This window comes from Rousettus aegyptiacus, unplaced genomic scaffold (assembly GCF_014176215.1).
Source record: "Rousettus aegyptiacus isolate mRouAeg1 unplaced genomic scaffold, mRouAeg1.p scaffold_m13_p_15, whole genome shotgun sequence".
NCBI classification, from domain to species: Eukaryota; Metazoa; Chordata; class Mammalia; order Chiroptera; family Pteropodidae; genus Rousettus; species Rousettus aegyptiacus.
The window spans coordinates 25,560,121-25,848,478 of NW_023416290.1; the positions used below are offsets into that span (position 1 = coordinate 25,560,121).

General features: G+C 34.8%; 2 protein-coding genes and 5 pseudogenes across 2 annotated transcripts; 3 read left to right on the forward strand and 4 right to left on the reverse strand.

The window, feature by feature from the left end:
* The first annotated feature begins 368 nt into the window (after positions 1-368).
* On the forward strand, positions 369-95,016 carry LRRC69 (leucine rich repeat containing 69). The gene is made up of 8 exons (XM_016147813.2): positions 369-919; positions 11,287-11,413; positions 15,912-15,984; positions 31,303-31,498; positions 33,792-33,863; positions 77,100-77,201; positions 81,751-81,930; positions 94,572-95,016. The coding sequence occupies exons 1-8, from the start codon at positions 737-739 to the stop codon at positions 94,680-94,682; spliced, it is 1,044 nt and encodes a 347-aa protein (XP_016003299.1). The 5' UTR covers positions 369-736; the 3' UTR covers positions 94,683-95,016.
* LOC107512350 lies at positions 14,236-15,347 on the forward strand (annotated as a pseudogene).
* A 7,794-nt stretch (positions 95,017-102,810) lies between the features above and the next one.
* On the reverse strand, positions 102,811-103,326 carry LOC107512360 (annotated as a pseudogene).
* Positions 103,327-122,553: 19,227 nt separating this feature from the next.
* SLC26A7 (solute carrier family 26 member 7) lies at positions 122,554-236,032 on the forward strand. Its single transcript, XM_016147812.2, has 18 exons — positions 122,554-122,746; positions 137,177-137,287; positions 145,236-145,408; positions 159,666-159,830; positions 175,108-175,260; positions 177,424-177,506; positions 182,102-182,249; positions 184,634-184,747; positions 189,798-189,875; positions 190,932-191,027; positions 204,971-205,077; positions 206,462-206,528; positions 215,696-215,833; positions 220,133-220,181; positions 230,553-230,653; positions 234,643-234,697; positions 234,795-234,898; positions 235,921-236,032. The coding sequence occupies exons 1-18, from the start codon at positions 122,554-122,556 to the stop codon at positions 235,942-235,944; spliced, it is 1,959 nt and encodes a 652-aa protein (XP_016003298.2). The 3' UTR covers positions 235,945-236,032.
* Positions 138,532-138,650, reverse strand: LOC118612129 (annotated as a pseudogene).
* On the reverse strand, positions 143,599-143,717 carry LOC118612232 (annotated as a pseudogene).
* LOC118612057 lies at positions 153,558-153,673 on the reverse strand (annotated as a pseudogene).
* Positions 236,033-288,358: the final 52,326 nt, after the last annotated feature.

Below are 288,358 nucleotides of genomic sequence, written 5' to 3' on the forward strand. Positions count from 1 at the left end.
AGTGCATTATTAGCCTGATTTCTTACTTATAAATTTGTCATTAACCTCTCAACTACTTTTAACACCCAATTATCTTTTCATAGATTCATTATTTCATTAAAATTTGCAAAAATAATGTTTTTTTTCTAAATCTATTTTTCTTCCTCATTTATTAGCTTCAATCTTTCTGTGAATAAAAACTTTAAACTATTAAGTTATATTAAAATTCATCATGTACTAGAAAAGCAGCATAAATGCTTCATTTTTTCCTTTTTTAATTTTCAGACTTATGAGTTGGTTTCCTAGCAAGTCCCAATGTAATCAATGACTTTCTTTTATTTTTTTAAAATACCATCATGAACTCTTAGATTTGATTATATTTTGATATATTTCAGTTCAGAATTATTCTTTCGGATTCTCAAGTTTTCCTATTTTAGACCAGTGAAGTCCTTAACAAGTTGGCTTCTGTGTTCTTTTGATATGATCTCATTAGTCTTCAATAACTTCCATGTCTCTGGCATGAGATATCCTAGGATCGTCTTGTATATTTCCTCCTCAAAACCTGGAATCAGCTATTTCTTCTTTCTACTTTTTACTCAGGAAATTATCTGATGCCTCCCACCTTCAACCCCCTAGGCCTCAGAATGTTTTTGTTTCCATGACACACCAATTCTGCAATTAGAGTTCTAAAGATGAATAATAAAGAATTTAATCCCTAATAGTTACCTCCTCCCTTTTCTATTTCTCTTCTAAGCCCATGGCTGAAAGGTTGTTAGTAAGAGCATTAAGGGGTGGTAAGAGTACTAAGATCGTTACCTTGAATGGGAAGAAGATAACAAAGATGCCATCAACATTAGAAAAACTGCCTGGCCTGAAGACTCTAGACCTTCGGAATAACCTAATTCCCAAAGTGTGCCCAGAGATAAGCACCTTGACCCAGGTGAGGACTAGCACATCTTTTTGGATTGAGGATAGAAAATAGGAGGGAAGAAAAGAGTTGGGAGAACAATAAGGCTTCATTCAATCTCTGTAGATTTAGCTTCCTGGGAACTTACTGTTGAGCATTGTGAGAGAACATCAAGTTTTCTCCCTTAGAGAATTGCATATGACAGGGGAAGAAGATGTTTCAACTTATTCAGGTAAACTTTGGCTCACATCTAGAATCAGAGTATTAGGTCTCTGCCACAATCAACTTTCTGGATGCTGTCATCCGAAAAATGTTGGGAGCCTGGATCTGCTTGTCTACCTTGGGGGCTCCATCTGGAAGTGGTTTGAGGATCCCCAAGATGCTGTTCATCCTGGGGACTATCCTGAAGCTTTTGCATATGGAATGAACATACAGTTTGGATTTAGGGAGGGGGTTCTTTTTCAATTTCCTAGAGTAAGCTGAACTTTGAAATGGAGTGTTGGAAGAGAATGGGAAGGAGGGGACATTCATTTACTCTGAAGTAGTCTCTAAAAGAATATTAGTATGTTAAATAAAGAATATCCTTCTTAAAGAGCAACAGTTGACATGAATAAATCCCAGAAGCTTATGTTAAACATTTCTGCCAAACAATGTGAAATACCAGCTACTAAAAGTCTTGAGATTGAGAGGAGGCAAGGGATATTAACTTTGCAGTTTTCTTTTTGCTCACTTGTAAACTGTCATCATCATGGAACGAACCTATAACCAGCTAAGTCATTGCAGTTCATTAGTTTTGAGTTCAGTATTACCCCCAGCGTAACAACTACCCCTACCCCCAAATCTCTATTTTCTTACTTTCGCCTACCTCGTTTTCTTTTCGGTTTACAAAATTATTTGAGCTTTTAATCTGTGTTGCCAAATCTTTGCAAAAAATAAAGCAATACTAAAAGTACATTTGTAGTTAAAGAACAACAAGGATTTGGACTTTTCTAATGGGACAGAGGAGTTTCTGTGCAGAAGAATTTAGGATTTGACCAAGCCCTGAGCCAATTCTTACCCTCTGCTTGATTGTTTTTTCCAATGAATTAACGGGGTGCATTGTTTTAAGAAAATCAAATACTGTAAAAGGTTTATAACAAAAAACAACTATCTTCTGTCGCACTCACTCTCGCTCCCAATCCTGTTCTCCATATATAACTACTTTTAACTCATTTTTTTTCTTGATTTGTCCCATTTTAGATATCACTCTTCTTCATCTTCTAAGTATAATTATATTTATGTTTATTTTCTTCATAGTTTTCCTTTAAACTTCATATTATTACACCTTCATTTCTTCTTTCATCAATTACAATCTTTTTTAATCCCCACTTTGTAAAATGGAAATGTTAGCATCAGTAATCCACCTTCAGCTCTTCCTGTCTTCTGCTTTATAAATTCTAAACTTACTTTTATAAGATGTATAGCATTTATATATTCAGTTATAACGACAATTAAATTTTTATTTCATCTCGGAGAATTCTAAAATTTATGTTATGAAGTAAATATCATTCACATGGAGTCAATTAATGTACTATGATTATATTTTCTTATATAACATTTTTGTTTCCTCGAATTTCTAATTGGCTTTTTTTATTCTTGTGCCTTTTGGCTTTTTCATGTCCTCATTTTATTTAAAACTTGATCTTATTACATATTCTATCCAATGTGTTTTTTCCTTGAGTGACTTTCTTCCAGGAGGCTCCATCCTTTTAACACAATCTAAACTGACTACTATTCAGGTTTTCTGCACACTGTCCACCAAGAACAATCTTTTTACAGCTATCCTGAATTAGACCACTGTATCTCCTATTTTCCTCTTTCTTAATCTACTCTTTTATTTTTGTAGGTATAAATCTCTAGATAACATCCTAATCTTGGTATGTGGTATTTAGTTAAATTTTGGAACTCTTATATACCTGAAATGTGTATTCTTCTTTCATATTTAATAGTTGTTTAGTTAAAAATTACAGATTGTAAAATATATTTCCTCAGAAATAAGACTTGAGAATCTGATTACTATTATTTTTGTTTTCTTGTGGCTCCCCTGTTATCTTCCTCCTCATCCTTCTAATATTTAGAAGAGATCCAAATTTTGACTTGTTTGCTTTCGGTTTTCTTAAATAAGGAGGTGGCTCAGCTTAGACCTTGCTTTTAAAGAAGAAATTATACCTTACTTTTAAAAAAGAATTTGGTTGATTTGAAACTTCTTGTGTTCTACCCTTAAAGTGCTTTGCAAAACAGGTTCAGGCTAAAGACATTATTGTTTAGCCGTTCATGAACTAGCAATTTTTCTCATACAGGGTTGCGGGATTTTGAAAAAAAATTTTTTTTGCCCATTATAATGGGAGTTCCAAAAGCAGCTTGAATAAAATGTGCCAGAAATACTCAAAAGATGGACATATATTATTTACAGAGTAAATAATGGACATAGATTATTTACACAGTAAATAAATCTGTGGTCTTAAAGATGCCATTGATTTCTAAAAAAGAAGATATTTATAAGAATTTGCTGAGTGAGCCATAATGCTGCCCTCCCTCATTACCTTTGTCGTACATATGCTACTTAGAAAAATGTAAAAGTTTTGTTATTTTTCTCATTAATTTGATTCAATATTTTTATTAAATAGTTTATGGAACCTGACAGTATATTATGTACTATGTAGGTGTAATGAATGGGAATATTTACTGTCCTTAAGGAATTTAAGGATTAATATTTCATATACCAGCTCAAACATATTTATATTTGTTATAGGCCAATTATCTGATAGTTTGTTCTAAAATAGTATCATCAAGCCATGATCTAGTTCAGAAGGACTTCCAGGTAAAGTTGGACATTTCAGCTGGGTTTTTTACACTTAGAAAAAGTTTTTACCCAAATTAGTCATGGATACAATTTTAAAAATCAAAGAAGTAATTGAAAGATGTCATAAATAGCATAACGCTTTCTATTAGTAATTAATAGCTACAAGCATAGCATAATTAAATGTTGTTAGGAGAAGTTGCCTGAACCAAGTTCTAGATGTACATATGATACATTGAATTAAATATAGGGTTAGTGAAAATGAGCTGATGGCTAGAATAGAAAAGTATGTAGCCCATTAGAAGAAAGTAAATCAAACTGGACAGATTGGAGCTGGCTGAGCTCTATAGATACTTGATTTTGAAAAAAAAATGATGTGGAGCCGTAATGACTATTCCACAGTTTGAACTATGTTTACAGATATATCCTAAGCAGGTAGCATTCAACTAACATTTACTGAGCAACTATTGCATTCCAGATACAATTCTTTGAATGCTAGTCAAAACACATAGAGTCCCTGTAATTGTGAAATTTTCACTTAATAGTAGAGATATAATATATCTTTGAATCAATATAATACAAAGCAGAAGATAATACTTGGCCATAAATTGTACACAGTGTCATGCATGTACATGAGGATGGCTTTGTAGATAAGGTGGTACATACCAGTGGGGAGTATTTAACACAGACATCCATTATAACAACTGGAAAACCAAGGTATAGTGATAGTTTAATGGGAACAATCCTGAAACACATTATCACTGTAGAAGCAAACAAAAATTTCCGGTAAAATTAATAAATTAACATAAAGTCTTTATTCTGTGGTCAATATTTCGTCTCCTGAAAATGTCATTCAAAAGTGGATGTGAATTTAGAAATCTTTGAAAAAATGAGTTAGAAATCATTAAGAAAAAAAATTAAGTTTAAAATTTAAAAGCCAATTGGAAGTGTCTATATATATTTGAAGTACCTACTGCATTTCTAGTATCATGCATGTCTAACATTTTGTGAAATGGTCTCCTGGGTCTAAAAGATTATAGCTAGTATTTTATAATATCTACTATTTTTCAGGCACTTTATTATGCCAATCCTTAAAATAGCTTTAGAAGTAGATGCTGCTATCCCCAATTTAAAAAACAAAAAAGGAAACTTAGAAATTAGAGTAAGTTGCTTGAAATCACTTACCTAGTACATTGCATAGCAGATGGTCTCCAGAGCCTGTGCTTTGTCTTCTGCACAATACTGACTAATAAGTGTGTAAACCAATAGAATAAGAATATTTAAAATGAGAATTCCATGTGTTGCATACAAGATAATTCTGTTATGTATCTATATATGTGTGTGTATGAATGAATATATTATGTGCATTTATGGGCTTATATATAATCATGCTGAGCAACAGTAGACAGTGTAGTATAAAAGTTAACGGTAGGCCATAGAGTGAAGCTAAGCTATTTCACCATAAATCATAGCCTGGACCTCAGATTCCTTTTCTGTAAAGCTGGTGGTATTGTGAGGCAATGTATAAGGCTGCTTGACACAGTATTTGGTACCTATACCTATTAAATTCTAGTTAAATGTTAATGTTATCATTACTAAATCATTTTCTTCTGATTTCTTATCCTCTTCTCTCCTACTTGTACAAGGATTGCTACACATTAAACCTAGATTTCTTAATGCAAATGCATCCATGGATACAGAGATGCTTATCTCATATCCAAGACATGAGAGGAACCACACATATCTATTTCAAGGCAGGCCAAAGATAGGTTATAACACAGAGATATGAGTAGGCCAGTGCAATCAAATGAATCTATTCAAATTTAGGAAGAATTTAAGGCAAGTGTGCAAAATGTGGAAAGGACTATGGGGAGGTTGAACACATTTAGAAAATATTGGGTGAGGAAATTCCTCATTGATTATTTGGGCAGCAGTTTATATATCATCTAGCAGGACTGAATAGAGGGAATTTAAATGATAGCACACCTCATTCTTTGCATTCTTTGGCTATGTAATGCTATCTGTAATCAGGCAGTCATGATTACTATTATTAAAGTAATTGCAATGGTATGTAGCTGAAAAGGTTGCATCTAAAAGGAAATTTGAGAATTTCCTTGGTGACTGAATATAGGTGGAGAGAAAGAAGTTCTAGGTGATTCCAAAGTTGGCTACCATAAGATTACAAAAATGGCGAGTGCATTAACCTAAGTATGGATGGGAAAAAAGGATTTGTCCATTGACATTGTCCAGTTTTAAACTTTGAAGTTAGAATGTCAACATCACATTCACTTGAGATGTCTTTTGAGCCCAAACAAACAAGATGTAATTTTTACAGGGATAATTACATTTAAGAAAATAATTCAATTGCATAAGTCTGAGATGTGGCTTATCTCTTTGACTGTTAACTTAGCAGTTTTCATTGACACAGACAAAATTAATTATGCGCCAACAATATGTCTTGCTGCTTAAAGAGTGCATGCCAGATTAGGCTGGATTAATAGAAGTGTAGTCATCTGACTGAGGGAGATTTTCTGGTCCCACTAACATCTATACTGTGAGACCACATTTCCTGTATCACCTTAGGTGCCATGTTTTTCAGAGAGAGGTACTTAGAAAAAATTAGAAAGTGACCAGATTGGTGATGGGTCTGGAAATTATATCCTGAGGGAAACAGTTAAGGAAGAATGAAAAAATTTCAGGAGGAATATGATAGCAATCTTCAAAAATTTGAAAGGTCGTTATGTGGGAGAAAGGAGGGGAATAAAACTTATTTAATAATTGCTGCGAGAATAATTGAGTAGAAGTTTCAGAGAGCCTAAACATAAAAATAAACAAATAAATAAAACTTTCTAGCTAGATAAAAAAAATTACCCATTACTGTGTCATTTACAATTAATATGCTACTAGGTGACTTATAAAACTTCATTTGGATTGTAAGATGCTATAATTCTCTTAGTAATGGGTCCATAAGAAACCATTTAGTAGCAATGGTACCTATCTATGTCAATATGCCAGTTTCCAAGGGACTGAAGAATTACATTCTGAAAATACCAGCAGAACTTTATTTTATATCTACTTAATTGAAGTAATGTAAGTTTTAAATTTACGAAGTAGTTGTTTCTTATATGACTAAAGCCTTCCCTCAGGAGCTGTGCATACCATAGAGAGTATCACTAATGAAACACTGTGTGTGCCCTTTCTGGATGCTTGCTACTTCTGAAACCCTTTGTGAAAAACACACCATTTAGAGTAACCGTGTCAAGGCATCTCAAATGTCTCGCCTCAAACATCACCTCCTCATAGAGGTCTTCCGTAATGACTCAGTCTAGCTCTGAGTTACTTTCCATTCCATTATCCCATTTCCTTTCCTTCATGTGTAGCATATAAATAACTCTAACAGAAATTATTTGTCTGTCTCACTTCCTAAAGTATAAGCACTATGAGAGAGGAATTATCTGTGTCTTTTTTACTGTAGCATTCAGAATAATACCAGGCACATAGTAGACTTATAATAAATATGATTAATTAACATTTAGATTGGGTTTTGAGGTATATCTCAAGGGTTACTCATTTCTTGCTGTGGTGTCTCTGGACCTTATGTATAATTTATGTAATTTAGTCTGAATCTCTGACATATTTGCCATGATAATAGAGTATAACCACTTGGCCTTTAAAATATCTTTATCAATACGTCTTTTTTTAGTTATCCTATTCTATCAAGAATAATCCTAATCCATTCACTTTATCTTAGTTTTAACTTTGAAAACTTTTAAATTTTGAGGCTTTCAGTTGCACCCTCTTCCTCTTCTACATGTTATATTTGGTGTGGAGCTCAGACTTTCACATGGAAGCCTGTTCTAGCCAAAGGGCCATGTAGTTAATGTGTCACCCAGAAAAAGTGTCTTTTCTTGGGTCATATATCCATTTTAAATCATCTTGGGAGCTAAGTTGAATCAGCCACTCTACTAAATTTCTCTAGATTGCCCTTTAAAACTACCTTTCATCAAACCTCTTACATCTCTTTCTATTAACAGATAACTTTGTTTTATATTTCATTGAAAAAATAGATGCTATCAGTCAGGAACTCTCTCATCTTTCCATTACCAAATCAATTCCTGTGCTCTGATTTGCATACACCTTCTCTACCTTCCTGCCTACTACCTTGAATAAGAGTCCCTATTTTTATCTAAGGCCAGCACCCACTTGTGCTTTGGATTCTATCCTCTCTCATCTCCTAAAGGATTTTTATTCTACAATTATCCCTCTCTTTATATTATTAGTTATTCATTCTTCACAGGATTATTTTCATCAAAATATAATAAGCTGTGATATATTTTATTTTAGGGGGAAACAAACCCTCCAGCTTCCTCCTAATTTCTAGTGTCCTCTCATAGCAAAAGTTTTGCTTTCACACATTTCCTCTATAGTACACTTTTTCTGATGCTTCACCTGGACCACTACATTCATGCCTGTGTTACTTGTGTTTTGCTTCTTGCTTCACCTGAAGACTATTCTTTATACATGTCATAGTGCTCCCATTAAGACACAAATCAAATAATGCTACATAATTGTTCAAAACTCTACAGTCCTTTCTTGTTTCACTTAGAGTAAAATCCCTACTTTTAACCCTGATTTACAAAATAATACATATCCTGGCTCAAGTATACCTTTCAAACCTCACTTTTCTAGGTTTTCCTTTACCATTTATGCTCAAGCCATGTCAGCCACATCTCTTGGCTCCTCCACCATACTAAGAATGTTCCTGCTTTGGGGTTCTTACTTTGGCTATTTTTTTTCTTTCTTATTGTCAGTCAGATCTCAGTTTAAATATCAACTTCTAAGACAAGCTTTCTTGATCAACCAATCGCTATCTCCTCATTTTAAAAGTTATCTACACAGCACTTAGTACTATCTGTTATCTTTCTTATTAATTTACTTAGCTATTCATTCATTTACTCATTCATTCAATTATTTCACTGTTACTGTGTAAGTGGTTTTAGAGTAAATGCATTACTTAGATGTCTTATTTACCGCTGTATATTCAGTACCTAGAATTAGTGGCTCATAGTAGGCATACAATGCATATTTTTGAATGAATGTTAGGGGGAGGGGTAAAGGAAGTCAAATATATGGTGATGGTAGGAAATTTAACTTTGGGTGGTGAACACGCAATCCAGTATGCATGTGATGTATTAGTGTACACTTGAAACCTATATAATTTTATTAACCAATGTTACCCCCAATAAATTTAATGAAATAAAAATAAATGTTGACTCACCTGCTTCCTTAGAGATGGCTTTATCTCTTCCTCTGGAACAAAGGACAGGCACAGAAGGTTTCTGCTCATTTAAAAAGATTCAGATTCTCTAAACTCATGGTTTCTTTTCTGTAACACAAGCCATTGCATATCCAGATATTATCTGACTGTCTGCATTGTTGGTGCAAAAATAGTAATATTGTGGGCACTTTTGTTGCTGCGGGTAAGAAACTACCTTTAGTCTCTTTCCCAGGGGTCTCATGCTTCCTACCAGCATCTGTGAAGTGGTAGCAGGTTAACTGTTATTTTGCAAGCTGGGTAAAATCTCAGACCTTTAATGATTCCTTATGTTCTTGTATTCCTCACAAGTATCACAGAGATTTTATTAGGTTGTCGGCACTGGCCTTCTGCTATGACTTTTTTAAAACTAAATTTATGCAAAAGAGTGAAATCTACCTCCATTTTGGAAAAGTCTTCAAATAGTCATTGTGATAGACAAATAATGCCTGCCTCCCCGAGATACCCATTTCCTAATCCCCATAATCTGTGATTATGCTAAGTTACATGTTAGAGAGGAATTGGGGTACTGACAGAATTAAAGTTGATAGCTGACCTTGAGATGGGGAGATTTTTCTGGATTATCTACACGAGCCCAGTATAATTATGAGGATCTTTAAATGTGGAAGAGAACAATAGAGTGACTACCAGTCATTGCTGGCTTTGAGGATAAAATGACAAGCTAGAAGCCAAGGAATGCGGGAAGCCTCTGAAAGCTGGACAAAGCAAGAAAACAGATTCTCCCCTAGAATCTCCAGAAAGGAATATAGACCTGCTGACAACTTGATTTTATGTCAGCGAGACCCGTTTCTGATATCTGATTTCTAGAACTTAAGCTCATACATCTGTGTTGTTTTAAACCACTAAATTTTTGATAATTTGTTACAATTGCACTAGGAAACTAATATAGTCATAGACTCTGGATTACTTTTTTTCATTAGAATGGCTGCATAAATACAGACATACCTCGGAGATACTGGTTTGGTTCCAGACCATATAATGTAATAAAAATCCCAACAAAGGGTTTTGCCTTCAATTTGTAAAATACAACACTTGTGAAGTGTAATAAAGTGAAGTGTAAGAAGACAAGGTATGTCTGGATATTTTAACTTCACCTTTATAGAAGAATAAGGCCTCCAAGATGGTGGATGTGTGGTCCTTTGTTTCCAGGACTGGTAAATCTAAGAAGAGTACATGTATGGAAGCAAAAACCTTTTCTACGAATTGTAAGGATAATGAATTTCATTGTAAATAAATCTATATCTACTTTATATTAATTTAAATCATTAACATGCATCCATACCAAGTACCAGGTGACATTTAAATATAAATGTAAATTGCCTAAAATTTTTTCTTAAAATTTTTTTGTCTTATATAAATACATTAATTTGTCTGAACTCCTATGATTCTTTTTCTTTTACTCCTAATGTTAAAAATCCGAAATATGTAGTTGGTAATGAAATCTGAATGGTAAATAGGTTTGAGAGTGAATGAAAAGACTCTTTATATCTTGGAAGATGCAATTTGATTTCATATCAAATAAAAAAATATGATATTTTAGGGAACAATCTTGTATCATTGATTTATTGGATTAGAGAATCTAAGAGGATCTTTCTAACTCCTCTTATGTGCAGTACTTCCTATGTCTAACCAATCCTCATTGGTAGAGCAGGCACCTATGGGGTAGATCTTCTCTACCCTACCATACCTTGTCAGGAGTTTCTCTTATAAACTTTGTCATCACAGAATCATTTTATCCTCCCCCATCCCAACTTTTCTATTCATGTAATAAAGAAGTCTTATTGGTCTAAATTAAACAACAACAAAAAAAACTCATTTGGGTGTATTACGACAGGAGGACCTCAGATTTTGGGCTATATTTCTGATTTCAGGAAATTAGTTTGTTTGCTGAGTTTTTAATGGTTTTGAGTCTGTGAGTCACAATATTAAGATATTCTTGAGTTACTCAAGTGCATATGAATGGATCATTAATTGTATCTTTAAATACCCTTGGAATGGTTTGCAACAATTTTAATAAGTGCTTAAATTGAGAATTGAATTGTTTTAATTAACATAAAGTGTTTGAACATGAGCCCAAATGAACTTTATTTATAAAGATCATTTTAGGTATATGTGAAATAATTGTTTAGAATCATGTTGGAACCTCAGTGAAGGGGCTTAATTATTTTTTTTTCTCATTCGTAGATGGGTAATGTACAAGTCTATTAAATTTCTTTATGCTTGCAGTTGACAGCACTAAATCTGGGAAACAACCTTTTAGAAGAAGTTCCAGAAGAGATGAAATACCTTACATCCCTGAAGAAACTCCATTTATTTGGAAATAGAATTCATAGATTTGCATCTGGAGCATGTGGTAAGTTAGTCAAAGAAAAGCAACATTATAGCATCAAATTTAATCCCCTTATTATATTTAACAATTTGGAACTAAAGTGAACAAGGAGATTTACACGTTTTAATCTTTTTTTTTGTTGGAGATATTTAGGCATATTCTTGACATTAAGGAATTTGGGGACTTTTTTTTTTTTAACTATTGTAATATGTTTCTTTACATGTAGACCTAAGAAATTAAGTAAGCATCAGTGTTAGTGAATTTTTACTTTTTCAGAATCAGTGTATGTTTAGACTCTTGAATCTATGGGCCCTTTCTCTATGCCAGAGTAAAAATTAGTTGGAAATCAAATCAAGAAAAAACTTCCTACAGCTCTATTTGTTCTTCACACTTTTATTGTCTCAGATGCTAAGTCACAGTCTTTGATCAATATACTAAGTAAATCAATTTGAGGAGAATTTTTTTTAAAAAAGATAGGGGATCCAATAATTGGCATTCATTTTTTGTATATGTGTTTCCTTTCAACCTATAAATTTCCCATTCAGTATGAAACTTTACCTATTTAATAAAGGTAGAGTGGGCGTAAGAATAGGATACATGACAAAGAATTCTAGGTGATTTTTATGGCTCCATTAACTCTAGTAAGGCACTTCATCACTCTATGTCTTTGTTTTCAGTGGTAAAACAAGAGATATATTAAAGAATTTATAAGGTTCCATGAACTTTTGAGGAATGTGTACTATATATAATCTCTTATCACCCAGCATCCTTTACTCGGGATATTATTGCATGGGACAGTAAATTAGGGGTATATTTGACAAGTAGCACAAATAGACTCTGGTACCATTTCTTTAAAGTACTTCAAAATTTTAGATCATGTATCTTGGAGAAATATTTTTATCAAAATAAGACCTGTAACAAACATTTAACAAACACAATGCTTATGTACTTTATATATGCAAAGCCATAGATTTAGCATTCAATTACAATGCACTTAGGAAGAAAACAGTTTACATACAAAAAATTAAGGGCATGCAAGCAAATAGACAATATTATTTTATAAATTATTTTTAAGGGATAAACATAAGTAAAACCTGATATAAATATATATATATATTAATTAGGTTGCTATATATATAGCATAAGTAAAACCTGATATATATCTCTATATATATAGATATATAACAACCTAATTAATGCTAATTTCAGTTTCTACACAGAAATTTTTTCTCATGTCACTCTCAAATGTGAGGTTTATAAAATATATAAAATGTGTGTACAATTTTATATATTTTAGTTTCTGTATTTCTTAACTTGGGGCTGTCGAATTTTGAACATCTCACATGATTGACATAAATTATGTTTTATGTCAGGTCCTGATTATCCAACTGCAGAAATAGTTTGGTGTCCAGGGATTGAGCACTGTCTAGCATGTATGAAACGACCCTATCCGCCTGTCCAGAGCAGACTAGACCAGGGCCAGATATGTTGCGGAGATGGTTAGGAAGAAGAGTCAGAGTCTGGAAATGCTTTTACTAACATGGATAAGGGAGAGGAGAAATGGCAAGGTATGACAATGCTAGCAGCCTCTACCCCTGTTTCCATAGCTTTTTATTCTCCCTCACAAAGCTGGCTTTGCAAAACATCATTAGTTACTATCAGGTTAGCAATTACAAACTACAGCCAATTCCCAGACTCAGCCTCAAGGCCACGACCGTGTTATCAACTATTTCTTCTCTGGTATCTTTTTCCCATCCTCGTCCCTAGAGTAAGAAGTCCCAGAATAGGTCAGGCGTGTGCGCCCTCCCTGCAATGTGTCCTTGTGTGCAAGTCCACATCCACTCTGATGACCTTGTTGCTCCAAGCACCAGGCATCCTGCCACGACTACAGGTGTTTCTCACAACACAGATATGTATCCTAAGCTGGGTCAGTCATATTCTCTTTCTTGCGGATTATGATAAAATCTGAAACAGTTTAATTGGTTTGAGCTAATCACATGAATTAAGAAAATGGTTGCATACTGGTGGCCCATGGCTGAATCTGGTCCACAAACAGGTTGGTTCTGTTTTGCTTTTTTTTAAAAAAATTTGAGTTTAGTACAAACATTTGCAGATCAAGAGAATTCACATAAAAGCTTGGATTTCTGGCTCTTTTTGTTCATTTTAAAAAAGAAAGTTTAGGCAACACTGAAACCACGTTGTTGTAACAGCAATTGCTAAGAGCTGGCTGAATGGCTGCTGCCCTCTTAGATAAGGCATATGCTCTCCAGTTCAACACACTTGGGCCGGGTGGATTTCCACCAGGCCCACTGCTATGTTTTGTTATCTTCTTGGTTCCTATTTTCATTTCATCTGAGAAAACTGTTTATCCTGTCTGTGGACACTCAAATGCAGGAATTGTGGAATGGCTACAAATACATGGAAAATTAAAGAAAATCTGTTCAAAAGAGAAAGACTTGGGACGGGAAAAGGGAGATGGAACATGAGTATGAAGCTGAGAGAAAGTATAATGAGAAATGAAACTATGTTCTGCGCTCTGTGTTCTGCAGAGATTCCCAGATGGTATGTAATTAACAGACTTTGAGAAGCTCAGGGTGGGGAAGACAGTCTATTATCCTGGAGTGTGGCCTGGGTCTCCTTGGACATCACAATTTGGTTCAGTGCTCAGAAGTATCAGAAGCCCAGGAAATGAAGCAGACAAAGGACTATGTATATGTAAATAGCCAATACATATGTATGAGCTTATAATTAATTATATAACATGCATATATTATCTGTATATATAAAACATATTTATATTAATATGACTTTTGGCCACCACCACTGCTGTGGTCTGAGGGCTGAGCATGTGGAGCAGCAGAGTGGTGGGCCTGCACAGCCATGGGCTGGCTCATAGGGAAGTCTATGAGAAGAGCCCTGATGAAGAGGAGAACAAGGTGTACCTGGAGTGGGAGTACACCAAGAACAGAATCACTGACTTTGAGTTCAAGCTGCTGATGGTACTGCCCTCGGAGGTCTATCTTTCAATGAACCATGATGTTTCTCCACAACTTCCTGCCATTATAGCACTATCTCAGAATTCTCCACAGGACAGACATGCCAGACGATGGCCAAGTGTGACACCCAGTATTAGTAATGCAAAGGATAGGTAAAGAAGATTAAGTGCAAAGCCCCCTCTCCTCCACCCTCTGCCCCTTTCATCAGCTTAGTCTTGAGCTCCATGTAGAAGCTGGTTGACCAATGAGGATGTGTTCCCCATGAAATATGGTAGAGAATTTCCAGGCTCCCTTGAGTCACTGGTGAAGATTGGGAAATACCTGTTCCATGTGCTAGCACACATCTACTCCTCCCACTTCAAGAAGACCCTAGCCCTGGAGTAGCACGGGCACTTAAACACACACCACATCCACATCACTCTCTTCACCAGAGAGTTTACCATTCTTGGCCCCCAAGTGACTACTGTCATGAGCAATCTCACGGAGGTGCTGTGCAGCACTGGAGCACAAGCATGAGAGGTGAGCCCCTCTCCCCCAACTAGATAGGTGTGCACAAAAGCAGTGAGAAGATGCTATGTGTACCTGAGTTGGTCTCCTTGGATGCACACACATGCTGAGCCTGGCTGAGCTGAGTGCCGACTTCACTGCTGTTGGTAGGCATGGGGCATTTGGCTGATGTACCTTGGTGGTTTCCTGTTGAGTGGATGAATGTCACAAATAAAGAAGAACCTTTGGACTTAATTCATTTACACAACAAACATTTATTGTACTGCTGTTTGAGTCAAAAAAAAAAAAAGAGCGTGGATAATGGTACTTTTTAGTTTCTCATTCCAGTTCATGGTAACTTGACTGTACCTTTTGTCCTCAGCAGCCATGACTTAGTGCTGGAGCCAGCCGGCTAAGGTTGATCAGTACCTGAAAGAGGGGGGTGAAGCCTCAGAAAAAAGAAGACAGGAAAGCACTTCGGGAGGGCATACAGTCTCACTGCTGCAGCCCCGAGTTTATTTAGCACAGCCTTTATATAAGTTTTTGGATACAATAGCAGAGTACGATAGCAAAGCACAAAGTACAATGGCAAAGCACAATGTACATTACCATAGGAATGCTGACATTTACATAAGTTCCTATATATCCTTCCCTCAGGGTACAAACATCCTTTTCTGGGCTGTAAAACATTCCACTATCTTAAGAGGATTTCTTTAGGAGGCAAACCTCTCCTCCAGGGTCAGTAACGTTTAACTCCACACCTGCTTCCTAGAACCATTGTTTAAGCAGTCTCAGCAGCTGCTTCATGGCTATCAGCTACGTGACTTCTTCAGTGTCTCTTAATGGCTCCCAACAACTTAGCATTATAACTTTGTGACAAATTAACCTCCTTTGTTTAAGCTAGTTTAAGCTAGTTTACCAGCAACCTAAAGAGCCTTGGCTACAGCAAGAAATAAAAAGGAAAACAAAGGTATATGGAAAAGTGGTTTAAAATTATTTTCTAACATGTAGCTAAAGTGACTAAAATTACTTTCTAACAGATGGCTTAAAAAATTTGATCCTGCTTAATCTGAACAACAATCTGCTCACGTGGATTCCTGAAGAAGTCAGCAGGTAATTTTGTTTATAATTAGTTAACCTCCCACCTCCTCCAACCTACCCTGGGCGTCTGAGCACAATTGTGCCTTGCCTAAAGTCCTTGTGGGATTTATGCATAGTAGCAAAGAGACATCTGAAGGACTGAGGCAAGGCACTAATTTTAAGCAGATGATTCCTTAAACACTTCAGAGAAATGAGAAACAGCATGGCTTGGTAGTCTAAGTGTAAAACTGGGCGTTTGAAACAAAGTTCTAAAGTTGATTGTGTTATTGATCTGCCAGCTCTGGGGTTCTTGGACCTTGCATTACCATCGAATTGGTGACATTAAATTTTACTTCATATCTATTTCATATGAGTAAGTCATTTTCAGCTCAAAAGAAAATATATTATAAAAAAAAGGATTTAAAACTAAGACATCATTTTTATTTTAAAAAAACACACCTATATTTTCTTATCAATAGAAATAACAACAACAAAAAAATGTTCTTTCTCCTTCCTGTGCATCTGCACAGATAGGCTGCCAGTACAGAGCCTTTCTGGAGCCAGCTGAGGGGCTTGTTCTGTAGGCAAACCACCGTCTTGTGCTTTTCTTCTGACAGATAGAGAACTCTCCTAGGGTTTACTTTGGAGACTCTCTTCATTGTGTGGTGAACAGAAACATGTATTACAATATAAGAGCATCCTCATTTTTGAGAGAACACAAAACTATGAATAGTCCTCAAAAAAGGGCTTTTGGCAGCACCTAAAGTCTATTCAAATTCACTTTGAAAAGATCTATACTTATATTGCTAGAGGTCTATAGATAGATTTCAACAGAGAAGTAATGTTTTAATTCAGAAAAACTAGGAAAAATTTTGAAGCAATCTAATTTCTTAATGAGAAGAATATTTATAGCAATGAAAATTCCAATAGTTGTCTGCTTGCTTTTTCACTTTTTCAGTTGATTAATAAATATATTGATGATATAATAATAAAAAAAAAAAGGGCATCTTGGAAGATCAGGTGAACTGAGTTCAGGTCATATCTTTGTACAACCAGCATGATGGCCTTGGGCAAGTAATTTAATTGTCTTAGACCTTAGCTTTCTCATATATATAGGAAAAATTTTAAATAGATGAACTTCAAAATTCTTGCAGCTGTAACATGTTATGATTTCATAAGTTAGTCAGCTTGGCTCTAGAGTACAAAGTACACTATTAAAGGAACTGTATAAATCTATGATAATATGTTAGAAAGATGAATGAAAACTTCCACTGAAAAAAGTAGAATTGGAAAAGGTGTAGGTCCATACTTTTTTTTTTTACAGATACTTCTGGATCGTCTGTATCCTAGCTGTGCCCTAGATGTAAGTCGAATGTTACCTCCCCACGTGTGACTCCATTTTTTGACCTTGGGAAAGTTTCTTCACCCTTCCATACTTTAGTATCTTCATCTGCAAAATAAGGACAATAATAGCATCTACTTCATAGGGTTGCTTTAATAAACAAATTCATCAAAGATATTTAGGGTTGAGCCTGGGTCATAGTAAGTGCTCAGTGAATGTCAGCTTTCATTATTATTGGTTATTATTATTTTTTCTTTTTGTTTCCTTCATTCATTCCTTTTTAGATATAAAAGATTGACTTAGTAGTGAATTTTGGAAAAGCGTCCACCATACATGTCTCAGTATCCTTCTTTTGCTCTGCCATCAATTAAGCAGCCACCGTAGCAGGAAAGGATGTATGGTAGGTATGTTTAATTCAGGAGGACTAGGAGGGAGCCTGATGACGGTCATTTCAACTCCATGCTGATGCTTGATTCCCTTATTTCTGAATCCCATGTCTTATTTCTCAATTTGTTCAGAACCTGGGTAGGGGAGAGAGGAGTTCTGTTTATTGACTGACAAACTAATATTGGTTCAAGGACTTGAAGTCAAATCTCAGCAGGCAAAAGTTTTGCCTCTAAATAACTCTGTCATGGGCAGAACTGCACAAGCAGAGAAAGAGTACTTGGGCATCCTGGGGACAGAATCTCTCAGAAAAAAAGGACAGGGGAACAGACTAAGCCGAAGGGCTTAGTTATTTTTCCAAATTCATCATTCAGTGGTTATTCTTCAACCCACTGGAGAAGAAGAAGGGCAGGAGGAAGTGACAAATATATATTTCCTATAGTTTTCTCTTGGAAGAGTGTGAGTTCTCCCTGTTTTGTGGAAGTGGAAACAATGGGAGATTACTTATTCCTCTCTTCTAATACCTTGAGAGTGAGGATCCTCTCCTGAAGCATCATCCAGGTTCTTGATGTCTTGAACAAAGAATTGAGCAAGACATTGAGATACAGTAGAAAAGAAAAGCTTTATTAGAAGGCAAAGTACAATTCCAGACATGGAAGCTGGTCTGAGCAAGAGAAGCGTCACTCAAAGGCCTGGGGTTTTTATACCTATTTGCTATGGGTAGTTACATTTTTCAGAGGGGCGATCTCCCTTGATTGACAATTAAGATTGACTGGACTCAGTGATTCATCATTTGCTTTCTGCGCATGTTCATTCCTAGAATTCAGTCTGTTATAATGATATTAATGAACTTCTGGGCATATGCATCATATTATAATGATGGTATAATGAGGCTCAGGTGAATTAAAGATTGTTGGGGTCTTTATTGCACAGGTACGAGTGGCTGGTTTAAACTGGTACCTAATTCTCTGCTCACTTGTTTCTTTCTATGAATTCCTTTTAGTCCAAAAATGCATTCCTGCTTGCTTAATTGTGGGTGGACTAGGGCAGACCCCTTCTAGAATAGGATTACCTCAGTTTCTTTACAGGCAGATCCGAAAACCCCTAACTTTACTGCCTAACTCTTTTCTAAGAGTCATTGATTGGCTGGAAGAGACGAGAATGAGGGTGAAATTGAGCCAAAGCGAAATATGAAACAGGCTTTATTAGGATCTGCGGGCGAGGTTCACTGATCCAGCAAAGGGGCCAGGGAAGTCGCACGTGGCTGGGGTATAGGTGCGGTTTTTAAAAGTTTTGGCCCAGGATGTCGGTGGGGTTACAGGGCAGGGACTTCTCTGTTTGGCTGATCTTGCCACCTGGGAAACCTCTGCTGTAACTTTGGTCTTGAGCCGTCGGCCATCTTAGGTATTGAGCCACTTTCCCGCTGGCGTAATGACGCCCATGAGCAACCGAACATTCCTGACTCCTTAAGATAGGAAAAGGGACGTTGGTGTCATCTGGCTGCTTCCTGCTGAGGAGGGGCGGCGTAGGAGGGGTATCTCAAGGAGCCAGGGTGTCCACGTCACCCAGTTGGGGAACAGGCTGTTAGGGGCCAAGCGGCTGGAGCAGCATTTGGTGGATGGTGACTGTGGATATCTCACGAAACCACGTCTTTAGGAACTCTATAAAACAAGGAGCTAAGAGGAGAAGGATGCAGATTATTAGCAGAGGGCGCAGAAAGGGGGCGAGGAAGGAGAACATAGAAGAGTGCCACCATGAAGTAGTGTCATTAGCAAATTTTTGTTGGTGAAGTTCTGCACTCAGTTTGTGCAGGGCAGCTACCCGAGTTTCAGCTATACCTGATTCGTTGACATAGTAGCAGCACTCTTCTTTAAGAAATAGGCAGGTGCCCCATTTTTCAGCCGTGAGGAGGTCTAGGGCTCGGCGGTTTTGGAGAGTTACCTGTGCTAGTGAGATGATCTCTCTCTGGAGAGAGGCAAGGGATTCTGCAGAGGCATCTAGCTGGAGGGTTATGGAGTTAGCAAGGGCCCTGGCACTGAGGCCCATGGCAACAAGTGAAGCCATTAGGAACATTCTGGCAATAATGGGTAAGAAGACGGTGCGCTTCTGTCAGGAGGGTGTGATAGAGGTTTCTTCAGGTGGAAAAGAGGATCCATGAATGGCGAGGAGCTGTAGTTCGGCTGGGGAGTAAATAGTAAGCTGGGGTATGAGGGTCACTGGGAGACAGAGCTGGGTTGGTAAGGGAGTGGAAAGACTTTTAGAGATGGTCCCATTACACCAGACATAAGTTTGGGGGGGGGGGGCTGTAGAAAGGTTTATCGGGGGTTATGGGAGACGTAGAGTTGCACCAGATGGAGGACATGTGGTTTAAAAAGCAAACAGGGATGGTGTCTAGGTGTTGTGTGTAAAGGTCTACTCCCTCAATAGGAAGGGGGAGAGATTCTGGTCTGGAGAAATTGCCTGGAAGCTGGAGTAGAGGTACAGTGGGGGTGGGGGTGGGGGGGAGTGTCCAAGGGCTGCACAGAGAAAGCAGGTCGTAAGGTTGGGAATGCCAGAGGAGGCGGCGACAGTAAGGCCTTTGTGGATGAGAGAGACCCAGGCAGCCTGATATAGAGGTTTAGCAAGGAGAGCGAAGTTGGGAATCCAGTGACGGAAGAAACCAAGGAAGCCAAGGACTGACTGAATTTCAGCCACCGTGCGTGGCGGTTGGAGATCACAGATAGCTTGTAAGCACTCGGCTGTAATGGCCCGAGTGGAGGGAGAGAGAGAGAGAGAGACCAAGGTAGGTTACAGTAGACTGGGCGATCTGAGCTTTAGAGGGGGATACGCGGTAGCCTTTTGAGAATAAGAAATTAAGGAGGGTGGGAGAGGCTTGGAGGCATTCTTTACGGGAAGGAGAGCAGACAAGAAGATCATCGACATATTGAAGTAGAGTGGAAGGTGAAAGGTCACAGGTGACTAAATCAGAGGCTAAGGCTTGGCCAAAAAGATGTGGGCTGTTGTGAAAGCCCTGGGGGAGGACGGTCCAGGTGAGCTGTTGTGTTCGATGTGTGTCAGGGTCTCCCCAGGTAAAGGCAAAGAGGAATGTAGAGTCAGGGTGTAAGGGAATGGTAAAGAAGGCATCTTTAAGGTCAAAGACAGAGAAATGAGAGGTGTCGGGGGAATGTGGGAGAGCAAGGTATATGGATTGGGAATGACCAGAGATAGAGGGACGACTGCAGAGTTAATGATACGGAGGTCTTGGACCAGGCGGTACTGGCCGGAGGTTTTTTTAGTGGGGAGGATTGGGGTATTACAGGGGGAATTTGTAGGGACAAGGAGGTTCTGTGCCAGCAGGTGAGTGATGATAAGTTTTAATCCCTGGAGGTGTTGTTTAGAGATTGGGAACTGGGGACGGCTGGGAAAGGAGGTGGGGTCTTTTAGTTGGATACGGACAGGTTCATGGTGAGTGGCAATGGTAGGGGTGTCTGTATTCCATACAGATGGGTTTACATCAGGAAGGAGGTTAGTGACAGGGAGTGCAGGGTCGGGAGATAAAGTTGGGTGGAGAACCATTAGGAAGGAGGGTGCCACGTGGTCGAAAGAGATAGTGGCATGGAGTTTAGATAAGATATTGTGGCCTAGCAGAGGCACAGGGCAGGAGGGTATGACTAAGAACGAGTGGGTGAATGGGATCCCTTCGTAGGAGTAATAGAGGGGTTGGGTTTGATTGGGGTTGGAAGGGGTTCCATCTACCCTGACAACAGTGATCTTGGAAGGAAGAGTAAGGCCCGAATGAGAGGGAAGGACCAAATAGGTAGTCCCTGTATCCATCAGGAAATTGATGGACTTACCCGCTACCTGGAGCATGACCCTGGGCTCCGCGAGGGTGACCGGAGTGCCAGAACCCGAGCCTTTTCAGTCTTCGGCCAGGCCTAGGAGCTCAAAAACCGGGTGTTGTCCTTCATCCTCCCCTCCACGTGGAGGCGCCGAGGGCTGAGGAAGGCCCGGGCAGTCAGACTTCCAGTGGCCCGGCTGCTTGCACTGAGGGCAAGGCTTTGTTGGTGGTCAAGGATTGGGGCATTGGTGAGCCCAGTGGCCGTCTTTGCCACACTTGAAGCAGGCACCGGGTGGCGTAGCTTTAGGGTGGGTCCCACAGGCTGCAGATGACTGTGGTCCCCCCAACGTGGGCCGCAGGGCTGCAACCAAGGCTTGGGTTTGGAGGCTGTCTTTTCATTGGAGGCGTGCTTGTCTGGCAGCCTCAGCCGTTTCCTCTCGGGCGTTGAATACCTTAAATGCCATTTTTACCAGATCCTGAATCAGGGTCTCGGGACCATCTTCAGTCTTTTTGAGTTTCTTTTTAATATCAGAGGCAGACTGGGAGATGAAATGAGAGGCTAGAACGGTAGCCCCGCTGCGAGAGTTGGGATCTAGATGGGTATCTTGAGTCAGAGCCTCCTGGAGGTGGTTAAGGAAGAGAGGGGAGTTTTCATCAGCTTGTTGGGTAACCTCATGGAGTTTGTCGAAATTGACTACTTTGTTAGACACGGTCTCCATACCTCGTAGGAGGTATCAGACAAATAGATCTCTCTGGGGAAGGTTAGATCCCTGGCCGGGTTGGTAGTTCCAATGGGGGTCTTCTCGGGGGATAGCATTTTCCTCAATAGGGACCGTATTATCAACTAGATGGTCGTGGTCTGCCTGTTGGACGGCCGTGGCCCTAATGTGCTCGCTCTCTTTGGGGGTTAGGGTGGAGGACGTAATCACATGAATATCGTGCCAAGTCAGGTCGTAAGCTTGGGCAAGGTATTGGAACTCTTTGATATAGTTAGATGGGTTGGCCGAGAAGGAACCGAGGTGTTTTTCTATGGAGAGAGACAGGAACATGAACCCTGACTATTCCATCTCCTCCGGCCACCTCTCAGAGAGAGAAGAGGTGGCCAGTAGAGGAGTCAGGTTCACGGGGATGAGATCGGGGATGATATCGAGTATGGGCGGCGACAGGAGAGCGAGGAGGGGACGGAGAGCGAGGAGGCATCGGTGGTTGGGGCAGGGGTGGGGTTGAGGAATCGGGGGCGGCGGGAGCTGAGGGCTTGGGAAAGTGGTGGGGCGGAGGAGAGCCGAGGAGTTCGGGGAGGTTGTGTTCCGGAGGAGAGTCGATAGGAGGTTTGGGAGATGGGGGTGAAGAAGAGGCAGTGGGGGGTGTGGGACTTGGGAAACAGGGTAAGCGGTTGGGGGAGTGGGCCGGGAGGATTTGGGGGGTGGAACAGGGGGAGCAAAGGTCTGGACGGGAGTGCAGATCCCAAAGAGCCTGTACATATGGAACTTCGGAGTCTTTTGAGTTCTGTTTACAGAAATTTTCTAGGTCGTTAAGGACTTGATAGTCAAATGTGCCCGTGGGAGGCCAGTGAGAGCTATTGGACAGGTTATATTGTGGCCAGGCAACTCAGGACAGAAAGAGCAGTTTTTTCTTTTTTTAAGGTCTGAGTGTAACCCAGGCAGACAAAGTGGGCCAGGAGGCACCCCAGGGGTGTCTTAGGGTCTGCTTTAGACTCGGTGTTGCCCATGGTCAGTCTCTCATTTTGTCAGAATTAATGGATCTAGCCTCACCCTTGGAGTCGGGGACTGGGAGGAGCATCATCGTCCCAACCCGAGACCCGGGTTGGAGTGGCGAAAGCCACAGGGCCAAGCTGGGCAGTCTCGGACATCTCTGAGGATGACAGGTGGCGGAGGCCCTAACAAAAGGGCTGGCTGTGGGGGAGCGCTAGGTGCAGCGGCGGCTAGGGCTAGGCCCCCCGAGGAGGAAGGGGAGGCAGAGGGAAGACAGGGGAGAGAACTTACTCACGAGCAGCGGGGGTCCAGAGAGAATGAGTCAGAGACTGGTCCAGGGGAGGGTAGCTGCCCCTCCGAGAGGCGGCTAAAAGCCCCTCCCAGGTTTTGGCACCAAATAATTGGCTGGAGGAGATGAGAATGAGGGTGAAATTGAGCCAAAGCGGAGTATGAAACAGGCTTTATTAGGTTCTGCAGGCGAGATTCACTGGTCCCGAGGAAAAGGGCCAAGGAAGTCGCACGTGGCTGGGGTATAGGTGCGGTTTTTAAAAGTTTTGGCCCAGGATGTCGGTGGGGTTACAGGGCAGGGACTTCTCTGTTTGGCTGATCTCGCTGTCCGCCCGGGAAGTCTCTCCTGTAACTTTGGTCGTGAGGCATTGGCCATCTTAGGTATTGAGCCACCTTCCCGCTGGTGTAATGGTGCCCATGAGCAACCAAACAGTCATGAACCCCCTTTTTATTATGAATGTTGAGGGATGGGAGGTCTCTTCTGTATCTGCTTCCTGCTGAGAAGGGTCATTGTCCCTGCCTATTGGGATTTCATGGAGCTCTTTTCCTTTCTGCCTTAGTCAGGGAGGGGTCTTGGGTTTTCTGCTGAAGTGCTGCCTCAGTCCCTAGACAAGGAAAAGAAGATAGGAACTTGTTATTTAAATCATATATCTATTAATTTCTATTATTGATTTGCCTATTAAATGAATAAAGGGAAACAGGCTTGGTTAATATATTTCTTAAAGAGTAAAAAAAGACCTTTGGCCTAAAGTCCCCTCTCCTCTCAGACTTTAAGGGCTCTGTCTGGCATATCTCCATTGCTGCTAACAATGGGCTGATAACCCTTATCAATAGCCAGAGGATCTGCGTCACCAGTTTCGGGGCAATTATTGGGATTTGAGGGAGAGGGCCTTTTTCCTAAAGAAAGGAGGAAAGAAAACTTAACAAGCTTTACTAAAAGGATTAAGAACTCAGCAAGAGATGTCCCCTTTCATTTCCTGCTAAAAGATTAAGAGTTTTACAAGTGATGTCCTGTATCACTTCTGCTCTTTAGTTAACCAAATGAGTGACAAAACGTATTTACAATAGCATCTGAGCAGTTTAGTGCCTTGAAATAACAAAGAAATAAAAAAGCCAACTGTAATAATAATTCAAAGTAATTCAGAGTAGAATCAATTAAAATAATGATTATGACAATTACTAGTGAAGAACATTCTCCATTTCTCTCTCCACAGGAATTCTACATAGTTTTATTCTCTATCTACATGGGCTCATCCTTCTTTTACCCTGTGTACTCTCTGCAAATGACTTGGTTCCCTATTTTACTGAGAAATTTGGGCTCCTTTAATTTCCTTCTTTTCAGCTTTTTAATCTGAAGTAAACCTTAAGGCAAAGTCTCCTTCTTGCCTTTTCTCTCGTCCTCCCTTCTTTTCTTTTCTTTCCTTCATAACCACATTTCTCTAAAGTTTATCCAGGTGTTCTAGCATCATTTGTTGAAAGACAGTCTTTTCTTAATTTAATTGTCAGGACACCTTTGTCAAAAGTCAATGACCATTTATGGGCCTATTTGAACTCTTCATTCTCTTCCATTGATCTATTTTTCTGTCATGCCTCCCAAAACGTACTATCTTGAACTGTAGCTATATTGTAAGCTTTGAAATCAATTAATGCAAGCCCTTTGACTTTTTTTAATTATAGTTTTGGGTATTCTAGGTATTTTGAATTTCCATATATATTTTAAAAATGATTCTTCAGTTTTTACTCAAAAACTGTCAAAATTTATTTGGACTGAGTTAAATCTATAGATCAGTTTAGAGAGAATTGCCATCTGATCAATATTGTTTCTTTCTAAATATGAACAAGATACATCATCTATACTTTTATTTAGAACTCCTTTATATTTTCTCAGTCATGATTTATAGTTTTCAGTATAGAGGTCTTCTGATGTCTTTTGTTAAATGTGTTTTTATATTTTTATGTATTTTTTTTGCTGTTACTGTATATGGAGTTTTAAAACTTTTGTTTTACAAATTGTTTATGACTATAATATAAAATTACAATAGATTTTTTGACAGTAATTTGTAGTCTGTGACCCCAATTTTACATTTAGTAGGCTTGTCTGTTAATTTTCATGACCTTTCTTTAACATTTAAATTTTATTATTTATTTATTCATTTATTCATTTATTCATTCATTCATTTATTCATTCATTTATTTATTTATTTATTTATTTATTTATTTATTTATTTATTTATTTATTAGACAAAACAACCCTTGATTGACCTCACAGATTGCAAGATTTCTTATTTTTTACACCTACAGCACCTGGTCTTCCTAGGTTGTCTCCCATCCAAGTGCTAACAAGGCCTGACCCTGCTTAGCTTCTGAGATCAGACAGGATCAGGCTTGTTCAGGGTGGCATGGCCGTACCTCTCTTTAAAATTAATTTTTTAGTTTTTTAAAAATTTATTTATTTTAATTAGTTTCAAGCATATACTACATTGGATAGACATCTGTATAGTTTATAAAACGATCCCCCCAATTGCTCTCTCCCTCCCCTGACCCTCCACCTAGACACTGCATTAATGCTAACTGCATTCCCTGGGCCATGTTCCCCATCTCTGTGACCATCCATTAGCTACTAATTTGTACTTCTTTAACCCTTCACTCCATTCTCTCAGCCCCTCAAACCCGCCTTCACTTTGTCCGTCACCAAATTGTCCCATGTATTTGTGAGTCTGTTTTTGATTAGTTTGTTCTCTTTATTACTTAGATTCTGCATATGAGTGAAATCATATAGTGTTTATTTTTCTCTATCTGACTTAAATAGTTTCTAGGTCCATCTTTTTTCATTTCCTTCCTTTTAGTCTATGTGTTTCTTTTAATTTGAAATGAGTCTTTTGCATTTTTTCTTCTTATAGAAGTCCTTCCAACATTTCCTGTAATACTGGCTTGGTGGTGATAAATTCCTTTAGCTTATTTTTGTCTGGGAAGCTCTTTATCTGTCCTTCGACTTTAAACGATAGCTTTGCTGGATAAAGTATTCTTGGTTGTAGATCCTGGGTCTTCATCATATTGAATATTTTGTGCCAAACCCTTCTGTCCTACATAGTTTCTTTTGAGAGATCAGATGCCATTCTTACGGGTTTTCCCTTATAAGTAATTATCTGTTTTTCTCTTGCTGCTTTTAATATTCTGTCTTTGTATTTAACTTTTGGCATTTTAATTGTAATGTATCTTGGTGTGGGCCTTTTTGGACCCTTGATTTTTGAAATTCTCTGAGCTTCCTGTGGTTTTATGTCCATTTTCTTCACCAGGTTAGGGAAGTTTTCCATCATTTTCTTCAAACAGTTGTATAACATCTTGATTTTCTTTAGTTACACTGATCAGACGGATATTTGAACTCTTAATAGTGTCCCATATGCTCCTTAAATTATTTGTATAGTCTTGGCATCTCATCTTTTGCCATTCTGATTGTGTGTCTTTGGCTTTCCCATCCTCTAGATAGGGCATTTGATCCTTTTCTTTATTCACTTCTTTAAAAATTCCATTTAATATACTTCTCATCTCAGATAATGTGTTACTAATTTCAGACTGATTCCATTTTATAATTTGTATTTCCATTTTTATGTTTTTTATCTCTTCATTGAAATTCTCTACACCTCCCAAAAGTTCATTGAGCACCTTTATAACCAGTGGTTAGAACTCTGCATCTGTTGCATTGTTTGACTCCATTATATCTGGATCTCTGTTCCATTCTCTCATATGGCTTCTGCTTCTTTGTCTTCCTATTTTGGCTGCCTTTCCATGTCTGTTTCTAGGTACTAAACAAAGCTCCTAAGTCTCCCAGTCTTATTAGTGTGGATTTGTGAAGTAGATGTCTGTCCAATGGCACAGTCTTGAGAGGGTCCAGCTGCAGTCCAAATTTAGCCCAAGCCTCTACCCCTCCAGGGCCACCTGTTAAGATTCAGGAAGCAATCCACAGATGCTGTGCTTATAGTTGCCTCAAAAGGACACACCAGAAACCAAGGCCAGCTGCCTCCAGTGTGAGTCTAGGCGCTGCTCAGTAAGAAGCACCTAACTCACTGAGGATATACCTGGATGTGGCTTGAGTGGGGCCTCAAGTTGGGGGAGGCAGGTTTTAGGGAATCCTCTGGGAAGAGCAATCTCTGTTATCCAGTTTGATGAAGTCAGGGCTATGGCAGCACTAAGTCAATGCACTGGGAGTAAGGTGGGCTCAACAGGGAACAATGGATGCTACCAGCATTTCTGCACAGTACTAGTCTCGCCTCAGCCCTCACTCCAACAATGTCTCTCTGTAAGTCCCTGGTTCCCCCTGCACACAGCCAGACTGATGTTGGTGCTCAGAGCGAGCAGTTCCATCACCACAAAAATCTGTTCACAGACGTGGCCCCTTTAAAAAGCGTCTTTCACTGCTGCAGCCTCCATCTCAGCTGCTCAAGACTGGGCAGCCCGCATCTTCATACATTCTACATTCTGCCGTTGCAGGGTGCTTTCTTGGATTTCTCTCTAGTTGTATGGTTTGTTCCTCTAGATTCTAGGCGATTTTTCCTTGCTGCTACTTCTTGTTTCCATCACAACTTTGATTTGGTCGCCAGAGTGATGAATAAAGCCTCTATCATCTATGTCCATTTTTTTTTTTTTTGCCCCGAATTAAAAATTTTTTTTTTGCTTTCAAAAAATTAAATTTACTGGGGTGGACTTAGTTAATAAAATCAGGTTTCATGTGTATAATATTATAATACATCATCTGCATATTGCATTGTGTGCTCATCACTCATCGTTTAGTCTTTTTCTGACACCATATATTTGACCTCCTTTACTATCTTCATCTGCCCCCTCTAGAAATCACCATACTGTTGTCCGTTAATGAGTTTTTTGGGGTTTGTTTGTTTTGTTTGTTCATTTGTGGCTTTCTATTTTATATCCCATGTGTAAGTGAAGTCACACTCTCTGACTTCAAATTATACTGCAAAAATCAAAACAGCCTGGTACTGGCAGAAAAATAGACACATAGACAAATGAAACAGAAATAAACCAACATATATGTGGGCAAATGATTTGTGACAAAAGAGCCAAAAACATGAAATGGAGAAAAGAAAACCTCTTCAATAAATGGAGCTGGGAAAATTGGAAACTTCATACTGTTTTTCATAGTGGCTGTTCCGATTTACATTCCCACCAGCAGTATGTGAGGGTTCCTTTTTTTCCACGTCCTCTCCAACACTTGTTATTTCTTGTCTTATTAACAATAGCCACTCTAACAGGTACGAGGAGGCCTTTATTGTGATTTCAATTTGATTTTCCCTTATAACTAGTGAAACCGAGCATCTTTCACTGTGTCTGTTGAGCATTTGCATATCTTCTTTGAGAATGTGTCTGTTCAGGTCCTCTGCCCATTTTTAAATTTGATTGTTAGCATTTTTTGTTGTCGAGTTGTATAAAGTCTTTATATATTTTGGATATTAGCCCCTTATTGGAGGTTTTGTTTACAAATATCTTCTCCCATTCAGTTGGCTGCCTTTTTGTTTTGTTGATGTTTTCTTCTGCTGTGCAGAAGGCTCTTAGTTTGATATAGTTTCATTCATTTATTTTTGCTTTTACTTCCCTTGCCTTTGGGATCAAATCATAAAAACCTCTCTGAGACCACAGTCCATAGTTTAGTACCCATGATTTTTTCTAGATATTTAATTGTTTCATGTTTTTGATCCATTTTGAGTTTTTTTTTTTGTTTTGTTTTTTTTTTTTTTTTTTTTTTTTTTTTTTTTTTTTTTGCGTATGGCAATACCTCTGCAGAGAAAATCACTTAATTTTCCCTAGTCTTCTTTACAACCCAATTGCCTCTGTCTCAGGGCACTAGTCCCACGGATTGGAAGGGGTGGGCTGTGGATCTCCTGTGTGCTCCTGGTGCCACCCTCCTGTAGTCAGAAAACCCTGAAGGACTGCTCCAACTTGACTCAGCTGCTTCCATTAGGCTGTGCTGCAGTTGTTGGAGGATGGGTGTGTGTATGTGGCGGAGTGGGGAATGGTGAGTGAGGGAAACAGGGTTGTAGAGGTTTGGGGGTGAGGGTGAGTTGTAAGTTTGAGTGTCTAAGGTTCTACTCTTCTTCATGGGCTTAGCTGCAGTGAATACAGACTACTTAGGCTGGAAAGTTTTTTTTTTTTTTTTCCCAGCCCTTTCATTATTTGCCAAGAGAGGATCTTGCTGCCTGGTGGGCCACAGTGGGATGAGGTGGGCAAATTTCCTGTCTGCAGAATCTTTTGTTCCATGATGGTGGGCTTTGGAGAACTGTGTTCTTTTGCACTATTTCTCTGCCCTTGATCCTGGTCCAGCCTCAGTGTGTGCCAACTTCCCAGGCCCAATTGCCATCTCTGTCTCTCCAGTCTGGGGGCTTTACCTCAGCCTTTTACTACTATTGTGTCTACTGGGTCTATGGCAAACATGGGGCCGAAGCACAGTTTCTGTCTCTGTCCTTCTTCCTTGTTTCCACTTTTTGCTTAGATGCCCAAGGTATAGAAGAGTATTTCAAGTTCTGTTTCTCTACTTATGCCTTCTCTGGATGCATTTTTGTATTGTCAAAATGTTCACATTTTTCAAGAATCTTCATTGGCTTCCTCTCTCCCTTTTTTCACCCTTTTTGTTGTTATTGTTCTTGTCTGCCTCATCAACTCACATGGCTTCCATTTTCATGCTTATAGTCTTCTACCAAATTCTCTTCACTAGTATCACTCTCCCAACTTCCAGTTCCCTACTTTTAATTGTTTTAAAATGTTACCTCATTCTGTTAATCTCAACACATTCAGCTTTGTGATCATTGTATATTTCCATTCATAGTTTTGCAAGCAGACATTCATTTGAATCTTGACACTCTTATTTACTTTATTTACTGGATGGGTAATTTGGGCAAGATATTTACTGCCTCTGATCTTTTATTTTTTTTTCATTTCTAAATTAGGGATAATAATTCTAACCTTATGGTTATGGTGATGATTAAACACACAGGTACATAGTTGGTGCTCAGTAGTGCTAATTTCTTTCTATTTGTTTCTGAAAAATATTAATATTTTCTCAGCTTACTATGCCTTCTTATTGCTCTAATTTTACAAGTTTTATTATTCAGAACCAAGTTCGAGTGTCAATTATTCCAAAATGCTTGTGGTATATACCTCAGGTACTATAATTGCAATTACAGACTCAAAATTTTTATATTTTTCTTCCTAGCCAATGACATTTTCTGTCTTAATTTTATGGCTCTATGTAATATCTTCTTCTAGTCCATGATGTATACATAAAGGCAGAATTTGTGTCTGATCCATCTTTTCATTTTTCACAGGAACTAAGTGGCTCTCACATCTATTTGGTACAAGATATATAATATGTAACTATATTCATAAAGCTATATATCTATATTTATATACTTATACTTATATCCATGTGTGTATTTATATGTATATGTATATTTATGTATTTATATATCCTCCTTCATCTTCTCACTTCCTCTTCAATCTAGTGAATGAATATGTACAAAGAATGAATGTAGAGTTTTCTTTTAAATATAGGTTTTGATTACATAAAAATATTTTTAACATAAGCTGTCTGATTATAAAGTATCTTCAAAAGTTAAGTTACAACAAAAATTTTTTATGTGCAAATGATTCACAGTAGTTGTGAACACTTGACTGAAATAAGGCTCGGATGAACTACAAAAAAATAAATTGACACATGGCTTCTGATAAGCAGTGAGTGTCTGTATAATGGCCTTTCTTATTCTTGTGAGTTTCACTCATATACTTTGTTTATTTTTTAGATTAAAAAGCCTTACATGTTTGAGTATAAATCATAACCAGCTAGCCAGCATTCCTAGACAACTTTGTTTCCTTGAGAATCTTTCTGAACTTCAACTTAATTACAACCAGCTCATTTGCATACCTGAAGAGATTAAGTTCTTGAAGATGCTCCAGAAGCTTCTTCTGGTCAGGAACAACATTGATGTTTTGCCAGAGGTAAGAAAAACATGGAACCAAATTTTCTTCTGTTGGGAAAGAACTCATTACAACATGGTTGGGAAGAGTTATAGATTTGGGATTCTCAGTAAAACCATCTTTTGCTTTCCATCTGAGGAGATATAGTTAGCTCCCAAATTCCTATGACAAAGGAGGGTTATAACTTGGATTATTTCACATAGTTAGGGTTGCCAAATAACAATACAGGATGCTCACTTAAATTTGAATTTCAGATAAGCAATGAATAATTTTTTAGTGTAGGTATGTTCCATATATTTCATAGAACATATTTATGCAAAAATAAAATCCTTGTTTCTTTGAAATTTAAATTTAAGCATCTTATATTTATCTGGAAACCCTATACACAGCACAAAATATAGTACATTCTGGTTTTGGTATGTGTTCTAGATATCTTCCATTTTTCCTTCATAGCCACTCTCATTTTTTTCCAACCTACTCTTCATCTGGGAGACTTATCTGTATCAGCATCAGCGAGCTCCTTTGTCCTCTGGCTTCCTCTTGGGTATGGCCAATGAGAGACACTAGCAGGAGGTGAAAGGACAGGAGGAGAATGAATATCAGATGGTATTCTCCTGATGCCTCCCTGATAGGATGCTGTGCGTTTCCTGCATATCTTTCTAGAAGGCCATAGATAATGTCAGGTGATCCTCACATAGACTATTACTAGACCCACCCCCTTGGCTCTTTAGGCCTATAATGGTAAAGAACTTCCTGCCATTGATAGCTTTTGGGAATTCTGTGGGTTTAAGAAACTTCATTTCATGGTTTAGTTTTCCCTAAACCCTGTGAAACTTTTATAAATAGTGACTTTATTAAACTCTCCTCAAATTTCCCAGTTTGAGAGTACTGTTTCTTTCTAGGAACCTGTAAATGGGTTTACCTTCCTTCCTTAGGCAAATTAGAATTAATTTAATAGAAGGAAATGTATGTCATACAGTAAATTGAGAGATAAAAAAAGCAGATCAATTCTTGTTGTTTAATTTTTCTCTCAGGGGTATATTTCCTTGAAATATTTTGTTCGTATTATAATGTGATATGTGAAAATATACCAAAGTGTAGGCTGTAAATAAGTATATTTCAAACATTTTATTCTTAAATTCTTTAAAAATCTTAATTTCTATAAATAAGTAAGAAATATTTTTAAATTATAGAATAAATTTATTAAAAGTATAGGTTCATAATATGAGGGAAAAGCTTTAACGGCAGTAATATGATCATTTTCATGAAGCATTATATTATTTAGTGTTCATAACAATTCATTATAATTCTTATTATACCCATTTTAGAATAAGGAACAGGGAGGCTATGTGACTTGAACACAAAGGTCAAAGATTGGGCTCAAATCCACTTCTGTCTAACTTAAAAGTCAGATCAATACTCTTTCTATGATTTTACAAATCCCAAGGAGTTTAGACTTTAAGAAATTTAAATAAGCCCTATCCTGAATTATCATGTAAAGAATACCTATGATCATGTATATCTTTGTACATTTAATGTAATTCAGTTAATATGATCATTATTCTTTTTGGTTTGCATTATAAATGATAAGGCATTACAGAAAATATTCATTTGTTCTGATAATGAACAAGTTATGAAAAATTTTCTGGTACATAATAAATTGTGTGCATGTTTACACATGTATATGAATATATATGTCCATCCAGTTACATTGGGCATGTAGCTAGAGATACTAACAGATTTTTCTTTATAAGGAAAGAGTTCTATTAGCACAGTGCTAAGGAAAAGGGACATGAAAAATAATTTATGGTGGAATTGTCAATAGAGACAACTTTCTAAGATGATATCTATTTTATGTTTCTCAAAGATTCTGTTTTAATGATAATAATGTCTACCGAGTGCTTATTATGTATTAGACCCCTTAATAATAACTTAGTAACTTCTTTAATACATTTAACAATCATATTGAAGTAGGGGCTTCCATTAGCAATTCCATTTTACAAATGGAGAAATTGAAGTACCAAGAGATTAAAAAATTTACCCATAGTTACATAGTAAGTGTAACTTACTATGAATAGTGAAGCTACGAATAGTCTAACTCTTGGCCACCATGTTATATTGTCCTGGAGTGGTCAGAGGAAATGGAAAACTCAAAGAATCTGGCAATCCCAGACATAATGATATCTTTGGAAAGGATACTGAAGAATGACCAGGAAAGATGATCAACGCCATCAAGTTTGAACTTAGAAGAAATATTTATGATTCTACGTATGAGGTTTTTGAAAGTCAATCTCTCTTTTGTTTTCTGACACAGGGATTTTGTGATCTTAGAAACCTAAGAATCCTAGACATAGCTGGAAATATTATACAGATATTTCCACCAGGAGTAAGTAGAGCCAACTTCTATTATAATTTTAAAATAATGTTATTTATGCTATTGAGATTAGAAAAATATGGGCATCCAGTAAAACCTGTAGCAATTGAAACTTTAAATTATACAAATAATTCAAAGATTTTCTTCATTCTAGAATTTCAAAGCCTGTTCTTTTCCATTCCTTCATTTGTGTTCTGTGCCTGCTGAACATCTTTACCCCCAAAGTAATTTTTACAATGACTTAGATATGAAAAATGAGTGTAATGTCTGCATTTTAGAAAAACATTACAGATTTTTTTTTATTATGGTAAAATATACATAACAAAATTTATCATTTTATCATTTTTGTGTGTACACTTCAATGGCGCTAAGTATATTCATGTTGTTGTATGGCTATCAGCACCATATGTCTCCAGGAATTTTTCACCTTATCCAAATGAAAGTATTCCTATTAAACACTCCCCATTTTCCCCTCTCTCTAGCCCCTGGCAACCACCATTCTACTTTCTATCTTTACAAATTTGACTACTCTAGGTACCTCATATAAGTAGAATCATGCAATATTTGTCCTTTTGTTACTGGCTTAATGTCTTCAAAGTTTATATGTGTTATAAACTGTATCAGACTTTTCTTTATTTTTAAGACTGAATAATATTTCACTGTATGTATATGCCATATTTTGCTATTTATTCATCTGTGAATGAACACTTGGATTGCTTCTACCATTTGGCTACTGAGAATAATGCGGCTATGAATATGGGTGTACAAATATCTGTTTTGAGTCCATGCGTTTACTTCTTTTGAGTATATGCCCAGAAGTGAAATTGCTGGGTCATATGGAAATTGTAAATTTAATTTTTTTAAGTACTCACCATATAGTTTTCCCCAAAACATACAGTTTTAAATGTTTAATAAGACGTGGATGTTGTTAATATTGACCTGGTAAATGATACAAGATTTTATTCATCCTGAAAGTTTTAGTTCAACTCTTTAAGTCCAGTAATGCCTTCCCTGACTCCCAAGGCAACCACTGGTGCCAACTCTTCCATGGCACCATTGTAGGTTGTACCACAAAGTGGAGTAATTGTTTTCAATTATGTCTTGCCATTGGACCGTAAGCTTCCAAAAAAGAAGAAACATTCTTTCTCACCTCTATACCTGCAGTGTCTTGAATTTCATTTCAATAAATATTAATAATATTCTTAAGCTATATTAAGTATTCAGAATATTAGTAGTGTCATTGACTCACAGTTTCTTCTACAAAGTGACTCTACTTAAGATTTTGATAAAGTACCATTATTTAGGTTCCATTGACTTAAAATGATTTTAGGAGTACCCAAATCAGTTTTGCCTTTGTAACACCTATTGCTGGAGTTTCTGTGACAACTTTGAGATAAGATCTTTTGTTAACTCATCTGAGCACCTATAAGATCAGAGAAGAGAGCAAAAGGGACCTTGATGTTCCCATTACTCTGAAGTGTAGTTTCAACTCAAAGATTTGAAAATGCATTCTATAGAAATGTCTTTAAGTGGCCTTTTTATTTTGTCACAGTCTTCATTTCTGATCGGCTCCTTTTTATGTTTTGCATTTCCATTTTTATGCTTTAAAAAAAAAATCTCTCTGTTAAAGTTCTCTCTGAGTTCACTCAGTCCTCCCATAAGCTCATGGAGTATCCTTATAATCAGTGTTTTGAACTCTGCATCTGGTGGATTGCTTATCTCCATTTTGTTGAGTTCTTTTTCTGGAGCTTTGTTCTGTTCTTTCATATGGAACATGTTTCTTTGTCTCTCCATTTTGGTTGCCTCCATGTGTTTGTTGCCATGTATTAGGTGGGGTTCCTAAGTCTCCCAGTCTTAGTAGAGTGGCTTTATGTAATAGGTATGCTGTGGGGCCCCTTGGTGCAGATCTCAGAGAGTTCCAGCTGCAGGCCAAGTTTAGCTGCAGGCTGTGTACCTCCAGGGCCATCTGTTAAGAGTCACCAAGCAACCACATATGGCTGCCACCCTTGCCTTGAGGGGCAAAATCAGAAAAAGAGGTTGGCTGTCACTGGTGTGAATCTTGAGGAAGCTCAATAAGCAGCATGGGGCCCGCCTAGGCCAGATGCTGCTTCTTTGGGTTTCGTGAGCCTTTGAGAGATTTTATGAAAGTTCACAGCAGGAGCCAAGACACCAAGTTTGTAGGAAACAAATCACTGAAAGTAGCTTGGTGGGGGGGGGGGCTTACAAGTTGAGAGAGGCAGAATCTCAGAGAATCCCTGGACAGAGTGACCAGCATTATCCAGGTTGTCGGTGCTGGCATCTGCAGGCTGGAAGCAGGAAGAGCTCAACCAAGGAACATTAGCTTCTGCTTGCACCTCTGTCCTGGAGCAAGCCATCCCTTCAGCCCTTGCCCTGAAGCTTGATAGCTCAGCGTCTCCCCATATGTCCCTCAAGCAGCTCTCCCAACACTGGAACTCAGAGTTGAGTGAGTTTGCCAGTGAATAAGGCCAGGTATGGGCTCTTTAAGAGGAAAGTCCCTGATTCCTACAGCTTTCTGTCTCACTTGGGTGCTATCTTTGCTGGTTTTTATATCCAGAGGTTGTGGGGACTTCTCTTACCGGCACTGGAACCCTGGGCTGGAGAGCCCAGTATCCAGCCTGGACCCCTCAGTCCTCAGGTTGGGGAGGTGGCTCCTCAGCCAAGATAGCCTTCCTGATTCTCAATCACCAGATGCTGTTCTGGGACCAGATGTTTCATGTCTCTGCCCTTCTATTGTTTTGAGGTGACCTATTATTTGAAGTGACCTAGTTGTAGGGCTTTTGTTCAGCCAGACCTCTGGTGTTTTTGTGTACTGGTTGTGCTGTACTTTTGCTATAATTTTGGTCGTGTTGCTGGAGGAGACATGCACAGCCACTACCTCCTATACCATCTTGAATCTGCACTTTTGTTTTCACATATACTTTTCTAAATAACATTTTTCTGATTATAGAAGTAACTAATTTATTGTAGAAAATCTAGAAAATTGATAAGTATTAAAAAACAATATATAAGGGATCTTTAATTTTACTTTTCAAAGAGCATGTACTGTTTTTTCCTCTAGTATCTCATTTTCAGATGTGACTTAAAAAAATAAGAATGAAAATATATTACATAAAGAAGTATGTATCCTGCTTATTCACTTAACATTATATATTGAACATTTTCTCTAAATGAATATTCTTCAAATATGTGATTTTTAGGTGAATGGGCCTTCTATTTTTTCGTCATCATATGTTTACTGTTTCTTTCATTTTTATTTATTCCTGGAGTTGGAATTGGATTTTGAATAAACATGCGTTGGAGGAAAAAGATGATTTAAAATAGAGTATCTGTTATTTTCATCTCCTTTTGTGAGAGTAACATTTCTGAAACATGGCCTATGGTAGATAGTAGACCATATGAAGCAATTGGCACTGCCAGTTGTTCAGATAGTGCAGTAAACAGTAATGCTTGGTTTTGAGTTAGTTTCCAAAGATTGCCATAATGAAGTATCAAAAACTGTCTTTCTTTTGTTATAAGGATATCAGTTCTTAGATTAGGGTCCAGCCTAATCCATTATGATCTCATCTTAACTAATTACATCTGCAAAGACTCTTTCCAAATAAGGTCAAGTTTTAAGATTCCAGATGGTCATGAGTTTGGGGGGGGGCATTATTCAATCCATTATACTTGGGTAGAATAATGAGTTTTAATACTCTTTTTAGCACCTGTGTGTGTAATAATTACAACTCTCCTATGTGAAGCATATATGACAACTTAATTCAACAAAAATTTGTTAAGTACCTTCTCTGTGATCAAGTTTTCTTCTAAGTGTTAGGCATGAATTCTTAAAGAATTCCCACACTTAGGGAACCCAGTAGTCAAGTGAACAAATATGCATGTTGCCCTATAGGAACTATGGAATTCGTGTTTGAAGAAAACTTTAAAATTGAAGCAGACCCTGAAGATATCATAAAAAAAGATAAATACAGAAATTTAAAACTAGAAAAATTAAAGAAACTGGCAATAATTAGCTTTGAAAGAGAATGGAGGCAGTTAGGTGGTAATTTCATTGAAGAATTAAAAATATGAAAGTAAAAAGTTCCCTTCATAACTTTTGACAATGGGAAAACAATTGTTATTTGAATTAAGATGCCATAGTGGGATTTCTGGGAGGAAAGTGTTACTAATCTCTCTTTAGATTTTAAAATAAAGAGTAGAATACTCAGTATCTAAAGTAGTTATGATTTAGCCCTTTCAAAAGGGAGAAAACTAAACTGCTGAATTGTTTAGTCCTCTTGAAACAATTATTTTTTATCTTTCAAGCAAAGATATTTCTATGGCTCCTCTTTGCCTCAATATCCCAGTTATTTTCCAAAATGTGATCATTTGAAGAAAAAGTCAACCTGACAAAAGAGAGATAAAGTTTTAATGATCATATCAGGGGACATCATGATGTGTGTCTTGATGTGAATTTTATAACAAAATATCATCTAGAAAACATTTACAGACCTAATAGAAAACTTCACATTTCTGTAACACTTTTGATCAGAATCCTCCATTAGTAATTTAACCATCTGAATTATTATGACTACTTTCCAGATTGAGAAAAGGCATTAAAAATTATCATTCTGAAACAATACTTTGCAATTATCTATAATTTGCAGATTTGGAAAGCAATTTTTCATATTATCAAATGTATTTGATGTTGAAAAGCACATTGAAGAAGACATATTTGATATCATTATTTTTGTTTGGCACTGAGGATATTGAGGCTCCAGAGAAGTAATTTGCCTACAGCAGTTGCCCTCAAACTTGAATATACATCAGAATCCTCTGGATGGCTTATTAAAGTGTAGACGGCTGTACTCCACCCCAAGAGTTTCTGACTCAGTATGATGGGAAGCTCATGAATTTGCATTTATATTAAGTTCTCAGATGATGCTATGCTGAAAGTCGAGGACCACATTTGGAGAAGCACTGAACTGAAGTGTAGAACAGAGGTTGAGCTGGACTTACACTCAGGATTTTGGGCTGTAAGCCCAGGACTCTTCCCATATTAGAACACTACCTCTAAGAGAAAAAAAGTCTTGAAGAATCTATTCTTTATCTCAGGAACTACAGTCAGGGGCAGTCCCTGTTGTGCTACACAAGTAAATAATACATTTCTTTCATCTCACGGAGAGTTTGGGTTCTTGACTGAAATTAAACTCAGGGAACACTCTTTAAACAATACAATTCTAGTATACTCTGAAAAATACTTTGTATAGAAACTGGGATTTTGGTATGTGAACACAGGAATGTCTATAAAATTGGAAACAGTTACGCCTCTTCAGCCACATTGTAGTTTACTTGATACATATATGCCACTGACATAACTTCTTACACATTTATTTATTAGCCAATCTAAACATTGGAGAGGTTTTAAGCATGTGACTTTAAACACTAAGTTTTATTTTTAAGAATGTTTGTCAAGGCCAAATTTTCACCATGTAACTTAATTGTTTCTGAGTTGTCTTTATAAATTTCCCCATTTACAGCAGGTGGTCATTTTTGGAAGAGAAACTCAGGTTTAGCTAATATTTATAAGGGCATATATAAATGTAATAACTTATGAGAAAAATGTTATGCTGAGAGTAGACACTGAAGAAATATGCTTAAAAGGATAAAAATCATAGCCAATGCTACATTATCCACTGCTGCTGCTTGCTTTCAGTTTTGAATTCATGATATTAATATTAATTTGAATCCATGGCCTTCAATGATTCTATGTCAGAATTATGAATCTTAAGTATCTGTATAGCTCTAAGGTTTGTAGGCATATAGTGTTTTTTATAAGAAAAAATGAATACAAGGAGAAAAAGCCTCATGCAATGGTATTTTCATGAGAAAAATTATACTTGAACTATTTTTGAAGGGATAATAGTTATAGCACCTATTCTATTTATTAATACCCCATTTTTTCTTCAAGAATTCTTCAATTATCATAAATTATATTTGAGAACAGTGTAATAAGTACTTTTTCCCTTTTACTGTATAAGAAACATGGGAGAAGAAAAATGTTAGTAACTTTTTCAGAAGTGCAAATCATTTGAATGATAAAGAGATTTGAATCCATTGTTCTCAGACAAAAATTAAATATGCCTAGCTTAACAGTTTACCAGTTGTATGACCATGAGTATATAACTCAATTGCTCTAATTTTTTTTCTCTATACGTTGGGGATATTAACAACACTTGTATTATAACATGGTTGGAAAAGTGTCTAACACAACAATTGGTGTTCAGCAAATATAGGATGAATGGATGATTAAATGAGACTACATATATATATATATGTATATATATGTATATATATACACACACATACACATACACATATGTACATATATATGTATACACACACAAACATACAGACACATCCTTTACTAGCACATTATATTAAATGTTACTTTCTTTTCATTTTTAAGTTTAGTCTGAGTTACTTGCTGCTGAATCCATCCCAAAAGCCTTTGCAGGCTTTTAATGTCATGAGAGCACTTGAACGATTCTAACTTGCAAATAACAAGGTAACCACTAATCTGTATGGACAGATATACATGGGGGTACAGTCTCTGTTAGCATCACCCCCTGCTTCCTATTCCCCATGTGCTATTTGTCTGAATGGCTGTTCCAGATTATTTTCCTCTGCAAGATCATTTATAGTCTTCTGGCCTACCTTGGGTAAGCAATAAAACAGAATCAACAAACAATCTTCCTGAAACAGTTGGGGGATCTTTTCCCCCTAGATCTTTTCCTTTGATTCTATTTCTGTCTCACCCTTTCTGCCCTTGGGAAAAGCTCTACCACTGTTGTATACTTTAGGCCAGTGCCTCTTGGCTTACTTAGTTTCTGATTATCACACTGATTTCTTGAAAATAAGACTCTTAGTTATTGACCTCCTTTTTTCTTAGAACCTCTATTCGTCACCTACTGCTTATTCTGATGTCCTTTCTTGTCTCGAATACTTTTAGTTTAATATAGTTTTCCTATTTATAGAAAATGGTGACTGATCTTTTTATGTTAAGTGACTTGCTCAAGATTATACAGTTCATTTATCCAATCAACCAACCAGCTAACATTTATAGACCACCTACTGCATTCCTCTCTAGTCTTTGTTCTTATTCCTTCTGCTTACAAAGCCTTTCTTCATATTTTACCTTTTATAATTCACTTGATATGTTTTTTTTTTAATTTGAAAGTCAGTCTGTATTCAGCTAAGACACTTAAAAATTTTTTTGAAATTACATTTGACATATTAGTTTCAGGTATATACCATAGAGATTAGATATTTATATAACTTATGAAGTGATCACCTTGTTAAGTCTAGTACCCTTCTGACACCATACATAGTTATTACAATATTATGGACTATATATCATTTTCTGTACTTTACATCCGCCTAGATATTTTTATTACTGGCAATTTGTACTTTGTAAACCCTTAATCATTTTTTTTTTTTTTTACCTATATTCCTAACCCGCCTCCCATATGGCAACCAACATTTTGATCTCTGTATCTATGTGTTTGTTTTGTTTTGTATGTTCATCTATTTTGTTCTTTAGTTTCCAAATATAAGTAAAATCATATGGTATTTGTTCTAGGTCCATCCATATTGTTTAGATGGCAAGATTTTATTTCTTTTTTTGTCTGAGTATTATTCCACAGTGTATGTGTACCAGATTTCTTTATAAATTTGTCTATCAGTGGACCCTTAGGTTGCTTCCATATCTTGGCTACCATAAATTTTGCCACAGTCAATATAGGAATACATATATCTATCTTATTGAGTTAGTGTTTTGGATTTTTTCAGATAAATATCTAAAAGTGGAATTACTGGGTCATAAGGTAGTTGTAGTTTTAGTTTTTTGAAAGGCTTCCATACTGTTTTCTGTAGTGCTTCACCAAATTACAATCCCAGCAAAAATGCATGGAGGTTCCGTTTTCTCTATATCCTCTCCAATACTTCTTGTTTGCTGATTTATTGATGATGGCCATTCTGTGTTAGATGATATCTCATTGTGGTTTTTATTGGCATTTCACTGATGATTAATGATATTGAGCACAATTTTATATGTCTATAAGTAATCTACGTATCCTTTTTGGAGAAATATCTCTTCAGGTCCTCTGTCCATTTTTTAATCACTTTTTTTTTTTTTTTGGTATAAAGTAGTATGAGTTCTTTTTTCTTTAATTAATTAATTAATATATTTATTTAATTTATGGTGACATTAGTTAACAAAATGCAATAAGTTTCAGCTGTACATTTCAACAGTAAGGCATATATATATATATATATATATATATATATATTTTTTTTTTTTTTTTTACACGGTGTGTTCGCCTCCCATAGTTAGATTTATTTTTGTCACCACATATTTGACCTACTTTACCTCATCTACCTCTGCCCTCCCCACTCCTCCCTACCCTTTGGTAACCAATAGTCTATTGTCCATTTCCATGAGTTTCTATTTGTTTGTACTGTTCATTTGTTGCTTTTAGGTTTATGTTCCACATATAAGGGATATCATGTGATTTTCAACTTTTTCTGCCTGGCTATTTCATTTAGTATGATTATCTTGAGGTCCATCCATGTCACAAATGGCAGTATTTCATCTCTTCTTATGGCTGAGTAATATTCCACTGTATGTATGTACCACAGCTTCTTTAGCCAATCATCTATTGTAAGATACTTCGGTTGCTTCCATGTCCTGGCCACTGGGAATAATTCTGCTATGAACATCCATGTGTAAACATCTTTTCAGATATGGGGTTTCAAGTCTTTGGGGTAAATACCCAGGAGAGGGATTGCTGGATCATATAGTAGACCAATTTTTAGTTCTGAGGAAACCCCATGCAGTTTTTCATAGAGGCTGTACCAATTTTCAGCCCTGCCAGCAATGTATGAGAGTTCCTTTTTCTCTGCATTCTTTCTAGCATTTGTTATTTTACTTTGTTCTGTTGATTATAACTATTCTAACAGGTGTGAGGCGGTATCCCGTTGTGGTTTTGATTTGCATTTGCCTAATATCTAGTGATGTTGAGCATCTTTTCATATATTTGTTGGCCATTTGTATGTCCTCTAGGGAGAAGTGTCTGTTCAGGTCCTCTGCTCATTTTTTTGATTGGTTCATTTGTTTTTTTGTTGTTGTTGTTATAGAGTTGTAAGAGTTCTTCATATATTTTGAGTATTAGGCCATTATCGGAGGGTTGCTCGCAAATATATTTTCCCATTTAGATGGTTGTTTCTTTACCTTGCTGGCAATTTATTTTGCTGAGCAGAAGCTTTTCAGTTTGATATAGTCCCATTCATTTATTTTTGCTTTCACTTCTCTTGCCTTTGAGGTCAAATTCATAAAATCTTCTTTAAGTCCAAAATCCTTGAGTTTAGTTTCTATGTTTTCTTATATGCATTTTATTGTTTCAGGTCTTATATTTAGGTCCTTAATCCATTTTGAGTTAATTTTGGTGTGTGGTGATAGACAACAGTCTAGTTTCATTCTTTTGCTTTCCAGTTTTCCCAGCACCATTTATTGCAGAGGCTTTCCTTTCTCCACTGTATGTTTTGGCTCCTTTGTTAAAAATTATTTGCCCATATAAATATGGGTTTACTTTTGGACTCTTGATTCTCTTCCACTGGTATGTGTGTTTGCTTTTTTTGGTCAATTCCATTGTTGCTGTGTAGTATAATTTGAAGTCAGGCAGAGTGACGCCATCAGCCTGTTTGTTTGTTTTTTTTTTCCCTCAGGATGGCTTTGCAATTTGGGATCTTTTGTGCTTCCATACAAATCTGCAGATTTTTTGTTTTATTTCTTTAATGATGCTGATGGGATTTTGATGAGGATTGCATTAAATCTGTATAATGCTTTAGTCAATATGGTCATTTAAACTATGTTGATTCTTCCAATCCAAGAACCTAAATTATCTTTCTGTTTTTGGTATCTTCTTTGATTTGTTTTAATAGGTCTTATAGTTTTCATTATATAGGTCTTTCACATGCTTCGTTAAATTTATTCCTAGGTATTTTATTCTTTTTGTTGCAAATGCAAAAGGAGTTATTTTTTTCCACTTGTTTTAATTACACTTCATTATAGGAGTATAGGAATGCTATGGATTTTTGAACATTGATTTTTGTATTCAGAAATTTTACTGTATTTTTTTTTATTACTTCTAGTAGTGTTCTTGTGGAGTCTTTAGGGTTTTCTATGTAGAGAATCATGTCATTCACAAATGTGACAGTTTGACTTCATTTCGTATTTGGATGTCTTTTATATCTTTCTCTTGTCTGATTGCACTCACTAAGACCTCCAATGTTATATTGAATAACAGTGGCAATAGCCTTGTCTTGTTCCTGATTTTAGGTTTTTAGTTTTTCACCATTAAATATAAGGTTACTGAAGGTTTGTCATATATGGCTTTTATTATGTTAAGGTACTTTCCTTCCATACTAATTTTGTTAAGTGTTTTGATCATAAGTGGGTGCTGTATCTTATCAAAGTTTTTTTCTGCATCTATTGATATGATCATATGATTCTTATTTTTTAATTTGTTTACGTAGTGTATCACATTAATCGATTTGCTCATGTTGAACCATCCCTGTGCCTCTGGGCTGGGAATCGGGAGCTGTGGTTCAACCTCAATTTTGCAACCACCACTGGTAGAAATCAACTGTTGTTTTTCTGCCATCCTGCTTCTCTGCCTTCTGCCTTGATTACTGGGCCCTTCTGCCAGCTGTGGGGAGCTCACAGCTTTCCCAGGCAGGGCTGTTCAGGAAACTTGCCATTCCTTCTCCTCTACTCCTCCTCCTATAGGGAGTTGCAGGGGCTGTGAGAGGCAGCTTCTTTATTTCTCTTCATCCACCACCAGACACCCAGGGTTCTGACCTGTGGGAGCTCTTAAGCACAGGTCCCACACTCAGATGTGCTGGTGTGCAGTTTAGGTGTTTTTTGTTGAGTTTTAGATGTTCGGCTTATTGTTGCTGCAAGAGGAAAGATCTAGGGTCATCTCTCACTCCACCGTGTTTTCTAACTTCCTAAAATTAGATTTGGGTAGGTTTTTGATGGTTGTATCAATTTCCATACTGCTGATCGGTCTATTTCGATTTTTCAGTTTTCCTTGATTGAGTTTAGGAAGGTTGTATTTTTCTAAGTACTAGTCTATTTTTTCTAGGTTATTAAATTTGGTATTATATAATTTTTCATAGTATTCTTGTATAATCCTTTGTATTTCTGTGGTGTCTGTCCTAATTTCCCCTCTTTCATCCCTGATTTTGTTTATTTGTGTTCTTTCTCTTTTTCCTTTGTGAGTCTATCCAGGGATTTGTCAAGTTTATTAATTTTCTCAAAGAACCAGCTTTTTGTAACATTTATTTTTTTATTTTTTTTAATTTCTTTGTTTTCACTTTCATTTATTTATGCTCTAATTTTGATTATTTCTTTCCTTCTACTGACTTTAGGCTTCACTTGTTCTTTTTCTAGTTTTTTAAGATAAAGCATTAAGTTGATTATTTGGGCTCATTCTTGTTTTTGGAGATAGGCCTGTAATGGTGTGAAGTTTCCTCTTATGACTCTTTTGCTGTGTCCCAAAAGTTTTTATATGTTTTACTATCATTATAATTTGTTTCTATGTATCTCTTGATATCTCTTTTTATTTCTTCTGACCCAGTAATTCTTCAGTTGTATGTTGTTTAATCTAAGTATTTGTGGTTCTTCCTGCTTTCTTTTTACAATTGATATCTAGTTTCAAAGCGTGATCAGAGAATATGGTTGGTACGATTTCAACCCTCTTATATTTGTCGAGGCTATCTCTGTGTCCTAGTATGTCGTCAATCCTTGAGAATGTTCTGGGTGAGCCAGAGAAGAATGTATAAGCAGCTGTTTGAGGACGGAAGGCTTTATAAACGCCAATTATGTCAGTTGGTCTAATGTGTTATTTAAGGATGTTATTTTCTTATTGATTTTCCATTTGGATGATTTATCCATATCTGAGAGTGGGGTATTTAGGTCCCCAACTATGATAGTGTTTTGGTTTGTGTCTCCCTTTAGTTCTGTTGGTAATTGCTTTACATATTTCAGGCTCCCTGATTGGGAGCATAGATATTAATAAGTGTTTTTGTCTTCTTGGTGCATGATCCCCTTTATCATTATGAAGTGTCCCTCAGTATCTTTCTTTACTTTTTTTATTTTGAAGTCTATTTCATCCGATATTTGTATTGCTGTTCCCACTTTTCTCTGAATGCCATTTGCTTAAAATATCATTTTCCACTCTTTTACTGTGAGTCTATATTTGTCTTTGGAGCTGAGATGTGTCTCCTGGAGGCAGCATACAGTTCAGTTTTGTTTTTTGATCCATTCTGCAATTATGCCTTGTTATCGGTGAGTTCAGTTCATTTACACTTAGGGTGATTATTGAAATACGAGGTCTTTTTATAGCCATTTTATCTTTTGCTTTTTGATAGCTCAGTGTTTCCTTTGCTTCCTTGTGTTTCTGTTTTATTTATTTCGGTTGACTTTTGTGGGTTTTCCCTCTGGTTCTTCTTCTTTTGTGTTATCTACTTCAGTTCTGAATCTTCTGTGTGTGGTTACCATTACAAATATGTAAAAGATAGTTATATATATATATATATATATATATATATATATATATATATATATATATATATATATATATACACAGTCATCCATTTTCTTCTGCACGTGCCTTATCTCTATTCCCCTTTGCAAATTGGATCTTTGAATCCTCTTCTTTTTAGTCATTGTTATCTCAATTTGTCCCTATGCATGCTGAACATTCATTACTATCTTATTATAACAATTCTCTTCTTATTATTTGAGCTTATAATGCCCTGTTCTTAGTAAGGGTTGCACTCCTGTGCTTCTATTTGCCTGATAGTCACTTTAATCATAATTATGGTTTTTTTTTTTTTTGTCATTTTGTTTTAGGTGAGCTGAACTCTTTCAGTATTTCTTGTAGTGCAGGCCTTGTTTTTGAGAATTCCCTCAATTTTTGTATGTCTTGAAAGGTCTTAATTTCTCCTTCATATCTAAAGGAGATCTTTGGATACATTATTCTAGGCTGGTAGTTCCTTTCACTTAATAGTTTAAATATCTGATTCCATTCCTTTCTAGCTTGTAAGGTTTGTGCTGAGAAATCCAATGATAATCTAACGGATTTTCCTTTATAGGTTACCATTTTCTTCTTCCTGGCTTCCCTGAGAATTCTGTCTTTGTCGTTGATTTTTGATAATTTTAATACAATGTGTCTTCCAGAAGGCTTTTATGGGTTGAGATAATTGGATGTTCTGTTAACTTCTTGAATTCCAAGCTCTAGCTCCTTCCGTGTATTTGGGAAATTCTATCAACTATTTGTCTGAACATGCTTTCTAGTCCCTGCTCCTTTTCCTCAACTTCTATAATGCCCATTATTCTTTCACTTTGTCTCCCGATGGTATCAGCTAGTTCTTGAAGTTCTCTTTCATTATTGTTCATTCTTTGGTTTCTCTCTTCTTCCTTCTGATTTATTTCTAGATTTCCATCTTCGATATCACTGATCCTTTCCTCCATTTGGTCAACTCTATTTCTCAAGCTTGCTATTTCATTTTTCAACTCTTGTAGTGTGTTCTTCATTTCCAGAAGTTCTATTTGGTTCTTTTTGAGGGTTTCAATCTCCTTGCTCTGCTCATCTAGTTGTTTTTTTCAGTTCCCGAAATTGTTGATATGACTCATTTCATAATTCACTGAGTTTTTTAAGAAGTACAATCCTAAATTCTCTTCATTGAAATTGCATATTTCTAAGTCTGTAAACTTATTTTACGGAGATTTTTCTTTTTCTTTCTGAGATACCTTGTCACCTTGGTTATTCATGGTGTTTAATGGACTATTTCTTCACCTGGACATTAATGAAAATGTATTATATAAGATCTCTCTTTAGCCTGTTGCAAAGAAGGTGTTTTGCTTTTGGTTTCCAGTATGTGGTATCTAACCCTCTTGGATCTCCGCTTTATATAAACCCTTAATAATGCCCTTTTCCCCCTTAGAGATGTTTAATCACACTTGCTTCTCTCAGTCTCAGTCCCTCTCAGTATTAGTGACCGTTTCAGTAGCGTTTGCTCAGATTCCCCTGGGACTCTGCAATGTTCGGGTCTCAGAGTTTATGGGGTGAGGGGACCTCTGGGTTGGGGGTTGGGAGTTGCGGCTCAGCCTCAGTTTTACAACTGCTGCCATATAAATCAACTGTTGTTTTTCTGTCTTCCCGCTTCTTTGCCTTCTGCCCTGATTACTGGACCCTGCCGCCTGCTGTGGGGAGCTCACAGATTTTCCAAGGAGGGCTGTCCAGGCAAGTCGCCATCCTTTTCCCCTCCCCTTCCTCCTACAGGGAGCTCCTGGGGCTGCGAGAGACAGCTTCTTAGTTTCTCCCATTCCACCACTTGACATCCATGGTTCTGACCTGTCGTAGCTCTTATGCTCAGATCCCACACTCAGACATGCTGGTATGCAGTTTGGGTATTTTTTTGTTGAGTTTTAAATGTTCAGTTTATTTTTGTTTCAAGGAGAGAGATCTGGGGATGCCTTCATCAGCCATGTTCTAAAGATCCAGAATCCCTCCCCACCATTTGTTTTTCTGTGTTTCATTCTAGATAATTCTTCCTAATATATTTTATAATTTAATAATTTACTCTTCAACAGTATCTAATGTGCTATTAAACTCATCCATTAGGTTATTTATTTCAATTTTATTCAGTGCTAAAATTTCTAGTTCTTTTTCAAATCTACTATGTTAATTTTTATATTTTTCAGTGTTGTACTCTAAGTTTTAAGCTTAGCTTTTATTTCCTGGAATATGTTAAGTATAATTTTAATATGTGAGTGTGATAAATCCAATATTGAGGAGTATTTTGGGTGGATTTTTGTTGTCCGTTGTTTGTGCATTTTTATTTTCTGTATCAGAGTTCTCCATAAAGATGCTATTCAACTTAGGATATTGTCTTTTCTTTTTATGTACTTGATTATATTGATTATATCCTAGACAGTGTATTTGAAAAATTACTTTTGATTATAAGTTGAAGTTAAGATGTAACTTCCTAGAGAAGTTTTTATTTGCTTTTGTCATGATTTGCTGGCTAGGACTTTCAGTACTATGTTAAATAACAGTGGTGAGAATGGGCATTCTTGTCTTCTTTCTGATCTTAGAGGAAAAGCTTTCTGTTTTTCATTATTGAGTACATATTATTGAGTACATATTAATTGTGGGTTTGTAATATTTGGCCTTTATTATGTTGAGGCACTTTTATTCTATATCCTTTTTTTTTTGAGCACTTTAATAATAAATAACTACTGTATCTTCTCAAAAGCTTTTTCTACATCAATTGATATGATCATATGATTTTTATCTTTTATTTTGTTAATATGGTGTATCACATTGATTGATTTGTGTATGTTCAACCATCCTTGCAACCTGGAATGAACCCCACTTCGTTGTGTTGTATTATCTTTCTAAGGTATTGATGTATCTGATTTGTTAGTATTTTGCTTAAGCTTTTTGCATCTGTATTCATCAGAGATATTGTGTGTGTGTGTGTGTGTGTGTGTGTGTGTGTGTGTGTGTGTGTGTGTGAATTCTTACCAGGTTTTGGTATCAGTGTAATGTTGACCTAATAAAATGAATTAGGAAGTATTGCTTCTTCTTTAATTTTTTTTTGAAGAGTTTGAGAAGAGTAGATACCAAGACTTCTTTGCATGTTTGGTAGAATTCACTAGTGAAGACATCTGGTTCTGGACTTTGGTGTTTTTTCATGATTGTTTCAATTTCCTTACTGACGGGTCTATTTAGATTTTCTAGTTCTTCATAGTTCAGTCTAGGAAGGCTATATAGTTCTAAGAACTTGTTCTTTTCTTCTAGGTTACTGAATTTGTTGGTGTATAGTCTTTCATCATATTCTTGTGTAGTCTTTTGTATTTCTATGATCTCCAATGTAACTTTTCCTCTTTCATTTCTGATTTTGTTTATTTGAGTCTGTTCTCTTTTTTCCTTTGTGAGTCTAGCATTGTCTATTTTATTAATTTTTTCAAAGAACTGGCTCTTTGTTACATTAGTTTGTTTCTGCTGTCTTGTTGTTTTCTATTTCATTTAATTCTACTCTAGTTTTTATTATTTCTTCTTTCTACTGACTTTGGACTTCATTTTTTTTTCTAGTTCTTTAAGGTGAAATGTTAGGTTGTTTATTGGAGGTTTCTCTTGTTTCTTAAAGTAGGCTTGTAATAATATAAACTTCCCTCTTTTATTGCTTTTGCTGTATCACCAGATTTTGATATGCCATTTTCATTTGTATTTCCATTCTCATTTTTCTTTATGTATATTTTGATCTCTTATTTTTTCTTTGATCCAGTTATTGTTTAGTAGCATGTCACTTAATCTTCATATACTTGTGTTTTTGTTTTACTTACTTTTTTTTTTTTTTGCAGTTTATTTGTGATTTCAAAACTTTTTGGGTAGAGAATATGCTTGGCATGATTTCAGTATTCTTAAGTTTGTTGAGGCTAGTTTTGTATCCCAATATATAATCTATCCTTGAGAATATTCTATGTGCATGAGAGAAGAATGTATATTCTGGTGTTTTGGGATGAAAGGCTCTGTAAATGTCAATTATGTCTAGTTCTAATGCTTAATACTTAAAGCTGATATTTCCTTATTTATTTTCTGTTTGGATGCACTATCTATAGCTGTCAATGGGGTATTTAGGTTGTGTTTTTGTCATTTTCTCCCTTTAGTTCTATAAGTAGTTGCTTTAAATATTTTGGTGCTCTCAGATTGGGCACACATATAGTAATGTGTTATATTTCTTGATTTATTGTCTCCCTCATAATAAACCATTCATGTGTATCTCTTGTTACCTTTTTGATCTTGACATCTATTTTGTCAGATATAAGTATGGCTACACCCACTTTTATTTGTATGTAATTTTCTAAGAGTATCATTTTTTACCCCTTCACTCTGATTCCATATTTTTTTTTTTTGCAGCTGAGATGTGTCCTCTGAAAGCAGTGTATAGTTGATTATTTTTACTAATCAAAAACATTTTTAAATTATAGTCGAGATACAATATTATATTAGTTTCAGGTGTACAACATGATTATTTATACAATATTTATATAATTTATGAAGTGATCACCCCAATAAATCTAGTGCCCACTGACTTCATACATAGTTGTTATAATATTGACTATATTACTTATGCTATACTTTACATTCCCATAACTCCTTTGTAACTGCTAATTTGTGCTTATATATCCTTTCCCCTTTTTCATCACCCTCCCCAAACCCCTCTCATCTGGCAACCAGCAAAATTTTCTCTATATCTATGAGTTTGTTTCTGTTTTGTTTGTTTGTTTATTTTTTTTAGAACACATATGTAAGTCAAATTATATGGCATTTGTCTTTCTCTGTCTGACTTACTCCCCTCAGCACTATGCCCTCTAGATCCAGCCATTTTATTGCAGATGGCAAGAGTTTATTCTTTTTCTTTTTAATGGATGAGTAATCTTCCTTATCTATCCATCCATTGATGGACACCCAGGTTGCCTCCACATCTTGGCTATTGTAACTAACACTGCAATGAACATATGGATTCACATGTTCTGTCAAAGTAATGTTTTACATTTGTTTGGATAAATACCCAGAAATGATATTACTGGGTCCTCCTTTGTCTCTTGTTATAGCCTTTATTTTAAAGTCTGTTTCGTCTGTTATAAGTATTGCTATTCCAGATTTTTGTTTGTTTGTTTTCTTTTTCATGAAATATCCTTATACTTTCAGTCTCTGTTTATCTTTTGATCTGAAGTGAGTCACTCGTAGGCAGCATATATAAGGATCTCGTTTTAACCATTCAGCTACCCTTTTGATTGGAGCATTTAATCCTTTTACATTTAAAGTAATTGTTAATAGATATGTAGTTATTGCTTTTTATTATTCATATTTTTGATTTTTCTTTCATCTCCTTAAAGAAGTTTCTCTAACATTTTTTGTAATGCTGGTTTGATGTTGACGAACTCCTTTAGATTTTCTTGTCTGGTAAGCTCTTTATCTGTCCTTCAATTCTAAACGATAGTTTTTCTGGGTAGACTAGTCTTGTTTGTAGCACCTTGCTTTACATTGCTTTGAATATTTCATGCCAATCCCTTCTGTCCTGCAAAGTTGCTGTTGAGATATCAGCTAACAGTCTTATGGGAACTCCTTTGTAAGTAACTAATTGCTTTCTCTTGCTGCTTTTAAGATTCTTTCTTTGACTTTGAGCTTTAGCACTTTAATTATGATATGTCTTAGTGTGAGCCGCTGTGGGTTCATCTTATTTGGGACTCTCTGCACTTCCTGGTCTGATATATCTATTCTCTTTGCTAGGTTAGGAAAATTTTCCATCATTATTTCTTCCAATAGGCAGGCTCTCAATTCCTTGCTTTGTCTCTTTTCCTTCAGGTCCCCCTAGGATGCAAATGTTGTTATACTTGATGTTATCCCAGATGCTCCTTAAAGTGTCTTCATTTTTTGAAAATGTTTTTTTTTGTTACTATTCTGATTTGGTGTTTTATTCTACCTTATTTTCTCAATCACTGATTCTATCTTCTGCTTCATGTAATCGACTCTCGATTTCCTCCAATATATTCTTCATTTCAGTTATTGTATTCTTCATTTCTGATTGGTTCTTTTTAATGTTTTCTATCTCTGTTAAAGTTCTTACTGAATCCCTATATTCTACCCCTAAGTTCATTGAGAAGCTTAATAATCAGTGTTCTGAGCTCTGTATCTAGTGGGTTGCTTATCTCCATTTTGTTGAGTTGTTTTTCTGGAGCTTTGTTCTGTTTTTTTCGTGTGGGACATGTTTCTTTGTCTCTCTGTTTGGTTTCTTCTCTGTGTTTGCTTTTATGTATTGGGAAGGGCTTCTGTGTCTCTCAGTCTTAGGAACGTAGCCTTATTTAGTAGGTGTCTTGTGGGGCACAATGGCACAATCTTCCCTGGTCACCTGGGTCAGGTGCTTCAGGTGTCTATCTTTTATGGGTTGTATGTGCTCCTCTATTGTAGTTTAGCTTTGGTTGTTTTTGCAAGCCAACGAAAGGGATTGGTTGTGAGGACCAACTGGTGAGGGCTGACCCTATAGAGGAAGATTCAGTTTAGCAGGATTCTGATACCTGCTGAGTCTGCCCTTAGATGTCTTGTCCTTAGATACAGTCCTAGGGTGGTGCTCTTGCTTGATCTGAAGCTGGTCACTGGATATGCCAGCCTTCAGGCCTCCTAGGAGGGACTCTAGCTGCAGCTTGTGTCATGTGTGAGGCCATCTGGCAAGAGTCATTAAGCAATCTGCAGATTGCTGCCATTGGCACTACCATCAGCGCAGGGGCCTTTTGAGGCCAATCAATGAACCAAGGCCTGCTTTCACTCATGCTGGGCTTGGGGCTGCTCAGCAAGAGGCATTGGGAACATTGAGGCCAGATGCTGCTTCTTTGGTTTTTGTAAACCTTTAAACAATCTTAGGAAAGTCTGCAGCATTAGCCTATATAAGCCATATTTATGGAAAAGCTACTGGAAGTAGTTTGGGTAGGTCCACATTTTGGATGGAGTGGAGTCTCAGGAAATCACCAAGGCAGGGTGACCAATGTCAGCCAGGTTGATGGATGCTCAGATATAGCAGCCAACTGCCTCTGCATGCCATAAGATGGGGAGGGCTCATCAAAGAAATTATGGATTCTGCCAGCACTTCTGTCTGGAAGAAAGCTGCCCTTCCAACCTTTGGCCTGAAGCCAGATAATTAATTCAGTTCCTCCCCATATGTTCCTGGTACCTGTCAAGCTGTTGCCCCAGTACTAGAGCCCAGAGAGAATGTGTCCTCAGCGAGTAAGTTTGCTCATGGATCCCTTAAGAGGAATATCTGTACCTCTAGTCACGCTTCATCTCACTCAGGCACAATCTTTACTGGTTTCCACAGTCAGAAGTTGTGGATACTTCACCTTTCCAGTACTGGAACCCTGGCTGGGACCCCTTGCTCATCAGTAGGGACCCCCATAGTCATGATATCCCTTCTGATTTTTAACCACCACATGCAGATGTGGGACCAACACATTCCATGTCACTGCCCCTCTACCAGTTTTGAGGTGGCCTCTTGTGTATGTTCTGAATTACAGGACTTCTGTTCAGCTAGACTTCAGGCAATTCCCAATTATGGTTTTTCTGTAATTTATTTGTAATGTTGGTGTGGTTGTGAGAGGAGGTAAGCACAATCATAATCAGGACTCTCCTTCACTGGTTTTTTTTTTTGTAATCTAATTTGCCACTCTATACCTTTTTACTGGTGATTTCAGCCCACTTACATTTTGCATGATTATTGATATGTAAGGATTTTTTAATAGCCAATTTATCTTTTGTTTTCTGGTATCTCTGTGTCTCTATTGTTTCTTTTCCTTTGTATTTCTGTCTATTATTTTAGGTGGTATTCTATGATTTATTCTACTTTTTTATGTTATGCATCTCAGTTTTATATATTTTTTGTAATTACCGTTTTATATATTTTTTGTAATTACTGTTAGATTTATGTAAAAGAAAATTTTTTATATACGGTATTCCCTTTCTGATTGCATTTTATTTTCTTTCCCTTGTGTGAATTCAGACCTAAACTTCTTATCTTTTTATGATTTTCTTGTCACAAATTGTCCCTTTTAATGCTGTGAGTTTATTTCCAACTTGCAATAGCTATTGTTTTCTCTTTTTTAAAGTTTTTTTTTTTACCTTTTTTTAACCTTTGTGTTATATTTAAGTATATATTCCCCTATTCTGAACAAGAGTTGCAATTTACTATTTCTGTCTGTCTGTTAGTCATCTTACTAACTTACTTATCATTTGTATCCTTTTGTATTTTTGTTTTAGGTAGAAAACCCCCATTTGGTATTTCTTATAATGCAGATCTTGTGATAAATTCCCTCAGCTTTTGTATGTATGGAAAAGTCTTACTTCTTCATACCTAAAGAATAACTTTGCAGGATATATTATTCTTAGGTGGTGATTTCTCTGTTTCAATGATTTGAATATTTGATTCCACTTTCTCCTATTTTATAAAGTTTCTTCTGAAAATATGATAATCTAATGGGATTTTCTTTGTAGGTTACTGTTTTCTCCCCTCTGGCTGCCTTAAGAGTTCTTTTTTTATTATTAATTTTTGACAATTTTAATATAATACCGTGCCTTGGAGAAACCCATTTTGTATTCGGATAATTAGGTGTTCTGTTAGAATCTTAGATTTTAAGATCTAGTTTTTTCTCTAGTTTCAGAAAATTCTTGTTGATTCTTTGAATAGTTCTCTGTTTCTCCCTTTCTTTTCCTTCGGAATAATCATTATTCTTATATTGCTCTTTCTGATAGAGTTAGTTCTTGTAGAGATTTTTTATTTATATTTTTTTACTTTGAAATCTTCTTCCATATGCATCATTTCCAGATATCTGTCATTGATATCATTAATTCTTTCTTTCATGTGGTCAACTCTATTTCTTAAGCTTGCTAGTTTATTCTCACTTCTTTCACTGAGTTTTTCAGTTCCATAATTTTTGTTTAGTTAGTTCTTTTTTATAGTTTCATTTTCTTTGTTAAAATATTCCTTTTGTTTGTTGATTTCATTACTGAGTTTTCTTTTGTCTTATTGAGTTTCTTCTGAACTGTAATCTTGAAATCTCAGTCATTTAATTCACATATTTTCATGTTTTTAAGTTTATTTCCTGAAGATTGTTCATTTTCTTTCTAAGTAACTTTGTTACCTTTGTTATTCAAGGTATTTGATAGATTATTTCTCTCCCTAGGTATGTATGGGAATAAATTCTGCTTTTTAAAACTGTGACACTTCTCTATTTAGCGGGTTGATAAGATGATGTCTTATATTTTCTACTAAGTGGTGCTGAAGTACTAGTTTTTATTTTTATTTTTTATTTTACTTGTACTTTCAGAACTTCTGGGGTCTCTGTGGAACTATTCCCTCAGCCATGAAACATGTTCTGTTTTCCCTGGGGAGATGGGCATCTCCTTTGTGACCAGGTCATCTTAATCTCAAGGCACCAACACTGGTGAAAAGTGGTGGGTGATGGGGTTCCAGACTCATGAGATCCCAGCACTATTATTTTAGGTGGTATCTGCAATTAGATGCTGCTAGCAATGTTGTACTTTCTGAAGTGTTCCAGGTGCCTCCATGGGGTTCCACTGCTCTAGATGAGGGTGGGGTAGGCTGGAATATACTGGCTTGTATATTCATGGCATTGTTCTTCCAATAGTGGTGGCTGCTAGACCTCAGCTGCCGCAACTCTGTATTTCTGCCCTTGTCACTGGAATTGGCTTTAGTGTGCACCTGCTGCTCAGGGAGAAATGTTTCTGCTTCTCCAATACTTAGGTCTGCAGAAAGTGTACTCTGTAACCCGACACTTTCATGTCAACAGCTTTTGCTGGGGTCTACTGTGAGCTCTGGCATGGTGAGGGGAGGGGAACTCTGAGAGGGTGAGTGTCGACTATGTATCTGTGGCTTGCTTTCTGCCTGCTAATGGTAGCTGCTAGACCACAGCTGCTGCACTTTTGTGTTTCATCTCTTTCCCTGTCACTGGGTTCAGCCACAGTATGTGGTGATCACTCAGGCAGGAATGTTGATTCTGCTTCTTAGGGCTCCACAATGTTTATGCTGTAACCCGTGTTCTCTTCTGCCTGAGTTCTGTAGTGAGCTCCTGACTGCATCTCAGCATGTGTTTCTGTCCCTCCCCCCATCCCTCCTCCCATGTTCTATTCAATGTGCCCACCTTCAGAAGTTTCAATGTGAGGACCTCTCAGACATGTTTGTGTGTTGAGCAGGGAATCCTTTGTTGAATTTATAGCTGTTTTAACTTCAAGGAGAGAGACCTGGAGTTCCTCTCATGCTACAATGCTGCTGATATCACTCCAAGAATCTTCTCGTTGATGTGAGAATTAATCTCTATTTTTTTCCTACCTCCTTCAACTTTCACTTATTTTGCTTGATCACACATTACTTTCCCGCTCCATTTGTCCTCAAGAGAACTCTGTGTTCCTCAGTGTTCCAAAATGACTGTGAGGTAAATGTCTATTTAATAGCCATATTACATTTCTATTGTAGTTTTATTTGTTTTTTAATTTTAAAAGATAATTGAAATTATAGAAACACTTTGATATTCTTTTTTTCCTTTTTTTTTGCCAAGAATTTCAGAATAAAATAAATTGCAGTTTTAGAATAATCTTATTCCATATTTTTGAATGCTAGTTTTATTGACCTCAATTTTTTAAGTCTTATATTTTAAACCACCTACAGTTCTGGGAAGATAATTGAGAATATATTAAAATATAAACCAAACCAAAACAAAACAAAAACCTAAGCTCTGACTAAAAAGGTATGCCAAAAGACTTTGAAGGCTCCCTATATAAAATTGCAAAGTGTTTCAGAACACTTTATTTTTAATTGGCAGTGAGGGTAGGAGGGAGGAAGATCAATTTTCTCATGATTTCTAGTATTTATGTTAGGCAAGGATCAAATAAATTTATAGAAAACTGCCTGCTATTTTATAAATTTAGCTTTCTCTTGCTTTTTCTTCTAAGTGCCATATGCAGAAAATCACACCATAGTATACAGAAAAGGTATAATAGTGAGGTAGGTGTAGTTATTAGTGACATTAAAGATAAAAGGTTCTAGAACATAATGAGGAGAAAATAAACCACTTCTATATCAAGAAGACAACTACCCAGACATGTTAGGGAACCAGGTCTAGGAAGCATTTTTTGTTTTTGTTTTAAAAACCAGTGCAGCTTTCTTTTAGAAAATCCTGGCAAGAAAATTCCATGAACTGGAAGCTGATTATTAGGAACAGAACCAACAGGGATAGGCAAAGGCCATTATAGGAGGGATAGTCTTCAGTCTCTGATGTAGTCAAGATTATTAGTCAGTTTCATCTACCTAGGTCATGATGCTTGCTGGGAACAGTAATTTGCCAATGGAGATATTTAAAGTTACATAAAAACAATGAGAACTAATATTCTTTGAAAAGTATGTGGTCAGTTTTGTGATAAGGCACTTTAGAAACATCATCTTATTTAATCGTCATTATAGCCCTATCAATTAGGCATTATTACTATTCCTATTTTTACAGATAAAAAAAATTGAGGCTTTGGGAAGAGATTAAGGTACCTTCCCCAATATTACATATTAGAGCAGAGACTTAATTCATTTCCTGTTTGTGTGGAGAATACTTGCAGGCGGCCCTTGTGTCTACAGTGTTTACCCAGCAATAACTCACAGATTACAGTCCTAATCTTACCCCCTAAGTTTGCCATGAAATATCTCACTTTATTATTATTTTCACATTGCACTAGTATATTGACAGTCTTTAGAAACAAATTACATCATTCTAATTATAACATTCTGTTTTTAGTGGTGATATTTCCATTTAAAAATTTAGTCGTTCCAAATCATCGAAAATGTTAAATCTTAGAAAATGTAGCATTCCTATGTGTGATGTTAACATTGTTCTCGAATAGCTGTTAGCCAAAGATTTATTTGATGAATCCGATTTTTCCAAAATAGATGATACTGATGATTTTTTGGATAGTGCTTCAGAAGACTATACTGTCAGGCCTGTGTTTTACTCTGAATTGGATGGAAATAGCCCTACATCAGCTGACTCAGGCCATGCTCTGAAATGGTCAACTAATATTATGATTCCATGTCAAAGGTATGACTTTACCAGCACACCTGGAAGAAAAGTTGATTTCAGTGATACCACTGTCCCACTGCAGTATTTTGAACTGTTCTTTATTGAGAAATTAGTTTTAAAAACTACCAGTGAAATGAATGCCCAAGCTGCCTTGTCGGCTTCAAAGCTACATGGTCCAAAAAAATTTTTGTGAATGGATAAATGGAAAGACACCAACGAGGATGAACTGAAAGTATTTTTTGAAGTAATGTTACTGCAAGGTATTGTGCAGAAACCTGAGCTGGAGATGTTTTGGTCAACAAAGCCTCTTTTGGATATACCTTATCTCAGGCAAATTATGACTGGTGAAAGATTTTTACTTTTGTTTCAGTGCCTGCATTTTGTTAACGATTCTTCCATATCCACTGGTCAATCAAAGGCCCAGATTTCACTGCAAATAAAACCTGTGTTTGACTTTCTTGCAAATAACTTTTCAACTGTGTATACTCCAAACAGAAGCATTGCAGTCGAAGAATCACTGATACTGTTCAAGTAGTGGTTAATTTGGAAGCAGTATATCCCATCGAAATGAGCATGATTTGATCTCAAGCTATATGTACTTTGTGAAAGTCAATCTGGTTATGTGTGGAATATTGTTGTTCACACAGGGCCCAGTATGATTTTCAAAGATACAGCTGATGGTCTCAAATTGTCACGCACTGTTCTTACCTTGATCAATGACCTTCTTGGCCAAGGGCATAGTGTCTTCCTTGATAACTTTTATACATCTCTCATGCTTTTCAGAGAATTACATCAAAATAGGACTGATGCAGTTGGAACAGCTCATTTGAACAGAAAACAGATGCCAAATGATCTGAAAAAAAAAAAAAAAAAACTTTGCAAAGGAAACAACTGTAGCCAGATTCTGTGGTGAACTTATGACACTGAAATGGTGTGACAAGAAGGAGGTGATGATTGAAGTAGACAACAAAAATCGAAAGAAAACTAAGAAGCCAGGTGTCATTGTGGATTATAATGAGAATATGAAAGCAGTGGACTTGGCTGATCAGCTGCTCACTTCTTACTCAACCAAGCACAAAAGGCACACATTTTGGTATAAGAAATTCTTTTACCACCTTCTAAACATTACAGTTCTGAACTTCTACATCTTGTTGAAGATGGACAATCTTGAGAACATGATCAGCCATGTAAACTTCAGACTGACAATGGTTAAAAGAATGCTGGAAAAGCATTATAAGCCAGGGCAGCAACGTCGAGGTCATCTGTGCTCTGATGATGTCACATCACTTCACCTGTCTAGAAGACATTTCCTCAAGAACATACCACATCAAGGAAATAGAATCCAACTGATCACTGCAAAATTTGCTGCTCAAACAATGACAAGGATGTCAAGAAGATCCAGAGAGAAATGTGATATTTTTATACAGAATGTGATATTCTGCTTTGTGTGGTTCCATGCTTTGAAATTTACCACACACACACACACACACACACACACACACACACACACACACAAATTATTAAATACTGATGATCATATAAATTTCCATTACATTATGATTAGAGACAAGTTCTGTTTAGAAATAAGTCTAAGTACAGTTTTTATATTTTATTTTCACATTGAAAACCAGTCAGATTTGCTTCAGTTTCAAAGAGCATGTTTATATAAAAATAAATTCATATTGGCAGTGAGCAGCACTTTTTTTTTTCTAAATGAGAAATGAGTTAAACCTATCACTTCAAAGCCAAGATAAACTCAATTACTAGTAGTACTTCTAGAATTATATCATGCCTGATTGTTGTATATTCTTTCTGACTTTTTGTCAAGATTGTATGTTCTTTCAATTGTTGTGGAAGGTGTGTCTGAATTGCACTAGCCAGAGAAAGGACTGATTGATCTCTGAACTTTCTTCCCCCTGCTGCCTAGTTTCCTATGCTCCTATAGGCTCTAACTTTCTTTAGAAGATCGAAGTCAAGATTCCTGAAAATGTGGTTTTTGGAGAACTAAACACAGATTGGTTTGAGATGAGGAGTTGAGATTAGCAGTTGACTCTGAAAGCTCTTGCTGAAATAGACTTTTTATGCCTAATAATTGGTAGGATCTGGAGTCTCCCTACAAAAGGAACCTCTAAGCTTACTTTTGAGAGAAAGAAAGGATACTGGGATTGGAGAGTATTTTCTGATGCCATACCTAAGAGTCTGTTGCTGGTATTCTTGAATTAAAGGGGAACTTCAAAGAAATGGCAGATGTGGCTTTCTAAAAAGATAGACTAAAGAGAAAGCAGAGTTACAAATTAAGGAAATAATTCCAAACAGAAGACACTGGGTTAATAGAAGGCTTAGACAACTAAGCTGTGCAATCAATGTCAGGGAACCAACTCACAGATGGGGACATTGAGAAAAGCTTGACTGTGTCACTGTGGTGAAACCATGAGGCTTTTGATCTGCAGTACTTTATTTCAGAATATTAAAAGTTTGTTTACTTTCTCTTCTTTATGCTTGCAAATAGAGAGTTGGTGCTAACCTGTTAAAGTTATTTGATGGCTAGATTCTCCCAGGTATCTAGGCCTGAGAATTTTTTTCCATGAAAATCTTTGTCATACACACAACTCTAATAAACATATTGTTAATAACTTTTTAATTTCTATATAATATTGAATATATTTTGATGTTTATTTTTTGCATGAATGAAAAAAAAAACATGATGAGTGGTAACAGCAGAGTGTGGAGTCAGACAAACCTGGTTTTGAGTTCTGGCTATGATATTTATGTTTGATTTTTTTATGATTCCTGCAGATAACAGCCTATTGCAAGAGATCCCTGAGTTGGCCATAGAAGAAGACAGGTTTTTCTTGGTGGATTTACAAGTTAGCTTTCCAAGGGAAATGTGGTGAGTCAAATTTTGGTAGTGACTTCTTTTTAGGCCACAATGGAATGAAGAGCAGCTAGTGTGCTATCTTCACTGGAGGCAGCATTGTGAAATAGAAGACATATGAACTTTCATTGGCTGTATATGAATCTGTTTTGCAACTTTCTAGTTGTGTGACTATGGACAAGTTTTCTGGAAGCTGGGATTTCAGTTCCTTTTTCTAAAAAAGAAAAAAAAGATAATAATACAAATAATATTGGCTGATGTAATAATTGACCAAGCTAGCAAATATAAATCACATGAAACATAGCTAGTGCTTTATAGATTATGTTCGTTCTATTTCCTATCATCACCATCAGAGCACAAGTATGTTCCCCCACTCTATACTCATTATTACAGTGGCGTGGGACTGCCACTATGATGTCAAAGCCTTAGATAAGTTATGCTAGAAGATGTAATTATTGCTTCTTCTAACTTTTTTTCCTAGGCTACTTCTTACGTATCTGGGAACCCCCTGGGGCAATCTGACCCAGACCATGAGAGAATAAATGGAGGAGGAATATTAAATGAAAACAAAATATGTGTGTGTGTGTGTGTATATATATAGATATATACGTATATATGTGTGTATATATACATACATATATATATATATATATATGAATACCTGTATTCATAGTATTATTTGAAATATATGACAGGAAGAGGAATTATAATGTATGTTCCTGGATCAAAGATATACTCTGAAAAGCAAGCACAAAGTAAAATAAAACAAACATACACTTTATGTTTAACTTTAGAGTAGAAGATGCTGCTTTATGAAATTATTTTACAGCATATCATATAAATTTTATTCAGGTATTCACTGTTTCAGAGTACAAGTTCCACTGAATTCCCCTGAAAAATAACAAGTAGAGTCAGTCCAGCATTGATTGTCCTCATATAAAAAGAACAAAGGGACTTATGCTTCCTTGGAGTAAGCCTAGTACTGCCAACCAAGCAGAGCCTTTCAATAAAGATTCTGCCCCTGCCCATTTTTATAGACACAGAGCTAAATTCCATTGTTCTCTTTCCCCATATACACGCTGGTGATCTTTCCTGATTTGTTTTCTGAATAGTCACAATTTTTAGTTACTTTTTTGCTCTGCCCCTGTTGGCCTGTGATCCTTGTTTCAAGATTGAGAGATTTGGAAAGGGAGAAAGCAAGAGGAGGGCACTATGCTGAAAATTCAGTGAGTTCCACAGAAGCAGTAATACTAGAATTGCTCCTAGGGAGAGAAGTTGGATAGCTTATGTCAGTGCTTTCAACAGTAACAGAGACAAGGAAGCACGAAGGGAAGGAAATACCCAATGGTTTGCTAGAAAATGTTTAATGACCAGCTCTCGGGGCGGGTTGTAACCTTGATTTGTGGCATCTCCCAGTTACCATGAGGTAAATATTCCCACCATATCCTGTTTCAAGTTACTAATATGATACACTGAAAGCCAAGTTGGAGACTGATGCTCATAATTGACTCTCCTGAGCCAGTACCAGTCAACACATCAATAGCAATGACTTAGGCACTACTGATTGATGGGGGATCTGGTATAGAATTTTAAGAGATAATATGTCTTCTATCTCAGAAATTCTAAATTATTAACTTTTTGACTTATTAATAGTAATCTTGGGTAGAAAATTTTAAATTTCCCAAATCTCATTTCCTTATTCAATAATTCAGTTATTCAACATACATTTACATATATTTTGTATGCTAGGGGCTATTGTTCTAAGCATCATGGATACAGAGGTGCATGAAAGTCCTTACCTTTTTCAGAGTTTATATTTTAGAGATAAGACAGTAAGTAAACAAAATATATAATTTTATGAAGTTCATGAAGAAAACACATAGGGCACTGTAAGTCCAGAAGGAGAGATTTTGTATGCTTTGTACACTGCTCTATTCTCAGGGCTTACAACATTGCAAGAACAAATAGAGCATAAAAGATGGGTCTGCTACTCTCATTGGGCTGTCAAGAGAGGCACTCTGAGGGGCTGCTATGTGATCAGTGAGACTTGAATGATATAAAAGAACAAATGTGGTGGGCACTGTTGGCAGCTGGTTGAAGGCCCCATCTTCAACCCTCTTCTTTTGAATTACTTCCAGGGGGAGTGGCCATGTGTTACAGTTCCAGCCAGAGAAAAAATAAGTGAAAATCTTTTTGATGGGGTTTCTGGAAAAACATTTTTTTCTCAATAAAATCAGGCAGATTTATTTGGTTACTCCTAACCTTCTTTACCTCTTGCAATTCCTTCTTTTTGTTGCCTGGACATGATTGAAAATTAGCAGCTTTTTGAAACTGTAAAGTGATAAGTGTGAAGATAATATTATAGTTCATTAATTTTAACATATAATTAATTAATGTTATCATTAATGCATGTTCTTCATTTTATACTTAATGAGTAATAAAGAATAGTTAAATATTTTGAACTCATAATTTGTACTTTATAATAGGAGTCATGATAATGTGAGTGACTTCAGAGTTGAATAAGAAAAACTATAAGTTTAAAATATTGGGGCTAATGTTATTAGCTATAGGTAAATATTTTTTCAATATTTCACTTATATTTGAAAACAGAAGGTGGGGTCTAGACATTTCAATATGAAAACAAGTTATTGAGGAATCAGTAGGTAGAGCTTTCTAACACAAAAGAACTTGTGTGTGTAATTAAAAAAAGTAAAAGTAGCGAATGCTGAGGCTCTAAGAAACCTAACAAAGAGAGAAAAGAATTTGGGTTTTATGTTTCAATAGGTGAATCACTGCTTCTCAACTTATTTTAAAAAATATTGTCCCATCCCCAAGAGATTTTTAGACATATTTTCCCCTAATAATCTCTCTTCCATTTCATTAAATTTTAGTATTAGATATACTGTATATATATATTTATATTGTCAGATATGATTGATTTTTGAGGACCACAAACCATTGTACTACCTAAGATTTTTTTTTTTGTGCCCCTCCCATTAATCAATTTTCACCCCTTTGGAGATAATATCAGCTCTCACCCTTGCTGTTGAGCACATGAGCTGAACCAGCACAGAACTTGAAAAAATATTTCTTGCATTCTTTGGATTTTAACAAGCAAAATAATTTATTGCATGGGGGTCTTAATAAAGGCAGAGGAGGTTAGTGGAAAACAAATGTATTGTTTGTTCGTTTGTTACTTTTTTTCAGCTACTATGTTTCTTGAGTAATTTTCTTTGGTTAAGCTATGCAAATCAAAATTAATTTTAAACTGTCATAAAAAATAAAAAGCATTTATTTGAGCAAAAAGAGCTACAGCCCAGGAGACAGAGATGCAGGTAGAAATCTAAATTGTGTTACACAGAGACAAAGGGGAAGCTATCTTTTATAGTCAAAGTTCCCACCCAGGTTCTCGATTAGGTCTGTTTATGTAAATAAGATATCCAAATTGTGCAGTTCTGATTGGACAGGGCAGGTCTCAGTCTGTTGGTAAAAGAGGAAGCCAGGGTTTCTTTGCAGTAATTGATTCAGATAGTGAAAACAAGCAACAAGCAGGAAAGAATAGTTTTGGAAGCTGAGAATTCAGTCTGAAGTTCTTTCCAGTATACAGAGTATGAGAGAAGCCCATCAGTAAATGGCCAGTAGGCTCTTATCATTCATAAAATTTGGGCCCTCAGCTAACCACAGAGAGTTTATCTCAGCAGATAAATTTTTTTTCTTAGGGTTCATATAAGTGAATCTTTCTTTTTCGGCTCCACAAGTACATACTTGTGCATGTAAGAATATCTTTCCATTGACTTTGCACATTAATGAAAACATGCCTGGTTATCAAATTCCTGAGTCACAAATGTTTCCACTCTCAAACCGAAACATGTAATTCCATTTTATTCTGACTTTTAATGATATAGACAAATATGAGACCAAAGTGTTATAAGAGGGACATATGAAAGCCTCAAGGTAAAGAATGTTGGAAATAAAGCTCATGAGGCCAGAGCAGACAGAGAAAGACATACTAAGAAAAATGATGTAGATGATAGATGTTTTGTTCATACCCTCTTGAGATTTCATCAAAGTAGAGAAGGAAATGTGAAACAAACAGCAAGCAGAGTCTCCTGTGGTCTAGATAAACAGAAACACAACAACTAGGGTGAGAATTAAGAAATCACCCTGCAATGGTTGGAGGGAGGAGGAGGCGAAGACATAAGGCTGCCTCGTCCCCCGTGTCTGAGTGGGGCAGAGGCTACGGCAGCTGCAGCCAGGTCTGCAAATGGACTTTTGAGGTGATGGACCTGCTTGCTCTGAGCACCAGTGTCAGGTTGGCTGCTAAGGGGATACCTGGGACTTACAGGGGAATACTGAGTTGTTGGAGTGGGGGCCCAAAGCGAGGCTTTCTATTGGACAGAAATGCTGTTGGTATCCATTGCCCCTCTGTTGAGCCTTCTCCCCTTTCAGTGTGCAAAGGCAATGACGCCATAGCTGAGACATCATCAAACTGGATAACAGAGGTTGCTCTGCCCAGAGAATTCCCTGGAATTCCCAGCCCCACCCAAGCCACATTCAGTTGTGTCTTTGGCGAGTCCTATGCCACTTGCTGAGCAGCGCCAAGACTTACATTGGTGCCAGCTGATCTTATTTTCTGATGTGGCCTCTCGAGGCAACTATAAGCACAGCATCTGTAGATTGCTTGCTGAATCTTAACAGGTGCCCCTGGAGGTGCATAGACTGGGGCTAAACTTGTCCTGCAGCTGAACCCCTCTCAGGACTGTGCTGCTGGACACCTAGTATACACAAAGTAACACTATGAAGACTGGGAGACTTAGAGACTTTGCTTAGTACACAGAAACAGATCCAGAAAGGCAGCCAAAATGGGAAGACAAAGAAGCAAGAAACATATGAGAGAACAGAACATGAATCAAAGAAAAATGGAGTCAAACAATCTAACAGATGCAGAGATTTAAAACATTGGTTCTAAGGATGCTCAATGAACTTAAGAGAAGTGTAGATGAACTCAGTGAGAACTTTCACAAAGATATAAAAATATAAAAATGGAAATGAAAATTATAAAAGGGAACCAGTCAGAAAGGAACACATTATCTGAGATCAAGAGTATATTAGAGGGGATCAACAGAGTGGAGGAAGAAGAAGATCAAAACACCAATATAGAGGATGGGGGAGCCAAGACACTCAATCAGAATGTCAAGAAAAAGAATACAAGACTATAATAATAATTTATAGAGCCTATGGGACAAAATTAAGGGTAACAACATCTGTGTCATATGGGTACCTAAAGTGGAAGAAGAAGAAGTTGAACATATATTTGAGAAAATAATGATGGAAAACTTCCCTAACTTGGTGAAAGAAATAAACATATGACCCCAAGAAGCTCAGAGAGTCTCCAAAAAAATGAACCGAAAGAGGTTCACATTGAGACATGTTATAATTAAAATGCCAAAGATTAAATACAAAGAGAGAGAATCTTAAAAAGCAGCAAGAGAAAAGCAATTAGTTAGTTACAAGGGAGATTCTGTAAAACTTGCAGCTGATTTCTCAAAAGAAATTATGGAAGACAGAAGGGCTTGGCACAAAATATTCGATGTGATGAAAACCCAGGATCTATGACCAAGAATACTTTATCCAGCCAAGCTATCATCTAGAGTTAAAGGACAGATAAAGAGCTTCCTAGACAAAAATAAGCTAAAGAAATTTATCAATCCCAAGCCAGTATTACAGGAAATGTTCGAGGGACCTTTTTAAGAAGAAAAAAACAGATATCAAAAACGTGAATAAAAAATGGTAATAACTACATTTCTATCAATGAGTGCCTCAAATGGAAAAGAATTAGGTGCTCCAACCAAAAGATAGAGTGGCTGAATGGATAAGAAAACAAGACCCCTACATATGCTGCCTACAAGAGACTCACTTCAGATTAAAAGACACACACAGACTAAAAGGAAGGGGGTGGAAAAAGATATTGCTTTGATAGACTTAGAGGGTATTGCACTGAATGAAATAAGGCAGATAAAGACAAATATGTGATTTCATGTACATGTGGAATCTAAAAAACAAAATAAACAACAGCGACAAAAAGGGAAACAAACTCAGATACGGAGAAGATTTTGGGGGCTACAAGATATGGGGGGGCGGTTGGAAAGGACAGTGAAAAAGGGAAAGGGGATAAGAAGTACAAATGGATAGTTACTAAACAGTCATGGGGATATAAAGTGTAGATAAGGAAAACAGTCAACAATGTTGTAAATAACATGTAAGGGGCAGAGGGTACTTGATTAGTGGGTGATCACTTTGTGAGTTATATGGATCTTTAATCATTATGCTGTATGACTGAAACTAATATATTATTGTATGTCAACTATAATTGAAACAAAAAACCTCATTGAATCATACAATGTAAATATGAGCAACAAATTATCTACTATACTTCAATAAAGCTGAAGAAAAAAAAAACTGATGAATGAAAAAAAAAGAGAGAGAAAGTGTGACCACTAAGAGGTGTGGTCAAAGAGATAGTAAAAGGCCTACTCTCGAAAGAGTCCTGTCAGCCAGTGTGAGGAGTTTGTATTTCATTTTGAGTGAGATGAGAACCGTTGGAAGGTTTTGAGCAAGGGAGTGATGTATTCTGATTTACACTGTAAGGAGATCACACTGTTGGGCGTAGCACTTTCAGGGGAGAGTGAAACAGAGGCCTGTTCAACTACTGGCTCTCAGGTAGTTCAAGGACAAAAGTGATGTCTAAGGCAGATATACAAAGGAGATCGTAAGGAGATATGTATAAGTTCTCCCAGATCAGTTGCTCTTTTTACAGTGATTTTTAAATTGCGAGGACTGAAGCCAATGTTGAAACCATTGTCCCATCAGCTTTAAGGCCCAAGATAGTGAAGGCAGAAAGGGTTCTGGGCTTGAGGGCCTTCAGCTGCTTCTCCATGGCTAGAATGAAAAAGTGTGTGTGTGTGTGTGTGTGTGTGTGTGTGTGTGTGTACTTAGAGCCTGGGAGTTCAGTTATCTCCTTCCCTATAGTATTTATTGGCCTTCTCTCTTCAATTCCCTCTAAGGGTCTTTCTTGGATTAAGTATCCAGCAGATACTGAAGGATTCTGACTCTAGGTTACTTTCTGCCTATTTCTCTCCTACTCATGCAGAGTATGAGAGAGGGGTTTCCAGAACAGAGTTTTTTGGTTTTCTCATGTTTAAATACCATCAGCCTAATCACTCCACAAGTCTGATTAGATGATAAGTTATACATTTTTTTTGACTTTCCCATTGGTCACAGCTCTTATTCCTGTCCTTTTTTTAAGAATTGTTAATATCTATTATATATATAATATATTATATAATATATATTATAATATTATATATTATATATGTAAAATTATATATATATATATATATATATATATATATATATATATATATATATATTTTGGTTGCCGTAACCTCCACATAAAATCTTGCCTTCCACACAAGTCGAACTTTAGCTTATTTAGAAATTCCAATTCTTGCTAAAAGACAATGCTGTGAGCTTTGAGATGGTTTGAAGAGTGCAGGGTAATTTTGCCATAGCCTACTTATCAGTCTGTTTTTGAGTCCATGGGAAATCTCAGTCTCTTTTCTTCCTGTTTAACCTTAACAGTGTTCTTGCTAAACCAGACCCATTTTGATCTTTCTCATTACTTTAGGCTAGTCCGAAGCAACAGAAGGACTTGCTGAAATTATACATTGTTCCTAAGGCATAGGGCTTTGCAAGAACAGTTACAATAATTGGCCAAGTCTGAAGAAGAAGGTCTTTGTATATCTTGAGTGCTCAGAAAAAGCTGTGTGTGCCTGGGGTTTCTAAGACATTCATTTATCAATTATTTATCGGGCATCAGCAATGTACTAGGTACTGAACTTAGAACTTGCATTATATAGTAAATTAAAATATAGTTTTATTTATTTATTTACTTATATTTGTTTGTTTGATACATTATATGTATCAAACAAACAAACAAATACATTATATGAAGTAAGTTAGCAAGCTACGTAACTTATTACCATATTTTATGGAAGAATAGTGACAGGATTTGAAGGAAGAGAAACATGACCCCTAAAGAGAAATGTATGTTCTTTGAATCATGGTCAAATTTGAAATGAGGTTCATGTACACTAATGACATTTGCATACACCGTTCAAGTTTGTATCAGTTTTGAGAAAAAAAAAAGACTATGAGTTTAAGTATATATTATGGAATGATTTTCTTTATGACAGAAAGGGAAAAAAATGATGTTTTCATTAAGCATAAAAACTGACCTTTTTACTTCAGTATACCTAGCACTGCCTTTGGTCTACTATGGGATTCAAGTCTCTAGGTTGCTCCCTGTTGATAGATAACATAGGCAACTGAATTAAGAAAGTCTGAATGTCTGTTGTGAGACTATGAGAAAGGAGATTCAATGTGGCCTTGAGCTCTGTATTATTTATTTGTTTGTTTATTTATTTGTTTGTTTATGGTTTTCTCCAAGCTTATATTTTTATTTTTTTAAACATTTTATTATTTTTTTTTTATTTTCCCCCTTACCCCTCCTCTCTGGTAAACACTAGTCCATTGTCCATGTCCATGAGACTGTTTGTTCTGTTCATTTGTTATTTTTAGGTTTATATTCCACATATAAGTGATATTATTTGATTTTCAACCTTCTCTGTCTGACTTATTTCTCTTAGCATGATTATTTCAAGGTCCATCTATGTTTTGCAAATGGCAGTATTTCATCTCTTCTTATGGCTGAGTAATATTCCATTGTATATATATACCACAGCTTCTTTAGCCAATCATCTATCATAGAACACTTAGGTCGTTTCCATGTTCTGGCCTCTGTGAATAATGCTGCTGTGAACATTAATGTGCAACTAACTTTTGGGATATGGGTTTCCAAGTCTTTGGGGGTAAATATCCAGTAGAAAGATTGCTGGATCATATGGTAGATCAATATGGAAGTTCTTTTGAGGAACTTCCATATTGTTTTCCATAGTGGTTGTACCAATTTGCAGTCCCACTAGCAGTGTATGAGGGTTCCCATTTCCCACATCCTCCCTAACATTTGTTATTACTTGTCCTGTTGATTATAGCCATTCTAACAGGTGTGAAACGGTATCTCAATGTGGTTTTGATTTGCATTTCCCTAATAGCTAGCATTGTTGAGCATCTTTTCATATATTTGTCGGCCATTTGTATGTTCTCCAGGGAGAAGTGTCTGTTCAGTCCTCAGCCCATTTTCTGACTGGATCATTTGGTTTTTTTTGTTATCGAGTTGTATGAATTTTTTGTATATTTTGGATATTAGGCCCTTATCGAAGGCGTTGCTTGCAAATATATTTTCCCATTCAGATGGTTGTCTATCTTTTAGAGGGCTTCTTTTTCTTGGCAGAAGATCTTTAGTTTTATGTAGTCCCATTTGTTTATTTTTGCTTTTACTTCCCTTGCCTTTGAGGTCAAAGTCATAAAATCCACTTTAAGTCCAAGGTCCTTGAGTTTAGTTCCTATGTTTTCTTCTATGCATTTTATTGATTCCAGTCTTATATTCAGGTCCTTAATGTATTTTGAGTTAATTTTGGTGTGTGGTGATAACAACAGTCTAGTTTCATCCTTTTGTAGGTGGCTTTCCAGTTTTCCCAGTATCATTTATTGAAGAGGCCTTTCTTTCTTCGCTGTATGTTTTTGACTTTTTTGACAAAAAATATTTATCCATATAAATATGGGTTTACTTCTGGACTATCAATTCTGTTCCACTGGTCCGTGTGTTTGTTTTTCTGCCAATACCATGCTGTTTTGATTACTGTCACTTTCTAGTATAATTTGAAGTCAGGCAGAGTGATGCCTCCAGCTTCGTTCTGTATTCCTCAAGATGGTTTTGACAATTCTGGGTCTTTTTCGTTTCCATACAAATCTGATGATTTTTTTTTGTCTTATTTCTTTAAAAAATGCTGATGGGATTAAATCCGTTTAATGCTTTAGGTAATAAAGTCATTTTAACTATGCTGATTATTCCAATCCAAGAACATGGAATATCTTTCCATTTCTTTGTATCTTCTTCAATTTCTTTTGATAAGGTCTTGTAGTTTTTATTATATAGGTGCTTCACATGTTTAGTTAGATTAATTCCTAGGCATTTTATTCTTTCTGTTGCAATTGCGAAAAAAAAAATTATTTTTTCCACTTCTTATTCTGGCACTTCATTATGAGAGTATAGGAACGCTATGGATTTTTGAACCTTAATTTTGTATCTAGAAATTTTACTGTACTTTCTTATTGTTTCTAGTAGTGTTCTTGTGGAATCTTTAGGATTTTCTATATAGAGAATCATGTCATCCACAAATAGTGACTGTTGAATTATTTGTTTCCCGTTTGGATGCCTTTTGTATCCTTCTCTTGCTTGATTGCACTTGCTAGGACCTCCAATGTCATATTGAATAACTGTGGTGATAGTGGACAGCCTTGCTTTGTTCTTGATCTTAGAGGGAAGTTTTTTAGTTTTTCACCATTAAGTTTAATGTTGGCTGAGGACTTGTCATATATGGCCTTTATTATATTAAGGTATTTTCCTTCTACACCAATTTTGTTAAGCGTTTTGATCATAAGTGGGTGCCGAATCTTGTCAAAGGCTTTTCTATATCTACTAATATAATCATATTATTCATATTTTAAAATTCTTTTATGTGGTGTATCAAATAATCAATTTGCATATGTTGAACCATTCCTGTGTCTCTGGGATGAAGTCCACTTGATCATGGTGTATAATCTTTTTAATAATGTTGCTGTATTTGGTTTATAGTTTTTGTGCGTGTGTGTGTGTGTGTGTTACCTTTGGTATCAGGGTGGTATTGGCCTTATTAAATGAGGTGGGAAGTATTGCCTCCTCTTTATTTGTTTGTTTGTTTGTTTGTTTGTTTATTCTGGAAGAGTTTGAGGAGAATAGGTATTAAATGTTCTTTGAATGTTTGGTAGAATTCACTGGTAAAGCCATCTGGTCCTGGACTTTAACTTTTTGGTAGGTTTTTGATGATTGTTTCCATTTTCGTACTGCTAATTGATCTATTTAGATTTTCCAATTCTTCCTGATTTGGTCTAGGAAGTTTGTATTTTTCTAAGTACTGGTCCACTTCTTCTATGTTATTAAATTTGGTGTTTTATACTTTTTTATATTATTCTTGTATGATCCTTTGTATTTCTGCAGTGTCTGTTGTAATTTTCCATCTTTCATTTCTGATATTGTTTGTTTGTATCTTTTCTCTTATTTCTTTAGTGGGTCTAGCAATGGGTTTGTCAAATTTATTAACCTTTTCAAAGAACCAGCCCTTTGTTGCATTTATTTTTTCTATTGTTGTTTTGTTGTTGGTTTTCAATTTCATTTATTTCTGCTCTAATTTTGATCATTTCTTTACTTCTACTGACTCTATTAGGCTTCATTTGTTCTTTCTCCTCTAGTTTTTTTTTTTAAGATAAAGGATTAGGTTGTTTATTCGAGCTCATTCTTTTTTTGGAGGTAGGCTTGTAATGACATAAATTTTACTCTTATGACCGCTTTTGCCGTGTCCCAAAATTTGGAGTGTTGTACTGTCATTATCATTAATTTCTATGTATCTCTTGATCTCTCTTTTTATTTCTTCTGTAACCCAGTTATTCTTTAGTAGTATTTTGTTATTCTCTATGTATTTGTGGTTCTTCCTGATTTCTTTCTGGAATTGGTCTCTGGTTTCAAAGCATTATGATCAGAGATTATGGTTGGTATGATTTCAACCCTCTTATATTTGCTATCTCTGTGTCCTAGTATGTGGTCAATCCTTGAGAATGTTCAATGTGCACTAGAGAAGAATGTATAAGCAGCTGTTTTTGGATGAAAGGCTCTGTAAATGTCAATTGTGTCTAGTTGGTCTAATGTGTCATTTAAAGATATTATTTCCTTATTGATTTTCTGTTTGGATGATCTGTCCATATCTGACAGTGGGGTATTTAGGTCCCCTATTATAATAGTGTTTTGGTCTGTTTCTCCCTTTAGTCCTGTTAGTTATTGCTTTATATATTTTGGGCTCCCTGCTTGGGAGCATAGATATTAATAAGTGTAATGTCTTCTTGGTGCATGATTCCCTTTATCATTATGAAGTGTCCCTCAGCATCTTTCTTTACCTTTTTTATTTTGAAACCTGTTTTGTCTGATATTAATGTTTACTCCCACTTTTTTCTGAATGCCATTTGCTTGAAATATCATTTTCAACCCTTTTACTTTGAGTACATATTTGTCTTTGGAACTGAGATGTGTTTCCTGGAGTCAGCCTATGGTTGGGTTTTGTTTTTTGATCCAATATGCACGCTGTACCTTTTTTTAGTGAATTCGGTCCATTTACATTTAGAGTGATTATTGAAATATGAGGTCTTCTTTAGTCATTTTATCTTTTGCTTTTTGATAGCTTGGTGTCTTCTTTGCTTCCTTGTCCTTGTGTTTCTCTTTTCTTTATTTTGGTTGGCTTTTGTGGGTTTTCCCTCTGGTTCTTCTTCTTTTATGTTAAATGGTTCAGTTATTCTGTGTGTGGTTACCATCACAAATATATAAAGGCTAGTCATACACACACACACACACACACACACACACACACAAGCACACGCACACACAGTCATTTATTTTCTTCTGCACACGCCTTATCTCCATTCCCCTTTGTGAATGTGGATCTTTGAATCCTCCTCTTTTCAATCACTGTTGTCTCAATTTGCCTCGATGTATGCTGGCCATTCATTACTATCTTGCTATAGCAAATATATTCTTATTTTAAGCTTATAATGCTCTGTTCCTAGTTAGGGTTGCACTCCTCTGCTTTTATCAGCCTGCTAGTCACCTTAGTATTAATTATTGTTATTATTATTATTTTGTCATTTTGTTTCAGGTGAGCTGACCCCTTTCAGTATTTCCTGTAGGGCAGGCCTTGTAATGGAGAATTCCCTCAATTTTTGTAAGTCTTGAAAGGTCTTTATTTCTCCTTCATATCTAAAGGAGAGCTTAGCTGGATACATTATTCTTGGCTGGTAATTCCTTTCATTCAATACTTTGAATATTTGACTCCACTCCTTTCTGGCTTGTAAGATTTGTGCTGAGAAGTCTGGCGATAATCTAATGAATTTTCCTTTATAAGTTACCAACTTCTTTTCCCTGGCTACCCTGAGAATTCTGTCTTTGTCATTGATTTTAGATAATTTTAGTACAGTGTGTCTTGGTGAAGGACTTTTTGGGTTGAGATAATTGGGTGTTCTAAACTCCAGCTCATCCTTAGATTTGGGAAATTCTCATTGACTATTTGTCTGAAAATGCTTTCTAATCCTTGCTCCTTTTCTTTCCCTTTGAGAATTCTCATTATTTTTATGTTTCTCCTGATGGTATCAGCTAGTTCTCTTTCATTATTTTTCATTTTTTGGTTTCTCTCTTCTTTCTTCTGATTTATTTCTAGATTTCTATCTTTGATATCACTGATCCTTTCCTCCATTTGGTCAACTCTATTTCCCAAGCTTGGAATTTCATTTTTCAATTCTTGCAGTGTGTTCTTTATTTCCAGAAGGTCTATTCAATCCTTTTTGAGGGTTTCATTCTTCTTGCTAAAGAACTCACTTTGCTCATCTAGTTATTTCAGTTTCTGAAATTGTTGATATGATTCTTTTTGGATCTCATTTAGTTATTTTAGAAGTACAATCCTGAATTCTTTGTCATTTAATTTACATATTTCTATGTCTGTAAGCTTATTTTCTGGAGATTTCTCTCATTCTTTATGAGATGCTTTGTCACCTTGGTTGTTCATGGTGTTTAATGGACTATTTCTCTGCCTGGGCATTAATTTAAGTGTGTCTTGCTTCCCTCCCCCCTCCCAGAAAGAAGATTTATTATATAAGGGTCCCTACTAGTCTGTTGGAAAGAAGGTGTTTTTCTTTTGGTTTCCAGTAGGTGGCATCTAAGCCTCTTGGATCTGCTTTATATAAAGTCTTAATAATATCTTTTTTTTTTTCTTATAGATGTTTAATCACGCTTGGTACCCTCAGTCTCATTCCTGTCAATTTTAGTGACAGTTTCGGTAGCGTTTGCTCAGATTCCCCTGGGGCTCCGTGGTGTTCAGTCTTGGAGGGTATGAGGGGAGGGGCCCTCTGGGATGGTGGATGAGGCCTATGGCTCAGCTTTGGTATGCAACTTTGGCTGGTAAAAATTAACTGTTGTTTTTCTGCCATCCCCATTTTTCTGTCATCTACATTTCTCTGCCTTCTGCCATAATGACTGGGAGCTGCCACCAGCCATGGGGAGCTCACAACTTTCCCAGGCAGTGTTGTTCAGGGAGCTCTAGCTGTGAGAGGCAGCTTCTTTGTTTCTCCCAGTCCACTAACTGACACCTGGGGTTCTAACCTGTGGTAGTTCTTTTGTGCAGATCCCCTGCTCAGATGTACTGGTGTGCAGTTTGGGTGTTTTCGTTGAGTTTTAGATGTTCAGCTTATCGTTGTTTCAAGGGGAGAGATCCTGGAACATCTCTCACTTTGCCATGTTTAATCCAGTCTTAGTTTGTATTTTATTTTAAAATCTTGTCTATGTTGTAGAAATTTCATGAGACTTTTAAAATTAATGGCATGATGCTATGGAAAGATATTTTAAATCAATTATTTCTAATTTGTTGAGTGCTTCTTTGTTTTCAAACCCTGTACTGAAATCAGGAAAATATCTGATTATAAATATGAGTTACAGTGATGTAACGGTGCCAGCTTGTCTTGGCTTACAAGAGCTGATTTTCCATATCTCTTCCCCACTCTGTGTTCCGTGAATGGAATCAACCATGATAGGAGTATTTATATCATGGAATCAGAACATGCCACATACCAGGACTCTCTATTTTTTTATTTACAGAGAACTGTTTCACTTGAATATAGGCCATATTTTCCCTATTCCACAGCTGAAACTAAGGCTCAGAAAAGTAACTCCCTAAATAGATTTTAACTTTGAAAACTACATGAGTTTTTAGGTAATAAGGCATTAAAATAATATGAGAATCTCTTATTTGTCTACTCAAATGGTAAATTCCAGTTGCATTTAGGTTTCCTTTATAGAAGGTTCGATATCCTGTGAACTGCATATTTTTTCTTCTTTTTCTGTTTTCACTGTGTACAGCAGGTTATAATGAGAACATCTTGTTGTTCTTCTGTTTCTCTAAAATGAATTATAAGACAATCTTTAAGACCTGGATTTTGGTGTATATTAGAATGTAATTTTTAAATCATACTTGGTTTTCTAACAAATATATTATTTGTAAAAAGTTCTCAACATTTGATTGATCACTATTTAATTTCTAATAAGTTCTATGATCCTGAACAAGTTTCTCAGCTGTCTTTTAGAGGAGATGCCACCAATGACCACTAAGGTCATTGTCATTCACACTAGCATCAAGATTCTTATGCTTCTAACAATTAGAGTATGTCCTGTTGTTAAAATATTAATGTGAAATATAAGTCCTAAATAAAACAATTTTATACTACTTTTATTGAAGATATACCTTCAAGAGTAAAGTTTGTTATTTTGTTGTGAAATAAAGTTTTTATTTTGTTTCAAAAGTTTCAGGATCTGAAGCTGAGGGAATTCTACTGTGAGGGAAACCCACTGTTCCTGAAGCAGCCTGTTAGTGCCGTAAAACAAGAGGAGGTCTGGAATCTACAGGTGAAGCCTTATATCATTCACATAAGTCTTTACAGTCATGATTTAAGTTTTAAAGGTTTCTTTTAAAGCATTCCAGCCAAGCCAGCAAATGACTAATGTAACCCCAGTCCATTGGCAATGTGGATCCTAGACATAATCTTTTTGACTTGCTTGCAGAATTCAGTATAATCCTATCTCATTTCCAGAATGACTAAATTCAAAGAAATGGAAACATTTTCTTGGAAAAAAAGAAAAGAGAGAAATTTGTTTACACCTTGCCATGCACACACACACACACATGCACACGCACACGTATGTGTGCGTGTGCGTGTGTGTGTGTGTGTTTCTGTGTGTGTGTGTAAAATCTAAAAATGTATTTGATTTGTTCTTACTGGGATTTTTACCTCTTCTATCCCTTTTTACTTGACCTCATTTCCTAGTGGATGAATGAATATGATCCAGAAATCATGTTCACTTTAGTTAAGAAAGTTAGTGATATTAAAAGAAGGAATAGGAAAGCATATTAGTGGACTCTCTTTGTTTGCCCTTTGGTGTTAGATGAGTTAAAGTTCACAGATATTCCCACATTTGAGTATGTCTCGATTATGAATTTGAACTTCTCATGTCCTTTTAAGTCTTTATATAACTGAACAAGGAGGATTGTCTTAAGATTTTCAAGAATTGTGTAGGATTAAAGTTTCCTGGATGCAGGAAACAACCAATTTTGTTCAATGGTTAAGTTTTTTTTAAAATAATATTTTCCTTTGTTACATAAATAATATATGTTTAATACAGAAAACGAGAACATACAGATGAGCAAGGAAGAAAATAAAAATTAGTTTTAATGCCATACTAATTAAAAGAAAATTTTATTACAAAAATAATTCAAGCTCTTTTAGAGAAATTATAGGAAAAAAACAATAGAAGTTGATAAAAATAATCAGAAATCCACTATGCAGAAATATTACCACTATTCTCTGACATTTATTTTGCTAGAACTTTCCATGAATCCAGAAGTTTTTTTTTATTAAAGATGAGTTCAAACTCCGCATGCTGGTTACTTGTTTTTCACCTCGAAATATTGTAAATACCTTTCTAATCAATAAAAAATAAATCTATGATCTCTTTTATTGATATATACAACATTTTTAAATATATGATTATAGCATAGTGTTTTTACCTACTTCCCCACTATTAGCTGTTTAGATTATTAATTATTTTCTGGCTTTCTAGCCTTTATAAACAATGACTATCCTCAGCAAATTTCTCATGTCCATATTATCCCTATGAGTGAAATTGCTTGGTCAAAGAATTGTCATCTTTTAAAGTTTGATTAACTCATTTCAAATTCCCTTTGATAGAATCATCTGTATTTCCATGAACAGTATTATTTTCTATTTTTGTGTGAAAAAATCTATTAGAAATTTAATTGTAAATGGTTTTAAAAATTACAGTATTTAATTTGTTTAAGTCCTTATAACCAATTTGTTCTCCTTGAATTAAGCATTTCAGATAATATCAACAATAACAATAATAAAAACTAACACATGTAAAACTTAATATGAGCAAGACATCATTCTAAGCACTTAACAAAAATGAGTTAATTTAATCCTCCAATAACCTTTAAAAGGTAGGTACCATCATTGTCCCCCTTTTATAGATAAACTGAGTCCCAGAGTGTTTAAATAAGTTGTGTAGTTTCATAGAGCTGGTAAATGTTAGGATGATGAAGCCAACCTCAGCAACTGGATTCCAGACTCTATGTTGTAATAGTGCTTCAAAAAGGGGCTACCTGAGGTGAGGGAAAAGGAAATAGGGGTAATCCCTGGTTGGAGGTGGTCCTGATTTGTGGATGGAGCTGGATTAGCAGCAGTTAACCCAGTGTGTTGGTGGTCTTATAAGGGTGCACTCCATGGCAAGAATGATTTGGGTACTTTTTAAAAGTAACTCTATGAATTTTTCTTAGAAAGGTGACAAATTCATTGTATATTTCATATTTGTACTTAAATTAAAAATCATTTCTGTCGGTTAACATTACTGATTAAACTACTTGAACTGTTAAAGAATTATAGGACTCTGATTCAGGCTATGTATTGGTTAAGAATTTTAAACATTTTTTTTCACCTCAGATGTTTGTGAACTAATTTAATGTTGATAACTATATTATAACAAAATATCAGCCAGAATATACTACATCAGTAAATGCCAGACTAAGTTTTACTCATGCTATCTAATTTAATTCTTTGAACTGTGATAATATTGGAAGAATATCCCTGTTTTATAGGTGAATTATTCAAGATCAGAGAAGTTAAGGACTTGTCCAAATGGAGTCACAGAGCTAGTACGTCATAGAACCTGAATTTGCTCCTATTTATTGATACGACCATGAAAGAGAATCTTTGCTCTTGATGCTATGTTTTAGTGTCTATCATATACTGAATGGCAACTGATTATACTATAGTTCCAAAATTAATTATTCCTTCTAAGGATTCATATTTGTTTTTAAATATTATGTATTTTATATTTACATAAATATAATTTGTATGTAGATAGTTTTATAATTCAAATTAAATCATTATATGTAAGGAAAAATAAAAGAATACACCTGAAACTAATTTTAATCTGATAGCTTAAACATAGTTATATATAGTTACCTACATATAGTTAACTAAAAAATATTCTAACAAAAGAACATACAAAATATTCTAGAGGAATGATTTATTTGTCCATAAAAGATATATTTTGACTTTAAAATAGCATTGGTATTAGGCAACCATTAAGTTGTATATTCACAAAAACTGCATTGCACATATCTTTAAGAGGTACCTTAAAAAATACTATTGGTCATGCCAATTGAATCTTATATATACTCACGTTTTCAAATAATAACTTTATATTTCAATGGTATATGTTATTCTTCCAAAGCAACACATTGACAGCAACTAGGAGAATATAAATAATGAGTACTATAAGAGTTGTCAAGAGACATACTAAGTGCAACAAATATGTTTGGTTCCAAAAATTATAAATGAAAAATGTGAACTGTGTGAATTGTGGCCTATTTATAGGTCCCATGTATTTCAGCAAATTCTGATATTTGGGTGCGTGAATCGTTGTCTATTAGTTTTCTGCAGCTTTATAGTGAGACCTACACTTTGAATTCTTGTAGCTAAAAACATACCTCATTCAGAATCACAAGCTGTGTTCTGTGTAAATAGGTAAAGAAAGGGTAATAATAGACATCTAATTTAGTAGTTAATATTAGTGCGAAAGGGTAATTTTTTCAGAGAGGATGACCTCAGTTATGTCATTTTTTTCTAGAAAAAACAATGTAATCAACCACCCAGGAGAATGAGCTTAAATGAGTAGAAAGTTATGCTGTTGAAGGATCAGACATTTAAGGAACCCATGCTCAGGGCATTTGCTGTATAAAGGCAGCTTTTCTAGATGCTTGTTAAATGGAAGGGACAGAGTAATAAGAAATAGGAGACATGATTTTTGTTGTTACTTTTGTTGGGTGAATGAGTGAAAGATAATTTACGTACATATATAGGTATTCCCAAAGATTCCTATCAGAGATTGATGTAAACTACTTTAATACCACTGATAAATCTTTTACTTCGACCAGAAAAGGTTTCACATACTTATTTACATTTAAAATTCATCCACTGTTTATGTAACATTTATACAGGGCTTCCAGCTACTGGCATAAACAATGGGGGCCATTGATGGAGTAAATTAAATGTTCATTTTGTTTGCTTGGTTAGTGAAGATTTTATTTTAAGTATTACATAATTAGAGTTTACTTTAAGATAACGATGTTCTTGATGGTAATGGTGAAAGTCAGCTTGTATTTCCTCACCACCCCTTTTATTATTTAATATTATTATTACCTAAAGTGAAGTTTCTGGAATGTCTATGTGGATAGGTTTAATACTAGTTTAATTCAGAGATGTGGTTAATAGAAATTAGTACTCTTTACCAACATGGCTCTATTGAGGTACGTAATACAGTAGCTAACTAAGACTAATACTTTTCAAACTTTAATATGCAAAAGGATTATGTGGGGGAACCTTATTAATTGCAGATTCTGATTCAGTAGGTTTGGAATGCAGATGAGATTCTGAATTTTTAATAAGCTTCCAGGTGATACAAATTCTACTGGTCCATGATCTACAATTTTAGCAGTAAGGATTTAGACATTAGTAAATATAATAGTCGGTTTCCCAGTTCAGTCTGAATATTTGTACAGTTTTTGCTTGTTGTAATGAGAGGTACAAAATTTGAACTAAACTTTATCTAATAATGTAAACTTATTATAACTTGGATTCCTGTATGTAAGAGACAGAAATATTACAATGGAAGTAAGTTGCTTTTCTTACATTGTCAAAAACTAAACTTATTTACAATACTAGTCATTGACAATATAATTCATTTTATATACTATAAAAAAATAACAGAAACTGTGAGGAATAAGCCAAAAATACAAATCAGTGAAATGCAAATTAATGTAATACAAAACAGCTATTTTGCAAATTATCTGAGGAACTATATATTTTTTTGAATCTAGGAAATAACATCAAGATTTATAATGAATCAGCTAGCAGAAAAGAATCCTTTCCTAATGCAAGCCATAGCATGGTATCCACAAGTCAGGAACATAATCTCTCGGGGAAGAAAATGTACAATGTGTGGAAAGTCCTTTTTAACCACATGGTTGGAATGTGTTGAATTTGTTCCACCATCAAAGGTAAATGGTGCTTTTTGTGTGAATATGAGCATAAGACCTACTCTTATCTTTATCTAAATCAACCAATGCTATCTAGATTTGTATCTAAGAATTGACTTCTATGATAGTATAATGTGTTCCCAGCTTTACTGAGATATAATTGACACATAACATTATGTAGATTTAAGTGTACAATGTATTGAATGAATACATTTATAAACTGCAAAATGATTACCACCATAGTATTAGCTTCCACCTCCTTCCCATCACAGAGTTATTATTGGTGTGCGTGTGTGTGTGTGTGTATGGCGTGAACACTTAAGATCTATTAGCGACATTCAGTATTATTAGTTATAACCACAATACTGTACATTAGATGCCAAAACTTGTTAATTTTATAACTGGAAGCTTATAATTTTTGACCAGTATTTTTCCATTTCCCCCACCCCAACTCATGGTAAGCACTACTTTACTGTTTCTCTGCATTCATCTTTTCAGATTCCACATATAAATGAGATCATACAGCATTTGTTTTTCTCTATCTGACTTATTTCACATAGTATAATGCCCTCAAGGTCCATCTAAGTTGTTGTGAATAGCAGTATTTCATTCTTTCTCATGACTGAATAATATTCCATGGTATAAATAACACATAGTTTTTATCTATTCATTCATTGACAAGACACTTAGGCTGTTTCTGTATCTTGGCTATTGTGTTGAATGCTGCAGTGAACACAAGAGTGCAATAATTCTATGGGATCCTGATTTCAATGTCCTTGGATATATGCTCAGAAGTGGGATTGCTGGATAATATTTTTAGTTTTATTTTTAATTTTTTGAGGAACCTGCAATCTGTTTTCAATAGTACTACTCCATTATGGTCTCAAAGATGAGTTAATTAAAGGCTCCAACTTGAGAGATTCAAAGCTGAGGAGGAAAAACTGGACTGGAAAATTGGGGGAGGAAGATGATATCCTTCTGTGTTATTCACAGGGAGGATTGAAAGCAGGTTGTATTGATCAGAAGGCTAACTAGCTAGCAAGTCTTGACTAATCTCCACAAAATGTAGATGGTAAAACGTAGAAAGTAATAGGTTATTCCTTGGAGGGCGAGGAAGGCTTGAGGAAAGATTTTGAGGATGGGTAAACATTTGCATGATTGTAGGCTGTGGAAGGAGCTAGTAGAAGATAGAATTTAAAATTAGTCTATGTTGTATGCCAATTCAGGAAGAGTTTAATGTTTTGATTATGCGCTACCTATTTTAAGGAATTAAAAAGACTGGAATTTGTTTACTGCATGATGAGCCTGATCTGTTCTATTACTTTAAAGGACTGAAAAAGTAAAAAAGAGAGGTACAAAAGTTTTTAAACAATTATAAAATGGATAATGATAGTGCTTTCCACTTCCAAAATTACTTTTACATATATTTTACCTTCCATACCTTAAATAGGTACTTACTATATGCAAGGTACTATGCTAGGCTCTTGGGGTCCAAAGATGAATAAGACACAGTCCATGCCATTGGGGAAATCATAGACTGTTTATTAAAATACAATATTATAAGATTATAGTAAGGCATTATATACCCATGCTATAGAGTCATAGACAGAGCAAATGGATACTTAGGAGGTGTTTTAGTCTACTCAGACTGCTAAAATGAAATACAACAGACTGGGTGGCTTATAAACAACAGATATTTATTTATATAGTTCTGGAGACTGGAAGTCTAAGATCACGGTGCCAGCATGGTTGGGTGGGGGGGCCTCTTTTGAGTCATGGACTTCTTGTATCCTCACATGGCTGAAAATGATAAGGAACACTGTGGGCCACTTTTATAAGGACACTATTCTCAATCATGAGGGCCTTACTCTCATGACCTAATAACCCCCCAAGGCCCACCCCATAATACCATCATGTTAGTCATAAGGATTACAACATACAAATTTTGGGAGGACACAAGGATTAAGGGTATAGCAGGAAACTTGGGGAAACTTTCCTGAGGAGGCGACCTTTGAGTACAATGAGTTCCAGATCCTCGTATTAACTTCGTGACTTGGTTTTCATTGTCTCCATTCACAATTGAAGCAACTAAGTAAGTTAAGTAACTTGTTCACATATTTCAAATCTTTGAAATAACAGAATTAGGACTTTAGCTTATGCTTCCCGATATCATGATAGCACAATAATATGCACATTTTAATTTTGAACCATAAGAGAAAGTGCAAATAAATTTATTGATGGTGATATAATTATTCATAACAGTTCCCTTCATGTATTTCAAAAACTGTCATATGAAAGAAAGATGAGGCTTTTCCTCTGTTGACTTGTGGAGTAGAACATAGAACCACTGGTATTCAAGCTACATAAATTAAAGAATTTTCTTACAGGATTTTGTGCGCACACATACATACACACACAAGCATACATGCAGGTTAGCATTAGTCATCACTGAAAAAAACAATAAAGAGATTCGGCATCTGTATAATTTCATTTTAAAAGCTAAAAGGGAAGTCAGAATATATTTTTTATCAATTACATATGAGTGCATTATAAAAGCAGCAATAAAGTGGCATAAGATTATATAAAAATAAGTGGTTAAGAAAATTAACCAAGACCTGGATGTGAATTCTTACTAATGGCAGAAAATTTTCAAGTACTGATGAAATATATGATACGTCACACTGAAAAAGCACAAAGAGTGCCAAGCAGAATAAATAAGACCTAGACAAATCCATACCTGGACACTTTTTTGGTAAAAGTGTATACTACCAAAGAGCAACTATTAAGAGCTGAAGATAAAATCTTAAGAAACTAGATCATGTACAAAAAAATGACAATGGACTAAAAGCAGATGTCAGAAAAAAGTGATATAATGTCATCAAAGCACTAAGAGGAAAATGACTCAAAGTCTAGAGTTATATGCCTCGATAAATCAATAGGCAAAGACATGGGAGTGTCAGAAAATTGTGAGAAGAAAAATTTTTAAAGGAAACTTGTTTTGCTTTGGAATTGCCATTGTTTCTAGCCATATTAAAATAATTTTAAAAAATTAAACAAAAGTAACATTTAGTAAATATATAACAGTGATAAAAGTATATGACAATAGAATTAGAGTAAGTATACAGTATGAACTTATAAATTATGCTAAATAATTTAAGAATATTTTAAAATTATTAAAAATTGGGTAAAGAAATTTTAGACTGGAAAATACATTACCAGGTGCTTGGCATTTAAAACATCTTACTTTAATGATATTGTTTAGTTCCCTGTTTTTAGAGACAAAATATGCACAAAATGCATTAGTATGATAATCAGATTAACCATGTTGGTAAACAGATGCTTTTATATACCTTTAAGGTTTTATGTTGCTTTTCCAGTTAACCAGAGAGAGATTATACAAAAACTAGTTGCCTAGAAGCCTACTTTCTATTAAAAAAAATTGATTTTAAAATTATTTTTTCAGGAACTAACTTAGAAAATGTTAACCTGTAGAGTAAGTACTGTATCATGAAGAAAGAACGCATATGATAGTGCCGATATTGGTTATCCTTTTGAGCTTTACAGAATGTTGTTTCTGACAAGATTTACCACCTGAAGGAACAGTTGAAGGAGGGAGGCACTTGATAACAAATGGATCTTTATTCTTGACATAAAATAACTGGAAACAACCAAAAAAATATCAAATTATAATTGCCTTTATTTAGGCTAATATGAAATTATGTCAAGCTTATCTTACAAAACAAGGAGATGAGAATTGGAAAATAATTGATAAAAAATTTTACTCAATCTCAGGTATTCACATTTGTTATAATTCATCTAGATGCTTATCTTTTTCCAAACATTATAGCCTTTGCCATTTGAGTTCAGTTAGTTCTTAGCAATTACAGAATTATCAATAATTTAAATATAATTAATGTTTAAGTATTAACTACTAATCATATGTAAATCTTTGAAAGAGCAGCAAAAATTAAACTCTTTTGGTTACTACCAACTTGGACCATATTTGAATTAGTGACTTAGAGGTAACCTAAATAGTTTCATAAAATCCTTTCCAAACACTTGCGTGATCCCATGCCCAAGATATGCATTTGATAGTTTTCATTTTGTGTAATTACGTTAGTTGAACTTAACATTGCCAAGAATTCTTTTAAAATTGAAGATTTAGGAAGGGAACAGTTTGGAACATATGTTGAATGAGATAATTAAAATTATCCTTGAAAGAGATTAGATTGAATAGGGTTTACTATAGATGAGTGAAAATGCTGATTTACTCTATGAAAATAAATGAAAGCTTACAACATTTAATTCCTTTTTCTATGACAAGCTACCAGTAATAAAACATAATATAAGATTATATTTAATAATTTTACTCATTACTTATAGTGAAATGTCTTACTTTGCAGTAAAAAGTTGTTGTTTAGATACTGCTGACATTCATCTATGAAACTGATCACTTCAACCAGTCAACTGGGAAAATGCATGTAGGTTTTAAAACATTTATGCAGTAGTTAGTCAATTTAATATGCATTAAGCACTAAGAGGATCAGAAAATATCACATTTCTAATTCTAAACAGTCACAAAATTAACATGTATTTATTGTTCAGAAAAATTGAAATGGTATGAATGTTTTTTATTTTATTCAGAAAATGGCAAAAACAATTACAGTATTAATGAACTCACACATTATGTCTTGACTACTTCTAACTCCTCCCACCCTCTTTCCCCTTGGTAACCATTAAACTGTTGTTTGTGTCTATGAGTTTTTATTTATTTGTCTTGTTCATTTGTTGCTTTCAGTTTTATATTCCACATTAAGTGAAATCATATGGTTCTCAACTTTTTTTACTTGACTTATCTCACTTAGCATAATACTCTCAAGATCCATCTATGTTGTCACAAACAGCAGTATTTTTTCTTATGGCTGAGCAATATTCCATTGTATATATGTACATCTTCTTTATCCAATCATTATTGAAGGACAATTCTATTGTTTCCATGTCTTGGACACCATAAATAATGCCACAGTGAACATTGGGGTGCATATATCTTTACTAATAAAATGTTTTCAAATTTTGGGGGTAGATACCCAGAAAAGACATTGTTGAATTATATAGTAATTCTAGTCTTAATTTTTTGAGGAACCTCCATACTGTTTTCCATAGTTACTGCACCAATTTACATTCCTACCAGCAGTGTATGAGGATTTCTAAACTGCTGGTAGTCAGTTATATTTAATTATCTATGGTTTTTATCTTAAGTTGATTCAACTTCAATACATTAATCTAAAGCTGTGTACCACCGAAATGTTTGAACCTTCTATGTGAAATTTAAATAACATTAATTATGCAGAGGTGTTGCTGGAGAGAATGATCATTCTGTGTGGGAGAGAATACTACTTAGCTGGATGGGTAACTGGAATATGAGCAGGATTTTCTTTCTGGTTTCTGTCATTACCACAGTCCAAACTACCTTAAGGGTGGGATGACCATATAATGTATCATCTAAGTTAAGATGCTTTTGAGAGTGAAAGTGTACATTATTAATAGCTGGAAAAACATCAAGAAACCAGGACAGTCCTGGGAAAATCTGAACGTATGGTTATACTTCCTAAATAGAGAAGTTGACTTTAAAATAGTGCTAACTGCTGATGCTTATCATTGCTGATATGGAAGAGTTGTCATTATGAACATTTACCCTGGATTAAAAAAATTATTTTCCATCTATTCATAAATATTTGAGGGCCTGCTTTATCAGGAAACTGGGTTTGAAGGACAATGCAAATAAGTAAGGGACCTAGTTTGTTCCAATGATTTAAAATAAAGAGTTTAAACTTTAAAGATGTAAAAGACACTAGCAATGCAAAGTGAATTTTAAATGAGTAGTAGAGATCAAATGCTTTGGGACTTCAAAATGGAAGGTGAGATTACTGTAGGTTATCTGCCAAAAGATATTGGAACCTGTTGTACAGGGCCTTGACATAGGTAGAATTCAGATACACAGAAAAGGAAGCAGAGAGAATATTTTAGGAGAAGAGAGTGAAATGTAGGAGAATGAATCATAGGGCAATGAATTAATTCAGTTGGTTTATAGATGGGAGGAGAAGGAGGCAATATTATAAAAGAATTGGGATCAAATCCTATAAACCTGTCAAACAATAGAATAAGGAGTTTGAACTTGATCTTGTTTGGAAATGGAATCCTATTGAAGGTGTGGGGGCAAGTCAATTATATAAAGATGTACTTTAGAAGGAATCATTTGGAAGTACTGTGCTGGATTAATTGGAGCCGGAAGAGAAGAGAAGCTGAAAGAAACAGACCTATTAGAGTGGTTGCCTAGTGTGGGTATAATTTATAGCAGTAGAAATGCAAAAAAAGGGAAGGACCATGAGAAGGGAATGGCATCAGATCTTGTTGGTTGATTAGATATGTGAAACCTCAGAGAGGTGTAAAGGAGAAAACCAGAAAATTCCAGAGCGAACTAATTTAAAAAGCAAGACCCTAAGTTTAATCTTAGACAGGTTAAGTTTTAAGTGATATGTGGGTATTCAGGTGAATATGTTTAACTCTCAATTAGTGACAGATGAGAAGAGCGAAGCAATATACTTCTACACATCATTTGAAAATATGTGCACTTTCTAACAACTGTTCATTCTTCCAAACAGTTCTGCAAATTATTATATAATCAAAACCCTACATTGGTGAAAGAAGCTGAGAGACATACTATGACTAACACCGATCTAAAATTTAGTGAACTTAGATTCTAGTCCTGTCTCTGCCTTGAAATATGAGGCCTAAGGTAATTCACATTCCTTCTCATCATATGTGGACTAGTTTCTTTATCTGTACAATAAAAGAATTAAACCAAAGTCTCTTCTAGCTTCAAAATGCCTTGATTTTTAAAGGGGGGGAAAGGCTATAATAGTCATGCTTTTCATGGTACTGTTAATTTGGAACATAATACCAGTATTAGCTTTCTAATACTGCTATAACAAATTGCCATAAACTTGGTGTCTAAACAACAAAAATGTGTTATCTTACAGTTTAGTACATCGAAAGTCCAATATGAGTCTCACTGAGCTAAAATCAAGATGTCAGCAGGGCTACATTTCTTTCTGAAGGCTCTAGAGGAAACTCCATTTTCTTCTTTTTAGCTCACGATCTCCTTCCTCCATCCTCAAAGCCAGCATTGATACATCTAGTTCTCACATCACATCATTTGGACCTCATATTCTGCTTCCTTCTTCCATTTTTAATAATTGTTGTGATTGAATTGAGTCCACCTTGAAATCATCCCCATCTCATGGTCCTTAACTTAACCACACCTGCATAGTTTCTTTGCCATGTAAGGTAACATACATATTCACAGGTTCGTATTAAGACATTAACATCTTTGGGTGCTGTTATCCTGCTTATCATGATACTTTTACCTGAGAAAACAGAAAACAATCTTACTCTTCTTTTTTTCTATTCCTTGGGTTTCAAAATGCTTATCCAAAGGTTTACTTTATACTCTGTGAGAAAAATATATATTTTGATAATTTTTGACTTCTCAGACTTTAAAATATGACGGTGGTTATCACCGAGGGATATGTTGAATGATTTTTTAAAAAATCTCTTAATTATACTATTCAACAAATATAAAATTTAGTAAACATGCATATTTAAACTCAAAGTACAAAACTTCTTTTCCCCAAAACAGGGAGAGATTATAACTGTATGTTTATTTACTTTAGAAATTATTTTCTCTTAATTCCTGTATTTCACTGTAAATAGTTAAGAGTAAAAATTGGACTTTAATATAATATTTTCACAATTTAAAGTTTTTTCTAAAAAGATATGTTTTCGAAATGAAAACATGTCCAATCATAGACCTTTTGACCTTGACTTGACAAAAAGTATCTTTTGGTGTCTCAATATCTATCTATAAACAATGAGCAAAGCAGTGATTATCTTTGACAGAGTCATGAAGTTTTGTTAATTGAAGTTTGTGAAGACATGTTCTTTATAAGAGGGTATGTCATTATCCCTTTATAACATGCTCATTTCAAATAGACATATGTCATACTCTTGTATACAAACAAAAATAGATATTTAATTGATATCAAGAGATAAGGTATTAGAGACTCCTTTTTTACATGCAAACATTATTGAGTCCAGTGACTATATATGGAATTATATGTCACCAAGGAATTATATTGAGTCCATTTTTCTTAGTAAAATTTTCAGGAAACAATTCATAGCTCTGAGAGATATAATAGGAATATAATTATTAAGTTAGAGAATAATCACAAGCAAAGTGACATATTCAATGCAAGACCGATAATGACCTTTGGTAAAATAATCTCCTAAAAAGCTAAACAAAGCATTTAACTCTAATTAATTTAACAATAATACCCCCCAAAAGGGAAAAGAGGGACACAGACACATTGCATTCTCGTTTGCAACAAGAGCCAACCCAAACTTCGCCCATGAGATTTCTTAATGACACAAGGGAAATGGCTAAAACCACAGTAAAAATAGAAAATGCCTTTAATAGTTTCCATTAAAACTTTTCATCTCATGGAGAAACTAGACAAAGTAAATTGAATAATTGTATGGCCCTAATTGCTTCCTTTGTTTATGTTTGTCTTTCTTTTTATAACTTTCTCTTCTTGGTTAATGGCTCTAATCTCTGCACTAGTTTCTTAAATGAGAGCTAAGTGAAGTGTATGTAGCATAGTTTATTTTTATGGCCTTGTAGATGAAATTTCTAGATGAAATTAGACAGGAATAACTGGTTGGATGAGGAAGGGGAAAAGACCCCATTTAGCGTTCAGTTTTTGTCACGAGTTCTCCCAGCACAATTTCAAAACTCAGCCACAGGTAAACCTAAATATTTAATAAATACAGCGAATCAGACATTTGAAAAGCTACTACAAAGGTCAAAAGAAAAAAGTATCAAACTTGACTCGAACTACAATAAATAGGAAATACACAATACAAAAAGATCTGAAGTATGACATCAATAACATGGAGGAGGAAGGAGTAAAAACGTAGTCCTTATAGAACATATTTGAACTTAAATGCCCTTCAGCTTAAAAGAGACTGCTATAAATATAGAATGATATATATAACCTTCATGGTAACCATAAACCAAAAATCTACAAAGATACACAAAAAAACAAAGAAAAAGGAACCCAAACAAAACACTAAAAAAAAAAAACCAAAAACCAAAAAACATAGCAAACCACAAAGAAAGAGAGGAGAATTATAAAACAACCAAAAACAAGCCTTTCTTCTAAAGTCAGGAACAAGAAAAGGATTCCCACTATCACCACTTCTATTCAACATAGTATTGGAAGTCCTAGCTACAGTAATTAGACACAATAAAGAAATTAAAGGCATCCAAATCAGAAAAGAAGTAAAACTCTCATTATTTGAAGATGACATGATGCTATATACAGAAAACCATAAAGGAACCAACAAAAAACTATTAGAACTAATAAATAAATTCAGTAAAGTCGTAGGATACAGAATCAATATTCAAAAATCTGTTGTGTTTCTGTACACCAATAATGAATGATCAGAAAGAGAAATTAAGAGGACCTAAATAGATATTTCTCCAAAGAGGACATACAGATGACCAACGGATGTATGAAAATATACTCAACATCACTAATCATCAGGGAAATGTAAATTAAAGCCACAATGAGATGTCACTTCACACTTGTCAGAATGGCTGTCATCAATAAATCAATAAACACGAAATATTGGTGAGGATGTGGAGGAAGGGGAACAGTTGGTGGTAAATTATTATAGCCACTATGGAAAATAATATAGAGATTTCTCAAAAAGAATGAAAATAGAGTTGCCATAAGGCCTAGCAATTCCACTTCTGGGTAACTATCTGAAGACAACAAAAATATTAATTTAAAAAACTATATGCACCCTTATATTCATTGCAGCATTACTAGTAGTAGCCAAGATATGGAAGCAACATAGATGTCCATCAATAGATGACTGGATAGAGAAGATTATTTATATAATGTGATCTCTCTCTCTCTCTCTCTCTCTCTCTCTCTCTATATATATATATATATATATATATACACATACATATAATCTTTTATTCAGCAATAAAAAAGAATGAACTATTATTATTTAGACAATATGGATGGACCTAGAGGGTATTATGTTAAATGAATTAAGTTAGACAGAGAAAGATGAATATCATATGATTTAATTTATATGTAGAATCGAAAAAATCCCCCTAAAACAATTGAATAAATTAAATGAAATTGAAACAAATCTATAGATACAGAAAACAAGCTGATTGTTGCCAAAGGAGAGAGGGGTAGGTGGATGGGAATAAAAAAATAAATGTTAAAAAATAAATAATGACATAGGAATTTAATATTCAATACCATCCTTTAAAAAGCATATGGATAAACTTCAACAGTTAAATATAATCTAATTAATCAATATTACCTTTTATAGAGTAGATTTAAATTACTATATATAACATGGTCTCAGCCACAGCAATAAGACAAACTAATAAGACTTGAAACTAATAATAAAAGAAAATTAAGAAAATACTATATGTAATATGTCTATCATTGTAAAACTACTTATGAATTTTTTACCCCTGCACTAATGTATTTGTTATTGATATCCCAAGATTCAACATTTTATGGTTTATTTATTATTTATACTGTATTGTTTCTTTAATACAATATGTACATCCTAACTTTTTGCTCTCATAGCTCACCCTTTCAAAATGTCTTTTCATGTCTCTCCAGGAAGTCACATTCCAGTCATTCTTCAAAACCTGACTCACCATTTTCTTACAATGTGAAATCTTATTAAATATGCAGCCTATGGTGGTGTCTCCCTTCTCAACACTCACATAAAATCTATCATTGGGTTAAGCCTATGTTTCTAGTTAGGGGTGTGTGTGTGTGTGTGTGTGTGTGTGTGTGTGTGTGTGTGTGTGTGTGTGTGTTTATGTGTTTATGTATTATCTTTCTAAATAGGTGCAAAAAAGAAACAGAGTCAGGAATTGTTTTTTATATATCTTTATTTTGGACTTTGCCAATTTCTGTAGTTCAGGATTTAGGTTGTTTTTATTTTGTCGGAATTCTTAGTTGCAATTTAAGAAACCCAACTCACACACTAATTCAAGTAACGAAGAAGGCCCGGGCATGGGCCTGGATGAGTATTTAGTTATGCTGGGGATCAGGTACCGAAATTTATTATCAGGTTTTTGTCCTTCTCTACATATTGTCTTAGCTTTTATTTATTTTTTTTTGATTTTGCTTTCAGGTAGGGGCTCCCGAAATTATTCTCTCTGGCAATAGAGGGCAAGCTTCCCTCTCTTAATAGATCCAGAGAAAGCCTTACTGCTGATGCTCTTTGGCTTTGTTGGACTGTCTTGGGTCATGTGCTGGCCTGAGTTATGCGGCTATTTCTTGAGCCAGAGAGGTGGATCAGTTGTCTTCTCCCTCCTATAATATGTGCACTAAAATTGGAAAAGGGATGTTTTTCCAAAGGAGAGGTAGGCTTTTGTTCCAGCAGAGTGGGAAATAGATTCTGGAACAGGAAAAAATAATATGCTCATTGGGAATTTCAGTAAATGCTGATTGATAAATTAAACTTCCTCCTAGAAAAGAAGTCAGATTTGTATTGATTTTGTACCATTTTTCAACTTTATCTAAAATATTTTGTCATTAAAATAGTGCCATGTATTCTTTGAGCACTTCATGGTCACTGCTGGAGATGGATGTAAAGGTGATATGATTAATGTATGACTTTGGCTCCCAACTGATTTATCACCAGGGATGAAAAGCTGTTACTCTCTCCAAAATGGATTAATAACTGTGCTTAGATGTTTGAACCTTTAAATGTGTCCTCAAAGTTCTTTTGCGGAAGAGTGAACAGAACAGTAATGAAATTTCTTGCAGTGGATTGTGATGATAAAACTAAGTAGCATTATCAACCAAGTAAACTAGTAGTTGTGTGACTGTTTTGGATTCTCTCTCTGAGAGCTGTGTTGAGTTCAGAAGTTGTTCGTAAAGCATAAAAATCGTAAGTTTTGTGGCTGCCATTATTTCTAATATTAGTGGTCAGGACATGTACACTAATTTGGATTATAGAGTTTTCGATTACTTATTTTGTGCATTGAGAAGTAAGGTCAGAGATATTTGCAGGACAAAAACAAGCCACGTATTGAACAACTTTCCTGAAACCCAGCCAGTGAAGATTTTAATGAAAATTGCAGACAGTGAACAAAGAGTATTAGGAAGATTGATTTTCATGAGAAATAGATGTTGCACAGGCAAAACCAAGATGACTATTGGGATGTTCAATAAATGTCTGTTGATTGATCCATTTACCATTCCTATAGGACAGAGGTCAGGTTTGTGTAGATTTACCTTCATCCTAAACACTTTATAACTAGACAATATATTAATTTGTTTGGATAAAAGTGTGGATCTTTTATCATTTGAATTTTATTTAGTGTCAAATATGCCTTTCTTATCTAGTTTGGTCTATTTGTGTGTTGGAAACAGCAAATCAAGCATAAATGGAATAGCACATCCTTTAGCAATCAAAACTAATATTTACTTTATTTAAAAATATTTACTGAACACTGTCTAATTTTATTTTTAATTTTTACTTTTTAGAACTGGAAGATAAGCAGAAATCTACAGCTAGTACCGCTTCGAATATTAATTTGTTCTTACAAATGTTTTAGTCAACGTGGCCCTAACCTGTTTGGAATTGCTCAAGTGTAGAGCAAGTGAGAAGCTCATTTAGAGCCTCATATGACTTTCGCTGTCAACTCTACACACACAGATTATGCCCTAATTAAGATTCCATGCTGTTGTGTCTCTTCTCTTTGTTAATACATTAAGCAAAAGAAGAAAAATGATTTACTTGTAAAGATCCCAATTTAAGCATTGCAATCTATCTTTAGATTCTTTAGACTCTAGATGTGCTGTTTCTTCAACTTAGAAACAAAATAACAAATGGAAAAATAAAAATCTGTGTGGCAAGTGAATGTTATTTTTTTCCTGTCATTTTATGACCATTAGTATTAAGTATTAAACTAAGAGTATTAAGAGACTTTGATGGAGACATGTATTTTTTAATGTATGTTTTATAGTTGAACAAGAACCACTTTTTAGTGCTACACAGTTGTATCATAATTGTATGATTTCAACTGAGCTCTTCTCTTTTAAGAGACGCTAACACTTTATTAACAAAGAAGAAAACTTCATTCCACTTAAAAAGGATTAGGAGGTTAGAAATCCAGCTTGGTTACTCCTAACATCACTTTGTTCCTGCTTTTAAAGATTCAATTTTTTTTTTCAAAAACGAAACTGACGGAAGGCAGGGCAGTAGTGCTGAAATGAGAATTTGGCTTTTTTTTTTTCTTTGAACAACAACAGAAAAGTGAGAAAAAATAGTTGGAAAACTACATAGTATAGACTGCACAGATCGGTGGATTTTGGAAGTTTTCCCAGTGGCATCCAGATCACTTATAAATTGTTAGAAATGCAAATTATCTGGCCCCGCCCCAAACTACTGAATCAAAAATGGGGGAATGTGTGGCCTAGAAATTTGTTTTAAAAAATCTTAACGTCAGAAACATGGGAGAGTAAGAAATGTCCCTAGATCTCTCCCCTTGAAACAACAATGAGCTGAAAATGTAAAACTCAACCAAAAACACCCAACCTGTACAACAGCACATCTGAGCATGTGATCTGAGCATAAGAGCAACCACAGATCAGAACCCCGAGGAGTTCAGGCAGTAAACTGAGAGAAGCAAAGAAGCTTCCTATCACAGCCGGAGCTCCCTGCAGGATGAAGGGGATAGGTGAAGATGCAGTGGGTTCCTTGAACAGTCATGCTTGAAAGATTTGTGAGCTCCATACAGAGGCAGTGCCCAGACATCAGGGCAGAATGAAGAAAAGAGGGATGGCAGTGAAGCAACAGTTGATTAATTACCAGCTTCAGTTTCAAAGTGGAGGTTGAGCCACAGCCCCCATCTCCTAACCCACAGGACCACTCCCACCATATCTTCCCAGACCTAACACTGTGGATCCCCAGGGAAATTTGAGCAAAGGCTACCGAAACTGTCACTAACACTGACAGGGACTGAGATTGAGGGTAGTGAGTGGGATTGAATATCTATTTTTTAAAAAAGCATTAGTAAGACTTTGTATAAAACAAGAATTGAAGAGGCTTAGATGCCACCTACTGGAAACCAAAAGAAAAATGTCTTCTCTGCAACAGACTAAAGAGAGACCTTTATATAATAAACCTTCTTTCTGGGGGAAAAAAAAAAAGCAGAACACACTTCTATTAATACCCAGGTGGAGAAATGAATGACCAAGGAGACAAGGCAGCTCAGAAAGAGAAAAATTTCCAGAAACTAAACTTAAAGACATAGAAATATGTGACTTCAATGACAGAGAATTCAGGAAGATACTTCTGAAAAAAAAACTCAGTGAGATCCAAAACAATTCACATCAACAATTTCAGGATTTGAAAAACAGCTAGATCAGCAGAATGAGTTTTTTAGCAAGGAGATTGAAACCCTAAAAAAGAACCAAATAGAACTTCTGGAGATGAAGAACACCCTGAAAGAGATGAAAAATGAAATGGAGGAAAAGGTCAGTGATATTGAAGTCAGAAATCTAGAAATAAATCATAAGAAAGAAGAGAGAAACCAAAGAATGAAAAAAATAATGAAAGAGAAATACAACTAGATGATACTATCAGGAGAGGAAACAAAAGAATAATGGGCATTATTGAAGGTGAGGAAAAGGAGCAGGGACTAGAAAGCACTTGCAGATAAATAGTTGATGAGACTTGCTCAAATCTAGGGAATGAGCTGGAGCTTGAAATTCAAGAAGTCAGCAAAACACCCAATTATCTCAACCCAATAAGGCCACCACCAAGACACATTGTATTAAAATTATCAAAAATCAATGACAAAGACAGAATTCTCAGGGCAGCCAGGGAGAAGAAAATGGTAACCTATAAAGGAAAATCCATTAGATTATCATCAAACTCCTCAGCACAAACTTACAAGCCAGAAAGAGTAGACTACCAGCCAAGAATAATGTATCCAGCTAAGACCTACTTTAGATATGAAGGAGAAATAAAGACCCATCCAGACACACAAAAATCGAGGGACTTCTTCAATACAAGGCCTGCATTACAGGAAATACTGAAAGGGGTCAGCTCACCTAAAACAAAATGACAAAAAATATATATAACTATGAGTAAGCAGGAAGATAGAAACAGAGGAGTCCAAACTTATTAAGAACAGGGCATTATAAGCTTAAACAATAAGAAGAGATTTGCTATAGAGAGATAGTACTGAACATTCAGCAAACATTGGGACTCACTGAGACAACAATGACTGAAAAGGGGAGGATTTAAAGATTTAAATTCACAAAGGGGAATGGAGATAAGGAACATGCAGAAGAAAATGGTCTACTATATATATGTAACTATCCTCCACATATTTGTAATGGTAGCCACATGCCAAAGATTCAGAACTGAAGTATATAGCATAAAGAAAGAAATATCAGAGGGAAAATCTACAAACACAAACAAAAAACAAAAAACAGATACACAAGAGCAAAGAAACAATGGAAATGCTGAGCAGGAGTAGCAGTACTAATATAGAAAGAAATAGACTTCGAAATAAAAAAGGTAAAGAAAGATACCGAGGGACACTTCATAATGATAAAGAGAATCATACACCAAGAAGACAACACTTATTGATATCTGTGCTTACAACAAGGAGAATTTCTATAATGACTCTAGTTACTATGAGTTCAAATGTATTCTCTGGTTATTTATATTTGTATATTTCCTTTGTCTACACAATTCAAGATGAATTTTCTTCATTTAATTGTTCGATATTTCTAACAACCTCCGAAATGGTGTTAGTTGAATCCAGTGGGTAAAGAATTGGTAGATCTTGCTAAGAGCACTGATATCATTTTGCTATAATTAAAACAATATGTCATAAAGGATATTTGCTTTCTTTTGAGCTTTATGTTAAAAAAATATTTTTTATGCTAGTATTTATTAATGGAGATTACTGAGATTTTAAATGAAGGTAGATTTAATTATTTTTCAGTCGACGAAGTTTCAAAAAACTCCAAAGTGACACTTGAAACTCTCATTTCTATTTCTTCATAAGATATCTCTTTACGTGTTTTTTTTTTTTTTTTTTGTCTAGGTTATTTGCCAACTGCAGCATTGAGAAAATAAATGGCTGAAAGCAACTTTCACTTGCTAAATATTTGTTTTGCTTGTTGGTACAGAGGAAATCCCTGGGTAGCTCAATCGGCAAATCTGCTGCTGGAAATTTGGGAGCCTCTGCAGGCCACAGGGCTCCAAATTGCATAAAGGCTCTTGACCTGCTGGGACCTTGAGACTCATAGACCAACCACAGCATGCTAGGTTTAATGAGAGGACTTTTAAGTAATTTTCATCTCACTAATATAGGTGTCCTGAGGGGCCAGAAAAATCACCTGAAGGTGGAAGGTAATTCAGGATGTGTGCCATGTTTCCAGGTACAGGGTTGGAGTGAGTAAAGATGTCTAATAGGGCAACAGTATAAGTAAATGGGGCAAGAGGTTGCTGGTGGGTGAGTGAGCTACAAAAAGTTAAGAAGCAAAATTGTTCTGAATGTGGAATGGGAAAAACAAAGGATCTATAATCTCATCAGGTCAGGTTTTTCAAGGGCAGTTGAAAGATCTGGCACATTCAAAGGCAAGTGCTTAGGTCTTAAGAGGAGAGATGGACCTAGTTAGCATCTACAGACTGTGGATGAGGGACTGGTCAGTGTTAATTAACCTTGAATTATGGCACACAGACATATAGCATGGAGCAGGGTGGGGCAGGGTCTTTGCAAACACTAGCTCATGGGGAATGTCTATCTTTTATTCTCTTAAGTAAGTTGCTAAAAACTGGGAAAGAGGAAAAAGGTGGGTATATTGAAGGATGGGGAAACTGGATACAGGGGGAAGAGGATCATAAATAACCATGACTCTCCTAGTAAAATTAGAAATAAAAAAACCTCTATTACATTGAATTATAATCCAAACCTTTTATTTCTGTCTGGCATAAATTAGGGGTTACATTATTTTCTAAATAGAAGGCAGAGGCATTTAAAATGCTTTAAAACTTAACATTTAAAATCTCAGTGAAGTAATATTGGCTTGAAAGGAAAAAGTACTTAATACATTATCCATGTTTCACTGAAAGAGTTCCATTTTATCTTTATGATTGTTTATCAAACAAATATTTCTTAATATCTTTGACACAGGAGACATTTTCTAAATTTAAGAATAAATGCTTCAGAGAGTTTCTATGTGTCCCTAATACAGTAAACAGAGGAATTCTTTTAAAATTAATCAGATCAAACCCTTCTCTCACCAATCTCTCTCTCTCTTTACTCTTTTCCCCATTTGATTGCTCTTCCCTTGGATTTTCCCGCTATTCTTTCCCCCACCTCCTACAAGAAATATTTCCCTGGCTACAATATTTAAAATTGTGAGTTCTACTTTCAATACATTAAGCCCCTTCTCTTCTGTGTCTCCCACATCTTCTTACCTCCTATTTTACTCTATACTTTACTAATTAATTTTATTTATTATCTGTCTCCCTTCACTATAATGTAAGTTCCATGAGAGCAGGGCAGAAATTTTTTTCCTAACATTTTACTATAAAAATTCTCAAACATACAAAAAGTTAGAAGAATTTTATAGTGAATACCCCATATACTCATTATCTAGATTTTACAGTTAACATTCTACTATATTTGCTTTATTACATATCTATTTATTCCTCTATTCAGCCAATAATCCATATTAATTTTGATATATTTTGAAGTTGCAGACATCAGTGTACTTCCCATCTAATATTTCAGCATATGTGTCACTAACGAGTATTCAATACTGTTTCTCTTTTTATTCTTCTGAGGTAAAATTTACATGCACACATTTACATGACTTCAACAAATGCATTCAGTATCAAAATAGAAAGTTTCACCAACATTCTAGAAAGTTCTTATATGTCCCTTCCTTATAGGGTCACCAAATTTCACAAACATACAGGATGTAGAGTTAAATTTGGATTTCAGTGAAACAATAAATACCTTTTTAGTATAATGTTTCAAATATTTCATAGAGCATAGGAAAATAAAATCTTTGTTGTTCATCTGAAATTTAAATTTACCTGGGAATCCTGTATTTGATGTAGCAACCCTACTTTGCAAGCATTTCCTGCCCCCTCCCTCCAGAAACAACCATTATTCCAATTTTTTCCATCAGAGATTTTACCTTTTTGAAACTTTATAAAATACATTCTTTTCTGTGTGGCTTTATTCATGCAGCATAATGCTTTTGAGATTCATTTATATCACTGCATATATCACAAGTTTTTTTCCTTTTTATTGCTGAATAATATTCCACAATATAACTGTCATACTGTTCATTCATCTATTCTCCACCTTGGGGTTTTTTTTTCCAGTTTCTATTATGAATAAGCTGCTACTAACCAAAGCGTACTTAGCAATATTGAATGGCTATCAGTTAAACTAGTTCTAGACAAAATCCAAACTTTACCATGACTCACAGGCACCTGATACTTTAGTTTTTCTTACATCTTCCCTGTTCTCACATCTTGTCACTTTTTATTTAGCAATCTAGTCATATTCCTTTCAGTGCCATGAAGCTTCCATACTATATCCAAGTTGAGCCTTTTATATGCAATGCCTTGCAGATGGAACACTATTTATACCTACTGGTTGCCTGACACATTTTGCTCATGTCTTTCTATTTACCAAAGCGACTCTAGACAAATTTCCTAACCTCTCTAAAGCTATATATGTAACCCTCTATATGGCATAGAATAATAATAGTTCCCTTTTCGGGGGCTTATCATGAGATTAAATGAATTAACATATGGAAAGCACCTAGCCTGGCACTGCACTAACTGTTCAGTCAATGTTTGTAGCTGATATTGTGGAGAACCTTGGATTTCTAGAAGCTTATTATGCTTTATGTATATTGCATACTAAAGAGCAGGGAAAAATCGAAGGTAACAGCAGCAGAGCAAAAGATGAATAAAGGGGTACAAAACACATAAGAGGGAAAGGACCAACTGGAGTTTATAGTAATAGTCCACATGAGCATACTCAGTGGGAACCGAGTTAATGACACCCATTGAAAATGGGTGAAAGATTCAGAAGATATTTAATTTAGAGACAGAACTAACTGACTGACTGAATGTCATGAGCAAAAGAAAAGGTGCTGACATAGATGTCTCTCGTCTATTTATATGAATGTTGATGCCAAGTACCAAGATAAGGAATTCTAGAAGAGGGGCTGGGTTTGATGAAAAATGAGTTTGCTCTTAGACATGGTAAATTAAGGATGCTAATTGGACATCACTGTAAAGGTCCAGCAGATCGTTGGAAAGGAAAATATAATCAAAGGCATGAATTTCGATCAGGAATAAAATATATCCTTGTATCATCTGAAGATTATGTTTTTAACGAAACTAAAAGTGATGCTTTTATTGTTGTTCTCCTACAAACCAAATCTTCTTAGACTTGTCTTAGACTGGATTCTAACAAGTATACAATTCTGTGTATTCTACATTAAAATATCATATAACAGATACAGGAACATGTTAAGAAGGCTTTATTAGTGAGAGGAGGCCAAAGATACACATAATTATCCTGTTTAAAAGTAAGAAGCAACACTGAAAGAAATCAGTTAAGGTCTGGCTATGGCTATGATAAAATGCCTTTCTTTTCTTCTTTTCTCATTTCTTTTCTTCTGAAAAATTAAGACTTTGGAGCTTTGAATCACAAAATACCAATTTCAGTTTAGGGTAGATTTATTTTATTTTAATTTTTATTTAATTTATTGTGGTGACATTGGTTAATAAAATTATATAGATTTCAAGTGTACAATTCAATAATAGATCACATGAATATTGCATTGTGTGTTCACCACCCAAAGTCAAATTTTCTTCCATCACCATATATTTGACCCCCTTTACTTTTATCTACCTCTTTCCACACTCTTCTCTCTGGTAACCACTAAACTGTTTTCTATGTCTATAAATTTTTATTTATTTGTCTTGTTCATTTTTTACTTTCAGTTTTATATCCTTCATATGAGTGAAATCATATGATTTTCAACTTTTTATGACTTGTTTCACATGGTAATCTCAAGATCCATCCATGTTGTCCCAAATGACAATATTTCTTCTTTTCTTGTGGCTGAGTAATATTCCATTGTATATATGTACCACACCTTTTTAATACAATCAACTATCGAAGGGAACTTTGGTTATTTCCCTGTCTTAGCCACCATAAATAATGCTGCAATAAACATCAGATCGCATCTATCTTTATGGATACAGGTTTTCAATTTTGGGCGAGTAGATACCCGGAAGTGGGGTTGCTGAGTTATATGGTAATTCTATTCTTAATTTTTTGAGGAAACTCCATACTGTTTTCCATAGTGGCTGCACCAATTTACATTCCCAGCAGCAGTATATGAGGGTTTCTTTTTCCCCATAACCCCTCCAACACTTATTACTTATCCTGTTAATGATAGCCATTCTAACAGGTGTGAGGTGGTATCTCATTGTGGTTTGGATTTGCATACCCCTAATAGCTAGTAAAGCTGATTATCTTCTCATATGTCTCTTGGCCATCTGTATATCTTGAGAGAAGTGTCTGTTTAGGTCCTCTGCCCATTTTTTTTGTTTGTTTGTTTACTCTGTAGAGTTATTTTTAATAGGGTAAACATGTGTATTTTCTGTCACATATTTCACTTGCAAACATGACTGGTAAGGTTTATCCCTCTCTTTTTTCTACATGGGCCGCTCCTGGGGCATGGCTACCATATGTCACCACAGTGGAGCAAATCATCTTCCCTTCAGGCTGGGGGCAAAGCTTCAGTGTTGAGACCACCAACCGGGGTTTCCTCCTGCAGCTGCTTAACCTCTCGCTCCCAGGTTTCTCAGCACAGTTTCTTCCACTGCTCTCTTTTGGCAACGTAATCAGGATATATTGCCTTCTCAGAAGGATACCAGTAATCTAAGCACCACTCAGAAAACTTGTAACGCTCCTATCTCTCATAGGAGGTGCCCCCAGGAGAGTCAGGGAAGTTGTATGACTGAGGATACTGATTGTGCCAGAATTCTGGATGGCCTTCACAATATCCTTTCAGTCTTATGTTCTTCAAACCAGGCTCTTATCAAACAAGCAAAGTACTGGTATTTATCCCTGTGGATGCATCATGACTCCAGGTGGTGGAGAGCTCGCTTATAAAACCCCAACACCTTCTGCTGTTGGATCAGGTAGGCAGTGGGGGCCGATGGCGTCATGATGGCCTGCTCACATTTATTAATTGGATTGTTTGTTTTCTTATTATTGAGTTGTATGAGTTCTTTATATGCCTTATCGAAGGCATTGTTTGAAACATCTTCTCTCATTCAGTTGGCTGCTTCTTTGTTTTGTTGATGGTTTCTTTTGCTGCACAGAAGCTTTTTAGTTTGATATAGTCTCATTAATTTATTTTTGCCTTTTACTTCCCTTGTCTTTGATGTCAAATCTATAAAATTCTCTCTAAATTTAAGGTCCATGGGTTCGGTACTTTTTTTTTTCCTATGCGATTCATTGTTCCAGGTCTTATACTTAGGTCCTTGATCTATTTTAAATTGATTTTGGTGTATGATAATAGCAGTCTAGTTTTACTCTTTTGTATGTGGCTTTCCAAGTTCCCTAGCACCATTTATTGAAGAAGCTTCCTTTTCTCTAGTGTATATTTTGGATCCTTTGTTGAAAATTATTTGCCCATATACACATGCGCTCTCAATTCTGTTCCATTGGTCTGTGTGTCTTTTTTCTGCCAATGCCATGCTATTTTGATTATGTTGTTTTGTAGTATAATTTGAAGTCAGGCAGTGTGATTGATACATATAGCCTTGCTCTTTTCTGTCGAGATTGCTTTAGCTATTCAGGTTTTTTTTTTTTGTGATTCCATACAAATCTGATGATTTTTTGTTCTATTTCTTTAAAAAATGCCAAAGGGATTTTGAAGGAAATTGCATTAAATCTGTATATTGCTTTGAGTAATGTGACCATTTTAACTCTGTTAGTTCTTCCAATCCATGAACACAGAATATCTTTCCATTTCTTTATGTCTTCTTCCATTTCTTTTCATAAAGTCTTATAGCTTCCAGTGTATAGCTTCTTCATATGTGTTGTTAAGTTTATTCCTAGGTGTTTTATTCTTTTTGTTGCAAGTGTAAAAGGATTTTTTTTTTCATTTCTTTTCCTGAAATTCTATTGTTAGTGTATAGGAACAATATGAATTTTTGTGCATTAATTTTGTATCCTGCAACTTTACTGAGTTCGTTTATTTTTTTCTAGTAGTTTTTTTTTGGTGGAGTCTTTAGGGTTTTCTATATAAAAAATCATGTTATCTGCAAAAAGTGACAATTTGACTTCTTTATTCCCAATTTGGATGATTTTTATTTCTTTCTCTTGCCTGATTGTTCTAGTTAGGGCTTCCAACACTATGTTGAATAAGAGTGGTGAGAGTGGACAACCTTGACTTTTTCCTGATCTTAGAGGGTAAGGTTTCAGTTTTTCACCATTAAGTATAATGTTAGCTGAGGGTTCATTATATATGGCCTTTATTATTTTGAGGTACTTTCTTCCAATATCCACTTTTGGAGTGTTTTAATCATAAATGACTATTGTATCTTGTCAAATGCTTTTTTCTGCATCTATTTATTTAATCGTATGATTTTTATCATTTATTTTGTTAATGTGGTGTATCACATTGACTGATTTGCATATGTTGGACCATCCTTGTGCCCTGGAATGAATCTCACTCTGTTGTGATGTGTTATCTTGACATATTTGATTTGCTAATTTTTGTTCAAGATTTTTGTATCTGTATTCATCAGAGATATTGGTCCGTATTTGTGTGTGTGTGTGTGTGTTATCCTTGCCAGATTTTAGTATCAAGATAACCTTATCCTCATTAAATGAATTAGGAAATATTGCCTCTAATTTAATTTTTTTTGTGAGAGTTTGAGATGAACAGGTATTAAATCATCTTTGAAAGTTTTGTATAATTCACTAGTGAAGCCATCTGGTCCTGGGCTTTTATTTTCAGGGAGATTTTTGGTGACTGTTTCAATCTCTTTACTGTTAATCAGTCTATTTAGATTTTCCAGTTCTTCATGATTCAGTCTAGGAAGGTTGTATATTTCTAAAGACTTGTCATTTCTTCTAAGTTTTTTAATTTGGTGACATATACTCTTTTCTAGTATTATGTATAGTGGTACTTTGTATTTCTGTGATGTGTCATAACTTCTCTTTCATTTCTCATTTTGTTTATTTGCCTGTTCTGTTTTTTCCTTAGCAAGTCTAGCCAGAGATTTGTGAATTTCATTATCTTTTCAAAAAACCAGCTCTTCGTCGTATTAACTTTTTCTATTGTCTTTTTGTTTTCAATTTTATTTAATTCTGCTCTAAATTTTATTATTTCCTTTCTTCTGCTGACTTTGAGCTTTATATTTTTTTCTTTTTCTAGCTCTTTAAGATCTATTGTTAAGTTGTTTATTCGCAATTTTTCTTGTTTCTTGAGATAGGCCTGTAATGAACTTTCCTTTTATTACCGCTTTTGCTGTATCCTAAAAGTTTTAATATGTTGTGTTTTCCTTCTTATTTGTTTCCATGTATCTTTTGATCTCTCCTTTTGTTTCTTCTTTGACCTAGTAATTCTTTAGTAGCATGTGGATTTTCCTGCCCTTTTTTTTTTTTTTGCAGTCTATCTCGAGTTTCAAAGCATCGTGGTCAGAGAATATGCTTGGTATGATTTCAATCTTTTTGAACTTGTTGAGGCTAGTTTCATGTGCCAAAATGTTCCATGTGCACTAGAGAAGAATGTATAATCTGGTGTTTTGGGATGAAAGACTCTTTAAATCTCAATTATGTCCAGTTGGTCTAATGTGTCATTTAAGGCTGATATTTCCTTATTGATTTTCTGTTTGGATGACCTATCTACCATAGCTGTCAATGAGGTATTTAATTCCCCTAATATAATCGTGTTTTTGTCGAATTATCCTTTTAGTTCTGTTAGTAGTTACTTTATATAATTTGGTGCTCCCTGTTTGGGGGCATAAATATTAATAAGTGTTACGTCTTCTTAATGTATTATACCTTTGTTTCTGGTTACCTTTTTTATCTTCAAGTCTATTTCCTCAGATAAAAGTATAGCTACATATGCTTTTTCTGGATGTCATTTGCTTGGAGTATCATATTACACCCTTTCACCTTGAGTCCATGATTGTCCTTGCAGCTGAGATGTGTCTCCAGAAGACAGCATATTGTTGGGTTTTGTTTTTTGCTCTGATCTGCTACTCTGTGCCTTTCCATTGGTAAGTTCAGTCCTTTTGCATTTAAGGTGATTATTGATACATAATGTTTTCCTATAGCCATTTTACCTTTTGTTTCCTGGTAGCTGTTTTTTTCTATTGTTTTTATTTCCTTGTATTTATGTCATTTTAGTTCAGTAATATTCTACAATCTTCTCTTCTGTTTCCTCTTTTTTATGTTATGTGTCTCAGTTCTGAATTTTCTTCTTGTCTGTATGGTTACCATTAAGCTTATGTAAAAGAATTTTTCCTACATATAGTAGTCTTTTTTCTACTGTGTGCATCTCATCTTTATTCCCCTTTGTAGATTCAAACCTTTACCCCCTCTTCTTTTCTGTTTTTCTTGACTCGTATTATCCCTATTTATGCTATGAATTCATTTCTGAGTTACAGTAGCTATTGTCATCTCTTTTTAAAAATGTTTTTAACTTCTTTAACCATTATGTAATATTTAATTTTATAAACCCCTATTGTGAAAAAATGGTTGCAATTTCCTGTTTCTATCTGTTAATCATCTTACTTATAGTTTTGTATCTTTTTGTCTTTTTTGTTTCAGATAGGATATCCCCATTCAGTAGTGCAGGCCTTGTGATATAGAATTCCCTCAGCTTCTGTATGTCTGTAGGCATCTTTCTTACCTAAAATATCTAAAAGAGCACACTTTGCTGCATATGTTATTCTTGGCTGGTAATTTTTCTTTCAATTGTTTGAATACTTTGTTCCACTCCTTCCTAGCTTGTAGAGCTTCTGCTCAAAAATCCAATGATAATCTAATGGGTTTTCCTTTATAGGTTACTGTCTTCTTTTCCCTGGATGCTTTGAGAATTCTTTCTTTGTCATTAGTTTTCAACAGTTTTAATATACTGTGCCTAGGAGAAGACTTTCTTAAATCAAAATAATTGGGTGTTCTGTTTGCTTCTTGGATTTGAGTATCTAATTCTTTCCATACGTTTTAGAAGTTCTCATCATCTGTTTGAATATGCTCTCTGTTTCTTTCTCCCACCATTTTTTTTTTTTTTTGCTATATCTGTTATTCCTATATTGCTCTTTTTGATGGAATGAGGGTGTTTTTGTAGGGTACTTCCATTTTTTTTTGACCTCAAGTCTCTCTTTTTTATCTGTGTCCTTTCCAGATTTCTGCCTTCGATATAGCTAATTCTATCCTCCATCAGGTCTGCTGTATTTCTTAAGCTTGATATTTCATTTTTTATTTCCTTTATTGAGTTTTTAGCTTCAGAATTTATATTTGGTTCTTTTTTAAAATTTCAGGTTTTTTGGTAAAGTATTTCTGCTGTTCAGTTTTTATTTCTGAGTTCATTTATCCGCCTGAGTCTTCTTGCATCTTATGGAGTTTTTTCAGAACTGCAATTTTGAATTCTCTATCATTTAAATTACTTATTTTTATTTTGTTAAGTTTATTTTCTGGAGATTTTTTTAAAATATCAATTTATTTTCAGGTTTATCAAAATATAATAGACAATTAGTTGCTTATATTTACATTGCAAAATTCAATGAGTTTTTTCAATTATAGTTGGCATACAATAATATATTCATTTCAGTTGTACGGCATAGTAATTAGAAATCTATATAACTCATAAAATGATCACCCTACTAAATCTAGTACTCCTCTTTCCTCTTACATATTTATAACAACATTATTAACTATTTTCCTTATACTATGCTTTATATCTCCATGTCTATTTTGTAACTATCCATTTGTATTTCTTAAACCCTTTGCCATTTTTTGCCATCCCCTCAACGCCATTCCCATCAAGTAGCTCTCAAAATATTCTCTGTATGAATTTGTTTTCACTTTTGTTGTTGCTGTTATTTTGTTCTTTAGATTCCACATGTATGTGAAATCATGTGACATTTTTCTTTCTCTAACTGACTTACTTCATTCAAAACAATATCTTCTAGATCCATCAAGGCAATATCTTTTTCTGTCCCCTTCCTTTTAGTCTGCGTGTGTCTTTTCATCTAAAGTGAGTCTCTTGTAGGCAGCATATGTAGAGGTCTTGTTTTCTTATCCATTCAGCCACTCTGTCTTTTGGTTGGAGCACTTAATTCTTTTCCATTTGAGGTACTTGTTGATAGGACTGTAGTTATTACTATTCTTTATTTCAGTTTTAGATACATGTTTTTTCTTCTTAAAGAAGTCTCTCTAGCATTTTTCTTGTAATACTGGCTTGGTGGTGATGAATTTCTTTAGCTTATTTTTGTCTGGGAAGCTCTTTATCTGTCCTTTGACTCTAAATGATAGCTCTGATGAATAAAGAATTCTTGGTTGTAGATCCTGGGTTTTCATCATGTTGAATATTTTGTGCTCAGCCCTTCAGTTCTACATAATTTTTTTGAGAAATCAGCTGCTAGTCTTATGGGAGCTTCCTTGTAGCTAACTAATTGTTTTCTCTTGCTGCTTTTAAGATTCTCCCTTTGTATTTAATCATTGGCATTTTAATTATAATGTGTTTTGATGTGGCCTCTTTCGGTCATCTTTTTTGGGACTCTATGAGCTTCTTGAAGTTGCACGTCTATTTCTTTCACCAGGTTAGGGAAGTTTTCCATCATTATTTTTTCAAATAGCTCTTCAACTTCTTGTTTTCCATGAGACCAATATGACATAGATATTTTTACATTTAATAGTGTCCCATTGCTTCTTAAGTTATTATTACAGTCTGTTTTCCATGGTGGCTGTACCAATTTGAAGTCTCACCAGCAGTGTGTGAGAGTTCCTTTTTTTCTACATCCTCTCCAAAATTTGTTATTACTTGTCCTGTTGATAACAGCTATTTTAACAGGAGTGAGGTGGTATTTCATTGTAGTTTTGATTTGCATTTCCTTAATAGCTAGTGATGTTGAGTATCTTTTCAAATATTTGTTGGCCATTTGTATGTCCTCTAAGAAGAAGTGTCTGTTTAGGTCCCTACCCATTTTTTGATTGGATCATTTGTTTTTTGTTGTTATTGAGTTGTATGAGTTTTTTGTATATTTTAGATATTAGGCCCTTATTGCAGGCATTGCTTGCAAATATATTTTCCCATTCAGATGGTTGTCTCTTTACCTTGTTGACGGTTTCTTTTGCTGTGCAGAAGCTTTTTAGTTTGATGTAGTCCCATTCATTTACTTTAGCTTTTACTTCCCTTGCCTTTGAGTCATAAAATCCACTTTAAGTCCAATGTCCTTGAGTTTAGTTCCTATGTTTTCTTCTATGCATTTTATTGATTCCGGTATTATATTCAGGTCTTTAATCCATTTTGAGTCAATTGTGATGTGTGGTGATAGACAACAGTCTAGTTTAATTCTTTTGCAGGAGGTTTTCCAGTTTTCCCAGTACCAGTTATAGAAAAGGCTTTCCTTTCTCCACTGTATGATTTTGGCTTTTTTTTTGTTGAAAATTATTTGCGTATATAAATATGGGTTTACTTCTGGACTATCAATTCTGTTTTACTGGTCCATGTGTCTGTTTTTCTGCCAATACCATGCCATTTTGACTGTTGTATCTTTGTAGTATAATTTGAAGTCAGGCAGAGTTGTGCCTCCAGCCTCATTCTTTTTTTCTCTGGATGGCTTTGGTGATTCAGAGTCTTTTGTGTTTCCATACAAATCTGATGATTATTTTTTTTTTATTTCTTTAAAAAATGCTGATGGGATTTTGATGAGGATTGGATGAAATCTGTATAATGCTTTAGGTAATAAAGTCATTTTAACTTTGCTGATTATTCCAATCCAAGAACATGGAATATCTTTCCATTTCTTTGTATCTTCTTCAATTTCTTTTGATAAGGTCTTATAGTTTTCATTAATAGGTCCTTCACATGTTTAGTCAGATTAATTCCTAAGTATTTTATTCTTTTTGTTGCAATTGCAAAAGAAATTATTTTTTCCACTTCTTTTTCTGACATGATTAGAGTACAGGAAAGCTATAGATTTTTGAAAGTTAATTTTGTATCCAGAAACTTTACTGTATTTGTTTATTGTTTCTAGTAGTGTTCTTGTGGAGTCTTTAGGATTTTTCTATACAGAGAATCACATCATCTGCAAATAGTGACAGTTCGACTTCTTCATTTCCTATTTGGATGCCTTTTATATCTTTCTCTTGCTTGATTGCACTTGTTAGGACTTCCAATGTTATATTGAATAACAATTATAACCAGTGTTTTGAACTTTGCATCTGTTAGATTGCTTGACTCCATTATTCCTGGATCTCTGTTCTGTTCTCTCACATGATTTCTATTTCTTTGTCTCCCCATTTTGGCTGTCTTTCTGTGTCTGTTTCTATGTACTAAGCAAAGCTCTTAAGTCTTTTAGTCTTATTAGCATGGCTTTCTGTAGTAGGTGTCCAGTAGCACATTCCTGAGAAGGATTCAGCTGCAAGCCAAGTTTGGCCCCAGCTTGTGCGCCCTTAGGACCACCTGTTAAGACTCAGCAAGCAATCCATAGATACTGTGCTTATAGTTGCCTCGAGAGGCCACACCAGAAACGGAGGCCAGGTGCCACCAGTGCAAACCTTAGCTCTGCTCAGCAATGAGCACTGGACATGCTGAAAGCACAACTGGATGTGGTTTGGGTGGGGCTGCGAGTTGGGGTAATCAGAGTTTCAGGGACTTTGAGCAGAGCAACCTCTGTTATTCAGTTTAATGATATCTCAGTTCTTGCAGTGCTGAGTTCTCTCCCTGGGAGGGAGGCAGGCCCAACAGAGGAGCAACGGATAATGCTGCACTTTCAGCCCTCACTCTGGCAACTCAGTGTCCCGCTGTAATTCCCTGGTGCCCCCGTGATGCTGACCAGGCACCGTACTCATAGCGAGTAGGTCTGTCATCATGAAAGTTCGATTGCGGACATGGCTCCTTTCAGAGGCTTCTACAGCTGCCAGCTGCCACTGCTGTAGCCTCTGTCCCACTCAGCCACTAGGGACCAGCAGCCTCCTGTCTTCACCTCCTCCTATCTTCTACCATTGCAGAATGATTACTTATTTTTCTCCCTAGTTGTAGTGCTTTCGATCATCTAGATCCAAGATGATTTTGCTTGCTGTTTGTTCTGTATTTCTGTCACAACTTTGATTTGGTCACAAGAGGGAAAAACAAAGCCTCTATCATCTACACCAATTTTTCCCTCTTCCTCTTATTTTCTGATTTTTAAAATTTTATTTCTGAGATGCCTTGTTACCTTCATTGTTCATAGTGTTTGATGGATTATTACTCTAACTAGGTATTTATGGGAATAAACACTGCTTTTTAAAATATTTTATTATCATTATTAAGAGTGATCTGTCTTTAGCAGGCTGATAAAAAGGGTTTGTTTGTTTGTTTGTTTATTTGGTTTTTAGTAGATGGTACACGAACCTCCTGCACTGCTAAGACCTCCAGGATCTCTGCTGTGCGGCAAAAAATTATCTATCTATCTATCTATCTATCTATCTATCTATCTATCTATACACATGTATCTATCTATCTATACATATACACATGTATATACATATGTATAAACATTTGTATATACGTGTGTGTGTGTGTGTGTGTGTGTGTGTGTGTGTATCTTATATTCCCTGGGGAGATGCGTATCTCCTCTGTGACCAGGTTGCATCAGTCCCGTGGCTCTAATCCTATGCATGAATGTGATGAGAGATGGGTTTCTGAATCCTTGAAGAGGTCCTGATTTTCTTGTGCTGCGCTAGTGCCCAGATACAGTGTTGTGCTACCTGAGATATACGAGGTGTCCAAGGTGTCTCTGCCAGGATCAGCCTCAATCAGTGGGATCAGCCTCAATCAGTGAGAGTGGGAAACATTGGAAGAGGCTGCTGGTGTGCTTGCGGCTGATTTCCTTCCAGTAACGGCGACTGCCAGTCTCAGCATAATCATCTCTGTATCTCCCACCTTGTCTCTGGGACCAGCTGCAGTGTGTGTCTGCTACTCAGAAACTGTTTCCTCAGTTCCCAAGACTGCAGATTACTTGCTTTCTAGCCTGACACTCACTGCTGCAGTTTCCTCTGGGACCTGCTACTAGCTCTGGGAGGATGTGGGGGGTCATCCAGGCTTCATGACTTTGTTTTCTGTCTGGCAATGGTGGTTGCTAGAACACTTCTGTTGCACCTCTGTATTCTGTTTCTGCTCTCATCACTGGGTTCTGCCGTAGTGTTGCTGATCCCTCAGGCAGGAATGCTCAGGAGCTACAGAAAGTGCACAACTTGATTCCTTCCCTCTGCCCGAGTCTTGTAGGGAGCTTTAGGCTGTGTCCACAGCACTTGTCTCCTCTCCTCTCCCTTTTTTCCTCCATTGCTCACCTAATTTACCCATCTTCAGATGCTTTGATATACAAGTCTCTCAGAATTGTTTGTGTATTGGTCTGGGAATCATCCTTTGGATTGTAGCTGTTCAACTTGTTGTAGTCTCAAAGGAAGAGATTAAGGGCACCCCACATGCCACCATGCTTCTCAGGATCCATTCAGGGTAGATTATTTTAAATACTAAAATAGTGAGGAAAAAGATAGAGCCAGTAGGTTGCTGTTAGGTTCCTGGTTTCAAGGCAAGAGTCAAGTACTGTATGGTGCTGGGAAATGTGTGTGTGTGTGCGTGTGTGTGTGCGTGTGTGTGTGTGTGTGTGTGTGTGTTGCCTTTTCTTCTTGTTTTGATTCTTTTCCACTGTTAGGAAGGAACTGTAGATCAGAGAAGCATCTGGCATTAATACTATGGATCTTCCTTTGATCTAATAAAAGCTTTCTAGTCATAGTGCTTAGACTTTGTGTCACCTTTTAGAAAATTAGGTGTAATTAATCTTAATTTATTATGGTGTGTAATTTTATTAAAGTACAAAGTAACAAAAATTACCCAAGATTTCCAAGCTGAAAAGTCCTCTTAACATGGACTCATTAAGAAAAAGGACCTGGTCTAAAGTTAGTTTTTCTTACCCCTGCTCTGGCTGTATTTTAAAAATATATGAACAATAAAAAAGTGCTACTTTTCTGATATTAATATTTATAAATTTAAATTATTTTAATTTAAGTATTTTCAGAGATTATTTCTTACCAAATGAATCTGTTCACAATATGTTATTTGTATTTTTGTTTATATGAGAATCTGTATTATGAATCAGAATTCTATTCTATATGTATTATGAACAAGAATTCTGATACATTCTGTTTTTAGAGAGATATTTAGATAATCTAACAGAATCTTTCATGTAACAGACACCAGGTATTTTACTGCTAATTCTAAAGTTCTGTTTTCATGAAAGGAATTATTTCTTATTAGAAAATTATTTTTCCACTATACTACATTTCTTACAGTGCTAAAGATGTTCCCATTTGCTCAGTATTGATAGAGTTTCTACAGCACATGCCCCATAATCAGTTCTTCTGATTGAAAATATATTGCTGAATTTTAGGAAATTACAGTGGTGTGGCATGAAAAAACCAGTGTCAAAATGTTTGAATATGCAACAAAAAGGGGGAAAATTAATGAAGATGTTTCCATCCTAAATTGGCCTATTTTGTAGTGCTGGTGTTTGTTGACAGAACATTCATAAGTCTCTAAACACTGTATAAAAGAATAAGGCACTGCCTATGCCTTGCGGACTTAAAATATGCCTCTATGAAGTCTCATTTTAAACTAAATGTTTATTTTTCTAGGGAATAACTGTTTAGACAACGCAGATGATCGAATGAGGTGATCTCTTGAGGTTTTTTCTAGTTCTATGAGTCTAAGAAACACTATGTATTTCTAAAGCTGGTGATTACCGACAAATTAAGTTTTGACGATTCTAGCCAAGAATACCGCTTAATGCTCATTGTGAGATACTGAAAGTTTCAATATCTGTCTTTTTCTTGCTCTTCGAAGTGTGATCACATACCTCTTGGTGTGGAATGCTGGTCAGAAATATATTTTGGAGTTCACTGGCTTTATAACTTAATTGGTTCTAATCAAGTCTGTTGGTCATATCACAAATCTTTCTTTCTAATTCTTGTTCAATGTGTTAAATCCATTATTTTTCAGAAAGGCCCCTAAAGAACTTCATTAGTCAGTTTGTGTATTAGGAAACTCTTATAAGTCTCCTAGGAAGTAGATTATGAAGTAGAATAATTGAGTTGCTTATTCTTAAGTTGTTACTAAAACTAATACACACATATTAAATATCTGTTAATATATATATGTTAATATATATTTATATGTATAAATATATATATTTAAATTTCTAAAGTTCTAAGCTTCAAAAATAAGAATCAAGAGAAGATGCAACTAGAGGAAATGAAAAAAAGATATTACAGAAAACATATTCTTGCTCATGTTTAGGGACTCTGGCATGTGCTAATTACCCATGTGCATATCTTTACTCATTTCTATCAAAGGAAAAGAGAAAAATCAGAGTTTCCACCAGTCTAGGAACATTGTGAAACAATATTAGCCATGAAATATTCATGAAAGATTTTAGTTGAAGGAGAGTTTAGGAGAGAAAAGAACTGTGAAAAGTTGGGGAGAAACAGAAATATTTTTATAATTTAAAATAATTTTCTAGGAATTTAAAAAATATATCTAAAAAAGATTGGTTCTTTAAAAGGACATATTTTTTGTTTGTTTTTTAATTTTACTTTATTAGTTTTAAGTATTCAGTACATTGGTTAGACATTTATATAGTTTATATAAGGATCCCCCTAATTGCTTTTTCTCTTCTCTAACTCTCCACCTAGCCATTACATTAATGCTAACTGCATTTCCTATGCCATGCTCACCATACTCGTGACCAACTCTCAACTATTAATTTGTACTTCTTTAACCCTTCACCCATTCTTTCAGCTCCCCAACCCCTTTCCCTCTGGCAATCTCCAGATTGAAAAGGACAGATTCTTAATACATGTTTAAAATACACATATTTCTAACAAACTCAGGAAACATTTTTAATAATAATTGATTAATAACTCTTGTGTCATGTATGAGTTGACATATTACCAATCTAAATGCTAAGTTCACTAAATTTAATCATCTAATGACCATTAGGCCATAGGATTCAGGTTTGGGACTTCTATATTATTGTCATATAAGAAATAGATTAAATAGGGTCAAAGTAAAGGCTCTGACTCCCTCAGAGGATACTTGGAATACTTAATTGCTCTTGACATTTCTGGAAATTAACAAAAACTCACTATTCATTAATTTTTGAAAATTTTGCTTACATGCATGAGAGGCCCTCTCAGGACAGAAGCTATAAAATATATGTGGAGTAAACAGTGGTCCCCAATTAATATAGACAGAAAATTTGTAATGGAATATTTATATTTCAATTTGAGTTTCAGGAAAATAAAATTCTTTTCACAAAGAAAAGCATAGATTCTCTTGGCTGCATGAGAAAGAAAATAAAAACTTCTAACTTAAATGGAAGAAAAAAAAGCTGGCAATTGAATAAGCCTCAAGTTTTGTATTTCCAGCTCTTTCCACTACCTTTGCCCTTCTGGGGTTTTCAAGGAATAATAGAGTTAGGAGAAACTGTGAAAAGTTCAAAATCCATTCGAGTAACTTTATAATTAAAACATCCTGTACAGTAGAAATTTGTTTCTTTAACAAAGTATGTTAGACTGTCAGGCAAAGGTAGAGAAAAGCAGCAGATAGCCAATACCTTCCTGTGGGTAAAGTGTCCACAATTTTAATGACAGAAAGTGAGACAAGTTTATGTAATATATATGGAAAATATTAATTACCATCAATAGTCATCATTGATATAAATTAGAGAAGTTCTGTGCAGATACAAGCCCTAGCAATTTGTATCCAGGTGATCTTAACTGTTCGTTATTGACTTGACAACCACTAGGTGACACTGTTGCTTTACAGAGTTAGTACTGGAAGCTCCATTAACCATGTAAAAGTTATGCAAGAACTATTATTTATAATTTTTAAAAACATGTTTTTTATAGTTTAAATATGCATATCTAATTTACCAGCCTGAAATTGAACTAATGCTTATTGTCATTATTATAAATCATTCTGACAAAACTCTACTATATAAGATTTATAAATGCTTAGAATAAAACAAAGACCACTGCTACTCCTAGTGCCATTTGCCCCCTCAGCAATGTCTAATATTTCTCAACTGCTTACTCTGCAAGTACCTTTGTGCTTAGTATTATAGGTAAATTATTTCATTTAACGCTTCTGTCAAACAAACTTGTTGAAGATGACAAAACTAAGAATTGGCAGAACAGGAATTCAAACACTATCTGACTGCTACCCTGACTCCTTCATTGACAGATGTGGTCGCTGATCACACTGCAAACTAGTGGTTGGATATGACCTGAGTTCTGTGATAGTATTTCCTATCCAGTTGCCTATATCAAAATAAGAGAATATAGAAGAAAATAGTGGCATATGTTTAACAAAAACAATATGGTTTTCTTTCATTACTTTTAAAAGGTGTTCTTAGGAATACATATTTGTGAAAAATTATGTGTCTATTTGATGTACCTAATAATTTTTTTTTCACAGAAGATAATTTTAATTTAGGATTGCTAGATAAAACCCAGGATATCTATTTAATTTTGTGTTTTATATAAATGACTTTTTAGCATAAGTATGTCTCATGCAAAAGTCTGAATTTCTGATAAACAATAAGTACATTTATTTTTTGTGTAAGTATTTTACAAATGTTGTTTGGGACATATCTATATTAAAAAACAAAAATTATTCCTTATTTATCTGAAATTCAAATTTAACTAAGTGTCTTATGTTTTAATTTACTGAATCTGATAATATTACCTTACCTATTATTCCAATTAATTTGGGAGCAGTTTAACAAAACTCACTCAATTTCTTTCTCTCTATGTTGACTCTCTCCCTTCTTTCTCTATATCTCCTTCATTCTTCTATGAGGAATATATACTTATCCTTTTAAAGAATGATCCTATGGTGCCCTTTATCCTTTTTTTTTCCTGCTTCCTTCCAGACCTATTCCATAAGGTATCATCATGCTTGTCTCATTTTCACTTTTGCTCTCTACTGTGTTTTTTCCCATCTATAAAAGTGATTAGAGATTTTTACGTAAAAAACAAACAAACGAAAAACAAAAACAAAAACCAAACCTCAAGCTTCCTCTGCACTTTATTTGGTTATACTTCTTTAAAGAGTAGTCCCTATTTTCTTATCACACATTTACTCTTTAAGTAACAGCACTCTGGTTTTTGTGCCCTACTTCTCTACCAAAAGTCATTCAACAACTTTCCAGTTGCTAAACTTCCATACTTTTCTAAACCCTCATCTTTCTTTTTTTTTTTCCTTCTCTATTTGATAGTTCTCCATCTTTAATTCTTTATTTCAGTCTCTGTATTATTTACCTTTTTGTGACAGATCATCACTTTCTTGTGATACATTGAAAATTTTTAATCTTTATCTCCATTGTAATAATGATACCACCATATTCCCTGCCACAGTAAAACATTCCCTTTTGACAATCTTTTGTTATTTCATATCACTTCTACCTCCACCACATTCTACCCATTTCTTTTAATCTTCAATCTGATTAAATTATCAACAAAAGGAAGAGGATTCTTCAAAAAGAATTAAGATCAACAGGATAGAAATTGTATTCTATCTGTTTTTCCCACTTTCGCCTGCTTTACTGATGATTATCCTGGAGCTGACAGGAATAAAAATTCTGTTCTGGCAGTGGGGTTCTTTTCTGGATTTATTGATAAGTTGATAAGTGCTCTGCTTTCGACTGGCCACTATTTGACAGTGATCTTCTGGTTCATCGGAATGGATGTGGGATATAAAAACACTTTTTTTATCCTATACCTGAGATGGGTCATCAGATTCACATTCAGTTTTGAGTATTATCTGTTCAAGATGTTGACTAGAATGTGAAAAAAGTCATATATACAATCTGTCTAATTCCTAATCTCAGGAAACAATTCCAGAAGAGCAAGTGAGACCTTGAACTCTTAATCTTTTATCCTTGATTTCGTAATCCTAATTATGTTAAGTCTTCTAAAATGTAATGTTCCTTCATTTTTGAGACTTCCTTGGGGATGGATAACCCACAGGGATATATTAGAAAACATTATAATCATCCCGTGTAATTTTTAAAGCAACCCATTAAATTGATGGCTTAAAATAATAAGAATGTTCATTGGATTGGAGAATTTTAGAATATTACTTAATTAGGTGGATATTTTCTTTTAATTTATAGATTAGTAGACTGCCCATCAAAAGTAATTTCTTCTCTATAGACATATAAAAGAATTGATTGGCTTAAATACTGTGTGCTCCTAAGCATACCTATTACTTCTTACTTTGGACTACTTTTAAGTTTCTAGGTAGAATAAAATCTTGTTTTTATTGATTGGGTTGAGACTCACAGTCAATTTGTTAAAAGCGATTTATAGATGCAAATATGAGGAAGTGTTTCTGCTAGCTCTCATAAAGAATCACCTTAGATTATAAATTCCTAGAGCAAGAATGGTAAACTTACGCTCCCACCAATGCCCATAGCAGATATCACTAATAAATCTATGCAAACTTGCTGACCATGGAGGTACTGCTTCAGAATTATTTTCAACTCCTCATTTCAGTAATTCAACTGAAGAACTGATTTATCTGCATTAGCAGAGAATATAGATGACCTTTTTGTTAATCATATTCAGAACATAAAGGACAAATATCAGAAGATAAAAGCAAGTCAAGAGTTTAGGAATTTCAGGAAAACCTTGAGGACACAGCCTATTTTTGAGTTTGATAGGGAGAATGTAGTTGACATGCAAATTCCTAAAACAGACAGGAGTGACCAATGGTTCATCCTCAAAAATGACCAATTTTTGAGGATGACTAATGTTGTAGTGCAAATTAGAATTTCAGGTTCAAGCAAGGAAGATGGAAATAGATTTGCATTGTTATTCAATTAGACCAGTTTTCAAAAAATTATAAACTGAATAAGATCATCTATCCAGAAGAAAACATTCCATTCTAGTTGAATAGTGACAGGAAGTAGGACATATCTCGTGTTCTTCCTTTATGCTTTTAATGCATCAAGGCATATTAAAAGATCAATTTAAAATTGTTGAAATACACACATTATTTAGATTATCTTCACAACTAATGAAAGAAATTTATAGGTACTAACAACTAACATTTATCAGTGCTTCTCTCATATGCCAGGCATTGTCCTTGATATCTTAATTATCTAAATCGTCCCCTCAGAGAACTTGAAAGTTGGCATAGAATTTAAATTGCCAGTATGCTGGGTAGTTGTCTTCATAATACAACACTTTGAATATTTCTTTTGTGTTTTTCTCCTTTTGATATGTATAAAAAGTAATGGTCCCTGGGACTTGGTTTACATGCTTTAATATATGTATATTTTACCACCAATTATGTCATGAATATGGTACAAAATCTCATTGAAATCTATGTAAACCTTGCAACTTCTAGTATAAATTTTAGTTATGCCACTAATTAAAGGAGGAGAAAAAGAACTCTGGTTTTATTTCCTATATGGTACTTCAACTGAACGAAGTGCTTTATGGAAGGCCTAAAAAGTCCCTTAAAATTAGAATTTTCAATAAACTAAAATAGTTTGAGTATTTGTCTACATCTTCCAAAAAGTTATAAATTTGTAATTTTTCACTATTTCTTTTTCTATTTGACTCTACTCTCTGAGTTATACTTTAGCCATCCAAGCATAGTCAATAAGCTTGACCACTGACAATTTTCAAATATTATTATGTGCCTTTTGGTAACAAGAAATTAGTTGTAGCTCATGTTTGAATTATGTTGTCAGATATGAAATGTAAACCAGCAAGCAAAAACTAGCTTAAAAGAAAAATGATTTATGGCTTCAAGGTATCAGGAAATTCTAAGCATGAGTGCTTCAAATTTTTCCTGGAAAGTTAATTGATCCAGAAAAGTAGACATTATTCAGTGTTGTGGAAGTCAACATGTGACAGGTTGAAGAAATGAGACTACTCAAAATGTGAATTTATCATACATTTGGGCTGGTATAATTAGAAGTTATTTCTGCTCCCTCCTAGTCTTAGGATGTTTTATAATAATTGCTGGCACTAACATGTTTAGGTATTTCAATACAGATTCATTTTCAAGTCTCATAATCCTATTTTTGTGAATTTCTTATTACTGACATGTAACATAAAGTTTTTATTTACTTACTTACTTACTTACTTACTTATGCCTATAGCACCTGGTCTTCCTAGGTGGTCTCCTATCTAAGTACTAACCAGGCCCAACCCTGCTTAGCTTCCAAGAATAGAAGGGATCAGACATGTTCAGAGTGTAACACAAAGTTTTAAAAAAAATGACTGATATTACACAAATCATTGCTGTTGATTGGTGATTTCAGTCAAGCTTTCAATTATTCTCATTTTGTCAACATAGATTTGAATTTATGAACTAGATGTTTTGAAAAAATACCTTTATTGTTAATTTTAATTATAAAAGTAATATATACTCAGTATACATGTAGTTTCTAAGTTTCCTTGTTTATATACTGAATGAAGTGTATAATACAAAGTTAAGTGTTGCTGTTTGTGAAGAAAAATCAACATAACATCTCTACTAAAGGTAGATTTACTTATGTAGTGAATCTACATTTATACCAATTCATACAACTTAGTCTTTAATGAGAATCCAAATCTAAATTAATGAAAAGTTTATAAATTTAACACAGTATAAACAATTGGAAAAATAAAAGGCAAATTCTATCCTGCACATACGAATGAAGTATACATATATTGCTACATATTTAGGATTCACTGGATTGAAAAAGAAAGGTATTTTCACACAGACAGAAAACCAGAAATACTATCTTTGGAAGGTTGACAGAGAAGCTCTTCACCTTAATAGAAAATGTAGAGCACAGGACCTTGGAAGTAGCCAACGGATCCGGATCCGGATCCAAGTACTTTGTTATTCTGAAGGCTTCCAGAAATCTTCTATTGTCTTGACAAATAGGCATTAAAAGGGCTGCAGGAAACTATAAACATTGTATTCTTTTTCTTGGACTCACAAATTTAGTTAATATGTTGGCTTTTTAGCTTAATAGCATAACTCATAATTGTATTAATGGTTTTTTTTTTTCCTGAAGTTTGGGGTAACAATCATAAAATAAAAATCTGACAGCCTGTTTGTTTTATTATAAAATGTAACATCCTTTCTAAAAAAAAGACCCTCTCCCCCTAAAAAAGCTATGTGAAAAGAGACCAGCATCACAGAAGAGTTAGGATACTTCAGAAAATACTTTCAACCATATGTGAATCTTTAAGAAATTTCACTTACAAAACCATAAGTGACAGAATTGTATGACTTGTAGAAATAGTCAGAGAAAACTGAATAAGTAGTTTCAGAGACAGGGAAGAATTGTTGCCACCAATATTTGTTCATTGTGATGCTTATGAGATGCAATTTCAGTTTGTTTATGAGAACTGGCTATTCTGTTCCCAGTCTGGGCAGTGTCTGTCTGAATGTTTCTGTATAAATGAAAATCTCATCTCCCACAGAATAAAAAAGATAAGGCTATTTAGCAAGGCTCTCTGATATTTCTGAATTTTGTAGAACTGCTAGTCATTTGATAATACTGAAAATATACACTTCTCAAAGAAATAAAATAAAGCCAGATTCTCTGATTTTATTTTTCAGAACAGATTCCTCTGGCATTTTATGTTTTTACGTATCTTATAGAGACTGAACTAGCTGAATGCTTCTTGACTTCATTAGCATCACCCAGCCTACTTCACACACACGCCCAAAACTACATTAGCCATTGGGATTGGAGCCTCCCCTAAAAATGAGACTGGAGTGAATATCAGGGAACTTACTGGTGAGAAAGGTGTAGACCAACTTAACACTGAATCTATTTCTTTTCCAAGACTAGAAAAATATTACACTAACAGGAACCATTTCTCCATCTCATTCAGATAAGAATTAAAGGTTTTAATCTATATTTTTATCTAGAATAATTAGTTGCACCATAATAATACATGCAGCCTGGTTGCATATATTTAAATGCTTCTGTTAATCTCTCTCTCTCTGACCTTCTCTTACATTGATTTATTTTTTGAATAGCTTTGACATTGTAAACCACAGACGGATTGGAGCCTGGTACTGAAAGAAGGTGTTCTGCAACGATTGTTTTCTTGTCTAAAGTTTACTTCTATAAGAGGTAATCTGAAAAATGGCAGGGACAAAGAGGAAAAAGAAAAATGTGCTCTGGAACAAGATGCATATTCCCCATTGTGAAGACTTTAAACAGTGGTGTATAAGGCGGTTACCTATTTTGGAATGGGCGCCACATTACAATCTGAAAGAAAACTTGCTTCCAGATACTGTGTCTGGGATAATGTTGGCAGTTCAACAGGTGACACAAGGTAATGTATCACATTTGATTTTCCTATTCTATGCAGAATAAATGTTACCTTGCTTTAGTGAAAAAGTATTGTAACCTCAGATCTACAACTGAGCTAATGGAATGGATATTTAATTGACTCTGGGGGAATAAACATATTGAATATTTATGTACTGAATATCTGTATAACTATGTATGTTTTCCTAGCTGTCTTTTTTTTTTTTTTTTTTGCTATTTTTATAACTTAGTAATTGAACCAATTTCTGAATGACATTACATATTTGCAATGTTAAAATTCATACTATATAACAGTATAAGATCAGTAATTATTGGGAATTAGTTATTATAGCTTGACTTTGCTAATACAGTTTTCTGCTTTCACTGAATTAAACTATAAAATATTTCCTGGCTTAAACACTTCATTTGTAAACTGAATTAGCAGCACAGAATTACCTGTTGCAGCCTTGATTGCTGCTATAAGAAGGAAACAAAGTTTTTTTTGTACATAAAGGAGGCTCTTTGCCAAGATCATTATTTGGAAAGAGAATCTTGTATGTCCTTAGAGCTTATGTATTTCACTGTGCATGTCAATTTTATTCTGTAACACAGTATGCACTGCATTTATTTCTCAATAAGAAATTTAAACTGTTGAGAAGTCTAATTTTAATTTTCCCAAGGCAAATACTAAATAATATTCTGGATTCAGATAGGTGTTTCTCTTGGGAAAAGCTCTTCATTTACTAGTGTGCACTTGTGTGTGAACATGTGTGTGTGTGTGTGTGTTTCTTGAAGGTAAACTCATATTCTCATATTTTTTCCATTGATTTAGGTAATAATTTCCTTTCCGTAGTAAGGAAAGAAACTGCCCTTTCAGGATTGAGAGAGTGGAATACTTTCTGTAGCATATACTTTGTAGATTTATGTTTCTTTTCAGTTTACTACCCCCTTGCCTTAAACTATTATTCCTGATGTTAAATTATAAGCACTCTTAATTGAATTATTCTGTAGGTGAAACAAAGTGGTTTGTATATTTGTGTTTTTAGCATGATAAGGAAAATATATACTGGTGATTTTAAGATCCATAATACTATCATATTTTATGGGATTCCATTTTTCTGAATTGTCTTGTATTCCATTTTTAATGACTATTTTGCCAACATAAAAACATAGTAATATTTCATAAAAATGCACTGCAAATAACAGGATAAGGCATTTTCAGCCTTGTTTTTATTCAATTTTAAATTGAAAATGAGAAACTACCATGTACTTTGAAACTTAGATGAATTTATAAGGGCTTTTTCACCAGATAATTTCAGTATATTTTATAAATATTTGCTCTAATTTAATGTGAAATGAAAGACAAATTATATATTTTTTAATTATATATAAAGACAAATTATATATAAAGGCAAAATATATTTTTTAAATAATTTGTTTTTTTCTTATTTGTAAAATATCAGGTCAATAAAAAAATTTGATAATATAATAAAGATACCTGTGATATGTCATTAGTGAAATCATTTATGTGTAAGTCATTGGTAGTTAATTATATGGCTTTTATTTGGATATAGATTTTGAGAAATACTATTTTATGATTCATTTGTTTTATTGGTGATGAAGAAACATATTGGCTATCCCCCAACTATGAGAAGCACAAAGTTGACTCAGTCCTTGTATCTTAGAAGTTTATGACTCTGGTTGCTGGTTCTCTTAGAAGTCTATTAGTGCTTAGACAAAGCTTCATCACTAAGAAGACCTTAAAGGTTTTTGTTGGTATATAAAAACATTCATCCTTCTACAAGTACCTATTCTTTTTAAAACAATTCTCTTAAACTTTCTCATGCTTACCCACTATGGAGGGACAAAAGGTGAAATATCATAACATTGTTGTAAGGGGCACTGTGTTAAGCCCTTTATATACATTATCTTACCCTATCTTAACAAAATCTCAAAAGACGGCAGTCTATTCTTTTTCCATATGAGAAAATGGAGGCTTAGAAATGTTAAGTGATTTTTCCTGGACCTCATATCTAATAAATGGTAGTGTCAGGACTTGATTACAAAGCCAACACTCTTAACATTTTATACTTTACACTCTAAGGTGTCAAAATAACTAGACTTATTCATAATACCACTGTTATTAATAACAGAAGGTATTTCTTTAGAAAGATACACATATCCTTCTCTTAAAATTATTTTTACATTTAGGTTTTATCCCCACAGTTTTTAGACCCAAAGGTAAAGTGTAAAGGAAAATAACTATAGTAGAATATAGAGTAAGGAAGGCATTTAGATATTATTACCTTTCATTTGTGTGAATACAATATTGACAATAATTACCAGCTCCATTTCTTTAGAAAAATTAGAAAAAAAAAGGAGTAATTTTTGTTCTTACATAATAACAAAACTATAGAAACAAATACCTGTTTTTGCTCTACTGATATATGAAGCAGCTTTTCAGTTACTCAGCACAGTTGAATTATGTAGCATTGTTGAATTTTCCCAAAAGGCCTTAGGCTATTTCATCTTTACAAATAAGAGGCTTTAACCCTTATTACTGTGCTAATGAAGTTTTTTCTCAAACCAAGATTCACATATTCAACTATGCAAAGCTAGAATCTTCTAAAAGCACTTCAAATGCAATATTTAATCTTCTAAAACAAACTGAATGATACCATCATCCTAACCAGAATTATAATAATTAATAATAATAATAGTAATGTTCAGGCATAGCTGTAAACACTGTTATAAGAATATTGACATTTATACAAAATTGAGGTTCTGAGAGGATAAATAACTTGCTTAAAGTCACACAGCAAATGAGTGGAATAATTAGGATTTTAAACTCAAGTCGTCTGGCTCCAGGGACTATGCTCTAAATTTTATTCTAGACTACTTCTCATAGAGTCTCAAGAGTCATTCTCAACTCTCTCCTCTCTTGCCACTCTGACTACTGGCATGAAACCGACAACCAGTTTCTGTTGTTTCTATTCCTAAATATCTTTCCAACTGAGTAATCTTCCTTCCTGCTCCTGCTGTGTCTATAGTTTACTGTCTAAACTATTAAAATAATCATCTTTCAGGGCTTCATTTTCCACTCTGTCTCCTCCTGTAGGCCATATTCTGTAGTGCAGCCAGAATGATCATAAAAATTTGAACATTCTACTTCCCTGTTCAGAATTCTTACCCAACTCTTTGTAACAGCTTATCGGATCATTAATAATCTGGGTCCCTTGGTACAAAGGTCTACTCAAAGAGATCTTTCCTCTGAGAATCCCTCTCAAATTCCTGGAAAGACATGTTTTCTTACTTGCTACTCCCTTTGTACTTTTTACATATCTCTATGATTGGCCTTAACAGATTACATAATAATCTTTTGATATGACTCTTTGCACATTGGTCCGTAAACTCTGGGATCAAAGACAGTGTCTTAATCTTCATATTCTCACCAACTTGTATATTCCTGGCACATAGAAACAGGTTTTAATAAATGTTTGGTGGAATAATTAAAAATCATTTAGCTCCTGAAGCCTCTGATTTTCTTGGGCAGCATGCTACCAATCTAGGAAAGAATTACACTAAATTAATTCTTATGTTTTAAAAATAAATGTAATAAAGATACTGACAGTAAAAAAAGTACATAAAATATGAGTAATTAATTTCTTCTAATTCCTCTTACGTTTCTGAAGTTATGAGTTTGCAGCCTTCTGGGCAAATCTGGTAAAAGATATCTTTCCTTTTCCCAGTCTTATTTTTTTCTCTAGCCATCATTAACAAGTATAGTCCATATGAAAATCCAGATGCTGGGCTTTTCTTGAAGAAGGAGAATATATAGCTATATAGAGACTCCATTCCCACGTGGCAAAAAATCTGTCAGACCTTAATAGAGGCTACTTCCTTTATACAGGGCATGTACTTCACATTTTGTCACAATCCCCACCAGTCATACATGCACTGCCACCCTGCCTGCCAGTACTCTCATTACCTGACTAGCTCTATGAATGTCTAAATTTGTATTCCCTGACAATACACCTTCTAACATGCTCTTTTGAAATGCCTTGAACTCACTTGTAAATAAAACCTTTATAGAGAGATTGCATAAAGTTAGATTCTCAACTTAGATTTATAGAACCTTCAAATCTGTGAACCTGCACCAATATACTTTATTTATTTATAATCCTATGTATTTTCTGTTACTTAGTTTTAAAAAGTATTCTGGAAAGGAGTCCATAGGCTATGCCAGATTGATGTAAGAGTGATTACCCCTCCCCAAAGTAAAAAAAAAATATAAGTGTAGATGTGCTCATTTCAAAGAAAAAAAAGAGAAAAGAAACTTTAGATAATTCTTTCACCATGTTTGAATATTTCTTAGAAACTGTATTTTTTAAAATATTTTTTAAAAATTTAGATCTCTCATTACTAACATCAGGTAAGAAACATTAAAATTAGCATCAACCACAATGTTCTTTAACTCACATCTTATAGGACATCACTACAGAATGTATCTTGAAGATGAGCAAACATTCTAGAAAATGTCATTGACTTAAAACATGTCATGAACATGTTTGGCAAAATAAGTAGTACAAAACTCTGGTCTCTAGAGTATTTAGGTCACATTCTAGCCTGAATAACCACTTTAAGGGAAAGATTTTTTTTTGTCTCCAGCCTGAAAATCAAGCATCGAGACGGTAGAGATCTAAAACGCATGACTTGACATGTAAGAACGTACTCGACTAGGGAGCAATATAATAATGTTTTACCTTGCATTCCAAGAGATCACCTAGTATTTGGTTCCTAAACCATGAAAATTTTATGCTGCCACAGCGTTTTGGGCTTCAGACGAAAGATGAATATTCCTTATAATTATGTAGAAGGTGTGGCATTACTGGTACAAAAACATGTGTGGAAGCTGAGCTTCATTGTACTCCTAACGGCAGCTTAGTGACATTGGAACAATAAGTAGAAATCTGTAAAGCACATTGCATTGCAAAAAATGTTTGTAAGAGAATTTTTCCTGGCATGGTCTCAGCCTTGAGAAATCATAACCCTAGCATTAGCTACGTATCTCTAATCTGACTCCCTTAATCACTGTCTCTCTGACAGCAACTTTTCTCTTCTCCAGGAACAAAGGCAGCCAAATATTGCTAAATAAATATAAACTATACTAGCTCTGACCCCCATAAAAATATACCTTAGAGCTAGTGACACTCTGCTGGATTTTCCCCTTTCTCCACTACCCCTTGTTGCATGACCCATCTTTCACCACATCTCCAGGATTTACTCTACATTTCTGATTTCCTTTTCATTTTTAATAAATGTAATTAATGGAAATTTGTATATTAAAGGGCCATTTATATATTTCTTCACTTAGAATAACGTTTTTGATAATATTTAGACCTATTCACATGGAAAAATCATGACCTTTCTTATTAGGGTGTCCAAAAACATTACCTTTTTGATAACATTTACAATAAAATAGATAGGCAGTGAGTGTGAAGATATGTGGCTTATATAGTAGTAGACTTCTGTTTCTGCCACCTAGGCTCCATTTCTGTTTCTTTTAGTAATTATCTCTCATATTGTTTTGGGGGAATAATCCTTCTTCCATTTTTAGTACATGTGGTTTGGGTGAGGTTCTAATTTTGGCTCTAGTGATGGAGTCCAGGCTGATCAGTGGATTGAGTCCCCCTAGACCAAGATTCTCAACCTTGAGGATCCATTAAAACCAATCTAGGGCTTAAAAGAACACTGGTATCTGGGTCTCATCTCAAGTGATTAAAATCATATTTTTTCTGGGAGCAGTTCCCAGACACTGAGCCATTGTCTGTCTGTCTTTCTCTCTCTCTCTCTCTCTCTCTCTCTTTCTTTCTTTCTTTCTTTCTTTCTTTCTTTCTTTCTTTCTTTCTTTCTTTCTTTCTTTCTTTCTTTCTTTCTTTCTTTCTTTCTTCCTTTCCTTCTTTCTTCAGTTGTTCTAGATTCTAATAGACAACAGTGTTTAGAGCTAGATCCAGACACAGTCATAGTCAGGGGAAGGTTTGTGGCGCAAGTCATGATAATTAGCCCACTTTCATACATCTGACCAGTGACTGGTTCAGAGATGAGATTTGCCCTGTAGGTACAAAAGTATGGATTTACTACACAACAAGTCAGCCATTTCTTATTTTGAAATGATAGTGGCAATGCAAGTGACTTGAATGGCCTAATTAGTCTAGATCCCAAGACACATGTGGGACCTTTTAGGAAGAGACATCTTTTGTGCTAGGACTACTGACAGTAAAGATGACACACCTCTACAGGTTCCAAGGGCCTCTCAGCCTGAAAATGAAGCCAACCCAGCAAAGGACATAGCAGAGAGAGACTGAATCCTTATGAGAGCTAGTATACCCCTGACTTTTTACTTGCATGTACAAGCACATTTTTTTCTTTGCCTAATTAGATTTAAGTTGGGTTACTTCTAATCATCTTAACTATATATTTGAGTGTTACTACAATTTAAATGTGTTACACTAATTGTTCCTAATTCTATAAAACACAGCAAGATAGATATACTGTACTGTATATTTTCATGAGAAGAGGAGTTTAAGGCTCATAACATTAGGTGACTTGCCCCCAATTCTAGTACTGCTAAGCAGAATTCAGAACTGTATCTGCTAGGCTCCATTCCTCACTCCTCACTGCTTTCTCTTCTCTGGTTTGAGTATAACAGAAATAATCTAAGTGGAACTGGGGCTGACTCTGGGCACTGAAACTCTGAGCCTCTTTAAAAATCAACCTCTCAGGCTGCCCTATCCCATGAAGACATGTAGACATGTAATTTTCCTTGAAAAGTTTCTGGTTAAGGGCAAAAGAGGGCTCTGCTAATGGGAAAAATTACATATACTAGAACTCCTCTGTCCCTTGAGAGCCTCTCACTGCCCTCTGCTAGACACATGGACAAAATGTTTGGATGAGACTTTACTAAAAGCTAGGGAGCAACAAAAGGGAATAATAGGGTGCAGTGAATCTGTAATCAGGCTTACTCCTCTTTGGTTAACAATTTTGTCTGTGAACCAAGAAAATGTGTTTATAGAAGTTTTGTTTTCATACAGTTGTGGTATTTAATACATATAAATTTACCCTGGGAGACCTGCTTGTAATATTGCTTAACCGTGAGACTGCTGATGCTGTTAACCAGACAACTGATTACACTGTGGTCTGCTGATAACCAAGCTAAGGCCACAGCAAACAGTTACCAGAGGGAAATAATTTTTATCATTGCTCACGTAAAGATATTATGTTCAATTCTTGGAAGTGCCTATTGCCACCAAATTATATTGTTTTTAAGAATATTAATCTGTCTTCCTAGAGTTCTTTATTTCTATTTTAAAAAAATATGTGAAAGAATACACAGTCTTTTGCTATGTTCTTGAAAAGAGACAGAAAAGTGTAGAACAAGTGACTTGTTATGTTTTCCTACCTCAGAAATTTGTATAAAAGTATATAAGAATATGATTTTGTGATTTCAACCTTGACTATTATGTGTCTGATGTGGGTATGTAAGGGTGGGAACATTTTCTTCATTAAAATTTGTGAAGTATTGGTTTCAGTCACTTTCTGCCTTGTAGGTTGTATTCAGTAGAAAGCTGCCAAAGAAATCTGTGTTTTTATTTTGGAACATGAAGTGTATTATAATTCTATCTATATACTAAAATATGAAATAAATATTTGGTGGTAAACACTGGATCAATAAAGAGAACAAAGTGGCAATCTTAAAAAGCTGGCAAGACTTGATTAGCTACAGATACATGGTATTATATGAAATGTCATAAAAAAAAAATCAGGTCCTAATAACCACTCTTTTTCTAGAGAGGATCTGAAGGGAACTATATACACTGGTGACATTTAGAGAATGGCAATCAGTGTCCCTGCATAGTTCTAGCAAAGTCAGGGTTTGGATGAAAGAGAAAGAGACATTTGAGACAAGCCCTGATCTTTCTATCATTTCTATTATTTCAGTAACATGGGTGAAAATATAGTAGAAGAGAGAAACATACACAAAAGTGGACATGGCCTTTCCCATTAGACTAGTAGAGTGGGCAGAGATGTGAAATGGGCTGGTTCCATACTCACATATGGCCATCAAGAATTGAGAGGGATATATCTAGGCTGTGGAGGTACTCCCTGAAGAGTGAGAGTTGCCAGCCCCACACCTCACTCCCCAGTTTGGAGCTTCAGTGCCAGGAAGAGGAGCCCCCTAACATCGGGCTGTGAAAATCACCAGGCATGCTGGTAACCTGGGTGTCCTCTTAAAGGGCCAGCGCAAGACTCTTTCACCCCCAGGCACTCATCCTGAGCTCCATGGGAGGAACTGAGGCTTGAAAGGTACCAGAGACATACAGAGAGAAAATGAGTTGAGTGGCTTTTGGATGAGAGCTAGTGAGACAGCTGCCATTTTCTCTGTTGGGCCCTTCTTCTGTGTAGCTGGTGGCCAGACACCATCTTTTCTGTATTAAGCCCTTCCCACACATGGTCAAATCTGAATTTTTATTGGCCAAGTGATTCCACTGGTTCCATCGGGGGAATCTTGCTCCACCAAACTCACACACAGCAGGAGGCTTTTTTAGCAGCTGAGACTTACAGAAAGCCAGCAGTTGGTGGTGGGTCTCTAAGTGCCCTGCACCTTTTACTGAGTTGTCCCAGGCCAAGTACAGGTGGCACTCAGTCTTGATTTGCAGTATGGCCTTTCTCATTTACTTCCAGGTCTAGCACAGGCAGTAAGCAACCATGGATTGCTTTGTTTCTCTAATGAGATGCCCAAGCTGGTCACAGGCAGAGGCTGATCTTGATCTGCATGGTAACCCCTCCCGAGAGACCCTAAAAACCAATATACCTGGGGGCTGACTTCAGACAAAAACAGAGCACCACCTGATTAGTGCATTAAGTGCTACACCAAAGGGTGCAAATCCCACTCCAGGGGGTCAGCCCCTCAAAATAGCTCACATGTTACAGTTGTGGCCAATTTTCATAGCCAGTAAACCTGAGGTCAATACCATCCACTGATGTGCCAGCAGCAATCATGTATCAAGTACAATAGGAGCTCATGTGCAACCCACACAAAGGATATTCCTGCAATATCCAGCTTTGTCGACTAGAGAGATGGTGCCACTGGGCTCCATAGAACACCTACTACATGAGGCCACCCTGCCAAGACTGGGAGATATAGCACATCTACCAAATAAATAGAAACAAACTATTCCAAAAATTTCAAGGGGAGGGAAGGCTCTCAAGCTCATTACTCTAGGCCACCATTATCCTGATTCAAAATCAAAGACATTATTAAAAAAATTATAAGCTGGTAACCCTGATGAATATAGATTTAAAAAGTTCTCAACAAAACATGAGCTAACCAAATTTAGAAATACATTATAAAGTTTGTATACCATAGTCAAGTTGGAGTTATTCCTGGGATGCAAAGTTGATTCAATATCCACAAATCAGTTAATGTGATACACCACATTAACAAAATGAAGGATAAAAATCATATGATCATATCAATAGATGTAGATAAAACATTTGACAAAATCCAGCATCCATTTCTAATAAAAACTCTCAACAAAGTGGGAATAGAGGGAATATACCTCAACATAATGAAGGCTATATATGACAAACCCACAGCTAACATCATACTCAATGGGGGAACACTAAAATAATTTTCCTTAAGATGAAGAATAAAACAAGAATGTCTACTTTCACTATTTTTATTTAACATAGTGTTGGAAGTCCTAGCCACAGCAATCAGATAAGAAAAAGAAACAAAAACCATCTAAATTGGAAAGGAAAAGGTAAAACTGTCATTTTTTGCAGATGACAAGATACTATATAGAGAGAAACTTAAGGACTTCATCAAAAGTGTGCAACCCACACAGAACTGATAAAAATTAGTAGAAGGATACAAAATTAATACTCAGAAATTGGTTGCATTTTTATATACTAATAATAAGCTATTAGAAAAAGATATTAAGGAAACAGTACCACTTACAATTGCATTAAAAACGATAAAATGCCTAGGAATAAGTTTAACTATGGAAGTAAAAGACCTTATTCAGAAAATTATATCATTAAAAAAATTGAAGAAAATACAAATAAATAGAAGCATATACCATGCTTATGGGTAAGAAGAATTAACATTGTTAATACGTCCATGCTAGTCAAAGCAATTTAGAGAGTCAGTGCAATACTTATGAAAATACCAATGGCATTTTTCACAGAAGTAGAACAAATAGTCCTAAAATTTATATAAAACCATAACAGATCTTGAATAGCCATAGCAATCTTGTGAAAGAACAAAGTTGGAGGTATCACAATACTTGAGATAAAATTATACTACAAGGCTATAATAATTAAAACAGCATGGTACTGACTTAAAAACAGATATATAGATCAATGGAACAGAATAGAAAGTCCAGAAATAAATCCACACCTATATGGTCATGTAATCTATGATGAAGGAGGGAAGAATATAAAATGTGATAAGAATATAAAATGTGATACATCTAGTAAGAGGTTAATATACAAAATTTACAAAGAACTCATATCACTCAACGCCAAAATAAATAAATAAATAAACAAACCAATTGTAAAATGGGCAGATGACCTGAGTAGACATTTCTCCAAAGAGGATATACAGATGGCCAATAGTATTAAAAAGTGTTCAAAGTCACTAATCATCAGAGAAATGAAAATTAAAACCACAATGAGATATCACCTCACAGTTGTCAAAATGGCCTCATCAATAAATCAAAGATCAATAAGTATTGAGGAGGATGTAGAGATGAAAGAACCCTCGTGCACCGTTGGTGGGATTGCAAAGTGGTATAGCCATTATGGAAAACATAAAATTTAAATTAGAACTAACTACCTTATGATCCAGCAAACGCTCTTCTGGGCATTTATCTGAAGAAAACCAAAACACTAATATGAAAAGATATATGCACATCTATGTTCACTGTGGCACTATTTACAATAGCTAAGATACAAAAGCAACCTAAGTGGTCATCAGTAGACAATTGGATAAAGAAGTAATGGTACATATATATAGTGGAATATAATGCAGCCAAAAAAAAAATGAATTCTTACCATTTGCAATGACATGGATGGACCTAGAGGCTATTATGCTAAGTGAAATAGTCAGAGAAAGGTAAATATCATATGGTTTTACTTATATGTGAAATCAATGGACAAAATAAATGAGTAAAAAATGAAAATAGAATCATACACACACAGAGAACAAACTGGTGATTGCCAGATTGGAGGGTGGTTGGCAGGCTGACTGTAAAAGGTAAATGGATTAAGAAGTACAAACTGATAGTTACAAAGTAGTTATAGAGATGCAAAGAACAGCATAGGGAATATAGTCAATAATATAGTAATAACTATGTATAGTGTCAGGTGGGCACTACAGTAATTGGGTGGTACCTTCGTAAATTATGTAAATATCTAACTAGTATGCTCTACACCTGAACCTAATATAAAATAATATTGAATGTCAACTCTAATCGAAAAATAAAAATTAAAACAAAAAGGATTGACATCTGAGCCAGTGAATTCTATTGGAATACTTGTTCCATTGAGTTGGGTTAGCTGTGGTTTTCTGGGTAGTAATTGAAGCTCCATAACCAAAGACTACAGTCTATAAAATATTATTCTTGTAGTCACACCTGAGGAGAGTAAAACTACCTGTAGGTCCTATCTACCTGACCTCATAATTAAGAGGTAAAGTCACTAAGCCTACATATTATGAAGTCTTCAACAGAGTGGCTCTCTATATGTAATTTAGCACAGTTCCCGACTTTGGATATACTACTCAATTTCTAGACACAATCTTTTGCAGTTCTAGTTTTCTTCGATATTCTGAATAATTGTTCTTATGTAAATTTAGATAAAACTGTCCTGAAAGTGAAATGAATGTTGGTATCTTAAAATATAAAGCATCATCTTCTCTGTGATAAACATTTCTCTTTCTTACCAGTAGCTACTTTGTCACTCTCTAGCTAATTCAACAAAGATATTATAGTAGGAACAGAGGCAGACACTAACTGCCTATCTACTTTCATGGTCTTTCTTGTTCAGGGGTCAGGCAATCTATCTATGGAAGCTATTCTTACTGCAGTCTAGGTTGGAGGGGCAAAGGGTGCTCATGGTTAATGTCCAACTTTATACTTAGAGACCTTTGAAAGTTTGGCAGTATTCACAGGCCATGAAAACACTGATGATATTGATTTGGAAAAATAGTCTCTTTTATTCCTCCACGATATTAACCATTACTGCACCTACAAAATGTGTGTGTTTTTTTGTTAAATGACATCTTTCAAAGTTTTCTAGAGATTCCTTTTTTGTGTGTGGATATATCAGATTTTAGACTTACATTACCAATATACGATTTTTGATCTTTAAAAATAATCTGTCATCTAAACATCTCAAGCATTTGTTCCCTTCTCCAATCTCTCTCTCTCTCTCTTTCTCTCTCTCTCTCTCTCTCTCTCTCTCTCTCTCTCTCTCTCTCTCTCTCTCTCTCTCTCTCTTTCTTTTACCCCCCACACACTAATACCCATTTGTTGGTACTTTTTTCTCTATATTTAATAAAAAAGGACATTTGTTTCAACAAGAGCAGAATTACAACTCTCTAACTCTATTAATTTGGTGGTGGGGGAGGGAAATTCTGTAAATACTGTTAAATATTTGTATTACCTAAACTAACTTAAATAAGAGTAAGTATTGTTTTTATATATTTAGATTAAGTAATACAAATATCTATCAACATTTACAGCAATTTTCCCTAAATTAATAGAGTTAGAGAGTTATAATTCTGTTCATGAATTAAACGCCTTGTTTTACTAAACATAGAGAAGAGTATAGATAATTCCAACATATAAGTACCTGTAACTAGTTAATATCTTCATTATTTTAGAGGATTTAATATATTTTAGATTGTGTGAATGTGTGTGATAATATGTATATAGCTTACATTATGACTCAGAATAGTAAATGAAGCAGAAAAATAAAACTTTATCCAGCCCTCTCTCATTTTTGAAGATGTGTGTGGGTGAATAGCTTGGATCTGGTAGTTTTTATTTGTGGAAAAGGTAAATGAAGTTATAAAGCACTGTACATCTGAATTAGTATATTCCTCTTCTATTTTGGCTATTGTTCATTGCTATATTAGCAGAGAAATAGATTGTCACTGAGAGTGAACAATACTGTTGTTTAAAGTGAAAGCTCAGTATTAGTATCAAATAATATAACATGGCTGCCTGATTTCCAGTCTTTGAGGTTATTCTTACAAAATTTACTGAAGTGATGTTTTGCATATATAGATCTAGAGATCTATTATAGATTTTGGTTAAATATGTTTATATAATTATTCACACTTTAATTTATAGCAATATGTGATCTGCAGAAATTCAATTTTTGAACTAATTTTGTTATAGTTTTTTGGGAGGTGAAAGAAAGAGAAAGGGAAGTATTATTGTCATAATGCAAACAGATAAACAGGAAGTAAGTATTCACAAAGCAAGAGGAGGTCATCTGGATGCGTTTAGCTTTGTATTTCCATGTGCATTTTGCAAGTAACCAAATAGGTCTACCTCTGCCCAACTCCTCTCCTGTTGATATTTATCACATTCATCAAAATTTAGTGTCCATATGATTAATCTAAGACGCTTTTGTTAAATATGCTGCATGATCTTTCCCTTTCTCCTACCATTGATTTAGTAGGTCTGAGTGATCTTCTGAAATGTGGGTCACATTTTACTTGAAAACACGTGGCATTTTGTCTCTTGATAGGTCATTTTTATCAGGTAACTCATCTGAAAATGGATGAGAAAAGTCGTTTTAAAAGCTTTCCATATGACCAATACGATAACTATAATACCTTTTTCAAAGTTGCTTATTCTATAAATGACAGGAAGTGCTTTTTGGTGGGGGTGGGGGAATATTTAGCAATCAAAAGTTAACCTGTCCTTAACACCATCCTTCCCAACAACCAGATTGCTGCCTCTCATCTGCTTGTATAAAATCCTAGAGCAGCCCCTGACACTGATTCTTCTTCTATACTCACTTTTTATTTATTTCACCAGACTTTTATGTGTACATAGTCAGTAAATAAGCAACACAGGTGGGTTTTTAAAAATAAAGAAGGGACTAGTCATTGGTAGACATTTCATGTATTTTAAGTATAGCTAAAATATCTTGCACTGTTTCAACAATTTAATGTATAACTAGAGTTTATTTAAAAATAAATTAAACTTGTAAATTTTCTGTTATTTAGGACAATAATGCTGGTCTGTCATTAGCAAGCAGAATAATTAAATTCCGGTTTCTTTTGTCATTAAATAAACCAATATCCATTCTACTTCGTAATAGACTATATCTTGGGGTTATACAATGGTCTTAATTACATCGGTCTTCTTCACAGGATTGGCCTTTGCCATTCTTTCATCTGTGCATCCAGTCTTTGGTTTATATGGGTCTCTGTTTCCTGCCATCATTTATGTCATATTTGGAATGGGACGTCATGTTGCCACAGGTGATAATTTCTGTTACTGTTTATGCTTCTCATGTTACTAATGATTTACTAATGAAAGGGGCCTCAGAAGTGATTATTAGTTATTGATTACATTTCTAACTTTATAACTGACAACATCTAACATTGATGAAAACATCAATATTAGGGTAAGACATTTACCTTCTGTTCCTCAGATAGTCCATATTGTGATTTATTGCTGTATTAATAATAAATATATATTATTGTTAAAGACTTTGCATTTTTAGTTATTAAAAGATTATAAAAGCACAAATGTTATAAATTTATAGTGAAATAGAGAAAGTGAGTAATTTGAGGGGTAAAGAAAAGACGATGTAAAATTTAGCGACTTATGTATTGAAAAATATTTTCCTTGTAATTGATATTTAGACAATGATCTTTTATGTTTGAAGCTAGATTTTATAATGTTCTTTTTAATATATCTCTTACCTTGCTTAGCTCTCCATTACCAAATACAAAATGAACTCTCACAAGTACAGTAGCCTGATAATAGAGCAGGATGGTTAAAAACATGAGTTTTGGAGTTAGTTTTGGGTGTATCTCTCATTGTTGTTTGTTATCCGAATGATCTTGAGCAATTTTAAAAGTCTACTTGCTTCTTTCTTAATATTAAAATTCAAAAAATATTATATGATTGTACTGCAAATTGAAATGATTGATGTAAAGTGTCTAATTTAGTATTGCTACAAAATAATATATAATAAAAGCTATTATTATTACAAAAATACCTTAATATTAAATATTAAGGTACTAGTAATACAAATATTTGTAATTAGAAATATCTATAGAAGCGTTTCTGTTTATTTTGTGTTTTGTAAGATCTCTGCCTTTAAGTAAGTACTACCATTTGTGTCTATTTCTTCAGTGGTCAGTTTGTGTTACTGATTGTGTTACTTTCCTTCTTCTTTTGTAACAAATTACCATAAGTTTAGTGGCTTAAAACAAGATAAATAATTACTATTTAACTGTTTCATAGGTAAAAAGTATAAAATGAGTCTTAATATAGTAGAACATATTCAAAAGGCTGAGTTCCTTCTTGAGTTTTCCAGCTTCTTAAGGCTTCCTTCATTTCTGGGCGCACAGCACCTTCCTCCGCGTCAAAACTAGCGGAGTAGTGTCTTCAAATCTCTCTCTGATTCTGATCTTTTGGTCTATTTCATATATATATATATATACACACACATACATATATATACACATATACATATATATCATATATAAATATACATCTATAGCACCCAGTCTTCCCAGGTGGTCTCCCATCTAAATACTAACCAGACCCGACCCTGCTTAGCTTCCGAGATCAGACGAGATCAGGAGTGTTCAGGATGGCATAGCCATATACTTACTTCCCATATTTAAACGGCCTTTATAATTACATTGGGCACAACTGGATAATCCAAGATAAACTTATTTTAAGGCAAGCTGACTAGCAATCTTAATTTCATTTGCAACATTAATTCAGCCTTGCGATGTAGCATAATATATTCACAGGATCTGGTGATTAGGACATATATACACTTAGAAACCATAATTCTGCCTGCTCCACTGATATATTCATTTTCTCATGCAAAAATTAATCTGTAAAATAATGTTTTATTTATGTAAATTTGGCTTTTATTGATATAAAAAGTTAGTTGATTATATAATTTTGTTGTGGGGGGTAGGATTAAAAGTGATGAGTCATTCACGACACTAGAACCGAAAGTGGCAACTTGTTAGAAATGCAAAATTTTGGTTTCCACTTTAGACCTACTGAATCAGAATCAGCATTTTCACAAGATCTTCAGGATACATATGTATGTATATATGTAAATAATATGTTATATGTATATATGTATGAGTATGTGCATATATATTTATGTATTTAAAATTGAGAACCATAGATGTAGTATTCATTAGATGCTTTGCTGAGAGCTTTACATAAGTTATCTTATTTTGTCACAATACATTTTAAAATAGACATTATTATCTGCGTATTTACAATGAAAAGAAAAACTCAAAATTCAGAAAGTTTTCTGTAAGAGCTCAGATAAAACTATGGGTGCATGGATTAAAACCCAGTTGTGCTCAACTCTAAGCCCAAACTTTTCTTCTTTACAACCAGTTGCTCAAGAATAGATTTTCCTTTGTGTTGATACAAAATTAGAAAAGTGTAATAAAAAAGTTCTTAAAGTCTATTATTTGCAAATTATCCTGCCCTCTAAACAAAGGATGGAAAAAGGCAAATAAAAACCCTTTCATAATTACTTTAAGAAGTCAAAACCGCTCAACTTGGTACATACCTAAATGTACATTTATACAAACCACTTATTTCCTAACAAATTACTATAAACACTTTACTGTTGGCATGGTTTTGAAATTGTCATTTATGTAAGAGTCTGTATTTAACAAATATTACTAATAGCTACAGAAACCATGTAGCCTATTGGGTAAATAATATACATCTCAAAATACATATAATTTAAAGACTTAACTATGGTCATGTTATCACACAATAAATGCTTAAGGTATTTAATTTCTACTTTTATTTCTAAAGGATAGAGCCAGCTGATCCTTCTTATTTCTTTTTTTATCACAGCATATTTAGAATCCTTTAGAAACAATTATCTTTTTGCCTCATGGTAAGGTAATTATCCATTTAAGTTTTTTTATTTAACAAATATGATTATGAATAATAATATTAATATATATAAAGGAAAATATACAAACTAATTATTTTTGGCATTATTGAAATATAACAGACAATTAGTTGTTTGTATTTACATTGTAAAATTTAGTGATTTTTTTTCAATTATAGTTGGCATACAATAATTTATTCATTTCAGTTGTACAGCATAGTGATTAGAGATCCATATGACTCGCAAAGTGATCATCCTACTAAATCTTGTACCCCTCTTCCCTTTTACATATTTATTACAACATTGTTGACTATATTCCTTATGCGACACTTTATATCTCTGTGCCTGTTTTGTAACTATCCATTTGAATTTTTTAATGCCTTTGCCCTTTTATTGCTGTCCCCCCTAAGCCCCCTCCCATGTGTAGCCCTCAAAATAGTCTCTCTATGTATGAGTTTGTTACTGCTTTTGTTGTTGTTATTTTATTCTTTAGATTCCACATGTATGTGAAATCATGTGACATTTTTCTTTCTCTAACTGACTTACTTCATTCAGCACAATATCCTCTAGGTCCATCAAGGCAATATCTTTTTCTGTCCCCTTCCTTTTAGTCTGCATGTGTCTTTTCATCTAAAGTGAGTCTCTTGTAGGCAGCATATGTAGGGTCTTGAATTCTTATCTATTCAGGCACTCTTTTAGTTGGAGCACTTAATTCTTTTCCATTTGAGGTACTTGTTGATACCTGTTTATTCCAGTTTTAGATACCAGTTTTTTCTTCTTAAAGAAGTCTCTCCAACATTTTTCCTGTAATACTGGCTTGGTGGTGATGAATTTCTTCACCTTATTTTTGTCTGGGAAGCTCTTTATCTGTCCTTTGACTCTATATGATAGCTCTGATGAATAAAGAATTCTTGGTTGTAGATCTTGGGTTTTCATCATGTTGAATCTTTTGTGCCAAGCCCTTCAGTCTTACATAATTTTTTTTGAGAAATCAGCTGCTAGTTTTATGGGAGCTTCCTTGTAGCTAACTAATTGTTTTCTCTTGCTGCTTTTAAGATTCTCCCTTTGTATTTAATCATTGGCATTTTAATTATAATGTGTTTTGATGTGGCCTCTTTTGGTTCATCTTTTTTGGGACTCTATGAGATTCTTGAAGTTGCATGTCTATTTCCTTCACCAGGTTAGGGAAGTTTTCCATCATTATTTTTTCAAATAGCTCTTCAACTTCTTGTTTTCTGTAAGACTCCTATGACATAGATATTTTTACATTTAATAGGGTCCCATAAGCTTCTTAAATTATTATTATAGTCTTGGCTTCTTTTTCTTGCCAATTTGATTGAACGTCCTTGGCTTCCTCATTCTCCATATCAATGGTTTGATCCTCTTCTTTATCCACTTTTTGATTCCCTCTAGTATACTCTTGATCTCCAATAATGTGTTATTTATTTCTGATTGGTTCCCTTTTTTTAATTTCCATTTCCATTTTTGTTTTTTACCTCTTTGTTAAAGTTCTCACTGAGTTCATCTATACTTCCTTTAAGTTCATTGAGCATCTTTAGAATCAATGTTTTGAACTCTGCATCTGTTAGATTGCTTGACTCCATTATTTTGGATTTCTGTTCTTTTCTCTCATGTGGTTTCTGCCTCTTTGTCTTCTCATTTTGGCTGCCTTTTTGTGTCTGCTTTCACATACTAAGAAAAACTCTTATGTCTTCCAGTCTTAATAATGTGGCTTTGTGTGTAGATGTCCAATGGCACAATCTTGAGAGGGGTTCAACTGAAGGCTAAATTTAGCCTCAGCAGGTGCTCTTCTGGGCCACCTGTTAAGATTCAGCAACCAATCCACAAATACTGTGCTTATAGTTGCCTCAAGAGGCCACACCAGAAACTGAAGTAGCTACCACCAGTGAGTCTTGGCTCTGCTCAGCAAGGAGCACTGGACTTGCTGAAGACACAACTGGATGTTGCTTGGGCGGAGCTGCGAGTTTGGGAGGTGGAGTTTCAGGGACTCCTCTGGGTAGAAAGACCTCTGTTAATCAGTTTGATGAGTCTCAGCTATGGCGTCTCTGTGTTTGCACACTGGGAGAGGGAGGGCTCAACAGAGGAACAGATGGATACTGCTAGCGCTTCTGCCTAGGAAAGAGCCTCGCCTCTGATCATCACTCTAAAACTCAGGATCCTCCTTTAAGTCCTTATTGTCCTTTGTGTAGCTGACCAGGCATTGGTGCTCAGAGGAGCAGGTCCATCACCACGAAAGCCTGGTTGTGGACATTGCCCCTTTAAGAGGCATCTGCAGCTGCTGGCTGCTACTTCCATAGCCTCTGTCCCACTCAGCAGCTCTGGACAAAGCAGCCTCACATCTTCACCTCGTCCCACCTTCTCCAATTGCAGGTTGATTAATTATTTCTCTTCTTGTTCATCTAGATCCCAGGTGACCTCGCTTGTTGTCTTCTATGTGTTTCTGTCCCAACTTTGAAGTGGTCCCAACAGGGATAAACAAAACCTCTGTCGTCTATGCTATTTTTTCTGCCAACCCCCATGAATTAATTATTTTTTTGACCTTCCCATCATCTTAAACATAGGACCAATTGAATCTCACCAAAAAGTTTCTGCAAACACTAATAAGAGAATATATTTCTATTTAAAATCATTTTATTGTATTTTATTTTGGTGTATATATGTACATGTGAATTCCTACTTCTACATTATTATTAAGACATTGATATTGCTTTCATCAGGAAAAATCACTCTATCTGGGATTTTACTTGCAACTTAGGTAGCCAAAATGCAATACCGAGTCACTAAGTGTAATAATAATTTATACTAGAGCTTTCTTTAAAAGCAAATAATCCAAAAGCCAGAGTGAAAGATACCAGATGTGCTCTTTTGCTCAACAAGATGAACTTTCTTATTTTAGTTATAATATATACACTTTAAAAAGGAACAAATTATTCATTACTTTATATGACTTACAAAGAACATGTTTTGGAAAAAAAAAAACATAAAAGTACAGAAACCTGAATATGAATTCAGCAGAAACAGAATTGTCTAAGGTAACCCACATGTGACCATTTATGGGATATACTCATCTTCTAAATTAGAAAAAAAACTTAAAGAGCAGAGTCAATTCATCGTTTAGAGAAAACATTAGGGAGACTGTACTGGGAATGTTTCAGAAGAAAAGAAAGCAAGAAATACTTATTTACTGAAGGTCTACAATGTAGTAGGACTTGTGCGAGATGTTTTTTAATATAAGAAATCTCATTCAATCTCTACTCAACTTTTACAACTATAAAATTTTATTATCATTTTACAAAGATAGAGAAGGTAGAATGTTATACAGAGTATCCTTACATAGTTACCCACAGCCCCAACATTCTTGATTATTATCAACTGTGTAAAATACAGCAAAGCATCATCCTTCTAATGAGGCAATACTCCCATATCTAGGCTGACACAGATGGTTATCTCCACAGTACATTGCTGGCAGGGCCTGTCTTTGGAGATGTTTTTGGGATGTGACTCACAAGAAGATGAGGTTCACTTTACTTTCAAGAAAAATTATTTTATTATTTTATTTTATTTATTTTTTAGGCAAGGCAATCCTTGGTTGACCTCACAGATTGCAAACACCTTGTTAGTTTACAATTCCTTATTTTTAAAAAAATTTTATGCCTGCAGCACCTGGTTTTCCTAGGTAGTCTCCCATCCAAGTACTAACCAGGCCTGACCCTGCTTAGCTTTCAAGATCAAACAGGATCAGGCTTGTTCAGGGCGGCATGGCTGTAGACAAAAGAATTTTAGACTGCCCTTTCTTACTATTTAGTTCCCTCTTATCTTTCTCTAAATCCAGGGAAAGGTAGGCCTAAACTCAAAAATTAATTCCAGAATATCTTCTTTAATTTTATAGTCATTTGTTTTGTGGCTTTTGTAAAATAATTTTGTTCTATGCTCTATGAAATTTAAAACAAAAAGTACACTTTTATTTTGACTCTCAAGAGTATCAGACTTTGAGAAATTAGGTTGTAACATATTCCGAAAAAATTATGTCTTATCAAGAGCAGATTCTGTGACCAATATTCTCTACTTGGAGTTGTCTATTCTGCACGCCAGAATCTTGTCTCCAGTCATTAGATATATTTGTTCAACTTAATGGAACAGCAAAGAACATAGAATAACATCATGACAGAGCAGTCTGATCTTTGTTTAATTAAGAATTATCTTTTTTTGGGGTGCTATCTACATGCCATATACTGTGATATATGCTATATTACATTATTTTATTTATGCCTCATACTAACTCCGTTGGTGAGGAATACTTATAAATAAATGACCAGGAGCAAAGTAAGGTCTTTGAATCAGGGGAAATGTTGGCACAATACCACAGTTTGTTTCTTTAACGCAAATCTACTGAGCCCTCTGTAAGAATCTGTATTTTTCTGTCCACGTGGCTGCATTCTCAGACATGCTATGCCAAGATGAAAGGCATCAGAACTCCTGGAAGGAAGAGAACACACAGAAACTGTTCCCACATTTGTGTGAGGCCAGGACTATTTTTGGGAAATACATTAAAACTTATCTAATTACAGTAGACAGAAATGTTCTATTTAATTATTTTATGGGCCACAGCTTGTTGTTATACTATAATAAAGGTCTACTCTGCTATGAAAGCACAGAGAATAGAAAGATTAAACCTGGCTTGCAGGATCTGGGATGGATCGTTGTTGAATATGGGATTGGATATGGGAGCCAGACCTTGAAAGATAAGAGGGTTTGCACGGGTAGATTTATATTAGAAGAGCAAGCATATCAAGCACAGAGCCCCAGATTTAGGCAAAGAGGTCATCATATTTCACCACTGAGCCCACTCAGGTCTTGATATTTATCATCTTATTTATATTCCTCAAAACTTTGAAATATAGTTATATATGACTTCTATTTTATGGATGAGACAATTTAGACTCAGGGTAATATGCTTTAGGTCACATTAGTGATAAATAGAAGAGCTGGATTCAAATTCAGTCCATGATCTTAATCCTTGTCCTGAGAACATTCTCTATGCAGGTCTTCAGAGGTGGTAAAATGTATGGCCTAGGAGGGAATAGCAAGTAGATGTGTGCAATTGGTTGAAGGAATATGTGTCTATATAGGTAAGTTTCTGTTTATTCCACAAAGTGAAGAGAAAGAAAGAGGAGTTGGGGTACAGAGGAGATTTTTTCTAAAAATCTGCATGGTTTCTACTTTAATGGTGGACTCCAACAATTTTTTATTGAGTCTTTTACTAATAGGATATTTTCCATCCCTTTTAGGCACTTTTGCCTTGACATCCCTAATATCAGCCAACGCAGTGGAACGTCTTGTTCTTTCAAGTAGCCAGAACCTCACTACACAGAGTAACACAAGCATGCTGGGTTTATCTGACTTTGAGATGCAAAGGATCGGTATTGCTACAGCCGTTTCCTTCTTAGGAGGTTTGATTCAGGTAAGTAGTACTGAGACTTAAGGATGAAGAAATTGAGACAATGACAAAGGAAAGGCAATTGGTGCTTTATTTTTATTCACAATTATGGATATGTTTCTGTAGATAGATAAGGCCAGATGTGTTTGTGAAAATATTGTCTACTACATAGAATAGTTACTCTCTAAGTGCTGGTCGAGTAAATGATTTAGAATCAATAAATTGAAGTTACAGGTAAGCAGTTTTTGACTTTTTAAGAACAAACTTTCTAAAAGATGTTTTACAAAATGGAACAGGCTTCCTTATGAGGCAATGAGGCAGGTCTTGTGTTCATTCAATGACAAAATCCTCACTGTGAGATAATGTTGGAGGAGAAATTCATAAGACTCTAAGTGGTGAAGAGATGTGACTAGATTTCTAGGAACCTCTCCAGTTTGTAGAGTTTATGATATCACTGCCTATATCAGTAACAACTGGTAGTCTGCACCATAGACTTGCTGGTATGAAGTATGTGGACACAGATCTGTACCAGTCTTTTCCCCTTTCAGCATCAGGCACATGTGTTTTGCCAGTTCTGTTTCAGTATATTTCTTCAAATTATCAGACTGTGTCATTTATTATTTCTAATCAGTTGTCAAAATTAGATAACTCAGAAGTAAATATAAAATAAATGTCAACAAGTACTGACTCTTAAACATGAATTTCCTGTTTAAGAGCTATTTAGGCTTACTCCCTAATTTTAAACTGAATTATGACTACATAAGCTTCCTGGATGACTTTGTGTGTGTGTGTGTGTGTGTTGGTAGAGGCTCTATTTTACATATAACATATTCACAGGTCAAATATGGTATAAATGCCAAGAAAGGAGAAAAATAGTTAATGATTGCCTGGATTGGACAGTAGGAAGAAAAGACGTGACCTAGAGGTTAGAAACATCAAATTTCTTAGAGTCACATTGCCTTCTAGCTATATGTAAAGAGGACAGAAGAATTAAGAATGTGAGATGACTAAGAACTCTTCACAGTTCTTTAGAAAACAGACCATTTGAGTGGCAGTTTTGCCTAGGAGATTACCAAACTAGAAAGCCAATAGATATTTTGTATGGCTGATGTCTGTACTTTCATGGAATACAAATTGGTTGACTAAGTATCCTATAATCTTCACTATATGTTTTTAAACATGGATAATAGCCTATTCTGAGATGCGTACAAGCAAGCTTAGTGGATTTTTTTTCCTTGCTCGCCCTGTGTGAGGCCTTCTTATGAACCTGTCATCTGTTTCTATCTCAGAAATAATCAGTCATATGATTATTCAGACATGGATATGTTGCCACAGATTTGGTATAGTTTTTCCCCAATTTCTGTTTATTTAAAATAAAAATCTCTGTATTAGCACAACAAAAGATAACATTGCTATTACTTCTGATCCCATTATTTTGCATTTATATTTCTCTTTGAATTTATTATTTTTACTAGGTTTGGACTTTCTCTTATTCTGTCAAACATGGAACAAGTATATATTAGTATCTTTAAAATCTAAGAGAATATATAATTAGCAATTGGATCCAGCAACTTTCTGCTTAGCCTCATTTTAATCATTTTCCTTAAGTTTAAAATAATCACTATATTTGGATGAAGAGTTTAAGTGATAAAACATAAAAGTAAAATCCAGAACTTTAACAACATTAGAAATTACCATTTCATTTCCTGAATGAAACTCTCTAAAATTACGAGAGTAAAACAGGATATCATTGAAGATAATAAAAATAATTTGGTTTTCATAGCCTTTTGTTACATGTAAAATATGATTCAGAGTTGCAACTTCAAATATCTGCTTTCTCTAGTTTTTAGCGCTGATTCTGGATATGTGACCTACATTTAAGCCACTTTTCAAATAGCTGGCTAGACTTTGACCTCCAAACTCATCTATCCATTGTCAACCAGAACTCTAGAGTAGACTGGGTTTTGGATCCAGATCCTTAGTTATTTTTCCTTTTCTCCTTCAGACCTGAAATTTGCTGAATATGAGGGCAGTGCCAAGGCCCAGTTTCTACAAACAAAGGAAGGTGTTTTTTGTTGTTGTTGTTGACCTTGTTTTATTTATTTATTTTTGTCTTGCTTAGCCGGTACATTATTTATTTTCAGGCTGATTTTTTTTCCCCCTCTGAAGGTCTAATTTACAGAATTACTTGTTAATACAACTACATTGTTAAGGCATTTGAAATAATTGTATCTGGTCTGGTTCGCAGATTGTGTATCAATTGGAAATACTTTCAGCTGCAAGTAACAGAGAGCGCTATTACACTATATATAGGCATTTCTTGCTTCTTGTGTTACAAGAGGGCATAGAAATGAATTATTAAGGGTCCTCAGTGTCTGGCAACCTATTTAACTGATGAATTAATCTAAGGTTTTTGTCTGTGTGTTTTTCAATAACATTTTTAAAAGTTTGTTTCAAGTATATAGTACATTGGTTAGACATTTATATAGTTTATAAAATGATCCCTTTAGTTGTTCCTTCTCTGGTTTCCACTTAGCCAATATATTAATGCTAACTGCATCCCTTATGCCATGCTCCCCATCCCTGTGACCGTCTATCAACTACTAATTTGTACTTTTTAAATCCTTTATCTCATTCACCCAGTCTCCATCCCCCTTTACTCTGTCCATCACCAAATTGTCCTTTATATTTGTGAGTCTGTTTTTGATTAATTTGTTCTTTTTGTTCCTTAGATTCCACACATAAGTAAAATCATATGGTATTTATCTTTCTCAGCCTAACTTATTTCACTCAGCATAATAACATCTAGGTCTATCCATGTCATTGCAAATGTGCATTTTTTAATTAGATAGTAAAAACTCTGACTTAGCAGTGCTTTTCCTTTTTTGTATTCTATTAGTTCACAAATAAGTTTTTTTTCCTAAATTTTAGCTTTTATTTGCCTAATTTTGCCCACTTCCACTTCTTTCTTTACTTCTTTACTTGATGTGCATATGCTATAAAGTTTTTGTGAGTCTAGCATGTCGATCTCTTTAACTTTAACTGGTTTTATATTATTTTTAGAAGAAAGTATGGAAGAATATAATAAAGGAATTAGAATTAGATTAAGATGTATATTTATATAGTTAAAATGACCATATCACCCAAAGTGATACACAGATTTAATGCAATCTCTATCAAAATCCCAATGGCATTTTTTAAAGAAACAGAAAAAAAAACCACATCAGATTTGTGTAGAATCACAAAAGACCCCGAATAGTCAAAGCAATCTGGAGAGAAAAGAGCAAGGCTGGAGGTACCACACTGCCTAACTTCAAATTATACTATAAAGTGACAATAATCAAAATAGCATGATATTGGCAGAAAAACAGACACACTTATCAATGGAACAGAATTGAGAGCCCACATATATATAGGCAAATAATTTTTGACAAAGAAACCAAAATATATACTAGAAAAAGAAAGCCTCTTCAATAAATGGTGCTAGAAAAATTGGAAAGCCACATGTAAAAAAGTAAAACTAGACTGCTATCTGTCACTATACATCAAAATTAATTAAAAATAGATCAAAGACTTAAATATAAGCCCGAAACAATAAATTGCACAGAAAAGAACATAAGTACTAAACTTATGACCTTAAATTTAGAGTATTTTATAAATTTGACCTCAAAAGCAAGAGAAGTAAAAGAAAACATAAATGCATGGGACTATATCAAACTAAAAAGTTTCTGCACAGCAAAAGAAACCATCAACAAAACAAAGAAGCAACCAACTAAAAAGGAGAAGATGTTTGCAAACAATGGCTTTGATAAGGAGCTAATATCCCAAACATGTAAAGAACTCATACAATTCAATAACAAGTAAACAAACAATCCAATTAAAAAATGAGCAGAGGGCCAGAGATTGGATTAAACATGGCAGAGTGAGACATCCCTTGAAATCTCCCCTTGAAACAACAATGAGCTGAACATTTAAAACTGAACAAAACACACTCAAACTGCACACCATCATGTCTGAGCATGGGATCTGCACATAAGAACTGCCACAGGTCAGAACCCCAGGTGTTGGGCGGTGGACTGGGAGAAACAAAGAAGATGCCTCTTGCAGCCACCGGAGCCCCCGGTAAGAGGAGGGGGAGAGAAGGTGCAGTGACTTCCCTGAACAGCCCTGCCAGCGAGTGCCGTGAGCTTCACGCAGCTGACAACAGTTCCCAGCCATCAGGGCAGAAGACAGAAAAATAGAGACAGCAAAAAAGCAAGGTTGGCAGAAAAACAACAGTTGATTTTTACCGGTCGCAGGAGCAAAACCGAGACTAAGCCGAAGACATTATCCCTCAATCCAGAGGGCCCCTAACTCCATAGCATTGGAGGCAGAACTCTGTGGAGGCCCAAGGGAATCAGCAAACACTACCAAAACTGTCGCTAACATGGACAGGGCCTGAGAATGAGGATAGCAAGCGTAATTAAACATCTATGAGAAAAAAATACATTATTAAGACTTTATATAAAGCATATCCAAGAGGGTTAGATGCTACCTATTGGAAACAAGTGATATTGAAGACAAATATCTAGAAATAAATTAGAAGGAAGAAGAAAGAAACCAAAGAATGAAAAATAATGAAAGCGAAATACAAGAACTAGCTGATACCATCAGGAGAAAAAGCATAAGAATAATAGGAATTCTTGAAGGGGAAGAAAAGGAGCAGGGATTAGAAAGCATTTCCAGATAAATAGTCAATGAAAATTTCCCAAATCTAAAGAATGAGCTGGAGCTTGGAATTCAAGAAGTTAACAGAAAACCCAATTATCTCAACCCAAAAAGGCCTTCATCTAGACACATTGTTTTAAAATTATCAAAAATCAACGACAAAGACATAATTCTCAGGGCCAAGAAAATGGTAACTTATAAAGGAAAACCCATTAGATTATCATCCGAATTCTTAGCACAAACCTTACAAGCCAGAAAGGAGTGGAATCAAATATTCAAACTATTAAATGAAAGGAACTACCAGCCAAGAGTAATGTATCCAGCTAAGCTCTCCTTTAGATATGAAAAAGAAATAAAGACATTTCCAGACATACAAAAATTGAGGGAATTCTCCACTAGAAGGCTTGTACTACAGGAAATACTAAAATGGGTCAGCTCACCTAAAACAAAATGACCAAAAATGAAAAACATACTTAAGAGTAAGGCGACTAACAGGCTGATAAAGGCAGAAGAGTACAACCATTACTAGGAACAGGGCATTATAAGCTTAAAATAAAAATAGATTATCAAGATAATAATGAATGTTCAGTATACATAGAGGTAAATTGAAAAGGCGAGGATTCAAAGATCCAAATTCACAAAGAGAAATGGAGATAATGGACAACTATATATAAATAACTACCTTTTATATATTTGTAATGGTAATCACATGCCAAAGATTCAGAACTGAAGTATATAACATAAAACAAATAGAACTAGAGTGAGGGAGAACCCACAAAAGCCAACCAAAATAAAGAAAATAGAAACACAAGGACAAGGAAGCAATGGAAACACCAAGCTACCAGAAAGCATATAAGAAGGCTATAAGAGGACTTTATATTTCAATAATCATCTTAAATGTAAATGGACTGAATTCACCAATAAAAAGGCAGAGAGTTTCAGATTGGATCAAAAAACAAAACCCAACCATATGCTGCCTCCAGGAGACACATCTCAGTTCCAAAGACAGATATAGACTCAAAATGGAAGGATGGAAAATGATATTTCAAACAAATGGCATTCAGAGAAACGCAGGAGTGGCAGTACTAATATCAGATGAAACAGACTTAAAAATAAAAAAAGGTAAAAAAAGATACTGAGAGAGACTTCAAAATGATAAAGGGAATCATGCACCAAGAAGACATAACACTTATTAATATCTATGCTCTCAGTCAGGTAGCCTGAAATATTTAAAGCAATTACTAACAGAAATAAAGGAGAAACAGATCAAAACACTATTGTACTTGGGGACCTAAAAACCTCACAGTCAGATATGGACAGATCATCCAAACAGAAAATCAATCAATAAATAACATCCTTAAATGACATATTAGTTCAACTGGACATAATTGACATATACAGAGCTTTCCATCTCAAAACGTCTGCTTATACATTCTTTTCTATTACACATGGTACATTCTCAAGAATCGACCACATACTGAGACACAGAAATAACCTCAACAAATATAAGAGGGTTAAAATCATACCAGCCATATTCTCTGGTCATAATGTTTTGAAACTAGAGATCAACTGCAGAAAGAAATCAAGAAGAACCACAAATGCATGGAGATTAAACAACATGCTACTGAAGAATAACTGGGACAGGGAAGAAATAAAAAGAGACATGGCAATAGTAGTAATAAGAGGAAAATTCATAACATTATAGGGCTACTTCCAAAAACAAGAACTAACCCAATAAACAACCTAATGCTTTATCAAAAAAAAAAAAAAACTAGAAAAAGAAGAACAAATGGAGCCTAAAGTCAGCAGAAGGAAAGAAATAATCAAAATTAGAGCAGTAATATATAAAATTGAAAATAAACAAAAAATAATATAAAAAATAAATGCAACAAAGAGCTGGTTCTTCGAAAAAGTTAATAAAATCGGCAAATCCCTGGCTAGACTCACTGAAAAATAAGAGAAAAGACACAAATAAATAATATCAGAAATGAAAGACAGGAAATTACAACAGACACTGCAGACATACAAATAATCATATAAGAATAATATGAAAAAGTATATAACACCAAATTTAATAATCTAGGAGAAATGGACCAGTATTTAGAAAAATATAAACTTCCTAGACCAAATCAAGAAGAACTGGAAAATCTAAATAGATCAATTAGCAGTATGAAAATTGAAACAATCATCAAAAACCTACCAAAAAGTAAAAGTCCAGGACCAGATGGCTTTACCAGTGAATTCTACAAAACATTCAAAGAAGATTTAATACTTATTCTCCTCAAACTGTTTCAAAAAAATCAAGAGGAAGATGTACTTCCCAACTCATTTTATGAGGCCAATATTACCCTGTTATCAAAACCTGATAAGGATAACACAAGAAAAGAGAACTACAGACAAATATCTCTCATTAACACAGATGCAAAAATCCTAAATAGGATACTAGCGAACCAAATACAGAAACATATTAAAATGATATACACCGCAATCAAGTGGCTTTTATCCCAGAGGCATAGGGATGATTTGACATATGCAAATCGATTCATGTGCTACACCACATAAAGAAATTTAGAAATAAGACTCATATGCTCATATCAATAGATGGAGAAAAAGCCTTCGACAAGATACAGCATACATTTACAATCAAAACACTTAACAAAATCGGCATAGAAGGAAAGTACCTTAACATAATAAAGGCCGTATATGACAAACCCTCAGCCAACATTATACTTAATGGTGAAAAACTAAAAACTTTTCCTCTAAGATTAGGAACGAGGTAAGGCTGTCCACTATCGCCACTGTTATTCAATATAACGTTGGAGGTCCTAGTGAGTGCAAACAGGCAAGAGAAAAAAAGGCATCCAAATAGGAAACAAAGTCAAACTGTCACTATTTGAGGATGACATGGTTCTCTATGTAGAGAACCCTAAAGACTCCACAAGAACAATAGTAGAAACAATAAGCAAATTCAGTAAAGTTTCTGGATACAAAATCAACATTCAAAAATCCATAGCATTCCTATACTCTAAAAATGAAGTGTCAGAAAAAGTGGGAAAAAAATAATTCCTATTGCAATTGAATGAAAAGAATAAAATACCTAGGAATAAATCTAACAAAACAAGTGAAGGACCTATATAATTAAAACTATAAGATCTTCCTGAAAGAAATTGAAGAAGATACAAAGAAATGGAAAGATATTTCATGTTCTTGGATTAGAAGAATTAACATAGTTAAAATGACCTTACTACCTAAAGCATTATACAGATTTAATGCAATCCCCATCGAAATGCCATCAGCAGGTTTAAAGAAAAGAACAAAAAATCATCAGATTTGTATGGAAGCACAGAAGACCTCGAATTGCCAAAGCCATTCTGAGAAAAAAGAATGAGGCTGGAGGCAACACTCTTTCCGACCTCAAATTATACTATAAAGGTGACAATAATCAAAATGGCATGGTATTAGCAGCAAAACATACACATGGACCAGTGGAACAGAATCAAGAGTCCAGAAGTAAACTCATATTTATTAAACTGATAAGAACAGATACTACACTGGATCTTGGTCAAAAGGCTGAAAAGTGATTAAACCCATATTTATATGGGCAAAATATTTTCAAAAAAAGAAAATGAAATCATACAGTAGAGAAAGGAAAGCCTTTTCACTGCAAAGCAATGAAACTAGACTGTTGTCTATCACCACACACCAAAATTAACTAAAAATGGATTAAGGACCTGAATTTAAGACATGAAACAATAAAACACTTGGCTCATCTCTGTGTCTCTGTCCCTCATGTTTCTGGTTTAGGGGCTTATTCCTTTAGCTACATTCTATCATCACATTAATCCTACCAAAACACATCTCTGATTTATAAACCAGTGTACATCATACTTCTTGACAAAATTAGGTGTTTAATAAATACATGTAAGAGTGATGTCACTCCTACAAAACTCCCTTTTTACTACTTTTAAGATGCTCTATATTCTGATTTCAAAATGTTTTGCTTATTTTCTATTACAATTTTCTGGCTACTTGTGCTCCTTTTAAACTAGCAACCCTGTGTCCTTTGAACATGTCTTTTGATGTCCTGCTTTATGCTTATAATCTTTCCTCTTTCTAGAATGCTTTCTAATAATTTCACTCTCTTGGATTCCTCCTTAAGTGTCAAGGCACAATTTTACTCTTATTCAGTAGTGTTTTCTTCTCTCTCTGAAATATGACATGTTTTCCTCTCTCTTTTATATGTATGCATACTTGTCTTGTTATGGTTATTTGCATACACATCATATCTCTGAAACCCAACTCTCCAGAGCTTCTTATAGAGAGCCTTTCTTTTCCTCTGTGCCCATGTAGGCAGAACTCAGGAACTTTTCATGCACACATATTGGGAAAAATGTAGCCTTACCTGATGATTCTATGGGAGTATGAGAGATGTAGAGGAGATTTTCTCTTTCCTTCCTTCCTTCCTTCCTTCCTTCCTTCCTTCCTTCCTTCCTTCCTTCCTTCCTTCCTTCCTTCCTTTCTTTCTTTCTTTCTTTCTTTCTTTCTTTCTTTCTTTCTTTCTTTCTTTCTTCTACACACATTTTTGTTTTATAATAATTTTAGATTTGCAGTAAAGTTCCAAAGATAATACATAGAGTTGTCACACACATCCCCCACATCTCCAGTTTTCCCTATTATTAACATTTTCCATTAATATGATACATTAGTCACAATTAATGAGACAGATAGATATATTGCTATTAATTAAGTTTGTATGCTATATTCAGATTGTTTTAATTTTTACCTAATGTTCTTTTTTCTATTTCAGGATCGCATCCTGTACACCACATTACGTTTCTTTTTTTGGCCTGTCTCCCTTTAAACTGCTCTTAAGTGTGAAATTTTCTAAAACTTTTCTTATTTTTGATGATCTTGACAGTTTTGAGGACCATTGATCTGGTCTTCTGTAGAATGTCCTTCAGTTGGAATTTGTTTCATATGTTTTTTTTTTTTTTTCATGATTAGACTGGGGTTATGTATTTTTAGGTAGGAGACTAGAGTGGTAGAGTGGCATTCTCATCACATGATATCAAGAGCATAGACTATAAACATAACTGATCACTGTTGATAATATCCTTGATCACCTGGCTGGACTAGTGTTTATCAGGTTTCTTTAATGTGAATTTACTCTATTTCCTTCCACCCCCCTTTTTTATACTGTATTCTTTAGAAAAAAGAATATGCACTGCCTACACTTAAGAGGTGGGAGTTATACTAATTGAGGAGTTAAGAAAAGGAGTGGGGAGTACCTACTAAATTATTGGAATTCTATACAGGATTTTTCAAACTTTCATTTTTAAAAATTTAATCATTTTTTTTATCAGTATGGATGGTAGGGTATTTATTTTATCCTTTGGGTTATAATCTAATAGTACTTTATTAATGTTGTTTCTCAAATTTTTCTAGCTTTGGCCATTGGGAGCTCTTTCAATTGGCCTCTGTGTCCCTCCTTGACATACTCCCATTTGTTTGTTTTTGAAGCATTTCCTTTCTTTATGGCATTACAAAATGATCCAGGCTTATAGTGTATATTTCCTGCCCGAGACCTAGAGTCAGCTGTTCCCAGTTCCTCTTATTGGAGAATGGTATTAGAAATCAAGGTCTGGGCACCAGGTGTTCTCATTAGTGCTGGAGTGTTGTTTCTAGTCTATTTCAACTGATAGAGCAAGGGAATATATGTGTGTATATTAACCCATGTGTGTAAACATGATGCAGGACAGTGTAAATTCCCCCAAGTGAGGGAACTCAAGCCCTGCACAAAGAGTTCTTGGCTTAGCATAATAAAGAATTCAGACACACTCAAAATTAGAGTCAAAAGGAATGTTTATTAGAGAAGGGGAAAAGCAAAGATTAATAAAGACAAAAAGCCAAGACAAAAAAATAAAAATAAAAAAGCTAAGATAAAGGCCAACGCGAGAAAAAAGCCCTGAGTGTTGGGGAATCCAGTTTATACATCATTCTTAGTTTTATTCACGGGAATTACTGTCTAAGGACTTTGTTTACCCATTTTCCTTTGATATGGGCATACAGTGAGAAAGGATGAGTATGTAGGAAGAAAAGGTAAGAATATGTAGCATAAAAGGTCTGCTGGCAATTCTCAGCCTCTGAACCATAGGTTCCCCATGATTTTAGATATAGGGAATGAATTATTTTTGTGTGTGTGTAGGGCACCATTAAAGACTGTTTTTTCCTTCACAGTGTGGGGAAAGGTTTATTAGCAATCCAAGCAAAGTCTTCCTTCGTTCTGCAAGTTTCCTCCTGGTCTGGCTGTAGGGCTGATGAGCATAATGGAGTCTCTGAATATAGGTTGATTTAACATTTTAGTTCTCTTGCCTACATTCTATCTATATAGATTTCTATATGTATCTATCTTCATCTATATTAAGCTAAATGTGAGTTTCTACTGATGTCTCTAACTCTAATCCATTACCACATGGATCATTCTAGCCTTCTCCCCTTGCTTGTCTGTAACCTACCAATATTGGAGAGTCTGTAACTTCGTCAGTAGTGAGAAACCTAGCTCCCACCATCCATCATCCATTTATTTAATTTTTCAATTTCAGTGTATATATATATATATATATATATATATATATATATATATATATATATAGTGGTTTCAGAATTGTTAACCACTACCTCCATGGAAATAACTTTATCAACTAGTGTACAATATTTCTTTAGTTTTACAGACTTACTTCCAAAATTATTTATATTGGCATATTTTTTGCCACCCAGGTTGTTTCATACATTTAGCTAGTCTGAAAAATCTATGTATTACATGATTTTATTTAAATGAAACTTTGGAACAGGCAAAACTTACAGAGAGAGTAAACACAGTTCTTGTTGTCAGATTCATTGTCATATTCTGCATTTCATTTAGGATCACCTGACCTCCAATTTTTTTAATACACTCGTATTAAGGTTTACTCTTGTGTTGTAAAGATCTTTGGTTTTTGGCAAATGTACAGTATCCTGTAACCACTATTACAGTGTCACAAGAATAGTTTTACCATCCTAAAAATTTTCCTATGTTTCACCTATTACACATTCTCTCACTCCCAAGCCCCTGGCAACTACCGATCTGCTTACTAACTATAATTTTGTCTATAGAATGGAATCATGCAGTATGTAGCTTTTTCAGATTCATCCATGTCTTTGCATGGCTTGATAGCTCATTCCTTTTAATCACTGAATAATATGGAAGAGGTTTTTATATTCTGAATTCTATGGCAGGTAACTTCATAGGTTTCCATTTAACATTTTTTCCCCTCCCAAGCCCTCTGGTAATACAGAACCTTTTCTGGTATATGCTTATGTAGCACTCAGTTTTCTCCTATTGTTATGAACAATTTAACTCTCTTCCCCAACCCTGATTACCCTTTTCCTGGTCCCTTCCATTTGTAACATTTCTGGTTGTAGAAATGACATAAAGCTGCTATTAGAAGATAGTGGTTAGCTGAAAGTGTTGGTGACTCACTTCAGGTTAGGTGAACTTCTTTTCTCAGGCATGACAAATCATTAACCCCTCTATGTAAGTGCTAGAATTTAGGAAACAAAAGCAGAAGGTAAAATGGTGATGGTCTATAGAAAAATTCCCAAAAATTTGCTTCTCAAAATAAAGATAAGATTATTTGGCATACAGATGAGAACTTTCCAACATTCCATGTATGCATAAAATTCCCTTTAAGAAACAGGTTTCACAACTCAAAGATTTGGATTGTTTGTATGCTGTATTTAGCTGAAATTAAATTCCACCTCTCTGGTGTGCATCGTACTTGGTAACATGTTAATTTTATCCTCATGGTCAGTAAGAATTAATGTATAAATTGACATGAACTAACAAATAGAGATATAGTTGGGAAAAATTGGTTCGATATTTTTCTTAACTGATTATTAAGGATGAAAATCAACAGACTATATGAATCAAGAGTTGCCAAGAAGATCAGTGTTTTCCATTTGTATCTATACCATTTATTGATTGGGCATTTCTCTCAGGACATTTCTACTTTGACAAAACAGCACAGTTTCTGAAAAAAAAATCCTAGTAACAGAAGTTGCTATTTTGGCTGCCTGTGCTAACAGAAATAGATTGCCTAATTTCTCCATTGGCAATCCACATTATTTTCTTTATTACATACTGAATAAAAGGAGGCTACTAAACTGCAAACTATTCAAATCCATTTCTTTCTGCACTGATGAATTCTTTCAAGTTTTCCAGAATTGGAAAATGTGGTATGGCCTTTTCTACATTTTCAAAGCTGGTCGTCGTTTTTGCATACTGGGTAAATATTTATGACTCCTCATGATGTTCCTAGTGCATTACATATGTTGCACATTTTACAAGTTTCAAAGCTCTTTCATATATTATTTCACATTTAATTTATAACAGTTCTGTAAGATAGCACAGAAATCACTTATGATTTGTAGATGATGATGAGTCTCAGAAAATTTCAATAAGTTTTCTGTAGTCACAAAGCTAGATGTGTTGGAGTTAGGATCAGAACTTAAGTTTTCAGATTTGAACCCAGGATACTCCATTCTAATATGAATTCAGAGCATTATTACTTGTGGTGAAGGAGCAATGCACATCATAGAAATTATATATTTTGCAATTTAGTCTGTAATGGTACCAGACAGCACTTTTACTTTTCATTTTTATCACTGTGACCTCTCGATAAGAGGAAATCTCATTGCTATTCTTTCCTCTGATTTCCTTAATAATTAATCTTATTTTCCAACAAGAATTTTAAGACCTAACTTAAGTATTATAATTAATGCATGACCAATTTTATGTCCTTTTTCCAGTGTGGATACTCATGAATGTAATTAAATGTTAATTTAAAAATATTAAACTTTATTTTTTACAGTTCCTATGATTGAGTTTATACAGTCATAACAAGGAAATGTTTGATTTTTCTACTGATTCTTGTATTTCTTAAGACATATCCTTTTAACCTATCTTTGTCTTTTGCTCTTCTCAGTATACAAATAAGTCCTAATATCATCTTATTAATATTGGCCCTTTAGAATCTTTAGTCAAAACAGTGTTTCCTCTTCTCAAAACCTGGGAGAAACTAAAAAAATGGCTTTTTATTCTCAATGTTTTTGAGGTTTTAAGCTTAGTAGGTGTAAAGTAGTAAATCATGTCCTTTTGATTTTTTTAAAATTACAGATATGATCATGCAAATTTGATTTTTTCCCACAGAGCCCAATATATTAACTGATTTAAGCATATTTCCATCACACTCCCTTTTTTTGGTAACATGCATGATTAGGAGAAGAAAAAAAAAGTCAATATTTAAAAAAAATTACACGTTAATTTTAATTAAAGCACTTATATTGTATCTAATAACAACTAGTGTTGAAATCTGCTGATGTTCTCAAGAAAACTCAAGATATTAAATACGTGAAATTTTAGAAACCCATTTCACATCAGTTCTCTCTATGTCGGTGTGAAGTGAAAAATAAAAATGTGTCAGATATTAATCCCTCTAGGAACCTTCGAAAATTTCATTTTCCTTTGTCCTCTTAGGTGGCCATCTTTGTGCTACAACTGGGCAGTGCTACATTTCTGCTTACAGAGCCTGTGATCAGTGCGATGACAACTGGGGCTGCCACACACGTTGTGACTTCGCAAATCAAGTGTCTCTTGGGAATGAAAATGCCCTATATATCTGGACCATTTGGATTCTTTTACGTAAGTTTTCCATATGTCTTTGTTCATTTATTTTGGGTGTGTATTTTACAAAGTAAAATTTGGCTAATTATAATACTGAGATATTACTATATTAAAACAACTTGGGTTTAAATATAATTTCTTAGGTTATTAAAATAGTTTAATGAGCAATATCTAATAATTTTGTAAGTAATTCTTTATAAAAATTGAATATGATATTAATTCGGACATGCTTAGAAAAAAATAACTTGAATTTTTTTGTGAGTCAGATACGTTGCCAACTTCTAATGGAAGCCATCTTCTGTGATTGTGGCTGAGTTTAACAACTATGCACTTGACCACATCTTTTCAATATTGTGAACCCTGGTATAGATCAAAATTGATGTTTGGAGCCCCAGTAGAAATCAGTTATTAAAAGTTGCTTGAACCTGAGAGAGGAACCTGTGACTAGTTTCACCATGTTATCCTCATAATAGTCTATTGTCATTGGTCTCTCTTTGAAGCTGTCCTAAAATCTCGGACTGCTCAGGAAGTCACTGTTATTGAAGATTTATAAGAAAACTATGCCTTGTTAATTAACCAAACTTTATACTATGTAATTTTATTTTATAGAGAAGGGAAAACATTTTTCTTCTATGCTTGTAGGTTCTCAGCTATGATGCCTGTAACAAAAAACAGATTAACAAGAGAAAAACAAACATAAAATAAAACAGCTTTATTACCGTATTTATCTTATATATACATAAGAGAAACTAAAGGATAAGTAACTCAAAGGAGGTGGCTAGAATTTGGGCTTATATAACATCTTTACCTAAAACAAAGGAAGAAGGATTTGGGGTAGGTAAATTATGGAAAGGTGACCAGGAAAAGTACAATAAACAAGGGTATGTGTGTTATGCGAATTTAAGTTGTTGCCTTCTCCACTGATGAGAGTCTCTTGTGATTTAGTGTCATCCTTTTCCTCCTGATACTGAGAGAGAGACAACTTACAGATAGGTATTTGCTTTATTGATTTAAATTTTCCTAACTTATGCTCTGTTTTTAAAGCTTACTTGTGTCTGCTGTTTTTCAAAACAGGATCTCCTACAATGTGATACTATATACTGCATTGCGTACATAACATTTATATACAATGTATATAAATAATATTAATGTTTTATAATAAGAATATTTCTATCCTTAATTTTCTTGATTTTAATGGTTGAATATTAGCTTAATATATGGAAGTACAATAATTTGCTATCTAATGTCTGATATTGACTTGGTTTGTGTTATTTCACCATTATCCACAGCCCTACGAAGATTCTTGTTATTTGTATGTTATTATCTGCGTCACCAATTATTTTTTCCTTTTTTTTTTTTTATTACGGTGACATTTGTTAACAAATCCAATAACTTTCAGGAGTATAATTCAACAATGAGGTATACATATATCCATTACATTGTGCATTGACCACCCATAGTTAGATTTCTTTCTGTCAATGCATATTTGACCCGTTTTACCCATCTACCTCTCCCATTATCACCCCCCACCCCCGGTAATCATTAGTCTATTGTCCATGTCCATGAGTCTCTGTTTATTTGTCCTCTTTGTGTATTGCTTTTAGGATCATATTTCATATACAAGTGATCTCAAGTGATTTTCAATTTTTTCTGTCTGGCTTATTTTGCTTAGCATGATTATCTCGTGGTTAATCCATGTTGTCGCAAATGGCAGTATTTCTTTTTTTTTTTTTTTTTTTTGTGGCTGGGGACTATTCCATTGTATGTATGTGCCACAGCTTCTTTAGCCAATTATCTATCATAGGACACTTTACATGCTTCCATGTCCTGGCCACTGTGAATAATGCTGTTGTGAACACTGGTGTGCAAATGTCTTTTCAATATTGGTTTCAATACACCTACTAGAAGGATTATGGGATCATATGGTAGATCAATTCTTAGTTTTTAGAGGAACCTTTATATTGTTTTCCATAGTGGTTGTACCAATTTGCAGTCCCAACAGCAATGTATAAGGGTTCCTTTTTCTCCACATCCTCTCCAACACTTGTTATTACTTATCTTGTTGATAATAGCTATTCTAATAGGTGTGAGATGGTACCTCATTTTGTTTTTGTTTTGCGATTCTCTAATAACTAGCAACCTTGAGCATCTGTTCACATGTTTCTTGGTCATTCTTATGTCTTCTAGGGAGAAGTGTCTGTTCAGGTCCTCAGACCATTTTTTAATTGGATTGTTTTTATTGTTGTTGTTATTGAGTTTTATGAGTATATTTTGGATATTAGGACCTTATCGGAGGCATTGCTTGCAAATAAGTTTTCCAATTCAGATGGTTGTCTCTTTACTTTGTTGACAGATTCTTTTGCTGAGCAGGAGTTTTTCAGTTTGATGTAGTTCCATCCATTTATTTTTGCTTTTACCTTCCTTGTCTTTGGGATCAAGTTCATAAAATCCTCTTTAAATCCAAGACCCATGAGTTTAGTTCCTATGTTTTTTTCTCTGCAACTTATTGTTTCAGGTCTTTTATTCAGGTCCTTAATTCTTTTTGAGTTAATTTTTGATGTATGGTGATAGACGACAATCTAGTTTTATTCTTTTGCAAGTGATTTTCCAGTTTTTCCAGCATCATTTATTGAACAGGGTTTCCTTTCTCTACTGTATATTTTTGACTTTTTTTGTCAAAAATTATTTGCCCATACAAACATGGTTTTACTTCTGGACTCTTGATTCTGTTCTACTGGTCTTAGTGTCTGCTTTTCTGCCAATACCATGCCATTTGGATTACTCTCGTTTTGTACTATAATTTGAAGTCAGGCAGTGTGATGCCATTAGCCTGTTTCTTTTTTCTCAGGGTGGCTGTCCAACTTCTCCGTGGACGTGTGCACAGATGGCTCAACTTGCTCCCTAAAACCAAGCCAGTACGAGTGTCAGAGAGCACCTCGTTTAAGATATGTATGTATATATAATGAGCCCAGTGAGAAACCAGCTAAGCAAAGACAACACACACACACAAATAGTTGCCAGAGCATTACACAAGTTTAATCATACCAGATCCTGATGGATTTCAGTCCTAATAGACCACCCGGAGGTGCTGGCGGAGACAAGACATGTATTAAGCTGTGACTGGTCAATCCTGGCTTGGATGCTATTGATCTGCTATGGTCGATCAGCGGAGGCCTCTTCAAAGCAGAGCAGTCAGGAACCAAGAGACAGAGGAACGTAGTCCTGGGAGGATAGGGAGCACGCTCTCTAAGTCTGCATTATAGTCCCTTTCAATTTATACTCTATGATGACGTCTTCGGTGTCTTATCAGCCAGGCACCCGGGTGTCTGTTTATCTTACACACTTCTGGTAGCTAAAGCCTTTTTTTCTTGGGTTTGCATTATCTGGGTTACACACACACAGACCACTGTAACAGTAGCAACAGGGAGAAATACAACTTTTAAATTCTTATATTCTTATATCACACACACACACACACACACACACACACACACACGAAATCATATTATGTTTGCCACTCAGATTACTGTAACAATGGCTTTGGCAATTCAAGGTCTTTTGTGCTTCCATACAAATCTGATTTTTGTTCTATTTCTTTAAAAAATGCTGATGAGATTTTGATGGGGATTGCATTAAATCTGTATAATGCTTTAGGTAATAAGAATTTTAGCTTATGTTGATTCTTCCAATCCAAGGACACAGAATATCATTTCATTTCTTTGCATTTTCTTTGATTTCTTTTAAGAGGGTTTTATAGTTTTCATTATATAGGTCCTTCGCATGTTTTGCTAAATTAATTCCTAGGTATTTTATTCTTTTTGTTGCAATTTAAAAAAATTATTTTTTCCACTTCTTCTATTGACACCTCATTATTAGAGTACAGGAATGCTATGGATTTTTGAACATTGATTTTGTATCCAAAAACTTTACTATATTTGCTATTGTTTCTAGTAGTGTTCTTGTGGAGTCTTTAGGGTTTTCTTTAAAGAGAACCATGTTATCTGCAAATAGTGACAGTTGGAATTCTTCATTTCCTGTTTAGGTACACTTGCTAGGACCTCCAATGTTATATTAAATAAGAGTGGCAATAGTGGACTACCTTGTCTTGTTCCTGATCTTAGAGAAAAATTTTCTAGATTTTCACAATTAAGTATAATGTTGGCTGAGGGTTTGTCATATATAGCCTTTATTATGTTTAGATACTTTCCTTCTATACCAATTTTATTAACTGTTTTAATCATAAATGGATGCTGTATCTCATCAAAAGTTTTCCTTCATGTATTAATATGATCATAAGATTCTTATTTTTAAAATTGTTTATGTTGAGTATCACATTAATCAATTTGCATATGTTGAAACATCCTTGTGCCTCTGAGATGAAGCCCACTTGATTGTGGTGTATAATCTTTTTGATATGTTGCTGTATTCAGTTCAATAGTATCTTATTTAGGAGTTTTGACCTTTATTTTCTTTCTTTATTTTTTTTTGTCTGTGTTATCTTTATCAGGTTTTGGTATCAGAGTAATATTGTCCTCATAAAGTGAGTTGGGAAGTATTGCCTCCTCTTTGACTTTTTGGAAGAGTTTGAGGAAATTAGGTATTAAATCTCCTTTGAAAGTTTGGTAGTATTCACTGGTGAAGCCATCTGGTCCTGGACTTTTACTTTTTGGTAGGTTTTTGATGATTGTTTCAATTTCCATACTGCTGATCAGTTTATTTAGATTTTTAGATCTTTTTGATTCAGTCTAGGAAGAAAAATTGCATTTTTCTAAGTACTTTTTGGGAGGTATTTTGATAATTGTTTTAATTTCCGTACTGCTGACTGATGTATTTAGATTTTCCAGTTCTCCTTGATTCAGTCTAGGAAGGTTGTATCTTTCTAAGTACTTGTTCATTTCTTCTAGGTTATTAAATTTGGTGTTATGTACTTTTTCATAGTATTCTTGCATGATCCTTTGTATTTCTGCAGTGTCTGTCGTAACTTCTCTTCTTTCATCCTTGATTTGTTTATTTGTGTCCCTTCTTTTTTTTTTTTTTTTTTTTTTAGTAAATCTAGCCAGGGGTTTGTCAATTTTATTAACCTTCTCAAAGAAACAGCTCTTTGTTCTTTGTTGCATTTATTTTTTTCTATTTTTTTTGTTTGTTTTCAATTTCATTTAATCCTGCTTTAGTTTTGATCATTTCTTTCATTTTTCTGACTTCGGGTTTCATTCGTTCATCTTTTTCTAGTTTTTTTAAGGTGAAACATTAGGTTGTTTATTTGGGCTCATTCTTGTTTTTGGAAATAGGCCTGTAATGATATGAACATTCCTCATATTACTGCTTTTGCCATGTCCCAGAAGATTTTATATATTGTACTATCATTATTATTCGTTTCTATGTGTCTCTTGATTTCTCTTTTTATTTCTTCTCTGACTCAGTCATTCTTCAGTAGCATGTTGTTTAATCTCCATGTTTTTGTTCTTTCCTTTTACTTTTTATAGTTGATCTCTAGCTTCAAGGCATTATGATCAGAGAATATAGTTGGTATAATATTAATCCTCTTATATTTGTTTAAGCTATCTCTGCGTCCCAGTATGTGGTCAATGCTTGAGACTGTTCCATGTGCACTAGATAAGAATGTATAAGAAGCTGTTTGGGGATGTCAAATAGGTCCAGTTGATCTAACATATCATTTAAGGATGTTATTTCCTTACTGATATTCTGTTTGGATGATCTGTTTGTAACTGACAGTGGATAGTGTTTTGGTCTGTTTTTCCCTTTTGTTCTGTTAATAATTGTTTTATATATTTCTAAGCTGTCTGATTTGCTGGAGCCAGCTGGCTAAAGTCGATCAGTACCTGAAAGAGGGGGTAAAGCCTAAGAAAAAAGAAGAAGATAGGAAAGCGCTTCGGGAGGGCACACAGTCACTGCTGCAGCCCCGTCTTTATTTAGCTCCTCCTTTATATAAATTTTTGGATACAATAGCAAAGCACAGGGTACAATATAGTAAAGCACAGGGAACAATAGTAAGGTACAGAGTACAATGGCAAAGCACAATGTACATTACCATAGGAATGCTGACATTTACATAAGTTCCTATTCTTTTCTGGGCTGTAAAACATTCCACTTTCTTAAGATTTCTTTAGGAGGCAAACCTCCCCTCCAGGGTCAGTAATGTTTAACTCCACACCCTGCTTCCTAGAACCTTTGTTTAAGCAGTCTCAGCAGCAGCAGCTGCTTCATGGCTATCAGCTACGTGACTTCTTCAGTGTCTCTTAATGGCTCCCGACACTGATTGGAAGCATAAATATAATAAGTGTTATGTCTTTTTGATGTATGACTCCCTTTATCATTATGAAGTGTTCCTTAGTATCTTTCTTTATCTTTTTTAATTTTGACGTCTATTTCGTCCAATAGTATTGCTACTCCTGCGTTTCTCTGAATGCTATTTGCTTGAAATATGATTTTCCACCGTTTCACTTTGAGTCTATATTTGTCTTTGGAACTAAGATGTGTCTCTGGGAGGCAGTATATGGTTAGGTTTTAGTTTTCATTAACTCTGTGACTTTTTATTGGTAAGTTCAATCCATTTACATTTAGGGTGATTATTTAAATATGAGGTTTTCCTATAGATATTATATCTTTTGTTTTCTGGTAGCTTGGTGTTTCCATTGTTTCCTTGTCCCTGTGTATCTGTTTATTTTTTTTATTTTGGTGAGTTTTCTGGATTTTCCCTTTGGGCTTTGTTTTAAGTTATATACTTTATTTTTGAATCTTTGGTGTGTGGTTACCATTACAGATATGTAGAGGATAGTTAGACATACACACATACACACGCACATACATACATACATACATACATAGTAGTCCATTTTCTTCTGCTTGTGCCTTTTCTCCATTCCCCTTTGTGAATTTGGATCTTCAAATCCTCCCCTTTTCTGTCATTGTTTGCTGAATGTTCATTACTATATTGCTACAGCAAATATCTTCTTTTGTTTAAGCTTATAATGCCCTGTTCTGCTAGTCACCTTACTTATAGTTATATATATATTTTTTTTCCATTTTGTTTTAGGAGATCTGAACGCTTTCAGTATTTCCTGTAAGGCAGACCTTGTATTGAAGAATTCCTTGAATTTTTGTTTTTCTAGATAGTTCTTTATTGCCCTTTCATATCTAAAGGAGAGCTTAGCTGGATACATTATTCTTGGACAGTAGTTCCTTTCATTTAATAGTTTGAATATTTGATTCCAGTATTTCTGGCTTGTAAGGTTTGTGCTGAGAAGTCTGAGGATAATCTAATGGGTTTTCCTTTATAGGTTACCATCTTCCTTTTCCTGGCTGCTCTGAGAATTCTTTCTTTGCCATTGATTTTTAATAATTTTAATACACTATGTCTTGGAAAAGACCTTTTTGGATTGATATAATTGAGTGTTCTATTGATTTCTTGAATTTCAAGCTCCAGCTCATTCTTTAGATTTGGGAAATTCTCATCAACTATTTGTCTGAAAATGCTTTCTATTCCCTACTCCTTTTCCTGCACTTTAACAATGCTCATAATTCTTATATTTCCTTTTCTGATGATATCAGCTAAATCTTGTACTCTTCTTTCATCATTTTTTATTCTTTGGTTTCTCTCTTCTTCCTTCTGATTTTTTTTCTAGATTTTTGTCTTCAATACCACTGATCATTTTCTCCATTTGGTTAACTTTATTTCCTAAGCTTGCTATTTAATTTTTCATATCTTTCAGTGTGTTCTTCATCTCCAGAAGATCTATTTGGTTCTTTGTGAGGGTTTCAATCTCCTTCCTAAAAACTCATTCTGTTGATCTAATTTTTTAATTTCTGAAATTGTTGATAGGATTTTTTTCAGACCTCCCTGAGTTTTTTCAGAAGTACCATCCTGAATTCTGTCATTTAAGTCACACATTTCTATGTCTTTAAGCTTATTTTGTGGAGTTTTTCTCTTTCTTTCTCAGATACCTTGTCATCTTGGTTGTTCATGGTGTTTAATGGACTATTTCTCCATCTGGACATTAATGGAAGTTCATTCTGAATTTTTTTTTCCTCAGAAAGAAGATTTATTATATAAAGATCTGTCTTTAGCCTGTTGCAAAGAAGGCATTTTTCTTTCGATTTCCAGTTAGTGGCATCTAAGCCTCTTGGATCCCTGCTTTATATGAAGCCTCATTAATGCCTTTTTTTTACCCTTATAGATATTCGATTATGCTCGCTAACATCAGTGTCAGTCCCTGTCAGTGTTAGTGACAGTTTTGGGTAGTGTTTGCTCAGATTCTCCTGGAGCTCCTTGGTGTTCAGTTTGTATTGTGAATTATAGGGGTGTTTAATATACCCTGAAATATGGACAGCATAAATTGAACAGAAAATAAAAGGAATCTGCAGCCTGATTCAATCAGTAACTCAGAATAGATAATGTGGCAGGTTTAATTTTGATACAGAACAATTATGTAGAAATTTGTAACAAAGGTTACTTTGAAATACTAAATGAGGACAAGTATTTTTTCAATTCAACCATTTTGGGCTAAACTCTCTCCATCTCCCACAATTCACTGAAAAAATGCATCATGACAAAATCCAGTGTTCAAATAATTCAAGTTAAACAGGGGATGGCTGGATGCCACCTGAGTTTTGGAACACTTGGTTGTGTAGTTGGTCCAAGTGTGTTTTGTGTACCCATATTGTCTCTAGTCATTTAACTTACCATATTTTCTCTAGATTATATTTTGATAGGAGAGTTAATTTATTCCTTAAAGCAATAGTGAATGAATTTATTCTCAGTGCGATAAGCAGCTATGGATCAGAAATTTGCATATAAGGATGTAAAAATAATAGAATGTTGTATTTTTTTCTTACTTTGGGTTTTTTGTTTGTACTCAAGAAAACCCAACCTGGGGTTGAGATTTCAACTTAATATTTTTTTTTTCATTTTTCTATTTGTCTGTACTACTTGAGGAAGTAGAGGGACTTGGGAAGCTTGATCTTAACAATATCCATTCTAAAACATTTAATGATATCAAGATATGTAGGCAAAGTTTAGAGGAGAGATACAATTCTTAGGAAAAGTGAAAACTTGTACCAACATTGATTTTGGAAGGGTCAGAGATAGCTTTCAGGATCCCTGATTAGGAATCTATGAATCTAGGCATCTAGATATGCTTAGAGGTGGAAATCAAATATGTGATTGAGTGAAGAGAAAACAATGCTCACCTTGTATTAATCAAAAAATTAAATGTCTCATTGCATATAAGATGGTTAGCATACTGCCTGGAAAAGTTAGTTCCTCCACTCTTCTAGAAAATGATGAAGTCTAAACAGTCTAACCCATTCTTTCTACCTCAGTATTCCTTACCCCATCTACTGAGGTAGGGAAAATATGAAAATTCCTCTCTGTTCAGGGTGGAGAGGAGCTGAGTGAATGCGTTATATAGATACAAGTAAACTTTTGCCAAAGGTGTATCTGTTAAGAAAAATGATCACAGTTCCTGTACTCACAGATTTTAGAATCAAATTGAAAGACTTTATTGCTTCTCTTCTACTGACATGATCTCTGCTGCTGTTGTTGAAAGCACATAGCCAGGGGTGAGGAGAGCTTGTTTGCCTGAGAAGAAGCAAGGTACCATTGAATCTTACCACTAACAACCAAAATCATAGACTGCATGCACCTTCAAAGACATAGCATCTCCCCTCTATCTCCCAAGGACAAAGGAAACACAAGAGAAATTTGAAAAATTATTTGCTGTATTGAATGAAGAGAAGAAGGAATAAAGCATTGGTAAAATGGTGAGTGTGTTGGTTTAGGGTTCAGAGAACCTGTGTCAGTCTTGACTCTGTCACTTACAAGCTAAATAGTTAGTCTTTTGGGACTTGGACTGTATATATGCCATGAACGTGTAATTGATTTCTAAGGCCTTTTCTGGTTCTGACAAGTGTCTTATAAATATTGCCTTTATTAGGCACTTTAGTGGAAATCCTTATCATAGTTGTCCATCATGCCTATTTATCTGTGATAGATAATTAGTTGGCTATCTCTTTTAATAGTACTAATCATTTAGTAACTGTTACTAAAAGCTTTCTATTTAGTTTCATTTTGGGTTTTCAAAGAGGAGGAAGTTTACTAGGGCATATATTTATAATTCCAAAGGCAAAAGTTCTAAGTCCCCTTTGCCCTCTGTATTAGTTTGTTATGGTTGCCATAACAAACTATCATAGACCAGGAGGTTTAAGCAACAGAAATATATATTTTCTTATAGTGTTGGAGACTGGAAGTCAAATACTAACACCAGCTGTGTTAGTATTCTCTGAAGCCATTCTCCTCACCTTGTCTCTTCACCACCACCCTGCTTCTTCACGTGATAATACCTCTGTGCATACACATCCCTGGTGTCTCCTTGTATACCTTAATAACTTCTTTATATAAGGATACCAGTCAAATTAGATTAAGACCCACTTTAATGGCTTCATTTTAACTTACTTACTTCTTTAAAGGCCCTATCTACAAATTAAGTCACATTATGAGGTACTAATGATTAGGGCTTCAACATATGAATTTTAGGGGAACACAGTTGAGTTCATAATATGTTTTTTGAGTTGTCTCAGAAGTGAGATGCATTTGACTTGGTAATTGTATTAGTGGATACTGTAGCGAGTTACCACTAATCTGGTGATTTAACGCACAGAAATGTACTCTCAGATTTCTGGAAGCCAGAAGTCCAAAATCACAGTGTCAGCAGTGCCGTGCTCCCTCTGAAGTTCTGGTGGAAGAATCCTTCCTTGTCTCTTCAGACTTCTGGCAGTTCCAGGCATTCTCTGGCTCATGTCTACATCACATAAAACTCTGCCTGTCTCTTCATGGACTTCCTCTCTTTGTTCACAACTTCTCAACTTCTGTCTCTTGTAAGAGTATTTGTCATTGGATTTTAGCTATATATCTGTGCATAGATTATGTCCAAAGTGTTTTCAGACCATAGTTGGAAAACATGGTAGTAAGTATGTATGAAGTGTTATCACTTTTTTCTGGAGATATTCCTGGTTTTGTGGTTAATAACTGATTCAAACTCATATATTGGAAATTAAGACTTGTAGATTGCAGATTAGTACTTTATACCAACTATAAAATAGCATACTGACAGATTTATTAAATTTTTCTGATTGTACTATCATTCTGTTGTTCCTATAGTGAAATAAAAACTTATTTATGACAGATTATTAATACAACAGCAGCACAGGAATGGTAAGTAATGACACTAAAGGATCTGCATGTTCTTTTTGGCATAAAATATATATATTGAAATATTCTAGATGGTTCCTTTATAGATAATCCAGAAATATACTCATTTCTATTGAATAATTGTCATAACATCATTATACTGTTAAAATATTTTTTCTCTCAGGGAGATTTCATTATAGCAAAACCTAGAGCAACCAGAATGCTGGTAAAGAGTTATTTTAATAGAATTTTCTGGTTAATTGACTATTGAGTAGAAAGTCTTATTAGTTTTTAACATTTATTAATATTTCTAAGCATTTAAAATAATTTTCTTTACTTCATTAAGTTGAACAGAATTTATACAATTATATTTTTCATTATGCACAAGTGTTTCTATGCAAGGCTTTGTTTAGAACTTCAGTAACAGTTATACAATGAGAAACTATAGAATGGGTATGGCCCCAGAAATTGTTAAAATAAGTGCTGCGTATGAGCTTTTTTAGTTTTGATTTTGCTTTATTTTTATAAAGGTAGAGTTATTAAAAATCTGATTTTTTGGATCACATAGGCTATATCAAAATTTAATTATTTAAAATTTACTGCAAAAACAGCTTTAATATTTAGCTCAATGCACTGCACATAATAGAACTACCATAAACATGTTGAGTGCATGAATAAATGATGACTAAAATTCCTTTTAATATCACATAGCCCAAGTATTGATAGTGAGAGAAGAAGAATTTGTATCCTTCCTCTCCTTGTCATTCTGATTATCCAGGGTAAGATCTACTCTTATTTATAGATTTTTAATTACTATTGCAGTGTTAGAATTCTGTGAACAATTATTATTCACAACATAAAGAGATATGGAGGAAAAATATCATCTGCATCTTGGATAAATATAATATCATAGTATCTAATTTTCTTTCCAAATAATGGTGTGGAATAAAATAGAATACTGAAAAAAAGATAACAAATAAAGCTATCTGACCCCTAATGTGTTCCTTGATGTATCTAATTGTTTGCTGTTGTTATAACTATGATGACAAAAGGATTCCCTACATTATGTTGATCCTTTTCACCCAGGGAGGCTTCTTTTAAACTAAGTACACTTTGTTTGAAAGAATTAGTGTTAATAATAACATTAAATGTATAGAACTCATGCTTGGATAGCCTGATGCACCAAGTATAGTCCTAATCTCTGGACCAGATGTATTGAGTTCTTTGATTTGGAAACCTACTGAGTAGAATTTTAAGAGATGCTTAGAAACGTAGTCTACATAAGTTCTTTTGACCCAATATTTTTAGTTGTGGTCAAATTATATTTGATACCCTACAAAGAGAAGGCAAAGAACGCCAACAAGCTGGACTGCTATAAGAACTGTCTGTGAGCTAAAGTAAAACTACTTTTTATTTCTTGAAACTAGACTTGAGAAATCTACTGTGGCCAATTAGAAATGTGGTTATAAAAATCAGATTTAGCATGTCCAAGAGGAGGAGAGGTTGAAGATAAGCAGTTAAGACCTTTTTAAAACCTTTAAAATTATACGAATGATGTGCCTTCATAAGAGAGAATATAAAAGATACAAATAAGCACAAACATCTCCTTACACAGTTATTAGTATTCCAGATATATCCATAGATATTTAAAGTATGAAATTTTATTTCACTAAAATGATATCAGTATTAATTTTCTATGGCTGCCATAACAAATAGAAACAACTAGGTGCCTTAAAAATAGAAATATATTTCTCATTGTCTTGGAGGTTAAAAGTCCAAGATCGAGGTTAGCAGGTTTTATTTCTTCTGCGATTTCTTTCCTTAGCTTGCAGATGGTTACCTTCTCAGTCTTTCCTATGCGTGCAGGCATGTGTGTATCCCAATCTCTTTTTGTAAGGATACTGGTTATATTCGATTAGAGCCAACATATATGACCTCATTTTACTTTAATTACCTTTTTAAAGCCCTGTATCCATTCTGAAATACAGGGGATTAGCACTCTAACATAAACATTTTGTGTGGGAGGAGCAATTCAGCCCATAACAGTAACAAACCATATCTAGTTATTTAAAACTTGGTTTTTTTTCCCACTTAACATCATAACAGGAACACCATTCTGTGTCAATAAATATAGGAATTATTTAAAGTCGTGTGTTTAATGGATGTAGTTGCTTCTAGCGCATATGTAACCTAGTGAATTGAACCAGTTCCATTATTGTTCTACTATTAAATATAAGTGGTTTCAATTTCTTTTTTTGCTATTTTAAACAATGCTTCAGTCAATAGCCTTGTAACAAGGTCTTGTCACATAAATTTAACTATGTTCAGAGCTTAATTTTCTTGAAGTGGGGCTCTTGAGGCAAAGGATAAAATGTTTCAAAAACTTTTGATACATTTTATCAGATCACCAAAAGATTATTGTTTGAATTTACAATTCTTTGCCAGTGCGGTTAAGCTCTTCGTTCATTGTATTGACCATTTATAACTTTTTTTGTTAATAGTTTATATTTTCTGCCCATTTTAATGTCTACATTTTCTGAATTCAATTTTTTTATATTTAACCCCTGTTCATCTAGAATTTCTTTTATTTGGCTTAATTATTTTCAAACATAATCTTCTGGATAATTTTTTCTACAACACAACTGTTTTATGTTTCTGGGCTTTTGTTTGTTTTTAATTTTTCTTATATATTTTCTACATGTCATGTTGGTATCATATTTATAGTAGTATAAACCCACATATATTATTCTCTTCCAAAATCTCTTGTGCATTTAATATTATATATAAATTTTAGTAGTCTTGTGTTTATTTCTAGACAATAAAATTCCAGTTTGTTCTTTTTATGACTGTCCTGTGGACATAAGATTGGATTTAGGCTAATTATTATTTTTCCCCCTTTGACACTCAATAAAAGGTTCTTTAAAAATCTATCACCCTATTTTTTTTATGTGAGTAGATCATATGTTTATATAATTATGAACTAGATCTTAAGTTGTTGACCAAAATATTATTGGTGCTTGGTTAAATACATGTATATGGGTTTTCAGATTTAAAAAGGGCTTTCAATTTATTCTTTTCTTTGACATCACTCCCACATTTATCTTTTCTGCCAAGTCAGAAAAGTTACCAAGTTACCAAGATTGAGTGTCATATATCAATATCAATGTACACTATCTTCTTCTTAGTTACAAACAAACTTTTTGACATAAGCCTAATTTCAAATAGACTTGCTTACTTTTAAAGTATTTTTAGGAAGTTATACATTCTTCACATTCTATGCTCGAAATTTTAGAATGTGCATTTTATACAACACATTTCCCCCAGAATCCTTATCCTTATTCTTCTACAATCCACAACCTGGCTAATTCCTGTTAATCATCTTTGGGCAAGTCTTTCCTGACTACTAACATCTCTAAGACACATGTACTTCAGGTGCTCTATAACATCATACTGCACTAATTTTACTTTAATTATCAATTTATACACTAGACTATAAGCTCCATGAATACTAAGACTTAACTAAATTGCCCACTGTTGTAGACCTTTAACTGAATGTTTGGTGTAAAGTATGTGGCAATAAATGAATAAAATACTGGATGACTGAGAATATAGTAATATTTAACATTAAGTTAAATATCTGATATCAGCCAAACACAAGCACTTAACTCTATTGTGTGTGGCTTGTACATATATATGTTTGATTTTGGGGTTTGAGGGAGAGTAGTGAGGTTCAAGGTTGCCTATAGTTCCCTCAGTGTACTTAATGATGAATTTACATGTCATTAATGAATTTTAGCATCTTTGCCCATTGAAGTGGCTGGGAAGGAGAAAAGTAATTCTCTCTAGCAGTGCCCTTATGCATAAAGGAACAATCCCTGGGTTTGATGGAAGAATCAATGGCAAAGGAATTTAGTATATGAAAATGAATTAGAGCTGTGCACAGATCACCATTCTACACTCCACCTTTCTACCCTACAACCATTAAGATGTTTTGTAAGACATCATCGAGTTCATTTGAGGCCAGATTTCAATTTTATTATATTGTAGATGACCTTGAATTTTGTTTATATTTTTTTCTCATCACTGTAGATTTATGCATATGTCTTTGAAAACATCAAGTCTGTTAGACTGGAAGCACTGCTCTTATCCTTGCTGAGCATTGTTGTGCTTGTTCTGGTTAAAGAGTTGAATGAACAGTTTAAAAGGAAAATTAAAGTTGTCCTTCCTGTCGATTTAATTTTGGTAAGTATAAAATCAACATCTAGCATTCCATCCTATAATGTTTTCCAGTTGTTGGGGATACCTGCAGAGGTTTGCTACATTGTCTACAGTAACCCACAACCAGTTCTGTTTCTCATTAAAATAGGGCTAATTTGTGTGGCTATATATTAATTTAAGAATAGGAATCATTTTGAGTTAATAATTTTAAAAAGAAGGCACACATGTTTTCAATTTACACAACATTTCTCTATATTCTCATAATTTTTTACATAAATAAGAGAACATATAGCTTAAGATTTGAATAAGGATGAGGATGAAACTCAAAAGATCTCTGTCAATGATTTTCCTTAAAGTAATAAAAAGTGATACTAAATTCTATTGATGTGGGATCTGTAGGATATGTATAGAAATATTATCAATTTATAAATTCCACTAATGATTGGTAGATTTATTAACACTTCTTTTACTGACCTAATTTTGCTTTATTGAAAAGCTACTCATGATTTTCAACTGGCCAGGGCTGGCTATCTAAGATATTTTTTTGTTGTACCTGGCAAAACAACAAATTATACTTTGCTCCTAAAATTAATGTCATTACAAATACATTAAAAAATTTTAAGAGCCTCTACTGGGAACATTTAGCTAAAGGCATTAAGTTGAAAAGGAAATGTTAATACAACCATAGTTTATTAAATTAATTATCATTAATTTGTTTTAGTTTTTTTTAATGGTCTTTGGGTTATTCATGCATATGACAAGTTGTATCTAAATAATTTCACTTATTGAAATATCTGAGTAGCACATTAAAATCTGTCTCAAGGGCTATGACTCATTTCTATAGAACTAAGATAAATGGCCTTTTTCCATTTTCAATAAGGATCAGGTATCTTGTGGCTATAGTACATCTTCTTTTAGAGCTCACAATATTTTCTGACCTCATATAAATATTTTATGGAAATTATTAGCAATTAAATATATTAATTGGCTTAGGAATTTTTAAATATATTAATACTTCTAACCTAATAACCTGAATTTTTAACTACTACCTCATTTAGAAAATACTATTATATCACAATATTTATAAATTTTAACAGTATTACCTGTAATGTTTTGTTATCTTTTTAAAAAATCCTCAAGTGTATTTTGCTTTTTAAATCTATTTAATGTTTTATGAATCTCTGCAAATCCAGTTAAATATCACTGCAGAGAGCAGAAAAACTTATAATATAATATTGGGCATTAATTATTAGAATATTTCTTATTTTGTTAGTGTGATTTTGCCATACTCTTTTCCCAGCTATGAATATTATAAATTTCATACTTTAGATAATTGATATGTCTCTTTTTTAACAAAAATGTATAGTATATAAACAGTTGTAAGTTGACATTAAGCTGATAACATAACCATTTGAAATATCTAGTACCAATTATAATTATCAGAAGAATGAAAAGGGACTGTGAAAATGGTGGAAAGCATTAGGGTGGTGTGGTTGGTAACACAAAGGCTGAACTGGTTTAACATACATTTAAAGGTGATTAGGAATACAAGAAGAGAACATGTGATCTTGCCTGCCATATATTCTATGTCATAATCATATAATGGAGTATAGAGCACCTGAGACTTCATAGAGTATATTTTATATCAAGAAACAGCAAAAGCTCAAAATTTTAAAATATTTAAGGAGAATACAAATTATTATTGATTACTAACCTATTTAGGAATGTTGATGCAATATTTCAAAGCATGATATTTTATAAAGCATTCCTTTGTGTCACAAAAGACAAGTATTTAAGTTGGATTGTGATGTCTGCGTGCATGCGCGCGCACACACACACACACGCACGCACACACACACACACACACACTCCACTCAAATAGTCTATGTTTTGCTTCTCTTCAAAATTAAACATATTTAAGTTGACATATGGTATGATATTTTAAAAGGATATTATTGAAATGTCATTTAATTTTTTAATTTTTTAGACTCCAAAATAAGTGCTCTTAAATCTCAGAGGGATTTCTGATTTTTAAACATTTCTAGTTTTTAAAAATCTGTACAACTACTGCATTACTCTTGATGATCATGAGACACATGAAAAATTTTTACTTTTAAAAATATTTTTAAAAAATATGTTTAAAAATAGTAATAACTTTTTTTCTTTTTTTCAAATGGAAACACACAGATTATTGCTGCATCATTTGCTTGTTATTATGCCGATATGGAAAACACATATGGATTAGAAGTAGTTGGTCATATTCCAAAAGGGTAATGTAGCCATTTTTCCTAATTTTTGTTTGTTCGTTTGTTTGTTTTTGATGGAGGAAGGAATTGGTGGTAAGCGGTATGGATTTTCTTTCAAAAGCCCTGTATGGACAAAATTCTAATTAATTTTTATTTTTAAATGATAAAACCAATATACATATAGAGAAATAGTAACTTCTTAGACTGCTTATCGATAACTAGGATAGTTGATAACTATTTTATACAGTATTAATTCCTGTCAAAGATTTGGAAATTTACAGAGCTATTATTTCAAAAAAAAATGGAGGACATTGAACTTCCAAATTAGAGCCATGCTCTGGAATTTAGTCTTCCCCATTTCACTCAAATATTCTAATGACTATCTTATTTTACTTGAAACATAGTAAAAGTACACATGTATTATCTGAAATAGCAAACTCATAGGCCTGTGTGGTAGATAATAGTGAGGGAGAGGGTGTAGTGGAGAAGAGGGCATGGTTCCCTATCTGTCTTAAAGCCTTCCTTTGTACACTAAGGGGAAAGTTAACAAGAAGTGTTCACTCTAAAGGGCAAGAGATTGTTTCAAATATAGCTTGAAAGAAAACAAAGACTTTTTTGGAAAGAAGGGGAGTGTTATGGTTTATTTCTTTTAATGGATTGTATATACACCAATATTTATAAATTTAGAGCAAAGTTATAGTTGTTGAGTCCTCTATATTTTTATTTTACAGTCCCAAATTTTGGTTTCTAACTACATTAAAATGGAGGAACAGTAGAAAAATTTCAGATTAAAAAGACAAAAAAATCTCATCTTGAGTAAAAAAAAAAAAGGCATAGACGATAGAGGCTTTGTTCATCCCTCTTGTGACCAAATCAAAGTTGTGACAGAAACATGGAGCAAACAGCATGCAACGTCACCTGAGACTTAGATGAACAAGCCCTATAACTAAGGAGAGAAGTAATAAATCACCCTGCAAAGGATGCAAGGCTGCCCAATTCCATGTGGCTGAGTGGGACAGAGGCTGTGGCAGCAACAACCAGCAATCACTGATACCTCTTAAAGGGACTGCATTCACAACCAGACTTTCATGGTGGCGGACCTGCTTACTCTGAGCACCAGCACCAAATAGGCTGTGTGAGGGGCACCAGGTACTTACAGGGGGTCAGTTGTTGGAGTGAAGGTTGGAGGCGAAGATCTCTACTAGACAGAAGTGCCAGCGGTATCCATTATTCCTTTGTTGAGCCCTTTCCACTCCCAGTGTGCGGACCCAGGGCCACCATAGCTGAGACGTCATCAAACTGGATAACAGAGGTCACTGTGCCCAGGGGATCCCTGAAACTCTGCCTTCCCCAACTCGCGGCCCCACCCAAGCCACATCCAGATGTATTCTTGGCAAGTCTCGTGCTCCTTGATGAGCAGAACCAAGACTCACACTAGGCACCTGGCCTCAGTTTCTGGCATGACCTCTTGAAGCAACTATAAGCACACCATCTGTGGATTGTTTGCTGAATCTTAACAGGTGGCCTTAGAGGGCACAGGCTGGGCTAAACTTGGCCTGCAGCTGAACCTCTCTCAGGACTATGCTACTGAACACCTAATACACAAAGCTGCACTAATAAGACCAGGAGACTTAGGAACTTTGCTTAGTATTTAGGAACAGACAAAGGCAGCCAAAATGGGAAGACAAAAAAGAAGAAACCATATGAGACTAGAACAGAGATCCAGGAATAATGGAGTCAAGCAATCTAAGATGCAGAGCTCAAAATACTGGTTATAAAGATATTCAATGAACTTAAGAAAAGTGTAGATGAATTCAATGAGAAGTTGAACAAAGAGATAAAAAACATAAAAATGGAAATGGAAATTATAAAAGTGAACCATTCAGAAATGAAGAACATCTGGGATGAAGAATATTTTAGACAGAATCAACAGAGTGGATAAAAAAGAGGCTCAAACCACCAATATAGAGGATGGAAAGCCAAGGACACTCAATCAAAATGGCAAGGAAAAAGAAGCAAAGATTATAATAATAATTTAAGAACCCTATGGGACACTATTAAATGTAAAAATATCCATGTCATAGGGGTACCTGAGGGGAAATAAGAAGTTGAAGAGCTATTTAAAGAAATAATGATGGAAAACCTCCCTCTCCTGGTGAAGGAGATAGACATACAAGCCCAGGAAGCACAGAGAGTCCCAAAAAAGATGAACCCAAAGAGGCCCACATCAAGACACTCAAGATACATCATAATTAAAATCCCAAAAGTTAAATACAAAGAGAGAATCTTAAAAGCAGCGAGAGAAAAGCAGTTAGTTATCTACAAGGGAGCACCCATAAGACTAGCAGCCTCCCAAAAAAACATGCAGGACAGGCACAAAATATTTGAAGTGATGAAAACTCAGGATCTACAATAAAGAATTCTTTATTCAGCAAAGCTATCATTTAGAGTTGAAGGATAAGTAAAGAGTTTCCCAGACAAAAATAAGCTAAAGGAATTTATTGACAACAAGCCAGTATTATAGGAAATGTTGGAGTGACTTTTTAATAAGAAAAAAACATGTATCGAAAACAAAAATAAAGAAGGTAATAACTACATTCTTATCAACAAGTACCTCAAATAGAAAAGTATTAAGTGCTCCAACCAAAAGACAGAGTGGCTGAATGGATAAGAATTCAAGACCCCTACATATGCTGCTTACAAGAGACTCACTTCAGATTAAAAGATATACACAGGCTAAAAGGAAGGGGATGCAAAAAGATATTGCTTTCATGGACCTAGAAGGTATTGCACTGAATGAAATGGATTGGATAGAGAAAGACAAATATTACATGATTTCACATACATATGGAATCTAAAGAACAAAATAAACAACAACAACAACAACAACAACAAAAGCAGTAATAAACTCATAGATACAGAGAATATTTTGAGGGCTACTAGATGGGAGGGGGGTTGGAGGGACAGAAAAAAAGGCAAAGGGATTAAAAAGTACAAATAGTTGCAGAATAGACGTGTAGATGTAAAGCGTAGCATGGAGAAGACGATTAATATTATTGTAATAAATTTGTAAGGGGAAGAGCAGTACCAGATTTAGTGGGGTGATTGCTTTGTGAGTTTTGTAGATCTCTGATCACTAGGCTGTACAACTGAAACTGATGTATTATTGTATGCCAACTATAGTTGGGAAAAAAACTCATTGAATTGTGCAATGTGAATACAAGCAGCTAATCGTCTATTAGATTTCAATAAATTCAGAAAGAAAAATAAAATAAAATATAAAAAAAGTTCTTATCACAAGAAAAAACTAAAAAAAAAATCTATCTTGAGCCTTTGTGTAGTTATAGGCTAACGATGACTATCTGAATCGAGTTTGGTTTTCTCGAGGGTTATCTACCTTTTCACCTTAAAAAAATTAAGCTTATTGTTTTTTCTAAGTCAGCTTATTGTTATTAATAATTAAGCAAGCTCAATTTTCATGAAACAAAAATTTTTACACTTTGAAATGGTAGCACTTTTGTATAGCATATATTTTAGGACCTGCAATGATACAAATTAATTTGTTTTAGAAATAAACTTTTGCAAGTGGGTAAAAAATCATGCCTCTCCTCTATCCACTCTAATTCTCCCTTACTTTGAGTGCTGCCTTTCCTGACCGAGCCTCTTAAGGAAACAGAGAAAGAGCATGACATTGAAATTAAATGGAGCTAAGAATGAATCCCAGCTCTATCATTTAATCTGTTATTTAGATACATTACCTAACCTTTCTCAAAATGCTTTATCCTTTACACAGCTAATATGCAAGAGCATTCTACTTACATACTAGGTTTTAAATCAACTTTAATTTTCGTCCCTTTTTCTTCTATTTTGCCCTAGAAGGATTTTTTTTTTTTTTTTTAAGGGGAAATAAGTCTCCCAAAGCATCATTGGGGGATAAATCGATGGTGATACTTTGTTTGGCTCAAGTGGTTTTCGAAAGGCAATAAGACAATGACCAGGTTTTGGTTAAAAGAACTATTTTAAATCATTCTTTAAAACAGAGAGTTAAGTGTGGTCCCATATTTTGTAACAGAGGGTAGATGGAACCTTTATGCATAATTTTCTTAACATATATGATACGTAGTTAAGTGTACTGTGAAAGGATCACATTAAAAGCATAATTAAGATTATGAACTCAATAGAAAATTTAGGGGTTAACTCGAAAATTGTAGCTCATAGTCAACTAGTGTTTGCATACAGCATGATAATATTCAAGGCCAGGAATACAGTGTCTAATGCCAGCCAAATAAATATTTGGAAATTTTCAAATAAAAGTAATTTCTAGATGTGCTTTTGTTCTGATTCAGAAAATTTTTGTCTAGTCCGAGTTTCTGAAACAGCCTGAATTCCTTGGGTATAAATACATGGAGTTGCCCCTGTGGTGTTCCTTGTGATTTTGCTTTTCTGCTAATTAATGTTGAAAAGAAAGGACTTCTAAGGGCATGGCTTCTTGCTTTTCTCATGGTTATTTTACTTATTCTATGTAAACTTCAGAGTCATTACCACACTTGGATTTATTGGAAATTGTTACAGAAATTTCATGAAAATTGATGATTTCATTTTAATATTTATTTTCACAGAATTCCTCCACCTAAAGCTCCTTCAATGAATGTCCTCTCGGCAGTAATCATAGAAGCTTTGGGAGTGGCAGTTGTAGGCTATGTGGCTTCACTGTCTCTTGCTCAAGGATCTGCCAAAAAATTCAAATATTCAGTTGATGATAACCAGGTGGAGTATGCCCAAGCCCCTCTCCACAGCTATTGTATCATTGTACTGTGTATTCCAAGATACTAAAAACGTCAAACTTATGAAAAATATAACTTGCCTAAATTTATAGGAAGAATGGGTAGAACAAAACAAAAGATAAATCTCTAAATCATTCACAGAAAGCTAAAAATCTGGGTTTCATGGGTTGGTGTGTAATTTTATTTTTAGAAAGAGAGATATCTTGATTTTCTTTTTAATTTGCTTCTGGGAGAGTATCTAAATATATTTTTCATTGCATACTTTGAAAAATTATGGATTTTAAAGTGCAGTAGGTCTGCAGAGGCAGCTGCAGAATCCTGGTTACAAACCAATTACCTCTGTCTAAAACTCACTGTGATACTATGTGTCCATAATTGTTTCTGTGCTCCTGTTTTGACATCTGTAGAAAAGCAGTTTCATTCATTCAACAGATGTGTATTGATCCTCACTAATGTACCAGTCACTGGTCTAGGAACAGGGGATATAATAGTGTATAACACAAATCATGTCTTTCCTAATCTCAGAACCTCCCAATGGCTTCCTATTGTACTTATATAAAAAGCCTCTTAACCAAGATTTACTGTATAAAGCCCTACATGTCTTGCCACCATTCTTTTTTGTCTCTGATATCATATCCTTTTTTTATTCTGTTCTAGTCACACTTACTGCTTTGCCTTTCCTTGAACCTACTAGTTATGTTTCTAGTTCAGGACATTTGCATTTGCTCTTCCCTTTACCGGGAACTGTGTTCTCCCAGATATCTGCGCGCCTCCTTTGTTCAAATGTTTCTTTCTTAGGGATGCCTTCATTGGTAAGCTAAAGTCCTAAACTCTAGATTTCTCACTCCCTCCTCTGCTTTACTTACCATATTCATCTTAATTATGATCAGCCTTCCCTTATTAGAAGGCCAGTTCTGTAAGGGCAGGAATGTTTGTGTTGCTTACTGGCAACAAGAGAGGCAGGAAAACATTAGGTTTTTACAATAATTCGGGTGAAATTTGTTGACTTGGATCAGGATATAACAATTGAAGAAATGAGAAGTAGACAGATTCTGGATTGTATATGGATGCCACCTGGGAAAAAGGAAAGGCACCAAGAATATTGTTATGTGCTCCTTAATGACAGGGATACATTTAGAGATGTGTAGTTTACTATACACCTAGGCTATATGGTATAGCCTATTGGTCTTAGGCTACAAACCTGTACAGTATGTTACTATACAAGACCACATGAGATTAAATCAGCACAAGAAAAAATGATACAAACCAGAGACGTGGTATACATGAGATGTATGAAGTTGTTATGGGCATAACAGGGTATGTTGTTTTACAACAAAATCTTTTTTAATAAGTAGAAAGAGTACCTTCTAAAATAATGATAAAAAGTGTAGTATAGTAAAATACATAAACCAGGGACATAGTCATTTATTATCATTCTCAGGTTTTGCATACTGTATGTGCTACATACTTTTATACAACTGGTAGTGCAGTAGGTTTGTTTACACCAGCATACCACAAACATGAGTAATACGTTGCACTCCAATGTTACAATGGCTATCACATTACTAAATAATAGGAATTTTTCTGCTTTATATAATTTTATGGGGCTACTCTAGTGTATGTGATCTGTCATTGACTAAAACGTCATTATGAGGTGCATGGCTGTATCTGTAAAGCTTAGGCCCAAACATTTGGAATTTGGGATGTGGAAGAATGTGAGAGGACCAGGTTAGGGGTGGTACACTTGATTAAGTTTGGGATACCTGTTAGCCATCCAAATGGAGGTGGTTGAGTAGCAGGTTAGCTATATGAGTCTGAAATTCATAAAAATGGTCCAGGCTAGAGATAGATAGAAAAATGGTGCAATATTTGTGATTGGCTAGATGAGAAAGAACCTGTATTGGGAAGTGGTGGCCAAGGAGGTGGGAGGAAACCAGGAGGATGTGAGGTCCTAGAAGAACCTGGAAGAAGACTTAAAGAAAGAGGAAGTGAATAATTGCGTCAAATGCTGCTTTTAGGCCAAGTAACATAGGAATTGACATTGGATTTAGCATTGTGGAAGTTATGGAGTGGTGGGAACCAAAGCCTTGATTACAGTGATTTAAAAAATAGAGAAATTGGCAACAAATAACAAATATCTTGTACTTTCCTATAAGGTTGTTATGAGGAGAGAGATAGAGATAGAGATATAGAGATAGAGATAGAGATAGAGATAGAGATAGAGATAGATATTTACAATGGTTAAATCACAACTAGTGGAGAGAACAGAAATGTAATACAAATGAGTTATTGACAAATTGTACCTGTGGTCTCTAAAAGTTGATAGTTACTATGAAATGATATATTCTCTTATTGTCAATCTTTTAGGAACTTTTGGCTCATGGCCTCAGCAATGTGATTTCTTCATTTTTCTTTTGCATACCAAGCGCTGCTGCCATGGGAAGGACTGCTGGACTATACAGCACAGGAGCAAAGACACAGGTACTTTATCGTCTAGCACGGACAAAATAACTGCTGTGCCTTTACTCTCCTTCCGGAAGAATGGTTAAGAGTGAGTTTCTCTCTAAAGTCCTGAAAATATTTCTACTTCTTCAATTTTTTTCTCACTAGTTTCAAAGAAGTCTGTCTCTTTTGTCTTTCTTGTGAATGATCCTTCCAGAAACTCAATGATTTCCGTTAGCTCTAAAAAAAATTCTGTACTAATGGCAGCTTTATTGTAGCAAACTTTGATCTAGCGCTCCCTCTAGTGGTACTCTGACCTTGTTTTTTGCTAAGCTAACCAATTTGAAACTGCCATTTTTTGTGCACTTCCTTTAAATAAAATGAAATAAATTATATGCAAAATTAGTCATTGACATTGAAATTCAGGTATATGTAGATGTACAGGTATGTAAATTAGTAATAAGATGTCTGCAGGCATTTGAGGTTAAAGAAACAATTATATATCTTTATTTTGACATTTGAGTGGCTGCTATATACCAAGTATTATGCTGGGTACTGATAAGATGAGAATGATAATAATGAAAATGTAGCTGTGATGACGATAATGGTATTGGTGTTTGTGGAAGCATATATTGAGTTTTGTGCCAGGCATTGTCTGTCATACTTTCTATGTAAATGAACTCATTCAACCCTTTAGGCAACTCTGAAGGAAGTATAATTATTATTCTCAGTTTCCACATAATAAAAGTTGTGGAAAAAGAGGGTTAAAGTAAATTACCCTAGTTACAGAGCTAAGAAGTTGACAGAGCTGGGATTTGAACACAGATAGATTTATTCTAAGTCTTGTATTCTTAACTACTGTTCTATACAAGAAAATTGATGTATATGTTAATATAGAAATTAACATTAACAGCTATCTATTATTAAAACAATCCACATTTATTTAAAATCAAAACTGAATCAAAATTTATAAAACATTTTATGTGATAATTCCAACATTTATGGGAGACCAACTTATAGTAAGTCTTTTTGGGGAGTGGTTGGAAGAATAAATTTGAAAAGGATATAGTTCTTGACCTTGGGGAGCAAGTAGCAGGAGAAATATGGGTAAATAGAAGTTAAAATATAACATAAAACTAATAATAAATTATTGATGAATGATAATTCATGGAGCAGAGGGGAATGTATAATGATTTGTCAAATAATTGCTGCAACTCATCAGCTAAGATGTGAAATCAAAATTTAATCAAATTTTATGTAGTTAGTGACTTCAAGCATAGGTTTGTCATGCGTATCAGCATAAACATTTTACAAACTGTACTTTTTAATGTGTCAGACTTAAATCTGAATGTTTAATAAGTAGTGTACTCAAGTATCATCCCTTACTTTAAAGATTTTTTCATCTATAAAATTCTAGCACTCTATAGTAGTTTCTACTTGGTTTCTCCTAAGGATAAGCATATTAGGTTTCTTTTCTTCATGTTCAAGTTAGATAAGTATAGTGAATGGTTAAAGACATGGATTGCAGAACCGGAGCCTATGTTCTGGTGGTTGGGTGACTTAGTTTACATAATTTGACCTCTCTAGGATAAAAGGACTTGGCTGTTAAAGTAATTGTTATAAAGACTAAATTATAAGGATAAAATTAAAGTAATTAATATAAGGATTAAATGCATTAATGCATGCTTATTTAGCACAATGTCTAAGCACCAAATAAATGCTCTTTTAAAGTTAACTACCACTAATTTTATTATTACTAATTATTTTTATAATAAATATTATAATTATAATGAATACTATAGTAAAATATTTTCAGAATTTTTTGTTCAACATTTAATATTAAGATATTCTGGTCTGGTTGGGATGCAGCAAGGCAGTTTCTAGTCTAAGTTGCTCCTCCAACTAGCTGGGGAACTTGAGCAAGTTAGCATCTTCATGATCATATGAAAAGAGAAGGTTAGAATAGAATCTGTAAGGTGTCTTCCACCTTGAGTGTGTTCCATATCTGGGTTTCCTTAGGCATTTATTGCTTTTCTAGTTACTATTTTAGTAACAGAAAAACCATCTAATTAATCTTTGTCACTTTCAATATTTAATTCTGAAAGATAATATGTTGAGAAAACATGTAGTTATTTTTAAATTTGGAATTTTTCTTTTTTTCTTTTTATTTGCCTAATTAATAGGATAAAAATGGCGAAGAGGCCTTCTCTGTTCCAAAGGTCATATATTTCAATGATTAGAACAACAGAACTTTTCTAAGGATTGTCCATTTAAGAGTTATTTTCTGCATTGTTTTCTATTCATGAGATTTCTGAAGAAATAGAAGAAATCTAATAAAAAACTAGTTCAGGGGAATAAGACTTGGCAACAGAGTATTTTATACTGTTCTGGTTGTTGATATGGTCATAAATCTGTTCAACAATTCCCATTAAATTGCACAGAAAAAAAAGGGCAAATGGATTAAGAAGTACAAATGGATAGTTACAAAATAGACATGGAGATATAAAATGTAGCATAAGAAAAATAGTTAATAATGTAATAAATATGTAAGGGGGAAAAAGGGTACTAGATTTAGTGGGGTGATCACTTTGTGAGTTATGTGGATCTCTAATCACTATGCTTACAACTGAAACGTATGTTACTGTATGCCAACTATATTTGAAAAAACTCATTAAATTGTAAAATGTAAATACAAGCAACTAATTGTCTATTAAATTTCAATAAAGATGAAAAAAATTCCAGAGAAGGAATCTGTTATGTGCATATCCAAATTAAGGGTGTTTTCCCATAGTAATCATTTTAGACTTTTAGCATGGCAACTGTTAAGTTTATGTGGGTATAACTGATAACTAAACTGAAATGATTTGATGAAGGCACTGGGTAAACAAAGTCTTGAAAGTTTTGTTTTAAATAGACTCTTTATGAAACCAGTTTTCTGTGTGTCAAGACTTCATAAAACCATTCCTTAGATAGCTCTATATCTTTAAAGGACTAGACTTATACCCAGTAAATTAATCTAGAAGAATTAAAAACTCTTCAACTCTTAGGCTAAGGACAACTAACTAAAAAATCTTATATTTGTTGATTATTTCACTAATTGACCCATTACATATTATCAATATTTCTGCAGAAAGTTATTTTTTTCAAAATATTTTTTTTTATTTTTATAGTCATCATACAATATTATATTAGTTTTGAGTATACAACATAGTGATTAGACATTTGTATAACTTACAAAGTGATCACCTTGATAAATCTAATACCCAGCTGACACTAGACACAGTTATTACAATATTATTGACTATATTCTTTATTCTGTAATTTGACTATTTTGTAACTACCCCTTTTTCACTACCCCAAGCTCCCTCCTGTCTGACAACCCTCAAAATGTTCTCTGTTTCTATGAGTTTGTTTCTGTTTATTTTGTTTTTAGATTCTACATGTAAGTGAAATGTTATGGTATTTGTCTTTCTCTTACTCCATGCATCACAGTACCCTCTAGGTTCATCCACATATTGCAGATGGCAAAGTTGCATTCATTTTTCACTTATTACTGGGTCCTTCTGTGTTTCTTTTTAAAGCCTTTCTTTTAAAGTCTATTTTGTCTGGTATAAGTATTGATGTTCCAGATCATTTTTTCATTTCCATTTTCATAAATATCTTTTTTATCCCTTGACTTCCAGTCTGTAAGTATCTTTCAGTCTAACGTGAGTCTCTTGTAGGCATCATATTTTGTTTAAAAGCTCTTATATAAAATCACCAGTTATTACTAAGTTATCAGTTTAGTGTCAGTTTGATATGCACTGTAACTTTTTTTTATAGACAATCTTTAGTTTTCTAATGACTTATTTCTCACAAAGGGATTTTTCCCCTTTATATGCTGGCAATAAGTTCCACTAAATATGGAAGAGATTTGTGTCTAGCTTTTTTCACTTAGTTAATAGTTTTGAATTTCATACCTGCTGTTGCATATATTGATAGCCTGTTCTTTTGTATTGCTGAATGGTATTCTACTGTAATAATATACCACAATTTGTTTTTCTATTTACCAATTAATGGACATTTCAGCTTTTTACAAATTTTAGTGTTTATTAATTAAGCTTTTATAAGTATTCACATATACATATTTGCATAGACATATGTTTTTATTTTTCTTAAATAGTTCTTAAATACTTCATAAAAAACTGCTAAACTGTACCATATTTCACTTCTACCAGCAATGTTTGGGAACTTTAGTTGCTCTAAGCCCTTGCCAGCCCTTAATAGTAATTGATTATTTATTTGTTTATATATTTATTTTTAGTGTTAGCCATTCGAATAAGTCCTGATCCCCTCTTATTTCTTTATAATATTCTAGGCAGCTTTGTGGTCTTTTTTCTCCTGTTAGACTGATAGTTTGGCCCAACGTTTTTATTTAGTCATGAATATTTGCTGATGTGAAATTGGGTTCTCCATCAAGTGGAGCACAGCTAGGAGTCATGTGATTTGAATTCCCTTTTGTCAGCAGGTTGAGTTGGTTAGAACAAGATACTAGTGACTTTTCGGGATTAATAAAGTTGTCTGTTTCACTGCAGAGACTTCTCCCATATTCCATATAACTGCTTAATATGAAAGTGCTTTCTAACAAATAACTCTCTCTCAATAAAATGAAAATTTATCATTGGCAAAGGAAAACCCTAAGCTGAATACTCAGTTACTACCCAAACAACTCCCCAGGAAGCGAGGACAGGAGTCAGGCTGAACAACAATAGGCTAAAAGGCTTTTAATTAAAGTGCCACCTTCACTATAAAACAACAACTACAAAAAGCCATCAATGTAATACTTGATAAAAGTTGATGATGTCCTATTTCTTATTGTGGAATTACTTTTCTCTTGTCATTGACTTAATTTGATTATACTAGTTTGTCAGCTCTTATGTCTGGGTTCTTTCAGTTGCAAAATATAGATAATGATAGTCTATGCAATTTAACAATCACATGCCAACAGCTTATCTCTTCTAAACAAGATGAACTAAGAGTTATATTTTCCCCCTATAACTTTGGAATAATAGGAAAGTTCAAGGTTTTTTGTCTGTCTTGTATTTTACAGGTGGCTTGTCTAATATCCTGCATTTTCGTCCTGACAGTCATTTATGCAATAGGACCTTTGCTTTACTGGCTGCCCATGGTACAGTAATGCATTTTTATGACCTATTTTTAAAATTTGCTTTTAATGAGAATTATCGTGTATTGAAATTTCTTAAAAGAGGAACTTCAATGATCCTAATGTGTCACCCATTAATGATTCATGCGTCATTCATGTGACAAAACTAATGGGTTAATGAAGGAGAGGTGGAAAAAAAATGGTGTTTGATAGGCAAAGAATGCGAGGGTACCATGACTATTTTCTAATTCTTAGGCTCTTGTATAAAAATACCATAGTGGAATTACATTTATCTTGTGCTCATTTGGAGAGTATAACTAGGCAATCTCTGTTACAAGAAATAGACTTTAGAAAAATTTCATCAGAACTTGAGCTGTTAAAAAAATGTGTGCTGGGCAAGAGAGTAGGGAACAGAATGCATCTTGCCACCTTTGGCATATCTTTATAAAAAGTGACTCAGAACACTAGTACCAGTGGTTCACCTTGCCTTTAGTAAGTCTGAGGCATGTTACACAAGTAAGATCCTGGTCCTCATAGAGCCAGAGAGAGTTTCAATCCTTTCTTGTTCTAATTCTTCATCTAGTGGAAATGATTTAATCTCACTAGATTAAATCATTTCCACTAGAGGATATTTCAATAATTAAGTTCACTTTTCAAGAGAGTTATAAATACCTTCAGATGAAACCATATAATTGATACTCAAGATAATTCTAAAGAAATACATGATATATTTGATTTTTGCAATCAACAAACTTCAAACAAATGGTTATAAATAATTATTATAAAGTTAAGAGGACAAGCAGCAATCATTATGACATTCACCCTTATCATTTATTTCTTTTTCCTTCTTCCTAATTTTTTAGAATGACACAAATTCTACCCTGTGATTTTCTAGAATTGTCATTATATTCCTGAAATAGGTTAGTCCTAAACAAAATAAACATTATTTTATTCTTCTAAATGGTGATTGCATTTCTCTAGTAAGTATTTTAAAAACAAATAAATAAAAAATAACTTTAGTCTTTGAAATTTAGATTAAAATCTTCATTTTGTTTGTTAATTGACATTTCTTATTTGTAGTGTGTTCTTGCAAGTATTATTGTCGTGGGACTGAAGGGAATGTTAATACAGTTTCGGGATTTAAAAAAATATTGGAATGTGGATAAAATAGATTGGGTAAGTAGAAATTTGACCTAAAATTTTCCTCTTTGGCTTAAACATATGTTATAAAATAACTTCTAATACTTTAATTTTAAGAAAATAAGTTTTAGCCATTTGAGACTTGTACACTTTACAAACTACCATTTACTTTTTCAAAATCCTAATAAAAACATTAAAATGTAAAATGTCTTTATTCTTATATGGCATGGAATTTTGTCAAATTTTGATTGATGTGTTGTTTGAGAACTTTTAAAGAAATGCTAACTAACATGAGTGGATTGGGGGTTCCTAATTTCTACTATGAACTGATTTTAACAGTTAAGCTAATCAAAGAAATGTAGACTAATAGAAATGCTACCATTTATAACATGTATGAAAAACCAGCATTAATTGCTAAGATATACGTACTACATTGATATGGGGTGAATATATTAATAGTGACCATATTCATTCTAAATACAAAATGTTCCATGAATTGTGTTTTAAATGGGTTACATTGAAAGGGTCGTTATGTAAATAGGATGTTGCCAACAACAGATTAAATTATACTGGAGAATGATAAAGTGAGGCTTCTCCTGACAGAAATGTTTACCCTACTGATCCTAGAGAAAAGCCTCTATGCAAGGACATCCAGAATTCTTTACCTCTTCACTATAGGTGAAGTATTTCATGAGTACCCTCTGTTTAGCTCTATTATGAAGTTCACCATAAATTTTCTATTTATTTCTTCTCCTTCAGATATTTTTGCTCTGAGACTTTGGGGGATTCTTTATGCTGGTGCTTACTTTCATATTCCTTCTAAGGCTTAATATTACTTAACTCCTACCAAAGTATAATGTTGGGTGTTGTGGGTAATACAAAGATGAATAAAGAACTACTTACCCCCTCCTGATATTTATGTTTGTTCAGGAAGCAGACACTTATGCAAAACATGCTACAACATGAACTAGATGCAGAAGTACAAACTTAGTGATGGGGGGAATTAGAGACTGGGACATTTAATTTGGACTGGGTTAATGTGAAAGACTCTCACAGCAGAGCTGAAATGTGACTTTAAGGGAATAGTATTTTTTAGACAGGCCAAGAGGCCAAAATTAGCCAGGCTACTAGAGGATTGTGACTTTTTAAAGGTGATATATGTGAGGTAGCACATGGAAATAGATGCACATTTAATCAATAAGCTATTTGATAATCCTATAATAAAGGTGCTTCTAAGAAACTCAATAATCACCTAAGAGGGAGCACATTACCATATATGAAGTGGAGAGATGTCACCAGAGGTTTATTCCAGGAAATTATGGGTAGAATATATAGTGTGGGGGTGGTAGTAAAAAACAGACAGGGTTGAAAAAGTTAAGAATGAGTTGGACTAGAAAAGATTGCTATGTCCTACAGAGAAGACTAGACTTCATCTTGAAGGGAGCGGGGTATCACTGAAAGGGGAAGTAGAGATATGATTTATGTATTAGAAAGGTTACTTATGTAATTTGAGGAAGATGAATCAAACTGATAAAGTATGCAGCAGTTGGAGCACTGCTTTAGTAATTCGGGCAAACAAATGAGGAAGACTTGAACCAAAATTAAAATCGTGAGATTCAAGAGGAGGAAGTAGATTTTAAAAACATTAAAAATGTTGCATTATTTAGCCCTCACCACTAATGCATCGTATAAAGTGCAGCAGTCTAGAATGACCTAAGTTTTTAGTTAGGAGCATCGCTGGAGGAAGATAACATCATTCACTAAGTTATAGAACATAGAATATTGTTTAAATGCATTTAGCGGTTACCTTTAGTCTTTTTTTTTTTTTTTTTTTTTTTTTTTTTTAATATAGGTTCTCATTCCTGAGTTATTTCCACTCATCGGTTTGTTTTCTGTATGTCATCATCAAGAATGCTCGTGTAGTTTATATTCGGAGCATGGTGAAAACAGCCACCTGTTTTCTTCTTATACTGGAAGAAAGTTTCTGACTGAGTCTAAAATGTTTCCCTCAGGACTTTTTAGACTTGGTATTACATTTAGGTATTGAAAGATAAGGCAGAGAAATCACATATCAACAGGATATTTTTTACTTATGGGAGTTTGTTTTTCTAAAGGCATGTCCAAGAGGCTCTTTCTTGCCTATGAAGTTTGGTATTAATAAGAATATTTCTTTTAGTTGAATACCTAGTATTAAATCTCTACGGAAGTGACATATCATCTTGATCTCAGAATCGATAATTACATAGAAAATTTTTTCCAAATAAATCTTTAAATATTTTTTCAAATCTACTTATTCTGTCCTGTTAATAAATTATGTATTTGTCAATTTTATTTTGTTTTTCTTCATATATATACATTTTCCCATAATTAGTGTGTGTGTGTGTGTGTGTGTGTGTGTGTGTGTGTGTGTGTATGGTTTCTCTGGACTTTTCACTGTATTTCTGATTATGTATTTCTAGCTACGAATATCCCATTTTTAGCTTTAAATTTGGCTTTTATCTCTGTAATGTTTTTAAATTAATTTATTTTAATTAGTTTCAAATATATAGTACATTGGTTAGACATTCATATAGTTTATAAAACTATCCCCCTAATTACTTCTTCTTTCCTCTGGTTTTCCACCTAACCAATATATTAATGCTAACTACATTCCCTATGCCATGCTCCCCATCCCCATGACCATCTCTCAACCTCTAATTTGTACTTCTTTAACCCTTCACCCCATTCTCCCACCCCCAATCTTCCTCCCCAAATTGTCCACTATATTTGTGTTCATTTATGATTGTTTTGTTCTTTTTGTTCCTTAGATACCACATATAAGTGAAACCATATGGTATTTATCTTTCTCTGTCTGACTCATTTTATACTGAGCATAATAACCTCTAGGTCCATCCATATCATTGTGAATGGTAGGATTTAATTTTTTTTAATGGCTGAGTACTATTCTATTGTATATATGAACTATAATTTCTTTATCTAATCATCTGCTGATGAGCATTTAGGTTGCTTCCATATCTTGACTATTTCTAAATTGTACTGCCATGAATATTGAGGTGCATAGATCATTACGAACTATTCTTTTGGTTTTCCTTGGATAAATACCAAGAAGGGCAATTGCTGGGTCAAAAGGTATATCCATTTTTAATTTGTTGAGAAACCTCCATACTGTTTTCCACAGTGGCTGTACTAATTTGGAATTCCACAAACAATGTATGAGGGTTTCCTTTTCTCCACATTTTCTCCAATACTTGTTGCTTTTTGATTTATTGATGATAGCCGTTCTGACAGGTGTGAGGTAATACCTCATCGTGGTTTTAATTTGCATGTCTCTGATGATTAGTGACCTCGAGCATCTTTTCATATGTCTATTAGTCATCTGTATTTTCTCTTTGAAGAAGTATCTGTTCAGATTTTTCTTACCTTTTTAAAATTGGAATGTTTGATTTTTGATTTTTTGTTCCTGAGTTGTATGAGTTTTTTATATACTTTGGATATTAACCTCTTACTAGATGTATCATAAGCAAATATTTTCTTCCAATTAGTGAGCTGTCTTTTTGTTTTGTTGATGGTTTCCTTTGCTGTACAAAAACTTTTTAGTTTGATGCAGTCCCATTTGTTTATTTATTCTTTTGTTTCCCTTGCCCAGGGAGATATATCCCCCCCCCCCAAAAAAAAGTTACTGTTAGTAATATCAGAGAGTTTACTGCTTATATTTTCTTCTAGAAGTTTTATGGTTTGGAGTCTCACACTTAAATCTTTAATTCATTTTGAGTCTATTCTCATATATGGTGTAAGAATGTATCTGTCCAATTTTCCCAACATCATTTATTGAAGAGACTGTCTTTACCCCATTGTATATTCTTTCCTCCTTTGTCGTATATTAAGTGAGTGTATAGATGAGGATTGATTTCCGAGCTCTCTAATCTATTCCATTGATCAATGTATCTCTTTTTATGCCAGAACTATCAGTTTTGATTATTGTAGCCTTGTAGTATAGTTTGATATAAGGTAGTGTAATACCTCCAAATTTGTTCTTATTTATCAAGATCACTGTTCTATTCAGGGTCTTTTATGGTTCCACATAAATTTTAGGATTATTTGTCCTAGTTCTCTGAAAAATACCATTGGTATTTTGATAGAAATTGCATTGAATCATAGATTGCTTTGAGTAGTATGGCCATTTTAATGATGTTGATTCTTCCTATCATGAGCACAGTATATGCTTCCATTTTTTTGTATCTTTCTCCGTTTCTTTTTCAATGACTTATGATTTTCTCAGAACAGGTCTTTTATCTCCTCGGTTAATTTGATTTCCTGGTGTTTTATAGTTTTCTATGCAATTGTACATGGGATTGTTTTCTTAATTTCTCTTTCCAAAAGTTCATCATTGGTGTATAAAAATGCTACTGACTTCTGAATATTTATTGCTACATTACTGAATTCATTGATCAGTTCTAATAGTGTTTTGGTGGAATCTTTAGGGTTCTCTCTATATAGTATCATGTCATTGGCAGATAACGAAAGTTTTACTTCTTTCTAATTTGGATATCTTTTATTTCTCTTTCTTGTCTGATTGCTGTGGCTAAGACTTCCAATACAATGTTGAAAAGGAGTTGTGAAAGTGGACATCCTTATCTTGTTCCTGATCTCAAAGAAAATGCCTTTAGCTATTCTCCATTGAGTATGATGTTAGCTATAGCTTTGTCATATATGGCATTTATAATGTTGAGGTATATCCCATCTATTCTCACTTTGCTGAGAAGTTTTTTTATCATAAACGTATTCTGGATTTTGTTGAACACTTTTTTTGTATCTATTGATATGATCATATAGTTTTTATTTTTTGATTTGTTAATGAGGTGTATCTCATGGATTAATCTGTGGACATTGTACCAACCTTGCATCCCAGGAATAAATCCAATTTGATCATAATAGATGATATTTTTAATGTATTACTGAACTCAGATTGCTAATATTCTGTTGAGGACTTTTGCATCAATATTTGTAAGAGATATTGGCTTATAGTTTTCTCTTTTTGTAATGTCTTTGGTTTTGGAATCAAGGTAATGGTGGCCTCATAAAAGGAGTTAGGAAACCTTCCTTCTTCTTTAATTTTTTGGATAAGTTTCAGAAGAATAAGTGCTAATTCTTCTTTGAATGTTCGGTAAAATTTGCCTATGAAGCTACCCAGTCCAGGATTTTTTTTTTTTTTTTTGTAAATTTTTGATTACTGATTCTATTTCATTGGTAGTATTTGGTCAGTTCAGATTTTCTGTTTCTTCTTGACTCAGTCTTGGGAGATTGTATATTTCTAGGAATCTGTTCATTTCTTTCAGATTGTCCAATTTGTTGGGATATTATTGCTCGTAGTATTGTCTTATGATTCTTTGTATTTCTGTGGCGTCTGTAGTTATGTCTCTTTTATTTCTGATTTTATTTAATTGAGTTCTCTCTCTTTTTTCCTTGATGAGTTTAGCTAAGGGTCTTTCAGTTTTGTTTATTCTTTCAAAATACCAGCTCTTGGTTTCATTGATCTTTTGTATTGTTTTTATAGACTCTATTTCATTTATTTCTGCTCCAATCTTTATTATTTCCTTCCTTCTATTCACTTTGGGCTTTGTTTGCTGTTCTTTTTCTAGTTCTTTTAAGTGTAAAGTTAGACTGCTTATTTGAGCTTTTTTCTTGTTTCGAATTTTGGTGTATTGCTATGAATTTCCCTCTGTGTCCCATAGATTTTGAATCATTGTCTTTTCATTTTCATTTGTTTCTAGCATCTTTTGATTTCCTCCTTGATCTCATTAATAACTCATTCATTGTTTAATAGCATGCTATTTAGCCTCCTGTGTTTGTGTATGTTTTAGTTTTTTTCTTGTAGTTGATTTCTAGTATGATCAAAGAAGACGGTTGATATTATTTCAAACTTCTTAAATTTATTGAAATTTGTTTTGTGTCCTAACATGTGGTCTATCCTAGAAAATGTTCCATGTGCAGTTGAAAAGAATATATATTTTACTGCTTTGGGGTAAAATGCTCTGAAAATATCATTAAATCCATTTGGTCTAGTGTGTCTTTTAGGTCTATTGTTTCCTTGTTGATTCTTTGCCTGGAAAATTTGTCCATTAATGTCAATGAGGTGTTAAAGTCTCCTACTATGAATATATGACCGTTGATCTCTCCTTTTATGTCAGTTAATAATTGCTTTATACATGTAAGTGCTTCTATGTTGGGTGCAAATATGTTTACTAAGGTTATGTCCTTTTGATTTATTGATCACTTTATCATTATGTAATGTCCTTTTTCTTTTGTTTTAAAGTCTATTTTATTTGATATAAGTATCACTACTCTGGCTTTTTTTTTTCATTTCCATTTACATGAAATATCTTTTTCTATCCCTTTACTTTCAGTCTGTGAGTATCATTTAAAGTGAAGAGAGTCTTTTGTAGACAGCATATGCATGGGTCTTGTTTTCTTATCCATTCGGGAACCCTATATCTTTTGATTGCTGCATTTAATCCATTTACATTTAAAGTAATTACTGATGTGTATATAGTTACTGCCATTTTATTATTTGTATATGTTATAAATATTTTCTTTTTTACCCTTCTCTTTTTATAGAAGTCCCTTTAACCTTTCTTGTAATACTGGCTTGTTGATGATGAGTTTCTTAAGCTTTTTTCTGTCTTGGAAACTCTTTATTTCACCTTCCATTTTAATCGAAAGCTTTGCTGCGTAGAGTATGTGTGGTTATAGATTCCTGCTTTTAATAACTTTGAATATTTCTTGCCAGTTCCTTCTGGCCTGCAAAGTTGCCATTGAAAAATCAGCAGACATTGTTGTGCGGGTACCCTTGTAAGTAACTAGCTGCCTTTCTCTTGCTGCTTTTAAGATTCTTTCTTTTTCTTCGAACTTTGGTGTTTTAATTATGATGTGTCTTGGTGTGGGTCTGTTTGAATTTCTCTTGTTTGGGACTCTTTGTGCTTCCTGAATTTGCATGTCTAATTTCTTTGCCAGTTTTCTGTCATAATTTCTTCAAATAGATTCTCGATCCCGTACTCTCTCTCTTCCGCTTCAGGTATTCCTGTGATCCGGATATTGTTATGCTTAATGTTGTTCCAAGGTCTCTTAAACTATCCTCATTAAATTTTCTTTCTTTCTTTTTTTCTGATTGGGTGTATTCTACTACCTTGTTTTTCAGTTTACTGATTCACTCTTCTGCTTCGTCCAATCTACTGTTGAATTATTCTAGCGCATTCTTCATTTCAGTTATTGTATTCGTCATTTCCGTCTGGTCCTTTTTTATAGTTTCTATGTCCTTTTTTATGCTTATTATCTCTCTGTTGAAGTTCTCATTGTGATCATCCATTTTATCTATAAGTTTGTTGAGCATCCTTATAACCATTATTTTGAACTCTGCCTCTGTTAGGTTGCTTGCCTCCATTTAATTTAGCTAATTTTCTGGACTTTTCCCTATTGTTCTATTTGTGGCATGTTTCTTTGTTTTCTCACTTTATTAGCCTCTCTGTGTTAATTTCTATTTGTCAGGAATATTTGTTTCCTCTCTCAGCCTTAGCCAGATGGCCTAATGTGGAAGGTGTCCCGTGTGGCCTAGTGTTACACTCTCTCTGACCCTCTATGCCAGGGGTACTGGATGTGATCTTTGTGTGAGTTATGTGTGATCTTCTGTTGTCACCAAACTTTTACTGTTGTTAATACATCGGTGGAGGGGTTTAATGCTAAGGCTGACTAATTCTGAGAATTGGCTGCACCCACAAAGTAAGAATTGCTGTGTGAGAGCTGACATCACAGAGTGAGATTTGCCCTAGTAGATTTGTGTATTTGTTGCAACCACCCTTTCTGTGTACTGATAATGGGGCTAGTCAGAAGTTGCTTTGTTGTGGTCTGGCGCCAGCTTCCAGATGTGTTAGTTCCATGGCCCTTTGGGAGATGCTCCACAGTTAGGCCATGGTCAGCTGCTGCTTTCGACTACTTAAGGTTACTTGATGGGAACTATAAAACAATCTGTAGATGGCTATTGCCTATGCTTGATCTACAGGTAAGTGGAAAAGACAATGTTGTAGGCAGCAGTCTAGTTATCTTCCATCCCTGACCTATGGCAGTTTAGGAGAGGGACCAGTGCTCCTCAAGGCCTGATACAGCCTGTCAGTTGCCTGAAAGTCTCTGAAACTGGATGAGCCTCTGGATGAAATGCATGTTGTGTGGTGCAGGGACCTAGGAAGTCTCCTGGGTTTATTGAGTAAATTTCCCCCTGCCACTGCAGTTCAGTTTATATGCCAGTGCTGTCTCTGTGGCTCCCTGTATAAATTTCCAATTGTAGTAGGGTCATCTGCTGCCCATCTTGGGCCTGAATGCATCTCTGGAGGGCAGGGCCAGCTACCTATCAATGTGCAGTGGGCACTTTGTGTATTGGATAGGGCAGAAACTCAGGGAGTCAAGGGCTGTCAGGCCAGTACAGATCCCTGTATTCTCCTCAAGAGATACTGCAGCTCATACAGGCAGCAGTGGTCTGCCCACAGCTATTCTCCCTGGAATGTGCTCACTGCACTAGCCAAGGTCTGTTGCTTACGCAGACTGCACAACCCCAGAACCAAGCAGGGCATGGAGGCTGCCTGTCAGTGAGCTCCAGGCATTTTGTGGCTTTGGTGAGGCAGTATCTCAGGGAGACAAGAACCATCAGACCAATACAGCCTCAGTTTTGGTGCAACTTTTGTGCCTGTGCATTCCTGCTGTAGTCACAGATCACAGTGAGACAGACTACCTTCTGGGGCAGTTCCACACATCCTTGCACTCCCCATACGCAATATTGTAACTCTTGCTGGCAGCAGAGGTCTGCCTGCCACTGATTTCCTTGCCTGCCCTGTGCTTGCCAATGTTTGTTGCCTGTGTGGATTGGGAGAGCCAGGGATGAGGGGCAGGGCTCTGGCAGTACACTCTCAATGGGCTGCCTGGGGGAAATTTTAGGATGGGGTGGGGTCTCAGAGAGACAATGGCAGTCAGATCAATACAGCCTCAGTCTTTCAGCAGCTTTGTAGCAGTCCCAGTTCCCGATGAAGTCCCAGATCACAGAAAGACCAGCTGCTGTCTGGTACTGGCCCATAGATCCCCAAGATCTGCCCAAGTTTGTGTTGGCAGCAGTGATCTGCCTGACCCTATCTTGGAAATATTGCTCACAGTTCTGACTGACAGCTGTAAATGCTTGGCCCTGCATCAGTTCAGGGCATGGAAGCCATCCAGCAACAAAAGTCCCAGGTAATCTGAAGGTTAGGTGGGGCATCCTGATCTCCTCAGGCCAGTGCTTCCTAATGGCCCTGTGAGAGGGGTCTGCATAGTCAAGCTGGAGTAGCCTGTAGATTGCCTGGTAGGGAGATTGGAATAGGCACAATGGTGACTACCCTTCCAGACCTTGTTCTGGTGCTAAGTAATGCAGACTTTCTCAGTATGAATCCTCTGTGAGCCTCTGTCCCACTTCCAGTGTCCTGGGTCACTGTTCACAGGTTAGAAAGCCTGTGTACAGGCCTTTCAAAGGGATGTTTAGGGTTTCAGTCTCCTTCCATCTTACCCAGATGGGCGGAATCCCCTCTGGTTCTTGCAGCAATATTTATTGGAATCTCCTCTTCCCTGGGCTAGGAAACTGGGCTGAGGACCCCCCAGATGAGACCAGGACAACCTCTCCCCTTCAGTAGAGCACCTGCAGCCTCACTTTCCCTCTCTGTGATTCTTTACCTCCTGCAGCTGTGAGTCCCGATTCTGGACTTTGCCCCTCCTACAGGCTTTGGTGTGACTTCTTTATGTTATCAGATGTAGGTGTTACAATCAGCTGGACTTCAGGTGATTCTCAATGTTGATTCTTTCATAATTTGGTTGCAATTTCAATGTAGACCTGGGAGGAGACAAACCCTACTTTAAATAGTCCACCATTTTTCTTCCCAATCTTTCTATCTCTGTAATGTTTTTATTTCTATCAAATTCCTTTCCTAAAATTTTCTAGCCTGCTTTTTTACCTCATTCATTCATTCATTCATTCATTTATGTGAGGCAACCCTTGGTTGACCTCACAGATTGCAAGGACCTTATCAGTTTACAATCCCTTATTTTTTATTTTTTACACATAGATGGTCTCCCCTCCAGTTACTAACTAGGCCTGACTCTGCTTAGTTTCTAAGATCAGATAGGGTCAGGTTGTTCAGGGTGACATGGCCATAGTCATTTTTTTTAAAAATATAGTTTCTTTTTGAAACTTCATATCTATTTTTGAGGAGTTTTTCTTCCCAAGATTATATTGCCTGTTACATGTCTAGACCTATCCTCTGTTTCATTTTTTTTCTTCCTTTCTCCATTTCTATTAATATATCCCTTACTTATTTCTGTATGATTCTAATGAATTTTAAATGAACCTAGCTATTTGCTGAAAATAATGGGGGAGGACAATAGGTAGCAAGTGAGGTATAACAGCCTATAGCTCTGATTTTTAGGTAGGTAATCTGAAGATTTGTTCCTGGTTGAAACAAGGCTTCACAGGCTCTCTGGTTGGTAAATTGCTTGTCTTCATTTTCTTTAGTTCTTTTGCTTGAGTTTTGTTCTATTCTTTTCTTTTGGGCATTTGTCTTTATCTTTCCACTTTGGTTGCATCCTTGGGTTTGGTTCTATGTATTAAGTAGGGCTGCTATGTCTTCAGTCTTGGTAGAGTGGCCTTATATAGTAGGTATGTTATGGGTCCCAGTGGCACAGTCTTTCATGGTCACCTGAGCTGGGTGTTTTAGGTGTGTCCTTTTTGTGAGTAGTGTGTGTCCTCCTTTGTAGTTGAGCCTCAGCTGCTGTTTGCTCATCATTGGGAGGGACTGGCCCTCAGGCTGATTGGTTGTGATGACTGGCCATGATCAATTGAGGAGCTGTTTTGCAGGGGCTGACCTTACAGAGCTGGGTTTGCTTTGACAGGGCTCTGGTGTCTGCCATTTCTAAGCTTTAGATGTGTTGTCCTCAGATGTGACCCTGAGTGTGGTACTCTGACTTAGACCAAAGCCAGCTATTGGGTGTGCAGGCCAGAGCCTCCCGAGAGGGGCCTTGCCACAGGCCAAGTTTAGTAGCAGACTTTTCCTTGCTTAATGCCACCTTGCATGAGCCACCAAACAATCCACAGATGGCTGCCTTCATGCTGTGCTTCAGATGTGCCTGGAGAGGCCAAGCCATGGCTGCCACTAGTCCCAGGCTTAGAGCTGCTTAGCAAGAGGTACAGGGCATACTGAGACAAGATCTTGCTTGTTTAGGTTTTGTGAACCTTTGAGAGATTCTAAGAAAGTCCACAGCATGAGCCTAGACAGGCAATGTGTATGGAAAATCCACTGGAAGCAGTTTAGGTAGGCCAACATGTCGGGAGGGGTGGGGTTTCAGGAAATCACCAGGGCAGGGTGACCAGTGTTAGCCATGTTGATAGAGACTCAGATATGACACCCTCCTGGGTCTGCAAGTCGAGTAGAAGAGAGCTTAACAAAAAACAATGCCCTTTGCCAGAACTCCTTTCTGGGAGAAAGCTGTCCCTCCATCCCTTGCCCTGAAGCCAAACAATTCAGTTTTCCTTTATATGTCTCCGTCTCTTTTTGAGGGATTAAAATCCCTCCCAATGATGGTAATTCTGTTTAGTTGTAATTTTGATGTGGTCTATTTCTTTAAAATTTCTATAGCTCAATAACAATTTTACTTTGAGTTGTAGATCAAAACCCTGTTGAGGTCACGAAAAAATAAGGATCCTAAATAGAGACCTGACTCATAGGCCTGAATTTGAGTAACTAAACAGTGGGATGGAATTCAGACCTACAGAAATTTAATAATATGGATCAATAACCAAAACAGATAGGCTAGCAGAGGCAAAGTAATTGAGTAACTGCTAAATCGTTCTTTATATTGATACATTTTCTGTAAGGAACAAGAGTTTATGTGTTCCCTACTAGAGGTCAACTTTGGAGTTAGCCTGTGTTTAGGGGCTGAGAGTACAAAATAAGGAAGGGATCAAGTGGGAACACATAATAAAAAAAATTAGGAGCCAAGGAAGTAACCAATTTTTTATAACTGTGACGACCAGCATTTGGATCTCTAATAAGAATTGTTACAGAATAGTGTTGAAATTTGTTTTAACCAAATACTGATCTGTTATTAATTCCTATTTGATATTTTTTTCAAAGCTATAAATGTAGCCCCAGGAAATAATTAAACATTATAACTCTGGCTTACAATAGATGATGTTGTAGGAGAGTAAATACTTTAAAAATTTTGAGTTACTCTGAAAAATAATGGCCTACAGGCTCTGTGGTTTTTAGAATGGCAGGGACCAGGAACCTCAGTTTCCTATGCTGTATTAAATTATGCATGTTGGTTAGGTGAAATTGGACTTAGAAAGCTTTCAGTGAGGTTAATTCTGTCACATTGAGGCAGGGTAAGTCAGCATTAAATGTTCAGTGAGAAGCAGAGCAATTATGGCAAGTCGAAGCAATGATCAAAAACTTGCAAGCTTGTTTTGTATATAATTAAGTAATGTAAGTAATACGTTAGGAAGGGAAAACATACCATATACAAATAGAAGATTCAAATGACTGTCTATGCACTTGAATAGACAACTGCATGACAGACTGAAGATGATGTAGTAAGTGCCAACCTAGCATTATATTTGTAGGCGATGGATCTTAACATGAGAGCACTTTAACTATATTTTCCCTTTTACTCTAGAATGTTTGTTTACTCTATATCAAAAGGAATTTTATGGATAAAACCCCCTCCATTTGCTTCCCAGTGCTTAGTTTTTGAAGAAAAAAAAAAGCCCATTGTTAAGCTCAGCGTAGATAAATAATACAAAAGACCCTTCGGAAACATTTGTTATACTCCATGCCCCAACATGCATGAGTACACACACACACGAATCTGTGCTATTTTAAGATTATATAGAAGTTTCTAATTCTATAATTTGTGTGTGGACTTAATTATGTTGTTGAAAATATCTTTAAGTGATAATATACCTATTTGGACAGAAGGATATTGACTTAGAATTGTATGCCTAAGTAAAGTGATTGAGATAATTATGGGGAAAAGAGAGAATTTAAAGATTTTGTTGGTTTCGTATTTTATAAATGCAGAATTTTGTGTTTATAAAATATATCTTTTTGAATTTCAGAAATTATTTTGCTTTCAAAATATTTTTTTTTTGCCAACAATAAACAGAAATGGCACTGATAATGCAATATCTTGTTACGAATTGCAATTTCAAGTGGTAAGCAAAACTATAATAATTTTTGAATTCCCACTTAATGAAAATAGAATTGCAATATTTTGAAATGTTCCCAAGAACTAAGTTAGTCCTGATTTTTTAGCTTTCGCAATTTCACGAGAAGTGGCCACTTGCCAAAATCATCATCATCGTAATCACCATCATCATCTTTATAATGGCTTATCTAAAAATGGCTTTGATCATGCTATTAGAATCCATTGTTTGAACATTAGGTTTTGAGTCTTATGTGTAATAAACTATGTTAGTTCTTTCTATAGCAATCCTAGAAAATCAAATATTATTAGGAACGAACAAAAATTCGCAAACAATTGCTTATAATATTATTACATTAAATGATAAACAGTGGGAAATTATAGCATATTTTGAACAATACAAATGAACCAACTCTTTACAGGCAATAGTTCAGGACTGAACTAAGAGTTGGCAGTGTCTAGAAATAAAATAATGTTACTTTTCTTCGCATCTGTTACTGAGAATCTGAGGGGACCAGGATTTGTTGCTGTGTCCCTGGGCTTCTGTTTATTATTTCATTAATAATAGATTTTTTGAGAGATTTGGTCACAGAAATGTGTAGGATAAAATTGTGATAAATTTAGGAATCATGAGAAAGACAAAAATACCAAAGGACTCACATTTTCTATTTTTGTTGTTGTTGTTGTTGTTGTTGTTGTTGTTGTTTCTCTTTCAGGGCATATGGGTCAGTACATATGTATTTACAATATGTTTTGCTGCCAACGTGGGACTGCTGTTTGGTGTTGTCTGTACCACAGCCATTGTGATTGGTCGCTTCCCAAAGTAAGATTGTATTTAAATGCTTTGTTTATTCTGACACTGCGGCAAAGCATATAGTGTTGTCAGTTACTTTTATCTCTGTGGAATGTATAGTACTACAATCTTATGTTTTATTTGGTATCAGAAAATTGGAGACAAAAAGAAAAGGTTTTTATCTACATGATATAGATAGATAGATAGATAGATAGATAGATAGATAGATAGATATAGATGATATAGATATATAATGTTGGTCTTAATGAAGAAAAATATTTTGTCAGCACTATAAAATAGAATATACAAAATCTATTGAAGTAAATAAATTAACCCTATTTCCATACACTGCATCACAGAGGTATTTTAAAATTTTTTTATTGTTTATTAGGGTCACATTGGTTAATACAATTATATAATTTTCAGGTGTACATAATAACTTGACATCTGAATATTCTATTGTGTGTTTACAACCCAACATCCAGTTTCCTTCAGCTACCATATATTTGATCCCCTTTATCCACTACACCCTCTCCTTAAACCTTATATTTGACCTCCTTTACCCCATCTGCCTCCCTGCTCCTTCCCCACCCCATTAGTAATCACTAGTCTATAGTCTTCTGGTAACCACTATCCTGTAGTTCATGCCCATGAGTCCACAGAAGTATTTTTAATTAGCTGAAGAGATATAATATGCAATGAGACACAAAACATATAACAATGTAATCATTTGGAAAATTAAATTCAGCAAGTTTAATTTTTCAGAAGTCATATTAATCTAGCTATATACTTTTTTGATAGATAATTTGTTGAAGAACACATTTTTTTTGGTCATTTTACTGACCATCTGTGAACCATTCCACTATTTTGACCAATGCTTTTTCTGTTTTCTCAGTGTTTATTATCTGATATTGGTTTTACTCACTTGTCATCCTTCCACTGACATTTTTTGTTAAATAATATAGTCTAAAAATTTTTTAAGTTTTACCTTTAGAGAGATTTTACAGAATACATCTGTGTAGATTCAGCATCTTGTTCTATCTTGTCACTGATTCCCTCTTTACTTTCTAAAACAAGATTTTCTCAACTACTATATACTGTATAGCTGCCTCTCTTGTAACTTTTCTTTTGTCAGTTCACCTCTTGTGGCTTGGATATATTGTAGCTAGGAGCCTAGATGGGGTAAATTACATTTTTAAATCTCTACTTAGGTGTTTCTGTTGTTACCCTCTATTACTGAGGATTCCAGAGAAATATGGATTCACCAATTTTTCATAAACAAATAGGATATAGGATCTTAACCATTTTAGATATGTTCCTATTGTTAAGATAAATTGCTTTATCCTTTTTACTTCTTCATAGTTAATGTAGTGAGTAGGATATGACATTTATTTTCTATCTGCCTTAATTCTAGAGCAAAGACTCTGAGTATAAAAAACATGAAAGAAATGGAATTTAAAGTGAAGACAGAAATGAATGAAGTAAGTTTAGTTTCCTTTTACTTTGTGCAATTGTTAACAATTTTTGTGGGTCAGATAGTTTTGAGATATCACTAGGAGCAAAAAAACTATGACATTTGAAAACACAGTATTTGTATTTTTAATAAATGTGAACTTTAAATGGTGTTAATGTAGCTACCATACATATGGCATTCAATATACAAAAAAAAAAAAACAATGGCACAAAAGCAACAAAAATCTTGTATTAGCATTCAGATAAGATGATACCATGGATTCAGTGCACAGTAGAATCATAGTCCAAATTAACTTAGGCATTTGGCAACCTCTTTTTCATTACCAAGTTACATAAAACAGTCAAACTAAACTAATAAGCTATTCCAAAATAAATGATGGAAGAAATATGGTATAGGAAAGGGAATAAGGCAAAGTTAGATAACAGTATTATTTTAAGGTGTATATTTTTATTTTTTGAGTTCCAGTCAAGATGGTGGAGTAGGAAAATGCTGTACTTACGAACTCTCATGACCACATCAAAATTACAATTAAACTATAAAGCAACTATAATCGATAATTTCCTGAAGTTAGGTTGAACAGAAGTTCTATAAGGATACACAGAAGAAGCCACTTTGAGACTGGTAAGAGGGGCAGAGAAGCAGAATGGGCTAGTCCCACAATCAGGTGTGGTAGTTAAAAATCTGGATGGATGTCTTAGCTTTGGAGGTTCCCCTTGAGGGACAAGGGGTTTCAGCCCCACACCAAGCTCTCCAGCCAAGAATTCCAGTGCAATAAAGGGAAGTCCATACATCTTCTGACAGTGAAAAACAATAGAGATTGTGGCTGAGTGTGATGGAGGGTGGCTCGAGACCCAGAGTTTTTTCTTAAATGGTCTATGCATGGACCTACTTACTGACAGACTCACTTCCTCTGAGTTATAGTGCTGGGGCTACAACCTGAAAGGTTCCAGGGATGTATGTGGAAGAACCAAATTATCTGGCATAAGAATGAGAGCTGGTGGGGCAGCTTTCTCCCAGATAGAAGTGTTGGCAGAAGCCATTGCTCCTTTTCTGAGTCCTCCCTCACCAAGCACTTGAACACAGGTGGGTACCATATCTGAGTTTCCATTAACCTGGCCAACACTTGTCTCCTTGCCCTGTAAATTCCCTAAGACCTCGTTCTACCAAACTGCAGGCCTACCCAAGCTGCTTTCAGTGGCTTTTCCATACGAACAACCTGTGTTGACCTATGCTGCAGACTTGTCTAAATCTCTCAAAGGTTTGAAAAACAGAAACATGCAGCATCTGACCTTTGCATGTCATATACCTCTTGCTGAGCAGCTCCTATCCTGGTGCTAGTGGCAGCTAGCCTTGGTTTAAGGCTTGGCTTCTCGAAGCACCTCCAAGACCAGCACAGGTGGTAGCCACCTTTGGATTGCTTGGTGACTTTTGGGCAGGGCACAGGCTGAGGCTGATCTTGGCCTGCAGTGAGACCCATTCTAGGAGATTCCAGGGCTGGCAAGCCAAGTGGCAAGCCTTGGACTCAGCATCACCTGGGGCTGCATCCAAGAATGGCACACCTAGAGGGCAGACTGAACAGACACCAGAGACCTGCTAAAGTAAATTCTTCCCTGTATAGTCAGCCCTACACTAGCTAGACCTCACAACCAATCAGCTCAAGGGTCAGTACCTCCAACTGAAGTGTAAATAGAAACCAAGTTTCAATTACAACAGGAGGACACATAAAACCCACTTAAGGGACACATCTGGAGCATTTGGCTCAGATAATCAGGAAAGACTATGCCACTGGGACCCATAGCACACCTACTATATAAGGCCACCCTACTAAGATCAGGAGACATAGAAGCTCCACTTAAAACATAGGATAAAAACACATGAAGGTAGGCAAAATGAGAAGGCAAAGAAAAGTGCCCCAAATGAAAGAATAGAACAAAACTCCAGTAAAAGAACCAAACAAAATGAAGGCAAGCAATTATTCAGATGCAGAGTTCAAACACTGATTATAAGGATGCTCAATGATTTCAGTGAGAACTTCAATGAAGAAATAAGAAACATAAAAAAGGAAAGAGAAAACATTAAAAAGAACCAGGTAGAAATGAAGAATACAATAACTGATGTGAAGAACATTAGAGGGAATTAATTAGATGAAGCAGAGACAACATCAAGTGTACCAACATTTACATCATAGGGGTACCAGAAGAAGAGAGAGAACAAGGAATTGAAATTCTATTTAAAGAAAACTTTTCTAACCTGGTGAAGAAAATAGACATACAAGCCCAGGAAGCACAGAGAGTCCCAAACAAGATGAACCCAAAGAGGACCACACATCATAATTAAAATGCCAAATTTAAAGACAAAGAGATACTCTTAAAAGCAGCAAGTGAAAAGCAGTTAGTTACCCACGAGGGAGCTCCCCTAAGACTGTAGCTTATTTCTCAACATATCTTTGCAGGCCAGAAGGAACTGGCATACAATACTCAAAGTAATGAAAAGCGAGTACCTACAACTAAGACTGCTCTACCTGACAAGGCTATCATTTAGAATCAAAGGAGAGATAAAAAGCTTCCTAGACAAGAAAAAGCTAAAGGAGTTCATCACTACCAAATCAGTATCAAAAGGAATGTTAAAGGGAATTCTTGAAGAAGAAGGAAAAAAATAAGGTCAAAATATTGAAATGGCAATAACTACATGCCTATCAGTAATTTCTTTAATATAAATGAACTAAATTCTTAAAACGTAGGGTGGATTAATTGATTAGAAAACAAGGTTCTTACATATGCTGCCTACAAGAGACTCACTTCAGATCAAAAACACACATAGACTGAAATTAAAGTGATGGAAAAAGATAATTCATAAAAATGGAAATGAAAAAATAATCTGAGGTACCAACCCTGACAAAATAAACCAAACAAAAGAGAAGGAAAGACCCAGCACTTTCACTTCTAGGTATTTATCTGAATAAATCCAAAACACTACTTTGAAAGGATATGTGCATCTATATTTTCATTGCAGCATTATTTGCAATAGCCAAGATATGGAGGTGACCTGGGCACCCATCAAAGGATAAATAAGTAAAGAAGAGTTGGGATATATATATATATATATATATATATATATATATATATATATATATACACACACACACACACACACACACACACACACACACATATATAAAGAAACATTGCTCAAGCATAAAAAAAGAATGAAATCTTAACATCAATAACTATATGAACGAACCTAAAATGTATTACAATAAGTGGAGTAAGTCAGGCAAGAAAGACAAATGTCATATAATTTTATTTACATTTGGAATCTAGAGAACATGATGAAGGAATAAAGAAAACAGGAATAAGCTCAGAGATTCAGAGAGCATTTTGATAGTTTGATAGTTACTAGATAGGGCATTGGGGGGATCGTGAAGTGGCAATGGGAATTAAGAGATACAAATTGGTAGTTACAAAATAGTCATGGGAATGTATAGTATAGCATGGGAAATATAGTCAGTAGTATTGTAATAATATAAAATATAGTCAGTAGTATTGTAATAATATAAAATATAGTCAGTAGTATTGTAGTATGGAGTCAGATGGGCACTAGACTTATCAGGTTTATCACTCAGAAATTATATAAATGAATAATCACTATGTTGTACACCTGAAACTAATATAACATTCTATGTCAACTGTAATTGAAAAAAAATATTTGACATACAATATTATATTATTTTCAAGTTATAACATATGATTAATTATTTATAAAACTTAGAAGGTAATCACCCCAATAAGTCTTGTACACATCTGACACCATATATAGTTATTACAATACTATTGACTATATTCCTTATGTTGTACTTTACATCCCCATGACTGCTTTTACAACTGGCATTTTACACATCTTAATCTCTCCCTCCTTTTCATGCATTCCCCAAAATCCACTTTCATCTGGTAACAACCAAAATGTTCTCTGGATGTATGAGTTTGTTTCTATTTCATTTGTTCATTTATTTATTTTTTTTAGATTTCACATATAAGTGAAATAATATAATGTTTATCATTCTCTGACTTATTTCACTCATCATAACATTCTCTAGGTTCATCCACATTGTCACAAACAACAAAGTGTTATTTATTTTTTATGGCTGAGTAACATTCCTTTGTATATATATATACCACTGCTTTTGTACTCATTTATCAATGGACACTTAAGTTGCTTGTATATTTTGGCTATTGTAAATAATGCTGCAATAAACATATAGGTGAATACATGGAAGTGCTGTCCTTTTCTCTTGTTTTAAAGTCTATTTTGTCTGGCATAAATATTACTATTCAAGCTTTTTCTGTTTTGTTTTTATTTTCATAAAATATCTCTTTCCATCAATTTACTTTCAGTCTATATGAGTTTTTCCACCTGAAGTGGGTCTTTTGTAGGCAGCCTATGCAAGGGTAGTGTTTTCTTATCTATTCAGCCACATGATATTTTTGATTGGAGCATTTAATTCATTTACATTAAAGTAATTATTGATAGTCGTGTAGTTACTGCCATTCCTATTGACTTATTTTTAATTCTTCAAGAAGTTTCTTTAACATTTCTTTTAATGCTAGTTTGGTGGTGATGATGAACTTTAGTTTTTCTTGTGTGGGGAGCTCTTTATCTCTCCTTTAATTTTAAATTATAACTTTGCCAAGTAGAGTACTCTTGGTTGTAGGTCCTTGTTTTTCATCACTGAATATTCCATACCAATCCCTTCTGGCCTGCAAAGTTTTTGTTAAGAAATCAGCTGACAGTCTTCTGAGAGTTTCCTTGTAGGTAACTACTTTTCACTTGCTGCTTTTAAGAGTATCTCTTTGTCTTTAAATTTGGCATTTTAATTACGATGTGTTTTGGCATGGGCCTATTTGGGTTCATCTTGTTTGGGACTCGTTGTAATTTCTGGACTTGTATTTTTATTTTTTTACTAAGTAAGGAAGTTTTTCATCATTATTTCTTCAAATATGCTCACCATCACTTATCTTTTCTCTTCTCTTGGTACCCCTATGATGCAAATGTTGGCACACTGGGTATCATCCAAGAGGCCCCTTAAATTATCTTCATTTTTTGGTTCCTTTTGCTGTTGTTGTTCTGATTATGTGTTTTCCATCACCTTGGCTTCCAAATTACTGATTCAATCCTGTTGATTTCCTCTAATGCATCTTTCAATGCAGTTATTATATTCTTTATTTCTGCCTGGTTCTTTTCTATGCTTTCTAACTCCAATTTTGTGTTTTTTGTCTTTTTGTTAAAATTCCCACTGAGTTTATCTACTCTTCCCCTAATTTCATTGAGCATCTTTATAACCAGTGTTTTAAACTCTTTATCTGGTAAATTACTTGTCTTAATTTAGTTTAGAGCCTCACCCCCACACATCCTGGATATTTGTTCTGTTCTTTCATTTGGGACATGCTTGTTTGTCTCCTCGTTTTGGCCATCTTCCTGGATTTGTTTCTATGTTTTATGTAGAGCTGTTACCTCTCCTGGTCATGATAGAGTGACTTTACATATTAAGTATTCTGCGGGGCCCAGTGGCACAGTTTCCCTGGTCATCTCAGCTGGAGCTCTTGGTTTGTACTTTATGAGTTGTGTGTCCATGTCTGTTATACTTGGGTTTTGATTGTTGTTGGCACATCAGTGGCAAGGAATGACCCTTAGGTTGATTGGCTATGAAGACTAGCCATGACTACAGTGGAGGAGTTGTTGTGCAGGGCCTGAGCCCACAGAGTAAATTTGTTTTAGTGGGACTCTGGTACTATCTTTGCATACCCTTTAGGTGTGTGTTTTTGGCTGTGTTTGAGTGGTGCCTGGTGCTCTGGTGTGGTCTGAAAGTGGACACCAGGTGTGTTGGTTCTGAGGCCCCTTGAGAGGGTCTCTGGTGAGGGCCTCTGCCTGTGCCTTGCCCAGAGCCATGTGTTAAGAGCTACAAAGTGATATGCTGATGACTTCTGCTTGTGCTAGGTTTGGAGATACCTAGGAGAGCCTAAGTTGTGAACCAAGCGTAGCTGCCACTAGTTCCAGATTTGGGACTGCTTCCCAAGAGGTTCAGGGCACACTTAGGACACACACTGCTTGTTTGGGTTTTTTGAACATTTGAGATTTTTGGAAAGTCCAAAGCATGAGCCAAGACAGGCCATGGAAGAAAGCTGCCTCTCCAACCCTTGCCCTGAAACCAGAGAATTCAGCTTCTCCCCATATGTTCCTGGAACTTTTTAAGCTGCTGATTCTGTGCTGGAGCTCAGAGTGAGTGAGTTTATAAGTGAGTAAGTTTGTGTGTGGGCCCTTTAAAAGGAATGTCTGGGTCTCCAGCAAACCCTTGTGTCACTGAGCCACAATCCCCTCAAATCACAATCTCACTGGTTTTCATAGCCAGAAGTTATGGGGACTTCTCTTTCTGTCACTGGAACTCTGGGCTGAGGAGCCTGGTGTGGGGCTGGGATCCCTGGCTCTTCAGGCGGGGACATTCACAACTGAGATCTCCTTCTGGATTTTTAACTGCAACATGTGAGTATGGGACAACCTCTTCAACATCTCTGCCCCTCTTATCAGTCTTACGTGGCTTCCCTAGTATATCTTAGTTGTAGGCCTGTTTAGCTGGTCTTCAGGTGGTTCTCAATGATGGTTGTTTTATAGTTTGGTTGTAATTTTGATGTCATCATGGGAAGAGGCAAGACCAGCATTTTCTACTCTGTCATCTTAACTGGAGGTTTCTTTTTTCTTTTTATTTAAACATGGACAATGAGACTATTATTAGCTGATGGTTATTAAGTCCAATGGTTACAGAATGCCAATAAAATTGGTTTCTTTCACAGTGGGTATCTTTTTTAAGAAAACAGCTTACTTCTCTTGATTTCTTCATGATTAAGAGGCTAATTGTATTTGAGTTCTAGTTTCTTACTCTGAGAGATGGCCAAAACAATTTTGAACTTTCTCACTTTAAAGTGAGAAAAAATAAGTTGCCTAAATTTTTTTTTTGTCAATTTTTTAAAAACTTGGCCCCTTTTTGAGCCTGTTTGAAATGTTTGGCTAACTGTTTTTTTCCCCTCTATTTTTCACATTTCCTTGTTACAGTACCTCATAATTACCCTCAGAACAGAGAGCTGACCTTCCATCAGCTGAGAAATATACATTGTCAGTATATTTCTGAGTAGACTGAAAGTAGCAAGTAGCACCAGGAGTTCTTCCATGACATTCAGAAGAATGACTTATATTTTTAATAAATATAAAAAAAATGTTTCATAGATAGCTATTTAAGTTCAGAGCCATTGAGAGTGTGCAGGCTCAAGTTTTCCATTTGTGCTGCCTTTCTTTATTTTTTGTTTGTATTTTTTTTCCTTTCTTCAACTTTTCTGTGGGAATTTAGTGCTCATACAAAGTCCTAGACTGACTCTTGGGTCCCTAAAGTCTTCTGTGTATCCTTCCCACACATATAGCTGTATACATTAAAAGAAAATTTGAGTTTGATTATTTTCAGCTTAGAGATTATTGTTTAAAAAAATCTATTGAATTATTACCTTGTTGTCAGGCTAAACATTTGGGGAAGTAGATCAGAAAGATTTATAGGAAGATGAAAATGCTGAAAACTTTATGTTTTTAATCTTTGATTGGTTATAGTCTAGTCACCCACCTGAACAATAAATCTATCACATTAAAATATTAATTTTATTAGAATACTACATCTCACTAGTTATTTGTTTGTATAAAAAATAAGAGAGAATAAGACTAAGAGAGCATGATTTGAATATGAACTGTTAGGTGATGTTTTTAGCTAACTTAAATTATGATGGTGATCTGTCATTCCTCTCTTTTACTCATACACTCTTCCACTCTTTTTTTCACATGAAACTCTCATTCTAAGTTTGGGACATCTCTTCCCATTCACTGAATCTAATCCCATTGAAAGTTTCTTTTCTGGTGCAATTTTAATCTTTATTCTTTAACAAATGCTTATCTTAAAAAAATACTATCTTAATTTAAAACAATATATTGGCACAATCTTGTGATGTTATTAGTGGGTTGATCTATGATGTGTAGTTTTGTAATAATTAAATATTTCAGGCCCAAATATTGTTTTATTTTTCATTTATAAGGGATTTCCTCTTAAGTTGATTTGGTAACTTACAACTTTCTGTTTTCTTGAGTTATTTGCAGAAAATCTCCTCACTTTCCAGAATATAATCTGTTTTCTAGCTATAGGAATTTTATGAGATTATCTAGTTTAAATATTTACTTAATTTTAAATATGAGGAAACTGAGGTTAAATGAATTGCCCAAATTCACACACTTAATATTTTCTTCTATCTGTTTCTCTGCCTGTATGCTTCTTTATTCTCTGTGTGAATACTAAAGCCTGAAGGAGTACTGCTTTATTTAGCTGGTAAAGAGATATCATTTCATAGAACACACCATCCTCTCAATTTCTAGGTCTTACCTCTTCACCAAAGGTCATGGAGAAGATGGTTTTAGTTCCATATCACCAATTGCTGCCAGGAAGACCTGGTCAAATAGCCAAAACATACCTGTTTTATCAAAACTTTTCTTCTCTTTTTCTGCATGCCTTGCCTACATCCTGGCAATCCAGCATAACCTAGGGTCCTGTCCAAAGTGAAATTACATTTCTAATACCACCTCTGTTTTTCATTTCTCCCAATCAGGATTATCAGTCACTTGTAAAGTTATATTCCAAAAGAAAGTTATAATGTTATGAGGTAAATGACTGACAGTTTGAACTTTTAGGACATATTTTCATTTTAAAAAATATCAATGATTAAATAAATAAATTTATAATTTTTAGATTGAATGGAAGGGATAATTTTGGAAGGATAAACTTTCTCAGTATTATTTGGATATTCTAGAATGTTACCTTGCCAAAACCCGGTATGTAGGAATAAAAGCCATTTATTGAAAAACTTGACTCATCTCATGGTTATTAATGTTTCTCAGTAAAGAGGAAGTACATACTTTCCCTAAGAAACATGACAGAATATAAGTTATCCAAATTAATTTTAATAATTAAAACATCAACTAAGAAGTTACTTATACAATTGAGTGACATTTGGACTTACAAGATTTAGATTCATTGGATAGAGTTATCCTTTTTTATTTTATTCAGGACTCTGAATCTATTCCTTTATCCTCCAAAAGGAGAATCTGCAGCAGGTGAAAATTATCTCAATAAACAACCCACTTGTTTTTCTGAATGCAAAGAAGTTTTATACTGATCTAATGAACATAATTCAAAAAGAAAATGCCAGCAACCAGCCACTTGATGATGTCAGCAAGGTAGGACCAACTGTTTCATGATTATGTCATGCTACAGGTAACCTTATAAGATGATACTAAAAAGTGTATCACATAAATATAATATATTATAAAAGTATTTAGAGACCTCTCCCCTCAGCAAAATCTTATATGGTATTATAATTTTTATTCGGTTCTTACAGTTAGTTCTTAGAGAATCATTCTTACTTGTTTATTTGTTCATCCATTTGTTATTTAGTTAGTTAATTAATTAATTAATTCAGCATATACTAATGGACATGTGTACTAGGTATTATAGTCTTGAGAAAAATAAATAAGAAAAATCACTTAAATCAAAGAAGAGTTAGATTTATAACATATAAGATACCAGCATTTTTAATCTCCATAAATTATCTCAATTAACAGGGGTAGTGAATAAAATGTACATGAAGATGATTTCAGGTAAATGAACTATCTGTAATCATTTAAATCCTTAAGCCCTATGCATTGTGAAGAGCATGGACTTTGGAGCTATGCTGCCTGGGTTAGTTGTGGGACATTAATCAAGTTACTGAATCATTTTTACTTCAGTTTCCTCATTGGTAATTGAAATGAGGTAATGAATTAATATATTTAAAACAATTATAATAGTGCCTGGCCTATTCAATGTTATAAAATTCCAATTAGCATTATTAGTTTGATTTAGCATAAGTAGTACCCTCTCTGTGAAGCTTTCCTTGACTGCTTTAAATCACAAAGCTCTTTCCTTTCTCTTGTATCTTTGACCACATACTATCTTTTAATTATTCAGTTACATAGGAAACTTCGGCCTTCCCATTTCTGGAATCTCAGTTGCTGTCTAATACTACATTCCTTTCTCTTACAGTTTAATGTTTCTACCTCATACCACAGGGTTCTAGATACAATATCAGATCTGAAATTTGCTGGGCAAAGACAAAATAAAAACATGACATTCCTTGTTCAACAATTATTAAGAATTTCAAGATTAAAAGAAAAAAGAATTTCAAGATGGTGACAATAGAATATTAAACCAAGTAGGAGGCCCTTTAAATAGGGAGCCTGTGTGACTTCACAGGTCACGAGTCTATAAAGATGGCCCTGCCTATATATCCCCAGACCTGTCTTTATCCCTCACTGTGCTCTTTAAAATGTTATTTTCATCAGAATATTAGAAACCATCACCCATGATTCTGTATTAAGAAGAACTTGCTCTTATGTCAAAGGAGGAGATATCTTCCTACTTGTTTAAGTTGGATACTAGGCCTATTTCGCCCTCCCTCCCCACCCCCCAAAGCTATGCCTACCTCCTGGCACTGTTAAATTTTGTTATGTGAGAGTTTCTCTTGGCTGACATTAAGCTCACAACCATCATGCATAACAATATTGTGGGAAATTTTGTTTAGAGTTTCAATAGACTAATTAACCCACAAGAAGTTTGTGGTCTTATTTTACCAAAATATAAATTTACTTCTTAAAATGATATACTGATTTTTGGGCCTTATCATATCTAGTAGTGTACCTGACATGAAAATTTTTATAACTAATTCTTTACTAAAAGTCGATAATGTTTTTCTTAAAATATATTCCTGTAAGACTAAGGTTGCTCCAACTTGTTTTCAAAAATTGAAAATTAACATGGTTTATTTTGTAACATGTCAAATCAGAAATAAACTTCATTAACACAGCCTTTGGTGAGGAAGTTCTACAAATATGATTTTACCTACATGGGACTTCAAAAATTTGAGTCTTATCAAATAGAATTCATTGAATCTAGGTTATTGGTAGGTAATGACACCCAAAGGGATTCTTTAACTCAAACTTTAAAATGGTGATGAATAATTTGTTGAAACTGAGTTCAACTATAATGAGAAAAATGCAAATATGGTATGTATCTGCATACTGTGAATTTTAAAAGCCATACTAAGAATTCAGATGGCAATCTGGAAGTCTTGCTCATGAAGAAAACTGGGATAAACTTTTATTAAAAATAGTTGTATGGATTGAATGATCTTGAGTAGCATGGATGCTCTTTTGGGCATTTCATGTTATTCCTGTGTTACACATTGTTTGTCTAGGATATCTGCCTGTTTTAGGCCTATGCACTTATTCTGAGATCAGTTTTAGAGTAATGAGTCTGCAATCAATTAATCTCTATTGCAATGTTTCTTCCTTTTATCGGGCTATAACTGATGGTCTACAGTTTTTCCTTGAACTGGAGTGCCCTGCTGGGACCTCAATCTTCTCTTCTTTGACAGCTGCATTTTCAACAGAAGATAACAATAGAAGGGCATTTAAAATACTCCAGAGCAGGAAGAAAACACAAACCAACAAAGTATCCTCTATTTCGTTATATTGTGGTGATAACACCGTTAAGTTTCTCCCTGGATGCTTAGGAGAATTTAAGGCTGTTGGTGTTTGAATGGATTTGTGCTCATTATTATATAGGTTGCAGGTAATAATAATATTAATTGCCATTTTGTGGCTTTACACTATTCTGTAAGTGAAGTTTCAACCTGCTGCTTATTCAAATTTTCTTCTCCTTAGATAAGATTTATTTTTCAGTAGACTTTATTTTTTAAAACAGTGTTAGATTTACAGAAAAAAAAAATGAAAAGTTAGTATAGAGAGTTCCAATATACCCTACACCACACAGAATTTCCTCCATCATTAACATCTTGCATTAGTGTGATATATTTGTTACAAACAATGAACTAATATGGATACATTACCATTAAAGTCCATGCTTATTCAGATTTCTTTAGTTTTACCTAGTGTCCTTTTTCTGTTCTAAAATTCCATCTAGGATATCACATTATGTCTAGTTGTCCTTTCTTCTTAGGTTCCTTTTGGCTGTGACAGTTTCTCAGACTTTCCTTTGTTGATGACATTGACAATTTTTCATAGTACTGGTGTGGTATTTTGTAGAATTCTCCTCTATTGAATTTATCTGGTGTTCTTCTCACTGTAAGATGAGGGATACTGGGCTTTAGAAGGAAAATATAGAGGTAAAGTGCCATTTCATTACGTTATATCAAGGGCACCTACTATCAACATTATTTATCACTGTTGATGTTGACCTTGATCACCTGGATGAGACAGTGTTTGTCAGGCTTCTCCACTGTACTCTTTGGAATCAAGTTTCTAAGTGCAGCTCATACTTAAAGAGTTTCTATCTCCTTGTGGATGGGGTATCTACATATATTATTTGAAAATTTTCAGCATGAAATATTTCAGACAAAGTACTGTTAAGAAGAGGGGGAAAATTCACATTTGTTGAATATCTTTTATGAGCTAGTCTTTTGACTGGGCTATCTAACTTAGTCATTACCTGAATGTTACAAAAAAGGAAGGTTGAGACTTAGGAATATAAAATAACCTGGTGGAAATTATTTGGTAACTATTAGAACTAGACTTAAAATATATAATCTGTACCCTTGGGTTTCAAGAAGGGAAAATAGTTAGATATTCTGTAGTTAATCTCTAAGATGAAAACTGATTTCATGGGAGAAGCAGTATAATTTAGTGGTTTGGAGCATGAAGTTCAAAATGTAAAGGCATGAGCTTTTGTGACTTAGCAAGTTATTTAACTTTTTCAATTTTAGAAGATAGAAACTTTCCAATTTTTAGTAGAAAATGAGATTACTAACTTCATAGGATTGCTCTGAAGATTAAATAATTAATGTAAAGTCCTTGAAATACAGTAAGTATTCAAGAAATACCAATTGTTATCATCATCATCATCACCATCATTAACAATAATAACAATAACATTTTTGAGAGGTAGATAGCATATTATTTCTTTAGGACCTCAATGATTATCAATTTTAAAGAAGTTTAATTGTAGGATACAGAGTCATTTTTATTCTTTAGTGTTTGCCTAAATCGAGACTGTTTCTCAAGTATTTTCATGGAGCTTCAGATGAACAGTTAACTTTTGTATAATATAAACTACATGATTAATGACTCTCTCTTGGTGAATGCTGTGTTAATAAGGTTACTTTTTGATTGACTGTGTTACATGATGAACACATGCAAATGCTTAATTTCTGTTAAAAAATAAAAACAAAGTTAGTCTTCCACAAAATTTTCTAAAGATAGTCTGACTTGATAACATACATTATCTACTAAGAGAATTTATACTTAGAGCTATCATTTTATTATTTCAGTTGTAGTTACCATTCTAAAAATTAAAAGGCTAGGGAAAATAATTATTGGAGACTAGTTTTTGTTATTTATAGACAAAAGAATGAGATACCATTTTCACAGACAAAGGTGAATTATTACAATGTTATTTTTTATATATATTTGTTTTTATTTCAGACTGAACAAAACATATTGCTCAATTCTTTGTCCAATGGCAATTGCAATGGTAAGTTAGCTTTTTAAAAATAATTGAAGTGTTTGACTTGAATATAGACCAAAAAATAAAATTTTTTTCCCATTCTCCTCCTTCTCTGACTCCTTCCTCTGTCCTCTTCCTACTCCCCTCCTCCTCATCTTCCTCCTCCCTCCAATCTTTAACTTCTACTCCTCACTTCTCCTACTTTCTCCTCCTGTTCTTCTCCCTTCCCTCCTTTGCACTAATCTCCTCTTACCTATTCTCTCTCTTCTCTCCTCTACTTTCTCCTCACCCTCCTCCTCCTTTTCTTCTTCTTCCTGTTTTGTTCTCTCTCCTCCTTTTCTTCCTTTTCTCCTCTCCTTCTTCTTCTCTTTTTCTTCTTCTTCTTTATCCTCCTACTCTTTCCTCCTGCTCTCTTTTAGAAGTAAATTTAAGTAAAGATGTATAAACCTACACAGGGTGAAGATGTAAACTAGAGCTTTATTACAGGCATTAAAAATACCTGAAATGCTTAAGTATATGTTATTTATAAATAGAGGGAAATGCAATGTTCACTGATAGAATACTCAATATCAAACATTTGTCAGTTTTTAAATTTATTTATAGATATAAATTTAACCACAATTAAAAGATTAATAGGACATTTTAATGGCAATTGACAAGCTCATTCTAAATTTTGTATAGAAACTCAAATGGCCAAGAATAGACAAGACTCTTGAAATAGATGAAGAAAGGAGAAAATATATTTTTTTAGTGATCAAGATGTCTTATGAAGCTCTAATACTCAATGAAGCGTGGTATTTGTCCACAGATAAATGAACAGATCAATAGAACAGAGTAAAGCACAGAGAAGGAAAAATGTCACATACATTAGTGTTTGATTTGTGACAAAAGTGGCACTGCAGAGCAATGGGAAAAAGATAGTCTTGCTAATATACATGATGAGACAATCATGTATCCATAATAAATGAAATTAGACCTTTGTCCCATACCATACCTCCAAATCAATACCAAATGAATCAAAGGCCTAGAGTGGTAGACAAAATGTAAATTTAGAAGAGAATATAAAATAATATATATAATAAATGTAAAGCATTAAACATAAAGAATGATTATTAAACTTCACTGGATTATTATTAAGACCTTTTGGTTACCAAAAAGCACCAAATAAAGAATGAAAGATAAATCAAAGTGAATAAAGATAGTTGTAACATATAAAATGGAAAAAGAATTGCACTCAACAAATCAGTGAGTAAAAAGGCAAATGACCCAATAGAAAAGTAGGCAAAACACATGAATAGACATTTCTCAAAAAATTTTTTTTCCAAACTAACCAATAAGTATAAGAGAATATGCTTAACTTCACTGTTATTATTCATAATAATTATTAAGGAACTGTAAATTAAACTCACAATAATACTGTGAACTTACACACACATACACACACACACAACACACACATACACTTGGTAAAATATAAAAGTCTGGCAATACCAAGGGTTGGTGAGAATATAGGGCACATTCTTATAATGTGGGTGGGAGTGTAAACTGTTGCAAACTACCATAGTTTGACACTATGGTAGAAAATTGAAGACACACATATCTTATGGCCAGCAATTCCACTCCTAGTTATACATCTTAAATAAACAAGAGCTTATGTATAGCAAGTCACTCAAGCAAGAATGTTCATACAGTATTGTGTGTAACTATCCAAACCTGAAAACAGTTCACAGTTCCATAAAAAGTAATAGGTAAAAAAAAAACTGTGGTATATTTATGCACGAGTTTTTATTTGGTATATTTATTGTCTGGTATAGTTATACAACAATGAAGATTGGATGTCTTATAAACATAATTGGAGAACAAAAAAACAAGACAAAGGAAAGCATATTATAAAATTCCAATTCCATTTATATAAACTTAACAGAAAAGGCTGAGCTATATTAATTTTTGGACTTCTAAAGCCAATAATAAAATTAATCTCTTACTATTTATACCTGGAAACATATATAGGACTGCTCATAGCAGCTTTGTTTATAATTTAACCAAATCCGAAAGGAACTAAAATATCTATTAACAATATTAAGATTATGTGGAATGTTTATATAAGAGGACATAATATATATGATAATATCTATTATATTACTGCATGTAATATAATCTAAATAAATATATAACATATAAAATAAAGGAATAAAATAACTTGTATAAATATATGAATCTATTGCACAACTCACATCAACATGAGTGCAGCTCAGACATTACCTTCTCTAGTTTTTTCTGATTTCTCGTAGAAGATTTACTTTCTCCTGCCTTGTGTTCTCAAAGAATGCTTATATAATACTGGTATAGTGCTAATTTAATGATCTTTTCTTGAGTGTCATGTTATCCTGCTGAACTGAAACTTTTTAAAAAGGTGTTTTTACTTCTGCATCAATAGACCAAGCCCACTTTACACAAGAACTGTTTTCTGATGGGCATGGTCATCTTTGCAGTATCCTTGTGAAACCTTAGGCACCTAGCATCCCTTTTATAGTAGTCAGATTGGTTGACCAGAATATTTCTTTTGTCATCCTTCTTTTCTCCCCTCTTCTGACATTCTGAAATATCTTGGGTTCTCCCATCTCTCCCTCTTGTTCAGGAACACCATTCTGCTCTCACCTCTCTGTGCGTTCAATGCTGAGGTTACATTTACTGCTCTTGTCCTTGATTTCCTTTCTCAGTTTAATTACAATTAAAATTTAATTACCTATAATTCTTGGTTTTATTACTTTTACTTTTTCACTGATGTGACTTTGATTCTGTCCTTAACCATTTTCAAAGTGAATTAGTATGATTTTCGAATAAAAAAAAATGATTTTTCTGCTAGGAGATATTCTTGGTTTTATTTCATGGTTAGAAAACACCTAGTTTCTTGAGCTCGCATCAAACAAAACTAATAGATCAAGGAACTTCCTCCTATTAAGCAAAGTAGCCTGAGAATCTTCTAAATAAGAGGCTGCAAGAAACCACTTGCAAGTGGTTGGCGTTGATACATAAGCTGAAATGTAATTCCAGCTTTATTCTATTTTGTGATGTAATGACACACTAGTTTTAAACCACCTTTACTTTAAAATTTCTCTTATGATTAAAAATTTATAAAGTTATTTTTCTGGGGATCAAGTGCCCACTCTTAAGCATGACACCTAAAACCCTTCTTTATCTTCTCAAAATGGTTTTCCTTTTACTACACATTGCATGAGTTCTCCATCATGTTAGATAAATCAGTTAATGGCCACCATTTTAATTTAATCATTTCTGGCTCTGAAACTTTATTTGGATTTTCCTGAATAGAACTATCTCTCTTCTTTGCCATTCCAAATCTTACACTTTCTTCGAGATTTAACAGAGTAAAGTAAATTGAAGGGTAACAATTCTTGGCAATCCTTTTAAGTACAACTATTAGTCAATGAGACCTATTCATGTACATATAAGTCAAGAGCAGTCTTAATTTTAGTATCTTCAGCTATAAAATGGAGATCATAGTAATAGTAAAACAGTCTGACACATGCTTCACTCAATCGGTTATTTTGTGTTTTTATAGAATTCTCTTATTTATGCATATTTTTTCCTAATTATATTTTTAAGACAAAGAATGAATTTTTAATTTCCACTGCATTATCTTTTATTGACCAATGAACACTTGGTCAGTGAATGAAAATTACAATGATGATATTTATGTAGCACTTTATAGTTTTCGACAGATGTTCTTCTTTTCAATAATTCTAAAATAGGTAAATACTATACTTTTGTTTTCAAATAGATAATAATATACTCTTCATTTTACTGATGAAGAAGTTGAGGCCTATAGGAGATAACTAACCTGCTCTGGATCATGCAGTTAGGGCCAGGGGCAGAATTAGAGTCCTTGTTGAAGGCAGGCATGCATATAGGAAAGGGTACTTAAAGCTGGCAATTCAAGAGTATCGATCTAAATGTAGTCTACAGGAACACAAGCAAGAAAGGTTGGGTGGTTTTAATCTAGATAAAAGGAGGTGATAGTGCCATATTCCTCTGCTTTGGTCATAGGGCTATAAAAATGGAGGAAGAGGATGGACTTCAAAGAGATCTCATCATGTATTGAACACTCTTTATTTTGGGTGTTGGGGGAAGGGAGAGGGCAATATAAGTGATAATTTTGAAGCTTTGAAACTCTCAAACTGGGATAATAGGGAACTAAAAGGGAAGACACATTTAATTTGGAGGACAGGGAATATGACACTGAGAAGTCATGCAGGAGACATCCAGTGGGTTTTGGGGAGTACTGAATAGATCTGGAAGTGATTAAAGCAAAGGATGATATTGGCTAAGCAAGGAAGTGAGAAAGAGGGAAGAGAACAAAAAATACCCCTTTCCCAACAATCTTTACAGAAGGGGGAGATTTATAGTTGAGCACATAATTGAATAATCAAAATATATAAAACAAACTATGTAAATAATAAGATGGAAGTCATCATATTTCTCGAAATGGAAACAAAAGTTGCTCAAATGAGGATAAATTTTCCATTACCATGTTTAGTAAGTTATGTCTCAAAATACTTTGATCACGTTATGCTAGTACCAAGAGGCACTCTGTTAATGTCTCTCTTAGTATTATAATTTTCCAGATTCATCTCTACCACTTTCTTACCTACTTAACTTCAAATTCTCCTCCAGGTCTCAGCTCACACATTCCATTTTTCCTTTCATTCCTGAATTAATTCGTGAATGCCCTGGTTCACTTAGCAAATATTTCTTGTATTTGTTGAACATCTACTGAGACCTGAGCACAATGATAGGTGCTGCATATTCAAAGATGAAAAAGATGGGCATGGTTTCTGCCATAATGGATCCTGAAGTCTAAAATAAGCTCCCTGCCCTCACCACCACCTTCCACTCCCCCAAACAGCAATACAAATGTTTTGGTTTCTTATTATTGCTATAACAAATTCCCACAAACTTGGTCGTTTAAAACAACACAAGTTTATTATCTTAATTTTAGAGAATAGAAGCTGAAGTGAATCTTACAGGAAAAAAATCAAGGTTTTGGGAGGGCTGATTTTTTTTCTGAAGATTTTTTTCTGGAGATGAATTCATTTATTTTCTTGCCTTTACAATTACTAGAGGCCCCCTGCATTTCTCATGTTCCCTTCCTTCATCTGCAAACCAGCAGTGTGACATTTCAAATCACTCTCTGACTTCTTCTACCACCACGTCCCTTTCTCTGACTGATCCTTTTGCCTCCTTTTCATAAGGATACTTGCGATTATATTGGATCCCCTCGATGGATAATCCAGGATAATCTCTCCATGTCAAGGCCAAATCACAATTTTCTTTAATTTGATAAAATTAGAAAGTCCTTCTTGCCATGTACTGCAACATCTACAAGTTCTGGGGATTAAGACATGGAAATCTTTGGAGGCCATTATTTTGTCTACCACACCAGGTCACTCCTCTATGTCCTTAGCAACTTCTGCATAATTTTTCCAGACTTCTTATATTTCACATTACTAATTCAATTGGTTGGTTTACTGGCTTGGTTGTGAGTCTATTGAGAGTAGGGCACATCACCTCTCTTATTTACCATTATACTGACATTTCTTAAGAGAGTGTACATTGTAAGCACCCAATATAGCTATATTGACTAACTGCTTGATTAAATGAATGACTTAATGAATGAGATGCTCAATAAAGTGTGTATTTGTTTTCCAAAAATAGTGTTGTGGTTTGTCTTAAATACTTCTTGTTTCCTTGTTTTCTTGGTAAATTAGAGATGTAAATCTGCTTCTCAATAGTTAATTGATATTAATAGAAAATGCTTTCTTTTAAAAAATTATGAATGACTCACAGATTGTCAAGAACCTGTTGAAGTATATAAAAAGCACTCCTAAATTATGTAACTACAAATACTGTTTAATTAGAAGACTTAATCGATATACCACAGGAAAGTTAGTTTTCACAGTTCGGAGTTAATTGCCCAGCCACACCTGATGATTAATTTTTTTCTGAAATGTTTCTTTTTTTTTTTTTTGTAGATAAAGCCCATATTTTACCACATTCTACATGGTAGATATTAGTTGTCTCCTTTGCACATGCTCCAAGCTTACCTAATTTTGCTTAAGGCAGGATATTAGCTATGTATTTACTTTACTCTTTTCTAGGACAATGTGATTTTTATTGCAATGGTTGATTTACTTAGAAGTTTAGCACACAAAGTTATAGCCATAAAATCAGTACAATGGCAGAAATGAGAGGATACTGTGTAAAAGAAAATAACTTATTTTTGATAAGATTTCAGAAATGTCAATTGTATTTAAGTTTCATTTGATAATTGTAACTTTTCATTTAAGGATGTCTTTTTTATTCTAAAAAGACATCATGAATTACTTCTGTTAAAATAGCTTACTTAAATTATTACCCACAACTACTCAGCACAATTCTTTCGGTTTTTTTTTTTTTTTGATCATCTGAAAACATGCACATATTTTAATTAAAAATATAAATAAATAGATAAATAAATTCCATTTATTTTTTGTTTTCCTTTGTTACAATGTAAGCTTCATGAGGGCAGGAATTTTTTTTGTCTGTTTTATTCACTACCATAACTTCAACACCTAGAGAAGTGCCTTATCTTCTTGTTCTTGGAGCAGTAACCTTAAAAGTGCTGAAGAATAATGAATGAGGCCTAGAAACACAGGAAAGATAATAGCATATAAATGAAACACCCAAACAAAAATTAAAATGTGCACATTAATTAAAATTAGAACAAAAAGGATGTAAACCTGGTGAAAAGAATTATGTAAATGTTGTCTTGCAGCCAAAGGTATCCTTATCACACTTTCATAAGTTAAAGCGCAGTACCTCACAATCTTAGGATGAAATTCTGTAGGAACAAATTACCAAGAATAATGGATACTTCTAGGAATTTTCAACAAATAATACTTCGTGATCAGTCTAAGAAATCTATGTATACTATTTGCTTTACAGGCCAGTAAATACTTTGAAATAATGCACACAAATTCACTTAAGCACAACGGTTGTCAAATTTCAATCGATTTCCATGTGAATTAGGTGTTACACGCTAAGTTAGTACAAATAATTATTAAAAAGATAATTAAATGCATTAATATAATTAAATACATTTAATTGTAATTTAGCACAATACGTTTTAGGCCCATCAAGGCAATATGTTTTTTCCATCCCCTTCCCATTAGTCTGTGTGTATCTTTTCATCTGAAATGTCTCTTGTGGGCAGCTTATGTAGGAGTCTTGTTTTCTTAGCCATTCAGCCACTCTGTCTTTTGGTTGGAGCAGTTAATTCTTTTTTACTTGAGGCACTTGTTGATAGGAATGTAGTTATTACCATTCTTTATTCTTGTTTTTGATACATTCTTTTTTTTCTTCTTAAAGAAGTCCCTCCAACATTTCCTGCAATACTTGCTTGGTGGTGATGAATTTCTTTAACTTATTTTTGTCTTGGAAGCTCTTTATCTGTCCTTCTACTCCGAATGATAGCTTTGCTGAATAAAAAATTCTTGGTTGTAGATTCTGGGTTTTCATCACATTGAATATTTTGTGCCAAGTCCTTTTGTCCTGCATGGTTTACGTTGGAAAATCATTGCCAGTCTTATGGGTGTGCTTCGGAGGTAACTAACTGCTTTTCTCTCACTGCTTTTAAGATTCTTTCTTTGTATTTAACCTTTGGCATTTTAATTATAATGTGTCTTTGTGTGAGGCTCTTTGGATTCATCTTGTTTGGAACTCTCTGTGCTTCCTGGGTTTGTACGTCTATTTCCTTCACCAGGTGAGGGAAATTTTCTATCATTATTTCTTCAAATTTCTCTTCGACTCCTTGTTTTCCTTCAGGTACCCCTATGACATGGATATTTTTACATTTAATAGTTTTCCATAGGCTTCTTAAATTATTATTATAATCTTGTCTTCTTTTTGCTTGCCATTCTAATTGAGCATCCTTGGCTGTCCCATCTTCTATATCGGTGGTTCGAGCCCCTTTTTTATCCACTCTGTTGATTTTGTCTAATATACTCTTCATCCCAGATAATGTGTTCTTTATTTCTTACTGGTTCCCTCTTATAATTTCCATTTCCATTTTTATCTTTTTTAACTTTGTTAAAGTTCTCACTGAATTCATCTACACTGTCCCTTAGTTCATTGAGCATCTTTAGAGCCAGTGTTTTGAAGTCCACATCTCTTCGATTGCTTAACTCCATTATTCCTGGGTCTCTGTTCTATTCTCTCACATGGTTTCTTTTTTGTCTTCCTTTTTTGGCTGCCTTTTTGTGTAGGGAGCAAAGCTCCTAAGTCTCCCAGTCTTATTAGTGCAGCTTTGTGTATTAGGTGTCCAGAGGCGTAATCCTGAGAGGGAACCAGCTGCAGGCCAAGTTTAGCCTCATGCCTCTCTGGGGCCACCTGTTAAGATTCAACAAGTAACTTACAGATGCTGTACTTATAGTTGCTTCAAGAGGCCATGCTAGAAACCGAGACCAGCTGCTACCGGTGTGAGTCTTGACACTGCTTATTAGGGAGCACCAGAATCTCTGAGGGCACATCTGGATGTGGCTTGGGTGGGGCCACGAGTTGGCAAATGCTGAGTTTCAGGGACTCCTCTGGGCGAAATGACCTCTGTCATCCAGTTTAATGATGTCTCAGCTATGTCGGCATCGTGTCTACACGCTGGAAGTGGGGAGAGCTCAACAGAGGAAAAATAGATACTGTTGGCACTTCTCTCCCAGAGAGATCTTCATTCTGGCCCTTTCTCCAACAACTCAGTGTCCCCCTGTAAGTCTGTGGTGTTCCCTGAGCAGCCCACCCTGGCATTGGTGCTCAGAGCAAACAGATCCATCACTGCGAGAGCCTGGTTGCGGACACGGCCCCTTTAAGAAGCATCCGTAGCTGCTGCTGCCACAGCCTTTGTACCCCTCAGCTGTTCGGGACTGAGCAGCCTCATGTCTTCACCTCTACACCCCATATTCTACATTTGTAGGTTAATTAATTCTCTCTCTAGTTGTAGTGCTTCTGTTCATCTAGATTCCAGGCAACTTTCCTTACTGTTTGCTCTGTGTTTCTGTCCCAGGTTTGATTTGGTTGCAAGAGGGATGAACAAAGCCTCTATCATCTATACCATTGTTTTTCCTCCTGTAATTTTTTTTTAATTTTTATTTTATGGGGATCAAATATAAACTTTTTCTCCTAATTTTTGGACTATGAATTTTAGATTGTTGTTTATTTTGAAATATGTACTATGTTACAAGAGACACATCTTTTGTTAACAGAATTGTTGAAGGAGATGGATAAAAAGGACTTGACTAATTTTGATATCAAATTGTATCATCACTGTTATTTTAAGGTCTATTGCTAAAGATGTCAGTGGTTTAAGTCTTTTATTTAATCAAAGCCACCCTAAACTGTTTTTTTCACCTGTAAGCAGCAGTTTTAAAAAATATGCAATTTTGCTTATACTTCCCTTCAATGCTAATTGAGAAACAACCATATTCCCACTTTGCTGTAGCCCCTTTAGGGGAAAACCATGGGCATTTTAAGTGGAAAAATTTTTCTAATTAAGAACTTTTTTCAGATAATTTTGTTAGTAATTAATCAATTGGAGTTTATTTAATTGACTTTACCTACTAACAGTGGGGAAAACTTAACCTACTAGATCAGCTGTAAGAGCCTCATCACTCAGAGAGACCTCAGACATGGTCTGTTACTGTTTATAAATATGTCATGCGAGGAAAGACTGGTACTGAGGACATCATTAAAAAAGAGGTCATGAACTCCTAAGTAAAAAAAAATTAATTTCTCCCAGCAGGTAGTTTCAGAAGCAGATTTACCATGTACCAAGTGAAGCTTAATTTTCAAGGCCCCTCACACAGATCCTTTCCAAGACCAAGAGCCAGGCTCTAGCAATGATAAAGCATGACTTCAAAATCGTTTAAGCTCCAGGCACCACAAAACAGGTCTCTACCTCAAGACATATCTATGAAGGAAACGGCACGATATTGTGGAAAGAGAGAGCACTATGCAGAATGTCTAGAGGATGATTTCAGTTTGTTTGGCACTAACTTGTCAGTTATCCTTTTAAAATTATCTCAACTTGCTGAGCTTTAGTTTGTCTATCTGTGAAATGATACCAGTAATTAACCTATCCCATCTTCTTCTCTGAGCTATGTAATAGTTACCTGAAATAATATTCAAATAATAAAAAATCGAAGAGTTTAAAAATAATTAATAATTAATTGAATGTGTAAATATTAAAAAGTATTTGAAATTAGTGTTTGAACATGAGACCACTATTGTTCAACGAAGTCTGCAGCAGAAATTCCTAAGCATTCTCCCTAACTTAAGTCTGTGTTCCTCCTACAGAAGAAATTTCACAGCCCTGCTCAAATGAGAAGTGTTATGTAATCCTGGATTGCAGTGGATTGACCTTTTTTGACTATTCTGGAGTCTCCATGCTTGTCGAGGTATTTAAACAGCTTGCGTTGGACTGATTCCTTTCCTTCTCTTCAGTAACATATTTTTCACCAGCTACTCTCTCCGCTCCAAAACCTTGACCTTGCTTGTTTCAATACTCATCTCACCCATTCTCTCCAAAAGACATAGAACTTTATTTCTTCCACTACTGTAAAATTCTTTTCAGGAAATTCCATCAGGCTTCTAGATATGCATTTGTATGGGGGCCAGAGGTGGGGGTATTCACATGAGTTAATAAGAGAAAAGAATATAGACTATAGTGAGCATAGCATATACTGGGCAATCAACTTAAGGCTTCTAGAAAGAAGGATAAAAGTCCCTTTCATGAGCAAATGGCCTTGGTGGTAACAGGATGTTCTGTCTGACATAATTCCTGAGTATAGTTTGACCAAATACCATTTCTGGTTTCTTCAAACAGTGCCCACTGAATGAGGTTTTCTCCATTCTGTTGGATGATGGTACTTACTTCTCTACCCCATTATCTCCATGGGGTCTCCACAATCCTGATATGAAAAAACATAAAGTTTTCTTTCTTTAAAACTGACATAGATCACAAGGCCTCATTTCCACAGATGGAAGAACTCCTGATTTTGTCAATTCAAGGAAAACTCAGATACTTCTAAAATTTTTCCTCTTTTTTTTTTTTTGAGTAAATACTAAATCAACAAAGAATGTACCCCTTTCTTATTTCCATTTGTCCTCTACTTCAGTACCCTAAATTTGGGGAAGGGTCTTGCGAATGGGACAGCATCTATCCTTCAGCTGTCATCAATCCTCCACCAGCTTCCGTTGCATGGAGCTCAGCTGACCTTATCTTCTGGTGTTTGCTCTCAAGAGTTTCTCTTATCCTGGCATCATTCAGTCTCCCCTGTGTGCGGCTCTGTATTAAGTCATAAACTTAATCAAAACCTATGAACATTTTGGATGATATTTCTCTGCATATCTCCCTCTTCTCCATTACTCCTACAAATTTCACCCACCCAATTCCTCCTGAACTCCAGTTCTTTCTGCTCAGCTCAGTGAAGCAGCTGTATTTTGCTTGAATTCCTCCTCATCATGCTGCAGTGGCCAAGAAACTGCTTTGCCACAGAAAGCCGGAATGATTGGAGAGCTCACCTCCTCTGTTTTCATTCTCTTAGGGAACTGAGTCGTGTGTTGCCTGTTCCCATTGTCTGAAAACAGTTGTTTGTATATTTTTGTTTAGTTGTCTATTTATTTATGGAGGGTGGGATAGTCTTGTATTATTTACTTATCAGGGCCAGAAGTCGAGATAGGATATTGACTTTTAAACAGTTAAGATCAGTAGTCTTTAAAAAGTCTCCCACTGTAGATTTTGATTTACTTGTGGTGTTGCATAACTGTGTCTCTATATATTTATATTTTAAATTTAAAATATCCAACCTTTCAAACTGAAGAGAGGACAAAGAACAACTTTAACATGGCTTTCCTATGAAGACAGGGTGGGATAGGTGGTGGGGAAGCTGCTTAAAATGTAACAGCCTGAGAATGTAGTCTCAGCAATACCATACTAGCTGTGAGGTGCTGGCAAAATCAGCTAGCCTGTCTGGATCTCAGTTTATCCATTTTGTAAAAATGAGAGGTCATTTTGTTTCAGTATTAGTAGATATACTGAACAAATAAATTATGAAAAACAATTGAATTTAAATATATTAGACCTTAAATCTAGTTGCTATTTTTTGTAAATCACTCTTTTTCCCATGTTATATACCTTTGTTTTCTTATTGTTCACTATAAAAACTACACAATTTAGCATAGGGTTCAACTCAAACACTTTTCTCACATCTCTACCTGGACCGTAGATAGACAATCCCTCTTTATTGGAGGGCTACTTGTGCTCAGCATTTTTATTTACTCTGTGTTGTCAAGGTCTAGGGGAGTGCTGTTAAATTTCTGTATATAAGTATAATGTGGGGTGTTCATTTAAAATGCTGTCTTCTGGAATCTGGTTCTGGCCCAGAAATCTTAATTTTAAACAACCATAGGTGATTCTGAGGCATACGATTCAAGGATCATATATTGAGAAACGGTAGACCAGGATTGTTCTTTCACTGGGAAATGCCAGTATGTACTTATTTTAAATTTGCTTCTGAATATGCTCTAATATTTATTAACTGTCCTCTCTAGATATTGCAATTCTAAAACTTACAGTTTGTAAAGGGGACATAATAATGACCTATTTCCACTGAATTTAGAACCTAAGGTTGAAAATTCAGAGGAAATCAAATAATCCAGGTACTGGGTTTGATGTAAAAGAGCTTTTAAAAGTTAATCTTAATGTTTTTTTTTTTTTTAAATACACAATGGAATAGTGGAATAAATCAACTGATGGATTTTATTTTTAGGTTGGCAGAAAATAACATTTGCCCTTTGCCTCGTGTCTTTCATCTGTATAGACAAAACCAGCAGTTCTGTATTAGTTTGACCTTTTTAATTATTGTATTACTATTTGATTTTATCATGATTATGGTAAATTATGATGTGTGCTAAGAACATAGGCTTAATTTAAAGATGGTCAAATATTAAGGCCCAAATATTAGCTATACAACTAGTTCTATGACCTAGACTTTAGTATTTGTTTGCTTTTCTATAAACTGGAAGTGGAAATACCCACTTTATCAAATTGTTGTGAAGCTTAGAAATAACGTATTACATAAAAACACAAAGTTTGTAGAAGTAAACTTTTTTCTTTTGCAAAAAGCATTTCTTAAAATTCAAATAACATCATCGCAATTAGTACTATGTCTTAGTTGCAGCCATCCTGAAAGAGAGTCCAGAGTAAAGAGCCAGAGTCTCTTCAGCCTTGCATGTCTTCCTGCTTCTTAATAACACTTCCTGGATTATTTTCTTAGTTACTTTAGTACACAGAACATTCTTCTAGGAGTTATAAGTTGAAGGAAATGGAATGACTTCTATTTATCCTTGTACTTAGAACACTAGAGAGGTCAGTGAACTGCAGATTGTTTATCAGTATCCACAAACCACCCATAGCAATGTGTTTGTACTTCACTGAGCCTAAGAAAAAGTCAGACACGAACAGGTCACCTTGAATTAATCATTTTAACTTACAAAAACAGGAACCGTTTATTCAATGGCCAAGGCTCAGTTCATGCATCATTTATATGTTTATTTGTTTGCTTGTTTATTCTTGCTCATCTCTTATTCTACAATTGTTTTAACATACAAATAACTTATTGCTGCTGTAAGAATATAAGAGAAATTTGTGGGTGTACCATACATATTCTTAGAAATGCAGATTTTTACATTTTATATATAAGATATATCACTATTTATAAAAGAAATCCATCCTACAGTTACTAAAACTTCTAGAATTACTTGCACTGTGTTTTCTGGGCTAAACTTTGGTCTGAGTGAATTTAACATCAAGGCCTTCAACAACTTGTTCTTTCTTAAGATTTTCTTAGACATATATGAGGAAAGACCCTACAGTATGGCAAGCAAATTATTTCGGGTGTCTTATCTTGAAGAACCTTGAAAAATGGAAGTTGGGCAGTCAAACTTGGTTTTGATTATAGTGAGGCTCTCTACTCATCATTCATGGATGGGATGTAGAGAGTCTACGAATATACACAAATTGTAAAATTGACAGTCAGCAGTTTTGATCACTTCCACAAATGGGTCCTTGACTTCCAAAAAAAGATGGTTGAAAACGATTTAATGTAATTCTTATAGGGAAGGAAAGGTGATGTTTTTAATTTTATTGAATGAAATGGAAAATGTAAGCTGCCAAACTTATTTGTGTAAAAGGTGAATGCCCTCCCTCTGCATTCATCTGTGTTAAAACGATCTCTTAGAAAGTCGAAGAATATGCCTGACTACACAGCAGTGCCTCCCTCTAGTGGTCTGATATCATAAACATTGGCTCTTTTTACAAGAAATTCTTCTGAAGCTCATCTTATATCCTGCATTAATTGTGGATATACTGTTTTAATTCTTCCAGGCTTACATAGACTGTATCAGCAGGAGTGTGGATGTATCATTGACCCATTGCACAGGTGAGGAAGAGCGTGTCTTTGGCTAAGATTAATCTTAGACAATTCAACATAATCTTTCTGCTGCTATGCATCTCATACCACATGTGCTTTTTCGTAGCTTCCTTGATAAAAGCGATGAAGTACTGTGGAAACCTAGACTCAGAGGAACCAATTTTTTTTGAATCGGTATCTGCTGCAATAGGTAACATCCATTCAAATAAGGTAAGATGAGTATGTTAGCATGCAAGAATTATAAGAAAAATTAAAATGTAAAATCGAAGGCTTTGCATATTAAAAATATTAGCCTATTACTCCAGTGGCATCTAAAAACTATTAAAATTTTCACCATTAGAGTCCTCTGCTACAAATAATGTTTCCATTTCTTTTTTGAATCAGTTATAAACATTGTTTAATAATTTGGATCTGCCAACAGTATCACAGTTTAGCGCATTCGATGATCACCTATTAAGTATAAACTGCTTGCTTATAAAATAAATGCTTCTTTCAGGATTCACTATCCTGGGAATTTGAATCTATTTCTGTCAAATACAAAAACTCTAAATATAGGCTTCTAGCTTTTTTTATGCTCTGATACCTTTGACTCTAAACTCATATTGCCATCTTTAGAAATATTATTTGCAAAGCTCACCACTCACATGATCCAAAGTGTCAGTTATCTTCCACATACTGGGCTTTGTGATTAGCTTTAGCCCTGTTCCTCGAACTTTGATTTCCTGTAATTTTTCTTTGATTTTAAGTCATTTTGCCTTTCCTCATCCCCAGAACAGCATTTGGTGCTTCCCAGAGTCATTCCTATTACATTCTATCAGAGCTGTATGTATTTATAAAATAATTACACTCCTATTACTATCATTATTACCATTATAACATAACATTTTTTGAATGCCCATAATGTTCCAGCAATACACTAAGAGCTTTACCCATATTAATTCACTAAATTTCCCACAACCTTAGGAGATAGATACTATTATTTAATCCATTTTTAGAAATGAGGAAATTGAGGCTCAGGGAAGTTGTACCATTTGTAAGTGGTAGAGCCAGTTTCAAAGTCAGTACTCTGATTTTGAACTTGGAGCTTTAAACTGCTGTATTCCGAGGTCTCTTAGAATATGTTTTCTTAGCCTGGCTGGAAGCTTGCTTCAGTTACTTCTTTTCTTTGACTGTGGTATTGACTTAAGAGTTGAGTCAATGGCATGTGTTTATTTTGTCCTCTTCTATTTCAGAATTTGAGCAAACTCAATGAATGACCAGACTGAAGTCTGAGACACTTTTGCCATGGTGCAGCTCTTGTCTTTGGCAACTGCCCTGAAGAGGACATACTCTAGCATTTTGAACAACCTTTTTTTTTTTTTTTTTGCTTAGATCTATTGATGACTTCTACTACAACAAATATGATGTGACTTAACCATAGAGCCTCTGGTCAAGATATGCTAACAATTTTTTTTTTCTAATTTTTGTTAGTAAGCAGATTCATAGTAGGTTATATAGCTATTTTACAAAAATTGATATGCATTAGTTTTAGCATACTGAAAACCTAAACATAAATTTATTTGCTTTTACCAGAGTATTTTGTGTTGTTTTATTTGTTTTGTTGTAAGTTAATTTGTAAGACTGAGAAACACTTTGTCATAAGGGATTTAGAACATTTGCAAGCCATTTGTAAAACTCCAGAATCATCTGTAACTAACACAAGGGCAAATGTGACATTTTCCCTTACCAAATAACAAAACCATTAAGTATCAATAAGTTAAATGTTTTTTTATATAATATGATATGAAATTCACATAAAAATAATTCAAACAAAAATAAATGACAAACTAAGAATCATTGCTCTCCATATATTTCCATGCATGGAAATTTTCGGAAATGTTTTCAAGATATCTGGTATCCCGATGAAACCAAGTTTTTGGCATTAGTCTGCTTTTCTGTGAATATTGGAAATGCTTAGAACCTTCAGAACTAGTAGCCCTAATCTCCACATCCCCACTCTATGGAAGTCTCTGTTTTCAGCTTAATTTTTTGGAGCTAGTGGATGCGGAAGTTACCCATTTTATATTTTTTCATAAACATGGTTTTTAGATGAGAAAATATCACCATTAGAATAGCTTTATACTATTCTGATATAGGATTAACTACAGTAGTTTGAGACTTTACTATTTCAGAGAGATAGTCAATACAATATAATATATTTATCTCCCTATGTTTATATATGCTTGTTTTTCTTTTTCTTTTGTTACAGGAGAGCTTGGATATGTGATTATCTATAAACCCACCAACAGGGTAATTGACAAACACCATAGGCAAGGCTGACCTGTATAGATTATTGTTTTCATGCTTGTACATATATTTTAAATCATATACAATTACACTGGTTAATATTTCTATCTAGCAACTTGATTTACCTATTAAGAAATTTATTCTCAAAGATAGGCATATCTACATAATTATCCTAAGTGTTAAGGCATTTTAACCATTCTAGAAATGACCAGTGTAACAAAAAGCCAAGTACTTTAAAGTGAGTTTGATAAATTGTTTGAAAACAAAATTAAAAGACTGGTAATTTAGGTATTTTTGTGGACATCTGTAAAAGTAAATTCTAGTACCTGCCAAGTGATGTAACAGTCCCTAGAAAACACTTGGTTAACATTCACAGGGCCCTTAATTTTAACATTAACTCCTAGGTATGACAATGGAATAAAATGATAGAGGAATAATAAACATTTCAAATTCTCATTAACTTATCCAGTCATTTTAATTTGGATTGACACGAACTACAAAAAAATAATCTTTGCCCCATAGGAAACCTCAATCCCTTTATCACTAATTTGAATTGAAATGAGTAAGGCCAACTTTCACTTGTATCAAATACTGTTCCAAGAAAAGGTGGAGGTAATACTTGAAAGTAAAATGTCCTTAGAGAAAAGAATTTCGCTCTGTCTTACTAAATTATTCCAACGGTGGATGGTGGTTACATTCACTATCTGTAATCTATTGGCTACTGGCACAAACATGAGTCAAAAAAAGTTAAGAAAATTAAATATATTTTGCTATGTATAAATTGATATTTTTCTATGCAAATTTGGCCTATAATTAAATTCACACACAGCGGTAATTTTTTAATTTGTTAGGGATTTGGACCATAGATTACATTAAAATCATTATAGTTAATCAATGGATAGATTGTTTTATTTTATTGTTAAAGCTAACACAGTATTGTTGGAACAGATATAATGATTACATTTCAATGTTTGTAGTAGAAGTTTAATGGGTGAAACTTAATAACCAATAACTTTAGTGTCAAACGTTAATGTTATTTTCAAAGTAAAGAAAGACCAAAGCATGTACCATATATAGTACTTTGTTTTAAGGCTTATCCTGTATACCAAGGTAACAATGACTGTTGACTTAGAGAAACTCCCTGGAATTGAGTTCTGAGAGCCCAACAGCTGAATATAACTTTTAAGATTCTTAAACACAAATGTTTATTTCAAAGGAAGTATTAACAACATAATAAGTTCCTGATGCTAGAATGTTTCCAGTCACACTAAGTTACTTTTATAAGATCACCTTATTTTTATATATGATAGAATACTTCCATAACACTTATGGTAAAATAAAATTGAAAAAAATAAAACTGACATATAATAATATTGAAGATCTAATAGACTGATATATATATAAGTTAAACATTAAATGTGTAACCAGGAAAAGACTTTTACTATTACATTTATATAAATTAAATGCTTTTTAAATTTTACCATTTGTCTTTTATTTTAAAGGTTATTTGCCCTTGATTATATAATCCAAGTGTCATGATGTCAAGCTTGAAGTACTTTCAGTAATTTATTTGACAGATCTTTATTCTATAAATGCTTAATATAATGAGGAAAGAGATCTTTTTTTTTAATGAAAACATTAATGTGTTAATACCTTGTATGGAAAATGTTTAACATTTAATTATTACTAAAATATATTAATATGTTTAACATACATATGCCTTAGAAATGCACATTTTGTATCTCTGGGACAATGATCTAATTCACTTTAGAATATGATTTTTGGCAATGAGTTTGTTGCTAGTTTTCAAGTAAGGAGTGAAGCGTACTTTCACAATCCAGAGATTTTTAGTAAAAGCTATGTAGTCTAATATGCTACACTTACTATTTTCTATTTTTCAATGCATTTAATTATCTTTTTTATAATTCTTTGTACTAACTTAGCATGTAACACCTAATTCACATGGAAATAAATTGAAATTTGACAACTAATGTGCTTAAGTGAATTTGTTTGCATTATTTCAAAGTATTTACTCTCTTGTAAAGCAAATAATATATGTAGATTTCTTAGACTGACCACAGAATATTATGTGCTGAAAATTTCCAGAAGTATCCATTCTTGGTTTTTTGTTCCTACATAATTTCATCCTAAGATTGTGAGATACCACTCATTAACTTATGAAGGTGTGAGAAGGATACTTTTGGCTGCAAGACAACATTTACATAATTATTTTTCACCAGGTTTACACCCTTTTTGTTCTAATTTTAATTAATGTGCACATTTTAATTTTTGTTTGGGTGTTTCATTTATATACTATTGTCTTTCCTGATTTTCTAGGCCTCATTCATTATTATTCAGCATTTTCAAGGTTACTGCTCAAGGGACAAGAAGATAAGGCACTCCTCTAGGTGTTGAAGATAGGGTAGTGAATAAAACAGAAAACAAAACAAAACAAAACAAAAAACAAAAAACAATCCCTGACCTTATGAAGCTTACATTCTAACAAAAGAAAAAAAAAATAAATGGAATCTATCTATCTATTTATTTATTTATTTATTTATTTATTTATTTAGATTAAATTTATTGGGGTGACATTGGTTAATAAAATTAAAGTGTGCAATTCGATTATAGGTCTTATGTGCATTGCATTTCATGTTAACTACCCAAGGTCAAATTTCTTTTATTACCACATATTTGATCCCTTTTACCCTTATCTACCTCTCTCTTCCCCTTCTTCTAATGGTAACCACTAATCTGTTGTGTGTGTCTATAAATATTTGTTTGTTTTTTGTTCATTTGTTGCTTCAGTTTTATATCCTGCATATGAGTGAAATCGTATTATTCTAAACTTTTTTTGTCTCACTTATTTTGCTTAGCATGATAATCTCAAGATCTATCCATATGGTCTCAAATGGCAGTATTTCATCTCTTCTTATGCTGAGTAATATTCTCTTGTATATATCTATCACAGCTTCTTTATATCATCATCTATCATAGGACACTTCAGTTGCTTCCATGTTCTGGCCACCGTGAATAATGCTACTATGAATATTGGTGAGCAAATATGTTTTCTAATGCGGGTTTTCAAACCCTTGGGGTAAATACCCAATAGAGGAATTGCTGAATCATATGGTAGATCAATTCTTAGTTTTTTGAGGCACCTCCATACTATTTTCCCATAGGGGCTGTACCAATTTGCAGTCCCTCCAGCAGTGTATGAGGGTTCCTTTTTCTCCACATCCTCTTCAACATTTGTTATTACTTGTCCTGTCGATTATAGCTATTCTAATAGGTATGAGATGGTATCTCATTGTGGTTTTGATTTGTAGTTCTCTAATAGCTAGTGATGTTAAACATCTTTTCATATACTTGTTGGCCATTTCTATGTCTTCTTGGGAGAAGTATCTGTTCAGGTACTTGCCCATTTTTTGAATGGGTTATTTGTTTTTTGTTGTTATTGAGGTGTATGAGTTCTTTGTATATTTTGGATGTTAGACCGTTATCGGAGGTGCTGTTTGCAAATATCTTTTCCCATTTGGATGGCTGTCTCTTTATCTTGTTGACAGTTTCTTTCGCTAGACAGAATATTTTTTAGTTTGATATAGTCTCATTCATTTATTTTAGTTTTTACTTTTCTTGCCTTTGAGGTCATATTCATAAAGTCCTCTTTTAGTTCAAGGTCCCTGAGTTTAGTTCCTAAGTTTTCATCTATGCAACTTATTGTTTCAGGTCTTATATTCAGGTCCTTAATCCATTTTGAGTTAATTTTGGTGTGTGGTGATAAACAAAAATCTAATTTCATTCTTTTTCAGGTGGCTTTCCAGTTTTTTCAGCACCGCTTATTAAAGAGGCTTACTTTTCGCCACCGTATGTTTTTGGCTCCTTTATTGAAAATTATTTGCCCATATAAATATGGGTTTACTTATGGACTCTTGATTCTATTCCACTGGTTTGTGTGTCTGTTTTGCTGCCAGTACCGTGCTGTTTTGATTATTGTCACTTTGTAATATAATTTGAAGTCAGGCAGAGTGATGCTTTCAGCATTGTTCTTTTTTCTTTGCATAGATTTGGTGATTCGGAGTCTTTTGTGTTTCAATATACATCTGATGTTTTTTTGTCCTATTTCTTAAAAAAAAAACTGATATTATTTTGATGGAGATTGCATTAAATCTGTTTAATGCTTTAGGTAATATGGTCATTTTTAACTATGTTGAGTTTTCCAGTCCAAGAACACAGAATATCTTTCCATTTCTTTGTGTCTTCTTCAATTTCTTTTAATAGGGTCCTATAATTTTCCTTATATAGGTCCTTCATGTATTTTGTTAAATTTATTTCCAGATACTTTATTTTTTTTGTTGCAATTGCAAATGAAATTAATTTTTTCAACTTCTTTTTCTGATACTTCATTATTAAAGTATAGGAACCCTATGGATTTTTGACTATTGATTTTGTACCCAGAGAGTTTACTATCTTTATTATTTCTAATAGTGTTGTGAATTCTTTAGGGGTTTCTATATTGAGAATCAAGTCATCTACAAATAATGTCAGTTTGACTTCTTTGTTTCCTATTTAGATGCATTTTATATCCTTCTCTTGCCTAATTGAGCTCTCTAGGACTTCTAATGTTATATTTAATAACTGTGGTGATAGTGGACAGCCTTGTCTTGTTTCTGATCTTTGAGGAAAAGTTTTTAGTTTTTCACCATTAAGTATAATGTTGGCCGAAAGTTTGTTATATATAGCTTTTATTATGTTAAGTTACTTTCCTTCCATACTGATTTTGTTAAGTGTTTTGATCATAAATAGATGCTGTATCTTGTCAGAGGTTTTTTGTTTGTTTGTTTGTTTGCATCTACTTATATGATCATACTATTTTTATTTGTTAATTAATTTATATGGTATATCACATTAATTGATTTGCATATGTTGAATCATCCCTGTGCCTCTGCCCACCTGATCATGATGTAAAATCTTTTTAATATGTTGCTGTATTCGGTTTGCTACTATCTTATTTATGGTTTTTGCATCTGTGTTCATGAGAGATATTGGTCTGTAGTTATCTTTTTGTGTGTGTTAACTTTACCAGATTTGGTATTGGCCTCATAAAATGAGTTAGGAAGTATTGTTTCCTCTTTGAATTTTTGAAGAGTTTGAGGAGAATAGGTGTTAAATCTTCTTTGCATGTTTGGTAGAATTCACTGGTGAAGCCATCACGTCCTGGAATTTTACTCTTTGGTAGGTTTTTGATGATTATTTCAATTTCCATACTGCTGATTGGTCTATTTAGATTTTCCAGTTTTTCTTGATTCAGTCTAGGAAGGTTGCATCTTTCTAAGTACTTGTCTATTTCTTCTAGGTTACTAAATTTGGTTTTATATACTTTCTCTTAGCATTCTTGTGTGATCCTTTTTATATTTGTGGTGTTTGTCATAACTCCTCTTCTTTAATCTCTGATTTTACTTGTGTCCTTTCTCTTTTTACTTTAGAGAGTCTAGGCAGAGGCTTGGCAATTTTATTAAACTTCTCAAAGAAACAGCTCTTTGCTGCATTTCTTTTTTCTTTTTTCTTTTTTGTTTTCAATTTCATTTAATTCTGTTCTAATTTTAATTATTTCTTTCCTTCTGCTGATTTTAGGTTTCATTTGCTCTTCCTTTTCTAGTTTTATAAGATAAAGTGTTAGGTTGTTTATTTGTGCTCATTCTTGTTTTTTGAGATAGGCCTGTAATGATATGAACTTTCTTCTTAATACTGCTTTTACTGTGTCCCAAACATTTTGATATGTTTACTATCATTTTTATTTGTTTCTATATATCTCTTGATCTGTTTTTTCCCCTTATCTGACCCAATCATGCTTCAGTAGCATGTTGTTTAATCTCCATGTGTTTGTGGTTCTTCCTGCTTTCTTTTTACAGTTGATCTTCAGCTTCAAAGCATTATGATCAGAGAATATGGTTGGTTTGATTTCAACCTTCTTATATTTTTTTGAGGCTACCTCTGTGTCCCAGTATGTGGTCAATCATTGAGAATGTATGTGGTCAATCATTGAGAATGTTTCGCTAGAGAAAAATATATAAGCAGCTGTTTGGGGATGAAAGGCTGTGTAAATGTTAATTATGTCCATTTGGCCGAATGTGTCATTTAAGAACGTTACTTCCTTATTGATTTTGTGTTTAGATGATCTGTCCATATTCGAAAGTGGGGTATTTAGGTCCCCTACTATGATAGTGTTTGGGTCTGTTTCTCCCTTTGCTTCTGTTAATAATTGCTTTATATATATTTTTGGGTTCCTTGATTTGGAGCATAGATATTAATAAGTGTTATGTCTTCCTGGTATGACTCCCTTTATCATTATGAAGTACCCTTCATTATCTTTCTTTAAGTTTTTTTTTTAAGTTATTTCACCTGATAGTAGTACCGCTACTCCCGCTTTTCTCTGAATGCCATTTGCTTAAAATATCATTTTTCACCCTTTCACTTTGAGTTTATATTTGTCTTTGGAACTGAACTGTGTCTCCTGGAAGTAGCATGTGATTAGGTTTTGTTTTTTGGTCTAATCTGCAACCCTATACCTTTTTATTGTTGAGTTCATCCCATTGACATCTTGGTTAATTACTGAAATATGAGGTTTTTCTATAACCATTTTATCTCTTGCTTTTTGGTAAGTTGGTGTTTCCATTGCTTCCTTGTCCTTGTGTTTCTTTTCTTTTTTTTTTATTTTGATTGGGTTTTGTGGGTTTTCCTCTAAACCTTCTTGTTTTATATTATATACTTCAGTTCTGATTCTTTGGAGTATAGTTGCCATTACAAAAATGTAGAAGATAGTGTGTGTGTGTGTGTGTGTGTGTGTGTGTATGTGTATCCATTTTCTTCTTTATGTACCTTTGTGAATTTGGATACTCCTCTTTTCCATCATTGTTGTCTCAGTTTGTCTCTATGTATGCTGAACATTCATTACTATCTTGCTATATAGCAAATCTCTTCTTGTTTAAGCTTATAATGCCCTGTTTTTAATAAGGTTGGCACTCCTCTGCTTCTGTCTTCCTGCTAATCACCTTACTCATAGTTAATACCATTTTGTAATATTGTTTTAGGTGAGCTGACCCCTTTCAGTGGAGAATCCTCTCAATTTTTATATATCTGGATAGGTCTTTATCTCTCCAATCTAAAGGAAAGCTTTGCTGGATACATTATTCTTAGTTGGTAGTTCCTTTTATTTAATAATTTGAATGTTTGATTTCATTCCTTTTGGCTTGTAAGGTTTGTGCTTGGAAGTCTGATGATAATCTAATGGTTTTTCTTTATAGGTTACCATTTTCTTTTCCCTGGATACCCTGAGAATTTTTTCTTTGTCATTGATTTTTGGTAATTTTAATACAATGTGTCTTGGTGAAAGCCTTTTTGGGTTGCGATAATTGGATGTTCTGTTTACTTCTTGAATTCCAATCTCTAGTTCATTTTTGTGGTAGCTCTTATGTATACAATTCCTTGCTTAGACCTGCTTGTATGTAAGTTGGATTTTTTTTTTGTTGAGTTTTAGATGTTTGGCTTATTTTTATTTTAAGGGGAGAGATCTGTGGCCATCTCTCACTCTGCCTTGTTTCTGATCTGAATAAATTTTAAATATATTTATTATAAGTTAAACAATTATATATGCAAAGCATATGAAGAAATTAAAAAAAAAAGATAGGAACTATGGCACAAAGTGTATGGTGTCCTTAGATGGGGCAATTACTAATGGGAATGTCTTAATCAGCTCACGCTACTATAACAAAATATCACATACTGGAAGGCTTAACTAATAGACATTCATTTCTCGAAGTTCTTTATGCTGAGAAGTCAAAGATAAGGTGCTAGCCCAAGATTCAGTTTATGGTGAGAACTCTCCTCCTGGCTTGCAGACAGCCACCTTCTTGTGTGTCTTCATATGGTGGAGAGGAAGAGTGTGCTGTTTGGTGTCTCTTCTATAAGGACACTAATTATATAGGCTGAGGACCTCATTCTTATGACCTTATTTAACCTTAATCACTTTCTTATATGCTCTGTCTCCAAGTATAGTCTCATTGGGGGTGAGGGGGTATTAACCCATAAATTTTGGGGGACATAATTCAGTTCATCGCAGGCAATTATAAATTTCCCATACATTTAAAAATGTTCCATTTTTATGTCTGAGAAATAGGCTTACTAGAATTTTGTTTATGTTTAATATAACATGATTTTTTTTTTTTTTTGCATCAAAAGCATGGTAAATAATATGAACTATCTGGTTAAAGCATTCTGAGGTTAGAGGCAGTAAGTCATCATAGAAATACTAGCCATACCTACCTACTCAGATGAGATTCTGGCTTTGAATCAGAGTGAAGTGGTCAGGAATGGGTTTGCAACATACCAATGGCTGTTGAGAAGCTGAGATATATTTGGGTCATGGTTTCTATTGATTGAACCGTCTGATTAAAGCCTAGAGAATTTAACTAGTGTATATATATGTATATATATACACACACGTATATATACATACACATTATATATACATTATATATATATATATATATATAATTTTAAATAACAGAGACATGCTTGTCACAAAGTCAGGTGCAAAACAGAGTCCCGATGTTAACTGCACTGAGAGATTTTGTTTTTTTTGTTTCTTTTTTTTCTTGTTTTTTAAGAAAGAATCCTAGCTTACTAAAAATTAGCTAAATACTCTGAAATGATCTCTTTCAGAGTATTTATTAAATACAAATCTGCGGTCATTTTTTATTGATTCAGCATCAAGAAGGTTATTTTGGTTAAACTATCTCTTTTCTAATAATAAAGACCTAAATGGACTATTCTCTCTAGTAAGTGTAGAAAGCAGTTTAATATCTTTTTTCCTATTTGGAGTCTCTCTTTTAATGGCTGTATTTAGAAATTAGCTAATTAATATGTCCGGTAAGACTCTATACTTAATGAGAACAATTGTCACATTAAAAAAACTTCAATAATAAGTAAAAATAAGACTAGAATTCTGTCTCTATTTTGTTTGCTTCTGGAGTTGTCTTTCCATTTCTCCACCCCCAACTTGGTTTGAAGCAATTTCTGCCCTTGTGAGGGGAGAAAAGTTAGGAAACAAACAAACAAAAAGTCTGAGTCTCTTAGACCATAATGTGTTTTCCAAATCAACTTCCATATTTAACACCACTGTTTCTATATTTCTTTGTACCTTGATTTATATCTTACAGGGTTCCCAAATAACCATGCTCAAAATTTTCATAAATTTGTAGTAAAGGACTTATATTTCAAATAAGCCTTCCCTTAGGCTAATGTCGCCTGAGAGAATGCAGAGAAAGGAGAGTAGTGAACACAATGCCTGGGCACTAGGTAATTTTGAGGGAGAAAGAAAGACTGAAGATAAAGGCAGGTTAACAGAGGGTATTGAATATATGAAGAAAAGGTGATTTAGCATGATTAAACTTATACTATGGTGGTATAATTTCAGGAATATCTAGATGTCTAAATATTTACTTCATCAGTCTTTCAAAGAGTCTGACGATCTCATCATCAATCACTCATTTAGGCTGGAGTAAATACTATATAAAAAAAATTTGTAAGCCATCGCTATGCATTGTGTTAGCCTTAGGAATTTCATCTGATTAGCTTATAAAACATTGTCATCAAGGACTCTAGAAAACAAAGCACAGAATAAATTTTATTGAGGAAGCCTAGTTAGAAATGTCTTTGGAGGTTAGAGTGCTACTGAGATTAGGGATGGGAGTCGTGTTGTGGTGTTGGGAGACAGGCTGGTATGGTAAGGGGTCCCAAGAGTTGATGTTGGAGAGGGAAGCTGAGAGATATGCTTCAGGCATTCTTGGATGACCAGGGTCCTCCTTGACCCCTATCCTGAAAGAACAGATGTGGTAGGACTGGGATTCATGAATCCAAACACAAGTCTTCCTACATAGCAACTTTGCCTGGGGCTTGGACCCATGACTTTTGCTTTGTCTCTTAAATTAAAATATGAGAATAGTAGTGTGACTGCCATATAATTTTTGTCTTGTGTAAAACTTATTTTTCACTTTCTTCTTTCCACACTTGCCAGTGAAAATATTGAAGTAGTGAGGGTCTTGCTTAACATAATAGACATTTAATAAATTAAAACTAATAAAATTGTGATGCAGGCTTTTTCATAAATCTTAGTTTAAATGTGATCCTTATAACATCTGTACCAGAATCACTATGGGTAAATACCTCACGCAAGACCTAGTGGATCAGAATTTCTTTGGGGCGATCTTGGGAATAACAATTTTAAAACAACCATCCACTTTAGTTTTATACCCTAAAGATTGAAATCAGTCACAATGGTTTTTTTGTTGTTTTTTTTCTTTCTTTCTTTCTTTGTGTGTGTGTATGTGTGGGAGGCAGGATCTGGTATGTGAAAGAAGCCCCTGTGCTCTTATTCTTAGGCATATTTGTGTTCATTGCTGGCTTTTTTTAAAAACTTGAACATCAGCCACAATATATTATGGATATATAATGGATCTATGATGATATTCTTAAGTAACCAGAATTAAGTGTATGTTTATTCATGAGGCAGAGGACCATGCCAAATACCATAGTTTTTGATTAATATGAGTTTGCCAAAATCAGAAATTATCTAAAATATATTATCCTTATTCATATATTCCTGGGTGAATTTTCTAATACGGTAAGTTTGTACTGAATATTTTTCATCATGAAAAATTTTAGTTGTCTCCTTATTTCACAAATTTATACTGTTTCTGACAGAGACTAATGCAGTCATGTACAAAAATGGTCCCATCGTTCATGTTGCTCCTCATACATATCCATTACAAACACATCACAAAAGAGAGATATTTTCCTCCCAGCCTAAAGCTTATGGATAATTATTTTCTTTCAATACCTTCATTGAAATTTCCTGTAATGCAACCAGAGTAAATTGTAGTTAAACCTTTTATTCCGCAAATATAGAGTTGGGATAAAAAGATGGTGTCAGCAATATAATTCAGCTATTTTCAGTTTGGAGATTGAAGCTAATGTCGACAATCATAAATAAAGAAAAAATAATCAATTTTGAATCACTGCCAGATGTGTAAATGTATGTCTTCAAGTTTTATTTTTCTGAAATATGCTTACTATACTATATTTCTTATTCACTTTTTAAGTGATTCTCTTTCTATGAGTAATAAATTTATGTTCATTAAATGTTCAGAAGATTCAAAAATTAAGAAATATATATATATTTGGACTCCATCTCACAAACCAAAAAAAAGAAAATCATAATTTATTCTAAAGTGAACATTAAGTAACCATGTTCTGCAACTCCAGTTCTAGAGGAGCTGAGATGGGCACCTTACTGTGCATCTTTTTATACTTTATTTGCCCAGAGCAAACCATGCAGGTTAACACAAGTGTAAGGGACAAAGAGGATAGAATAAAATAGAACATGGTAATTGTTAGAATAGTTACTTGTAGTCTGAGTTGAAATGGTGGAGTATCTAATATGTGTGGTCTTGAGATCCTGGATCACAGCTCTGGTGATATACAGAGACTACCAGATTGTTTGGTAAACAAATGAAGTGACTGAAAGATGGTCACATTTATACAGATTGGGGTCCCTGAAAATTTTGTCACTAGCCTGAGGTAGGCCCTTAGTGCTGTCAGTCAATACTTTCACTTCTCTATGCTTAGTGATTTTGCCATTCTTGTTTTTCAGCATTCTAAACCATCACCACATCCTTAACCCCCCTTATAAATCCCATTTCTAAGGATCTCCTACAGATAAACTTGCCTCCACCCTCAGGAAGCAATTACATATTTTTTTCTTCAATTTTCTACTGACCTAGCCAACTACAGACATACACATACAAATCCATATGTACTTGTATTGTTTGAGCATCATTGGTTGAGTTGACCTTTCTTCTAATCAAGATCAAATCTGCCATGTGGAGTTTTTCTCCTTCCCACTTTGCTTTGCTACTTTTTTTCACCTTTCTTTCTTTTTTTAAATCAAATCTTCCAAGGAGTTCCTGTCCATATGGTGGAGTAAGGAAATGCTATGCTTGCCTTCTCCTATGACCGCATCAAAATTACAACGAAACTATAGAACGACTGTCATTGAGAATTGCCTGAAGTCTAGCTGAACAGAAGTCCTACAACTGTGGAAATACATAAGAGGCTATTTCAAGACAGGTAAGGGGGGCAGAGACATGAAACAGGCTGGTCCCACACCCATGTGTAAGAGTTAAAAATTGAAAAGGATATCTGGCTATATAGGTCTCCCCTGAGGAATGAGTGGCTCCATTTCCACACAGGGTTCCACAGCCTAAGGTTTTGGTGGTGGAAAGAGAAGTTCCTATAACTTCTGGCTATGAAATATCCAGAAGTTCCTATAACTTCTGGCTATGAAATATCCAGAAGTTCCTATAACTTCTGGCTATGAAATATCCAGAAGTTCCTATAACTTCTGGCTATGAAATATCCAGAAGTTCCTATAACTTCTGGCTATGAAATATCCAGAAGTTCCTATAACTTCTGCCTATGAAATATCCAGAAGTTCCTATAACTTCTGGCTATGAAATATCCAGAAGTTCCTATAACTTCTGGCTGAGTGAGGGAGAAGGCTACTGCAGTCCCAGGTGTCCATCTTAAAGGGCCCATGTATAGACTTAATCACAGTTGGACTCACTGGCTCTGAACTCAAGCACTGGAGCTTGAAGGGCATCAGGGAGGAGCTGAATTATCTATCTTCAGGGCAAAGGCTGGAGGTATAACTTTCTCTCAGATATAAGTGCTGGCAAAAGCCACTGTTCCTTTGTTAAGCACTCCCTACACCCAGCCTACATGCACAGTTAGGTGCCAAATCTTAGTGTCCCTCAACCTAGATAACACTGTTGGCCCAGGCCAGGTGACCCTCTGAGACTCCACTCCCTCCAATTTACAGGCCCATCTAAGCTGATTCCAGTGGCTTTTACCTTTAAATGGCTTGTCTTGGCTCATGCTGTGAAGATTCCTAAAACCTCTCAAAAGTTCACAAATCCCGAACATGCAGCACTTAGCCTCAAAATGCCCTATACCTCTTGCAAGGCAGCCCCAAGCAGCTGCCCTCAGTTCACAGTTCAGCCTCTCCCGTACACCTCCAAGCCCAATACAAGTGGGAATTATCTGGATATCACTTTGTAGCTCATGCTAAGGAGTCCTGGGCAGGGCATAGGCAGCAACTGACCTTGGCCAGCACAAGAGCCCTTCCCAAGAGGCCCCAGAACCAACATACCTGGTGGCCAGCTTCAGACCACATCAGAGCACCAACCAACCACATATACAAATGGCACATGCAAAGAGCAGCCTTGGCAGACATCAGAGCCGTGTTAAATTAAATCCCGCTCTATAGGGTCAGCCTCTACACAATAGCTCCTCAAGACTAGTCCTCACAACCAATCAGCCTGAGTGTTAACCTCTCCTATTGATGTGCCAACAGCAATCAAGGCTCAACTACAATAGAAGACCACATACAATCCACACAAAAGACACTCCTGGAGCACTCAGCTCAGGGGACCAAGGAGACTGTGCACTGGACCCCTGAAGTTACCTACTATATAAAGCCACTCTATGAAGAACAAGAGACATAGAACCTCTACATAATACATAGAAACAAACACAAGGAGACGGCCAAAATGAGGAGACAAATAAATGTGTCCCAAATAAAAGAACAGAGAAAAGCTCCAGAAAAAGAACTAAACAAAAAGGAGACAAGCAATCTACCAGATACAGAGTTCAAAACACTGGTTATAAAGATGCTCAATGATTTCAGTGAGAACTTCAACAAAGAGATAGGAAACCTTAAAATGCAGAAAGACAAGATAAAAAAGTCAGAAATAAAAAATACAATAACTTAAATAAAGAATATATTAGAGGAAATCAACATTAGGTTAGAGAAAGCAGAGTCTTGAATCAGCAATGTGGAATATAAGGTAGCAGAGGGCACGCAATCAGAATTGCAACAAGAAAACCGAAGAAAATAAGGATAGTTTGAGGGGCTTCATAGGAGTAGCAGAAGGAAAAGAGAGAGAACAAGGAATTGAAAACCTATTTGAAGAAATAATGATGAAACACTTGCTTAACCTAGCAAAGGAAATAGACATACACTCTCAGGTAGCACAGAGAGTTCCAAGCAAGATGGACCCAAAGAGACCCATACCAAGACATATCGTCATTAAAATGTCAAATTTAAAGACAAAGAGACCCTTAAAAGCAGCAAGAGAAGTAGTTAATTACTTACAAGACTGTCAGCTAATTTCTCAACAGAAACTTTGCAGGCCAGAAGAAATTGGCATGAAATACACAAAATGATGAAATATACAAAATGACTTACAACTAAGATTATTCTACCCAGAAGGCTATTATTTAGAATCAAAGGACAAATAATGAGCTTCTCAGACAAAAAAAAAAAAAGATAAAGGAGTTCATCACCAAACCAATATTACAAGAAATGTTAAAGGGACTTTTTTGAGAAGGAAAAAAAAAGAAAAATATGAATAATAAAATGCAATAAATATATATCTATCAATGATTACTTTAAATGTAAATGGATTAAATGCTCCAATTAGAAGATAGGGTGACTAAATGGATAATAAAAGAAGACCCTTACATATGCTGCCTACAAGACTCACTTCAGATCAAAAGATACACATAGACTGAAATTAAAGGGATAGAAAGAGATATTTCATAAAAAATCAAAACAAGCAAACAAAGCTGGGATAGCAATACGCATACCAGTCAAAATAGACTTTAAAACAGAGCTATAACAAGAAACAAAAAAGGACACAATAATCCCACTTTGGGGCATGTACCTGAAAATATTATATCAGAGGAATATGTGCATTCATATTTCATTGCAGCATTATTTATAATAGTCGAGATGTGGAGACTACTTGGGTATCCTTCAGTGAATGAAAGGTCAAAGAAGAGATGGTACATAGATGCAATGGAATATTACTCAGTGTTAAAAATATAAAACAAATTCTTGCCATCTGCAACAACATGAATGGATCTAGAGGGTGTTATATTGAGTAGGGTAAGTCAGACAGCAAAAGACAAATGTCAAGTGATTTCATTTATATGTGGAATCTGAGAGTAATAAATGAAGAAAGAAAATATAAATAGCCTCATAGATACAGAGAGCATTTTGATGATTGTCAGATGGGAGAGTATTGCTGGGGAATGACTAAAGGAGAGAAGGGATTAGAGGTACAAATTGGTAGTTACAAAATAGCCCTGGGGTTATATGGTACAGCATGGGGAATATAGTCAGTAGTGTTGTAATAACTAGGTATGGTGTCAGATTGGTACTAGACTTATCAGGGTGTTCATTTAGAAGTTATATAAGTGTCTAATCACTGTGATGTATACCTTAAACTAATACAGCATTGTATGTGAATTGTAATTGAAAAAAAATTAATTGTTGAAAAGGTAAAACAAAGAAAACTTTCATCTTCCTTTTCCAGGCACTTCTCTATCAATTAATTCTTTCCAGTGTCTTCAACGTCTTTTACCTGACTGGATGAAACCATAGTCCATAAAAATTCTTTGTTATCTTATTCCCCTTGCTCAAAAAAAAAAAAATCCCTCATCTGCTCATGCTTTCTTTTCTGCCTCTTCTCTATGATTATCTTTAGTCTCTCCTAAATATTTTTATTCCAACTTTTTAAAACACTGTCAACAGTTGCTGTCTTGATTTGCTCATCTCTGACCTTTGCGGTCTGAGTTTTACTCCATCACACTTTTAAAGGATTTTGGGAAAAAAATGTTATTTATTTTCAAATTCCCATGCTCAGTGGCTATTTTTTAATATTACAGATCCTCTTTGATTTTCATTCTCTCAACCACACAGTCTTTCTTAAAATCACACTCTTTCTTGGCTTCTGAAAAACATTCATGTGTTCAAAAAGTATTTGACTATCTATTACATTCCTGAAACCATGCTGGTTGATATAAATATAAGAATGAGTAATTTCTTGCCCTTGGTGATGTTACATACTTCTGGGCAAGACATAGAGAGGCCAAAAAGAGAATTATAATTCTACATGCTATGTATTCACAATTTAAGATGCCATTCACATATCATCCAAACTACCCTTTGCAATCACCTATTTTGTGGTCACTTTTTAAAGATGATATGGTTACCCTTACTCAAAATTTGGATTGAGACTGATGATACCACATAGGCATGAAGAAGAGTGGAAAAGGTTTATTACTTACATAATCAGCTTTCTTGGACAAGCTAGTCAAAAGTGATTTGGGAGATTAAGAGAAGGAGACTAGCTTGAGATGTTTATGGTTGATAGGAAGTGTGGCTGGCAAAAGGGTTCCTGAAATGTTTTGAGCTTTCCACAACAAAGGAGGAAGCACTCAGTTTTTCTGTGGGACAGAAGGGAAAGAATGAGGTATAAATTTTAAAAGCTGTAATCACTACTCAAACATAAAAATATGGAGTTAGAGTCTTTATTACATTCATCCAATTTACATTTGATGCTCATCTGTTCTTTTCTCTAATGTTATACTGATAATATTTTACAATAATTGTTCTTTTATATCCTTTTAAAGGCATTGGCTATATAGTTATCATTGTTATATTCCTGGCCCATTAAATGTTATGTTTAACATGTTTGTTGAAGGAATGAACTAAATGATCAATTTATCAAAATTAGACCTACATAAAGATATTAAAATCCTAGACATAAACTAAAGAAAACGAGTTGACATCTATCTTCAAGGGACTCAGAAGGCCAGTGTATGAACAAGGTCAGTGACTTGAGGTAATTTTGGAAAAATAAATAGAGCTTTCTTCGTGAAAAAGTTGCTGTCTCTATTAAACAATTTAAACCTTCCAGTTAGTCACAATTATAATTCATTTTTGTAACCTTGACTCCTAGAAAACTTATCTCTTCTTTCAGGTAGAGTAAGCATGTATCTCTCAGATAACATGTGAAGAAAAATCAGAAGTTTAATTTTCCAACTATCTTAAAAATTTGTGACAGCTCTCAACATTTCTACTGATAAAACTCTCTTTTATAGTAAAGAATTAATTCTATATGTCTTCAATAAAAACACTATTATATGAAAAGAGAACATCAAGATATTAACTCGCCATTAAAATTAACTATATTTTATTGCTTACCAAAACCCTGACCCAAGTAAATTGAACTTCTAGGGTTAGTTTGGATCAATAGAAAGATGATATTTTTAGCAGGCAATTATACTGTGTGAATTATCCATTTCTTATTGACAAGCTACTTTAAAACATAGTGATTTATCATTTCTCACGATTCTGTGTGTTGGTTGGATCTTGCTGGTTTCCCCTGGGCTCGCTCAGTTTCTGTGTTCAGCCAGTGAATTAGCCTGGGGCTGGGCTCATCTGGGACAGCAGGGATGGCTGGTTTTTTCCAACTACTTTGTCTTTCATTTGGACTTTTTTGTAAGCCTGAAAGTTTCAGGGTTCTAAGAGAATGAAGGCAGTAGCTGCAATCCCTCCTGAGGTCTATACTCAGGAACACAAAAATTGTCACTTCCATGACATTTCTTTCACCATAAGTTTGGCCCAATTTCAAGGGAATGGAAAAATAGACTCTCTCCAGATGAAAAGATCAGCAAAACCATTTTGCAAAAGGATATGCATAATGTAGCCATCAAACAATATACCAGAGTCCACCTCTGGTCACACAAAATATTCAGATCAATATACAAAACACGCTTACTTCCATCCAAGGATTCCAAAGTCTTACCCCAATTATAGCATCAGACTTGAAGTCCAGGATCTCATGCTCTGTGTCAGGTTCAGTGTAAACAAAGCCATTCAGGTCCATTTGTTGGATGCAGCTTTTTTTAATGCTAGGAGTTGGGAACTATAACTCAAGTGATCTTCCATATTCAACATACGATAGGAAGACAGAGGCAGAATAACCACAATAGACTCTTCTGTTGGTCATTATTAGTTTTCTCTCTTTTCTGGGTAAGGCATATATTTTGAATATATTCCAGTTCTATAGCCTGGGAGTGATTCTCTGATCTATTTTTGGATTTTTGGTTCTATCCCTTTGGCATTTTGGTTCTGCTCTCCAAGATGTCTTCTCCTTTTGAACAGAAATAGCTGGTGTTCACAGTTGAGTAGCCATTTCAACTTGCTTATTTTTTTGTACAAAGTTGAAGGCCCAGAGGCCTTCCTCCCGTCCTTGGTTCCTGTTCCTTTTGGTCCAGAAAGCCAGTGCTTGTGGCAGCACCATCCCCTTAAAAATCATCTTGAATATTATTGGAGGTGATGCCATGCCCCAAAGTGACATCCAAGATTCTGAACATTCTTCTTTGAACATTTCAAGAAAATACACATTTCTTTCTCTGTATTTATTTCTATGTGTATCTATTTATCTTAAGGGGAAATTTAGTTGGGTTTATACATGGTTTTGCTTTAGTTTATGCTTTTTCCTCTTCTATATAATTGGATTATACCTGAGGACAATTTCTAAAAGTTATAGAATTATAGAGCTTGAAATCATTAGTTTTCAAAGCATAATGACAAATTCAGAGTCACTCCTGCCCATTTCTCTTATTGTGATGAGATAAAGATGGGATTAGGAGAACAGTAGGAGATAACATTGTAATATTGTGTTGTATCAATGTTTTATGAAAACTTTATATATATATTTTTCCTAGCATAGAAATATGCTTGCCTCCTGTGATATGGGAAATGCTATACCACCAAATATCTAGAAGCCAATGTGAAAGTGGTTTCTGTATTCCTTTAAATTTCCTCAATATTCCAAAGATTAATAACTATGAGGAAGAGCATACCATAAGGATGTGCTACAAAGTCACAAAGGAATGGTGTAATGGGAAAGAGCTAGTAATCACACTATATGACGTTTTTCTTTTGGCAGAGGAAACTTTCTCCTCAGGCTGTCATAACAAAATATATAGTTTGTGTGGTTTAGACAACAGGAATTTATTTATCAGAGTTCTGGAGACTGGAAGTATGGGATCCAGGTGCCCGCGGAATTGATGTCTGATGAGAGCTTGCTCCTTGGGTTGCTGATGCTTGTTTCTGTCTATGTTCTTGGTGCAGGCCTATGGAGAGAAAGAGAGAGGAGTGTGTTTATTTTTATAAGGGCAATAATTCCATCAGGAGAGCTCTAGCCTTATGGCTTCATCTAAACTTAATGACTTCCTAAAGGCCCTGCCTTCAAATATTATCACATTAAAGGTTAAAGCTTCTATATATATGAATTTAGAGAACACACAATTCAGTCTATGAAACATCATTTTTTTTCTCTTTTTACAAAACCACACATCATAATAACTGAAAGTTAGAAGCCTGAGTAAATTAGAATAATGATTCCTTTTATATTCTAACCAAAGTTTCATCTAACAAAGCCCCTTTATCACTCATGTGGCTTTAACCCCATTCTGAGGTATTAGAACAAGGTGAGATTTTTATTCTCTGGGCTAGTATACAGCAAGTGCTTTCTGTATACTTTCTCTTTTTAGTCTACTTAACTCCAAGTTGTTGAAGAACTACTAAATTGAATGTAACTGATGGACACTTGAGAGGAGAAGCACTAAAGCAACACTAAAAAGAATTGGCCACATTGTGAAAGATTCTAAGAAAGAAAAACAAACACAAAAACACAAAATAATCCTAAAAGTTTATGTCAAACTTATATGAAGCTGTAAGATTGCCAAATGGGTAGATAGTGGTTAAAGTCATGATCTGAAGTTTTACAGAATTGTTTTTAGATTTTACCATAGGTATTTAATAACTGTGTGACAAAGGGCATTGTCTTCAGTAAGCTCGCAGAAAGATCATTCTTTAAATGAGAAAATTAAAGCAAGGCATTTAGCTCACTTTTTCATCTAATAAATGTTTATTGAGTACCTACCATGTACCAGGTTTTTTTTTGCTATGTGTTGGATATTGATTGGTAAATGAAAAAGAGCTGGAACTTGATTTTGTGATTCTGTACTCTACTAAGGAAGAGCCAAAAAATAAGGCAAATAAACATGTAAATAAACATACAAATTGAAAAAGTGCCCTGAAAAACTAACGAAGTCACCACTGTGGTAGAGAATAAAACAGCAGGAAGAAGGAAGGTAGAAGAAGAATTGGGCGTCAGTTAGGAAACTACCCTGGGTGTAGCAATCCAAGAAGGCTTCTTTGAGAAGATAATTTTTAAGTGAGAGGTTATAAAGAAGAAAAGACCCCAAAATAGCATGATTTGGGTGGGGAAAGCAGACAAGAGAAAACTACAATATAGGAAAATTCAGACACAAAATCTCAGCAGCAGTAAAGAGCTCAAGTGTTAAAATGAAAATAGGACAACAGTATGGATTGGGAGTGATGGTTTGGGGTGAGTACAGAGCCTAGATGAAGAAAATATTTACAAATGCTTTCAGTTTTTTTCCTTGAAATTTTTATGAGGAAATAAGATAATGTGTAAAAAACTTCAGAATTTTTTTATTGTGTTTATTATTTTTATCACTACTAGCAGTTTTGCTATTTTCTGAAAAGCAAACCACATTTTGAGTGTCTCCCTTGATAATGCTTTTATCTGTCTTTGTTTTTTTATCACTATCTCCATAACTTTTCCTGCCCCCCCCGCCAGAGTATTAATATTAAGCTGTCTTATCCTCTAGATATTCCACGCATAGTTGGTAATCTTTTGGCATATTTGTTTCTTGAATACATTTATACCATTTACTCCAACCAAAGTTTTTTTTTTTCATTCATTTACTAAAATGTTTTTTTTTAAAAGAGAAATGACTAAAAAAAATTTAAAAATTGAATCAATTTGATAAGATACCCTATATTCGATATTGGGGCAATGATCATTATTGTGATTATCTGGGGGAAAAAAAGAAGCTATGCCCTAGTGAGTAGGATTCAGCAATCTTACAACTGCTCCTAAAGCATTTTTCTTTCTCCAGCCAGAGGGAGACCTGTTACTTTCCTCAAACTATCATGATTTGAGATTCTGGATTCTTCAGAGCTTCTTCCAAATGAACAAAAGACAATTATATTTGGAATTTTTGGTGGCATTTAGTCAACCTTTTAATGTGATTCTAATTGTTCATATGTGAGAGAATTAATAGTAAGTTCATTATTTAAACCACAGGGTTGACACCAGCAAGAACCTGCACAGCACTCAGGAAATTCTGGGACACATCTTTTTCAATGAACATAACTGAGACAATCCACATCCGTGCTCACTCATTGGTGCTTAATAGTTTCTTGCACATCTCCTTTTCTCCTTGGGACCTATACTTCCGATACTATAAAAGCCAAATGTCTTTTTTAAGCCTCTGAGCCTTAGCTAGCTAAAAGAAAACTCTCAAGAGTCATAACAACTGACTATGTAAAAAGAATACTATTGCTGTTACTATTACTAGGAAAAAAAGGAAAAAAATGTTAATTTGCTGATTTAACTCATTTAAGAATTTATTTTTCCCTATATTGTTGTTTTAGAGTTAGAGGTTTATGTGTATTAAAATAAAATGTATAATTTGATCACACCTTTCTTATGGTTTACTCTTAATAACTTTGTTGAATTAGATTGTTTCCTGTGATATATGCAAACTGACTTATAAACTAACATGTACTTTTATTATTCACAAGAGATGAACTTTGTTAGAAATAGTTGTACCCAAGATTACCATTTGGCATGTCTTCAAATTCAAATCCACTTCCTGCCCTGAGATGAAATTTAAAAAAATTCTTATCTGTTTTATATATTTTGAAGGGGCTGCTTTTACTGTTACAATAAGGATTGTTTGGTGTTTACATTATAATGACTATTTGTGGGGGTTGAATATGTTGTTTGTTGCAAATCACATCCAACAGAAACTTGACAAAATGGCAGAGATGTAAGACCATATTCAACTATATTTAACATCATATCAGGCAGTGATCTTTTGAAAATCTATGGTATTAAATGATGTTTACCATAATCTTACATATTCTTTTCTTTTGCTGTTTTTTAGAAATTAAAAATGATGCTGAATCTCATAGTAACTTTGCAGAAAAAAAATGTTTTCTGGTTGCCAGTAATATACAAAGGTATAGAAGTAGGGCAAAGACAAAACCTAAAAATAACTTATTTGTTTTTGAACTACCAATGCTTCATAGATTGTTATTGAATTTTCTATATTTTTGTATTATCTGTTACCATGTCCTCCTATGGCTGAGTAGAAGATTGAGGTAGAAACTGACCTGGAAAAAAATTTTGTGTATGTTAAAGAATAACACAATAGCCAATGTAAAATGGTTGGTTTGCAGGAGCATTTTGTACAATTCTATGCCAGTTCAAAATATTGCACTATATTGTAAAGGCTAATTAGTCTTATGAATTCTGAATAGGTGGGAATGGAAGAAGTAGGCTCTTATCATTTCACAATCTATAATTTGTAAAAAGGTGAAATGTTCTAGATTTTGAAGACGGTTAAGATCACTGCATCAGAATTAGCTTACATAAACAATAGCACCTCTAGTTAGTGTTTAATCTCAAAGGAAGATTGTTGTTTCTTGAAAATAACATTGCTAGTGGAAGCAATTTGCCATAGATCCTAAGAATCTCCACATGTTCTTGCCACATGTTTAGACTGCATAATGAATCTCTCTCTTGATAATGAGTAGTCTTCACATGGGCCACCAAGCAGATCCACAGCATGACCTCCAAGTAAATACGCACTTTCTAATGGAGGGTGACTGGATTATTTGCTTCTTGCTCAGGAATTGCTGGTCCCTTGCTCTGGGTTCCTCAGCTGCAATACAACCAACAACATGTAGAGCATCCATCTAGCCCATAGTATGACCTGTAGCACTTGAGGACCCAGGATCTGGTACAACTAGCTGATGCTCTTGCTGTGTGTTGTACTGTGAGTAATAAACTACCTCATCTACATTTAGCATCTATGAAACAGCTGCATATTTTTTTTCTTTACTTCCTCTATAAAAATGTGATTCTTTCCTGACAAATACATTTTGAAAGATCCTTCAAAAATATTTTTATTTTAATCATTTAAAAACTGTGTATTGGCAAACAAATATAACAAACAATTTTACATAAATAGTCTAAACACTACCCTTATTTTTTTTTTAAATCATTGTCTAATTTGTTAGAACAGGGTTAAAAAATTCTCCCATTTATTGGAGTCTATTATGTACGTATTTCTAATTAATCATTTCAATAGCCTTATAAGGTCAATATTATTATGCTATTTTTACACAACATGGAAGTTAGGCATAGCTAGTTTAAAAACTTTCTTGTGCCAGATGGTTTTTGAACTCAAGTCTATCTAACTCCATATGCAGTGCTTCCAACCCCTAATAAGCTGACTTAAAACCAATTACTGCTTTAAATATTTTACAATCAGTTTTATTTCCTGATATAAATTGTATGTGCTAAAACATTTCTTTTTAGAAGTATAGTCCTCTAATTCCAAGTGTGGCTCTTCTATGCTTTTCACTCTATTGCATTGTTGTTCTGAAATTATAAGTCATAGATTTTAAATAGAATCAGGACTTTCACTCATAATTTGAGTCTTGCTTGACTGTCATGGTATCTGGGCTCTATCTACTAAATAAGATATGATGTTACTAATAAACCCTTCATATGAGTAAAAAACTAGATAGCTCAAAAAGTTGAAAATATTTTAAATAAACTGATTCAGGGTGTATTTGATTTGCTTCAGTTTTTTCTTTTTTCTTTTTTTTTTGTACAGTAGAATCTAGTTTTTCCAAACTCCTACCACTATATATAAATGAGTAAAATCTAGGCTAAGCAAAGAAACAGATGGCCTGAGGTGGATGGGGTGGAACAGCCCTGTTGGGAATATTTGATATTGTATTTTAGGTTTTTGTTATTATTGTTGTTGTTTTAATGCTTGCTGGCTGCATTAACATAGTTTCAGTAAATAGAAGAAACCAGCTGAATCCACAAAGCCAGTCTGATTAAATTGATAAAACTTTACTTATTGTCAAATTCTAACTGCATGCAAATAATTAATGCATAAATGAACATCTATTGAGGCTCTGTAGTATTTAGGCCAAAACTTTATAAGATAAAAACAGCTTCCAAAATGTGTTGTAGGAAATGGCAGTGGTGGACTCCTCTGAACAAGTAAGGATACTTCCAAAATTTAGCTTTGAGGAAATACTAATGTCTGTGATTAAAATTGAAAAGTTTTGAGTAATTTCAATTCTCAAGCCAATGTCTAAAAAAAAGTGGGAGTCAAGTTAGGTAAGATGGATTTTGACTCTGCCTGTAGAAATGGCATAGGCAGGCCTGGTAGATTGAGTCTATTGCTCTCCAGCATTGCAAGCACTGAGAAAGCAGGGCTAGGCTCAGTGGAATCTAGAACTTTCACTGCTGGAAGTGTTCTCTTTAATTTAGGAAAAGATCACAAAATTAATTATGAAATAAATATTTATTTAAAATAAAAAATTAAAGAAATTACATTTTAATTGTGACAAAATTGACAAATACTATGAAGATTTCTGAATTCAAAAAAATAATATTCTTTTTAATTAATTAAGTTTTAGACTCACTTCCATATTTTTAAAAACACTTTTTCCTTCATATTCTTTGATCACCATTTCATGTAACAGCAATTACATATTTTTTAATAGAGAAAAGAAAATAAATATTTATTTCCTTTAGCATGGTTGAATAAAATTTGTAGTTTTGTATTGTTAATTTTGAAAATATTTTAGAGTCATAATTTGGTATAAGTAATGTCATGTAGACATTTAGAATACTTGTCCAAGTTGTAAAATCTTCTATCAAAACTTATTTCATGGAGTGACATCAGAAATATGGTCATATGAGGGATCCCCTTGACCTTTCCTTTTGAAATTACAAGTTAAACAGCATGTAATCCAACAAGGATTCCCAGACTAACACACAAACACTTCTGAGAGATCTGTGGATCAAAACATCTGAAGGTGGGCTAATCAGGGTGGACAAGGAGGAGGAAAGGGAGAATAATAGAAACCGGTTTCATAGATGCAGACTGAATGGAGCTCACTATGAGACTCAGGGAGAGGGGAGAAATCAGGTTGCTCCATGCACACTCTGTACCCCCAAGCATTCCTGCTTGAGTGATCAGCAAATACCATGGCTGAACCCGATGTTCTATTGGGCAGAGACAAGAAAACAGAAGTGCTATGTTCTAACAACCACCACTGCCAGGCAGAAAACAAAACCACTGAGTCTGACTACCTCCCCTACCCTTTTAGAACTCTTTTCCCCACACTCTTCCAGAGCTGGCAGTAGGTCCCAGAAAAAAAAAAAAAAAACTATCAACGAGTGTCCAACTACAAAGCAGAGTATCTACAGCCCAGAGAACAGAAAAGACAGCTTTTGAGTGTCAAACACATACTAATCCTAGTGAAAGGGGTGGAGATACAGAGCCAAAACTGCTGAGGTCTGGCAGTTGCCAGGACTTGGAAATATACAAGTGGACTCTCTCAACCTACCCCACCCTCACCCATCTAGGCTGATCCCAGCATAGGCACCTAGGATACCTCAGGCCAAGCAATCCTGCATCTTGCTGCTAGGGTAACACTGGGTCTTCAGGAACTCGAAACCTCATTGCCAACCACATTCTCTGATGGGGTATGATGCCTGAGACCAAAGCAACCTGGTCAGAGAGCAGACACCTGCTTCCCCCAGGAATGAAGAACAGTTTTTCTTCTTTTTACTTTTTGATTTTATTTGATTAGTTTCAAGTATACAGTACATTGGTTAGACATTTGTACAGTTTATAAAATGATCTCCCTGCTTGCTCTTTCTCTCCTCTGGCTCTCCCACCTCATCAATACATTAATGCTAGCTGCATTCTCTATGCCATGCTCCTCATTCTCATAACCATCTATCAACTATTAATTTCTCCTTTTTTTAACCCTTCTCCACATAAAGTACAATTTTTGAGAGCAGAGACCTGAGTGTCCTGAGCAGTGCAAGAGGCTTGTGCTGCATCTACTAGAAAACAAAAGACAAACCTCTTATCAACCTTCTATAAAGAAGCATCGATTAATGATAATTTTAAAAAAGCAGAATTCATTCCCATAAATGCCTATAAGGAAGAATAATCAATCAAATACAATGAATGACCAAGGTAACAAGGTAGCTCATAAAGAAAATAAACTTAAACACATGGAAATGTGTGATTTTAAAAACAGAGAATACAAGATTGCAGTTCGAAAAAACTCAACGGGAAGCAAGAAAACTCAGATAGGCAGTGTGATGAACTCAGAAACAAAATCAGTGAACAAAAGAAATAATTTATCAAAAAGATTGAAACTCAAAAAAATAATTATTCTAGAGCTGAAGAGCTAAATAAAACACATGAAAAATGAAATAGTAAGCTTATGTTATAGAATTGACTGGATAGAAAAAAATAATTAGTGACATCAAAGATGAAAATCTGGAAATGACACAGATGAAAAAAGAGAGAAACACACACACACACACACACACACACACACACAAAGGAAAGAACTGTGCTAGAACTATCTGACACTGTCAGAAAGAGCAATATAAGAATAATGGGTATAACAGAAGGAGAGGAAACAGAGAAGGGAATGGAGCTTATTCAAACAAATGTTGATGAAATCTTCCTAAACCTATAAAAAGAACTGGATCCTCAAATCCAAGAAGCAAACCAAACACCTAATTATCTCAATCCAAAAAAGGCCTTCTCAAAGGCACATTGTATTAAAACTGTCAAAAACTAATGGCAAAGAAGGAATTCTCAAGGCAGGCAGAGAAAAGAAGATGGTAATGAAAACTCACTAGATTATGATTGGATTTTTAGGCAGAAACTTGACAAGCTAGGAGGGAATGAACTCAATATTCAAACTATTAAAACATAGTAATTACCATACAAGAATAATATATCCAGCAAAGTTATTCTTTAGATATGAAGAAGTAAAGACCTTTTCAGATATACAGAAGTTGAGGGAATTTTCCACCACAAGGTCTGCATTACAGGAAATACTGAATGGGGTTATTCTACCTGATACAAAAAGATAAAAAGATACAAAACTAAAGGAAGATGACCTACAGACAGTCAGAAGCAGAATATTGCAACCCTTATATAAAATAGAGTATTACACATTTAACATTACATTATGATTAAAGGAGATAAAAACATTTAAAAAAGAAAAAATAGCTATTGCACTTAGATATAAAATCAATGCATAAATAGGAATAATTTTTGCCCCAAAAAACACAACAGGAAAGGAGAGGAGCTAAATTGTCTGAATTTTCAAGGGAGAATGGAAATAAGACATATGCAGAAGAAATAGGGCTACCGTATATAGGAAACTTTCTTTTACATATTCTCATAACTATAACTATAACTAACTATAACTATAACTATAACTATAACTATAACTATAACTATACATGAGAAATCCAGAACTGTCACACATAACATATAAAAGAGGAAACAGAAGGATAAAATCATAGAATACCACTAAACTGAAATAACAGACAGAAACACAAGTATACAAAAACAATAGAAATAACCAGCCACCAGAAAACAGAAGATAAAATGGCTATAGGAAAAAATATATATATAATCACCCTAAATGTAAATGGACTGAATGTCCCAATAAAAGATACGATGAGCACTGAATCAAAATAACAAAACCCAACCACATGCCACCTTCAAGAGACACATCTCAGCTGCAAGGACATAGATTCAAAGTGAAACAGTGAAAATGATACACCAAACAAATGGAATCCATTGAAAAGCATGATGAAATATACTTCAGGAAAAAAATAATAATGAGAGAACAACAACAATAACAAAAACACTACATAATGATAAAAGAGACACTATATTAAGAAGACTTAACACTTATTAATATGCCTGCTCCCAATCAGGGAGTACCAAGCACATAAAGCAACTATGAACAGAACTAAAGGGATAAAATAAAAAAAAATTATAGTAGGAGATCTAAATAACCTTTTGACAGCTATGGATAGAGCATCTAAACAGAAAATCATTGAGGAAATATCAGCCTCAAGTTTTAAGCATTAAATCAATGAAACATAATTGACATTCACAGAACCTAACATCTTTAGCACACATGGAACATTCTCAATTATAGACCATATGTTGGAAAACAAAGCTGTCCTCGACAAATTAAAGAAGATTGAAATCATGCCAAGCATATTCTCTGACTACAATGCTTTGAAACTGGAGATCAGCTTCAAAAAGTTAGTGGGAAAACACACCAATATGTGGAGAATAAACAACATGCTACTAAAGAATAACTGAATCAAAAGAAGAAATAAAAGGAAAGATGAAAACATACATAGAAAAAAATGAGAATGAAAATAAGACATATCAAAAATTTTGGAAATGACAAAAGCGATAATAAGAGGAAAGTTCATATCATTAAAAGCCTATCATGGGACATAAGAAAAATCATAAATAAACAACTTAACATTACATCCTAAAGAACTAGAAAAAAAAGAACAAATGAAGCACAAAATCAGCAGAAGAAAGGAAATAATAAAATTAGAGGAGAATTAAATAAAATTGAGAGCAAAAAGATAATAGAAAAAATTAATGCAACAGAGTTTTTTTTTGAAAAAATAAAAAAAAAATCCCCTGGATAGACTCACTAAGGAAAAAAAAAGAAAAGACACAAATAAACAAAGTCAGAAATGAAAGAGGAGGCATTATTACAGATATCACAGAAATATAAAAGTTCATATAAGAAAATTATCAAAGATTACATGCCACCAAATTTAATAACTTAGAATAAATGGACAATTTCTTAGAAATATGCAACTTTCCTAGACTGAATCATAAACTGGAAAATCAAAATAGACCCATCAACAGTAAGGAAGTTGAAACAATCATCAAAAACCTCCCAGAAAGTAAAATACCAGGACCAGATGGTTTCAATAGTGAATTCTACCAAACACTCAAAGAACATTTAATACCTATCCTTCCCAAATTTTTCCAAAAAACTGAAGAAGAGGCAATACTTTCCAACTCATTTTGCACGACCGACCTTACATAGATACCAAAACCTGGCTAGCATAACAAATACACATATCCCCCAAAAATACAGACCAATATCTCTGATGGCTACAGATACAAAATTTCTAGACAAATATTAGCAAATCAAATACATCAATACTTTAAAAAGATAATAAATCAAAACAGAGGGTATTTTTTTCCCAGGGAATAAGGATGGTTCAACATACCCAAATTGATCAATGTGATACACTATATTAGCAAAATAAAAAATAAAAATCATATGATCATATCAATAGATGCAGAAAAAGTATTTGACAATACACAGCATCCATTTTAGATTAAATCACATAATAAAATGGGTACAGGAGGAAAGTATATCACAGGCCATACACAGCAAACCCTTAGCTAATATACTTAATTGTGAAAAACTGGCATCTTTTCTTCTGAGATCAGGAACAAGGCATGGATGCTCACTCTCATTACCCTTTTTCAATATAGTATTAGAAGTCTTAGAGTAACCAGAAAAGAGAAAGAAATAAAAGGCATTGAAATTGAGAATGAAGTAAAATTGTCACTTTTTGCAAATGATATAATTATATAGAAAACCCTAAAAAATCCACCAAAGATTTATTAGAAATAAAAAACAAATAAAGTTGCAAGATACAAGATCGATGTACAAAAATTTATAGTGTTCCTACACACTATCAATAACATTTTATTTTTAAAAAAATGAAAAAAAATTCCTTTTGCAACTGCAACAAAAAGAATAAAATACCTAGAGATAAATTTAATGAAGCATATGAAAGACCTACATACTAGCAACTATAAGACATGATTTAAAAAAATAAAATAAAACGACCCAAAGAAAAGGAAAGATGGTCCACGTTCATGGATTGAAAGAATCAACATGGTTAAAATTGTTATGTTACCCAAAATAATACATAGATCTAATGCAATCTACATCAAAATCTCCATGGCATTTTTAAAAGACATATAAGAAAAAATATCAGATTTGTATAAAATCACAGAAGACCCTGAATATTCAAAGCAATCCTTAAAGGAAAAAAAACAAGGCCAAATATATCACATTGCCTGACTTCAAATTATACTACAAAGCAACACTGATCAAAACAGCATGATATTGGCAGAAAAACAGACACCGAATTAGGAGCCCAGAAAAAAACATGATGGAGAAAGGAAATCCTCTTCAATAAATGGCGCTGAGAAAATTGGAAAGCCACATATAAAAGAATGAAATTAGCCTGCTATCTGTCACTATACACCAAAATTAACTCAAACTGAATCAAAGTCTTGAATATAAGACCTGAAACAATACATTACATAGAAGAAAACATAAGCACTAAACTCATGGACCTTAAATTTAGAGAGGATTTTATGAATTTGACCTAAAAGGCAAAGGAATTAAAAGCAAAAGTAAGTGAATGAGATTATGTCAAACTAAAAAGCTTCTGCACGGCAAAAGAAATCATTGACAACACAAAACAGCAACCAACTGAATGGGAGAAGATATTTGCAAACAATGCCTTCAATAAGGGGCCAATATCCTAAATATACAAAAAAGTCATAGAACTCAACAACAACAAACCCCAAACAATCCAATTAAATATGGGAAGAGGGCCTGAACAGACACCTCTCCCAAGAAGACATACACATGGCAAACAGACATGAGAATATCTTCAACTTCACTTGCTATTAGGGAAATACAGGTCAAAACCACAATGAGATACCACCTTGTACCTCTTAGAATGGCTATCATCAACAGATCAAGTAACAACAAGTGTTGGAGAAGTTGTGGGGAAAAAGGAATCCTTATACATTGCTGGTGGGAATGTAAATTGGTGCAGCCACTATGGAAAATAGTATAGAGTTTCCTCAAAAAGCAAGACTAGAATTACCATATGACCTAATTCCTCTTCTGGATATATACCTTCCAAAATTGAAAACGTTTATCTGTAAAGGTATATGCACCTTGATATTTATAGCAGCATTATTCATGGTTGCCAAGACATGGAAGTAGCTGAAATGCCTTTTGATAGATGATTCAATAAAGAAGTTGCGGTGTGTGTGTGTGTGTGTGTGTGTGTGTGTGTGTGTGTGTGTGTGCACGCGCGCGCGCGCGCGTGTGTGTGTGCGTGTAATGGAATATTACTCAGACATAAGAAAAGCTGAAATATTGCCATTTGCGACAACATGGATGGATCTTGAGATAATCATGCTAAGTGAAATAAGTCAGTCAGAAAAAGTTAAGAACCATATGATTTTACTCACACATGGGTTATACAAGTAAAGCAACAAACAAACAAGACAAACAAAACTCATAGACATAAAAATACTTTAGTATTTACCAGAGGAAAGGGGAGTTGGGAGTGATAGATAAAGGTAAAGGAAGTTCAAATAGATTGTGACTGCTGGTCAAGATGATGGAGTAGGTAAAATCTTTTCTTGGCTCTTCTCATAACTACATCAAAATTACAACTAAACTACATAACATCCATTATTGGAAGTCGCCTGGTCTAGTCGAACAGAAGTTCTACAACTAGGGACACACAGAAGAGGCTACCTTGAGATTGGTAGGAGGGGCAGAGATATTAAATGTGCTGGTTCCAATCCCTGTGTAGCAGTTGAGAATCTGGAGAAATATTTTGACTGTGGTGGTTCCCCTGGAAGAGTAAAGGGTCCGGGCCTCAGAATGGGGTCCCCAGCCCAGGGTTCTAGTGCTAGGAAGAGAAGTCCCCACAACTTTTGGCTTTTAAAACCAGTAGATTGTGGCAGAGTGAAATGAAAGGCTGAGGGAGTTGAATACTTCCTCTTAAGGAAAGGACTTACTTGCTGACAGGCTCACTCACTCTGAGCTTCAGCTCTGGGGCATCTACTTGAAAGGTGCCAGTGAATAAGGGAATAAACTGAGTTGTCTGGCTTCAGGGCGAGGGCTGGAGGGGTGGCTTTCTCCTAGACAGAAATACTGGCAGAGGGCATTGTTCTTTTGTTGAGTCCTTCCCAACCAACCCAGCTTGCAGACTCAGCCAGGAGCCATAGCTGAGTTTCCATCTATCTTCCTAATACTGTTTGCTTTACCCTGATGATTCCCAGAGAATCTGACCCACCCAAGTTGTAGGCCCACCCAAGCCACTCCCATGCACTTTTCCATGCAAATAGCCTGTCTCGGCTTATGGACTTTCATAAAATCTCTTAAATGTTCACAAACCTCGAAGAAGCTACATCTGGCCTTGGCATGCTCCATAACTCTTGCTGAGCGGCCCCAAGACTGCCACTAGTGACAGCTGTCCTCAGTTTGCAGCTTGGCCACCCCAGATAGCTCCAAGTAATACAAGTGGCAGCCATTTTCAGATTGCTCGATGGCTCATTCCAGGTGGCCCTGGGCATGGCACAGTTAGTGGCTGAACTTGGCTTGCGGCAGGGCCCCTTCCAGAAAGTCCCAGCCTGCATGCCTTGTGGCTAGCTTCAGTCCAAGCCATGGTACAATCTGAGGTCACATCTGAAGATGACACAACAAAAGGGCAGACAGGGAAGACACTAGATCCTGCAAAAGTGAATCCTGCTCTTTAGGATAAGCCCCTGTAAAACAGCTCATCCACTGGTCACAGCCGGCCATCACAATCAGTCAGCTTGGGGATAAATCCTCCCATTAATGAACAAACAGTGACCAAGTCTCAACTACAACACACAACCTATAAAAGAAACATACCTAGAGTACCTAGAACCGATGTCCAGGGAAGACTATGCCACTGGGCCCCACAGGACACCTACTACATAAGACTACTTTATTAAGACTGAGAGACATAGCAGACCTACACAATACATAGAAACAAACACAAGTAGGCAGCCAAATGTGAACACACGTGCTCCAAATGAAAGAATAGAACAAAGCGCCAGAAAAAGAATTCAACAAAATGGAGACAGGCAACCTAACAAATGCACAGTTCAAAATACTTATTATAAGAATGCTCAATGAACTTAGGGAAAGAATAGATGAACTCAGTGAGAACTTTAAGAAAGAGATAGAAAACATAAAAAAGAATCAGTCAGAAATGAATATAATAACTGAAATATATAATACCTTAGGAGCAATTTACAGTAGATTAGATGAAGAGAAAGATTGAATCGGTAATTTAGAAGATAAGTTAGCAGAAAACACCCAATCAGAACAGCAAGAAGAAAAAGAATTTTTTTTAAAAAAATGATGATAGTTTAAGGGGCCTCTGGAACATCATCAAGCATAAAAATATGAACATCATAGGGATACTGGAAGAGGAAGAGAGTAAGGAATTGAAAACCAATTTCAAGAAATAATGACTGAAAACTTTCCGACCCTGGTGAAAGAAATAGACACACAAGCCCAGGAAGCACAGAGAGGCCCACAAGATGGACCCAGAGAGGCCCACATCAAGACACATCATCATTCAAATACCAAGGGTTAAAGACAAGAAGAGAATCTCAAAAACAGAAGGAGAAAGGGAGTCAGTTACCAAGAAAGCTCCCATAAGGCTGTCAGTTGATTTCTCAACAAAAACTTTCCAGGCTAGAAAAAATTGGCAGGAAATATTCAAAGTGATGAAAAGAAAGAACCTACAACCAAGATTACTCTTGCCAGCAAAGCTCTCATTTCAAGTTGAAGGACAGACAAAGAGCAGACAAAGAGCTTCCCAGATAAGAAAAAGTTAAAATTCATCTTCACCAATCCAGTATTAAGAAAATGTTAAAGGAACTTCTTTAAGAAGAAGAAAAAGAAAAAGAAAAAAAAAGGATTAAAAATATGAATAATAAAATGGCACAAACTATATCTCTAATAACAATTACTTTAAATTTAAATAGATTAAATGTTCCAATAAAAAGATACTGTGGCTGAATGGATAAGAAAACAAGGTCCTTACATATGCAGCCTATCACTCGCTTCAGATTGATAGACACACATAGACTGAAAGAAAAGGGATTTAAAAAAAGACATTTTAAGAAAATGGAAAGTAATTTTAAAAAGCTGGGGTAGCAATATTTATACCAGCTGAAATAAACTTTAAAACAAAGTCTATGACAAAAGACAAAGGACATAGTTATAGTTATCCCACCAATGGGTATTTATCCACAGAAAACCAAAACACTACATTTAAATAAATTTTTATTTTAATCATTTATTTTCTTTAAATTAAAAAAATTTAGTTATTATTTTTTAAAGTGACATAGGTTAAGTGAATGATTTAACAGTAAGGTGTATACACACACACACACACACACACACACACATATATATACATACACACACACATATACACACACATATATAATCTCCTACACAGTTAGATTTCCTTCTGTCACCACATATTTGACCCCTTTACTCCATCTACCTTCCTTCCCCTTACTCCTTACCCTCTGGTAACCACTAGTCTATTGTCCATGTCCATGAGTCTCAGGTTGTGATATAAGTGATATCATGAGGTTTTCAACTTTTTTTGTCTGGCTTATTTCACTTACCATAATTATCTCAAGGTTCATCCATGTTGTCATAAATGTCAGTATTTCATCTCTTCTTATGGTTGAGTAATATTCCATTGTGTGTGTGTATCTATCTATCTATCTATCTATCTATCTATCTATCTATCTATATACCACAGCTTCTTTATACCATCATCTATTGTAGGATACTTTGGTTGCTTCCATGTCCTGGCCACCATGAATTATGCTGCTATGTGCAAATATCTTTTCAAACATAAATTTTCATGTCTTTGGGCTAACTACCCAGTAGAGGAATTGCTGGATCATATGGTAGATCTATTCTTAGTTTTTTGAGGGACCTCCATACTGTTTTCCATATTGGCTGTACCAATTTGCAATCCTACCAACAGTGTAAGAGGGTTCCTTTTCCTCCACATCCTCTCCAACATTTTTTATTACTTGTCCTGTTAATTATAGCTATTCTAAAAGGTCTGAGATGGTATCTTATTGTGGTTTTGATTTTCATTTCCCTAATAGCTAGAGATAATGAGCATCTTTTCATGTTTGTTGCCATTTACATGTCTTCTTGAAAGAAGTATCTTTTCAGGTCTTCTGTTCATTTTTTGATTATATCGTTTGTTTTTTAATTATTATTGTGTTATATAAGTTCTTTGTATATTTTGGATATTAAGCCCTTATTAAAAGCGTTGTTTGCAAATATATTTTCCCATTTGAATGTCTTTTTACCTTGTCGATGGTTTCTTTTGTTGTACAGAAGTTTTTTTATTTCAATGTAGTCCCATTCATTTATTTTTGCTTGGACTCCCCATGCATTTGAGGTCAAATTCATAAAATCCTCTTTAAGGCCAAGGTCCATGAATTTAGTTCCTAAGTTTTCATCTGTGAAACTTATTGTTTCAGGTCTTATATTCAGGTTCTTAATCAATTTTAAGGTAATTTGGATGTATGGTGATAGACAACAGTCTAGTTTCATTATTTTGCAGGTGGCTTTCCAATTTTCCCAGCACCATTTATTGAAGAGGCTTTCCTTTCTCCACTGTATGTTTTGGATCTTTTGTCAAAAATTATTTGCCCATATAAACACAGGTTTACTTTGGGACTCTTGATTCTTTCCCACTGGTCTGTGTGTCTGTTTTTCTGCCAATACAATGCCATTTAGATTACTGTCACTTTTTAATATTATTTGAAGTCAGACTGAGTGATGCCTCCAGCCTCTTTCTTTTTTCTCAGGATGGCTTTAGCAATTTGGGGTCTTTCGTGTTTCCATAAACATCTGATAATTTTTTGTTCTATTTCTTTAAAAAGATGCTGATGGAATTTTGATATGGATTGCATTAAATCTGTATAATGCTTTAGGAAATAAAGTCATTTTAACTATGTTGAATCTCCCAACCCAAGGACACAAAATATCTTCTATTTCTTTGTATCTTCATTAATTTCTTTTAATAGGGTTTTATATTTTTAATTACACAAGTCTTTCACATGTTGGTGTTCGATGAACTATTTCTCTGCCTGGACATTAATGAAAGTGTATTCTGCATTTTTCTTTTCTTTTCTTTTTTTTAGAAAAGGTCTTTTTTAGCCTGTCGCAAAGAAAGTGTTTTTCTTTTGGTATCCAGTAGGTGACGTCTAAGCTTCTGGATCCCTGCTTTATATAAAGTCTCAATGATGCCTTTTTTTTTTCCTTAGAGATATTCAATCACGCTCGCTACCCTCAGTCTCAGACTCAGTCATTGTTAGCGACAGTTTCGGTAGAGTTTACTCACATTTTGCTGGGAATCTGCGGTGTTCTGTCTTAGAGTATTGGGGGGAGGGGCTCTCTGGGTGGGAGGATGGCTCAGCCTCATACTTTGCAACCACAGTAGGTAATAATCAACTGTTGTTCCTCTGCTTTCTCTGCTCCTCTGCCCTGATTCTGGGTCACTGCTGCTGGCCGCGTGGAGCTCACAGCTTTCCCAGGCAGAGTTGTTCAGGGAATCTGCTGCACCTTTTCTCCTTCCCTTTGTCCTGCAGGGAGTCCTATGCTGTGAGAGACAGCTTCTTTTTTTTTCTCCAAGATACCTCCAAACTCCAGAGATTCTGCCCTGTGTAGCTCGTATCTGCAGATCCCATGCTCAAACATGCTGGTACATAGTTGGGATGTTGTCAGTACCAAGCTGATCGAGAAAGGAAGGTTTCAGTGGTGAGGTGCCCAGCTGGAAGAATGCACAAGAGGCTGACATGAGAATGAAACAGTAGGCACTAACTATCACGGAGGGCGCAGTTCTATTGGGGGAAGTGCAGTCTATTGTGAGAAGTAGACTTCTGTAGCTCTGTTCTTCTTCTGTTCTCCTTTTTGTGCTCCCCTTCTGCTCCCTAGGGATCTATTCTTAGCCGTAAGACTGGATCACAACCAGACCTGGGACCAGCCAGGTCTGGGACCCACACTCCACCTCTACAGGGTTGCAGCACAGAATCTGGCCCAGAGGATGCTACCTTGGGCCCACAATCCACTTGCCATTTCTGAGTGGCTTAGCTCCATGGGGCATCACCCCCAGGGTACTCTTTATCCACTGTTTCTCTGGGTGCTGCTCAGCACACCAGGGGCATTGTGATATGGCAACTTGTGCTATTCCCATGTCAATGATAGCCCCCATCATTTCACTACCTGTTCCATGGTACTAGCCACCTGTGTACCAGGCATCCTCAGGGATTGGAGTCTGAACTTCTACATGGGGACTCGATATGTCTCCCATCTCAGCAAGCTCCACCAGGAGCTCTGCTTAGACAGTGTAGGGGTCTTTACAATTCCCATACAAAGAGTCGTCTTTAAGACTGCAGCCATCCCTCCATGGGTTATGTGGACTGCACGGTTACAGGATTATGGCTACTGATGTTCTCACTGGCCAATAGGGCTAAATATATGGCAGCCAGTTGCTTCTCTATCAGAGAATACTGCGCTTCTGTGCTTTTCCACAATTGAGACCAGAAGCCTATTGTCACCTTCCAGGAACCATGCATCTGCCGCAAGCCCAATCCAAACCCTGTATCATCCACCTGCACCATAAGCAGGAATGGGAGGGCTGGAACTACTATGCATAAAGTTGGGCTTATGCTACAGCTTGCTTTGTAGCCTTAAGGCCCTCTTTGATCTCAAGGTTCCAATTCCAATGGACATCCCATTGCTCTAGATGGTTCAGGTGTCACATCAAGGAGGCCAAGTGAGGGATGAATACTCTCCATAACCCCAGCAGCCCCAAATACGTTCAGAGCTGCTTCACAGTCTCAGGTCAAGTATATGCCTGTAACTAATCAATTAGTGCTTTTGGCATTACTTTTGTCTTACTCAACCAGACAACTCTCAAGAATTTGACAGAGAACCCAGGGCCCTGGACCTTGTCCTCATTGACTGCTCAACCATAGTCAGCAAGAGCTTCTTGCAGGCTGGTCACCTCTGCTTCTAGTTCTGTAAGAGAATCAGAGGTTATCATTATATCATGAAAGTACACTGTGGGTGGTCATTTCCACGTGACCGAATCTTGAGCCATGAGACCATGGCACAGAGTAGGGCTAGAGAATAAGGCATTTGGCAAGTCTACCACAATATGGTATTCTCCAAGTTAATGTGACAACCTGTCCATGATGTATGTGACATTCTTCACAGCAGCATGCCAGGGTAATGTAACCTTATTAAGCTCTCTGGACTCAGGTCAACTGGCTCCCTTCCAACCGGATTCCCTGACCAAATCCCTAATCAGGGCACAGCTGATTCCACAGTGCCAGCAGTACTTCATAAGGTTGCTGCTCAATCTTTTCTGCAGCGACCCCTGCAGTGAGAAGATCAAACCGCATTTGCTTGTGGCTCACTCTCACAGCCAAATGGGCAGGGCGCTGCTCTGCTTCCACTTTTTGGCTATGCCTCCATCCATACATTGGGCAGTCTGGGAGTGCGGTGAGCAGTAGGACATGCACTTGTGTGGAACGCTCCTTGCGTTTCACTTCCATATCTCCAAACCTAGCAATAGCAGGTGTCATCTCATGGATCCGCCTGTCTACATAAAGGGCCAGCAGCGCCGCTATGGCCCTAAAAAGTACCTACTAAGCCAGAAGTCAAAATCAAGGTATTTACAGGTTGTAAATACCTCTTCATCGGTGATGTATACTGGGCGCAAAACATCATCTGTCACATGCCCATTTCCCAAATTATCTGGACCAGATCTAAGTACGTGGTCCATCTGATCATTGTTTCTGATAGCTTCCAGGGTCGACCCACACTGTTCGGCAGCGGACATAAGCCAATTAATCAAGGAGTGATTGCCTGCACCTCGCGCTGTACAGGCCACTTTCTGGAAGTGCTGCTTGAGGGACGGTATCACCATTATGAAGGCCAGTTGAGCCATCTCTTCCAGAGATAATTCAGTCCCTTGGCCCCATCATCACACAGTCATAGCAACCACCCCAGAACTGTCCCCCTGGCTCTTTGCCGTACCTGTTTTGTCAGGTCCCATAGTTCCGTGGGGGTCCACTGGATCAAGGTGGTTTGCTTTTAACCTGGGGGCGGGGCTGCCATCAGCTTTCCCCCTGGGGCCAATGGCTATTCCACTTCAACCTGTTGCCATATAACAGGCCATGCTTGCCGTGGAATTCTGGGTGGGCTCCCAGACCAGGACCATGGCAGTGACCCTTCAGGGTCCTGCAGCATACATTCTGCTGCCACCAGCCACCTTTTTTGTATTTCTTCCTGATGTTGTAGCTGCTGTGCCCACTGAGCCTGATCCTGAGCCTCTAGTCTGGCCTGCCACAGCACCATCAGAAATAGCCAAGCCACCCAACTAGCTGCCTCCTGGTAAGTGGTCAGGACATTCGATTCCAACATCTCCAGGGATTTCCGGACATCTTCTGGATGCAGTTTTACTCCTTCCCCAATCCTCTGCAGGTGTCTATGTAACCAGATATGTGGCCATGGATACCAGTAGGAGGCCAGAGGCCACATGTCCTCCACCTGGGTCTCCTCTACCTGGAAATTGTCCGGAGAACTGGGGGCTGTACATACCTCAGCCCGCTGGCTATGCCAAGTATCAGTGCTGAGCTGATCAAGAAAAGAAGGTTTTGGTGGTGAGATGCTCAGTTGGAAGAATGCACAAGAGGAACACATGAGACTGAAAGGGCAGGTACTAACTTTATCGTGAGGTGCACAGTTCTATTGGGGGGAGTAGAGTTTATTGTGGGGAGCGGGCTTCTGTTGCTCTGCACCTCTTGTGTTCTTCTTCTGCTCCCCGGGGATAGCATGGCTCCATACATACAAGAGTGCAGTAGTGGAATTCAGCCACACATGCATGATACAATAAACTGGAATATGTTTACATATCTTAGGCAAAAGCGCCCTACTACACTAATGTAACATTCTAAATCCAGGGTCCTATTTCTAGCTGTGAGCCTAGATCACAGCCAGAACTTGGACCAGCCAGGCCTGGGACCCACAGGTATTTTTTGTTTATTTTTTGATGTTTAGCTTATTGTTGTTTCAAGGGGAGATATCTGGGAACGTCTCTCACTCCACCATGTTTCTGATGTCACTCCCAAAACACTACTTTTAAGGGACATGTAAATCCATATGCTCATTGCAACATTATTTACGGCAGCCAAGATATGGAGGCATCCTGGGCATCCATGAATGAATAAATGCAATATTTACTAATTGGAATAAATGGAATCATGGAATAATCAGAATAATAGAACAATGGAATATTACTCAGCCATTGAAAATAATGAAATCTTGCTATCTGCAATAACAGGGATGGGCCTAGAGGGTATTGCACTGAGTGGAGTAAGTCAGACAAAGACAAATGTCATATGCAGAATCTAGAAAATAGGATAAACAATCAAACAAAACAAGCTCATAGATAGAAAGAGTATTTTTGCAGTACAGATTAGTACTTACAAAGTAGTCACGGAGATGTAGAGTATAGCATGGGGAATATAGTCAGTAGTACTATAATTACTATGTATGGTATCAAATGTATACTGGGTTTATCGAGGTGATCACACCATAAGTTGTAAAAATGTCTAATCACTGTGCTGTATACCTGAAATAACATAATATTGTATGTCAACTACAGTTGGAAAAATAAAAATATAAAAATTAAAAAATCACATGTGCATATAGAAGTTTATGTTGCTATACATATCAAAGTGAAACTATTACATTTTAGTGTATTCCCTGAAGAATGCTAAAAATCTTTTATTTTATTTTGTTTGGTATTTCTAAAAGCTATCTTTTCTCATATCTGAGTTTGTTTAATCATTATTTCAAACATAATTATTCTGAAAATGTTAATAAACTGAAAATTAAAATAAAATAAATTTACTTTTAAAAATGTATATGGAGATGAAAGGAAATTTAACTTCAGGTAGTGAATACACAATGCAATATACATATGACATATTATTGAATTGTACACTTAACTTATATAATTTTGCTAACTAATGTCACCCCAATAAATTTAATGAAGAAAATAATTATAAAAATTATTTGATGTATTAGCCCTACCATTTTAGGGCATTCCAAATTTTCTTGTACAATGTGTACACTCAAAAGATCTTTGTATTTACAACTGACATTAAACAGTTTGGCATTGGTATTCTTGCTGTAGTTTAGCATTTTGAGTACTTTATTATCTTTACACTGTTCAACTGGTTAAATCAGCAGATAATTTAAACCTTATTTCAGATGTGTTAAATGATTTACTACTTTTCATTAATTGGATTCTCAAAAAAAAAATGGTACCATTCATCATTTCTATTTGGCAATCATCCCCTCATACAAAGAGTTACTGATTTGGGTATTATGTAATTTTTTTTTGTTGTGTTGCAATTTATTTCTCATTATAGAATTATTTTTATTAATTTCCTTGCACACATTTTGTTTTATTTTCTACTCCATTAAATTTTAGTTTAATTTTTAAAAACCTATTTAATTTGCAAATTTTCAAACAGACAAAATAGAAAGCCAAATCAATTATCTGTAGTTTTCGTTTTTTGAAACTTTTCAGAACATCCTTCTAAATATCATTTAATACAGCATATTTCCAGCTTAACTTCTTCTTAGCCAGATCCCAAAAGATAGTCACAGCCATGTTAAAGCAAATTGCTGAAGGTGCTTTGTGATGGAGGGTAATAGCATGGAAAGAGACACCGTGGAGTTCCATGACACAATATTTCTTAAGAGTTGGAACATGGATTTTGGAGTAAACCAAACTGAGTTTAATACAATTTCTAGTCATAGGTCTTGAGCAAATTAGTTAACTTTTCTGAGCTTCATTCATAAGCTGGAGATGACAATGCCTATATCAGATTTTTTTGTGAGAAATAAATTATCTACTACACATAAAGATCCTAGTATAGAGTCTGACACTGTCAAACCTGATAACTCTCATAAATATTGCTCACCTCATCATCATTCAAGGAGTTAAACCAGGTCAGTGAATTCACCAGTAGTTTCCAGGTGATGGTGATATTTTCAGCTAGGTAAATTGCAGCAGCAAGATACATAGAGTCTGTCCAAATAAAAGCAGAGCCTTTGAAAATGTCTTGTGGGCATTGGAGAATCAGTTTCATTTTGGAAGAAAAAAAACTGGCAAAACCAGGCAGATTAAGCAAGTCTCAGCTAAATGGGCTAGTTTCAGGGTAGCACAGCAACCCCATCAGGGAATTAGAACCACAAACAGAAAGTTAAAACAAGTTAGAATCTTGGTTTTGGTCTTTGGATAAAAAAATGCTTCTCTGTACTTACCCTGTATAAGAATTTGTTAGTGGAGGTTAATACTAATAATTTGTGCTGAATTTTTAGCACTGAACCTGACTCTTGGTAGGTACTGAATAAGTGGGTACTCCAGACTCTCTATAGACAAAAGGGTGATACAGATGAACTACCCTCAGCCTAGTAAGGCTAAGAATCATGTGCTATTCCTAGAACCCATGACAAGTGTGCTGGCTACCCAGATGCCTTAGAGTCAGGTCTAGAGAGATCTGCCTTGGCCAACTGCACATAGGCCATCTACTCTGTATTACCAATCTGGGTACCAAAGTATCTGAGATCATATCTGATTCCAAAACAGAACTGTGGGATAAAATGTTCAAATTCCAGTGATCAGTTGTACTATGAGACCTGAGTTAGAGTGCCAATCAGAGCATCAGGAAGCTCTACACCTAGATATGTGTGAGAGCATAAAGCAGGGGAAGTGGTAGATAACACAGCAGGGACTGAGCTAAGCTATAAGCCCCTTGTGGGCAGAAGATGTGATTTCTGTCTTTGTATTCCAACAGTGGCAGTTTCATCCCAAGAGGGCAATAATTGTTTTATGGTACTGCTTCTTGTTTAAGCTAGAAGGTTAGTAAATGGCTTTTAGAAGCTAGAGAAGAAAGAGGATCTAATTTTTTTGTTAGATTGTTGGCTTTATAGGATAACTGGAGACAATGTACACATAGGACTCCACAGATTATTTTTAGATAATGGAATATCCTGTGGTTTAGTTGTGAGGACTGTTCTCGAGCAATGTATTGATAGTGATTTTCACTGGAGAGTAACTATTGTCCTTATTGGGTTGTGCTTACTGGAATTGAAATGCCAGAAAAACATGCTTTTGGAAAACTGAGAAAACTACTTGTGTCAGAGGGAGCTGAGACCTCCTAGGGAAGAACATCTCAAGGTTTTTAGAAAAAAAAAAGGTTCATTAGTGGACCTGCTAATGTATAAGCTTCATGAGAATAGGAATAAAGCCTGGTTTGTCCTCTGCATACATATCCCTACCTCAAATATCTAATATGGTGATTAGTTTGAAGAAGGGTCCAATAAAAATTTGTTCAATGGTTGAACAAATAAATTAATGAGAAAATGAGTACACTGGTCTTCAAATATCTTGGGTGACCTTAGGTATAGATTTCCCATTGTTGGATCTGGTAAATACCCAGAATGTCAGAAAATTGGACAAAACCATAAGTTGTAGAAATTAGAAGAGATTCACATCCAAGCTCAAAAGACAGACATTATTTCTTAGATGCCACATTTAATTATTTGACTCAATGAAACAAGTTACCTAAATGAGTGGTCTCACTTGAAATCCTTTTGCCTGATCCTATGAAGCCTTATATTCCTCACAACAAAGAAGCAATAGCTGGTGTTTTAATGTATCCGAGAGAGTAAGATGGGTTTGTGGTTGGGGTAGCAGAAGTTTCAAATCCAAAAACTCATCCATGTTCTTGCATTTTTTTTTCAAACTGGTTACATTATAAAACTATAAGAGTGAAGAAGAATTTTGCCCTAAGCAAATTCCTTGCTGCTGTCTTTTATGAAGGCTCATAAAGTAATATATATTTTCTTCCTTAGAGAAAAACAAAATTTCTAAATTAATTTAAGCTATTTGCTTTATTGCCCATCACCTTTGTCACAAAATAGAACAAATCTCATAGTAAGAGTAGCATATGGAGCATTAGCACAATCCACAAAATTATTTTGGGAAAAAAATGCAAAGAAATATAACATTCAAAAACACTTTTCACTAATGAAAGAATCATTGCAGCCTTGGCTGACAATCCTATAATAAATATCCTTTGTTGTTGCTCAGAAACTACATACTTGGTTAATATAGCACATTTCACGTGTTCTAAAACTCAGTATTGAGGATTGAGGCTGTTTTCAGTTTAGCAAGGGAATGAAGAATGACTTCTTACTTAATTCACATTTCCTGGACCATGCTTCTAGTAAAATTGTTGAGCTTTCTGTGTTTACATTCATAGAACAGAAACCTTAGTCTGAATAATAAGGATGCAAAAAGAATTAGCTTGAGTTTGTGATTAATTCAACTCACTTTGCATACACAAACTAAACCAGAAAAATTTAGATAGTCTGATCTATATATTTTATTTAATCAAAGTTGACCAAGATTTCTAAAATGTGTATACTTGATTTTTTTCTAAAGAGAGAAACATTTATTCATAATCCTAGTTAATGATGGTTTTATATTAAAAATTGTGGATATTAAGTAGATTAAATCACCAAGAAGCCACAGTTTTCTATTGTTATTTTAAAAAACTAAATAAGAAATTATTTTGTGTGTGGACCAAATACCTGAGTAAACTCATTCAGTAAGTATATTATTTTATCGACTCATAGATGTAACTTGATATTACTCTGACTGAGTACTGAGGACGCAGGGTAAGTATTTAAGAGGACAAATTTTGAACAAATAACTGGCAACCAATATTAATTGTGTGAGATAAAAATGATAAAAATTGACTTTTTTTAGGAATCAATTGACCCCCCCAAACATGAAAGCTTAGGAGAAGCCAGGTGGGCCTAACCCATAAGTCCATGACTCTATCCAGAAACACACAAGAGACTGGAGTTCACAGAACTTTGAAGAAGGTGACTTCATCACCACTAGGTCTACTTATGAATTGCTAAAGAAAGTTTTTCAAGTCGAAATGAAAGGGCTAAGCAGCAACACAAAAATATATGAAAATATAATGCTCTCTGGTAAAGGTAAAAATACAGACAAATGCAGAATCTTGCACCACTGTAATGGTGGTATGTAAATCATTTTAAATTCAGGTATAAAATTAAAAAAATAAAAACATAAAAATATAACTATAAAACTATGATAATGGATAAAGATACAAAAGATATAATTTGTGAAATTAATAATATAAAGTGGTGATGGGGAGATGAGTACAGTTTTTATGTGACTGAAAATAAGCTGTTATCAGGTTAAAATATATTTTTATAACTATAAGATGTTTCATATAATCCCCAAGTTAACCACAAAGAAAATACCTATGGAAGATGCACAAAAGAAAATGGAAATAAATCAAACTATGTCATTACAAAAAATTAATAAAACCCACAGGAAAGCAGCAAGAGAGGAAAAGAGGGACAAAATAACTGTACAGCATACAGACAGCAATGAACAAGATAGCAATATAGGTCCTTCCCTATTACTAATTACTTAAAATATAAATTGCTTAAACTCTCCAATCAAAATACATAGAGTGGATGAGTGGATATAAAAAACAAGGTTTAATTATATGTTGTCTAAAGGAGACTCACTTTAGATGTAATGACATACATAGACTGAAAATTAAAGGATAAAAAAAGATATTCCAGGCAAATGGTAAACAAAATAGACTAGGGATAGATATAGTTGGATTAGACAAAATAAACTTTCAGGCAAAAACAAGAGACAAAGAAGGGCATTATATAATCATTTATAATCAATTAACCAGGAAAATATAACACATAAATATATTTGCACTTAACAACAGAGAACCCAAATATATGAGGCAAACATTGACAGAATTGAAGGGGAAAAAGGACGATCACAAATAATAGAACATTTCAATACTTTACTTTTAATAATAGGAAGATACATCAGACAGAAAATCAATAAAGAAATTGGACTCGAACAACACTATAGACCACTGGTCCCTAATGTTTTTGCCACCAGAGACTGGTGTTCCTAAGGCAATCTAATGCCTGATGATCTGAGGTGGAGCTGAGGTGGTGATACTAGTGTTGGGGAATAGCTGCAAATACAGATGAAGCTTCACTCATTTGCCTACTGCTCACCTCTGCTGTGCAGCCCAGTTCCTAACATGCCACGGATCAGTAACAGTCCATAGCTTAAGGATTGGGGACCCTTGCTATATATGAATTATATCTAATAGACATTACAGAGCATTTCATCCAACAAAAGTAGAATAGATGCTCTCTAGAACACGGAACATTCTCCAAGACAGAGCATATATTAAGCTACAAAACAAAATAACTGTCACTTCTCTTCTGCTCCCTAACTCTAGAAATATAATCTCCAGCTCAACCTACCTGGAAGTACATAAGAAAAGGGAATTCTTGGAAATATAGTTTAGTCTAACCAAGTGGGTATATTACAAAATTATGACAGTCATTCATGAATTCTATAGAGTTCTGTATTTTGTTCTCTTTTCTAACATTATATATTATTTTGGCTATCTCAGTCCCCTTCATGATTTTGACTATCTTTATGTGAATATTTCCCAACTTTATGTACCCAGTTAAGATGACTTCTCTCCTGAGCTATGGACTTAGGTATTTAAAATGCCTGCTGGATATCACCTTGATATTTCACATGATCCTCAACTTGTTCAAAATGAACTTGTCCCTCTCCTCTTTGTATAGCTCTCATCCTGGTTATGGGTACCATTATTTACTTAGCATCCAAACCAGAAATCTTTTATTCTAAATAACTTTCCCTCTCAAACATCTATGTCTGGTGAATATCAATTTCTGTTTATTCTATTTCTGCTGCATTACCACTGTTATTGTTCTAGTTCAATCTAGTATCTCACACATAGATCATTGCAACCACCTCCTAACTGTCACTCTGCCCTATCCCCTCTTACTCCATCATCTTCCATGCTCTAAGTATAAAAATATGAACTTATTATTCTCTTGTTAAATCATTCACTTGTCCCATTTAACCTATATGGTGAAAATCAAATTTGGTGTGGTATAAAGGTTGCCAAAAATCTGACCATGACCTATCTTGCAATTATGTTATCTGTTATACTGATGTAGCTATTACATTTACTCCCTTTTATAGACTCAATCTGGGCCTATTTTATTATTAGTTTTTCCCATGTAAATTCTCATTCTAGATCTGGCTTTCTTCTCTCTTGGTGAAATGGTTAGGATGTGAGTCTCTAATTCCTAGTGGTTGTGTCCTCTATAATGTAGAGAAAATCCCTGTATAATAGAAAGAAAAGAGCTACAAGATACAAAACAAAGCAGAAATAAGAAACAGACAGAAGAAAAGATGGAGAAACACTACTAATAAAAGTTCTGCCCCTGGATCTCAAAAGCTGCCTTTACCTGTTTGTAATTACGTTATTTAAATCCACAGATTTGGCTTTTATGCTTAAGTTTATTTGAGCTATACTTCTGTCTTGCAACCACAAGAGTGCTGACTCATATAATCTCCACACGTACATTTAATGGTTAGCCATACCATACCACATTCACAAATCTCCTCACTATGTCATTGCACACAGCATTTCTTCTCATATTTTTTGTAGATGAGCTGAAGAATCATCCTTCAACTTTATCTAAAGATGAATTCTTATTTTTGGTATCTTCAGAGTAAGCTGACCATTTTGCTTTGGGAAACCTCACCATAGCTACAGAATTTACCATTTCGTATCTGTTCATGTATTTCTCTTATTAGGCAGTAATATTTTTTGCGAAAAGATACTCCAAAAAAGTCAGTTTATAGTATTTGTCAAACATAGAAGTTAACAAAAAATGAGAATTAAACTTAAAGTACATCTTTAGAAATTGGGTTTCTAGAGATTGTGAAGATATGTTTTAATAGGAAACAAACCAGTGGAGACTCAGCCAAGTCTTGAGGCAAAGTTCTCAGAATACATATCAATTTCAAACTTGATATATATAGCTGCTTAAAAGTTAAGCTTCATATCCATTTTGTTTAAATATTTAAAATGATAAATTTGTGTACTTATGTGAAATTGTTCAAAGAAAGCTCTGTACCTTCCCAATTTTGGTCAGTTTTCTAATATTCAAAACAAAATTCTAATTTAGTCTGAATTACATTCCATCACACAAGCTCCGTATTTTATTTTCAAATTCTGTTGTATTGTTCACTGTAATCTACTGAAAAAAATCATTTGATGATTTAATGGAATTTTATTTATTGAGATTCATTAATCTCCAAATTGATAATAGTTTTATATAATTCTAGGCAACTAGATTGAGATCGAATAATGGTAAACGGTGCCCTTTAATTCTAATAGCAACATTCTTAAATTCTTCAGCATGCCTCAAGATATCTTTTAATCTGGTAATATAATACAGTGCTGAGTCTGATAATTATAAGAGAAAATTTCTTTATTAAACATCATGAAAGCTCCAAATCAAACCAATAATTTCTCTCATCTGTAGTTAACAACTGCCATATCTTCTTTCCTTTCTTTTGAGGTTTTTAGCCAAGAAAGAGATCTGGGTCCATCTGATTTTAATCCCATAGGCAGAAACGAGTGTTTGAATCAAACTGATTTCCTATAGGTAAGCTAAAAACTTGGGGAAATTTATTTTAATAAAACATGTTTCAGTGGAAATTTTTGCTTTTTGATAATCATTCTCTCCAACTGCAATTGCTTGAAAGAAAACCATAATAGAGCTGACAATTCTCATACTTTTTAACTGGGCTACCAGAGCTGAGGTTTTTTTTCCCCTTCCTTTCTCTTATCACTTTTCTTTTTCCTTTTTAAAAATATATGTGAAGTGTCAGTGAGCTAAAAAGAGTTGAGTTAGCATAACTTCTCCATAACTTGATATTCTTGCCTTTGGCCAAATACTTCCATTTTTTTTTCTTTTGAGAAGTGCTAGAGGATTAGATGAAAAATACTCAGCCAAATTAAGAAACCCACATGAAATAACCGAGACAAGATATCTTTATGTGTTTAATATTTTTTCAGCAGTGATAGAATCACATGAGAAAGAAGTAAATATTAGTAGTAATTTTGTATTACCGGTGGTCATGGAGTACTTAAGAAAAAAAAAAAAGCCCACTCAAAATAATATGCTGTGATTTCCAGTCAAAATGGCATAGTATGCAAATACTGTGTTTTCCTCTTTTCATGACTACATCAAAATGACAGCTAAACTAAGAACAACCCTCATAGAGCATCACCTGAAGTCTAGCTAAATTGAAATCATACAACTAAGGACACGAAAAAAGCCACCTCAAGACTGGTAAGAGGGACAATGACATGAAATTGGCTGGTCACCATACCTGTGTGTTGTGATTAAAAAATGGGAAGGGTATCTTGGCTGTGAAGGTCTCCCCTGAATTGTGAAGGGTCCCAACCCCATGTCAGGCTCTCCAGATCAGGGTTTCAGCACCAGGAAGAGAAGTCCCACAATTTCTGGCTGGTGAAAACAGGGGAGATTGTGGTCAATTGATACAGGAGTCCCAGGCATCCATCTTAAAGTGTCTGTGCATGGATTTAATCACAGACGGATCACTTGCTCTGACCTCCAGTGCTAAGGCAGCAGGTCAAAAGGTTCCAGGAACATATGAGAACTGAAATGTTTAGCTTTGGAGTGAGGACTGGAGAGGTAGCTTTCTCCCAGACAGAAGTGCTGGCATAAGCTATTGTTCCTTTGTTGCGCCCTTCCCCAACCTGGCCTGGAGATGCAGACGGGTGTTGTTGCTGAGTCTCTATCAACCTGGATAACACTGTTCACTCTGTCCTGATGGTTCCCTGAAACTCTATACCCCTCAAGTTGCAGATCCACCCAAGACACTCCAAACTGTTTTCCACATGAATGACCTGTCTTGGCTTATTTTTCTGACTTTCTTAAAATCTCTCAAAGGTTCACAAACCTCGAACAAGCTGTATCTGTCCTGGGCATGCCCCATACCTGCTGAGCAGCCTCAAGACTGGCACAAGTGTCAGCTAGCATTGTTTTGCAGTGTGGCCTCCCCAGACACCTCCAAGCTTAATGAGAGTGGTGGTGGTCATCTGTGGATTGCTTGGTGGCTCATGCCAGGAGGCCCCAGGCTAGACATAGGCTGCGGTTTAACTTGGCTTGCAGTGGGGCACATCCAAGGAGGGCTCAGGGATAGTAAACCAGGCGGTCATCATCTTTGGATAGACTGAAAAAAACTAGATAGGTCTTAAGTGGCAAGAGTAAGGCAGTGTTTATATATCTCAAGTCTATGTGGCTCAGATGAGGTGTAATATATATCACTGTTTTATGACAAGCAAGATAGCAACCTGCTATTTTTTGAAAGAAAATGAACAAGCAAAGACTAAAAGTATGCTTAAAGTATACAGCCTATGTGAGTAAAGAAGGCTCTGTTTTATTTATTGAATCAAATGTTGTTACTTAAATTAACAAAGACTATAAGGGTAGAATGTGAACTACAGACTTCTGGTCAAGATGACAGAGTAAATAAATGCTATGCTCAACTCCTCCCACTACCACATCAAAATAACAACTAAATTGTAGAACAACCACCCTTGATAACCACCTGAAGCCTAGCTGAACAGAATTCCTATAACTAAGGATATAAGGAAGAAGCCACGTTGAGACTGGTAAAAGAGGCAGAGACACAACATAGGCAGGTACCACACTCACGTGTGGTGTTTAAAAATTGGAAGAGAGGGGTCCCCACTGAGAAATGTATGGTTCTGGCCTCAGAACAAGAACCAGAAGTCCCTAAAACACCTATCTATGAAACTTATTGGGAACTCCATCCAGGTGAGACAGAAGAACACTTTAGACTCAGCAGTCCTCATAAGGGGACAAAGCACAGATTTAATCACTTACAAACACTCCCCCTAAGCTGCAGCAAAGAAACAGCAGCTCAAAAGGAGCCAAGGACATACAACGAGAAATTGAATTGTCCACCTTTAGGACATGGGCTGAAGTAATAGTAGGCACTATTGTTCCTGTGTTGATCCCTTCCCCATACAGCTGGCAGCTGCAAACAGATGCCAAATCTTAGTTTTCATTAATCTAGCTAACACTACTCGTCTAAATATTGTGGTTCACTGAGACCCTACCTGCCCACCAAATAAGCTCCACCCATGTGGCTAATTCAGGCAAATGACTGGCCTGGGCTTGCCCTGTGGACTTTCCTAAAATCTCTCAAAAGTTTAGAAATCCTAATCAAGTAGTAAACAGTCTATACTGACCTTGCTGTGCCCTATACCTCTTGCTAAGCAGCCCGAAGCTTGGTACCAGTGGAAGCCAGCCTCAGTTTGCAGCATAGCCTCTCCCAGGTACCTCCAAGTCCAAAACAGGAAGCTACC

Bases quoted from the DNA above. Each gene is read 5' to 3' on its own strand.
- LRRC69 (XM_016147813.2), top strand. From the start codon at position 737: ATGGCTGAAAGGTTGTTAGTAAGAGCATTAAGGGGTGGTAAGAGTACT. The intron at 920-11,286 runs GTGAGGACTAGC...TTATGCTTGCAG, and splicing joins AGATAAGCACCTTGACCCAG to TTGACAGCACTAAATCTGGG. The intron at 15,985-31,302 runs GTAATTTTGTTT...TTTATTTTTTAG, and splicing joins ATTCCTGAAGAAGTCAGCAG to ATTAAAAAGCCTTACATGTT.
- SLC26A7 (XM_016147812.2), top strand. From the start codon at position 122,554: ATGGCAGGGACAAAGAGGAAAAAGAAAAATGTGCTCTGGAACAAGATG. The intron at 177,507-182,101 runs GTAATGTAGCCA...TTATTTTCACAG, and splicing joins GTTGGTCATATTCCAAAAGG to AATTCCTCCACCTAAAGCTC. The intron at 205,078-206,461 runs GTAAGATTGTAT...CCTTAATTCTAG, and splicing joins GTGATTGGTCGCTTCCCAAA to AGCAAAGACTCTGAGTATAA.